Source organism: Pelmatolapia mariae, linkage group LG15 (assembly GCF_036321145.2).
Source record: "Pelmatolapia mariae isolate MD_Pm_ZW linkage group LG15, Pm_UMD_F_2, whole genome shotgun sequence".
NCBI lineage: Eukaryota > Metazoa > Chordata > Actinopteri > Cichliformes > Cichlidae > Pelmatolapia > Pelmatolapia mariae.
The window spans coordinates 30,815,837-31,092,656 of record NC_086240.1 but is presented as its reverse complement, the minus strand read 5'-3'; the positions used below and the strand labels follow the sequence as shown (position 1 = coordinate 31,092,656).

Genomic DNA, 276,820 nt, shown 5'->3' with positions numbered 1-276,820 from the left:
CGGTGAGCTGTCAGACTTCTGCACTGTGGAGCAGTAAAGGCTTTAACTAGCTGTGGAGTCGAACATTTTTCATACAGTGTCTTACAGTGTACAGTGACATTCTGGCTGATTCCTGTGAGTTCAAGACTGCGGAAATAAATGTTGGTGTGTTTGTTTTCAACTACAAGTGTGGATTACTTTAACTGCACAAGGACACATGTACGGCCTGACTACATGCTAGTTTTTTCTGTCACATGCTAAGCCTTCTTTTCCCACATCAGAAGATTGCCCAATAATTGCCCAAAAGGCACAGTGATGAAAATGCTGTGTCCAGATGAACATAATTAACTTTCTGGAACACTAAAAGATGGAATCAAAAGATGCTCCATATTGCTTTTTAAAAAAAGGGGGAAAAAAGAAAAGATGGGTTATTTCCTCCTGCCAAGGTCACATCCCTCTGCTTCAAGCTTATAAAGAACAAACACTGGCATTTTAGCTATTTATCATGACAGGTTCCGTTTTAAGGTTAAGTGTTGGATTCTAGCTGATGTAAAAGAAAAGTATGTTTGCATCAGCTTTTCAAATGGCCTTCATCGCTTTCTTTTCACAATGACTGAAAGCAAAACCTACACAGTATGAAATGATATACAGGCACAGTATCAGTTATGAAAATAAAAGTGTTGTTCAATGACAACTCTTATTAGAGTACATGTGGTCTTTGGTGTAAGCATGGGAGTTTTCAGTTTTCACTTTATTTTGTCTGGTTGTACTGGCTATAAAAATGTGACTGTCTTTATGCTTTGCCGGCACTGAACGGCTGGTAAGGGTCAGCTGCTTGTTGTGTAATTGTAGACTGTGTAGTCATATTATATTATAGTACAACATTCACATACAAATAGAGTGAATATATTTGTAACTGCTGAGTCATTATTATAAATACTATATTATGAAAAGCATTCTCTCATCTGCCTTCACATGCATGTGAACTTAAGTGACATCCCAGTCTTAATGCATTAGGGTTAATAGGACGTTGGCCCACCTTTGCAGCTACAACATCTTTAACTCTTCTGGGAAGGCTTTCGACAAAGTTTAGGAGTGTATTTATGGGATTTTTTTTTTAACCATTCTTCTAGATGTACAATTCTGAGGCCAGAGCTAGATGAGAAGTCTCTGCTCTAATTCATCCTAAAGATGTTATGTCGGATTGAGGTCAGGACTCTGTGCAGGTAGGTCAAGTTCTTCAGCACTAACTTGTTAATGTCCACGTCTTCATGGACCTTGCTTTATGCACTGGTGCACAGTCATGTTGGAACAGGAAGCGGCCATCCCCAAACGGTTCCCAAGATTTTTACAAGATTTGTGTTCTTTTACAATAACATTTTCTCTTTATGTTTCCATAATGACCATTTCTTAATGGTCTGTGGAAGAAGGATACACCACATCCACCATTAGCTTTAAATTTAATTGTGGTGTAAACAACCCTAAATACTTTTATTTATTTGCTTGCATTTTATTTTGGCACTTACCATGGAGGGCCCTATGAAATTAGCAGCTTTGCACATCTGGAAAGACCCTGTCAAGGCTGGAAGGTATATGCAAGGTTTAGAGCAACATATGCTCCCATCCAAACAATGCCCTTTTAAGGAAAGGCCTTGCATATTTTAGCAAGAAAAACTAATATTACACTAATACTTACACTATGGGGATATTTTTCAGGAGTTGGACTGTGCCTTTTAGTTCCAGTGAAAGGAGCTCTTTATGGTTCTGCATTACAATTCAGAGGAAAAACTGTTGATTTACCCAGTTGATGATATAGTCTGATATGGATGAGAACTTATCTATACTATAAGATTTTAAGAGACATCCCAATGAACACAGTGGCTTCCATCATACATAAATGGTAGGGTAACAAGAGTACCTGGAAGTCCTGGTACCAATGGTGGTGGTAGACAAGCAGAAGAAGATGGCTGTAGTGATAGATGTAGATACTGAATGACAGCAACATCAGGAAAAAGGAACACGAGACACTGGAGAAGTACCAAGGGCTCAGAGAAGAACTCGAGAAGATGTGGAGGGTGAAGGTAACAGTGCTCCCAGGTGTAATTGGAGCACTAGGTGAGCGGCTCCAGCAGATCCCAAGAACAACATCGGAGATCTCTGTCCAGAAGAGTGCAGATTTAATTTTTGCAGATTCATCAAAGTTAATTGCCGTATTATCGCCAATAGATGGCATGCAATTGCAAGCTTGAGCCCATTCAATCGCAGACTGATAGCAGACTCACTCCATGGGTTTGTGTGACAATGTTGGTATGCTTGACAATCTCATTTTGCAGCAAAAATGTAAAAAATAACTGAAGTGAGGTATCTTTATCTTATTGGATAAAAAAAAAGACACTGATAAACACCTCTCAGGACATAATTTTCAGATGAATAAAGGTGATTAATAGACAATATATTCATCATATTGCAATATGTTAAAAATCACTATAATATATTGCGAGTGAAGATTTGTGCTCACACCGTGGGGTATCTGGTGATTCCCGCCCATCCTGCGTATCCTACTCCTCTAGGGGCATTAAAGACTGCTTTTTATTGTCTGTGCTCAGGGGCCAGTTTTCTCATAATGTGTCAGTTTAAAAAGTCATGTTTCCCAACCTATGAAAAGTGAGAAACTCAGAGAACACAGAAACATATTACTACATGGTCTGTTGAATTGTCTCTTCCTGGCGTTTTTGACAAATTAAAAACTGAAGTCGCAGAAAGAAACCTCCATGTAAAACTCATCAGAGTGACTATGGCCCTAGCCAAGAGCAATACTTTATTCTCATATTATCTGACAACAGACAGACAACAGATGCAGCATCGAGCTAACTTTAGAACAAAAAAACCAAAAGAAACACCCATTAATTTTAGATGCCTCGATCAGCAGTTCTCTTGTGATCTTTCTGAGTGTTACACAAGCGAGCCAAGTCACTTGTCTTGCTTTTATCTTGATTTTGAGCTTTCTTTTAATATCAACGTTGTGCAAAGATGTATTTCTGGGACACATACTCTCATAGTGTTTTATCTGTGTGCATGATTAATTTCAGAGTGCTTGAATTTTCTAAGGTGCTGCTGACAGTGTTTTTTGTGCTTCCACGAGCTGTGTTGAGAAGTATACACAAGCATACACTGTCATTACTGTAGTCTTCTCCCATCTTGTGAGGAGTCAACCTAAACAGAGCGCAGATGTCTGATTACACATATGGAATATCTACTATAGTTCAAGGAGGTAGCATACATAATGCTTTACCACTCTGACCTAAATTAAAAGTATATAGTCTGAATCATTTACTGCTGCAGCTAATTACTGATCCTCTTGCACTTGAGCAATTGGAGTTGGTGCTGTTTAGAACAAAGAAAATGCTCTTCAGACTACATTGTCTGACCTGTAAAGGTTTGGAAAGCAGAGGCTGCTGAATCTTATTGCTGTGCTCCTGATGAAATGGCCATGCATGACTTGCTGGGTGGTGAGGAGGAGGTCTGTGGTTCACTTATCACTACATTTAGACGCGCTGAGCACTGCAAATATTTGAAATGTCAATCCATTTCATAATGTCAGTAGGCCCCAAAAAGCAGACTCTGCACTACAAGTAACTCATACCACTGAATGTTAGCATTCCTCCTCCCCTTTACCCCCCCAACTTCTTTCTGTAGCGGCTTCAGTCCATATTACCAGAAGAAATTATCGAGGCCAGGCAAACCACAGAAGGCTGCTCAGCCGTCTGTAGCCCCAGTAAAGTAGATATGAGTGGTTTTAATAAGTCAAGACAGGACATTTGCCTCTGAATACCAGAGTTAGTTATAGTATTTGAGTATAAGCACACACCACCATAAACCATATTATGTTGTAAAGATGGCAAATTAAACCATGCAATTTCATGCACTCAAGTAGCTTCAAAGTTCGTACACTGTTACACTGTATGTCATCTGTAGGCCCTTCACCTGCTAGTGAACTGACATCTACCTCTTCCTATTCCCACAGCAAAATCCATCCATGCAAAATTTCACTTATTTGGTCCTTGTATAAAAAAATAACATTTCTTCTCCCACAGAACCCATAGATTATCTCCATTTTGTACATGTGATTGAAAAATTCTCAGTGTTGCTGGCAGGGCATTAGTGTCAGTCATAAGTCTGATCTGGTGACCAGATCAATCTGGCTGATAAGCTATTTATTTTTTATGTATTTATTTGCTTGTTTGGTTGCTTGGAACAAAGAATTTGTCAGATTCTTCAATTTCCTCTGGATGTTTGACTCACCTCAGGTTGTTTACTTGCACAAGTCTAAAGGTTTATCTGCTGCTAAAGATGAGGGTGCTAAGCTGCAGGCAGAGGGAAGTGCATTGGATAGGAAATTTTGGAAGATAATGTGCCTGTAGCACTCATTAGGCACAGTATATATATATTTTTTTATTTCTGGTAAGACTGGATTCAGTCCAATCTAGAGAAACACTCAGTATGGTACCCATTTTTGCACCTTTGCCCATATTTGGATGACTGTATACTTCTTCCACGTGATCATTAGCTTTTTAGGCTAAAGCTAGCACTAATTTGTTATTGTCCTCTTTTCCTTTGACCTGACAAAGATTGTCATGACAAAGTAATTTTATTGTGAAAAACTCACAGGAAGCCACCATAAGTCCAATACTACTTAATTTCAACATGAGACAGGATTATTCTATTGAAGGAGTGGATGTATACACATATCAGTAGCGTAGTTCCAGCTTTTGATCAGTGCCATGGACCACCCCAGTCAGGGGTTATGGGAATAGAAATATTTGTTCATTTGTTTAAGCTCATGCTACAAACTCACACCATCTTCTTCAGTTAAACTACCACACTACCATTAATGTATAAGAGGGCTCCTACAACACAATATCAACACAAAACTATACTGTTTAATCCATTGTGGCACCCACTATGTTTCTAAATTTAAAAAAAAAAAACCCCACACATAAACAAATAAACAAATAAACAAAACAAGCATCAAACATCACAGACTCAACAAGAAAAGCAGCAAAATGTGGAAGATTGGCAGACAAGCCCACTATAGCAGCCTGGACAGTGAGCCAGCCTCTGCATTTATAGAAACATTGAATTTATGGAAAATAATGCTGCACATTTTTAGAAATCGTACAAATATTAATGTGTGACAGTTTGCATTCAGAAAGTAGAGCAATCCATCAGTTATCTGCCTGATCGAACACAACTGAATTCAGAAATATGATTTCCTAATTCTATATGTGCAAGCAAGAAGTGAAGCTCTGCATTAGTCACTGTCAGGCACCGTAGTGCACAAAAGCAGAGTGCTATATGGTGATGAGGTTTCTTCATATTCATAGCATAAAATAAATCTTTATGATGGATCTGGGTAGAAAAACATGCAAAGTATTTGTGATCTAGGACAAAATGCACGTGTGTGTGTGTGTGTGTGTGTGTGTGTGTGTGTGTGTGTGTCTGTGGTAGTTGAACTTAATTTTTTACCTGTAGCAGACAAAAAGTTTTCTCATACTTGCAAATTTGCTCACGTGCTCCATTTGTTTTATCATCAGTTTAAAAAGAAAAAAACATAATGTGCTGCTAAAGACAAGACCATTCCACAGCCAGCCGTCTCATTCCTTGTAACACAGTTTATGTTAATGCTGATAGACATATTAATCTCTGAACTGTGGGGTGCGACTGTACCTGAGGACTTCACAGATCAAAGACAAATATTGGGCTTGCGTTTCATTTGGTGCATCTCATCTGCCCTTTCACAGAGCTATGAACAACTGGGGCCCAATAAGTTTCCCTCAGGCCCATTTCCCTTTTTTCATTCATCTTCTTAATAGAGATAATAACAGCATATTCAGAATGACAATACATTATAGAGTGAGATTGAAAAAGGGCTGCTGTCTGTAATGCACAAACATTTAATGCCAAGCATACAATATTGTGACTAGAAATGCCTTCAATATTTAAAATCTGATGAGGAATTCAGCAGTGCACAAGCTAAGGACAGTGTTAATTTTCATCATACATTAGTCTAATACAAATTAGACTAATCTAATGAACAATTCTTAGATCAATCAAGACTTCCTCAATTTTAGATATAGATAGATAGATCGATCGATCCCAATCCAACGCAATCCCAATTGTGTTCATCCTCATGAAATAACTTAAGAATCATGGGTTTTAAAGTATTATTCAGCCGCTCCACCAACCTGTCAGTCTGAGGGTGAACTAATACAAAGCAAAATCCATGTGCAATTATAATGAGCTACCTAGCAAATCATTTTACGATGACTCACTCATACTCCCGGCAGAGGTGCCCCAGTCACCAGACTGACAACACTCCTGCCCTGACATCTGTGTGACCCCATGTGGGTCGGGTGCAGCGCCCATGGCCACTGGTACATGGGAAGAAACAGCAGAGAGGAAGTGGTCAGTGATCCATTCCACTGTCGCCCCCGGGAGCCCATATATAAACAGTTTCAGAAGGACAAAGTCAAGCAGTCGTGCTTCTACCAGTAAAGGTCCAATCTGCAGCCACCTCTCCGCCGCGTTCCACAGCCGTCTTGAGAAAGCAAATGGTCAATCCCCCAGATCCATGTGGCCACTCGGAACCTGCACAGATGGTCCACTCAGCCCTAGGCCACTGGCATGCCTAAACTGTGGCCTCAAAAATATCCAGAAAGGACTGCGTGTCATCCTATGCAGGACCACTGCAGGTTGAGCGGCGAGGCCAGCGAGGAGGCACCAGATTGAGCGACCATGTTCTCCAACACTCGCGTCTGCAGCTGCAGTGCCTCCAGCTGCTCTGCCATCTGGGCTAGGCCCAGAGTTGTTGCACAGGCAGTGGATCCCACCTCCCGCGGTCCTGTGTTTCAGTACCACTGTGGCGAGTAAAGACCCAGGACGTGCACAGCGACTGTGAAAAGTCTTAATTGTCAGTTCAGAGGAGTCAGCTTTTTAGTCATCATCACCTGCACTTCTCTCGTCTCCAGTTCTGGTGTCACTGAAATAGGGTGAGTGCAATTACCCAAGTGTTTCCAGGTGCCCTCCCAGTGTCCCTGACACCAAACTTTGAGCAAACTGCACCACCCCTTCTCTGCAGCAGAGCCACAGACCACACCTCTGCCACAGTGATGTGGTCTGTACACACAGTACAGTGTTTAATGCTTTCATGTCAGCTAATGCTAGCAAGCTTGGCTAGTAAGCAGCATTCATAAACTGTACAAGTATAACACCAAGATACACTTGGTGCTGTCATGGTACTGGGTCTATGACCCAGTGTTTTTTAGGTTTCTTATGTTCTCGTTTTAGTATTGTTTAGTTTCCTTCTTCTTCCTGGTTTAATCATTTGTATTTCTGGCTGTGAGCTTTTGTTCATTTAATCTGTTTTCATTTGTGCCTCCCTGCGTAGTCCATCATATATGTTCAGTTCTGTCTCTGTGGTCATTCCCCTGTGTTCCATCTTTTTTAGTTAGTTACTCTTGTCTCACCTTGCCTGTCAGTTGTGTTTCCTTGTTTCTGTGCCAAGTGCGTGTCTCTGTGCATGTCTTATGTTTCCTGTTTTACTTTGACAGTCTCGCGTCCTGTGTTCAGTGATCCAGTCTTCCTCCCTGTCTTGTAGCTCCTGTGTCGTTATCCCTCTCTGTATTTTAGCCCTTTCTCTTCCTCTGTTCGTTGCCGGATCGTCTGCTGTCCTCCCCTGTATCTCCATGATTCATGTTCCAGGCATTTTCAGGTTTTCATGCTTTAGGGTTCTCCCAGTTTAGGTTTTTGTTAATTCCAGCCCTGGTTGTATTATCGTTTATTTTTTGCTTCCTTTTAGCCGCAAATAAAGGCTCACTTTCAGTTCAAGTTCTGTTCCATCTCCAGGGCTTGCGTTTGGTTCCTCTCACTCTACTTCACAACGCCCTCCACCTTCACCCCCTAACTGCGTCTGGCTGGCTACCCGGCCGCTGGATCCGCCTTCCAGAGGGAAGCGGCATCCATGCCGCTGTTGCTCCTCACCAAGTTCAGAATTAAAGACTTTCCAGAAGAAACCAGCTGTGGTGAGTGAGAAAGATGTTTTTCATACTCCTTCCATGGCTGGATGTAAAGGAACTATTTATTCTGAGGCAGTTTATTCCAGCTCTATGCACTTAAAAGTTTCATTTCATCCTGCTCCTTCAGAGCCTGGAATGATAATGCCAGAGAAAGTAAATTCCTGCTTAGCCTGTGCAGGCTGACACAGTCTGTAAATATACTGTCTCAGCTATGAGATCAGGACATCTCAGCCTTCTGTCTCCGCTGGGAGCTTGAGTGAGCCGACCCAGCCTCCTGCGTCAGCAGAGAGCTCTGGCATGCTCTTTCAGTCCACTATTGAAGTCATGTTGCTGTCTCTGGCTGATAAGTGCCCTGGGTTGGCTGTGTGCCCTGGGCAGCTCCAGCCAACTCTGTCTCAGTCAGAGGTCTCCTTACCTGCTGGCCCTGCTTCACTTTAGCCAGAGGTTTCCACACTGTCTGGTTCATAACATCCACATCCATTCACCAACCCAAACCAACACCGGCAACCTGCCAGGCCACCTGAAGCTTTCTGCTCCCGTTTTCTCCCTCGTCGGGGTCCTGGAGGGTACGTTTTGCACCACTGCTGCTGCCCACGTGGCTCAGCCTCCGGACCTGCTTGACCTATGCGCCGCTTCCCACGTGATCACCTTCTGGACCTGCTTTGCCTGTGCCACCGCCGCTTCCTACGCAGTTGGCCTCTGGACCTGATTTGTCGCCATTTAGCCCTTTGTCTTCCTCTGTTTATTGCTGGATCGTCTGCCAACCTCCCTTGTGTCTCCATGATTCATGTTCCGTTTTTTTTTTTTTTTTTCAGGTTTTCATGTTTCAGGTTCTCCCATTTTAGTTTTTTTTTAGAAATTGAAATATTTAGTAATGACTACTAAGCCCTAACAATGCTTGGACACTGCTAGCACGGGGCGCCTCCACAAACGCAAATCAGGAGATGAAGCATTGCTGAATATGTTTCCAAACCAACTTCATTCTAAGCCAAAGACTAGAAAATATGGTGAAGCATATCTTCCCTTTGGTTTCACCTGCACAAGTGCCAAGGTAGGTCTCCCCTGCAGAATTGGTTTTCCCTTCGTCGGGAGCATGCGCTGGGTTCTTCAAATCACGGACAAACAGTATCCCATATTCTTGATTTTTACTTTACAAACACTTGTTGTAATGACTAACTACTCCTGACATTTTGGAGATGTTAGCTCTTTATACAGTAAAGTTACAGCGGGATACAAATAATATCAGGCTGATCCTGCCACGATTTGTTCCCCCTGTCTAAATCACGGACAAACAGTATCCCACAGCTGGTTATGTTTTTGAACCCATTTTGCAGAGGGATTGAAAAATGTATTGATATTATTACACAGGAAAAAAAAAACTACATGTAAAATAATTACACCGTGACTCTGCATTTCTAAATAGAGGGACAGTAGCTGCGTGTGTATATGTAAGCCTGAAAATACTGTTAATCTGACTGTCTGCAGGTTTTAGTCTCTATCTGCCATTCTGCAATTCATCTCATGTAAACAATAACGTGGCGCACAGCGTGACGTGAAAAAAGGCACATACCTTTGACGTTGCATGACGAACTCTATATTCCTCGTCCACACATAAACGCAAAAAAGGAGTTTTAAAAAATCTCCCTTTTCGGTGATTCGAAACGCCGTTTATGTGTGGACGAAACAGCTGCGTTTTCAAAAATACCGTGTAGGTGTGGATGTAGCGTAAAAGAGTTAGTAGTTTATTTTCTTACTACCTGTAATTTATTGCAGATTACTTGTATTTGCTTAATTGTTTACTAAATGTTTGAGGTGTGAAAAAAACCGCAATGGAGCAAAATATGGGTGTGTGTGGTTGGAGGATGTGTTCATGCGTGCGTGTGCGCATGCGCGCGCGAGGGGGGGGCGCGAACATTTTTCTTGTAAAACAAAGGGGGCCCCAGCAAAAAAAGTTTGGGAACCACTGTCCTAGTCAAAGCTGAAATGATTAACTGATTGACTAATTAGTCAGCAAATGTCATGTTCCGTCATATAAACACAGAATATTTGCTTTTAAAGGAATCTATTTAGCACATGCTCCATATTATTTCTTTAGAATTCTTGAATTTTACTTAGTGTTGCGTGTTTCACAATTCTACAGTTAATAATCATTATTTATCCTATACTAAGCCTCGGTGGGCCCTCACACATTAGCCTCTGGCTGAAACAAGCCAATTTAGCTTATTTCCCATCCCATAGACCTGATGGTTTAGGCAGCTGTAGCTCAGGAGTTAGAGCATGTCATCTGCTAATCGGAAGGTTGCTGGTTCAATCTCTGGCTCCTCCAGTCTGCATACCTAAATATCCTTCGACCAGAACCCCAAGTTGCTCAAATTGTGTGAAAATTAGAAAGCACTTTGGTGTCGAAAAAATGCTCGTAAATAACGACCAGTCCATCATTGGCTACCCTAGTAGACAATTATATTTGGAATATTCTTTCTCAGAGACATGATTTAACCCAAATCAAAGGTGATATCACCTTTTGCAGGTGAGGGCAGTCCACCTCCAAAGGGACCACGCCTTTTGGATGAGAGGTGAAATGTCTTCACAAACTTAAAGTCCAGTTGCATTCTTTTTCAGCGTCTTTAGACTTCTCTGTCACTATTGATTTCCTCATGCACTGCTACAGTTCCTGTCTTGACACCTGATCAGATGCTTTATCTTGATCCATAAAGACATGGTGAGCTTCATGGTATGGCTCATCAACTTTATCCTACAAGCCAGTGTACTCCTAGATATAGATCCCAGTCCTTAATAAAAAGGATAGGCTTGTTTCAGGAATGGCATCACATCTAAAATTTTGTCCAAATAGAACATGAGGACTATCAAGAATTGGATTTTCATATCAGATTGGTCAAGGTCTGCGTTAACAAAATCCACCTCCCGTGCTGTGTCCTGAACTGCAGACAGGCTGCAGATGTAGCCACGCAACTCCAGGGCTGGTTTTTAGCATGGGGGGGTCTAGCCAGAACCCTTATTGGGAATTGAACTTGCAACCCCCGCTCCAGAGGTGTGTAGTCTTACCACTATCCAAACATGAAACTTCTCTGAATTGTTTTGGTTCCTCTCAGTAATGTCTTTTTACACTTGATTTTCTGTACCAACTAGGTTGCTTCCATTATCAGATTGGATCTGTGTGACTTGATCTCTCCTACTCAAAAACTCAGACAGTGTCCAGAGTGAGACATTTCACTGAATGAATCCACATGACATGAATGAAAAAATAACTCCATATGTTTCATGTGACTTCCTTTTATTACCTAAAAAGGCCTAGTCTAGTCTACTCCAACACCGCTGTATTACCACAATCTGAGGGGATGTGTTTTCTGCTGTAATGCCATAACCTTTCACGCATTTTGCAACACAGGAGAACAGTTGCAGTCTTAGAAGCAAAATATTCCCAGAACCCAGAATGCGTTACAACCACTGAAAAACATAACTGCCAAAGCATGGAAAAGGATCATAAATCTAGAAAAATAATATGTAAAAAAAAAATAGAAAAAAGAAACACACCTAAATACCTTGGTTTTAATGCAGAGCCCAATTATGATAAAATAGGACTGTTATAAGACACACTGAGAAGAAATTTATATTCAGTGTTAGCACAGATATTCATATGTAGCCAAGGATCAAAGCATGGGATGAATCTATCCATTGCCTATCCATTTTCTGTCACAACCTGTACAAACATTTTCGCAATTTTACACTTGGATGAATTGTTGAAATTGAGAAAAAATGCATATTTACTTTTTTCAATAAGACTATTTTTAAACAACAGATTTTAAAAACTAACAATATGCTTATTAAACACATAGCGATCCTCATTCTCAAAAAAGTCCACTGTAACATGCAACAGTACAGTGTTTTCAAGCTCACCAGCATCAGCTGCGTCAGAATGGCTGAAAAGAATCAAGATGCTGCAAAAACCAAAAGTCCAGACTGAAGTACTGTGGGAGGACCTTGAGGGAGCTGTGTGTAAACTAATGTCCACAGTCCTCAATGATGTGAAGCAGCGTTTGTAAAGAAGAATGTTAAAGGTGGTTCTACAAACTGTTCAGTCATGGGATGTACTTATTTTTTTCACACACTACTTCTGCATTTTAGCTCAGTTTGTGTTAAGTAAAGGTTGAGGTTGGGTTTAAATTTAGAACATAGGGAGGATAATATGATTTTTTACTGACCTGATATATAATTTCTTAAAGTTTAAATAGAATGTTCTTCCAATCTGTGGAAAAGTAGTCAGTCTGATTTAATATTATTCTCAGACTATCATAACTGCAGAGTTTGCATGATATAGTTTTTAAAACCTTTGAAACCCATTAGATGTTAAAAGCTTAAATGTAGCTTCAGCATGGAAAAAAAAGAATTAAAAGGTTATTTTGTGACTAATGTATTTTTTTTATTTCTGTAATCACCAAAACCTTTAGAAATTCTAGCTTTTGGGGCATAAAACAGAACAGTCAACATGTTCTAAATATTTGTGTAAAAATCCAGTTTGCCAGTGGCACGAGTCTAGCAGCAGAAGATTGATTCACATTAGATTCATGTAGACAGAGGCCAGCAGTAGACGGTCTCCTGGGTGACTGCTGTTCACAGAAAGCATATACAGACGGCTGCCATGATTGGATTCAGATCAGGTTTCTCTGGGAGGTTGAGCTACATGGCAATGAGGGCTTCCTCAGAGACCGTGGCCGTGCAGATCCATCTCTTCCTGCCACCACCACAGTTTACATAGGAGCAGGACAGACAGAGAGACTGTCTCCGTGGTGATCCGCTGACCCCTGAGGTTTATTTCCTGCCATCACTGCTGCCACTTTGCTTAACAGTGACATTTTGAGGAGCTGCAAAATATTTTCTCTCTAACTCAGACTTCAGTAACAGTAATAACACACTGACTGCATCTGATTGAAAAAAGGTGCAGGCTTTGGAATCTTGTTCTGAAGGTTAGTGGTGTAACTTCTCCTCTCCATACTGTAGCATGTTTTCCCTGCATTTTCTGATGATTGAGTGAGTGTAAGTGGTGCTTTGTCTAGCCAAAGTGACTGCTTCTAACCAGGCTTCATTTTATTCTGTTGTTGCCGAAACCATAAAATATGTTTCTTTGGTAGTGATAAAAGAACCCTGCGACCATTCAGGGTTGTAGGGTTGCAGATTTGCAGCTATTAATAGTAAAATTACAAGCTGTGATACATTAGATGATGGAAAACATAAAAAGAAAATTACATCAAATTTCACTGATGAGCAATACTAATAGTAGCTTGGTGTCCCTGTGACACAATTGTAGGATTTCATAAATTACACCAATAGGTAGTCAGGTCAGGTAGCTTGATTTGCAGAGGATAGCTTTTACATTTTGAAAGCAATTCTTACCATGGTGTTGGTATTTTTTACTTAAAATAATAAGTCACAGTCACCTTTCTAAAGAGGCTTAAACGTTATATGACAAACTAACTAATTTTATATATAACAATATCTTTTAATATTCGGGTGATTTCTGAAGTATAGAACTGAGATGCTTGAGATCCCTTGAGATGCTCTATGAGGCCTTTACAGCATTCACCTTAAATTCCTGCTTGTTTTTAGGTCTCTCTGCCTTTAGTTTTGTCTTCAGTAACTGAAAAGCATGCTCTGTTGAGTTGGGATCAGGTGACTGATTTGGACACTGAAGAATATCTCAGTTCTCTGCCTTGTAAAACTCTTAGTGTCATGGTCAGGGTGAGTCCTGAGGTGTTCTGTGTTGTTGGCGTCTCCACCCCTGGGCGGAGTTCCCTTGTTTTCTCTGACTGGCAACACCTGTGAGTAATTAGGCTGCAGTGATTAAAGACCAGCGTTTACAACCATTCTTTGCTAGATCGTCTGCTAACTCTCTGAACCTTTGGATGTCATTGCTCTTTACTGCCATAGCCTGCTTTCGCTCAGTTGCTGATCATCCTGTAGCCTCTCTGTTTATGCCCACCTGCCTGCCTCCCTGCCAGCACATGGACGTTCTCAGATTTTGCCCATGGAACATCTTCACGCCTCACCTGGATCACCTACCCCTCTATGCTTCACCTCTGCCTGGAACAATGACTCTGAGAATACCACCACGTAATTTCCCTCTGCCTCTCACTTCCCGGTTCCTGCACTGAATGTTATCCAGTATCGAGTTCCCCCCTTTGTCCACGACAGCCCCAAGGCTCCCTCATGGACCCCTCTCAGTTCATACAGTTCATGTTCTGTGTCTCTCATAGTGTTGTTCTGGTGTATCATAGTTCATAGTGTTTCATAGAAGTGTTTAGCTTGTGCTTTTGGTACTATACTAGGAACTAGTACTTCATAGTATATTTTCGTATTTTTTGCCAATTAATCCTTTGCATCTCTGTGTACATGGTGCTACAACTCGCGTTCTGCAATAAAAGTGTATTTTACACACAGTCTTTGTGCCTGCGAGTACTGTCTGCATTTGAGTCCTGTCTCTCATATCCGCCCCCTGGTCGTGACACTTAGGTTACTTTAGCAGTACTTTAAAATTCCTCCTGCTATTTATTTTTGGACTTTTTCAATAGGGTACAGTTAAGAGTGACAGGAAAGCAGAGGTTGGAGATGAATCCAGGCCGGCTGCTCTCAGCCAGTACAGCATATGGTCACTTGTTCATCCCAGCGAGCTAAACCGGTGCGCCCTTCATATGTCATCACTTAAAGACCAGATTGTCAGCTTTTGGGAAAATGCTAGATAGGTTAACACAATGTCATTCATAAACATTTCTACCCTACAACCTGTGCAACCTGAGCATAGGAAAAATGTGTCTACTGCACTTGTATGGAAGGTTTATAAGTGTTTGCAGTTCTAGACTCTACACAATATTACATGTGAAAAAAATTTGAAAAATGTGTCCAGTTGCTAGTGCAACCAAACAACTTTCTTGTTTTTTCAACATTCTGAGTATAATAATAACTTGCAGGAAGAAAAAAAAAGCTTGCTTTGCATCCATGCACAGGTTTCTATAAAAATGTGACATCACCTTGTGAACACACAGGGTCGTTTCACCAAAGCTCATCTTCCAGTCTGGCACTGGGTAAAAGAAACCTAGCTGGTATAAGTGAAACTGTCTGAAGTGACTGTATAAGACAGACCTGTCTATGTTTGTGAATTCTGCATAAATCTGAAAAGAAACATAAAAAGAAAAGAGAAATCCAAGAAGAAAGGAATTAAATCAACGTTAAACATATTGGATTATTATACTTGGATGCATGTTAGTAGTTATTTTACTGGATAATCTTGCAGTGACTATGAAATTACATGTATTCATAAATTACCTGCAGTTGGTGATTATTTGAGATGGACTTAATGAACTGTCAAGTAAACTGGGGACTGAAAAAGACTTTTTTTAATGAGTAATTCTGTCAGGCTGCTAATGCTGAGATCATCAGTGCTGCACAATGTGGTTTTTTTCTGCTGTCAAAGCAGCAGAGAGTTATAAAAACTGTCATCATCGGGCTTATTGGATTGTTGAATCCTTATTAAATTCTTTATTAAATGCCCACCATGAAAATAAGGACTGAAAATTCATTAGAGCTGCATTTTTACAAAATGTTGGTTCATTTCCTGGAGCACAGCACTGACTCTTGAATCACCTCTAACTGCTCTCAGACTCAGGAAGTTCTCAAAAGCTGTGTCCAAATTCAGAGGCTGCATCCTCCTGAGACCGCATTTGTAGGCCAATTACGTCGCAGCGACGCAATGAAGCTTTTCCAAATATGTAGACTCCTCCAAATGCGGCCGACAAAAGCGTCTTCCTTTTCCCCAGATTTAAAGGATGGGTCAGGTGTATCCTGACCTCTGACCTATCCTGTTTGGCCCAACCTATCCCAGAATTAATAGCGCGGCCCAGCCAATTCCAGTTTTCAACAATGGCTACTTAGTTTTAATATTACTCTTATTACTCTTTCTGGTACTCAAAATAAACTTTGAAGATATTTTCAGGCGAGAATGTAGCTGTATAAACTTCAAATATCTGCTCTGTTTATCAAGACATCACATATTTCCAAAAGTGCTCTGACGTTTTTGGAGACATCTGTTACCCAGATGTCCAGCAGAATCCTGTTAGCTCGATAGCTAGCCGGGGCGAGAACAGCAAACTCCCGGCACATCATTTTCAAATTCCCTCGCGGTCTTTCGCTACTCAGGTTAAACATGATATATAAGTCACTTAGATAAGTTAAAAATGTTATTGTTTGGCTTTTTTCAGTGTTTTCTTTTGTTCCTGAGTAAATCAGTTTGGAGGGAGATTAGCCGAATAAGCGTCAAACGGAAAACTAATTAAACAGAAGTGTGAGATGGTCGAAAATTTACGCCAGTGTCCTGTTATGTTTTAGATAGCAAGGAGCAGACAGCTGAGTTTATTAAACTCCACTGAGACAGCGGTGACACAAATCTGAAGGCTAGACTGTCCAATTTCACACTTCCGGCCAACCCAGCCTTCGGAGGCCTTCGCGGTCTACGTTGGCCGGGTCCTCAGGAGGATGCAGCCTCTGAATTTGGACACCGTTAAAGAGTTTAAGTGTTTTATGAATTACTCTTCAATCAGTCTTGAAGCTGAGTTCAGATCATGGTGTTGTTTTGACATGGATGCCACTTGGGCCGCTCCCTGTGAAACGTATTCTGAGTGGATTGATTATTATTAGTTTGTTGGTTTTGATTTGTGAAAATCTTGAAATAATCTTTAAGGAAGATGGAAGACAAATAGAGTAAAAGTCCATCCCTGTTACTACAGACATCAAAGAATTTAGCTGTGATGTCATATGAGGGAGTATGGCCAAGCTAGATCTCTGCTGGATGTAAGAAATGCAGATGTTAACAGTTTTAACTCAAGGTTAAAAATATTAATCAGTATAAATATGACAGGCAAAAGACTTAAAACTACATTATATGGATGAAAGCACTGGGCTACAATCAATCTATTGCACAATTAACTGGAAGTATTTAGGAACCACAGCAACTTGTACATGAAGTGCTGTAAAGTTACACAGCAGGTTCACCATGTGCCCTGCTGACTCACTAAGTGTTAAATGCAAAGCTCCTCTGGTACGTCTGTATGTGGACCATTATGGTAGTCTTCAGTCAGAAAAAGTGAGCTATTTATTTATCCTGGGAAAAAAAACAAACAAGAATATAAAACATAAGGCCAAAGAGGACTCAGACTTTAGTGACTAAAATGGGGAAAACTAAACACTAAGAACATGGACCTGGAGCATGGAGGAACGTAAAGTTATGTTCCAACTAGGATCAAAGGGGAACTGACACAATATATGTACATGAGGGTGTTTAGGGAAAGTAGAGACAAATGGGAACACAGGAGGGACAAATCAGGCACAATGAGACAGCGGAAGCGAGACAGTGGACTGTCAAAATAAAACAGGAAACAGATGGACCAGACAAAGGAAGAGAGGCAATACAAACACTGAGACGAGACTAACAAAATACAGGGAGTGAGAGCGAGGGAGACAGGGAGACTTGACATTTGTAACTGGACAGGACCTAACTACACACAGGGGATGCTGGGGAGGTCACACCGAGGTGAGACTAAGAGAATTAGAACACAAATGGGAACAAAACACAAAGAACTAAGAATCAGCACTAGTGCTTTGAAACTGAACTGAACTCAATAATTCCCTACAGACCAAAACACATAATTCAAAATGCATCATGAACCCAAACAAACTCAAAACACTGGGTCAAAACCCAGGACCATGACAGCTGCATGAATAACTTGCCTTTCTGGTTCTTAGTGTCAGCAGTATGGTACAGCAGCAACCTGATAATATTCTTCATCATAAAGAAGGAGATTGTGAGCCCTCATGGCAGGTTATCTCTTCATGTTTTTACCCTGACCATAACATCTCTGATGCGGTTTTGTTCCATCCCTACCAGAGCTTCAAATCAACCATTTCAAAAACAGAGCATTTAGTCTTCTGTTGTGAAACAGACAAGATTCATTGTGTCTGACTTCCCAACATCCTCATCTGTAGGCTGGCTCTACTTTTAGTGATGGTGCTTCCAGGATGTCTCTGAAATGCACTGTGTTAAATCTGGTGGAACCACAACCACACAATGTCTTAAGTGAGTTTCATCACCTCAGGTGCTTGTGTTAAAGTCAGAGTATGACTTAGCAATGCCTGTGTCTTCTGTCTTAATTTTTTCTTTATTTTGTTCTAACTGATAAAATGAATGAATCATTAAACAAATCTTGAAGGATGTCAAGTAACATCTTAGATGTCAGCACAACCTTTATTTTTCATATGTGTGTTTCAAAAACAGCAGAAATAAACACCATGGATGTTTTGTGTGCTTTTATGTGTAACCATGGAAGCACATGTGTCTGGATGAGTTTACTGGTCTCACTTTCTCTCTGCACCAGCTGTTTACCAGCACACCCACAATCCCCAGTTCACACTCAGTCATGATTCATTGGCTCTCGCTGTTTGTCCTTCAAACATACAGCTGAAGGCTGTTGAAGTACGCCTTTTTAAATCGCATACAAATGCAGATACATGTAACTGTTAATTAAGCAGAGGATGTGATATTACCAGCTGATAATACATTGGAATTTATTTTCAGAAAACTGAATAAAAAATCTCTTGTAAGCTACAAAAGCAGTAAGTTACTTGGTTTCTCCTTCATATGATCCAACTACAGCAGCTATAAACTGGTTTGTAGCTTTTTCTAGGGATTCAGACTGTTAGTCTGATTTCAACTGTCAGACTGTATGGAAATGTCAGCTTCATAACAATTTTATTTATTCATCATTTCCACCAAAGTCAGAGCTCTCCAAAAATAATGAAAAGTTGACACAACTGTCCATGCATTGTTCAAGCCGGTTACACTGGAATAACTGGCAGCAACACATAACTTTAATTATTACCAATCTTGTTGTCCAGTTAAAATTCTTTAGGAGCTAAGTCTTCTCCCCTGCCACTTAATTAATCCAACTTGCTATAGGTTAGACTCAGAATAACAGTAGCTGCCTCTTGTTATCATTGATTGTAATCTAGCACAACCACTCTTTCCTTCCCTCATTCTCCGATAACTGCCTAAAATATGGATAGAAGAATTCCAACCATGTGTTGTTCCACATTATATTATTCTCTCGGTCTGTCTTATTCTCTCTGGGAATAAGATAGACCATTTCTCTGTTTTTCTCCTCCTGCCTTACAAAGTGAAGTCAGCTAATGGTACAGCAAATGTTAAACTTCTTTCAGTTGCTCACTTTAGGAGTCACCACAGTGGCTCATCTTCCTCTATCCCACCCTGTCCCTAGCATCTTTGTCCCTAGCACCAACCCTCTGCATGTCCTCCTTCACTACATCCAGAAGTCTTCTCTGTGGCCTTTCTCATTTCCTCTTCCCTGGTAGCTCCATCACCTTCATCTTCTAATCCTGCCCTGCCTGGTCACTGAAAGTTAAAGACCTAGCGTTGTCCACTTCTTCTTTTTGTCAGTGCCATCATCTCCAAACCATACATCAGGTATCGCTACCATCTTGTAAACCTCCACTTTCATTCTTGCAGCAACACCAACCTGACAAAGTGACACACTGGTCCACCATGTCAATTTCATGCTTTGCCTGTTCAAAACGTGAAAAGTACACACATGCTGTAATCTGCAGTAACAGCAGAGGGAGACATTTTATTTCAAGCCAACATGAAAACAATCGCAGGAAAGCATTTAAACAGACATTTTTAAGTTTAAAGTTTCATCTAATCTAATCTAATCTAATTAACCACCTAGCATCATCGATTCTGACAATTAAAGACCCTAGCATGTACCTAATATGTTTTTGCCTGCTAACGACTTTGTGGCTTTAAGTATATTATCTCCCGGTGCTGGTAATGCAATTTCTGCATGCGTGTCCATTTCATGTTTTGCCATGATACTGGGTTGGCTACACTATGTGACACACATTAACACTAACACACCACTCCACCCTCTGTTGGGTTGTATGGTTGACAAAAGGTATTTAAAAGCTTGCTCCAGGCTTGAACGCAAAACCTGAGCATTGCTCTACAACGTACTGTCATATAAGTACCGCGTGCTAACCGATTGTGCCACTGGAGCTGTGTTTATACAAGTGCACACAGCTCTCTACCTGTCAAAATAACTGCAGCACTTGTGTAATTCAAGTAACATCTTAATTTTGTAACTGAAATGTGATTACTGAATTTAATTACAGAAAATTGTAATGCGATTAGTTGGGAACTTGTTACATTCCATACCGCCAACCTTTCAGAAGAAGAATGTTACATTTTAAAGAAACTGAGGCATGACGCATTTAATGGAATATGAAGTAACACTGAAGTACCAACTGAATTACAAAGATGGAAAAAAAATACAGTTTTTAGTTGGCTCTGGTTTTGAAATATACAGTGGTTCATGTCTAGGTTGGAATTGCTTCAGATCCAAATTCTTTTGGTATCTTTGACCCTTCTATAATTGATTGAATTTCTAATTCAAACGGTTTCTGTTGGGGAGCTTGGAGACCAAAGTGCTATATCAAGAGGTTTGCTCAATCTGGCCAGTTTGGCTTGTAAAGAGCAAAACCATGCCCAGTTCAGGATTCTGCTGGACAAAGCCCAAGCCCCCGGAGGACTTCTGGTACCAGCTCACCCAGAGAGACAAAGATTTGCAAACAGAGGTATAGAATTACAACTTTCTGATGAGTCTTTACACAGTGTTGTGTTTGTTAAAATTTTCCCTCAAGGTCTTTTTTTTCTTTTATAGGTTGATCAGATTGTAAAACAAGGCTGTAGGGCTCTGAAGTTGGTGCTTGAGGAGTGGGTAAACCAAGCCGCAGAGCTCCCATTCTTGATGAACCTTTCTACTCAGATTTTTATTTTTTTTTGGTTAAGCTGATGTTATTATAAATTTCTGTTGTGTTTTCTTAGGTTCTTGGTTTTAAGAGAAAATAAACACTCATGTTCAATAAATATTTTAGAGAACAAAATTAATATTATACATGTAATATGTATTAAAATATCTATCTATCTTATGCATCTTTCGATAGTAAAACGTGCTTTGAATGGACCAGAATTTCACAATGTGCCTTCACTACAGACTTAAACTTTAAGAAATCAAATCTGCTTTGCATGGTGGCAACTATTCTAGTTGCTTTGCATGATGTGCATCCATTGCAATTCATTTAACACCTGTAACATATTATCTCATAAATGTTAAAATAAACTGACAAGACTTATTAGGTAGCAATGTCTACACCCAGATTTTATATGTTCTTTATGTAACTCAGTGTGATGTATTGTGTTTCAGAGAAGCGCTGGAATTTACACTACCAGTCAAAAGTTTGAACACACCTTCTAATTTCATATTTTTTCAATATTTGATCTGCTTTCTACATTGTAGATGCATACTGAAGACATCAAATATGTGAAGCAAGATATATGAAATTATGTAGCAAAGAAAGCAGAAGTCAGGTTGGTACACAGCAGACAGTCCTATTTAAATGTTAGAATTCTTTTTTTCCAACTTTAATTTTTATTAGTTTTAGTTAATTAAATGTTAGAATTCATATTATGGCAAGAACCAATCAGCTAAGTAAAGAGAAATGGCAGTCGATCATTACTTATTTAAGAACTGAAGGTCAGTCAGTCTGGAAAACTGCTAAAACTTTGGATGCATCCCCAAGTGAAGTTGCTAAAACCATCAAGCACTAAAAGGAAACTGCTCACATGAGGACTGTGCCAGGAAAGGAAGACCAAGATTCACCTCTGCCGCTGAGAATAAATTAATCTGAGTCACCAGCCTCCGAAATTGCAAGTTAACAGCACCTCAGATTAGAGCCCAGATAAATGCCACACAGAGTTCCAGTAGCAGACATATCTCTACATCAACTGTTCAGAGGAGACTGCACGAATCAGGACTGAACAAATAGCTGCTAAGAAACCACTACTAAGGAAAAGCAACATGCAGAAGAGATTTGTTTGGGCCAAGAAACACAAGGAATGGACATTAGACCAGTGGAAATCTGTGCTTTGGTCTGATGAGTCCAAATTTGAGATCTTTGGTTCCACCTACCGTGTCTTTGTGCAACACAAAAAAGATGAACAGATGGTCTTTTTTTTTGCCTCTCCTGTCTGGCACTGTAGCAATCAGAATTATTGTCTGAAGGCCAGGAAAAAGGATCATTAGATTTAGTTTCCCAAGTGGACCATTAAGGCTTTTGCTTGTTCACTTGACTGTCATAGTTTATTCAATCTTTATTATTACTATTTTTTTCACTTTTAAGTTATTACAATCAGAATGGACAGGACCAGGGGACAGGTAAGAGAAAGAAGAAGAAAAGAGAAGTTGTGTGAGAGTTAACAGAAGGAGAGGGAAAGAAAAATAGAGCTAAACATGAGGAAAGACACTGACACTAAAAATCTGTTTGATCCCCTGCTAATAAAACTAGCAAAAAGACAATAAAGAACTAGCAAAAAGACAATACAGCAGCAACCAACATAAGCATAGTAACAGTAAATAATAAACACTGAATGTTGCTGGACTGATAATGCATGATTTGTTTGGAGGCAGCAGCCAACCAGTATAGCGTGTGTCTGTGAGTACCTGTTTGTACACCTGTGTGAACACTAGTGTGAACACCTGTGTCCACACCTGTGTGTGTAAGCGCGCTTGTAATCATAAGGTTTCTCCATGTAACTGTCTAATAGGAGGGTGTGGGGAGCCATAGCACTGCCCCCCAGGACATGAAGCAAGCATGGAGGAGATCCAGGCCCCCATACATCTAGAGGCCCAAGGAGGATCACTGCAGGGAAGTCGCGCCACCCACCTAGAAAGGAGCTAAGGAGTGCACCAGATTTGGGACACCTAGCAGCCACTGTGCAGAAGCCACAGGGGGGTTATTTCACACCTTTTTGTTTATTACATCATTCCAAATGTGTTCATTCATAGTTTGATGCCTTCAGTGAGAATCTACAATGTAAATAGTCATGAAAATAAAGAACACTGTTGGGAAGGTTACTTTTAAAATGTATTCCACTACAGATTACAAAATGCATGCCCCAAAATGTATTTTGTAATGTATTCCGTTATGTTACACAATGACAGTAACGTATTCGGAATACTTTGGATTACTTAATATATTGTCGTGCTGTGTGATTTATTACTATTACTGAAGGTTACTCGCTATTTTAATACCAACTAGATTTTTACATTTTAATATAAAATGAGTAACAGTAGGGTGGACATTAGGTAAGGCTGCACTTTTTGCAGCGATCTCGTATAGAAAACTATTCCACGCGTATATAAAACAGGTCTGTGGCTCCGAACCGTAGTAAAGGGACATCTGGCTAATACGTCGGGTTCCGTGTTGGGCTCGTATCCGAAAATTAGCTTTACTTTGTTGTCTGGGTCAACTTTGCTAGCGAGAGACAGAGAGAGGCGTTGAAAGGCTGCTCCAGCTTATTGTTTCGGAGGAAAACACAAACACAGTGTACAGTTGAGTCTTAATAGCTTACTTACAACCTGGGCTCGTCAGGCACTCTTCTTGGCTGCAGTGGTTATTATTATATTTACATGCTTCCAGCTCCCGTTTCTCGTCGGTCATTTTTTGGATAATAATTTTTAAAAATATTTCTTCACGTCATTATGCGGCCGCAAGTAGAGGTGACCAAAAGCTTGGAGTGACCAAAAATAGAGAGGGGACAGCCTAACATATGGAACAGGAAAAGACCGCTGTGTAATCCATGTATTTCAACAAAGTAACTGTATTCTAAATACCACCTTTTTAAACGGTAACTGTAACGGAATACAGTTACTCATATTTTAGTATTTTAAATACGTAACGCCGGTACGTATATTCCGTTACTCCCCAACACTGATAAAGAAAAACCATTATATGAGAATGTGTGTTCACACTTTCGACTGGTAGTGAGTATGTGCCATTGGTAGTGGGGAACCTTTGGAGACACTCCACACTTAGGCTTTCCAGAGGCTAATGACTGCCTGTGATACACTCAGAGAGAGTGCCAGTAGCTTTACTAAACTTGGCTACAGACAACAAGCAGCAGAGGCACATGGAGAGTGTGCGCATGGTTTGAGGTTATTCAGCCAACAGTTACACCAGGCCTAAATTGAAAAGTATCTGAAACTGGAACAGTTTTGAAACCATGCTATGTGCAATACGGAAGTGTAGTTTTTACTAAAGCAAATACAATTTTGGGCAGCATGGTGGCACGGTGGTTAGCACTGTTGCATCACAGTACGAAGGTCCTATGAGGCACTACACTTAAATGGAATAGCGTGAGGTCCATTTATTTTGGACAGTTTTCTGTAGGTTTGCCTCTGTATACCACTGCAGTATATTTTAAATCAAACTACAAAAATATGATTGAAATGCTTTAATTCAAGGTGAGGTTTGTGGGTTCTAAACTTCAGGTCACTGACTGCATCCAAATATTTTCATCCAACTATTAAATACAATCCTTCCAGGACTACAGCAAGAACAGTGACTAGAACCCGGAGAAGTGGCAGAAAAAAGATGGAAACAAATACACATGGATTATTTTAATTCAGTTTGCTTAATTGGGTTCCCTTTTTCTTCTTTCAGAATTTGTGTACAAATTGGATGGTGTTTTATGCAATATTACAGTAATCTAAAAAATACTTCTCACATGGTTTCCTTGCAACGATATAGAGGAATAAGCAAAATAAGTATTTTGCCCTGTGAGGTAGAAACTGTTGCATACAACTTTGTGCATGCAAGTCCATCCACATGTTGCTGTAATATACTACGCTAATGTATTAAGATTACATTAAGCTGATAAACATGTTTTTGTACAACTTTGTTGTATGTTTATCTATCAACAGGCTCTTTTTATAAAGCTTTATTCAACTGCAAGATCTTTTTCTCTTGTGTCTTTTCTGGCAGTTAAACTCAAAATACGTCCTCCTGGAGTACCCTTCTGTACGTCAGTTTAATGATATCGAGCCACAACATAACATTATTTGGGTTGTCTTTGTTTGTTTTGCTTTTTTTTGATAATTGAAAAATTTGTTGGCACCATTGCACGCGCACACGCTCACGTACATCCTTACTGAGTCATAATATTTAGACCTAAGTTGGAAAACTCATCAGCATGTTTCCAAAGAGAAAGGTGCTTGTTGTGATTTATGGCCTACTTCATGCTCCCATTTCCTTTAGTAGGTAATATGTGTCACTTTTATGACACTGCTGAAGTTGAAGTGTTGAGGTGAAATGTTAAGTGATGTTTCAGCGATATGCAAAAGGAAGAGATTGGCTTAGCCTTAAGTGGATATTCCAGCACTCATCCAGCCACCAGAGATCACAGCCATTTTCTAACTCTAACATAACAAGGGCGAATGGATCGTCTGTGTCCTTGATGAGCCCTCACAAGGCTTTAGAGCCAGTGGGAGGAAAAACATACCACTGTACTGTCATGTCCGCTAACACTACAGCACCATGGGGCTAACGATATGTGTACTGAAATCTAGCATGTATATTCCACTTTATGTGTTTGTACTCAGTTCTGTGTGTACATGTTCAGAGATGTGTGTGTAATCATATGTACAAATAAATCCTTAAACAAGTTTGTGAATGTAATTAAGTAAATTTTTATTTATAGAGCACCATTGAAGATAAACATCACAAAGATAACGAAAAGCAATGCTTAAAAGAGACCACTTAGTCCACAGATCTCAAGATCACAGGGAGAGGATTACTGAGTCAGGGGAGCACTGCAAAATCTCTGTCTCCATAAGTTTTCAATCTGGTATGCACAGCCAGCAGGCCCTGAACCAGAGGTAGGCATGTCCAGGCCTCAAGGGCAGGTGTCCTGCAGGTTTTAGATATCACCCTCGGTCAGCACACCTGAATCAAATGATTAGTTCATTACCAGGCATCTGGAGAACTTTAAGACATGTTGAGGAAGTAATTTAGAAATTTAAATCAGATGTGCTGGATCAAGGACACATCTAAAATCTGCAGGAGACCGGCCCTTGAGGCCAGGAGTTTCGCCACCCATGTCCTAAAAACATGGCCCTGGGACTAAGTGCAGATGTATGGATGTAAGACTTCACTGATGTATCCTGGTGCTCCTCTGTCAGGGGCACAATGACTTTTGTTTTTTCTTCATTAAGTTGGAGAAGGTTGTTAGCCATCCAACTTTTAATACATTCTAAGCAGCTATTCACGAACTGTAGCTTAGAAACTTCTTGGAACTTAAAATATAATTAAATGTTATCTGCGTAACAAATAGTTTAATAAAGGGGAAATAAATGTACAATAAGGGCTCTAAAACAGAACCTTGTTGAACACTGTAGGGAAGGGAAGTGGAAGAGGACCTTTACTTGGATGCAGCACAGAAAAGGATGGTTATGATATCAACTATTGCAGAGAAGACCTTGATACACCCCAGTATCTCAGGATACTGAGCATGATGTGATGGCCAACAGTATCAAAAAAGAGGTCAGATCCAACATCACCAAATCATAAAATCACTGATGCATCAGGAAAATGCCTTCATTGAATCACATCTTTTAAACAGCTGAAATTAAAACAGAGAACAAAGGTAAAAATAAATAAATAACATGGTGAGTTTGAGTCCATGTCTTTTGTTCTGTCTTCCTCCCCTCACCCCAGTGGTTTCTTGTGGGTGAATCTTACGATTGGTGAGTTATTCTCTGATGAAAATGTGGATGATGAAGATGAAGGAGAAATAGTGTTATTCTTCTTTTTCTTCCTTGTTGGGCATACTTATCAGGGCCTCATGACAGTTTCAGAAGGGTTACGTTGTTAAGACTGAAGTTGCTGAAAGTGTTGCTTATTTTTGAAATCTTTAATGGCGCATATAGTCATTGTTTTCTTTCTTTATTTTTAACTGGTTAGCTATAAATCGAACTGATTTGTTACCATGTTCAAAATTTTGCAAGTGGAATCTTTGTACTAAGAATTGAGGGTTTTTTTTATTATTATTATTAATAATAATTTCATTTAATTCTACTTTTGTTTTACATACTTTGTTCAGTATTTGCTGTTACTGGGAGGACACATAGGCTTCTTCTAAGGATTTGATCATTTCCCATAATTCCTAAATATGTTTGTTTACTCTTTTCTTTTTATGTGATGAGAATGAAACTACTTTACACCTCAACACAGCTTTCCCTGCTTCCCAGAAAACAGATGCTGATGTTCCAGCCAGTCATTATAGCCTAAATATAAAGCCCACTCTTTTTTCACATATTTAATGAAATCTTCATCTTTAAGCAATGATGTACTGAATCTCCAGTTTTCACTTGGTGGAGTGACCTTCTTATTTATTAGAATTAAAGCTACAGGAGCATGATCACTAACAACTATAGGGTGTATTCTCAGAATCTGAAATGCCACTCAACAGTGAGCTGCTGACTAAGAAATAATGGTTGGCATGTAGGAAGAAAGTATATTCCCTATGGTTGGGGTGAAGGGAGTGCAATGCGTTGCAAAATTCTGAAATCGCTCATGTACTGTTTAACTATATTTGTGGACTGCCAGTTGCGCTGAATTCCTGCTTTATTTAGCCTGTCCATTTCTTCATTTAGTCCAAAAGTTGAGATCGTCAAGAAATCGCTCAAGAACAAGTGAGCAAAGTGCAGAAAAAAAAAACGTGGAAGAATGAGGGGCCATCAACATTTGGGCCATATATAATAGATAGCTTTTTGTTAAGTATAGATAATTTAATGATTAGAAATCTACCCTCTGGATCTATAACTGTGTTGAGTACTGTGAAATTAAAATTTTTATGTATTAAAATTGCTACTCCCCTTTGCCTAGAGTTATAGCAGGCAGAGAACACATTAGGAAACTCAGGTGTTTTAAGTTTATCTGTGACTTTGAGTCTCTTGTAATAAAAAAAAAGTCTGCCTGTAGTTTTTTTTAAGGTGGTTAAATATCTTTAAGCTTTATCTATTATGACATTAATGTTGAATTACGAGATGTGATAGGTGACCTTCTTAATTACAGACTTGACTGAGTCCCACAGTGTGTTTTCAGCAGCGAGTGTTTTCACCTGCTGCTGGCTAGTTTTCAGAGGTTCCCCTCAGGGATTTAAATTCCAGGTGTAAAATCTCTACCAGGAACAACCTCCTGTCGAAGGTGGACAATCTGGGATGTCAGCAAAGTCTTTGCTGGTCAGCGATGTTGTACCGGGGGAGTCTCCCAGGGGACTTCTTTTGGAGGACGGCGTCTCATTTTTGGCCGGGGAAGATGTGCTCTGGGCCTTCTTCATGACAATCACGTCGATCTGTCCTCCAGGGTGTTGTTCAATTGTTTGGTATACAATTGTATAAAGTAAAGTATACAACAATTGTTATTTTGTTATATACTTTGTGATTCTTTGAAGATTCAAAAAAAATTCTTCACCAAGTCTCCAGCATCTGACTTCACCTACCTACAGCATTTCCGTTCTGTCACTTACATTTCCATCACTTGTGTTACTCACCTCTCTCCTTACATCCTATTGCTCTCTCAAATATCGTTCAGTATGAGAGACCAGATCATTTGTCATCATCTGTCAAAAATGGTGGGTTCATGCCTTAAAGAGTTGTTTTTTTAAAGACAAAAATAAAGGTCAGATTTACCTGTAACTTTAAGCTTTGCTCCAAACATCATCCATTTTAAATCAGTTCATCTTTCATCTCTTGTGCTTAGAATTAAAATGTAAATATCAGGCAGTGTTCAGTGACAAGGGAATGGAGAAATGGACCACACAAGGCTCATGTTGTTATTTTTCATGAGGTCAAAGCTGGGCTTGCCTGGTGGTGGTGTGGCTACTTGGTATACAGGGCCACAGTAAAGATAAATGGATCTTGATTGTTATGCTCTGTTGCTCTACTGCCAACTTCCCTGAGTCGTATTTCTCTCTAACATTGTTGGACACCAGTAACTCTCAAGAGTCAAGTGACAGGGCCTGCTGGTGTGGAACATGATATATCAAAAAGTATACCAGAGAATTATTGAAATCACTCATGCTTGTAATTAATGTCTATCCTTAATTCACCTGTAGACAATTATCAGATGAACTGCATTTTTATTATTATAGTGAATGCTGTCCAACAAACTGAGACACTGTAATACACCTGAGATTCAATGATATATGACGTGTTTTGAAAACCTGATGGGTTCAGCCAAGCATGTAAATAACATGATCTTTAGCAGGTAAATACAACCTCAACCAAACTACAAAGCATGACATATTGCACTTTTTATGATTTATTTGACAAAAATTAAGCCAAACTACAGAAGCACTGTGTGAAAAGCTAAGTACATAATTTCCTTGTCCATGGAAATTAAGATATGTAAGTAGCAGCCAGCTGCTGCTGACTAAATGCACTGGGTTAACTAATAATCAGCGTAGTGTAAGCTTGCATTTTGACAGTGTGACAGTGAGCCAAAGGAAGCTGTCGCCGCATCAGACGTGAAAGCCTTTTGTGAGACTTCAGACCATATTAGCGGTGCAGTACTCTCCCAAATGACCTGCAGCACACGTTGAGGCAATTTAGGCCATAATGAGCCATTGAAAAAACAATGACTAAATACGTTTTTGAATGGAATTCAATTTGAGAGCCATGAAGGGAAATTAGTATCCAGCAGACACTGGTAGCACTAGCTTCATTTTGAGCAATTATAGCTGCTTGCTTGACTTTAATATATATATACCATAGACATTATGAAGGGGAGACATTATGCACATGAAAAGATGAAGTTAGTCCCACCCCTGTCCCAGAGAGCAAATCACCATGTGAAAGCAGTGACATTTCAGCCAATCATGATCTGTTCAGTTTCATCAATGTATGTACTCTGTTTAAGCTAGTTTTGAAGCTTTCATGTCATTGAGTAGGATTTTCACTCTAGTGAGAAAAACTTTTTGAAGTTCATTATTGGGCAAAGTCAAAACTTTTTAAATCACATTTGAATAGTCATTCTCTATATTTATATTATCCTATCAACAATTGGGGCTTCAAAATAACCAAAACACCCCGTGGGCTTCTAGAAGGATACTTAATCTACATAATTTTGCTATTGCATTAAATCTGGAGAAAATTAAATGGGACATGCAGTGAAAGTGGATACAATTTTTCACTCAGAATGTTTTCTTTTTTTTATACAGCGCCGAATTACAGCAACAGTTGCCTCAAGACGCTTTATATTGTAAGGTAGACCCTACAATAATGAAGTCATTACTTGTTAATGTTAAAGGAATAGTTGGTTCAACAGTGCTCTGACTTTTTGTCAGCTTGGCTACAGTGCGGAAGAGAAACCTAGGGTTGTTTTTATTTTGTTCAATCAATGATGAAGAGTAAGACGTTCTAACTTTACGGAGGGCTTTCTTACAAAGCAGGAAACTATTTCTCAAGGCAAAATGATGATCTTCTAAATTTATGATACGCCATTTCACAAATTTAGAAGATCATCATGCGTAACAAGCAGAGACATGTTTTGTCCTTCATTTGTTATCCGAAGCTAAATTGTGTTCCGTTATATCCCAGAATTGACTTTATAATATAGCTCCTCTATAGTGTTTTTGGCATTTAGTCTAAAAATATCATTCAAGTTGCTGTGGCACAAGAAAAAAATCATATTTTTAAAGAATACTGTTTGTCTTCTCGGGACATGTAAAGCAGCAAAGTGAAAACGAAAGTTAAAACTTGCATGCTCTAATGTTTTTAACACACTTTAGCTTCATGTTGCATTCCATCAGAAAAATCTTCCATTACTTATTTTCCCTCTTTTATACCTTACAAGAACAAAATACAGCTCTAGCTGTCATTAAGTCAGCCTACTTGAAAAATGACTAAAAGCACATAATCTCACTCACTGGCACTTCCATATCATTTGGCTGTTTGAACACTGAACCATAGTAATGAAATCAAATGGAACCCCATCAATCCACCTGAATGTGTTTCAGCTCTATCAATCTTTGTTATGCCACCCACGCCGAACACTAGCAGTGTCCAATATGCTATTAAATTAACATGACAGATATGTTTCTTTTAATCAAATTGATTTATTAAAGCCGTTCATAACATTCCACTAAAAATGATGCAAGTCAGCAAGTTTAAATGGCTCACTGGTCCTCGGTGCCTTGCTGTTTCCGCCCTGTCTGTGTCAGGGTTCAAGTGAGCTCTGCCAGGTTAGCAGCTCACTATTGAGCAGTGAAGAAGCAGTTAGTGAGCAGACTCTGTCTGGCTAATACCATGACCAAGAGAATACAGTGTATCTCTTGCTATTGGTGGAGTTATTGTATGATTGCAGTCATATTCAGTTAATTTTAAGTTCATGGCGCAATATTAGAGAATAGTGTTTAATTACAACTGGCACGCAAAAGAAAGTAAACTTAGCAATAGATACTTACAGAATGCAATAGTGTGCTATAAATATCTGTCATTTTTATAGAATTATCTAGATGATTTTAGACAGAAATTGTATTTTCAGCAGACCTTTTTACAAAAACTTGATAGTGTAAAGTACAAAATGTAAGTATTTTTTTCTTACATGCAGAATATTCAATAGAAAGGAATTGAGTACTTATAAGTAAAACTTTGACTATGAAACTTTCTTTCCTCCTCAGATTCGGTAGGAGCAATGTGGTTTCCATCCCAGTCATGGAACACCTTGTGTGGAACAACTTGGGTGGACCCCGGTAGCAGACCACACAGACATGTTTAGCTACAGTGTAGATGATTTATTTACAGTGACAGAGTAACAACAACACAGTTCTGCTATCATGGGGATAACTGGTGTCTACAGGGAAGGAAAGAGAGCAGAGATTAGTGAATGCACACTCTGAGAGGAAGACGAGGATTACGTGTGGTGAGAGAGTTGGAAACCTTAGTTGTCACAAGTTTGGTTATAGGCTTGGGCAGGGGGTGTGAGGAGATGGTGGCTGAGGCGAGTAGAGTGTGGGCTGGTGACAGCGCAGGCAGATGATGGTGACCAACATCCAGAAAGAAACAAACTAAGAGGAACTACCTGGTGGTAGAGGAAATGAGGCAGGCTGGAGTAAGGGAGACAGGCGAGAAAAACACAGAGGCTTGAGTTGGGAGGCATGAAATGTCCATCATTTGACCTTAGAACTGAAGAAGCTTCTTGGATGAGAGGTGAAATGTCTTCAAGCAAATTAAAGAAGTTCAGATGCTTTCCTTTCCAAGCTCCTTGGACTATATTGTTAGTCCAGCAACAGCAGGGTCAGCTCAGCATTTGTCTCTTTCCTTTATTCCACAAAGCTTTTGCCAACAACTAAAAGCTAATCTGACATTTACATGTGTCTCTTTGCTTTACTTTTGAATGCCAAACTACATTCTTCTTATACCTAGATCTATAGTTAGTAGTAGTTTTAATTTAAAATAGTTGTATAATGTTGTATTGAAGGGCAGCGCGGTGGCATGGTGGCTAGCACTGTTGCCTCACAGCAAGAAGGTCCTGAGTTAAATTCCACCAATTCTCTGTGTAGTCTGTCTGTCTGTATGGTTGTCTTTGTCTATGTGTTAGCCGTGTGGCAGACTGATGACCTGTCCAGTGTGTACCCTACCTCTTGCCCTAAGACAGTTGGGACAGGCTCTAGCACCCCCTGTGACCCTGAAAAGCGGAAGCAGTGGTAAGGCCTTTCACTGCTCTCTTTACTACTTCAGGTTACACCCCTGTTTTTAATGTCTCTGAGGTTACAAAACATAATCAAAACTGAAAACTCAAAGAAAAGAAGAACAGACTAAATGAGCTGACAGCCAGCAAGGGCAACTTCAGAAGTATTTTCATATACTTGCAGAAAGTAGCTCAGCCCACTGAGGAGTGATGATTTTCTGTGGTTGCTGTGTAGTGTTCCGCATATAATCACAGTCTCAGTCACTCACTGGTGTCTGAGGGTTTGGAAGAAAGACCTGCCATCATTTTCAGTCCAAAGCAGCTTCATGAGATCTCTCCCTTCCCTCTCACACTATTGATCCACCAGACTGAGAGCTAGAGGCAAACTACCATCATATATCAATGCTCTGCCTCAGACCAGCTGATGAAAAACATTGGCAGCCCATCTCACCTTTACCCCTCTAATCATTCAGAGGTTCTTTCCCAGTGCTACCTCAGAATTTGAGTCATCCCAGCAGTCAAGGACATCAACTTATCCATCCTGTCGCTCCAGCCAGAGGAATGGCACAGAGTGCCCACAAAATCAACCCACATTAGTGCCCATCTGTCTTCATTGGGCTCCCAGCAGAGATCCTCAGCATGCAGAGATAAGACGAAGATTTTAGCAATCCATCTTGATCTGTTGAGTGTGATGACTTTCAGCATCCAGATGGTACCAAGGACAGAGCCTCCTCTCTGGCCTTCACGCCTCTTAGCGGCAGTGTGACGGATGACAATTGTTTCATTCTGATCAACCTTGATGTCCAGTCTCTGGACTCCAACTTGGCCTTGAGGATTTACAGCCCTTCATTTTGTCTCAGTGATTTGTGACAAGCTTGCTTTAGCATGGTTTAAATGTTTTTGTAATCATTGCCCTTAAATATTAGTTGCATTATCATTAAATTTCAGCTGAATGGAGAACAACAGAACAAAAAATTACACCCTTGTGGCTCCATTTAAGACGAAACTCTGCTTTTACATTCTTCCTTGTACGAATGAGAGAAACGCTAATGCTTCCAAATTTTAGTTAAACATGAACAAAGCATGAAAACTCAGCAAACAATGAGGCACAGGCTAGTATTCGAAAGGGGAAAAAGTACTAAAAGGCTAAAGGAGCATATGTCAATGTCAAAGTCAGTGACTAATGGGAGACCATCAGGGGTAAGAGGCCTCCAGCATCTCTCCCTTATCACTCTGCCAGGCGTGTTACACATTCAGCAGGCCAAATAATTCACATGCCTCACACTCTGTCTTCAGCTAACTTTGCTAGTCCCTAGCATTCCTAGGCTAGACATTCATTCTTAGGATAGTCGCGTATCAACAAATTAGTTACATGTAGTCACCTTCAAATAAAAGATCTGATAGATCTGAGTTTGTGGTTTGATATACTTTTTTTTATCATGGTCTCATATACCTGTAAATATAAAACAACTCAGAAGTAAAGGTTTTCAGTTTCCCATTGGAGAGACAAGACAAACAAATAAATAAACAAGCATTTATTAATATAAGTTTAACATCTGTTAAACCTCAGAGAAGAGACAAAATAATAGCAGAGGTCATTTAATGCAAAGATACAGAATTTCACTCAGTGGGTACCTACTATTAAAGAAATCATATTTTAATAAAAAATAATACAATGTTTAAATATGACTGGATAACTTGGGAGCTAGAAGTTTCATTATTACTGTGCATAGTCTGGTTAGAAATAATTCCTTAGCCAAGGAGGCTACAGTTTTTACCATTTGTGTGCGTGTGTGCGTGCGTGTCATTCTTTCTGTCTATAAACACAACAATGTGATTTCTTTTTCTTTTTTTCAACTTTATTTATGATCAAAACAGGATAGCAACTTAAAAAGAGACATATTCAGGACAAGGGCATGACTTATAAACACAGACAGGAAAGCAGTAATTTAAACATATAGGAGTGAGTGTAGTGTGTATAAGGAGGCCTTACAACAAACTATGATTCTTACAGTTGTGGTGTGTATTGTTAACATATTAAAAGTACCGCAGAAAGTTTTAAAATATAATGTCACATTTGACCTCTGACCTCAAGGTGTCCATCAAAGTTGCTCTTGTAGCTGTGGCTTGGTTGGTAGAGAGAGCCATCTATTAATCAGAAGGTCGGTGATTTGCTTACCGGGTGTTCAGGTCTGCACGTGTCCTTGAGTAAGATACCAAACCCTGGGTTTCTCCCAGTGCATCAGTCGGCAAATGTGTGGATAAATTTGAGGCAATATACTTAGGTAAAAACATTTGTGACCTACTCAGAATGCAGTGGAATAGATCAACCTGTAGCTTTTGGGACCTTCTGGCTCTGAATCCTCTGTGGACTTTTAACGGCTGGATTTGACAAATCCAGCCTTTACAGCAAAAATTGAATTTGTCAAAAGTCACTACCAATTGAAGGTATGCTTTTTCTGTTACTAACTCAAGAGCCAAACTTTCTACATAGACTGGTTGGAACCAGCTACATCTCTGATTGGCATCTCCAAACTTTCTTTCTTCAACCAGTAGAGATAGATTGCACCAACATCAGCTCTATTTGACAAAAGATTGCTAAAAGCAATCAATCAATCAATCAATCAATCAATCAATCAATCAAAGCTTTATTCGTCACATGCAGGTTGCCCTGCAGTGAAATGGGACCCACCCCGACCTTACATACACAACACAGACATTACATGGGGATACAAGTCGGAGATTGGTAGCGTTGGAGAAAAAAACATTGAAATGTACATTACAATGGGAAAGTACAAGAGGAAAAAAAGAGACCCCTTCTCATGCTGTGCTTCCATGGTAGGACAGCACGAGAACAGGAAACAAAAAAACTCCTCTGCACAAAAAAGCACATAAATGTCTACAGCACAACATTGTGAAGACATAACAAGCCACAGGGTTGGGTGTTGGGTGAGGAGTAATCTGAAGCGAACCCAGCAGCCACCTCGCACAGCGCTATCTTTCCAGCGCGGCACGTAGACCCGCCGTGTTCCCCCACAGGAAACAAGCGTCGAAGGCGTTTGGAAAGGGAGGGGGATGAGTGTGTGCTTATCAGTGTAAGTGTATGTGTGTGCGTGTCCATAGTTCAGCGGAGACAGTGTCCTTCGCCCTGCCAGGCTAAGTAAACAGTCTACCAGCCAACCCAGGTGGCCTTGCATGGAATGGGAAGGAACAGTCTCAACATAGTCGTTATCAGGGAGTGTTTTGATCGGCTGCCCACAGCTGGCGCCGGAGGGGTACCGCATTATGATGGTGATTTTCTTTCCAACAACTCATGAGAATTTTGAGCTGTTTTTTAGCATTCCGACACTGGTCTCTCCATCTCCAGTTGGATAGCTGCGAGTGTTTCCATGATGTTATTTACCCTCAATTCCGTGGTCTTATCACTCTTTTGCTCACAGAGCAGATTCTGAGACCTCACGACCGCAGCCAACTGATCCGTGATGTATTCCAGCTTCCGCCCATAGGTGTTGATTTGAGCGGATTCTTCCCTGATGTGTCCCAATATCCGCTCAGAGATGTTATTCTGAGTATTCACTGCAGCCGCAATAGCCTCCAAGCTCTTGACCATGTCCCCGTCTGTGAGCCCTTTCTGAGAAACCGCACCTCGTCCCGTCAATTCAATCTCAGCGGGCAGCTTTGTGGGGGTTTGAACAGCCAGTTCCGCTTTCTTAATTCTCCGATAAGCCAGGGCCAAGCCAGCTCCGATCAGCAAGAACCCTGTTATCATGGTTCCGCATAGGTAGATATCTTCAGCGTCCTCGATCGACAGTCCCGCCAGGCACACGATCCTCCATTTCTGCCACCCGTCCATCGTGTATCCGGCAGGGAAAGTCCCTCCAGGGCACTCGGGCTCTCCCGAGCCCAGACTTCTCGTTGAGAAAAGGGTGTCAATAGCATTCAGAGACCAGTTGATCAAATCCATAGTTCTCTTTAGGTTTTAGACACAGACTGTGAGAGAGTGTTCCAGGGAGGTGAGAAAGAAAAAAACACGAGACAAGACAAGGACATAAGCAGCTAAGCAGGGAAGATAGGGGAAAGGAGGAGAGGAGAAAAGTGCGACCGCCTTCGCTGAGAGCCAAACGAGAAGCATAGTTTTGCACGGTTTTGGTCTGGGGCTGGTCTTCCTGGTTTGCCTTGGCCATTTGTACTAATGTGCAAAGCCCTGTAAAGAAACTGTTTTCTGATAACCCTGGTCATCCATCCTTTGGTAAAGGACTGAAAGGTCCAAATCAGTTTTGGACCTCCCTTATTCTTCTGTTGTGCTGAAGAGTTGTATATTAATGGTTTCCTCACATAGTTGTGATGTCGTGGTATCGTTTGGCCATTACTAAAATCAGGTGGTTGTGATTCAGAAAATGAAGATTCTCTGTTTGCAGTGAATGCACAGACTCAGTGGTGCAAAATAAAAGATGCAATACTGAATTAAATGGTTTGCTCTTATCTTTACTTTTAAATTGATTTTTCTACTTGCTAACTGCACAAGTGATGTGTGCAATATTGAAATAATGGCTGATAGATAGAGAGGATTTCATTTTCAAGTTCTTTTCATCCCACAGAGAGGGTCACATTTCTGGCACAAAGGGGCTGTGCCAAATGATACTCTATTCCTATTAGAGGAAAAGACAGAGAGGTAATTTCATACTTGTTTGTACCCCACATTTCCCAGCTCTTCTCACATCACAGCAAATTGATTTCACTTCTCATATTGCAGCAATCCTCCAGTTTCCTCCACTTCATGCTGAAATTAATCATGTTAATGTCCACTCTAAATGAAAAGAAAATTAATTTTCACTGCTGTACTGCTCAAACTAATAACGAGGTACAAGTAAGGAGAAAATGTGAAATCATTACTCAGGGAACATTATCTTTATTATTTGTGCCCACTTATGAGCAGAAATGAAGGGGCAGTAGTGGAAGAAGTTGAGGCGGATACCTTGAAGTGTGTCTAACTTTCAACAAGATCCTGAAGAAGGCATTAAAAAGGCAATTGAACATTGATTGCTTGCTAATAGCAGAAAGAGGAGGGGAAGGAAGAAATCACTGCAACGAATTTCTTTCTAAAAAAAAAAAAAAAAAAAGCCTAACCACCCATTCATGCATGTTATTAATATCAATGAGCTAAAATCTCTATTCAAAGATACGGCACATGGAAAATGAGATCGTGACAACCTAAATTCACCAAAGCCATATGTTACTAATGTGCATTTGACATCCATAAATCATAATGACACTTTCATGAGATCCTTATATGTGATCTCAAGCAAATATCCCTTCACATGCTGAGCTTCTTCCTTTCACTGTGAATTCATAATGGGCCCAAAGTCCGTTTTTTCCCCTGTAGGTGATTGCCTCATTATCATTTCTGTCATTTAAGTGCTACAGAGTTTCTCTTGCTTCCATTTAGTCCACATCTGGCAGCACAAATGAACCAACTGCTAGTTGACAAGAGACACCCGGAATGGCTAACCAAAGGCCGGATGGATCCCAGAGGACCCCAGAAGGGACTGGTCTCATCCAACTACCGCACAATAACTTGCCTCAGTACTACATTCCTGTCAGGCATCATAGCGGCTAAGATGAACAGGCATATGGCTTAATACATGAGTGGGGCACAGAAAGGAATTTGCAAGAATACCAGAGGCGCTAAACACCAGCTACTGGTAGACCGAGCAATTAGCCGAGACTGCAAGACTAGGCTGATCAGCTTGTCCACTGCCTGGACTACAAGAAGGCGTATGACTCAGTGCCCGACACCTGGATCCTGCAATGCCTAGAACTATACAAGATCAACAGGAGACTAAGAGCCTTCATCAGGAACTCAATGGGGATGTGGCCGACAACACTAGAGGCCAAATTCAAGCCATTAACCCAAGTCACCATAGAGAGATGATCTACCAAGGAGATGTTCTGTCCCCACTGTTCTGCATAGGCCTGAACACCCTCAGTGAGATCATTAACAAGACTGGATACCGACTACAAAATGGAGCAGCTGTCAGCCACCTCTTGTACATGGACGACATCAAGCTGTATGCCAAGAGTGAATGAGACATTGATTCAGCAGATCCCAGGAAGAACATCGGAGATCTCTGTCCATAGGAGTGCAGTCCTGGGAACGCAGAACCCTCAAGGTCCAAGGCCTCTGGTAGAGGACCCGAGCTTGAAACACACTTAGAAGAATTTGTAGGTCTAATTACTCTGTATATTATATAGACTAAGCTTTGACTCAGCCATTATATAACCCCAAACATAAACTTCAGTCAGTTTCCTTGAATTCCATATTTGAAAAGTTCAATTTCATTGATAAAATATGATCTCAGTAGTTAAATTCTCCCTTTAATAGCTTAGTGCTGTGGATCATAGTTCTGATATGTCCCACCTCCCAATTCCATTTACTAAAATAAGCTGCTCTGGATGGAATTATCTGTGTGTGGTATGTAACATACAAGAAATCTGTGCCTCAGTTTTGCTGAGTGAAATTCTCAACTAATTTTAGGCTGTAACTTAGCACTGATATGCGATGAACATCAAAGTTTGGGGTTCTTTTTGCAGAATACTATTTGCATGGGTGTGCAATACTAAATAAAATGTAGTTTAGATAGTTTAGTGTAGATATCATAGGTCGTAAAAAAGGCAGCTGTTGTATTCTGGTGTATGTATTACACAATTGTAATTTTTATGCAATTTATCTGAGTATATCACTATAAGAGGCACTAGTTTAAAGAGAATCAAATGTTTGCTTTTCTAAATATTTCAAAATGATAATACTTTCCATGAGGCGTCTTCATTTGTAGTGGTTATGATCATTATTATCTAAACACAACGTAAAAAACAATGCACGGCTACTGAAGAATGAAGGTATTAAATGGATTTTTACTTATATAGTTTTTTTCTACTCTTACAGTCAAACAACTTTTACACAATATACTAGATTCAGCCATTCACACATATATTAATTCAGCACCTTTGAATGTGTTTTACCTATCAAGCACACACTCACATGCCATCGTGCCCACACATGAGGATTCATCAGGGGTAATTTGGGGTTCAGTATCCTGCCCAACAGAACTTGCAGATGCAGAATGGAAGAGTGTGGATCAAAGAAATTTTGATCTAACAGAGATAAAGGAAAAAGAGTCAGGCAGAGATCAAAAGCCCACCACAGTCTGTTCAGACGTACACTTAGCTGCTTATTTTATGTTCATGGTATAGCAAGTACAGTAGAACCTACTAATTATTCAGTCACAGTCAGAAATGCAATAATGGACAGTGCATTGTATTTTTCAAAGTTCCGATACGTTTTAAGACTATAACCACATTAAATTACCGAATACATAAAGGTTATGTGAAGGAAATTCCTCATCAAAGATGCAGATATGTATTTCTTCCAGCGCAGATCCTCTGTGGACTTGGGCAATGTGTTTAGATTTTCAAACACGTTCTCATGCCACGGTATCAAGTAGCCAGCTGTCATTTTGTCACAACGGCCATAAGGAGGGAGTCCCACAAGGTGTCCTTTGCCACTGTTGCACTGGTCATGGTAAATTCTGAAATCTGTGCTCTTTTAGGTTAAGTTTGTATTCAAAGGTTTTTTTTTCTTAAGTAAGAAAAAAAGCCACACACAAACATACACAGACACACACTCACATACATACATAAGCCAACCCTACATGTTTGTGTTTTGTTTCGTTTGTTCTTATCATTTCTTCTGATTTTCTTCCTGCTATCTTAGCTTTTAGGCTGAATCCATCAAAAGGCAATCAAAGTGACTAAACAATTTTACAACAATTATTTTTTTTTTCATATTTTACCCATAAACTCTAACATCAACCACTAGGTCATTGGCAAGACACTTAACAGTAGGGGTAGAATTAAGTTAGATTAAAGCCACATGTTTAACAAGCATAGTTTCAGAAAGATGTTTCCTTCCAAATCATGTCTCTCACAGCAGTTTGACCATAGAATTCTTCTATTATAAGATTTTGATTTGAGCATGCCAGAGATTCTATTCTATTCTATGTAGGTGAGATGTTAAACTAGCACTTACCCTACCCCTTAACTGGTTACAAGTGACTTAGTGGATTTTAGGAGGTTAAAGGCATCATGTATAGTAATTAGATAGTAACAATCAAATTCAGTTTTCCTCCAGTTCAATATAAAGCTTTGAACCCACAGACTAAAAGTTCCCTGCAGCTATGCAAGATTTTTCCTCACCACACTTTCCTTCTTCATCCTGTGACCTGGTTTGATTCAGAAACTGTGCTCTTGGATTTCCTTACTGTTTTCTCCTGATGCTGATGGATTTGCTGCACAGCCTATGGGCAGAAATCTGTGCCATCAGAAACTGAATTTGAATAAGTTAAATTTGAATTTGAATTGCTCAGATTGAATCTGAATTGTAACTTGAATAAATGCTTTTGAAAACTGAATTTGAATTAGTCTAATTTGAAATTGAATTTATGGTTTGAAAATGATCATCACTAAATTGAAATTGAATTTTATATTTTGAAAATGAATTGATTTGCTTTGAAACTGCATTTTATCCTTTAAAAATTCAACTCTCGAATAATTTCAGTTTCACTCTCACCATTCAGTTTCAGTTCTACAATTCAATTTCAGTTCCAAAATTCAGTTTTTTGGAACTTACATCCGTTTCCGGTTCAAGCGCAGATTAATAGAACTACGTTTTACTAGCGGACCGAAAGTGTTACTGACGGGATTCTACAGCATCTTGAGCTGAATTAAGACTTCAGAAGTCATTCGTCATGTCGAATGACCAGCGGATAAACTCTCAGGTTGGTAATAAATGTATTACATGTATAAGAACAAGCGTCATGTTAACAAATGATAGCCGTAAGGTAACTTTTATGCTTATTGTAGCTGTTAGCTAAAAACGCTAATTTAGCCTAGTTTGCCCTGAATTCAGCTTTGACAAACAAATATGATCGACTGTTTCTAGTAGAAATCCAAAGTTGTCATCTTGTACCCTCTCAGAGCCCTGTATGCTTGCAGAGACCCCTACAGTAGGGAAACAGGCAAAACGGTGTCCAAACCTTTGTATTTGAGCTTTATTTATGTCTTACACAGCATCCCAACTCTTTAGCTAACTTAATAACTTTAGCTAAAGTGAATAGTTAGTCTAATTTATTAGTGCAGCAATACTGGATCACCTCCGTTTGAAGTGATATGATATGTGACTATCACTGTGTTTAACTACCATAATAATTCTTAGGGTACTGAGTGCATGCTTAATTAGATTTTTTTTTTTAAAACATACTGCTCCATTGCCATGTTTGACAGGCTGAAGTTGTCGGGTCACCTCCTAAATCAACTTTTTTTACAGGTGTTTTTGTGCCAGAAATGGAGTGTCCACTGAAGACTGAAGATACTGAATCTCTACGCCTTGCCATTGATCCCTCTTGTGCCTTCATCTAGACAAGAGACATTAACTTAACCACTCTCACATGCTCTGTACCTACATCACCTTCCCTGACAGTCGTAGCTTGGCTCATCTGAGGGTGAAATTATAAGAATGTGTTATTTTGCAAAGTGCTCTCTAGGGTTCCTAAATAAAATATGGCATTGAGGTCATTTCTTTTGAATTAATCCCTTCTTCTGAAATATAAGAACCTCTCCTGGTTTTAATGGCACTTTGGATTTCCTTACTTTCTGTTCCACTTCCAAACCCAAACAGATGCTGACACAGTAACATGGAAGAGGGAAAGAAGTTGGAAAGGACTACTACAAATAAACCTAATGCCTAACAATGAAAAATGTAAAATAAGAACAATAATAATAATAAAGATAAAAGATGAAGTAACAAGTTTTTAGTTTTTTGTTTATTCCAAATGATCATCCAGATGTCTGTGACGTGATGACAAACACCATAATGGAAGGCCTTAGTCATCACATGCTTAAACTCATCATATATTTTTGCATATGCTGAACAGGCAGTCAGACATGCTGTAACTGTGGGGTAGAAAACTGCATGAACACCATACGGCAGGGGTCTCAAACTCCAGTCCTCGAGGGCATGGAAAAGTTGCATGACACCGGCCCTTGAGGACTGGAGTTTGAGACCCCTGTCATATGTAAATATGACAGGTGAGGTTGAACTGCATGAAGACTCTGAAGTTTCTCTTCTCTTCTGGCAGGACAGGAATGTGGCCTTGTCCTGTGAGCCACCGTAAGGATGTACTTAGAGTAGAACTGGACTGTCACCGGCCTCAGGCTCTTCACCTTTTCAAAGACAAAGCAGTCATTTAGATAAAATATTAGATATTGTTTACCTGTAAATGCACAAAGAGAATTTGGAAATGTAATTATTGTCAAGGTGAACAAGCACTGATAGTGTAATCTACAGCTGTGGCCAAACGTTTAGAGAATGAGAAGTGTTGTTTGTTTATTTACAAAGTTTGCTGTTTCAGTGATAGTTGTATATCATATTATATCACTTCAAACAGAGGTGATCCAGTATTGCTGCACTAATAAATTAGACTAACTATTCACTTTAGCTAAAGTTATTAAGTTAGCTAAAGAGTTGGGATGCTGTGTAAGACATAAATAAAGCTCAAATACAAAGGTTTGGACACCGTTTTGCCTGTTTCCCTACTGTAGGGGTCTCTGCAAGCATACAGGGCTCTGACAGGGTCCAAGATGACAACTTTGGAATTCTACTAGAAACAGTCGATCATATTTGTTTGTCAAAGCTGAATTCAGGGCAAACTAGGCTAAATTAGCGTTTTTAGCTAACAGCTACAATAAGCATAAAAGTTACCTTACGGCTATCATTTGTTAACATGACGCTTGTTCTTATACATGTAATACATTTATTACCAACCTGAGAGTTTATCCGCTGGTCATTCGACATGACGAATGACTTCTGAAGTCTTAATTCAGCTCAAGATGCTGTAGATTCCCTTCAGTAACACTTTCGGTCCGCTAGTAAAATGTAGTTCCATTAATCTGCGCTTGAACCGGAACCGGATGTAAGTTCCAAAAAACTGAATTTTGGAACTGAAATTGAATTGTAGAACTGAAACTGAATGGTGAGAGTGAAACTGAAATTATTCGAGAGTTGAATTTTTAAAGGATAAAATGCAGTTTCAAAGCAAATCAATTCATTTTCAAAATATAAAATTCAATTTCAATTTAGTGATGATCATTTTCAAACCATAAATTCAATTTCAAATTAGACTAATTCAAATTCAGTTTTCAAAAGCATTTATTCAAGTTACAATTCAGATTCAATCTGAGCAATTCAAATTCAAATTTAACTTATTCAAATTCAGTTTCTGATGGCACAGATTTCTCCCTCCTTGATAGAGCTGCTCGACTCCATTAAGTTTCTTTCTGCTCATCTCAGAGCTCTGCTGGTTTTGTTGCACTCGCAATAAAATTCATTTTTCGTGTAGTAATTCAGACTACTAACTAGCTTCATTTTAAAAAGACACAAAGTATTTTGCTCCTTCCTGATTTCTTGGCTTTTTACATATTTATCACACTTAAATGTTTCAGATCATCAAACTAATTTTAATGCAATAACCCAAGTAAAATAGTTTTTAAATTATGGTGTTATTTATAAAGGGAAAAGTAGATTGTTGAGCCCCACTTGGCAGCAAGAACTGCAATCAAGCGTTTGCAATAACTGGCAGTGAATCTTGGTGGAGGAATTTTGGACAACTCTGGTTTTTCAGAACTGTTTTAATCAACACAGTGGAGCATTTTTGGGCATGAATGGTCTCTTTAAGGTCATTTCAAACTAGCTAAATCTCAATCTGGAATTTCACAAGGCTAGGCTAAAACCTTCATTTTGTTTTCTGAGCCATTCAGAGGTGACCTGCTGGTGTGTCTTGGATCATTGTCCTGCTGCTTTGGGATTTTCTGATGGAGAGCATTGCCAGATGTAATGAAATGCAGTCCTTCCACTTTTGTCAGAGAATATTTTCCAAAAGTCTGGGGCATTGACAAGATGTTTTTGGGTAAACATAAGACTTAATTTTCTTTTTGATTAGCATTAGTGTTTTTTTAAGTGAATTCTTGATTCAACAAGTCTGGCACTAACGAGGCCTGGGTGAGGCAAGTGAAATTGATCTGAGCTTTCAAAAAAAAAAAGAGAGAGAGAGGAGTTTTTAAAAAATCCCATAAGTGGTTAATCACAGTTCATTCACAATCTTCTGGATGCTATGTCAAATATGCAAGCTTAGATCCATCACCATGTAAATTCCACTCACTGAGGCGATGTAAGGTCAAAAAACTGCAGCACCTGGCAGAATATGCAACCTGGGTTCCAGAGGAGTGTCTGCTAAAGAAGATCTTTAAAATTACAAGGATTGCATGGAGTAATCAACAAAATGTTCATACATATTTGAACATATTAGACTGGGAAAAGGCTACTTCACAGCATCTTAATAAAGAAGTCAAGAGCCAAGCCAGGAAATTTAGACTAGGAATCTCATAGGAATCCCTATGAGATGCTCAGGAAGTCATTTGTGACAGTTAAAGAGGAAGTTCTGAACCCCCGCTGGATTGATAGGCCTTTCAAAATCATCAGTATCTGATGGATGCAACAAATAAATACCTTCTCATATGCATTATAATCATTTATTTATTGTATTTATGTATTTCAAAGTGTCCAAGAACACCTTAAAATATTTTAAACCACATAACTGATAATTAAACAGCCAAATTTAAACTTACAATGGATATGGCATGAGCTAATTACAGCTGAGTTATCATAGCTAAAGCCAAAGCTTTACTTAGAACAAAGACCCAGTACCAAAGTAACTGCCAGCTATAAAAATTAAGAGATATACAAATTCACTTGAGAACCGTTGACAAAGTTTAGCCTTAAGTCGAGCACGTGGTTACTGACTGATTTTTTACCACAAGTACTTCCACTTCTGTTTAGAACTAACTACCCTGATCAGCTGGATATGCTGGATCCTGGTCCTCGCCTTTGTACACAAAACATTCCTGTCTCCCACCTATGTTATTCAGTTTTTTCCATTCAGCAGCAAACGTGTAATTTGCTGGCGGCTCAGCACATCGTTACTGAATGACTCAGTAATTCATTTTATCATTCATTTATATCATTTAGGTCACTATTGTGTAGCCTACCAAGCAGGCCTGATGCCTGGTGCCCTTATACACCATCAATTCAAAATGGTGAATAAGACCACTGGATTAAAAGAAATGGTTAGTTACCTGCGTAGATTGTACTGGTTACACACTGTAAATCTAGGTGACATGGTAATACTGGCACAACCACTTGCAAGATACAATTACAAAACTAATGCCAGAAGATTTGGAGTGTAAATGCCATAAAAAGTGGGGCCCAAACAATTTAAGCTCAAGTCCCTCATTTTTTCTTTGTAAACATATAAGATTCCCCAGCTGTAACAACTTAACTATTTGTGTGTTGTTATGGAAAGTCGTTGTTCTGTTAAGTATTTTTAGAACAACTAAAGAAAATCTAACTATTCTTTACAAATCCAATAAAAAATAATTGTAAAGACAGTGAAAAACAACATTTCTGCATTTGCCCATTGTGGCTAAGAGAGAGCTGAGCATGATTTACCGGTCCATCTATGTTCCTACCCTCACCTATAGTCATAGGCTCTGAGTAGTGTCCATAAGAATGAGATTGCGGATATAAGCAGCAGAAATGAGCTTTCCCCGAAAAGGTGGCTGACCGCTCCCCTAGATTGAGGAATTCAGTCATCTGAGAGGGGCTAAGAGTAGAGCTGTTAGTCCTCCACACCGAAAGAAGCCAGTTGAGGTAGTTCAGACACCGAACAACGATGCCTCCTGGGTAAGGTGTTTTTGGCATGTCCCACCAGGGGGAGACCCAGGACATGCTGGAGAGATTGCATCTCGCAGCTGGCCCGGGAATGTTCCCCTGGATAAGCTTGAAGAGGTGACTGTGGAGAGGAAGGTTTAGGTGTCCTTGTGTAGGCTGCTGCTCCCACAACCCAGCCCAATGAGCAAAAGTTGATTTAGATGTCTTTTAGACAGTAAATCAACAGAAAATTACTTGGTGGATAGTTCACCTTAAAGAGCATAAAAAAGATAGAACTAGAAACCAACTTTCATCTTCTGGCTATATAAGTCTGTTCAATATGAAATATTTTTAACAACCAGTGAAGCCTATTTTAAACCCAAGACTCCAGTTGCAAAGTGTATGGATAATGGAATTTTTTGCACAGATAGGTTACTAGCTTTCCTAATACCAAAACACCTAGTGGTAAATCACACCTAAAAATTAGTTTCATAAAGAAAAGAAGATCCTCTTTGAAAACAGATTGATTCACAGTCCCTGTCACTGGTATTTCCTCTCAGCATCTCTGTTTGGACAAATTCTTGGGGCAATTAACAGCCAGGTCCTGGGTAGCGTGAGAGGAATGACTAGCAGAGGATAATGATGGATTTCTTCACCCTATCAGCAAACAGGCCATGGCCCATGTCTGCTCAGCCCTCCCCACCACTCCACCATCTCTGACATCCACCTGTACATCAGCCAGGGTTCATGAAGCATGACCAGAACAGGAGCCAGAGGGGATAGAGGAGGAACATCAGGATGAACAAACTGTTTCAGACTCTACTTCTGCATGCTGAATGCAAACAAAGTCCAGCTCTGTGAGCAAGTTTCTTTAAAATCTTTGCCAATAAGCAGTAAGCACAGTTTCTTCTCTATCAATGTATTGATTGTAAGTGTGAAGGCAAATTGAAAGAGACTGCATAAACGTCTTATGAAAGCAATTATGTGGGCCTGGTACCTTCCAGTATGGATGGTGGATTATTGCCTGAAAAGCAGCATGGTGCACTAGAAATCAATGTCAATAAGATCCTAAGCTAACTGAAATGTAGTTGCATACTGTATAGATAATGTAATCTAAGTCTTATTAAAGTATAAATCAGCAAGAACTCTAAGAAAGCATGACCATCTCCTCTACTGTAGCTACAGAGTGGACATTTTGAAAAGTACCTCAAGGGCATATACAACACTGACATATTGATATGTCAGAATATGATTAACTATATCTTAATCATATTCTGGTTCTCTATTTCCACTTTTTATACTTTTGTGACTAGGCTTAAAAGATTTTATTTTACGTTAGTTCATTTTATTTTTTCCTATAAAGGTTAGTTAGAGCTGGATCAGATGCGCCTGAACCAGCCCTTAGTTAGTATGCTGTAGTAGGCTTAGGCTGCTGGGGGACTTCCCATGATGCACTGAGTGTTTCTTCTTCATAGATATTTCTTCAGATTCTGTGGGTTTATACACCACTAGCACTATTTAATCATTACCAATGATAAAGCTCTGTCTCTCTCTCCTATACTTTGTCTGTTGTCCTATCTCTCTCTGCTGTCTTCTCTGTTTCTTCATCCCCAACCAGGTGGAGCAAATAGGTGGTTGCCCCACCCTGAGCCTGGTTTTACCAGAGGTTTCTTCCTACTGTCACCATTTTACTTTACAATATAAGGCACCTTGGTGTGGCTGTTGTTGTGAACTGGTGCTATATAAATCAAATGGAACGGATGTTTTTGTCTTTTTTTAGTACAAGATTGAGCTGATAGCTATACTGAGGGTGAAAAATTGAAATTCCACATCACTGAAAGTGATTTTGTTGTTGTTGGTCCAAGAGTAAGACAGAAAACACCAAAACTATGAAACACACACTGAATTATCTAATATGAAAAAGCATTACACGAATCCCAAAGCATTTTCTTTTTATATTCTTGACTAGTAGCTGCTGTTTCTCATAATGGCATCCTAGAGAGCTAGATCTAATCCTATCCCTGTTAAACCTGACAGAGTTTACAGGTGAACCTTTTTAAAGATTTAACTGTTGGATTTTCCATCTTCCTAATTCTGTGAAGAGCATCAGTTGCGTTGTGCTGAAGTAGTGTCAAGCTTGATTTATACTTCTATGAATCTATGTAGTGCCTACAGTACAGGATATTTAAGTGGCCAACGCCGTTGCTAGCATTTATATTTGCATGTGGCACGTGTGTGTTGTTCTGCTTGGTTTGCTACCAAATCGTGAGATGGGGTGGGCGCTCTGTCTTTGAGTTGGTCAGTTCTCTTGCAGTCAGTTTGAAACAATGGGCACTGAAGAAGTAGTCAGAAATGCATAGTTTGCATCTGATAGGTTTTTTTTTTTTCAACTTTGTGACATTGACAAATGGAAGTGAAGAGAATTGTTGAGTGGCAAACAATTATGTTCATCTTTGGTCACACACACACATTTTTTTCAGTTCAGTTCATTTTTTTCATGTAATATTTTTGCTGCCAATAAAGAAATAAATGAATTGCATGAAACAATGCTTTTACCTCAGAGAAGACTGTCAATGATGTAGGAATTGTGACTCTCATTCTGTCCTGTTCAGGGTTTATATTTTGCTCCTACTGGTTATAGTTAGGATCATAACCCTTGAGTAAATCACACAATTGTTGTATTTTTGCCTTTGTAAACCACCAAAGTGGATTTTAAACCAAACAATTAAAGTTAATCAAACAACCCAACAAGAAGTTCAGTCTTCAGTTTAACTCAATAATTGCATTAACATTTTAGAAAATACAGCAATTTTTATGAATAGTCCCTATTTTTCAGAAAAGGATTTTAAATGTGATTTTTTTTCTGACCACAGAAAAGTTTCCTTCTTTGCCTAAGTCCATTTTAAAAGAGCTTTGAGAAGACGGCAGCTTTCTGGACTGTATTCATATATGGCGTCTTGTTTCCGTGATATAGCTTTTAACAGCTTCAGGTCTTTGGTACTCACAGGGGCTGCAGATGACCCGGATCTCCTGGATCTACCTTTGTCTGCCTCTGGCTCCTGGGGGAGTTCTGCATCACACTTTTCCATTTGTGCTCTATCCTTTTATTAGATTTTCTTAGATTTTCTCTCCTCTTCCCTTTTGTTCCCTCCTGCCTGTCAGCTCAAACATCGTCACACTACATATATGATGTAATAACTGAAATAAAACTAATAGAAATTAATAAAGAAAAACAGGTAGAAGAAAAAATTTAATAAGAGGAGCCTATAGAGAATGTATAGAGCTCATCTTGGAAAACCAAAAACGTGTTTGGCACATCAGTGCATTTACATCATTTCTGATTGCAAAAGCTGCCAGACAGGACAGAAATTAAATTAATTTAATTTAATTTATTAGATAAATTGGGTAATTTATTAAATTAAATTGGGGGAAATAAATGAGACTAATGGGTTGTGTGAGTAGATTGTATTCATTTGGCTTAAATGTGCAACATTACTGATGTGGTCTTCTTAAGGAAACTTAAACAGAAAAGAATACATATATGTTAAGCCGATGATATATGACATTACAGAGATATAGCTTCCAACATGTATACAGTAATGACAAAAGAGACGTGAGAGTCTGAAATGTATGGGTGATCAGCATGCTCCTGCCTCCTAGAGGAGCTGACATCAAACAGGTGGAAGAAAGGGCACTTCTTCCCACATGATTGAGGTGAGGTGGGGCAGTCATTGGACATGAATGTCATGTATGAGAGATCAATGGAGTGGCAGAAGCCAGCAGAGAGGCATGGAGGGCTGACAGCTCTGCCATGGAAATTTACAGCCTGTGTCTGTGGGAGCACAGTTCACCCTCCCCTCTTTGAGTTTGACAGATGCAGCATGTTATGTATGCAAATGTCAATATATGTGTTCTAATGAGGTGCATATTGTTTATAATTCATGAAGTAACAAAAGATTTTTGGTGTATTTAAAGTGTAAACCTTTTTTTTTTTTTTTTTACTTTGTTGGTTTAACAGTTGCTGTTTCCTTTTTTGAAATGTGTCTAGCGTCCTCTAAACTGTGTTGCTTACGGGATGCAGTGCAATTTGTGGACTTTTAGTGTTGATGTGATTTAACCAGATGAGGTGGTCTATTCATGCAACAATTGAATGTTACAAGCAGGAGAAGGGACAAGTGATATCAGTCAGTCAGTAGTACTATTGCTAATATTAGCTGTTCAATATATTCAATTCAGTTTTATTTTTATAGAGGCCAATTCAAACAAACAGTTGCCTCAAGACACTTTATGATATATGAGAAACCACAAAGAATCATGACTTCACCTCACAACAGCCTTTGGAGGAGAGACAGAGATTAATAATAACTAAGGAATAAACGCAAAGTGGCACAGAGACTGAAAGGTGCGTAAAGAAGAAACATAGGAATCCCCCAACAGCCAATGAATTACAAAGCATAACTAAGGGAGGATCCAGGGTCACCTAATCCAGCCCTAACTATATTCTTTATCAAAAAGGAAACTTTTAAGCCTAACCTTAAAAAGTAGAGAGGGTCTCTGTCTCCTGAATCCAAACTGGAAGCTAGTTCTACAGAAGCAGAAGAAAGCTCTGCCTCCTATTTTACTTTTAGATAACCTAGGAGCCACAAGTAAGCAAGCATCCTGAGAGCAAAGTGCTCTGTTGGCTAATACGGTACTGTGAGGTCATTAAAAACTTAATATCCTTATAGTATTGTTTTTAGCATAATTACTACATATATCTTCAGAAGTTCCATCCATCCATTGTCTTTGACTTATCTTCATCAGGGTCACACGGAGGCTGGAGCCTATCCAGTATGTTACAGGGCTCTGCAGACATTGCTACTGACAATTTTACAGAAATGTTTAATAACAGCTTTTCAGATTTGTTAACTGCACATTAATTCATTATAAAAGACAGGCTTGAAATCTAATACTATAGAAGGCTCTGTGCACATGCAGGCATAACCAAATATCATGCAGGCATTCTAAATTTTTCTGTTTTGTCTTGTTTTGTTTTTTTGGCGTGTGTGTTTTTTCATTTGTTTCATTTTTTACTCACCTTTTATTATCACTTTAACTTTTTAGTAAATGTAGGCACTTAAAAATTACTTGGACAGAGTTAGGAAAAAGATCACGGCTCCCTGTGATTAAAGCTTCCCCTTTCAAAACAGGAATTGTGCTTGATGACAGATGACAAGTTGGAGGTGACATATCATTTTCAATAATGCCATAACCCAGTGCATCACTGTGCAGATACAATAACACACCTAAAAAGCAAAAATGCAATCAGTTAACTGCATTTTCATTTTTGTGGTATTTTTTGATTCATTTATTAAAATCAAAATAAAATTGCAAAGTGATGATAGAGACCATAAATGGATAAAAACATATAAAAAGTATGTTTGTGCTTTTAAAGTCACCTTGATCATAAATTTACAGTTACTGTGGTTTTCTTTGCACTGCTGTCCTTAGCTGTTGCGAGAGCAGATCCTCTGCCTCCTTTTGGAGGCCTTTAAAATTCTTAGTGTTTTTAGTTATTTTACCATGTAATATTCAGTTGATAGTCATTGTCACACACCTAACTGAAGCTAATTAAAAAAGTTCACAGTTACACATGGCTTAATTGGAAATGCAGAGCAGAAACACAGTTTCCATTCCATTCATCACTTTGGTCAAATTCCTTTTGGAGGTATTTTAAACTGCCTGTAGTATTGATGAATATAGTTAAATAGCAAAGGATTATAATTACAGAAACAGGCAGCAGTTTTTCTGGATTGTGTTTGGTGTCTTATGTTTTGTTTTCTTATTATTTTAACTTGCATTTGTGCATGCTGTGATGACGTGTTCTCCTGAGCACACATATTATTTTCCTTTGTAAAATTATTTGTAGAATTTTCTATTTTTAGTGGAATGCCTCTGAATTTGGTACTGTAGATGATGACATTTCCCTAGGATGTTCTTCTTATGCCAGGTCATGATGTCAGTTATCGTAAGAGTAAAAGATGTCTTTTAAGCATTACAAACTCCCTTTAGCCCTCTCCCTAATTTTTTGAAACATTTTGCTGGCATAAAATTCAAAGCCAGTTTTAATTTTTCACATATTTCTCAATGTCATAATTTAATATGTTGTCTTTTTTTACTCTCTGCTCTACTAAAGTAGTGTTGCAGGATTCAGTTCAAAATAATTCTTAATTATGTTATAATTACAACCCTGCAATTTACTGATTGTGTGAAACCAGGTGCTTTAGACTTTTTTTTTCTTTCTGATTGTAATTACAGCTGTCAATAGCAGATGCAGTGGCTTGTGTTCTCACAGCCAGGGCTGTGTTGCTGTGATGACCAGGTTAAGGATATGTATTTACAAGGACATTACACAAATATTAAAAAAACAGAAGAACAAGAAGAAGTCAAAGCTCACGGCAAAGCTCACATGGATAATTGTATACGCTGACAATGCCAGTCAAGTCCAAGTTAAGTCTGGACAGAACTGACGCCCTAACATTAATTCAGTTTAATTTTATTTCTATAGCACCAAATGGCAACAGCAGTTCCTTCAAGGGGCTTTATGTTGGTAAGGTAAAGACCCAACCATTATACAAAGAAAACATAGAAAACCCGAAAAATCATGAGTAAGCACTTTAGTGACAGTGGGAAGGAAAAACTCCCTTTTGACAGGAAGAAACATCGAGCAGAACCAGGTTCAGGGAGGGGTGGTCGCGACCGGTTGGGGTAAGGGGGGAAGAAAGGACAAAAGACATGCTGTGAAAGAAACCAATAATTAAATACAGAGAGGTGTACATTAACCAAATATGAGTTGTGATTATGAACTCATTCAATATTGTCTTATTTTAGAATTTGTAGTACTCATTTACCGCTGTGTTTTTGATACTTCTTTGTTTTAGTTTCTCATTTTTACTTACTGTTACACAACATTCGTTGTATAAATCTACATAACTGATAAGGCATACAAAATGCAGCACCTACATGTGCTGGCTAGTAGGAATGAAAACAGCAAGGACAAACACATTACAATTATTTGCAAACCATTGCATTCTGTTTTTATTTACATATTTCACAGCATCCCATGTTTTGGGGACAGTTGTGGTGTATCCATACATATATTAGTCAGAAGCAATTAGCAGACACTTCCTATGAGACCTTATGGCGAGCAATCAGAAGATAAGGATCTCAGATGGCTTAGATTTTTTCACCCAGGTTGTTCTGTAGAGTACATAACTACCCTATTTCCCTCTTGTGGAGAGCCCTTCATCTGAAATGGGAACACTTACCCAAAATGAGCCCCACATCTAAGTACTGTGCGCGGGTGGGACAGGCCTCTTGACTGAAGAAGTGCTATTAACCAATTTCACATACTAAGAAGTCTCCTTTCTAATTTTGAGTAATTCTTAGTGGAGGAGGTGAGGTTGAGAGCTTCGCTGTAGAGCTACTCAGCCAGAGATCAAAGTGCCAACCCCCAAGTGGATTAACGGCTGCTCCCGGGGTGATCACACCTCACACACTCAGGTATACGCACAGCGACCCTCGATGTGAAGTGGATTTCTTGTTCTTTTTTAAAAAGGATTACCCCAACACACACATGCACGCGCCCTCACACACTGAAGGCAAATAAAAATAGGGATGAGACCACCTCCGCGGTTCAGATTTTCTCAACCTTGACAAAGTGAGGCTGGTTTTAGTTAGAAGCAAAGGAGGGAGGTGTGAGGAGGAAATAAAATGTGAGGCATATATCATCCCTAATGTGGTGATATGTTATACAGCAGTATTTTGTAATGGCATGTATTCATAGTGTCAATGGCTCTGTTAAAGTGACAGGAGTTATCCTGTTAAATTATAGCTCTAATCCCTGCCATCAGTAAAGCTTCACTCTAATATCACTAATGGCCAATATGGTAATTGTACCACATTAAAGGACCCACATGATGTCTTTGGGAAAATTTATGACAATGTTTTGGTTTATGAGTTCTTACACATTCTTGTCCAACTTTAGTAATTTCCATAATTGTGTTTGACACACTTTGGCTTAATGTGATGCATTAAAGAGTGGCACAAACAGATTCTGTGTATCTATTAAAACACTTAACTGCTTGTTTCTAGATATGCTACTGCCACTGTAAGCTCAGCATTCACACATAAAAGCTGGATCAGGTGAATAATTTATGATTCTCGTTCCTCTCTGTGAGAGCATTACACAGTCTGAGTCTGATATAAAAAAAGAAAGAAAAAATATGTTCTATTGCTGCAGTAAACTACAAGGCAGGCCTTAATTGTGCACTGCTGAAATTTGAATGTGGAGCTGCATAAGCTGGTGGTGCCTCTGCAGTAGTTCTACGCACTGATCCACCAGTGTTTCCCCCAGCACAGGCAGAAGCCAGCCAAGTTATCTTACACATGACAGCTTCAGTCTGCTGTGGGATGGCTGAATAATTCAAAGTTCTTACACAGGACCATCTGGCAGGCCAAAGACACCAGCCTTCCTCAAATAGCTTTTGTAAAGCTCGTGTTGGGTGAACCAGCAGGACCGCTGCACAAGCAGACTGAGCTGCTTACCAGCAAAATGAAATATGCTGCGTCAGACTGATGGCTAATTTGTGAGCATATAGGCAATCAAAGCAATTAAGCTCAAATATTGTTGATAGGACATAAAGCCCATTTTCACTTTGCCCTCAGGCTGTACATCAGCTGAGATGTCAAATATATCTCAGTTTCTCACACCCTGCAGAGTTTGCAGAATATCGGGAATAAAGATATCATTTTGAACAACAGACACATTTGCACTAGCCCACAGTGTGGGCTACACTGCTGCATAAAAATCTACGCAACAGATGTGTGCATACAAAATGCAGCACCTGCATGTGCTGGGTAGTAGGAATGAGCACCTTCCAACAAAAAAGGTACCCAAAATTTTGTCCTATAAGCTGCTTGAAGAAGCCTATTATGAAGTAAGGTAGGAATATATATACTTCAGTCAATTGCAAGCCAATACCATGCATAGCTAATATAGTTTTAAGATTTTAGAAATAGCAACTTAGAAGTGGCTGTGGCTCAGATGGGATAGGGAGTGGTCCACTAATCGGAAGGTTAGATCTTGATCCCTGGCCCCTTCAGTCCTTATGTGTAAGTATCCTTGTGTAAGATGCTGAACTTCAATTTTCACCCAGTACACTAACTGGTAGTGTGTGTGAATGTGCATGAATGGTAGATAAAGTGTTTATGCATAATGTAAAAGCACTGCATGAATGAGTTTATGAATGGTTGAATGAGGCCTCTAGGCTTTGAATTCTCAGTTAGAATAGAAAATCATCATATAATACCGTTTACCAACCTAAACGTAACACCAGCTTAAAGGTTATACAGTAAAAATGAGTTTTCAAGCAGGACCTTTTTGTCTGCATTCACTATCTATTCATGTTGTAAGATCACAGCCAGTTATTTAAGTTACAATTCTCTTACCGGTTTATCAACATTTAAGGTAGTATTACATTTAGCAACAGTTCACAAGTAATTTAGGGTCACATAAAACAAGCCTATGTGAGTCACAAAAATTTATAAAAGAAAAAGGTTTTTAAAAAAAGTAAAATAATGATTAAAAGCAACAACAAAACTGATATGTGTAATAGACAGTCTCTTCCTTTATGCCCTTTAGTTAAATGTCTTGTCAGCATGAGATAGACAGACAGCCTATCGTGTTATCTAACACGTATTTGCTCTTGCTTGTGTGATTAGATTGGCAGGAAAAAGTTATTTACCCCTAACGTGTAACGCCATGCTCTTTAAATTTGCTTCAAGTTGCTCCAAATTTGGTTTTACCCTAAGATTTTTTTCTCCCCATTATCATTATTTTTAAAACAACACATAAAATAAATAGAATATAATTAGAATATGTAATCTTTCTATCTAACAGATGGACGCAGGAAAAATAATTCCTTCGTGCTCTCAGAATCACTTCTGCGCTTTTAGAAACTTTTGTGACGTCCTTGCATCCGGCATCGTTGCGCATCCGCCCTCCCTCACCCTCCTCCTTCTTCAGAAATACGCCCCGGCTCCGTCCGTGCCGCCTTCACCAGTCAGCAGCGGTACGGGGTGAGCTCCACGCGTCTCCGCGGCGGAATTGCTAGTGAAGGGCACCGCGATGAACGTGGACTTCAGAAAAGGCTTCAACTAACAGGGATCCGCGTAAAACGAGAGGAGAGCTGACGCTGTGCTCACCGGCGGGCGCAGGCTGAGAGTTCCGTTCTGCGTGTTTTTATGATTATTATTTTTAATCTCGCACCTGCTCACGCGCGCTGAGCGGAACATCCCGAGTCGGAGCCAACTTGCACTACCGCACTTGCCGGTAGTTGTCCCATAAGGAGCCGAACCTGCGAGCTTACGGGGGATGCTGAGAGGGTTTCTGATCTCCGTTACTGCTCCTGCTGAGCGCCGGGCTGGAAGGGTAGCTGGCGTGTCCTGGGGAGGATGCTGAACAGGTAAACACAAGCTAAGAGAAAAAAAAACGTTCTTATATTAACACTTTGCCCGTTATTTATCCTCAGCCTTGCTGGAGCTGTAGGAGGTGGAGAGGGTTAGTCCAGATTAGCTCTTCTTCTGCCTCTCGACCTTCCTGAACTTGTTTGCTTGTATCTGTGCACAGTCACTCTCATCGCAGGTGATTTATTATTGTCTCAGGCGACAGGTGCTATTTTCATTGCTGCTGCTTGTCATCATTACTCTACATTTACCATCTAATAGGGCTTTTGTTAGTAGCTAAGTGCTTAAAGCTCTGTGGCAGTCTGTGAGAATGAAGATGAAAGGTAGAGTGTGGAGCAGCCAGTGACATTAGGTTAAGGGCTTAGGTTTAATGTCAACAGGAAAATACTGCTGCCTGTGGAAGCTCTTCAGTGTCCTTGCTTGTCTTGGCTCAGCCAACTGTATTTCAGGCTTGAACATCCATTGCTTGCAGTGTTGGACTTCACACCATTCAACAGCTCTGAGACTGGAAATGGAAAAAGTCATTTACATAGCACTTCACTAAAATTACGCTACAAGCCCAATTCTCCTATATAAAGCAATTAATTCTATGCATTTTAAGCATGTCATCTCACACTGACAGTTTACCTAACATGCATGTCTTTTATTCATAATGCTCTGAATTAAAAAAAAGAAATTAGGAAGTACCAGCAATATCTGTTGTTGCTGTGGTTTTTCTCACAAATTAAGTTGTTTTGTAACTTGTACCGATACAAGTCGATATGTTAGCTTTGCAGATCTGAGTGCCGTGGTTAAATGAATCAGCTTGATTCCTCCAGCAGAGGAAGACAAATCATTTTTCTAGCCTATGCTTTAATATTACTGTCATAACTTTGTGTTTGTTTGTTCCATTTTGTTTAACAAACAAGATTATAAATTTACTGAATTGGTATTTATTAGTAGGGCTGGGCAATATGACCTCAGATCAAATCACCATTAATACATATACATACAGAGTTCTTGCGCTCATAGTTCATTAGGTTTTTACTGAAGCTGAGATATTTTTTCCTGTAATATGATTGAGCTCCAAATTTAACATATTGGTGATAATCACAAAACAATTTTTTTTTTACAGTTGTTGGTTGTCTTTGTTTGATGTTGTCTTTACTAAAGTCAAACAATGGACATTGCTTTTTTATTTGGTACAAAGTACGCAAGTTGGGCAATCGGCTTGGTGTTTGACTTTTCCTCCTTGGTGTTTCCACTAGATAAGGCAGTCCTGTTACAACACACACAGTAGTATGTATAATAATGGGGGAAGTATTCATTTAATTGAAAAGGTTCTGAATGTCAGTTTTTATTAAGTTTTGGTTAATTGTCTGTCCCATTCTTCAAACTAGCATCAGTTGCTAAAGTTAACAAAAGACAAGGTAACAAGTGAAGGGAAACATTCACAGGGATATGATTCTAACCCTTTAAATGGAATATTTTTTATGACATTGTGAATACTATTATGTGCTTGCTGACTGGTACACAGGAAGTCTTTAAGCAATAACACTATTAGTTAAGCAAAATTGATCCAATCACACTATCAGAGTATGTACAAAGCGAAATGTAGAGAAATTCTTGTCATGTGTTCCACTCAGTTTCAAAGAATTTTGGTCTGTTTCAGTTCAGGATGAACAACTGAATCGACACTGTCTGTTGTGATACATGGCTACCATTTATGCAGTCCTGATGTTGGTCAACTGTTCAGACAGCGATCTTATAATCAGTGTGTATTAGTAATGTTTATAGAAATCATTGGTAATGTTTTCACGGTACTGTAGCATGTGGGTGCAGGAATAATTTGTCTGATCCGTCAAACTGTCGAAATACATAAAAAATGCTCTGTTGTGTTTGTTTCCTCTGAGGACTTTTTCTTCATTATGCCCATTAAGAAGAGAGAGCAAATTATGCAGTCACAGTGCAAAAATATTGTTTGCACTCCCCAATTTTAATCTGCCGATTATAAGTGAAAATATTCTGGTTATGCAGGATCCCACCCAAAAAAACAAAACAAAAAACCCCCAAAAAACAAAACAGGCCAATAAATAAGTTATCTGTCATTCTCTATGACTTAAAAACTGGGTTTGCTTGTAAATTGCAGTAGTACCACTAATAACAAGACCATATATTTCTAGTTTTAACTCAGTAAAGGCTAACGAAATGCATTACTTAACTGTGGTAGCTTTTGTCTAAATTCTAAAAAAAATGTCAGTGCCAATGAGCTGTATGAAGCAAATGCTGTTATGACTGCACAAAGATTACTTTTTTCTTGAATGTTATTCTTTTCTTCCATCATTATACAGTATAACATATCAATAGATTCACACCTCAATGTACACTCATATGCAGCTGAAATAGAAAGTACATTTTAAATGATAAGTTAGTAATATTTCCACCTTTATATAAGACTTGGATGTAGGCAGCATGATGTCATCCACTGGACATATAAGTAGTTTTGTGAAGCCTCAAGCTGAGTGTTTTCGTCCTAGCCATCTTGGCTTTTTTCATACCAGGTGTTATGAGCGCAGTGCGAAGCTGGCTGAGACATCCAACAATGTTGCATGCTCATTGGATAACAAGTATAGTATAGTATTGTTTTTTCTTGTTTTCAGATTCAGTAAATTAATCTTTTTTCTTAACTGGTTATCTACTTCAGGTTCATGAAGGGGCGTATTATATCCCAGCTTTCATAGGGTAAAAGGTAGAGTACACTCTGGACAGGTTACCAGTCCATTATAACTCTAACACAGTGAGAGACATGGCCAATTTAGAACCATCAATTAGCCTAACAAGCAAAGGAAATCAAACAAAGTAAAATATTGTCAAATAGAAATAGAGAATTGAAAAAGGTTTTCTAAATGTATTTCAAGAATTTTAACAAGGTCTTAGAGCAAGAAAACTGAGGGGTTATTTTCTTAGACATCTATATAAACAGGAGTAACCACAGGAGGTACCCCTGCTGGCCATGAAAGAAGCACAGGTGTAAGGCTCTACTGCATAGAGTTGATTAAACAATTTCTGATTTAATTACTTAAAATGATTGCCATTAAAATCCCTCACACATGTTGTCAGTTACATTGAATGGCATTGAACAACTGGTTCTCATACTGTAACTGGTTCTTTTAACTTGATTTTAAATTGTAAAGTAAAAAGTCTGTGAAATACTAAATGCTAAACTTCCTCCTGGATTTGATCTCAGTGTCCACACTGGGTAATGTCAAACACTGTATTGGTTTAATGACTTGCATAGTCTGTATTTACTGCAACCTACAATTTCTGTTTCACCTTAAAATGACACCCATACATCATATTCTTGAGCATGGATCTCATCAGTGGGTAACTGTAGATGTGTTCCCGAAGGTCTGATTTGAGTTATCAGAGGTCATGATGGCACAAAGCTAGCAGCAGCCAGGACAGCATATTGCTCTATTCATCTTAATAACTCCTGTGGGCAGGGTGGCCGCGAAAGTTGAGGAAGGGCCTGAAAACTCTCTCCTGTGACCTTCTGAGAGAAACAAATGGAGCAGCACATGGCTGGCAGACGATCCAGTTAAGCTGCCAACTGCAGTAAAACTGTGAAAAGAAAAGCGAACAAGAGAGAATTAGTCTATCGGTCTGATTTTACAGAACCTTCTACACTACATTGGTTTGACCTCTTACTCAACCACACATTATATTTCGCTCACGTTTGTCTTTGTAGAAGCACTAATTGAATTCATCCAATATTAAGGAAAGGACCCACATACTATACCAACTTGACCTTGGCTAAGAGTTGCTAACAACTTGCGTCGAAGTGAGGCCTGCTGTGTCATCACTCCACATTCATGATGGTCAATCTACTATTTCTTTTTTAGAAAACATGTTAGGGTTACTGCAACATGGATTAATTTCTTGCTTACTAAGCAATTATGGTGGCAGACACAAAGAGAGAAGAGGAGGGTAACTATAGGATTGAAACCTGAGGATGGTGCAGAAATTTGTCAGCCCTCTGCACTGACACCATTATCCAAGACAACTTCTCACGGATGGTGATATATGACTAAGGTGACCATAATCATTATTCACAAAACAGTCTTCTTCTTCTTTTCCCTGGCATCCCTTCATCCTGGGTCTGATCAACTGTGTTCCATTATGCTGCTGTAATGATTTGTGGAGGTCTGTGTTGCTGTAGCATTTGAAGGACGGTGTGTTGCAGAGCTTTCCAAAACAATATCATAACCCATATCCATTAGCCATATGGGTTCCATTCCCCAGATTTGCTTGATGCAATTTAGGTGTCCTCGCACAGTAGACCCATGTGACACGCCTAGGATTCAATTAATTAGACGGTATTGTTTTCTTTTTCTAGCTTTTATACCCTACTTTAAATGGTGGTTTCCACTTTGTATGTCCATTGGAAAAAGCTGATGGTTTTCTTTGAGATTACTTTATTCATTAAACATTTAATCAGTGAATTTAGCAAAAACAAGGCTACCACAGTTTATTAAATTACTATTTCTTTTTCTGTATTGATTGTAATGGTCAAAAACTCCATCGATATGGCGTATGGGATATGCTGCATCATATCTTGACAAATACATGACAAATTGAAATAAGAAAAGTGGACATTGTTTTAAAGTTCTCTATTAGATATTACAAACTAATCCCAATGTAGATTTTCTTTTAGATCCAGAGACTCATTTTATGAATGCTGTTTAAAGCACTGATGGAGGTTTTCAGTATTGGACCATTCTTGTACTTGGACATGAACCTCAACCACGTAATTACAACATCAGCTAAGGTCCTGCAGTAATTGCTTTTTTTCTTGCTCTCTTTCAGGGGAGTGATTTGCTGATACGTCATATACTGCAGAATGAAATGGCATTTTATCAAATTACCACAACAGGTAAATTTTTGCCAGGGACACACAGACACATTATTCTTCCTCTTTCTGCAGTGTATAAAGAGAAAACACAAATACTGAATAAATAACAATATTAAATTGTAGTTTACCTTAGAAACCTACTGCTTTCTGATTATACACCACTAATAAAGGCTGCATTTCATGGATGGACTTTAGCATGCGTAGTTTTAAGCTTGAACAGTTCTAAATTTTCAAAGAAATTTTGAAACACAAGCTCTGTGTTCTGTTTTCCATTAGAATAGTAGAATGGTCCTATAAATTTTGTATCATTAGCAAACAACAGTGTGGGAAAAAAACAATCTTTGTCTTCATAAAATGTTATAAAAATATTTCGTCTCTATGGTTTACGTTGCAATGAGTCTTGGTAGTTACATCAAATGATTGAAATGGACTTAATAGGTATCTCTCTACACTACAGGAAGAAAAAAAATGTTTTCTGTTCATCCTTTTTAATTTGAGCGTAATGTAACTGATGAGGAAAACATGCTGGACATTGTGCCTTCCTTCTCTCACCACAACCGGCCGTGGCAGATGGCCGCCAACCCTGAGCCTGGTTCTGTCAGAGCTTTCTTCCTGTTAAAAGGGAGTTTTTCCTTTTCTCTGTCACCAAAGTACTTGCTCATGGGGGGGGGGGGGGTCATATGATTTTTGCGTTTTTCTCTGTATGTATTTTTGTAGGGTCTACCTTACAATATAAAGCGCCTCGAAGCGACTGTTGATGTGTTTTGGTGCTGTATAAATACAATTTATTCAGAATTTCCATGAAAATGGAACACGATCACAGGTGGTGAACATGGGACAGAATTATTGCTGACTTTGCCACAACTTGTCCTTTAGGACAAATGAAAGTAAGGAGATTTGTTATGAAGAGCTCCCATTTCTGTTATCAACTGTTTGAACTAAGCTTGTGATTCAAACCCATTGGTATTACATGAGAACAAGCAAGCCAAACGGTGCTTGCCATGGTCTTAGCCAGGCAGTGCTTGCCTCATCAAATTTAAAAAGATACATAAATTAAAATATACAAACAACCATAAATTCAAAAACAGTGCTGTCATAAAGCTCCTCACCTATTTGCATTCATCCCATGCATTACTTCTATCTTGTGTCTTTGGCTGCAGTTGACTATTATACTGAAAGCCCTGCTTGTTTTGTACTCTTGAAAATTGCAGAAAGCAGGTGTGTCTGTCTCCTGAGCTGAGTTGAGAGCGCAGCAGCTTTTTTTTTTTGGTTTGCTCATGCACATTTTGGATAAACCTCTGGTCTTTCACAGGAAACTGATGACCGGCGTGTGTGGCAAACTGCTGCAGGCCCTACTTTCATTGCTCTGAGATCAGATCTGCGCTTTGTGTGAAAACACAGCTAGCATAAGCAAGTAAATGAGTATCAGTGATTTATCATTGTAACAGATGAGTTTCCTCTTACTACCTAACAACTTAACTACCTTGGCCAATGTGTGATGGAGTGTGAAAAAGTTGTTAAAAAGGTCTAATGATGATGGAGAAGGACAGCACCTCTGACCATCTCCAGTGTAATAAAACAAAAGCAAACTGACCATGTGCAGGCTCAGCAGCACTTTCAGATTAGCGTCTATGAGAAAGGACTTGGTTGACTGAATGTAACAAATTTAACCAGCTGTCTGTGAACACTGCACCTTAATTTTTCATTAATATTTTTTCGATATTTTGGATATTGATAGTTAATGATGTGACACACTACTCAAGCCTTTTAATTCAAATTATTTTTAATTATTATATTTTAATACACTTAAAAAAAAAATCAAGATGTAGACCTGCAACTGTTTTTACTTTTGATACCTTATGTCTCGAAAGCCAGGGGTTGAACTCAGAATCAGAATCAGAATACTTTATTGATCCCCAGGGGAAATTATGTTGGTTACAGTGCTACAGTATAAACAATAACAAAAACAGACAATACAAGAAGTAAGAAATAACACAATATATAGAATATATACATATATATAAGTCAGATCTGGATAAGAAAGAAGAGCATGTGCAAAAATTGTGTAGCTATAGCAGTATACAGTGTGTTAGGTGGATGAGTTGTACAGGGAGATGGCCACAGGCAAGGATGGTTTCCTGTGTCGTTCAGGTGCGTTTTGGTAATCTCAGTCTCTCACTGGACGTGCTCCTGTGGGTAGCCAGCACGTTATGGAGTGGGTGGGAGGAATTATCCAACATTGCTGCCAGAGTTTGTGCCCTTGACCATCATCTGACACACATTGTACATGACCCCTAGAGTTCCCTAATGCCCTGAATGTTGTAGGGCTGTCTCGGCTGACATGCCTCTGCAATGTCACTTGGAGATCTGCAGTAGTGCCACCGGATTGGCTGACTAGGGTGGTGGTTCTCATCTTTAAGAAGAGGAACTGGAGAGCGTGTGCTCCAGCACCAGGGGTCACGCTACTTAGGCTTCCTGAGAAGGTCTATGGCTGTATCCCAATTCAGGGTCTGCAGCCTTAAAGGCTGCATTTTAAGGCCGATTACGTCACAGCGGCGCGCCGAAGGCTGTCCCAATTCAAAGGCTGCTCGAAATGCGGCCCTGAAATGCGGCCTTCATTTCCCTGAATTTTAAGGCTGTGGCGATGTAGAATTCGTGGCCCAACATATCCCACAATTCATAGCGCGGCAGTCACTGTGGATAATTTTGCTGCAGACGGCAGAAGCGTAGCGGCCGAAGAGTAAACTGTTAAACGTAAGTACTGAATATTATGTCACTTATTTATGTGAAAATGTTTAATAATGAGGAACATTAAAACATTACTGTTGGCCACATGTCGGCAAAGTTATTTGCCACTAGCGATGTTTGTACTTTCAGCGTTTACTTGGTTTTAAAGCCTTTAAAATATAATAATACAATAGTCGACCTTAATCCTACAGAGAATGTGATGATTCTATGGATAATTAAAGTCAGTCATATATCCACAAACACAACAAGCTGAAAGTCAGTGAATGCTGCTCGGTTTGCAGTCCTGAATATCACGGCACAAGCAGGATTCACTGCACTGTTAATGTTAGCTATGTTATATTGCTGCCTCTGTTCGGTGGTGTCGAGCCAAACGGACTTTAACGTGTGTTTGAACGAGCTGACGGTTCACTCGTTAAGCTGAAAGAAAGATGCTTTAATCACAGGAGTCACACATGTGTCCACTGTACCATCTGGGAACTCTTCTTGTTTAGCACTCGTAATAACACAAACACTAAATCCTCCTTCTCTTGTGCTGTTTTGTAGCAGTGTATACACCTGAGACTGTCACCTGTCTGTCTGTCCTGCACTCTCTCTCTGTTTCTTTCTCTCTGATTGTGTAATAAAAGTATGAACATGTATTTATAAGTTACACTTGTGTTTGAATCCTGCAGCTCATCACACATTTGATTTCCATGTGTGACAACTGCAAGTGTCCAGAGTGAGGACAGACTGAGGGACCCACTGCTGCACATCATCTGTGAGGCTTTGCACCCCTGATGATCCACCAGGACAAACTCAGCAGTGTGTGAGGAAGAGGAGGAGAAAGAGCCAGCAGCAGCTGACAGATGGAGAGAATAGACAGACTGTTCCCTGTTTGTGAAGGACTGCTAGGAAAGTTTAACATAACTAATTGTCTGTCCTGAATCAGTCTTATTAGGTAATGTTCAAATAATTTTATCATTCCAGTGTTTTCAGTGTGGGAGAAAGTACTCAGGGCCTTCAAGTTACACATTATGAAAGGCAGAAACAAGTTTAATATTCAGAAACCTAAAGTATGTATCAGCAGCAGAATGGAGCTAAAAATAAATGTTTGTTTCAGTTCTATGAAGCTTTGAGTATTTTGGATTAGTAGTACTGCTGTGTTTGTTGCATCATATTGCTGTAATTGTTTATATGCTTTATATATTCTGAGGTAAGTTGATCTATAGTGTTACATCATATTCTATAAGGATGTTATGTGTTTGTATACTTTCTGCCCAGTTTGACCCATTTAGCAGAAGTCAGCCTGTTTAAGGCTCTGATATCTATTCTGTATGACTTAAAGCAGTTATGACATGGTCTGATTTTCTCACCCAATAAAGGGATATTTAATATATCAGTCTACTCTTCATTCTATCAGAAACAGTTATCACAGCTTGTACATTTTCTTTTTACACATATATGTAAGCATTGAGCCAAATTTAGTAATGCCAACATATTAAACGGACAATATTTGTCTCTTATATATAATACATCTATATAGAGATTGACAGACCACGTGACTTTCGCGCATTGCATGCCGGGAACCCGTGGCAAAACAATCAAAGTACCGCATCAAATGCAAGCATTTGCAGCACCGCAAAACGTTCATTCGCCGGTTTCAATACCTTCTTGCTTTTTCTTTGCCCCCCAAAAGAGGAATGTACAAAACGAAGGAGAACAATGCCGGTCCGTACAAAGACAGACTCGACGAAAAGGCAAAGAAAAGATACGAGGAAAAAATCAAAGGAGTGAAAGGGTTAGACCCTTAGGAGCACACAGAGTGGACAAAAGACGTCAACGTGCTGCCCAACTTTCACCACGCTCAGATTTATAATTATACGGTTCTTGGAGTGAGTGCATACACTCATGAAGTTTTTAGTAACTTCAGGTCACTGCAACAAGCCCAGGTACAGTTTACCGACGGATAGGTACAGGACCTTGAAATGCACCGTGTAGAACAAAAGACCATCGTACGAACAAAGGTAAGTTTACCAGTCTCACAAATCGTCTTCATAAATACACATTCGTTAACCGTTTATTAATAGGAACTTTGAGCTCAACGGTAATTAATTAGTAGTGGAAATAATTTCTGGTACGCATTACAGAAATGTAGCAGTGACAATAATATTGTATGTTGTAATCGTACTGGGCAATTAGTGATACAAAAAACTGTTTTATCCTGTGAATAAAAGTATATGATTTTGTCAATGTACCATGGTAATAACAGAAGCGAAACGCAATATTCTGTCAGGACAATTCACCATTTATTCAAAGCTGAATATTTACTGTCCAGGCCATCCGTCGCCTCTTCGTGACTTCGGAGACATGGCTTGGACAATTTCTCTTCCACGCCGGAATCTGATAAAAACCATTCGCTTTATCCGTCGGCTTCACGCGGCTGTCGTTTGCCCGGCTTGTGCAGTTAATAATACAACAGCTTCTTGGCATTTTTTGTTTCTTTTTATCGCTGTGTAACTGATTTCAATTGAAAGCCTGCTTGCGCTAGTACCTCTTGCCACGGATACCCACAATCCTTTGCGGTTTTACCCCAATGACGTCACATTTTACACTGTCAAAGATACTTGTCTTTGAGTGAAGATTTAAGGTGATAGGAAATATAAATAACTGCAACTTGAATCTGTACTGAAGCTCAGTATTAGACACAGAGTTCACTCACATGAATTTCACTCACATGTGCTGTACAAGTGTACCTGCACATGTGATGTGACAATAGAATTGATTTGAGAGTTCAAACTCACTGCTGTAATAACTTATAATGATTAATATGATAACTATAATATTGGCCATATCATATTTACACTGGCTTTAGTCTCATGAACAACATTAGCTAATTGTTATTTACTAGCTAATCTTAAATGACTGTTCAGTACAGAAATGAAGGCCAACAATCATGTTTTACAGTCCTGTGGTCTCAGCCTCAGATACTTATTAAATCACACAAAGCTCGTGTAGAAACAAACACACGAACAAAATATGTTCTCCTTCATTTCTGTCAAACAAAGCTGTATGAAACGTTTCCAGCGGTTGGTGTTATGGTTGCTAGGCAACCTGGGCAGCGCGACGGAGGCTAGACCGTCCCATTTCACAAGCCTCGCACTTCCGGCCTTAGCGGTCTTTGAGTACGCAGCCCTTGAGGATCGTTGGGGCTGCGTACTTTAAGGCTGCAGACCCTGAATTGGGATACAGCCTATGTCAGGGTATTGGAAAGTACAGTTCATCCATTAGTCCAGACCTTCCCAAAGTGTGGGGCCCGCCCCCTGGGGGGGGGGGGGGGGGCGCAGAGCCATTGCAGGGGGGGCGCGGCATGAAAGAGGGGGGGGGGGGGAGACAAAACGCTTGGACGCTGCTAGCACGGGGCGGCCACAGAAACGCAAAGCAGGAGATGAAGCATCGCTGAATATGTTTCCAAACCAACTTCATTCTAAGCCAAAGACTAGAAGATATGGTGAAGCATATCTTTCCTTTGGCTTTACCTGCACAAGTGCCGAGGTAGGTCTCCCCTGCAGAATTGGTTTTCCCTGTGTCGGGAGCAGCGCTGGGCTCTTCAAATCACGGACAAACAGTATCCCACAGCTGTTTATGTTTTTGAACCCATTTTGCACAGAGAGACATTTTTTGAAAAATGTATTGATAGCAATGTTGAATATTATTGCACATGAAAAAAACAACTACACATAAAATAATTACGCTGTGACGAGTCTGCCTTTCTAAATGGAGAGACAATAACTGCGTGTGTATATGTAAGCCTGTAAAACCTGCAGACAGTCAGATTAACAGTATTGTGTCTCTATCTGCCATTCTGCAATTCATCTCATGTAAACAATAACGTGGCGCACAGCGTGACGTGAAAAAAGGCACATACCTTTGACCTTGCGTGATGAACTCTGTATTCCTCGTCCACACGTAAACGCAAAAAAGGAGTTTTAAAAAATCTCCGTTTTCGGTGATTCGAAACGCCGTTTACGTGTGGACGAAACAGCTGCGTTTCCAAAAATCCCCTTGTAGGTGTGGATGTAGCGTGAAAGAGTTAGTAGTTTATTTTATTACTACCTTTATTTTATTGCAGATTACTTGTATTTGCTTAATTTTTTACTAAATGTTTGAGGTGTGAAATAAACCGCAATGGAGCAAAATATGGGTGTGTGTGGTTGGAGGATGTGTTTGTGCGTGTGCGTGCGCGCGTGCGGGCTGGGGGGGCGCGAACATTTTTCTTGTAAACAAAGGGGGGCCCAGCAAAAAAAAGTTTGGGAACCACTGCATTAGTCTAACCTTGGTTTCAAGAGGAACAACTTTTCATAGTTTTTGATTGCATTTCTTCCTAAATTAATAGTTTGAAAAACTCTTCCATCACTTGTCATTGTCAGTGCACAGTAAAAAATGTTTGGTTATATATTTTATAATTATTTTATTCTAGAATTCTTCAGCCAGGAAAAAGTGCCTAAAAGTGAAGACATCCATCTGAAGTGCAGATAGTCAGCGAAAAGGTATTCTTTAATGTGATCCAAGATGTTTTTGTTTCTGTGTTTGTGGTGGTGGGTGGGCAATCATCTCTGTTTGCATTTCACTGCATGCCACTGTTCAAACTGATGTTTTAAGTTCAAACATATTCAGTGACATCAGAAACTACCACTGACTGCTATAAGATAGTCATCCCTTATTTTTTTTAATCGCTTTTCTGTTCATATGCAAAGACATGGCTGTATCTGTAAACAGAGTTACAGAATATTTGCTGGTTACTGTACAGCTGCATCTGACATGTCTGTTTTCATCCAAGTAGCTGCACCTGTCTTAGCTAGAGAACACTGAGCACAAACTGTTGAGCTGACATACCAGATTGTCTAGTTCCTCCATTGTTGTCCATTGTCCATTATCTAGAGCCATGTAGTGCTATTCTCAGAGACAGCAGATAGTTTACTACCTAACTACTTAGCAGTGGACCATCTAATATGTCCCTTCTTTATTGTTTCTCAACAAGAACTCCAACCGTAGTTGAATCCTAGCCCTATGTTTTAGAGACAAGCTGAAGATGATGCATTTTGTTTAGAAATATTGTTTTCTTGATTGCCAAGACTTTGAAAAGTGACTGAAAAAAATATAGGGATAGTGTTAGGAATAGGGTTATCCCCAGTAATTACTTAGAAAGTAAATTAAATTTATTTTAAGCCTCTGAAGCCTAAGAGCATTTAGTCTCCTTATGAAAATTCTAGGCATAGCTTTTGATTTTAGTCATCACTTGCTGAGAACACAGTTTCAGGTCTTTTCTCTTAGTTCTTACCAGAAGTATTATTTCACTTCAATGTCTTCCTATTAACAGCAAAAGTGTAACGCTTTTCAGAGTTTGTATGCCTTGGGCTGTTAAAAATAGCAACATGGGAAACTTGCAAGGTGAAATAGCCAGGGTTAATTTTAAGAATAAGTTAAGAAAAATTGAAGAAATGATTATATAAAGCTAATTTTTAAGAATGCCGGAACAATAGGAAATGATAGTATCAGAAGGCTTGTAATGTGTATGATTTATTTATTTTTCATTTTATCTGAGTCACTAGATTCAATTACTGCTGTGCTTGCATTTTAAAACTGTTAATTTGAAGTTGCGCTGGTGTTTTGCATGGATAGTTATTTATTACCACTGCTGTGTTTGCAGTCTAATTGGCTTCTGAACACATAAATAATGACAGCAGTGAGAACTTCCATCCAACTTGTTCTTGCTCCATTTCAGTCTCTTTCTCTTGGACTGACCTCTCCAGCATAGCAGCTATAGCCCAACAAAGCACATTAAGTTTGACACATAGAACAAACAAAGCTGTAGTCAATGTGGACCACAGATGTTATTTCCAGGTATCTGAAAATAACACGTTATATCCCATCTAGCAGTGAAGATTGTGTAAAGGCCTGTGTTACTCACTGGAATGAGGGTGAGCGGTTAAATTCCCTTAAGGGGTCACTTGTGCGTAAAATGTAAGCATGTTCAACTGGTTCTTTTCACTTAGCACTCTTGTGCTCATGTTAGCTATAGACCATATGATTGAAAGTGCCAGTCATATGGTCTAAGTTGTTCTTGTAAAAGTGGCACATCAGCACCCATCCCAAGACAGTTTCAGTAAAAAAATAAAATAAAATAAAATAAAATAAAATGCAGAGCTTTTACATCAGATTGCTTAAAAATGATTTTGACTGATAAAGACTGGTCAAGCACATATTTCAATGTGGATTAAACACAAAAGTTTGCTTATTTTATAACTGCTATGTAAATTACAGAACTGCACATCATTCACCTATAAGCATCTGTAGAAATTAAATGAGTATGAATACAAATAAGAATTTTGATAACATAACTAAAAGAAACAATAAATATTAAGCTATTGTCTTGGTCAAAATCCTGTAAGTGAACCCTCTGTTTAATTTTCTTTTCTTATCTATGGTAAAATTGGGTTAAAAAACACTCATTCACATTAACCCCACAGGTTGAAACACTATGCTGAATGGTACAGAGTGTATTCAAAGGGCTAGATAGCTGATACATCAGCGCCTAATTGAAGCTACTTTTGACACGTATAGTTCTGTTATGTCACTGAGAATTATAAGAGCCATATATTATAGCTTTCCACGGGTTGCAGCACATTAACAGGGTTGGTGGGTCTGATGTTGACACATCTTATACATGGCCTATGTAAGGTGGTCATGTGGCTCAGGGCAAATATGGCTCAAAACTGTGGATAAGGAACACATTTGGGCTGAACATTGCTATGTACAGTATACAGTCTCTTCAGTTCACATGGATACATTTAGTTCAGTTCAATTCAATATCAGTTCAGATTTATCTATTTAACAGTGAGTGGTGTGTAAACACATAGTAAGTGAAAAAAGCTGTTCAAGGGAAACCCACAGCAGTGTACGCCTATTGCAGTGTAACTAAGGCAGCATTCAAGGTCACATGATCAAGCCCCAATGATATGGTTATCAAAAAGGAATGTTTCATGCAAATGGAGTCCAAATGGACCATGTTTCCCACCTCTGTTGGTGAGGGGGCTGTACAGAGCTAAAGCCACAAGGCAGGAGGCTGACACTCAAAGTGAAGGGAGCCAACTGATGCAAGAATGAGTCCTATTGGGCTAAGTAAGCTTGTGGGACTCTGGAGGCAGCTGTCAGGTACAGAGGAAGCAGAGTACAACTTTGTCAGTAGCTGAAATAAAATCTTTATTAACCCCAGATTGCCAGAAGGTAAAAAAATAATTTCCAAAAGCCAAAAATGACATAGTTAGGCCACCCATCATCACTGATGATGACTGGTTGTTTTAAGGCTTTTCTTTTGCATTCATTGATAGCGATTAAAGGCTACGATTAGATTCATATTTGACTTACACTCCCTGTGCAGACAGCTGAATTAATTAAAAGAGAAACATGTCTTTAATTGGACACTCATGAAAAAGATGACACTGTTAGCACTGTCAGACACCTTGTGGCATTTTGGTGCTGAATAATGTGAATATAGTGACAGATTTCACTAAAATTGTCTGTTGACTCTGCGCGTCAGGGTTGCATCAAGTCCAGTGGATTTGAGTTAACATGCCTGAAATTCATTGTACTTGGAAATATTTCATCACTATTATAGTCTGAGTCAGATTTCATAGGTTGCATTTCTGCTGGTCCATCTGTCGTGTCTGCGCTAAGCCTTATATAAATGTCTAAAAAGAAACTATAGACAAAAAACCTGCCATCCTCTGTCTGTGTGAGCTTTTTCATGCAGCCCACTGTGTTGACAAAAAAGCTGATGTCTATCTGCTCCAGCTGTCTGCAAACAGGCAGACTGAAAGGAGGAGACACCATCTTTTTTCCCTCTAAACTTTGGCTTCTATTGCATCATGGCTCAATACTTTCTCACTCAGCTTTAGTCCTGCTGCTGCTGCTGAAAAGCAGCCATAAAAAAGACTTAAGCTTAAGCTTTATTGACACGCAAGGATAACCCTGTCACACTAAATGCAAAAATCATTCATAATCATATTTCCTGTGGCAAGATGAGTTACAATGAGTTAAGTCATTTTAACAAAGGGATGGCTTATCTAAACAAAATGAGAGGCAAGTTCATCAAATTTTGTGGCAAGTGCTTTTTTCCTTGGTGCAGGAAGCAGAAGACAGAACAGGTGTTAATTTAGAGAATGCGTTCAGATGCAGTTTTCGCTGTACACATGGAAATGAATTAGTTTCTTGTAGGCCTTCTTAAAGAAAGAACGAGGATTCACACGTTGGTTATATATAGCTTCCCGATCACTTTCTTGAGGCCATGCATGTGTCTGCAGACAGGTTTTGTCTGACCATCAGCACCTTTGTCTGTACATATAGCCAGCGATCGGGACATGATGCTTAATTCTCTCTAGCTATCTGCTGCTATCAATTAGAGTGTTTATGGGAAGGTGCTGTCAGAGTTACCATGGCAACTAATGTCATTGGCAGTGCATTGCATCCCCTGCAGGCCCATGGATGGAGCACTTGCAAGTATCACTGCACAGTGCATTTTAAAGATTCAAAATCTTTACCACTTGGGGATAGAGACAAGAAGCATGAAATACTTAGTCGTGTTGGCAGACTTGTGCTATATGTAGACCCATTTTCCTCAATTTCTGATCTTTAAAAGTTGTGAAGGCAATTATAAATGTTGATATTGAGCTCTGACAAGTTATAAGATATTCCAAAAGTGTCTAGGAGGCAGAAGCGCTAGTTTACTGGGAGCAAGCCTGGAATTATATGGCATATACTTATGAATTACCTGCTCCCACACTTTTACAAGCTGCTTTAGGATTGTGTCCAATGAAACTGTCTGACTTTACAACAGGCTATTCTTCTGTAACACACTTTATGACAAGAAATGCTAAGAGAATTTTGAGTCTCCAGAATCAGAACCAGAGCTACCTTTCAGAATGCAGAGATCACATTTCCACTACGTAGTCGCACAATTTGGCATTTTAGGGACTTGGAGCGAGTTTACATTTAACAAGAAGAGTTCTGTAACTTTGGTCTGTGTTTAGGACATTTCTAATTGGCTTTGAAAAAGTATTCAGTCTATGGTTGTGTGTGTCTCCCTATTAGACTGTTTAAATGCCAGAAGCTTGTTTGATCTTATTAGAGTATATTTCATCTTAAGTTCAATAGAACTTTCCACTAACAAACTTGAGGTGTGAGCATGTACATGCATCCATGTACGCACACGAAGTGTCATGATATTAAAAGTGGATAACAATACATTGAAAAATACTCCATACCATTTTTGATATCACAAGTACGGAAAAGGATTAGGGACAGTGAAAAAAAAAAAAAAAGCCCCCCACCCCACCCCAGTGGCCCTTATCCTCTTCCGTACACAAGGGTAAAAAAGTCACAAAAAAAACCCCTGGTAAAATAAAGGATTAGAATAACACAAACAGTAATATCAGTGACAAAAAGACAACAATATTTTTAGGTTGTCTATGATCTGGTGACATGGAACAATATTTTTATGATGATCAAATAGTGTTTGTACTGTAGGCTGCTACTGTTTATGTGTAGTTGCTGGTAGACTTTCTTCAGCTTTGATCTGGGATTTTAAGAGAAATATATCATATTTAGACCAAAATAACTATGTTACTGTTAGAGATGGGCTGGATGTTTGCTGCGTTCCTTAATGACAACTGCTTTTGGGTCATTTCTAATAGCTAACATTAATGTGAGGGTTGGCCAGGTAAACATTTATAGTAACTGCTTGATACTTCCATGTTTTTGAAAGGGAAGCTGTACTCACTCCTCAGAATTCCCCATGAAGTGTCGTTCAGTGTGGTGAATATCACCTGTTGTTCATAGGATGGCCTTCCTATGAGCAGTGCAACTGTGTGAAGCTGTATCAGCCAGAGAAGGTGAAGACGACACTGCTAGCATCAATACACTAGTCTGATCTGATATCTGATAATATTGTTTTTTAAGCCTTTAAAGGAGCATGTTGTGGCTACAATGAAGAAAAGTGAGCATGTTAACAGTCTCAGAACTACGGTTTGCCCTGTGCTGCGATGCAATGTTTTCAAATATTATGATGGTGAGGTGTTAATTACTAATGTTAATAATATTTCAGTGTCCAATCCATTATTACCATGTTACCCCCTATTGATCCTCTACTTAATCTTACAAGCCAAGGTGTGAAAACGGGTGTGGGTCACAATCAGCCAAGTTTTCGGGTGAATCCACTGTGAAACTTAGCCCCACCCTATCATGTGATTTACTGAGGTCAAATGGCCCAGGATGTGAGTGGGCGTTAAGGCATCTGGGAAGGGATCCCAAAACTGGATTATAGATGGCAGACAGTTGGTGTCGTAAACCACCGCCTCTGTTCAAAGATGGTCGTTCACAGTGGACATAGATGACTTCTTTCAGTCCTCTTTCAAACCATCTGTCATCTCTGTCCAAAATGTGAACATTGGCATCCTATAAAGAGTGACCTTTGTCCTTTAGATGCAGATGTACAGCTGAGTCTTGTCCTGTCCTGGTGGCTCTTCTATGTTGTGCCATGCATTTATGAACTGGCTATTTGGTCTCTCCAATGTAGAGGTTAAGCATTGCACAGCATACACTACGTTGTTAAGTTTGTGTTTGGGATGAACCAGTTTATGTCTGAGTGTGTGGCTGGGTCTGAAGTACATTGGGATGTCGTGCTTGGAGAAGACTCTACTGAGTTTCTGACAAACCTGCTACTTAAGGGATGATGATGTTGTTCTGTTTGTCCCTAGTTGGTGTCTGACCTTCTTTTCTGTGCCTCTTTGCTGATTTAATGAAGGCCCAATTAGAATAAACACATGTTTTTAGAACTTTCTTTACATGTGTGCGGTCCCTCTTTTTCCCTTCTGGCTTAGAGGAAATGTTTTCTACCCGGTGTTGCAGGGTCCTGATTTCTCCAAGTTTGTGTTCCAGAGGGTGGTGGGAGTCAAAGAGAATGTATTGGTCTGTGTGTGTGGGCTTCTGGTAAACTTCAGTGTTGAGGTTTCCATTCGGTGCTTTGCAAATTTCTATCCGGCTCCTATATTGAATCATTTTGTATATGGTTGTGGCCAACAGGGCAGAATGTTCAAAAATGACCCAAAATTCATATATATGCTACAACTAGGCTTAAAAACTTGTATTACGTGTATGCAATTACAGTAAAATGTGAAGAGTAGTATCGGTATCGTGTTATATATCATAATGATAAATATAATAATATATTTTAATGCTTGTGTAAATAACTCAACATAAAACATTTGACATTTCAAAAAGATTTTAGTGTTAATAAAATGGCTGAATGAAGGGAGGTTTGTAACTTTTGATGGTGCAGGCATGTATTTCTGGAAGAGCAGACAAGATCATCATCTTGGCCTGTTTTGTTTGCCTGGAATGCAGGAAGGACCCCGGCTGTAGTGTTTTGCTTTCTTTTTTCTTTTATTTCCTGGCAGACCAGGCCACATACTTGTTTTTCATTTAAAATGTTTGCAAACGATCAAATTGTTGGTTTCAGTATTGAAAATCTGGCTATAATAGTTTTGGCTATAAACGTTTTTAAACCTTATTCTGACATTTAACAGTTCTGAAAAACTATCAGGTCCCTGGTGACCTGTTTAGAGTTAGACGTATGGTTACGGTCATGTTCATATCAACCCCTTTATATCTTTTTTTTTTTCCAAATGGAAATTATAAAACAGAAGAATTCTAAGGAAGAAAGACTTGACCTAAAAACTAACATCTTCTGTTAATCAAACTATGGTTGTTCAGAATGTGGTAAAATATAAGGACACTGTAACCCAGACCCTAAGTGTTTCATTGGTTAATGTAAACGTCGTATTGTTTTCAAGGTAAAAAGCTCTCACAGTCTTTAAAAAGAATTACTGCCTGGGAGTGGGTCCAAGTTGTTTCAGTGTTTAGAAGAAAAAAACATGTTGTGAAAGGTAATTGAGATATAAAATGAAATGTTCTGACTATGACTTTATAAGGTGTCAAGCAATAATGAGTGGTCAGCCTTCCTGTTAGAATAAGGAAGCATTAAAATGTGTGGCTACCTGTCTGTGGAAGGTGACACGGATGAGATGTAATCTGAACTGTCTCTGGAGTAAGAAAAAACCCACTAGCCTCCATTTATCTCCACTGTGAGTTATGGCTCCTCTTTATCTGATGGAGCACTTAAGTTGCTAGCCCTGCCTTGTTTTCAAGTATTCTTTTCACTTACACCTGATCGATCACTGTTGCCAAGTGTTAATGATGAGTCATACTATTAAATGTGATGACCTGCGGCCATTCTCTGTTACCTTGCTTTCTTTCACAGACAGACTCCTGTAATTAAGGCTCAAGTAGATGCAGTTTGAGAAGTGGGTTGAAGCCAAAACTCAATTATAAATAGCCTTTGCATGCATGCTGCCGAAGAAGAAATGTTAAGCACGGTTTAAAAGTATTAATGCTGCACTGGTTTCTGTCGCCTGGGGTGATTAATGTTTTCTTTAAACTGATGGCGAGATAAAATACTGCTGTACAAGTGGCAGCATAATCATTTACTGAAATTAATGGCCAACACCAGACTTCTTAATTCATACTGTTTTCATTTTTCCATGAAGTCTGTTGGGAATATATGATGAAAGGCCTAATGCAGAGGTCTCTGGTTGGACTGAAGGGGTTTTCACACTCATTAATAAAGTAATTTGACAAAACAGGATGTGACATTATTGCATAATGAAAAGACTCCCTGTGCTCTTAGCGGTCTGTTCTTAAACTGTCAAATGTGTGTGGAGGGGGGGAAAAGCAGCGTAGATAAGTGATCTTTTCGACTTTTATCAAGTTAATGTCAAAGGTCAGTGAATCCCTTTAGATTGGCTGTCACATGGGATAATAAAACCATGGGAAAGAGCCATTTGTGCTGCTCGTATGTGGGCTATTTCAGATAGTGGCTGAGCTACTTTCATTTAATGCCATGCTGAATTATTCATACGATAAGAGTGAATCAAACACTTACTTTAGAATTAGTGATGTCTGGCTGTTATCAGCGTGGGTTTTCTTTTGATAAAAACAGTCAGTAGCCCTCCTGAAAACCTACACATGTTTTAAGGCTGGCTTAATTATGGCTTTATTTTATTTTGTTTTACTGAAGACAGAAAAATTAGAACGAGAGATGAAACACGAGTCAAACTCTAGAAGTCAGACGACAGAGACTCAAATCCCTCAAACCTGTCTTTGACAACCATCATTTGAAATGTACGTGTGTCCCTTCTGTTTTTTTAATACTTGTTATGAAGTGTTATTGTTCATTAGAAACCAACAGTGGATTGATGCAAAGAAATAAGAAAATTCTTTGAAACGCTTGAATTTGAAAGTTTTAAAATTGTCTTATTAAATTGTAAACCGGCACAGCAGTGATATTGACGTTGTGTACAAACCCAAAGCTTAAGATGGAGTAATAAATCAATCTGTCAGTAAAATGACTGAACCTCACTTCTATGGCGTTATTTCTGTGCCTCTATTCTGAGCGCACGCAAATAATTTTTGCAAGTACAAATGTTGCATTTCTAGGATAAAATTATTTTGAGCGAAGAAAAGCTTAATTTGAGCGAACAAAATTCATTGCTGCGTGCAAGAAATGTATTTCAGCGTTTGCTATTATCCATATACACCCACAATAACAGCCCTCTTGCTCAGTTGTTGGCATTTGCTATTGCTCAGATCTCTGCTCTGTGTGCTGACAGACATTGCAGACCTGCTCTCAGTGTGTTGCTCCCGCTCTCAACATCTCTGCTCCCTGCACGCTCAACTCTTTCTGTACACGGTTATAAATGTGCCACAAAACAAACCAATCACAGACTTAGAAGCAAAAATTCTGATTGGCTGTTTTGGTCTCCAATCAGCTCGCTAGCTACTGCATTCCGGAAAAATGGTCCAAAGTGTAGCTAAATCCATTTTTGGTTAGTATGTTTAATTAGTTTATTTTAAAATGTAGACCATTGTTGACCATTGTTGGTTTTAATCTAGTTTAAACCAAACCACTCCACTAGATTTAGCTACATTCTGGACCGTGTTTCCTAAGTCTAATTAAGGACTGATTAGCTTGGAAATCACACAGTAGTAACCTATCTCAGGTCCTTTATGTTTATTAGTCCAGTCTACTGCAGATTACCTCTCACTGTCAGTTTGAAACTATTTGATCCCATACAGATTTCTGACTCCCACAGACTGATTGTGTGCCCATATGCCACACACACTACAATCAATCAAATAATCAATTAATCAATTAAAGATCTAACTTTGATGTAGGCATTGAATTTTCAAGTTACAACTCACCTTTCCTTCTTTTCCTGGTTCTCAAACAAGTCAACAACACTAAATCAATTTTTTAAAAACACATCCAACTCCAGATGGAATTCACATTTTTAAAATATGGAAAAGCCACAGCCCAAAAGGTGCAACAGCTGTCAGCATTTACTATAACAAGTTGTCACCTTCTGTCACAACTCCACAAAACCTTCAGTAGTAAGAAAAGACAACATTATGCAACCTGTTAGAATTCAGAATCGAGAAACAGGTGGGAAGTGTTTCTGTGTCCCCTCAGGACAAAGCTTTCTCCTACAATACATCAAGAGTTTTTGTCACAGGATAGAATGAGGCGGAAATTTGTTTCAAGTCAGGGTACAGAACATCCACTGGGATGTAACCTAGATGTTTTTATCTGCTCAGATCTGCTGCCATACCTGCTGTGTCTCTGACTCAATACTGTTGCTCTGTTGACCTTGGGGGAGACGGGAGGCTGGCAGAGAAAATAGGATCTACAGTTTATTACCCTGCAAAAAGAAATCTGCTAACCTCTGAGCCAGTTTGTTTCAGATTGTATTTGCTCACACATGGGAAGAACATTTACACAAGCAACTGCAGACAGAGTGTCTGGATGGTGCTCCTGTTGAGGAAGTAGATAGATTGTGTGAAATCTCTGAGGCTGCAATTAGAAGTGCTGAAAGAAACACATCCCAGGCCAGAGGTCCCATTCTTCAGCCCTGTTCTGCTGAGTCTTCCCTTTCACTTTCCTCTCACCTGCACATAGTACAGCGATGAATGAGCATTTCCTTCACTTTTGCTCCTTCAGCACAAACATTGCACATTATCACCTTCTCTCTCTCTCTCTCGCTCTCTGTGTGTGTGTGTGTGTGTGTGTGTGTGGTGTGTGTGTGTGTGTGTGTGTGTGTGTGTGTGTGCAGAAGTCTTGAACCACCAGTCACTGGGAAATAAGGGCAGCAATTTATTGAACATGCAAACGTACATGGAGATACAGAATACAAGGCAAAAACAGAGTTTGTACAAATGTAATGAGGTGGTCATGACCACCTTGATTCTTCAACACAGTCAAGTTTTCTTGTAATTTCTTTAAATAGTCTTCAGGAATACATCTCCAGGATTCTTAAAGGACATTCCAAAGCTCTTCTTTAGATGTTGGCTGTCCTTTCTTCTGTTCTCTGTCAAGATGATCTAACACTGCTTTCTAACACTGTCGTTAAGTGATGATGTATGAACCCTGCTCCCAGGCCCAAACGCTTTATTAAGTCTGTTGTGTTTTTAACATGTTTTAATACTTTGTATCTTGTTCTATTTATTCTGAACAAGCCCCTAAAAACAGTCAGTGACCACTGTCAGCCTGTCTCTGTTTTTATTACCACTATTGATTTTAAAGCTCAGTTTTTAAAACCTTATGATGTAGATACAGCCCAGCCCATGCAGCAGTATATTAATGACTAACCTCGTATTGTGGATGGATTATCTCAGTTGTTCTTTTGACTGAAGTTTGGTGCGTTCACAGCATCCTCCCATGCGATTGCATTTGTCCCTAACCCTTGCGTTAACTTTTATTGAGTGGAAAAAAGTTATCAGTCATCCTCCAGCTTCACTGTGCTAATGTGTTTATATTATGCTAACCATAGCTGTGTCGCTAGCCACCACATAGAACATCATTGTATATCAGCTAGCCCAATTTCAGTAACCCTACGAACGTCACTGCTGTTTAGTTTTCTGTCTTCATTTATGTCAGAAGTGATAGCAGAGCTGTAGGTTTTCATTTTTCAGAAATCCCTCAGTCAGAACATGGTATATTATGTTTAGGTAGAAACTAGCGAGCTAACTCCCTGCTAACTTCAAACTCAGTTAAATTTCATAAATCCTGTTTTCATGGATGCCTGCATGTTAAACTTAAATGTTACACCTGGTACAGAAGCCACACTGATCATTTTATTAAAGATGAAACAATTTTGACAGTTAGAGGCCATTCCATGACTGAGTTTATTCTTTCCAGGTATGTTTTTATTACTTGGCTATTGTGCTTGGGATCGTTTTCATGCTGAAAATTTGGCATACTTCAGCATTTTCTAAGACTAGGTTAAGGAGGTTTCGGTCAACAGGAAAGATTTTGAATGGACACACTACAAGTATTTCACCTTGTTGCTACATTTCACCAGGTTACTACCTGATACCTTAAAATTGTGTTATCTTTGGCATTTCTTGAATCATCTTAGGAAACTGCAACAAATGATGTGCTTTGTTGAGGGAGTGGTAACAATAAAGTGTCTAATGATTGGTTCTTTAATAAGTTTGCACCTTTTTAGTTTTGCTTTGAAAATGCTTTGAAACTGACCCATGGCCTTTAGTTGTCTAAATCAAAACCTCACATTAATAATTAAAAGAGAGTTTTTCCTTTCTACTGTCACCAAGTACTGCTAATACACACCATTCCTTTAAAGCTTGTGTATTTTTTTGAATAGCTGTGAAGTCTGAGTCTCTTCAGGCTATACTGGGTAACCGTCAGTTATGATTGTGACTGACTGCAAGTAGGAACAAGGACAGTGCTATTTGTGCTTAATCAGCCTACCCTGGGTAAATTGTTAAACCAAAAGGAATGAAGGAAATGGGCTAAAAAATGGAACTGACTTAACCAGTGAAGCTGAGGGTGTGCCTGTATTATTTCATGATTGGGTGAGGCATCTACTACACAAGCACTCTGAAATGGGGGAAACGCTGGTGGAATAAAACACCTAAAACTAGGACAAGAGTCACATACAGTAGGGCCATCCATTCTGAACTGGCAGCTACATCTAAAATGTGGATGAATGCCTAGACTTTTAGTGGTTATCTTGAGAAGAGATCACTGACCTAGCACATTGCTCCCTTCTTTGACAAGCGGCAGCCATTTGATCATTTTTCACCATTGAAGGTTGAGAAGATTATTATTGAGCAGCTTATAATATTAACTTAATAAACAAATTAAATGGAAATGATTTGCACATCAGTAATTGTAATTGGCGCTGTACCTGCGTATGTATGCAAAGCACGATGCATAAAAGCTGCGGTCAAAACGAATGACAACAGGCAAGACTTTAATTTATTCAGTCAGAGGTTGTTGTAATGTGCTTTTGTTTATCACCAGTATTAGTGTCAACATATTCATGCAGATCTTGATTCTCTCTAAAGCTGACTTGCATCTCTTTTCTTGCCACCGTGATAAATATGTTGCCCAGTGAACACTTAGAGTCCCAGAGGTATGATCATTTTCCAGTCCACTGATCTGACTTTGGTTTAATGAGGCTGACACCTTCACGCTCCACATAATGAACCCACCTGTGACTTTGCTAACTTATGCGACCTCATTCTTTAGATGTGAGTGGGAAGTATGTGTTTCGTTGCATCATTTACACTAATTACACCATGCTAACTTTGCATTTAGTGGTGTGACTGCTACTTTGTTACGTTACAGGAGAGGTATCACAGATGTTACCTTCAGAGCAAGGTTGATTCTCTCTTTATCTGCCTTTGCACTTTTCCCTCTATAAAAAATGTATGTGTATATAAACAAACCTTCTCTGTGGTGACCGAGGTGTGTGCCTTTAGCCTATAGTCATTTACTGCATACCAAGGTTTATAAGCAGGCAGCTCAATCTCTCTTTTTTGGATAATATATATAGTTCAGCCAAACAGTGTACCTTTAGAGACATAATCCACAACATTTTAGTTCTTCATGTCTGCTTGCCATTTCTTATTGCTTGTAAAGCATAGTAGTGTCAGTAGAGTTGTTAGCACTCAAGACATTTAAAAGGTAGTTCTACAGGGTGGGCCATTTATATGGATACACCGTAATAAAATGGGAATGGTTGGTGATATTAAAGTCCTGTTTGTGGCACATTAGTATATGTGAGGGGGCAAACTCCTCAAGATGGGTGGTGACCATGGTGGCCATTTAGAAGTCGGCCATCTTGGATACAACTTTTGTTTTTTCAATAGGAAGAGGGCCATGTGACACATCAAACTTATTGGTAATGTCACAAGAAAAACGATGGTGTGCTTGGTTTCAACGTAACTTTATTCTTTCATGAGTTATTTACAAGTTTCTGACCACTTATAAAATGTGTTCAATGTGCTGCCCATTGTGTTGGATTGTCAATGCAACCCTCTTCTCCCACTCTTCACACACTGATAGCAACACTGCAGGAGAAATGCCTGCACAGGCATCCAGTATCTGTAGTTTCAGGTGCTGCACATCTCGTATCTTCACACCATAGACAATTGCCTTCAGATGACCCCATAGATAAAAGTCTAAGGGGGTCGGATCGGGAGACCTTGGGGGCCATTCAACTGGCCCACGACGACCAATCCACTTTCCAGGAAACTGTTCATCTAGGAATGCTCGGACCTGGCACCCATAATGTGGTGGTGCACCATCTTGCTGGAAAAACTCAGGGAACGTGCCAGCTTCAGTTCATAAAGAGGGAAACACATCATCATGTAGCAATTTCAAATATCCAGTGGCCTTGAGGTTTCCATTGATGAAGAATGGACCCACTATCGTTGTACCCCACATACCACACCAAACCATCACTTTTGTTGTTCCAACAGTCTTGGAGGGATCCATCCAATGTGGGTTAGTGTCAGACCAATAGCGGTGGTTTTGTTTGTTAACTTCACCATTCACATAAAAGTTTGCCTCATCACTGAACAAAATCTTCTGCGTGAACTGAGGGTCCTGTTCCAATTTTTGTTTTGCCCATTCTGCAAATTCTGTGCGCCGATCTGGGTCATCCTCGTTGAGATGCTGCAGTAGCTGGAGTTTGTAAGGGTGCCATTTGTGAGTAGCCAATATCCGCCGAAGGGATGTTTGACTAATGCCACTCTCCAGTGACATGCGGCGAGTGCTACGCTGTGGGCTCTTGCTGAATGAAGCTAGGACAGCCACTGATGTTTCTTCATCAGTGACAGTTTTCTTGCGTCCACATTTTGGCAAATCCAACACTTAACCAGTTTCACGAAACTTAGCAAGCAGTTTGCTAACTGTAGCATGGGAGATGGGTGGTCTCGTAGGGTGTCTTGCATTGAAATCTGCCGCAATGACCTGGTTACTGCGTTCACCAGATATCAACACAATTTCGATCCGCTCCTCACGTGTTAACCTCTTCGACATGTCAATGGCTGTGAACAAAGAGAAACTTGTAAATAACTCATGAAAGAATAAAGTTACGTTGAAACCAAGTACACCATTGTTTTTCTTGTGACATTACCAACAATGTTGGGTGTAACGCGTTACTGTATTTAAAATACTTTTCCACTGAAAAAGTAGAGTAACTAATTACTGTTCATTTTTAGGTATTTTAAATACAGTTACTTACAATGTACTTGCGTTACATTGTAAGTAACTAAACTCGCTGAATATCATTATTTAATTTCATTAATTTATCTTCTAAACGTAGAAGTAAACTCCGCCGCTTTAACATCGCTGTAGTGCAGCTGCACGTCATTTCGCGCCAGTTTGCTGCATAGTCGTATTCTACAGCGGAAGACGTCGGACTCGGCTGAAGCCTGTGGCTGTTTTACGAAATGGACATATTCCCGTTTCTGAAACAAGCAGACATGAATATTACAGCAACATGTAAGCTATGTGCTGGGGAGAAAAAACTATCGGCTGCTGTTAATAGCGCGAGTAATCTACTGAAGCGCCTGACACAAAGCATAGACGAACACTTCTGAGTGATCCTTGTTCATCATCCATGGATAACACCGCGGAAACTCCTGCTAAGCAGCAAAACGTGATTTTACTTCAGCAGCACAGAAAGCGTCTGAAGGTGAGCTTAAAATATGACTGCAGGCTACATAGCTGGACTGGCCATCGGGCATACCGGGCATTTGCCCGGTGGGCCGATGGTGATCTCCCTCTGTTTCTACTTCAATCATGAAACTGATCAGTGATCAGCTGATCGGCTTTTCTCTCTTGTTTGTTTATCGCTCTGAATCTTACAACAAACGTTTTCATCTGATGTAAAATGTATAGAAATCCATTATTGTACATAGTATTTTTTTAGGGTCCCATCATAATTTCTTCAGAAGTAGCTAAGTACTGTTTATGATGCCAGCATTTTCCCACATTTTCTAGATACTGTACCGGTACTGTGTGTGAAATGCCATCAAAAAGTCAGTTAAGTTTTTCTTTCTCACCTGTCTCTCTGTCTCCTTTCACTTTTTAAAGGTTGCCATGTTAGAAAAAATATTTTGCCCTGCCATGCTGTTTATTGATGTGGCAAATGAATGGTTTATGAAAATATATCTAAATCTGTCATCAGTAATCAGTAATGATCATGTCTCACCTCTAGTCTTCTCTGTCTTACTTTCAGGTTTTCACTATGTGTTGTAGATAGTTCAGGAGGTTAACTCGACCAATACCAGAATAGGGAGGATGGTGTAGGTTTAAGTTTATTAGACTGATACATATATACCAACAAGACAGTGTACATCACTGTGACAACAGCGTTTGTTTTCATTCAAAGGCTTTATGGTTTTTCCTATAATACCTGGCGGGCCGGTCTCTAGTCAAAATGCCCGGGCCGATTTTTTTTGTCCCAGTCCAGCCCTGCCAGGCTACACTGTGGAACAGATGCTACCGCTGCGTACTGTAGCGTGTCCGTCTTTAAAAAAATTTATTTATTATTTAAAGAGTTTAATTTCTATTGTTTGTCCACTCAAGGTTTATATGGATTTTAAGAAGTATTTAGTTAAATACTTATGTAGTACTTAAGTTACTTTTCTGACACAGTAATTAGATAAGTATTTTAAATACAATATTGACTAAGTAATTAGTAATAGTAATTAATTACTTTTTTAAAGTAACTTACCCAACACTGATTACCAATAAGTTTGATGTGTCACATGGCCCTCTTCCTATTGAAAAAACAAAAGTTGTATCCAAGATGGCCGACTTCTAAATGGCCACCATGGTCACCACCCATCTTGAGGAGTTTGCCCCCTCACATATACTAATGTGCCACAAACAGGACTTTAATATCACCAACCATTCCCATTTTATTACGGTGTATCCATATAAATGGCCCACCCTGTAGTTTAATACAAGCTGTGTTGTAGTTTTTTCTATTATTTGTCATTGTCAACCTGCCTTTTTGCAATACTTTTTATTTTCTTTTTACAGAAATGTCCTTTTAAAGTCCTTAGTCATTATAATCTTAATCTAATATTTACTGTTTCTGCAACTCTTTGCCTCTCAGGCTACACACCGTGCACTCTGTTGGTATAGTTAGTGGTATAGTTTTATGGTGGAGACTAGAGGTGGGAATCACCATACACCCCACGATACGATATTATCACAATACTTAACTCACAATACGATATTATTGCAATTTTCTTTATATTTTGCCATATTCTGAGGATTGCAATATGATCTTTTGCAATTTATCACATTTTTTTCTACTGCTGATTCTGTCCATAAAGGTAAACTTTATCAATATTCATTTTATCTAATAACAAAGTCTCACACTCAGTCTTTCTCTCTTTTCAGTCAGTTTTATTGCTGACAAACTGAATTACTGAATTACTGTATTACAGTCTAGTCCAACTTAACTGAATGCAACCATCTGGTACAATTATAGCTATTCTGAACTATGCAATTTGTAAAAACTATGCAGCCCCTTCAGCAACTGAAGAATTTGAAAGTAAATTAAAACAAAATATAATTTTACATTAAATAAAAAAGTTTTAAATTTAAATAAAAGAAAGCATGTCTTAAATTAAAATAAGTAAACTGTCATGTTTGTTGCTGCCCTAAAAAAAGTTAAGCACATTTGGACAATGAAGGAATGTCAGCATTCTTGCTCAGAAAAAGGAGCTGATCAACATGCTCTGAAGTCAGAGTGCTCCGTTTTGCTGTGACGATGTCTCCAGCGATCGAGAAGACTCTTTCAGCGTAGACACTAGTACCTGGGATACAAAGGTATCTTTTTGCCAGCATGGCCAGGAAAGGATAGACTTGCTCATGGGATTTCCACCAGCTTAGTGGGTCTTCTGTGAGTGCCAGTGGCGTGACCTCCTGGTATCTTTTCACCTCCTCCTCAGCTGTGGCAGACAATGATTTTGCTGGGGCTCCAACATCACCATAAGTCTGACCAAGCAAGTCTGTTAACCCACAAGACTTCCTCATCTTGGCTGATATGGGAGGGGGTCTAGGATTTTGTTCAGTCTCGTCAGGTTCCTCATGATGTTCATGGGCTTCTGGCTCAGAGATGGGCTGCTGCCTCTTTTCTTCCTGTAGAAAACCCACACACATACAGAGAGAGGGAGAAAATAAATATTTTATATCTTTTAGTATGCAGTAATATGTTGTTTTTCCTTTAGCAAATTATAATTAATGTATTTAATTGTTAAATAGAACCTTACCAATATGACAAAAATATTACTGATCTACTAATATTGTAAGTTATTTAAATTATAACACCAGAATGTTTGCTTACCTGAAGGGTTATAGCCTCAGCAACCACTCTGGCATAGGTTTCCTGTCTTTCCTCTGGTGACAGGAACGGCAGGGTTTTAAAGCGTGGGCCGAGAGCTGATGCTGTGTAGAGGGAGTTCCTCTCAACAGTGCTGGAATATCTCTTCTTAAGATCTTGACTGATATTTTGCTTGATGGTTCTGACCAGTGCTGTGTCACCAATGTTGTCTTGGGTGTCATGCAACAGCTGTGCTAGCAGTGGTGCTATGAGAGACAGAGTAGGATTGTTTTCCTCAGACATCACAGTAGTCGCAACTTGCATTGACTTCAAGGCCCGGACAATCTCTTCAGTGTTCCCAATATCTGTCTCATTTAGAGTAAAGATATCTGTGCTACTCTTTCTGACTTCGGGAGACAGCAGCGCCGCACAAATCGCAGGTTGTTGTTCAAGGAAATGCTGGAGTCTGTCATAAGCACTGTTCCATCTCGTGCAGACGTCAGTCTTAAGCTTGTGAGTCGGGAGCTGTAACATTTTCTGTTTTTGCTCCAGAGCGTGGTTTGCCACTGTGCTTCTATTGAAAAACCCAGTTATGCGCCGCACTCTCCCGAAGACTCTGGCTACTGCAGGCAGGTTTAAGGCTCGTTGTGATGCCAGATTGAGCGTATGGGCAAAACACTTCACATGCAGGTATCCCGCTAGCTGAGTGGCAATTGTCATATTAGAAGCATTGTCGGTGACAGCCACCAGATTTATGTCGGCAATCCCCCATTCCTGTGCTGCATTTTGCAGGAGATCGGCAATGTTCGCTCCGGTGTGACTTTCATGTAATGTTCGAGTTTGGAGAACGTAAGACAGCAGTCACCAGTCCGCTGTGAGATAATGAGCTGTTATAGTCACATATGAATCCACAGCCCGTGAGGTCCGTGCTTCGCAAGTTAATGCAACCCTTTCTGCTGTGCTCAAACTTTCCACAACTTTACGCTTCACATCTATGTAGAGATTGGGTACGGCTGTGTCCACGAAAAAACGTTGTGATGGTATCACATACCTGGGTTCCAGCGTCTTGAGCATGTAAGAAAAGCCCTCGTTTTCCACAATGTTGTAAGGACGCAGGTCTTTGCAGATGAAGTACGTGATAGATTGTGTTACTTTCTTAGCTCGCTCTGAATTGGGAGATAGCTTTGTTAAGCTGAGAGTGTCCAGCGTTGGTTGATTTTTCAGTTGAGCTGATTTAGAGCTAGCTTTGCCGTCCTCGGTTAATGCTATTTTTGGATGGTGCCGTGTAAGATGGGCCCTCATGTTCATAGTATACCCAGAGTACTTTATTTTCATACGACACACCTTGCAAATCCCGTGTGTCATATCCATCTCATTTGTTCCATCCTTGTTAAAAAATCCAAAATACGTCCAGACGTTTGATTTAAACGCAGATGGTGCTTTCCTGAGTTCTTTCTCTTCCTCCATCTTTGTTTGATCAACTTTCCCATGTGCTGACCTAACCTCTGCTGACCTCACTAGAGATAAAGCTCAACCGCACCATCTGGTGGGCTGGAAGTTTTTGTAACAAAATATCAATGTCTGCTGTCCCTGTATCGATACATTATTAGCAAACAAAATATCGCGATACTACGCAGTATCGATTTTTTCCCCCACCCCTAGTGGAGACTCTCTTCGGGGCTAGGAAAAATAGTTGCAATGTGCTCCTAATCAGACAAAAAACCTAACAAAACAGAACAGAATACAGTTTTGACTGGCTAAACGGAGGATTGGTGGACTCAAAAGCAAAACCCAAGCAAGAATAGGGAACATATGAACATACTAAACAGCTAATTGTGACGAAGGGGAGATTTCTTGCTAGGGGATAGTGAACAACAGGGGTTGGGCGTGGTCAAAGGGAGAAGAGACGGGAATTAGTCCAGGCAGAGTTTATATTCTCAAGGAGATTTTCACGAGTCAAAAAGGAACTAGTCAGAATGGTTACTGGGGATCCACGTTTATCCAGGCAAAGAACCAGACTCCCACTGGTCATGAATATGGGGAAGCAAGAGCTATCAGACGGTTGGCAGGTGAAAAATGATGGCGGTTTGTAGAATGTTGCTGAGGAAGCCGACAGATGAGTATCTGATCTAGGTAAGGTGAGTGACAACCAGTGTCCTATGGAGATGGGTGAGTATGTGGTCTGGAACTGCACACAAGACCGGCAAGGCATATGTTAGAGATGAGGACTATGTTGTTAGTATACAGAGCAGACTTTAATGCTGGCCTGTTTACCACACTGAGTAAGATGATGATCTGGCAAGGTCTGGATGGCAGCGCTGGTCTCTTTGTACTGCGGCTGATTAGGCTGATGAATCCCAGGTGGTTTAGCCAGGGAGTGGAAAGACTCCAACACTCAAAGGAATCAAAACATTCACCGACCAGTGGCAGACTATAACAAATAGAACATTACATCAAGCCAAACAGTGTCACATAAACACAATTTCACATGAGGTCAGGTTTAAAATACTCATATATGTTGGTCAAAATCAATATATACTTTATATATACTGAGCTTCTGAGGATGATGATGATGCTGAGAAGAAACATGTTAACCTCTAACTGCTGTAGAGAGTGCAGAATCCAACTATGAAGGACTAACACTGAAACCAGAAACCAGCGTTTTATCCAGCCTGGTGGGAATGTGCAGACTTGTATCTATGTAGAGCCTTCTTTATGATGTTGGCTATCATCATAAAAATGATAGACAATTCTCTAGGCAAATAAAAGGGTGTGCAGTTAACTGTGAGAGAATCCAGGTTTATTGAGCAGCTGTGTGACAGGGTTTTGATTTCATACACCAGTTTTGGCTGATGTAGAAACCATCATCGCATCCCACTGCTAGAGAGCGCCACTGGTAGAGCAGTAAAAAGTCTTGTTCACATGCAGCCTGCTTTCTGTTAGTCAAATGGATTTGAGAGAGGAGAGGATGGAAAATGGTAAATGGACTCATTCTTATATAGCGGTTTTCTGCTCTATCTGTGCTTTACACAACTTACCTTACTCACCCATTCACACGAGCACTTTTTTATGCTGTTTCTAAGTGCAGAGAGCAGTAGGCTCATCCTGTCTGCCAGAGAGTGAATGTTGGAGAGGATCAGGCTATACGGTTTCCCTAACGTCTTAACCGAACTAATGCTCCCCCTCTCTTGCCCCTCTTCTGTGGCCTTTGTTTTGATCATGGGAAGATCAGTGATAAATTAGGCAGAAGTGCCCAGAAAAAACTGTCCCGTTAATGGACACATTCAGAATTGGTTCATTCCAGGGACCCAGAAACACACAACAAACAGGGAAAGCAACACCACCATAGGACTGCACCATCTTGGTCATAGTGCTCTGTAGAAACTGAATCAATTTTGGAGCCAGCCTGGAGTTAGAGGAATTCCATTTTTTTTTTTTTTTTAGTTTTTTTAAATTTTTTAACCACTAAGATCGCCACTTTTTTTCTGATGTGAGCAGAAATTGTAACAGAAGATGAATTTCATGTATGGACATGTCTTTATATTTTCTTAAAATCTGGAACTATTCTTTTAATATTACTGTAAATGACATTTCAGCATTATATTTACATATTGATAGATGTCACAGCAGGAAATAGGGCCATCTTCACTCCAGGCCTCAAGAGAATTATATGCATTTTCCTCGTCTAGCGATGCATCTCTGTAGATCGCTCACAGGCTGAGCTCCCTTCACTGGAATAACTCCTGATTTGGCTTTGGTGACTTTCACTGCCTCTGTTGATGTGATTTACTCCAGGCCTCCAGCTGATGATCTCTGCATTATTTGTCAACACAGCCAAGCATTACTTATTAATGAGTTCTTCATACTTTATTAAACTTACTGTCATAACACCTCATCAGGGACCAGGCAGGGAGTCCGCTCATCCTCCTCCCGCTGGTGAAAAATAACTCTGTCAAGCTGAAACCTGAAGTTGTTTATTTCTCATATTTACTGCATTTTGTTCCCGGGATGTGACATGCCACTGATCACAGAGCCCAGAGGAAGTTAGATCAAACTTTAAAGGATGGAGCTGCTTGCCAAAAGCAAAACTTGATGATGTGTGCTGGCCATCTTAGAGGAGACTGTGTAACTTAAGAGGTGTGCTTTCATCAGTCATTTGGGCAGGCAGGACATCAGCTTTGGCTCGCTCATTCATCACCACATATCTTCGGTGTTGGCGTCCATATACAGAGCTTCACAGCTGATGATTTTAGCAATCTAAAGTTATCACCTGCTCAACAGCAAGTGTCATTATGCCAAACTGGCCTAGTGCCAACCAACAGGACCACATTCACCATTGTCATCTACCCTGAACAGCTTGCTTTATTTTAGGATAGACCTCTGCTTCGACATCCCATGAAGGCCTGCTGTCATCTTTATGGATGCCACTCGTTCACAAACACAGCATCCATGTTTGCCATGGCGTTTGTTAAGAAGTTCTCTAGAGGAGGCTTAGTGCCAGGGTCAAATTACGTGAATCCCTCCCTTAAAGATCCAAAAATGGCTGAATGCCAGCTCAGTAGTGTCAGTCTGTGTTTCTGTAACACACTTACTCCTCTGTTTAATCCACTTCAAAACACCACGGGTTATGCTCAGAAGTCTATGTCTGCCATTTCTTGAATCGTGTTTATCTGCAGTGTTGTAATACAAACACCTGGACAGAGCAGATGTGATCCAGTTTCCCTGAATACTTTTACAAAGACAAAAAGGAGATAATCTCATCTTTACCTGAATCTGGCACAATGTTGCACCATCTCAGGCTGAATGATCAAAGACAAGAAAAACAAGTTAATTGGCACTCCCCTGAGACTCTGAGCTGGAGGATAGAAGCAGCCTGTCTGTAAACAGTAAAAATATTCTCTTTGAAATTATGCAGCAAAAAAGTTTGTACAGTATGTCATTCAGACAGGCTCTTTAAAGTTGAAACCAGACAGGACTCTAAAATATTTTGTTGTTGTCCAAAGTTTTTACTGAACTGGCACATTACAGAGCTAAAAGTTTCACTCATCAAACGTTAGCTCTGTCTTGTTAGCCTAAAACGAATCTGCAGTAAAGAAATCTTCCATAGAGTCCATTCAGAAAGTATTCAAAATCCTTTATTTTTTAGTGTTTTTCAAAATGTTCTAATCATGTGGTGCCATTTTGTTATAGCCCAGGTGCATATCTCCATTATGCTCAGAATTTCAGTGTTTGTATAAAGTCTGTGGTAGGACAGCAGAGTGGCAGTTGTCATAAAGTTGGTGGAAACTGTGTCTTTGTGTTCCATTTTATGTTTACTTAGTTTCACCTCACCCTGTGGTCGGGAATAGTCTTTGCAAAGGATTTGAAAGTATTTTGAAAGGTACTAGAGTTAGAAACTACATCAATTTGGCTACTAAAAAAAGGACCTAGAAATAACCATTTGGTTAAATTTTGGAAAACAACATAATTCACATTGAAATCTGTCCCTGTACAAGGCTACTCTGCATGTTTAAAATGAACGTAGTTTCAGCTTTGCTTCACTTTGACACCAAAGGACAGCTTGTGTCCAGCTGAGACATGGATTTGACAATACTCTTTTTATTTGAATAACATTTTTTTTTCTCCTTATCTTTCCTCATGTGGTGCATTTTCCATTGTTATATCTCTCTGACCTGTCTTCCCCATGTGATGTTTTTGTGTAATGTATGTATGGTCAGAGGGTAAGATGGCGCCACCATTGCGTGCAATAGGTCGGCAGCCTTAACATGAAATTTCCCACTCGTGGGACTAATAAAGGTATCTTATCTTATCTTATCTTATCTTATCTTATCTTATCTTATCTTATCTTATCTTATCTTAATAACGTGAAAGCAGTTTTTACAAATTAAAAATCAGAAGCTCAAAATTAATTTATTTGTAAGTTTCAGTCCTTAAATCAATCATTTATAGAATCCACTCTGGCAGCAGCCAGAGGTTCTCTTAAACCTGGATCATGCCTGATATGTTCAAGCCAACTGAGCCCATAAGCTGAGCCAGACTGTTTGGGGGGGTGGGGCATGGCAATCACAAACTAAAGTTTGGCCACCCCACACTAGGGGTGGTTGGATTGATCCAAATATCTATATAATTGACTTAAAAATGTCAATGTAATATTATAAACTATTTGGCCTATAGCCACTAGATAGATACACAAACAGACATCAGTTTTCCTCCATTGCAATTAAATGGTAATGGTTTCAGCCATGCCACCCTTTCTGAAGATTTCATCTGACTCTGCCATTGCACAAGGTCCAAGGCACTCCCAGGTTCGTTGTACATAATAGTAGGTGCCACATTATCCTGTGACAAAAGCACAAATCTGACAAAGCTCAGTAAAGACAGCTAAATGTCTTTAGTATGTAGTTCAATTGTAATCTAAGTATAGTATGTGTCTTTTGTGGCCAAAACATGCACAGATATATTCTATTAAGAGCCTAAAATACACTAATTCCTCATTGGCAACTCACTAGAAAAAGGACTGATAACTTCAGGTCCTGCGCCTCATTGTGTCTCTTCCAAAAAACATGATTATTGAATCATTGACCTGTGACTATCTATTTTCACAGAGGTGAGCTATTCTAATATAGCTTGTGATGGTGTGATGTTGGATCACATGATGACAGCTCCTAGGTGAAATAAAAGTTTAATGTTAGTAGCACCTTGGCAGTCCATGGGCAGCTACAGAGTGCCTGTCTACCTGTAGCGAGCATCTGGTGTTAGATGGGGGTTAGTGTTAAAGAAATGTACTACAACCTGTCTATACACTGCAGGGCTTGCAAAATCGCTAGCCCGACGTCCCGGGACTAGCGATTTTTCCAGTCGGGCTACCAAAATCCATCTCAGCCCTGCCCGTCGGGCTATCATGGGAAGGAAAGATATGTCAATGCTTTTGCATTCTTTCGCAAATGTAGCTGAGTAATTATGTCATCGGCATCGATGAGCCACTGTCAATATGTGACACATTGAAATCGCCTTTGACTTTGCGCTTGTTTTTTGCTTTCACTTTCACTTTGCGATCGCGCGACCTGTGTATAGAGAGCGGCAGCACTGATTGGTAAGTCACAGATTAATTGCGCACCAATTCCCCTGGCATCGTCTTATCAATCGTTAGCTTACTATCAAACATGACAAGTGAAATCTCCTGCAGCAAGCTTAAACATGTGATAGAGGTTGATTGCTTAGAGAATTGCTGATCGTTATGTAAGTATGTGTGTAAGAGCAGATGGATTTACGCAGGTATTTTAGTTCTGCAGAGCCAAACAAGACAGGTCAGGGTGAAGAAGGGGCAGCCAAAGAAAAGCCGACCACAAAACGGAAAAGTTATGACAAATCAGACTATGAGGCAAAAGGAAAGTGCAGCTTTTTTGGTTTCATGGACAAAAGAATTTATGTGGCTGGAATATGACGAGCTAAATAACATCATGTTCTGCCGGGTGTGTTGTGATTTTCCCTCGATTTCTGAGTCGACAAGCGCCTTTGTTACTGGGACCAGTCATTTTAAGAAAGACCCCATCAGAACCCATGAGAAATGCAAGAAATGCATTATTGCTCAGTCTGCATTATCTTTCCCAGAACAAACACCAATTGTAAATAACATACTAAAAATAAACAAAGCATAACAAGAAGTCCTGAAAAAGCTGTTTAGAACAGCGTACTATGTTCCACAGAGTGAACTACCATTGGCAAAATTTAGCAGTCTTTGAAAACTTCAAAAAGCAAATGTCCTAGATCTTGGTTCCACTTGCCTCTTACCTGTGATTTCAGTGGAAATTTCAAATTCAGGATCTGACACAGACTGATTCATGTTGTACACAGTTCTTGCAAGTTCATAGAAATTTCTGTTCAATTAGAACCAAATATTTGAGTTGATGATTGTAATTTGTTGTTGTGATTTGTGTTTGAAATATTTTTAGATTGTTTTGTTTCCTTTACAATATTATACATTAAAGTATAATATTGTAAAGGAAACAAAACATCAATCAAAAAATTGTCCTCTGTTTTTTATTCGGGCTACTTAAATTTATTTTGGGCTACCAAAAACTGAAGAGTGCCTGCCCGAAGGGCTACCAAGGATTTTGAAATTTTGTGAGCCCCGCACTGCTTACAAGGAGCTGTTACAAACAATCCAAAGTATTCACTGCACTCAATGTCTATATTATATTTATGTATTTTATTTATTACTGTATTTTTGATCTTAATGGAGTTTTTTGTTCTTTTGTTTTGCACTTCTTCTGTTCCTGATGAACTCCACTGTTGCTCCTTTTTCTTTTTTGCTCCACTTGTCAACCAGTCTACATTCAACCAAGACACACTCATCCATGTCAAGCAATGTGCAGTTGGGTGTTTGGAGGACTCCAAGAAGCATGTTTGCATTAACTGACAACTCCTCTCTATAGGCTTTTCATAGGCACAAATGGACATTTATTTTATTTAACCTTTATTTAACCAGGAATGTCCCATTGAGATTAAAAACCTCTTTTTCAAGGGAGTCCTGGCCAAGAGGCAGCACATTTCCAAACAAATACATACAAACAAACAAGATTAAAAATTACACAAAACAATTACACATTATTGAGGCAGTCTGTAGGCCTTTGAGTTTAGTTTTAAAAACATTTAAAGACAACAATTCAGTCAGTTTCCAGTCTTTCTGTAACAGGTTCCATGAAAAAGGCGCAGAGTGGACAAAGGCTTTCTTACCCAACTCTGTGCGGACAAGGGGAACAGACAGCAGCAGCTGATCATTTGAACGCAAGGAGTAAGAACCACTATTTGTCCTTGTGACCAAAGTACAAATATAAGGAGGCAACAATCCATGAATAGCTTTGTAAATAAAAGTGTACCAATGCCCCTGTCTTCTAATGGCCAAAGAAGGCCAATTTACTCTTAAGTACAAGTCACAATGATGGGTCAAATATCTACAATTGGTGATAAACCTCAAGGAAGCATGATACATCGTATCCAACATTAGAAGGCATGAAGAAGAAGCGTTCATATACAGAATGTCACCATAATCTAACACAGATAAAAAGGTTGCAGTGACAAGACGTTTTTTTACTGCAAAGAAAAACACTGTTTATTACGGAAAAAAAAACGAAGTTTCAGCCTCAGTTTCTTTACAAGTCTCTCTATATGTGGTTTAAAGGTAAAGGAGTCATCTATCCAGACACCAAGGTATTTATATTCATGAACTATCTCTATGACATTTCCTTCAAGGGTGGACACCACTGGAATAGGCTCTGGGACCTTCTTTGACTTAGAAAACAACATTAGCTTAGTCTTGTCAGCATTGAGAACTAATTTTAGCTGGATAAGTGAATGCTGGAAAGCAACAAAGGCTTTCTGTAAGGTTTCAATGGCCTGAGTAAGAGATGATCCATAGCAGTAAATAACTGTATCGTCAGCATAAAAATGCAAATTTGTGTCTGAGACATTTTGACCCAAGTCATTGATATATAAAAGAAACAGAAGGGGACCCAAAACTGAGCCCTGTGGCACCCCCTTGTGGACAGCAACAAATTTAGAACAAAGACCTTCAAGTTTAATGCACTGGGTTCTATTATTCAGATAATTTGAGAACCACGCTATTGCATGTTCTGACAATCCAAGGCTGAGCAGTCTGTTTTTTAGGACAGCATGATCAACAGTGTCAAAAGCTTTTGAGAGGTCAATAAAGAGTGACGCACAGTACAATTTCTTATCAAGTGCCATAATAATATCATTTATCACTTTCATAGTGGCAGTGTTAGTACTGTGTTTTTTCCTGAAGCCTGACTGAAATTTAGAGACAATATCATTAGAGTACAAAAACTCCTTCAACTGGTCACAAACTAGCGATTCCATGATTTTGGATAAAACACACAAATTTGATATTGGCCTATAATTAGTCAACACCGATGGATCACCTCCTTTCAACAAAGGCAAGACAAAAGCTGATTTCCAAACCGATGGAATTTCTTTGGTTTTAATTGAAAAATTAAATAGAATTGAAAGTGGTTCTGCAATATAATCTGCTGCCAGCTTCAAAAAATAAGGTTCCATCAAGTCTGGACCAGGAGGTTTTCTGTGATCCAAAGCCTTTAAAGCTTTATGCACTTCATAAACACTAAAAGGTACAAAGTTAAAACGGTCTCCAGAAAACATAGAGAATTCTGGGCAAGAATTTGTTAAAAAAGTTTCTGCAGAATCAAACAAGGAACCCACTGATAAAAAGTGTTCATTAAAGCAATTCAAAATTTCAGTTTTATCATTAATTGAGACTGAATCTTTTACAACAAATTTAGGAAAGGTTTGAGTCATTTTATTGGCAGAAAAGGACTTGATTACTTTCCAAAATTTCTGTGGATCGTTGAGATTCTCAGTGGTGACAGACAAAAAGTATTCGGATTTGGCCTTTTTAATAAGAGAAGTGCATTTATTTCTAAGCTGTTTGAAAGCAGACCAATCAGTGGTAGTATCTGTTTGCCTCGCCTTGTCCCATGCTCTATTACGCTTGTGTATGTTATCTGCGAGTGTCTGCGAAAACCAGGGATTTTCTCGGCCTTTAATTCTAACTTTCCGTAAGGGGGCATGTTTATTAACAATTTCCATAAAGCTTTCCTTAAAATATGTCCAGGCTAACTCTACATCTGGTAATAATCCGATTTTTTCCCAATTAACTACTGACAAATCATGATGAAAAGCCTGTTCATTGAATTGTTTAAGATTCCTTTTACACACTATGCGCGGCTTACATTTTGGAATTTTAGCATTTCTACAAACAGCAACAACACAGTGATCACTTAGGTCATTACAGAAGACACCAAGCGAAGAGAATTTATGAGGTACGTTTGATAAAACCAAATCAATTAATGTGGACTTTTCAGGGCATTTAAGATTTGGCCTGGTAGGAAGATAGACTAGCTGGGTAAGATTAATTGAATCGCAAAATTCTTTAAATTCACCAGAAGTTGCATTTAGCCAGTCCCAATTCAAATCTCCAGCCATTAGTAGTTCAGTGTAATTTAATTTAGCCAAAAGGTGCTTTAGTGAAGATAATGCCTCTTTTGAAGCAGATGGGGGCCTGTAACACCCAACAATGGTTATCGAAAGAGTATTAGCAATATCTACATTCAAAGCCAAAAACTCCATTTGTTTACATATCGATTGGGACAGAACAATCGAGGCATTAAATCTTGATTTGACATAAATAGCTACACCGCCTCCTTTTTTTGGCCTATCAGTACGATATATATTGTACCCATATATATTAATGTCTTCATTAGTAATAGATTTAGTTAACCAAGTTTCAGAGATTATAACAACATCTGCATCTGTAGATTTAACCCAAATTTTGACCATGTCCATCTTCGGTAGTAGGCTGCGCACATTAAGATGAATATATTTAACACCAGACATTATTTTAAAATCAGAAGGAGTCTGGGAATATTGCAGTTCAGGGCCAGGATTTGGTTGCACATTTCCTGACAAAAATAAAAGCAAGACAATCAACAACCTCTGTTTCACCTTTGATTTGGGTTCAGAACTTTGATATGTTGAACCCGAGCTGAAGCCTCCATTAAATGGGCAAATGAAATAAGTATGCAAGACCAGAGTAGACTGAAGTTTAAGGAAGTCTCTGGGCAAAACAGGCATGAAACTAATGTCATGATCCAACTGAGCTGGTAACTGCTCTATTTTTTGCAACATTATAGAGCATGTGCCTTTTTCAAAATTCTCTTGCAGATAAAGATCATTTTCAGAGATTCCCCTGCTATGTGTCCATATGCAATTGCTTAACCGAGGGTCCAATTGCATTATCAAACATAAGGTGCTTCATGTCCCTACTAGACCCCAAAAAAGTCAATAGCACAATTCTTAGTCAGCCACATTTACCTAATTTTACTAAATATTTCCAGATGTCAGGTCATTACTAAGAAAAGTTGTTTTAGATCTTGATTTAATTTCTGATTCTGTAAAGATATTTATGTTTTTCTAGTTTTAATACTTTAAAGATGTTTAGGCTTAGCAGTTTAGCAATTAAGTGAATTCTACACTACAGTGACATTACTCTTTATGGAGCATTATCTTAGCAGGCTATAGAATCAAATTCAGCAGCAATCCCAACAGATCAGCTAAAGTCAATGACAGTCGTCAGCTGATGTGGACTATCTTTCTGCTGGGAGGTCCATGAGCAGAGACATGCTGCCAAATATAACCAACTGCAAATGGAATAACAATCCTATTTTAACAAAAGTGCACCTAAAAGAAGTGACACGCATTCTGATAAATGTGTCAAACCTTATTGTTATCAAGGTATGCATTTTAGAAACGTGATTGTCTACTTGTTTAAAATCAACCAATTACAGCACACTGCATTTAGTCATCAGTCCTGGTCAGACTGTGTGCCTCTAACAAAATAGTGGTGTGTGCAGAGTCTTTATCATTTATCATTTTATTTCTTTATCTCAACTTACCAACGTCTTAGTTTCACATAGACATGGGTAGAAACGCACGTATTCACATTTTCTTTAGCTGAGTTTTCAGGAGTTCATGCCAGTTTGATAGAAACCTGCCTTCCTTGTAGACATCCATTGATCTCACCATCCATAACAAGGTGCAATTCACTGATTTCAACTGCCTGCCTTTCAAGTTTTAAGAAGGATAGTTAATAACAAGAGCTGTCTTGTGGGATCAGCTGTACTGACAGTTAAAATTACAATTAAAATTATAAATGACAATTGGACAACAAACAACTAATATGTACTAAACATTAATGAGAAGTAAAATACAATGATATTCTGATGTATAAGCGCCTTATTGAACCACAGGGCAGGAAAAGTGAAGAAAATACTTGAAGCTGCCACTCATTTATCCTCTGTGTGAGCAAAACAGGCAAACACAATCTGGCTTCTTAATTCTAATGAGCCTAAATGGGTCTAAATGTCATGGAACAAGAACAGCGGCGGGAGCCTGGCAGACCCCTGTCATAGTAGTAATAGTTGACTGGCACATACAGGCTGCCATGGGAGCTGGGCAATTATGTGTGCAGACAAACTCCCTTATCTCTAATGAACACTTGCAGTAGCCTTAAAAGCTTTCACATCTGTCCTAGCAAAGAGGGTGGTTGGGTGGAGAGGGTGGGGAGAGGATTTCTAGATGTCTTTTACCATCATGCAGTCTCCTCTGAACTGCTTCAGTAATCTGTCTTTTGAGAGAAAGTGGGGAGTTGATCGTTACTCTTGAGGGTTATTTAAAGGTTGAACAGAAAGTTTGGGCACCAAGCCCTAATCTTGGTGTCTGGTTTCTTAAGGTTCCCTTTTCATTCCTATTCATACATCAGCCTGCTGATCGAGCAGTGTCTCCTGTTTTATGTACCAAAAAAAATGTTTAAATTAACTTCAGCAAGCAATTAATTCTCATCCTTGTAGTGCTATATAGCCACAGGCCATGTGCAATAACTGCACATGGCTTAAAAGGAAACATGCATTCCTCTACCCAAGCACATGAATAGAGTCAGTAGAAGTCATCCCACCATTAATATATGTTTTAGTTTCAACATCTCGAATTTGTTAAGGAATTTTTGATATTAAGCTCAGTAATTCATCTGGTTATAGAAATTTTCCAGTATTAAGTATGCAGCATAATGTGGGCAAACACAGGGGAAAAAATAAATCACTCCATGTTGCAAGATCAAATATGGTGCCACATAAGTGTTGGACATGGACAGAGTTGACCAAGGAAGTGGTTGGCCAACTGGTGGACATCTGTGTGGATTTATATAATTGGTTGATTTAAATATTTTATACTCTTTGCCTATTCTATTTAAAATGTCTGTAATAGAACCTGACTAATTTATTGGTGGGATGATATTATCAGCTTAATCTGTTTAATCTGTTTTTTTATCAGCATTGATAACAACCAGTGAATAAAACTTAAAGTTTGTCACCTTGTGTAGGTCAGATTTTTAAATCACATATTGTAAAAGTCTGTAGGGCTCCAGTCTGTAGTATGTTTTTATCTGTGGTATTCTTTTAGGACAAGCAAGACACACAGTTTGCCTTACTTGCCATTAACAATGACTGAAGCTGGGCAAGCTGAGAGGCCAGCACCTTTTTTCTTTGTAGTTTGTGAATGCACATTGTGGATAAACCACAGGTCTTTGATGTTAAACTGATGGGAGAGCAAGGTGCAAGGCAAACGAGAAGTCCCTGACTGCAGTGTGCAATTGGGAGAGAGGCTCAATGTAGTTTGGCTCAAATGTTTGACTCCGCCCATCTGCCGCTACATTCAACTGGACGTGGAAGACTGCATGAGGGCAGTTGAACAGCTGCAAATGCCTGATGGCCTGAGGGACTTCGTAGAACTGAAGGAACAGTTTGTGTTCTGTTTTAGTTCCCAGCTGATTCCGGGCCATTTTGTGCTGAAGTTATTAAAGTGAGGCAATTGCGAGTTTTTCTGTATTTTAAAAAACATGAATAAAGTCATGTTCGAGTGCTCATTGTTTGGTGTTCATAAAATGGCACACGCATCACTTCAGTCTCTGATCTCCTTCCTTAACTGATATAATTTAATGTATAAAAGAAATTCAGCATGTGTACATATATACACATGTCATAGCCAAAAAGGATAACTTTATGTTATACTTAAAAAAAATATAGGCAGCATGGAAAAAAACTATGGATTGTAAAAACTTCAGCTAACTAATTAACTGCGTCCTTACTTTTAATATTTAATCAATAAATGGGTTTTTTGGCTGCTCTGTCAAAAGGTAATTTTGCAGTATTGACAATTATGAATGTACTGCAAGGCCTCCACCACCAGATGGCTCCCAAGAATGAATCATGTAAGGTGGAGTCTGCCCATGTTTAGCACCGCCTCGAACTGCATACTGCAGCTTTTACTGCTAGTATTAGCCAGAAAACGTACCAAAGTGACTTAGAATTGTAACAGAGATCCTTTTGCTAACTACCTTGGCTAACGTGCGAAAAAGTTGTGAATAAATGCTTTAGTAAATTAAGCAGGAAAACATTTACGATGGCGCAAAGGGGATGGCAACTCCATCTCCGGTCTAATAAAACAGACAAGTTGAGCAGGTTGCCTGTGAGTCAGTTGCTTGGTAGATTCGAGAATATTGATCCCAAACAATGCGTGTCTTAATCTTGTCATCCACCAGATCCTGACTTTGCTTGTGCTTACACACTTGTATGTACACACTCACTGACTGTCAAACGTCAGGCTCAATCGGCAAATAAGACACTTGAGCACTCAAGAATCCTCAAGAAAGAAAGAGAACACATTAACCTCGCTCCTAGTTGAATAGTTTTGTCTATGTGCTTTACAAATTATATCAGATAAGATAATGAGCATGGATTAGTATGAAAGCCTGACATAGCAAAATGAAAGGCTGAGACAGAGGGGATGAGTAGGTGATCATTACGGGAAATTCTCAGAGCAGACCTATCTCTGGCACACACACTGATGATTACTGCGCTATCATAAGACCAGCCAGCCAGCACAGGAGCCAGCAAGGAAAAAGAGAGCCAGTGGTATTAACTCTGTATAAAGGCAATGCAGAGGGCTACACACCCTGTGGAAATGATCACTGGAAGCTGAGGAATAAAGCAGAATAAGGCCAGCGCTATCACATGTCTCCATCCGCCACCGCCACCAGTCACGAGAGACCAACGGACCGTCTGAGGAAATGTTACTGTGGCGTCTGCGATAGCAAGCGCTTACATTTTTCATTGAAGCTACACAAGGCAGTCTGGAATGTTAGCAGCAACTCATCAGCAAGAGGTCACGTCATGTACTGTGATGTAAGTAAAATGCACTGAGAATGCTCGCGTTTACAAAGCAAGCTGCACAAAAAAATGTTCTAAAGGATAATAAAGGTCAAAGGTCAGAAGTTTGTCAGCTGTGCTTTTTCTACACTCAGTCAAAGCTGTTTCAAAGACCACAGCTTTTTCCTTAATGTAGCTGGAGAACCTTTATATAAGGAGTCAGAAATTTAAAAAAGCCATATCCACTGTGCTTATCTACTATGGTTTTATGCACTATTTTTCAGTGTTGCGCTGGCAAAGTATAACAGACAAAAGTCTTGTCAGCAGTTCAGATTTTTTTCTGAAAATCGAATTAAACCGGTCTACACAAACATAAAACATCGGCTTGTTGTATCTTCAATATTTCACAAAGTAGAAATCCTGGTACAGTGTGAGATCTCTGGTGTTAATACAAACACAGCTTTAATCTCAATTTCAGAATATAGAGATATCTTACAATAACTTATAACAATGAAAAACTACCAATTTCTTATAGAATCTCTGTAACTCTGTACTTTGGAACAATGATGCTACACATTTTATAAGAATTTAGCTTAGCGTATCTAAATTCTTAGCTTAGTTTAGCTTTTAGTTTAGCATATTAGCATGCTAACATTTACTAAGTGCTGCCAAACAGAAGGTACAGCTGAGGTTGACAGGAATGTCATTGCAGTTCCTGATTATTGGACAGAGCAAAATGGAAAATCAGAGGATGAACACAATTCATTCAGCTGTCCCTGAAACAGATGTGAAAATGATTAGCATTTGCCCTCTGGAATCCTGACAGCTTTCATTATTAGTATTTCAAGCCTTTAGTGTTTTCTGGTTTCAGACTGTTAAACCTAGCAGTAGTCAAGTCTTTTTAAAAAAAAAAAAGACAGAAAAAGGCCTGTAAGGTTACTTGTGCATCTTTCAAACAGAAGGGGTTTAATCTTGGATATGTTGCATTCCAAATGCGTCTAAATTTAAGCTTGATTAAAAAGAACACTTCTGATATTTTAACCATATGCTTGAGAAAAAGACATCAATATACAGTTGTGGTCAGACGTTTTACATTCACTCATCAGCTGCATAAATGTCATAGTGATTTTGGGCCTTAATGGTGTCTTTTAGCTGACCTTTTCCCAGGGTGGACTAATTGTACAGCATACCTGCACTCGTTTAAATTCATTTTGGATTTTCTTTAATCCACACAAATTATATATACAACAAAAGGAACACTTCTTTGACTGAATATTTTTAACTTTTTTGACAGCCGGCTTAGTCTTTAAAGTCTACTCAATAGATCTGTTTCATAAATTAAGTTGTACAGCCGAAGTTGGTTTATCCCTTTTAGGCCAGTCTCTGATCACTGGTGCCATGCAACTGATGGAAACAGCTTGTTAAAATCTAACAAACAATTCTCTTTAAGCAATGTAAGCAATGCTTTTTTAAAATGTGTCAATGAAGTAGCCTCTGATGGAACTAGTAATTCTACTGTTATCTGCAAATATTTGGAATTAATACAAAGCAACCTCTATATTACAAAAAATGTATATTGAGTTCTATATACTGCAGCTGTTGGACTGTGATCTCTTAAGGGATCAGTAAACTCGGGCATCTTTTTCATCAAGTGCCACGGAAGAGCAAATCAGTCCCAAACCTCATCCTTTTCAGTCTTAATGGAAGCTGCCAAGTAATTGGCTGTCTCCAGTTATGAGTTTTCTTGAAGGCTGACTATCTTTTACTAGAAGCACTTTAAAAGGCCTTCCCATAGAACTGGGTCATGCCCCCTGTTCAACTGGCCCTGGCAGTACAAGCAGCAGGACATGTGGCCCCTTGATGAAGCATCAAGTGATGATGGTGAGCTTGACTGGCCTTTGTTTGAAGCTTGTCATATTCACAGCTGACCTTGAGAAGAGATCCTCCCAGTAATTTATAGCAAATAACATTCTGAGTCCCATTTCAAAGGTTCACTGTCACTTTTTACACAACCGTCACCTTGTCTTAAAAGACAATCACCGCTCCTGACAACAAAGTCTTATAAAATATTATACTAGCCAGCTTGCAGTCCTTTCCAATTATATGAAGATAGAATGAATGCTTTTAAAAGCAGATAGTTTTTAGCAATACAAATGGTTGTCTGTCTTTCTGTGTTAGCCTTGCAATAGACCAGCAACCTGTCAAGGGTGTACCTCACCTCTCGTTCCATGACAGATGGGATAGTCTGAGCCTAAGTTAAAGTCCGTTGACTTTGGGGAGTCACAAACAGAAGTAGGCTCACTTTTAGTGCTGCACATATTGGCCATGTGACAGAAATGACGTATCACATACACATTAGCTCCTAAGATGAAAGAAGTCTCTATAATGACCAGTGATGGGAATAACGGCGTTACAAGTAACGGCGTTACTAACGGCGTTACTTTTTTCAGTAACGAGTAATCTAACTAATTACTATTCCTATCGTTACAACGCCGTTACAGTTACTAACAAGAAAATGCGATCCGTTACTATTTTTCAACAAACAGACGGTTGAAGCTGTGTTCAGCTTACCGCATCTTATATCAGTTGCACGGAAGTAGCTGACTACGTAAGTAATCTGGACGCTACAGCTTTAAACAGCTGCGCGCGCTCCCGCGGACGGTAATCACGATCACTGTCTAGCACAACACCTGGAGCTAAGGGGGCAAAACAATCGCATGAGTGCTGCTGTTTGACTGAGGAAGAATAAAGTAGTCGTGGTAAGCCAATCACATGACCACTTAAAGACAAAGCAACAAGGCGATATATACCAGTTTTAAATTGTGTTGATAGGCCACGTAAAACCAGAGTCATGATAAACAAGATATACGCGGCGTTTTTTCCTCAATAGTTTCGTCACGTTAGCGCTAGCAAGCACTCTCTGCTTATGAGCAAAAGAAAAAAAAACAGGAGAAGTTTTAGGAGTGACGGAGAGAGAGAGCGAGAGAGAGAGAGAAAGAGAGAGAGAAAGAGAGAGAGAGAGAAAGAGAGAGAGAGAGCAGAAAAAGAGAGAGTGCGAGTTTTGAGATGTGAGAGATTTGTGACGTTTAGCGTGTTTGGAGTGTGTAGTTCATGTGTTGTCTTGTGTAGTTAGTGTGTAGTGTTGTGGATAGTTTTGTGTTGTGTGTCAGAACAATGAGGCGACTGCTGTCTCCAGGTAGAAACAGGAGTGATACACCTGCTGCTGTCAGACCTGCCGGTATCAGGCTGTGATGTTCTCCTTTATAGTGGACAGAAATATTTGGAGTGGCACAAATAATTTGTGTGGCATCTTATTGAAGAACAGCTGATTGTTCTGTAAATAGTTTGAAATGGTTATTTTAAAAAAGGGTAAAAGGTAAATGGATGCAAATAACTTTGTTGTTTGCAAAACTTGTGCATAGGATTTTAAAATTGACAATTAATATTTGCATTTAAAGTTATGAAATATGATTCATTAAAGATGTTTGTGGTTGTTACAGTAAAAAATATAACTTTTTCTACTCTGATTTTATGGTTTTTGTCTGATTTTAGATCAATTGTGTTAATACAGTATGTCAAAATGAAAACATGACTGTAAATTCAGACACGTGAGGTTGTGCTGAAAAGGATGATACCAAACAAGGCAAAGTAAATCGTTTTTAAAGGTAAAATGTGGCGGGAAAATCAAAAGTAGTTAAAAATGGCCAATTATACCCTGGACCCCAGAGGGTTAAACGTTTTTTTTTAAAGTAACGCAATAGTTACTTTTCAAGTAATTAATTACTTTTAGAATATTGTAACTCAGTTACTAACTCAGTTACTTTTTTGAGGAAGTAACTAGTAACTATAATTGAATTACTTTTTCAAAGTAACTTGCCCAACACTGATAATGACCCCACATATTTGTTCAAAATCTGAACTGAGGTCATTGTATTTTGTCTGCTACCAATTAGGATTTCTTTTTTGACTGCTCCCCCTGTCACTCTTCTTATTTTCGCTTTCTCACTATTTGAACTCATGAGGACAACTGGCTAATTTATAATTAAGATTGTGACTAAAAAGACCCCAGACCCAGCAAACATGCCCATGCAGGTAGCTCTGGGTGACTTGTGAGGGTGTGTAGTCACATAAGGGGGTGTCAAAGGGCAAAACTGCCCTCTGTGGACACACCAATTTGGGTGGGCTAAGTGTGGGGTTGCCCTACCCACATAACTCTGCAGTTCAGCCATAGCTACATACTGTGGGCTCACATGGTTTGCTGGCACATTATTTATATTAAGGACTGATTCAAAACCTCAGTAAAATGGAAGTTAAACTGCCTGTTGTCATGCAAAAGACATAAGGTCATAATAATCCATAATAATTCAAGCATGCAGCCCCTGAATTCTTTCAGACAGACTTCTTTGACTTGTTTTGTTTACAGACAAAAGATCCTGGTTTGAGTACAGGAGGAGACAAATCTCCTGTGGGTCGTATCAAGACCCATGTGGTGACCCTTTGTGAATAAAGATTCTTTTTTCTTTTAGAGCAACATTCTGGTCGACATTCCTTACCAGTTGCTGGTGGTATTATACAGTGGGGCACATGTAGGCCTCGCTCTATGGTGCCTTGGTCAGCAGCCGAGGAAATGTTGTACACATCTGTGCTCGCACCATGGGGTGCAGTAGGGAAGCCCTCACCTAGAGAGTGGGCATGTTGTGCACACTGTGGGCCCCCTCTCTGTTTAGTATGGCCGGCCCATGGTGTGGCCTAACCACTGTGGGACTGATTGGTAAATGGACTGATTCTTATATAGCACTTTTCTACTCTCCCGGAGTACTCAAAGCACTCTATACAACATGCCGCATTCACCCAATCACACCCATTCTCACAAGCACTTTATCTATACTCAGTGCTTTCTAAGTACATTCACACACATTCATACTCCGATGGATGCATCGGAGAGCAAGTTGGGGTTAGTATCTTGCCCAAGGATACTTGACATGCAGACTGGAGGAGGGATCGAACCACCAACCTTCCAATCAGTAGGTGACATGCTCTACCTCCTGAGCTACAGCCATCCCAAATGCAGAGGGCTACAAATCAGAGGAAAATCACACACTGTGGGCATTGTGGATTTGCCCACAGTTCCCCTGAATGGGTTTCAAGTGGGCATGTTTCCTGGGAAAGTAATAATCAGCAATCAAGTTGATTATATTGATTAAGTAAGTGAGTCTATCCAAAATCTGTTATACATACCATGTAATATATGTGCGGTGAGCATTTTTACACTAATAGGTCATTATTGCATTTGCATACAAATGTAATGTGATTACAACAGTATGTTACTTTGGAAGGCCTTATACCCCCCAAAATGTAAAAATGTCTTTAATTAAGTGATACTGCTTTTCCCCGTTTCCATCCTGCTTTTCAGTCCACCTAAATTATTGGAAACAACACAAGCAATCCTACTGACAGTAAATAAAAGTGTAAGCCACTGCACAGCTCTGGCTTTGATGAAAACCAGCAAGTCTTGCACAATAATAATTGCAATCAGTCACACAAGGACATCTGTTTCCCAAGGCTGTATCAGCACATACAAAGTAACTTGATGCAAGAGGGCTAATAGTGGACTCACGTGGTTACACTGCAGTTTTTCACCCGATCAGCCTGCCTGTATTTCCCTTTCAGCAGCTGTCTTGCTGTCTTGCCAGCTTGTGTTATAAATTAATGCATTAGCAGTTTTGGTTTGGCTTCTCTAGCCTGATAAACACAAGCTACAGAAGAGCAAGATCTCCACAGCTGTGGAGGTGGGATAGGAGCAAGTGGACACGAAAGCTATTTGTCTTTGTTAATTATTTGACATCATTTGACATCCAAACTAATTAACAACCATAAGCAGGAGAGCAGCAGGAGAGTAGCAGGGGACATTGTGAACAGGTTAACAAAGGGGATTGTTTTAGGCAACTTTAATGAACTGACTTTATAATTCAAACTTTCAAGTACTCTGGGTACAGAATTTACTTACTTAAAATCATGTTTCTAATATTAAAAAGGCTAAATACTTTGCTAGAAATGAAAGAGATTGACTAATGAGGTTATTATTATTGTTTTATATTTTCAGATTGGCCTGCTGGCATTATCACTATGGATGTATACACCAATGAACCAAATCACTCTGACTCTGCTTGCACAATATACTTTCAGTCTGCTAAAACAGCTCCAACCATTGAAGTATAGACATGCACAATGCTTCTGAAGGTGTCTTTCTGACAATGGCACCAAGATGTTAGCTCCAGATCCCTGAAGTCTTTGAGTAGAGAATGTACTATGGGTCAGTCTAGTTACAGACATTCCCCAACACACTCTTACCAGTTAGGAGTGTGTCTTTGTAAATGCTTTAATTCAGTAGTCTGTCCATAATGATCTGGCTCTTGTCAACCTGGGTCAGATCTTCACATCTACCAAGTTCCTTTACATCCAAAGAATGACTACAACAACCAATACTACATTTTTTGTACACAGAGACACTGGTTTCTCTCACAACTTCCACATATGGACACCACATACAAATGCTTAGTCAGGACCAAAACCATGCTGTTTTCCAAAACCTCAGCACCCAGGTGTGGTGCCTAGAGTTCACCAAAATGATAGCCAAACAGAAGTGCACAAAAAAACCTCACACATGGGACACAGTTTTGTGACATACTCCAGAACTACCAATCACTGTGCAGAGTCATATTGTAGGTGTTTGAGATTTAACCTCTTAACTTCCACAAAGTTGCTAGTCGACCACTTAGGAGTAGGCTTAGAGTTAGTTTTGCCTGAGTATAATCCGCCAAGTATTAGATACATCAGTTGAATTCTTAAGGGTATTAAAAAATACTAGGGGGACCAGACATAACAAAGAAAACTCAGAGTATGTAGAAATGTTTTTGTGTTTCATTTTACCAGGTAACACTAATGTAGTGCACCAGCTCATGTCCATTTAGTGTGAAGTAAATTACACTTTTCTAACCCACGTTCTCAGGATAGTTTCTCTGATACTTGATGTAATTGCGTGCAATAAAGTTTTCAATTTCACCAGTGGGAGCCTTTTATTATTATTATGCAAGAGCCTCATCAGCCCTATAGGTTCCATTGAATGATACTTTATGCATTAAAATACTATTGTAAAGCTGGGAAATGTGTTTGTCAAATTAATCTTGCTAATGCTTCTTATCATAATAGCAGGGATGCATTTCTTATTATTATTTTATGCTTTAAAAGTAAGCAAGCATTGAGAGTGAGGAGTGGTGCTTGCAGATACTTTCCAATAGTGCAGTGACAAAACTATTCAATGTTCCCATTTTCTCACGATGTACAACTTTATATCTTTTAACCGCTGTGTCCTTCATGCATGGTGCTGTATAACCAGTGACAATGAAACTTTGTACTTTTATTCAGAGCATCAGAGCATTCAGATTTGAGTTCTTAGACTCTCTTCTATGGCAGAGGTTTGGGTCTGTCATAGTTCTGCATAGTATTTCTATCTGCTTTGATAATACTATCTTCTTAAATAATTAGGGATGCTCTGATCCAATTTTTTTCCAATCTGATATACCTAATGCTATTTGGCTTTGGACTGGTCCCTCTTCCCCTCTGTTTTTCTTTCTTTCTTTCTTTCTTTCTTTCTTTCTTTCTTTCTTTCTTTCTTTCTTTCCTATCCCTCAGTCATGTCTGTCACGTCTGTAACAACTGAAAATAAAGTAAAACAAATAAATAATAATAACAAAGGTCAATCAAATGGACCAATACGGCAAGGCCGTGATGATCCACTTGGTAAAGTAAATCCGTTGGGCATCTTTCTTGGCCTTCAGACAGTAATTCTGATGGCTAAAGAACCAAATGGATCAGGCAAAAGAAAAGAAAAAAAAGGACAGTTGGGATGCATAAAGATCCAAAATCTTCTAAAAGGCACCAACAGTACCAATGCTGTGAGTGGAATAAGCCATGATTATACCAAGCAGACAGCTTTAGGCTACAGTGGCTTATTTTATAAGATACAAGCCACTGTATCTTCTTAAGATACAAGATAGACGCTAACTAAAGCAGCCCTGCTTACTATGGATAGATGATGCCTATTTATAAGATACTGTAAATATTTTAATTTCTGTTGTAAAGCCTACTATTTTGGGACTCTATGCAGACTGACTCCATTTTAAAGCTAGCCTCAAGTGGCCATTAGAGGATCTGCAGTTTTTGGGATTGGCATGTTGTATTTATTTTTGCCAGCTCAACATAAGCACTCATTTGGAATGCAGATGAAATATTTTTGCCTTTCAGGTTTTTTTGAGTCTTCTAGCAATCAAATGCAAAGCTGTTAACTGTATTTGCTATTTGGTGTCTTTTTAATTATAGTTCTTTGCGAGAACAGCTGCATTTTGAAAATAAAGCTGATGAAAACTGAATTGAACATTACATTTGCTACCCATCAAACAACATACTTAAAGACTCTGTGCTGACAGGAACTGCAGAGAAAGATGATACTTTTTTGTCATACTGTCATTACGAGTGACCTTTTTTCATGCAGTTTCAAACAGCAATTGAAACCTGCTCTATGCACCATTTTTTTTGTCAAAGCAACCACATTCCCAGATCTCATCAGTGGGTGAAAGAAACGCTTATGCTATATTTTAATGAAGTAAAATTATCCAACAAGTTAATGTGCACCAGTTTTAATCAAAGTTCAGCTTGGGGAGTTTAAGATGGAGAGAGACAAAGAGAGTTGGGAAAGAGACAGATGGGCCAGAGAGAAAGCTAGATATCAACATAGCATCAGAGTGTGAAAAATACGTTATCTCCTTTTGACTCACATTGTGTTCCGGCCACAGGGAATCCTGCTCCCTCCCAGCTCTGTTCTGTTTCATCCATGTACAACACTGCTGTTAGTAATTAGAGAGTAGGTGTAAGATGCCGCAGATTCACCAGCAGAACAATCTGTTGCACACAGAGCTGTCTCATTTAAATAATTAAAATGAATCTACTCTTGTTCATATTTGCATAAATTAAATTAATATTTGTCCCACAAGGCTCAGCAAACACATTCTTTTCACCACAATGTGTAAGTATGGTCATGATTGTCAGAGTCTGAGTCAGGGTCTACAGCTTCTGCAATCTGCACACTGCGGCAGTGACGCAGAAGGGCTTCACTGCTATATGTGTGACATTGTAATGTGTGATTTACTGAACTTCCTCTCCATACAGTTATTCTTTTGCATGTTTCTTTTTCTTTTTTTTTGGAGCCCCCGACCTCCTGGGTTAGCCTTCAGCTTTATAATCGGAACAGATCCTGGCAACCGTGTCCTGCTCTGTCTCCTGGCCCCGTTTTAGGCAAGGAGAACCACTACACATCGTATGGTTGCTATGTCATATGTTACGCTATGTGCTAACAAATCAGTTTTGCTGTGCTAAGTAGCCCTGCATGGGATAACATATCTAATTTTAAGCAGAAAACAGAGAGAAGTTGACTGTGGATTATTTTTTGTGACAGAAATTTAATTTCTTTTCCTTAAAGGCAGACTTTTTGCCTCTTTCCTTTGTTTGTGGATCTTATAGTAATGTTGTTCTACACAGTGGCTGTTCTTGTGGCAGTAGGACTAGCACTGGATTATTGAAGCAGACCATGATATCAGTATTTAAGAATATAAATTGTCCACAATAATAATTTCCTTATTTATTATTTGTTATCATTCGCTGTTGATATGTTAAAAAAAATTGTTCCTTTAGAACCTTTTAATTGGATTCTCAGAAATACTGACATTTTCTTCACACCCCCATTCTCAGTACACCATCTGGGCAGGGGGCTGGGAGGAGTTGGCAGTGATACCTGGACCTGGGAGTATAGAGTATGTTTGGGGGAGTGTGAATGGGTATATAGTGTTCATTTCACGTCTGGGGCTCTCCTCAGCTCTTTCCAGGAAGGTGGCGCGGTTGCCTCTCTGGTGGTCCTCCTTGGGCTTTTGCACTCTGGGGGCCTGTGGATGTCCTGGCCTGGGTGTCCTCCATGTCTGCTTCATGCCATGGGGGGGCGGGGCTATGTCTCCCCACACCCTCTAGATCGTTACATGGATGAACCTTTTGAACTCAAGCATGCTCATGCACACAGGTGTACACATGGGTGCTTGAAAAACTTTATTTTTCCCTTTTATTTTTTCAATAACTTAAAATAAAGTAAAATAAATAAATAAACAATAATAATATAAAATATGAAAAAATAAATCAGTTGGTCATCTTTCCTGGCCTTCAGGCAAGAATTCTGATTGCTAAAGTAACGAATGGGACAAGGAAATAAATAAAATAAAATAAAATAAAATAAAATATTTACATTTAACTGATATATTACGTTGATATATTATAATAAGTATACCAACAAATATGAAATATATATTCCTACCTTTTGATCCAGATATTTGAAATTTTCTATATAATATTTCTTTTTCAGTCAGTAAATGTATCAATTAATTTCATGTAGCAACACTGAGATGTAGTGGGCCAAGCCAGTTTTATTTATATGGCACTTTACAAGCAGCAACCACTCACCAAAGTACCAACAGAAATTCCATACAATCTGACAGAAATTGCATAAATTTCCTAAATCTAGAGAAGAACATTATTAAACAAATACTACAAAAGCATAATACTACTGCATTAATTTACTGAGAAAAATGATTCAAAATTAAATATGGTTTTGATCTATTTAAAGAGCCCAAACATTGGTCTTCTGTCGCGTTCTACGTCTACAGAAGTGCACCATTCATTAATCAAAGTCACGACTTCCAAACTGGAAAAGGTTAGAAAACAATTTCCATGGAGTGTGTACTCCACCAATCTATGGTCATGAAGACCTTGTACAAATGGAGGAAATTCAGTTGACTTCCTGCTCTGACATGAGTGGTTGTCCAACAAAAAGGCCAAAGTGTTCATCAAGAGCATAAGGTCATGTCTGAGGTTCAACAGGCCTCTCTGATATTGGCTGATATCATTATTGAAGAGTGTACAATCAGAAAAAAAGCTACTGAGAGAATGTCGTATACATTTATACCAAAATGTTATATTTTTAAAACATTTTCTATTCTGGTTTTGCATAAGTGTCTTTTTTCTTGCGTAGTTGAGTTAGTCTTTAACATTTTAACATCCATTGTCTCCAGCAAACCATTGTCATATTAGGGGTATGGTTTGGATCTACACCCATCTCTTTCCCTTTTTAAATGATTTTTGCCTATTTGGATCAACACACTGGAAAACCACAGGAAATCTGCAAGGCCTAATTCAATGCATTAGAATTCATTTCAAAATTTTGATATTATTTTCAAAATCCAGCTCCAGTCCAAACCCTGGATGGGTTACCACTGACATGGTGGATGTGAAGAAATCAATCTCTTTGCAGTAAAAACCTCCATCACTGGATGGAACAGTTTACAAACCAACACATCGTTAATAAAATGAATAATTTGAGGTTGTTACCCATAAACTACCAGAATCTTGCACCAGGCCTGATGTTGAAACATGCAGCACGTTAGTCGGGATCTTTAATGTGTTGCAGCTTATCACAGAAGGCATTTGTTAACCTACATAAGTGGAGCATACACAATTTATTTAAATAGCATGACAATTTCATTAAAGTCATTCGTCTTGAGATTAACATTATCTTTAGGAGGATGTTTTGTATTCCTTTTAGAATGTCAGATTGAGCTGCCCAGGCTATATTTTGCCCGTGTGTGATGTCTCAGTGCCTCCTGTTCTAAAATTCTGGACTCTGATGCCGAAATCAGGGCTTTGTGGAACCTGTCACCAGTTCCTCTTGTAGCTGAAGAGAGTTCTTTAAGACCGGATTTTTCTGGGCATTCACTGCTGTGCACCAAACATTCGGCTAGGTTTTACACAGTAGTGGTCATGTTTACATCACCTGTTTTCTGCCTTTGAAATATTAAAATCCTTTGGGCTGCTTTTTTAATTAACTGAAGAGGGGAGCAATTTTACACCCATGAGTTGTGTTTTATTTCATTCTGTGAGTATATTTGAACTATGCACACGGTCTCCCAACTGCATGCCAAGCGTAGCTTCCCATTTGTCATGCAAACTAGAAAGTAGATGAACCTCTCCCTGGGCTCAGGAGCTGAGTTTGCTTACACATTTCCATGATGTGATGGTTTGTAATTCAAGACAGATGGCGGGAGGATATTTTTCATTTAACCCTCTGCTTGTGTGCTGGAATAGAAATTAGTGGTTGTCCATTTGGTGAAGAGTGAATTTCAGTTTCTCTATTTTAGATACTGCAGCAACGTGAGTACATAAAGAAGTATCCAGGTGCAATACACCCGCTCTGGCAGTTATGAGGAATAGAGGGTATGTATGAGCTCTCCTTCTCACATCACATCACTCCTCTCATCCATGCTGAGTGAACAGAGAAACTTTCTGGGTTTAAATGCAATGGAGATGTGTTACCTGCGTACCTGTGTTCCTCTTTTAAGAAGTATAACACATAAACACACTCAGTGATCTTATTTATGTACTGCACAGTCAGTATTCTGAAATGCATTTAATTCATATTTAGAAATAAATACATTTATAAACTCAGATTTATGACATGTGCTATAAGGGTAGCTTCACACCAGGTGAGGTACAACAAGAGAATGAGATAAATCATAGTTTAATATTTTCCAAAGGTGTCATTTGTCATAAACTAGCTGTGAGAAGCAGGCAGGGTTGTACCCGAACGCAGACTCGCAGACAGGATTTTAACTCAAAAGACACTGATTTATTGCTAGACAGGAAATAATACAAACTAAACCAGGAGAAACACAACCATGAGGGAGATCGCGAAAACGGACAGAGGGAAACAGAGGGCTTAAATACACAAGGAATCATGAGGGGATGAGAAACAGGAGGGAAACACAGCCGGGGCTAATCAGACACGATGAGACAGGGGAAGCAAAACTGAACATGACATGAGACGAGGTACCTTCAAAGTAAGACAGGAAGTTATATACACAGTGATAACCAGACAAAGACACGCGAGCTTGACAACAGAAACACGGTTACAGAAAAGGGAAACAAGACACAAGGACACAAACACAGAGGGGGTACAGAGGACAAAAACACAAGGGGAACCTAGCTCAGAGACACAGAATAAAAACTAATGAAATTAACCTTAAACCAGACATGATAATAAGACATAATAGTCACCAAAAACATAAACTCCAAATGCTGGGTCAAATGGCCCAGAACCATGACAATCAATAATCATCCAGCACACTACTAGAAATACACCTACCACATGCACCATTCTTTGGTTTATTATAAAAAATTATAGAAATTTACAAAACATTACTGGGCTACAGTTTTTGTGTGAAGATGGATTTGTGCTAACTACAAGTCCAGAAACAAACTGTCACCCCTTGCCATTAGAATGCAAACAGAAACTTGCTGAACGAGTTAGAATTCCACTGGCTCTGTGTTAAAGCATTTTATAATGAAAGGATTTGCTGCTAATGTGTTGTTGGCACTCTACATGTACATGTACTGTGGTATTGTCTGTGTGACTACTCTATGTTACCACAATTGTAGTTCGACATGTTTGCCTGGATGATGGCTCATCTCTAATTGATGTCAAATTATTGGCATTTATAACAGCTGATAAATCCAAATGAACAAAAGTAAAATAGAGATGGGCGAGACACCCTCCAACCATGATATGAGTGTTGGTGTCACATAGTTTATCCACCAGAGGGCACGTTGCACTTGTTGGCATTGCGTGTTTGGAATGTCACAAACTCAACAACCAGCTGATCCAAACAGAGTGGATTCGAATAATCCATGACTTACTTCTTTTTTAAACGGCATTGTCAGTTTTTCTTAGTAACTCCATATAACTCTAATAACTACATATAACAAATGCTAAGTTAGATTAGCTAATATATCAGATTTTTAAATCTCCAAATGCTGGTATCAGTATCAACATTAAAAATCACAGTATTGAACAAGTTCTGCAAAGGAAGATGAAATATAACATTTTTACTCTTAATAATAAACACCTTCATTTAGAAATGTAATTGTATTGTCTTTGTCTTACATTTAAATTTGTTTGATAATCTGAAATGTTTAAGTGTGACAAACATTCAAAAAATAGGAAATCAGGAAGAGGGCCAACGCTTTTTCACACCATTGTAGGTAATATGACTAACAGCATGGGCCAAGTTCAACATCATTGTGCTGTTTTAAAAAGCTTAAAATGTGAAAAATTTGTTTTCATGTCTTTTTGTCAGTGCCAAAGTCCAACCCACCATTCCGTGAACGCATCTGTACTGCTCCTTCTCAGCATGGAGTCATAATGCCGCTCATTGATTATCACCGCTCTGCTTATAGCTTCACTAACTCTTTCCAGTATGTTAATAGTACGGCTTAAATCATTTGTATCCCTCTGTAGTTACCAAAGCTCTGAATCTTGATTATTTGCATGTTTGATTTGGCAAAGATTTGCCAGATGTCCAGAGAGGCTGTAATAGCAGGAGAAGGACCAGTTACTTAGTTTTCCTATGTTTTAGCTCATATAATGTTTTAATAAACATTAAATCAATACAGAAATGCAATTTTTAGTGAGAAGAATGTGGTGTTTTAACACATAACACCAAAGGTAACACACTCCCATGGCTGTAGTCTCCCTGTATAGGAAAATGCACATTGTCATACTGCAAAAACTGCTCAAGGAACACAACCTGGTCTCCAGACTTCCCACTTCCAGTCTTACTGTGCACCTGCGGGATGTGCATGAAAAACTTGATCCATAGAGGTCCCAAGCTACAACATACAGGTCTCAAACGATCCACTACCATCATCCTAGCTTCTGATTACACATTATACACAATATTAGGTGGTATTAGGTGTTTTTATATACTGGCTGAACATTATATTAGTCTACTATCATCTCTGCTCTTATGAACACAGCCGCAAATAGTACTTCCCTGCCTGACCTTGGCTTTTGACTTTTTCCTGTCCACCTGTGTTGCTTAGATGGCTGATGGAACCTGCTGCTGCTTCTTATGGCACATGCTGTTACTTTAGACCAACCTCAGGTGGGTGGGGGTGGAGTTGAGTGTAGGTAGGCAGAGAACTAAATCCACACCACACTCATCCATCAGTGTGCCCCATCTTTCCTCCTTCTCCCTGCATCATATTTCCTGCAGCTTAGCTGAGGTACGTCCCTCCTTATACACATTCTGTGGCACATAATTAATCCCACCTCTCATATCTCTTTTCATGTGTCAGCACCTTCAGTGCTTTATAGGCTTATTCTGAGATGAAGTGACAGCTCTACTCTGAAATATCACCAAATTAAGACTGCTGGCATGTGTAAACAACGGAAATATACACCAAAACCCACAAATCAAATGGAGGGCAATGTCTAACTCTTCTATTAAAACTTTGTTGACCCTGTAATATTTAAAGGTTGTTTTGTGTGGTTCAGCTGTTCTAGGTTGGTTCAACATTAGTCATGTCTCAGCTGACTCTTTGTGATGCTGGGTGCATTCCTTCTTGAAAAATTGCATTCATAAGTCACAAGTAGATTTATAGGTCCCAAATAAACATGGGCATGTGGGAAATGTTAGGAGCCATTTGTGTTGCATGTGGCAGATAATAATATAAATCCCATCTAATTGACTACTTTATATAGAACATTTATCTAAATAACAAAAGAACAGATTTGAAAGGTAATATCCTCTAGTTTCTGAAACTATGCTTGCTAAGTGTTTTTTACTGACCTGGTGGATGTTGACAAGTGCAGGAAAACAGAAAGCAACTAAAGCTTTCAAGCAAGTACAATGTATGAAGTACAAAATTTGCATCCAAAACGCTGCTATATATTAGTAAAGTACATGAGTAAATGTACAATGTTGCATTTGACCAACCTATTCATGCTGTGCTATGTCCATTTTTGATATACAGTCTGTGGTCAGGCAGTGTAAAATAGATGAAGTGTTCAAAAGATTTCCTGGATTCTGGGAGATTACACACAAGCACTATAATTTACATATTTGTGATGGAACATTACGCAGCCATTTACATAAATGCATACATGAAGGAATAAAAGAGTAGAGCGCAATGGTTATCCATCTCAGTGACACACATAAATGTATATGTGTTATAAAGTTTATTGCATAGTCTGTGAAACTAAAGACTCATCAAGAAGATCCAGATACATTCAGTGAGAAATACTGTTGACATTTTTAGGGAAGAATGAGTGTGGTCCCACCAAAGTCACTGCAACTGAATTATATAAGAATGCAAGTCAACAGAAGCACCTTATAGACAGGATATGTTTATAAAAATGTCTTACAAGAGTGCTGAAATGAAACCCCTTGTTAGTCTGAAGTCACAGAAAGTTCTGCAGGTTTATATAAGAAGGGAGACATTTGATAAGGGAAAAAACAAAGGAAAATTATATCTCTAGAGCTGTGGATTGAGCAGGCAGTATTCTGTAAAAAAGACTTTCTTGGCTTCTGAGACCAACACACCTGCATATGCATGAAGTTAAATGTTGTGAACGAATGGAATTCACTCAAAGGAAATATGACAACCAATCTTCATACAAGCGTGCGTGGAGCCAGCTGAATGTAGCGCACATGCACACGCGCATACAGATGCCCTGTTACTGAGAACCAGCTGTTCTAGTGTGTTTAAATTATCACCTGTCAGCACAAATTTACCCTGATTCTGAAGGAGCTGGAATTCAAAATTTGCCATACTGTTGAAATCACCCACCACCCTCCTTCTGCTGTTATCCATCATAAAGTGCAGGCAGTGAAGGGCTAGCCAGTAATTTTCCTCGTTTCCTTTTAAGATCACAGGAATTTAGCTCAGTCTTTCTCTGGCAGCTCTGCATAGCGACCAAACAGGGAGTAGGGAAATGTAAAGACTTTTAGAGACTAAAATGTGCTGTAAGGCAGCCAAATTATTAGAAACATGGAAAATCAATAAAGGCATGCTTTTATCTTTATCTTCTAGATAAATAATACATTTATCATAAGACATTTTCTCCTTCATATTTGACTCTTTTGTAGGCCTTCTTCAGCTCACAAAAAAGCACTAACATTTGTCAGCTGTAGCTTCTTCCAACGAACATATGCAAACTGTGTAGATAAAAAAAGAAGAAAAAAGAAAGAGTGTTCTTTCCACTCGTGTACAGTTTTTTGGGGAGGAAATAAAAAAGAATAAAATTCACTTCCCTAAAGTGAGTTTTCCATTCAGATACGTACAGACTTCCAGCTTTTAGCCTCACTGTTTATGTAAATGCTGCCAGGTAGTTTACCCTGGACAGTCTCACCATACACCATACACTCACAGCTCAAGCAGATAGCATCATAACAATCTATGTTAAGATCTGGGGTATCTTAGACAGCATATAAACCCTTGGTGCTTTTATTAATTGTGTTGGAGCTGAATAACATTCACAGTGGCCAATGCAATGCACTGGAATAAGTCCAGGGTGAGGCCAGCTTGCAGCTTACATGAACTTACAAAGAGCTGTTGCTGGAGTAGTGCTAACTTGTGCAGAGTTTGCATATCAGTTTGAATGACAGTTCTGAATAAATGAAAGAAAAGTACTATATAATACTTTGTTGGTTAAAATGGTTCCATGTAAGTACTGATCCTGTATCACAAGACTCTGGCGTTTGACAGAGTAGACGTTCTTGTGTCACGCGAAGGGTCAGCAGACAATTTGTTTATTTGGGTCACCAGTGTTCACCAGCTTTGTTACTTTTATACACTATATTACCAAAAGTATTCACTCTCCCATTCAAATCATTGAGTTCAGGAGTTCCAATCAGTGCGGTGCAGTTAAACCAGCAGTGGAAACCATGCCACTGTTGGTCAAAGACAAAGGAGAAGAGAGGGAAGGCATGTTAGATGGCAGTGAGAGAGAAGGAAAGGCAATGTGGAGGTGAGAGTAGGGTCTTTAAATTTGGAACTATGACTGGTAAAGGGAGAGAGCTGGTTAAGATTATGGAGAGAAGGAAGTTACATACAGTGGCTTGCAAAAGTATTCGGCCCCCCTGAACTTTTTCACATTACAGCCACAAACATGAATCAATTTTATTGGAATTCCACGTGAAAGACCAATACAAAGTGGTGTACACATGAGAAGTGGAATGAAAATCATACATGATTCCAAACATTTTTTACAAATAAATAACTGAAACGTGGGGTGTGCGTAATTATTCAGCCCCCTGAGTCAATACTTTGTAGAACCACCTTTTGCTGCAATTACAGCTGCCAGTCTTTTAGGGTATGTCTCTACCAGCTTTGCACATCTACAGACTGAAATCCTTGCCCATTCTTCTTTGCAAAACAGCTCCAGCTCAGTCAGATTAGATGGACAGTGTTTGTGAACAGCAGTTTTCAGATCTTGCCACAGATTCTTGATTGGATTTAGATCTGGACTTTGACTGGGCCATTCTAACACATGGAGATGTTTTGTTTTAAACCATTCCATTGTTGCCCTGGCTTTATGTTTAGGGTCGTTGTCCTGCTGGAAGGTGAACCTCCGCCCCAGTCTCAAGTCTTTTGCAAACCCCAAGAGGTTTTCTTCCAAGATTGCCCTGTTTTTGTCTCCATCCATCTTCCCATCAACTCTGACCAGCTTCCCTGTCCCTGCTGAAGAGAAGCACCCCCAGAGCATGATGCCGCCACCACCATATTTACACAGTGGGGATGGTGTGTTCAGAGTGATGTGCAGTGTTAGTTTTCCGCCACACATTTTGGCCAAAAAGTTCAATTTTGTCCCATCTGACCAGAGCACCTTCTTCCACATGTTTGCTGTGTCCCCCACATGGCTTGTGGCAAACTGCAAACAGGACTTCTTATGGTTTTCTGTTAACAATGGCTTTCTTCTTGCCACTCTTCCATAAAGGCCAACTTTGTGCAGTGCACCACTAATAGTTGATTAGTCGTGCACAATAGATTCCCCCACCTGAGCTGTAGATCTCTGCAGCTCGTCCAGAGTCACCATGGGCCTCTTGGCTGCATTTCTGATCAGCGCTCTCCTTGTTCGGCCTGTGAGTTTAGGTGGACGGCCTTGTCTTGGTAGGTTTACAGTTGTGCCATACTCCTTCCATTTCTGAATGATCGCTTGAACAGTGCTCCGTGGGATGTTCAAGGCTTGGGAAATCTTTTTGTAGCCTAAGCCTGCTTTAAATTTCTCAATAACTTTATCCCTGACCTGTCTGGTGTGTTCTTTGGACTTCATGGTGTTGTTGCTCCCAATATTCTCTTAGACAACCTCACCGTCACAGAGCAGCTGTATTTGTACTGACGTTAGATTACACACAGGTGCACTCTATTTAGTCATTAGCACTCATCAGGCAATGTCTATGGGCAACTGACGGCACTCAGACCAAAGGGGGCTGAATAATTATGCACACCCCACTTTTCAGTTATTTATTTGTAAAAAATGTTTGGAATCATGTATGATTTTTGTTCCACTTCTCACGTGTACACCACTTTGTATTGGTCTTTCACGTGGAATTCCAATAAAATTGAGTCATGTTTGTGGCTGTAATGTGACAAAATGTGGGAAAGTTCAAGGGGGCCGAATACTTTTGCAAGCCACTGTGTATCAAATGAAAGAAATGACATTGGATGTCAGTTGGAAGAGAAATAAGATTTCTGGAGTAAGTTGGAGGAAGTGGTAGATAGCTTCTCCAACAGACAGAGGGTGATGATTGGAGCAGACTTTAATGGACATGTAGGTGAAGGGAACAGAGATGATGAGGTGTTGGGCGTTAAGGAGAGAAAGGATTAAATGGTGGAAGTTGAAGAAGGAAGAATGTGATGAGTTGAGGAAGGAGTTGACATAGGCTCTCGGTGGTAGGGGAGAGTTACCTGGTGACTGGGAAAGTACAGCTGAAGTGAAACTGTCAAGGTGTTTGAAGTATCAATGAAAGACAACGAAAAGTGCAGGAGACTATTCAAAGGAAGGAGTAGGAAATGAAAAAGTAAAGAAAGTGAAGAAGAAATTAAATACTGAGTACTGCGAGGCTAGGTGTATGGCAAAGGCAAAAGAAAAGGTTTATAGTTAGTTGTGTGTGAGGCTGGACACTAAAGAAGAAGTTCAGGACTTGTCTTGGATAGATGGAGAGATCAAGTTGGAAAGGATGTGCAGCTGTAGTGATGAAAGAGAGATAAAGTTGATGAGCTATACCACGTAGATATTGGAAAGAGTTGTAGAAATTAGCTTAGTGGCTTTAATGCCGTGATAACAGAACAATTGTGACAATTATTCCAACAATAACAAAAAAAAAAACCCTAACCCTCAAATGAAGATAGGAGATGGGACAGGACTGATGGATTATACCTGCTAATCAATGTAACCTTGCCAAGAGAAGTGAAAACTGTTAGAAGGGCTTGTTTGTCTGCTCCTCTGATCATTCAAAGAGTTTCCCATGAAATAGACATCATTTATTCTTTTACATTTCCTGCAGCTGTACTAGTGTTTTAATTAAGTGATCAAACACTCAGGAGCAACCAGTGTGACTGGTCTTTGGCTGTGTGGTGAGCAAGGTTTGCATCTTTCTCCCAGCATTTCTGGAGTTGAAAGCAGATCAATTGCAACACACTCTCAGAGGGATCATTTTGATCTTGTTTGTGGCTTTGACTCTGGTTTCTCCTTTCCCAAGCCTCTGCCTCATACATAGGCTACTGGCATAATGAAATGGTAATAGGTATAATGACTCAGTTAGGACTAATTCAGTGCAACTTGGAACCCCGACAAACCTCAAACCTTTGGTGCTTCATGCATTCTCAGGCCATCAAAGGTACCTGTCCTATTGTGGCTTTATTGTTTCACAGTAACCATAAAAGATGAACAATTTTACAAAAGAGCTTGTGTAGTCAGCTTATTTATGGATCCTCTTTTAGCTTGCAGGGCAGTGCTCTGCCATGGTCTAATGAGGCAGAAGACAACCTGAAATCAATAGCTGCTCACAGCACAATCGAGAGAACAGCCCCAAAAGAGGACTCCAGTCATTAAATGTATTTTACTGTGTATAACACACGACTGTTTAAAGGTTGGAGGGGAGTTGTTTTTTAGAGTTTGTCTGAATGTAGGTTAAATGTATTTCTTTTTCTTGGCCTTATCTCCTACTCTAGCCAGTAGCGAGGTACTTTTAGTCCACAGGGTAATGTGTCTCTTCTGGCCTTGTTAGTGTTAATGCATAGAGATTTAATGTCCTCTCTGCAGCCGATTGCCTTGGCCTCAGTGTAGTACTTGATGAGGTAAAAATGAGTGTGTCCGAGTATTTACCTTGACAAATCCACAGTGAGATTGAACTGGCCTTACCACACACCAATCTGTTTATTATGGTATTGCAAAGAGGAAGGGTTTAGAAGTATTTTCTACTGTCCAATTATTCTGTTTTAAAGCTAAGCTGGGAGCAGCACAGACTTTTAAAGTAATACTTTAGGTTATTATATCCACTTAGACTGAGAAATCAAATTTTTTCATCAATTTACTTAATAAAACTAAACAGCTCCATATATTGTAATACTCAAGTGCCTCATCGTACATTTTTATGGAAATTAGGTACCTGAGCAAATGTGGAAGTCTTTAATCTGCTGGAGCTCTAGCCTATTTTTGCTAGAGATTCTGTTTCAAGTCATGTCAGAAGAACTTCAACTCTTTGTTTCTTATTCAATCCCCTCACCCCACCCTGATCATGTCATGACAGCTGAATTATTCATAGAAAATGAATGCCTTCCTCTGTCAAATAATGCCGACTTCAGTGATTCCAACACAGGCTGTACTTGGGTGGGCTATAGAGAGTACATTAATGTTCACCAAATTATACTGAGCAACAAATGTTAGAATTTGAATTTATCTTTTAATCCGACTGATTGAATGACTACATCAGCAGATGATTTGCTAGATTTGCTAGCTGTTCAGCAGCTTAGTTGCTGCTGAACAGCATCTGCCCTTCTATTTCCCTACTGTCTGGCTTGCTGGCCACATTTCTCTTCCAGAGGCCTTTGACTTCACTCAGCTGCTTCTTCAATGAGACTCATGCCCTGCTGTCGGACTAACTCCACCTTCTTTACAATAAGTGGTCATTCATTTCGACATCTAAGCAATCTAAGCAGAACCTGAAACCAGTTAAGAACTAGTTCTTATGTGAGATAGATCAAATAAAATGATACATAAAATAAATACAGATAAAATGAGGAGGTAAGAAATAATAACCAGTCCAGTTCTGGGAGAAGACACAAATCTCAGATCGAAAATCAAACACGTTAGCTACCGGCTGTTTATGATCCCTGATTAAGGGAGCAGCGTAAAGTGACAAAAGAAGTTGTATCTAACGTAAACAGAAGGTTTATTGTTATGCTGGGTAGTTTCATACCTACAGAGCATTATCATTCCCAACGCGTAACATACTGGCAATTTGTCACGGCCCGAGGCGTGTCATAGTAATGCGAAAGGTACACCTCCGCGTCCTTATTAAATGCTCTGGATTCTTGATTGAAGCGGAATAGAAAGCTGCCCGCTTCCCTTTTTTTTCTCTTCACGGCTTTCTATTGCAGCACTAAACCTAACCTTAACCCTAACCTTACATTTATACATTCGCTCCAACCCGCTCTCATGCGTAACATACAGTTGGGTTGGGCGCCCAAAAGCATAACATAGCAACAATTTGTCACATAGCGTTGGTATGTTATGTTTTGGGATTAGAACGTGTTGCATACCTGTTATGTATTTTTTTCTTTTTATATCTTTTACTTTATTTACTTAGGTGTATTTGAAAATATTTACATTTATATCCAAAGCCTTACAGGGAAAAAAATGATTTACTTTCTGCAAATTTGTGTACTGACTGGCAGAAATGTAGTGATAAAAATGATGAGCAACATTCAGGGCTGTTGCCTCAGGCTTTGTGCCTTTTTATCGTTGCATATTGCTGCTGGCGACTCCAACAAGCTGCTGGTGATGAGCTGTAATTGAAGTGGATGTTAAGAGATAGAAGCAATTGCGGAGTCCTGTGAGGAAGGGACCGGGGTCATTGCTGCTCAATGACATGTCGGTGTAACTGCAGTCACCTTTCCAGTATACTTGATAAACTGCTGCCACCGGGCTACACAGGGAGCAAAACAGACACATAAACTACTGCCCTTCACACAAGCCCTTAACTTCATTGCGTTGGCATAGTGGCAGCGTCACCACTTAAGATGTAGTCACAGGACGGTAACATGAAGGAGAGAGTAAAATGCAAAATGACATCAACCTTAGCTCAAGCTGTTTGTATGCTCCATGAAGGGTAACTGCTGCATTACTGAAACACCTGCTGGGCATTATAGCCCACAGCCATCAATTTTCAGCAACATTAATTTTTGGCCATGCTCATTTCAGCCTAGATTGTGCTGACAACATAATTCTGATAGAAAGCATTAAACCGTTTGGTCAAGTAAAGACTAAACAACAGGTGTGCAGCAACAAGAATACTTCAGCATCTCTTTGACTTTATGATGTGTTGTTGCAATTCATAAAACTTTTCAGTGCCTGAAAATGTGCATAGAGATCCCCAAAAGTGGTTTTAGCCCTTATCAAAGCTTAATCCTGGGTGTCAAAATAAAAACATTTGAGAATTTAAACGAAGCATTCTGAAATTGCAGTATGGAGCTCTCATCTCATATGCAGCAGCTGTATTTTCACAGGTGCTGGATCAGCCAGCTAAGCTGCAGCATTCTGGTTTTGACAGGATCCAACTTTTATGCTGTCTGAACACTGTGCAGGAAATGCTCTCGGTTACAGCCCAGACTCACCTGGTAGTTTTATCAGTAGTATGTTAAAGGATTTGCCACACTCTCCCCAGTGTCACAGATGCCCATGTGTCATGGTTCAGCAGCATTGCAGGTCAATATCACATACTCCTGGTATCAGAGCAACTGAGGACCTATTGGATTTACTTAACTTTCCACAACTACACAGAAACCAGTATCAGTGATTCTTGAGATAAGGGACAAAACATGTCCGGCAGATAAAACCCAATTTTGTGGTTAAAAATATGCATACAAGTGTTAACCCAACTGCCTAAAAGACAAACCAAGGCAATTTTTATACAACAAAAGTATGATTTTGCATTTTTTATACATATATATTTATTTTAAATGGTACAATACATTACCAGTACCTTAAAGTGATTAAAATCGTGTCCAGAGTTTTTGTCAACACCATCAGATTTTTTTAAAAGTACAAAAAAATCAGGAATTATTGTGGGTAGCTTACACTCTGAGGACCCCTTTACCACTTGCTGTTTGATACACCTGCCATGAGGTCACTGCTGTGATAATTTTTTTTAATTTTAATTTCATTTATTGCATACCTTTCTGATAAAACTCTGTGTCACAGCCATAGTGCGTCAACACCAAAGTCGATGTAATCCAAGATTTAATTATTTTTTTTGTAAAAAGAGCTTAATTTAGGTAGATTGTAGAAGCCATAAGCAACTGATGAAAAACAAGATGGCTTCTGTCAGAAAAACGTGTTATGAGAGAAAGTAGGGTATTTTGTCAACACCATCAGATGTCAACACCATCAGGTTTTTTGTCTGACGGTGTTGACCCTTTTTCTAATGGTGTTGACAAATGCCACAAAAGTGTGCTATTCACCATTTATATTAATATTTCAGATATATTACTTCCTCTGTATTTTACTGATATTTCTGCTTCACAGATGTGTCAAATATTATCAAATTTGCCTTATCTTGAATTTCATTGTTTATGTATACTTTATTAATCCTGTAGGAAAATGCTTAGTCCTCTGCATTTAAGCCATTCACTCAGTGATGCAGTGGGCAGCTACAAATCCAGGATAGCCGCTGTTCGTTGGATTTGTACGCCCAACCTTCCGATCGTGTGGCATCTACTGAGCTAGCTGTGCCCCGAGAGTTGGTCTTTAAGTGATGATGTTTGAATCCTGCTTCCGGGCCTAAACTACTCTGTGTTTATTAAGCCTGTTGTACTGTTAAAATGTTTTAATGCTTTTTATCTTGTTCTATTACATCTGAACAAGCCCCTAAAAACAGTCAGTGATCACTGTCAGCCTAACCATCGGGAACCCTCACGTTAACTTTTATCAAGTGGAAAAAAGTTAGCATTCATCCTCCAGCTTCACTGCGTTTATATTATGCTAACATAGCTGTGTCGCTAGCGATCGTATAGCACATCACTATATACCAGCTAGCCCAACTTTAGTAACCCTACAGAAGTCACTGCTGTTTAGTTTTCTGTCTTCAGTTATGTTGGAAGTGGTAGCAGAGCTGGTATATCATGTTCAGGTGGAAACAAGCAATCTAACTTCTAACTCTGTTAAATTTCATATATTCTGTTTTCATGGATGCCTGGATGTTACACCTGGTAGAGCAGCTACACTGATCATTTTATTAAAGATGAAAGAATTTAGACAGTTTGTAACTCTCAGTGATGCCGCAGAGTTCCTTTGACTTTGGGATCTGCAGCAGAGTTTGGACCTGGAAACGGCTAATGACATCAGACTTAAAGACCGGATAGCATCTCTATTGCTTAATGCATAATTGTTTTGTGAATATTCATCCTTAATCTGTAAAAAAGCATAAGGTTCAGAAAAATTATAGTAATTACAAAATGGTACATTTCAGGCTAGAATAGCAAAGGGGAACCTGTCAGTAGAGGAACGAAAGAGAAGGAACAGGGAGTATCAAAAAAGAAGGAGAGGAAAAATTAACAGCCAGCCCGAGTTGAAGAAAGAGTTTCTCATAAAGGAAAGGGAAAGATGGAGAAATAGAGTGAAAGAGGGAAAAATAAAGAACATCAGTGATCTGAAAGAAAGAGAAAAAAGGCAGAAGAGAAGGTTTTGGAAGAAAGCACAGAGAGACAAAAGGAGAGAAAGTACAGCAGGGTCTAAACACACAACCACAGAGTACTTTAGGAATCAAGGAGTAGCAGGCAGCTACTTGCTGGTAAACTATTAAGATGTAGAACTTGACATGTGCAAAAACAGAATTGTTATGATGTGTCTTGTGATATTACAAAAGTTGCTAAGGTTTAATGGTCATTTTGAAAGAAATAATATCTTGTTTTCTACTAGTGTGTCACCACCGTCAGATTTGTGTCACCACCGTCAGCACCTTGTCAACTCCATAATATGGAGTTTTGGTTTATTTTTCTCTTTTGGAGAACCATATATTTTCCTCCCTCATGATCTTCCAATAAAAATACGTAATGTTCTCAATAAATGTGTAATTTGCATTCTGCTTAATATGATTGTTTCTTATAGAGATTAAATACAAGCTTCTGAAAATATGTATGACTGTAACTCTAATAATAAAAAGCCAAAACAATCTTACTTTTAAATGTGGTATAATTACTTTGAAAACATATGTGCATAAACAATAGAATAGAGAAGCTGCTAATAGTCAAAATAGCTGAAACAACTTAATTTAAAATATATATTTTTGCATTTCTTTGTGTCTGACGGTGTTGACAAAAACCTTGCACTTCTCCAGCAAAAACATAAATTATTAAAAAATGTTACACCTGGGAGATTGTACCAAAACATGGTGAGACAGCCAAAACTTTGTGTAACAATTATATATAAATGTGTTTTTGAAAAATCAAAAAATATATTTTAGAAAATTAAAACCTGTTTTGTCCCTAATCTCAGGAATCACTGGTATGCGTTTACTGTAACAGTTATCCACAGCTGATATTACATCTTTTTGCTTCTGTTTTACTTTTTGTACTCACGTTTCTGTACTTTCTTTTTCATGTCAGACGACTGTACGGGCATGAAATGCAACAAATTCTGACCAATTAAGACTAATGTGACCAGCCTTTAATTTCAACACATATTCCAGCGTACTTCTCTTCACTGCTGAAGCCCTTTCATCAGACGAAAGCTCTTTTCACAAATGTTAAAGACTTGAATGTTCCAGTGTTTCATCCATATTCATGTGTAAAATGGCCTTTCAGAAAGAAATTGGAAGTCATATGTGGCTAAAGCTTCGTGTTAGCAGATTTACTGATGCTTGTTCTTAGTTGTTCTTTAGAACAGTACACTGGTTACGCACCTAATTAAAGCTACCTCATTTTCAAGATGACTACTATCTGGAGAGAGGAAACAGGCATTTTTCAAATGTGAGTATGAAAACTAGTAATTTTTTTTTACACTAAAGCATGGAACCATACCCCCATCCACCATGATAAAATTCTAAGCCTATAAAAAGCCAGTTCATCAAACAGCAGATATTAAAAGCCCTCCTTGGTATCAAATTGGGAAGTGGGTGCTTGGTTTCTCTTTTCCTTTAAATTTCTTATTTTTTACTTGTTCTATTTTATCTACATTGTAAGTGTAATTAGGTACCTGTGGATATTTTTAGGTACTGGAATTTGTACCCTTAATTGCATCATAAATGTTGGGAAATTGTACCAAAAGTTGCAGACTGTGAAGTAAAGTTATGAAGTGCTACCTAATGTATTTTTGTAGGTGCTACAGAAGCCCTCTGACTCAGTCTATTTCTAGGATCGTAGGTGCAGCGAGGTCTTTGTAATCTGTCATACTGAGCTACTAATGTCACTGAGATCCCAAACTCCCAAAGCATGAGTGCTTGATTTAAAATATGCTCTATACAAATGCTTTCTGTAAATTAAATTATATCATGTAGGAACACTTAATGATTGTTTTTTTCCCTTAAAAATGCAACAGCTTGATTTGCTTAGGAATGCTAAAAGCAGTTTTTGGAAATCTGATTCAGTGCACATTTATTCCGTAGGTGGGTTTAAAATATGATTAAAGTGAAAATTTTGCCAGATTGCCTCAGACTGTCTGCTGTAATCAGATTTTCAGCTGTGCTTTATTCCACTTTGCAGCACTTTAAAGCACACAGTGTAGTCAGCTGGACTTGACATCATCTGCCTCACTGAAGTTGTGGGCACCTATTTGCCTTTCTATTATTCAAATACTTGGTTTTCTTTGTAGTTAAGCAAAGCAGAAAGCAAAGCAGATTTTTGAATCACTGGTGGTGGAAGGTCTCAATCTGTTTTAATAAAGCGTTTACATAATTCAGATGGGTCTTTGTTAATATAATAATTTCATATATGAGCCAAACTGTATCGTCTGAGAAGCTTCACAATATTCCACATGAACAACATGTTTTTCACAAGCAGAAGCCCAGAGCAGCCTCACCTGTACGTCTTTCTTTCATTCTAGACATTGCCGAACAGAAAACAGCCCATTGATTTCCATTTTTGTTTTGCAGTAGTTGGTCCCTCCACCCTAATTTCAGTTAAATTACACTGTCTGGCTGTAACAAACAGAAATACTATGAAGCCTGAACTGGTATTGTTTCACACTTGTCGACCAAGAGTTCTAGAGCTTACTTAAAATTAACTAGTACCACTGTTTAGTGTATTACATTATCCACCTCCTTTAGTTTTAGTACGCTGATTCTGATTCTGATTCATGTGTTCATCAATTATTTTAAGTAATTGTAGCTTATACTGCTGATGTTTATATGCTCACATATAAACCAATCAGATTGCGTTGCCTGTATGTCACTCAAAGGTCCCTCTTGTGCTATGGTTGTTCTTTGGTTTTCTAGATTGCATCTTTAATGTGCTCTGGAAGTATCCTCAACCCATTGTGTGCAGAACTTAGAAGAATGTCCAGGTGTCCTTTTTCTGCCAATTTAAAGCTACCTCATTTTCAAGATGACTACTATCTGCCAATTTGAAGAAACGCAACAGTCTCTTACCCATGTTTGGTGATCATTGTGTTCATCTAAAATCAAATCTATTATTCATGATCCGTGCTCTTGGTGCAGTCATTTTTGGCAGTAACAATCTCTTTGGTTTGGTCTGCCCCTGGTGGTATCCCTGCACGTACTTACCACACACTCTCTATTCCAGCTATGTAAGATGTAGGGTTTTGCCTAGTTAATGCCGTCAAATGAATTATTAATTGTAAAAAGTGGAGTTTCCAGGCTCTGAGTTTTATTGTGTCCTTATTCGCCACTCTGTGACATTACAGAAATGGCAAATGTGTCCAAGACAGACGGAGCCCATTAATAACAGAGCTTTGTTTCCTTTGTGACTCCAGGCCTCTCTTGACTTGAATGAGCCTTCCAGTGTCTGGCTGTGGGGGATCAAGAGACTTTTAATGGATTCTCCTCCAGCCCTTGCATTATAATCTTATGGCTTGTTTACTGAAGGACAATGAGGATGCTTTGCAGAGCGCAAAGGTTATTTGGACCAAATAAAGAGACAGTGTATAGAGCTTAAGCCAGTGGAAATTTGTCAAGGTCTGTGATACCATGTCACCTCCACCACAGCTTTTTAAATGGGTGCATTATCAGCTGTGGTATCATCCTTTGAAGATAAAGAAGGCAGCAGATTTTTAGATAGATTCTTCGCTTTATTGTCATCTTGATTAATCCTTTTTCATAAGGAATCATAATTAAGAGAGGTCCCTATGACTATGTGGGTACCTCGGTAGTCATCGGGGGCTCTCTCCTGTGTTATCTCTTGGCTCCAGGTGGGGCGGGAGTTGCACTAGATATGTAGGCTGATGGGACCGGGGTGAGGGGGGAATTGCTGGTTCTTTCTGACTTGGCTCTCTGGCTCCCTCCCCTTCCCTCCTTTTCCCTTTTCCTTGCTTTGCCTCCCATGCATTGTCCTGGCCCGTGTGATGCGTTTTTGGGGTCCTCCTTGCAGGCCCGCTGCTCTGTCCCTTCGCGCAGCTCTCTGGGTTGGGGTGGGTGTGTACAACCAGGCTATTAATAAGTAGATACAGCTGGTGATAAGCAACCCACATGTAAACAAATGACTTCACTGAGCATCGTTGGACCACTCACAAGCTGTACTTGCTACCTGCACTCCAGACAGAACAAATGGTGGATAAAAATGACTGATGCTGTTGCATTGTTGGAAGCAAGGGCTTTAACCAGATACAAGATCCCAGGTAGAAAATATTTACAGTTTCATTATGTGACAACATTGTGCAGGCTTCTGAAACGTCCCAAAGTTATGGTATTTTATTTGTGGTTAAGCTAAAATGCTAGGGAGTTATTTTATACCATTCATCAATCCATCTATTGAGTCATCCAATCATGGGGGCAGCAATCTCAGTAGAGAAGTCCAGACTTCCTTCGCCCTGGCCACATCTTCCAGCTCATCTGGGGGACACTGAAGCATTCTCAAGCCAGCCAAAAGAGATGTAATCTCTCCACTGAGTCCCAGGTCTGTTCAGGGCCTCCTCCTGGTCTGATATGCCTGGAACACATCGCGGAGGAGGCATCCACCAACTTCCCGAACCACGCCAACTAGTGTCTTTCGAGGTGGAGGAGCAGTGGCTCTACTTTAATTTGCTCTCAAATGGCCAAGCTTCTCACTATATCTCTAAGGGAGGACCCTTCAAACTTTCTATGAAAACTAATTGCCACCCCTTGTATTCATGGCCTTGTTCTTTTGGTCACTACCTGGAGCTCGTGACCATAGGTGAGGGTAGGAAAGTAGATCAACCAGCAAATCAACAGCTTCACTTTAATGCTTAGCTCTCTCCTCACTACAACAGATTGGTGCAGCACACACATCACTGCAGGCACTATACCAAGCTGTCTGTCAATCTCACACTCCACTCTCCCCTCACTCACTGTAGACACCTTGTTTCAGTAGATTCACACTTCGGATTAGGAAGTGTGTCATCAATGAAAATGGCTCATTGAAAAAGAAGGATGGTAAATGCCCTTCATTTATTTACACTTATAAATGAAATGCAGGAGATAAGCATCAAAGTCCACATAACCCAAAACAGTAAAATGGCCTTATCAAAAATAATTGGATAATCTTCATTGCCTGTCTTTTATTCCTGACTGGGATCTAGCAATAAATGAGCATTAAAATGAATGTAAAGTACCGACCATCTTCAAGCCAGTACATGAGGTGATTGCCACCCCCCATGATCTGATGGCTCAGCTGAGTGGACAATCTATTGGACACACTATTACATTTCTTTAGTCTGCCCTCAATTGTCACACAACCATACATTCATCTTTCTTTCTTTGACAGAGACTATGCATGTTAATGAACATCGAATGCTAAAAAATATATAAAGTAAACATGCCAGATTATAGCAAACTTATACTTTACATTTGTAGTCCAATGGCAAGTTACATAAAACTTTATAATATTGAAAGAAATACATCAATGACAATGGCTGATTGAAAAAAAAAACGATGGTAAATGCCCTTCGTGTATTTATACTTATAAATGTTGCTATCTGCAAGTGGCAAAAGTTAAATCATGATATAATTTTAGGCTATATCGCCCACCCAAGAACATTCTTCTAGAATTTGTAGTTCTTTAGCAAGTTTAAGCTGTGCTGCCATGTTTCTTGTAGTCAGAAGAGGGGGTTTTGGCAAATATTTCAAACAAGCCATATTTGTTCAGTCTTTTACTAAATATGCTGTCATGAACTTTAAATGAGGCTGTAGTCTGAGATGTAGGTCTTGAGTTTTTTACATGCTCTGAGCATTGAAGTGACTTTGCTGGGAAATCTTCTCCCAGGAAAATTGTGACTTTGTGTTAAAACACAACTAAATAGCCAAAACTTATGTTTTTATAGAGGTGAATCAATTAGTCAAGTGTGTTTGATTAGCAGCATCTGGCTGTTATTTATCTTCTTCAATCCTAATGAAGGGTGTACTTAGTTTTCCACAGAACTGCAAAGAGTCCTATGAAAACTTCCTTTTTTAAGCACATTAGTTGTCTGTTCTATCATCTCTTGGACTCCTCTCTAACAGTCCAGCTGTGGACATTGCTAAGTTGTAATTCTGATCATGAGTGGTCACTAGAGGCATTCCTACGTATTTTAGTGTAGGCAACACCAAACAAAAAGAACCTGACAGATATTAAGTTACTTTAACTTGTAGTTCCACAATTCCATGAAATCTGGCAAGAAACATCACAAAAATGAAATAAGGCAGGGGCAGTGCAAAATAAGTTAAGTGCTCCTTTTCAGCCTTGAAACACTCAAGAGTGCCTCCCCTAAGCCATCTTTGTAATGTGGTTTGCGCTGGAAACTCTGGCATTACTTCCCATCCTCAGTCAGATTTGATTGAAGGACTATGGGACTGGGATGATGGATAGTTAGTTTCAGAATCTGGCAAATATGACTCGTGAAAGTCACACTGTCTCACACTATCTCACCACCTTTTCTTCCGACCTCTTAACATTTAGCAAGCCATAGGCAGCCACTTAGGGGTAAGGTAGTGTTTTAAGGGTACATTGCATTTCAGCCATATGCTAAGCAATCATAGTTCCAGAAACTAGAGGTTGCTGACCCTCATATCAACAGTCGAAGATCCATTTTGGCTTTACAGTTCTCCTAAGATTTCTATTTGTGGATAACAATAAATAAATAATAAATGGAAATTCTGCATAAAGGTCTAAACCACTCAGAAGTGGATGTAGCTAATAAGCATAATTTCAAAAATTGGAAGTTTTTACCTTTCAAGTCAAATTTTGCATAAGTCCTTTGGACTCACAATTCTTTTGCTATACGATTCCATTTGGGTGTCCAGATATGTGAAACTCTCAAGTTACAGATGTCAGTCAGGTGGTTGCCAACCACTTGATAGATGTTAAGAGTTTAAAGCTTGTCATTTGTTTAAGATTGTTATGAAAGATATTAATTCCCACAATGTTTATAATGAATAAAGTGATGCCTAGAATGAAGAATATTGTGCTACAGTGGTTACTCTCCTTCTCAATGCTGTCTGCTGGGCCATGTCAGTTCACAGTTCACTGATGCTAGGATGAAACTTTGCAGGGAGACACAGTTAAATGGACATGTGAAGAGGAATCTGCCTAACCAAGCAGAGCTCCCTGCCCTGACTGGCAACAGCTGACTGGCTCCCTGAGCAGATGATGGGCAGCTCATTGCTGCTTTCTTTCACAGTGTGAAAACAGAATCCTGCAGTCTTTGAAAAAAAAAACTCTCTTTTTTGTGTACCGTTGCATTTCACCTCCTACTTAAACCATTTTAGACATCAAGTGCACTTCTAGCGTCACCTCATCTTTCAGGCAAATTTTCAAGAGCTTTATGGGCAGACGAACTGCCTCTTCTAGCCAACACAAAACTGTTTCTATCCCTTGGCAATTTGGACCTTATTTCCTCACACATTTGTGGTGAATTTATGACTAGTGATCCATTCAAGTACCAATTTTCTACTCACTGATGCAGAGTGCATACTGGCAGAGCAGCCACAAAAAGTACACACCCTATGTCTTTGCGCAAAGTTTGCCTTTAAACATCTGTATCCAAATGTGCTCCACCCCATATGGGAATCTAAGAGGCAGTTTGCCAACAGCAAAGAATATAAAGATCTTTCTGTGTGAAATTTAGCAAAGAGGATAGGACGAAATGCAGGAGATAAGCATCAAAGTCCACATAACCCAAAACATTAAAATGTCCTTTTATATAATGGGACCGCTCAAAACAAAATTCTTTTAAAAGTCTTTTATTCCTGACTGGGATCTAGCTATAAATGAGCATTAAAATGAATGTAAAGTACCGACCATCTTCAAGCCAGTACATCAGGTGATTACCACCCCCCATGATCTGATGGCTCAGCTGAGTGGACAATCTATTGGACACACTATTACATTTCTTTAGTCTGCCCTCAATTGTCACAGAACCATACATTCATCTTTCTTTCTTTGACAGAGACTATGCATGTTAATGAACATCGAATGCTAATAAATATATAAAGTAAATGCTAGATTATGGCAGAACTTCTAATTTACATTTTTAATCCAATGGCAAGTCACATAAGACTTTATAATATGCAAAGATATACAAAAATACGAAGAAAAAAACCCCCCCACAAAACAAATCAAACAATAATTAAAACTGATCTGATTCACTATTGTTAAAGTCTTGATTACCTCTGCTCTTGTGTTGTTTCACCAGTTATAGAAACATTTTAGCTTGAGTGACTATCAGGAATAGCTTAATCTATTTAAAATTCTGTGAGTGAAATTTTACAGCAACTTTTTATTGTGGCTTTTAAATGTAGAGTCAAAGTGAGCCCAAGATAACCAAGTTCATTTACAATTCCAAGCTCCTCCCCTTGTATCAGTTCTACTGTTTTTAACTAATGAATTTCATGTATGTAGATGAGAGTAGTTAGGTAGTGTACTCTCTCACAGAGAAGAGAGTCACCCTTCCATTATAAGTTACTGCAGTAACAAATAAATGTCTTTTTGTTCACTGTAGTTATCCTGACTGAACTATTGTTCAGCTACGGGGCTTCAAATGTAGCCCTCAGATCAAGAAGGGAACAGTAACTGTGGATAATTATGAATTAATGAAAATACAAAGGTATAGAAATGGTGAAACTGACTCCTTATTATGTGGCAAACCATTTTACACAGGTGGATTGACCCAGGAAAAATCCCAGCAACCAAACAATGCATGACTAATGTGAGACGATGATGATGCGACTTGACAGAGTGTGATAGGGACAGAGTCACTTCAACATGGAAACATGTTAATCTAAGTATTGACATGAACAACAGCGCAAATGTTTTTAAATATGAACATGACAGCTATCTATGAGTTGCACTGACGTAATCAGCATTTTTGTCTCATCTGTGTAAAAACAGGAAAAATCTGACAATCCACTTATAACTATGCATAGTTAGGTTTCCTTTTATTTTAGAGTAACAGACCAGCTCATCTTCACCCAATGTAATTAACTGTCAAAACGTTACTATTAACAAACAACTAACAATATCCTATTTATGTATTTTAATTACTCTATGTTAGCTGAACAAAATTATGCAAAACGTGTTTTTGTACATGTGGGCCTTTAAACTGTTATAGGTGTCCTCACTTTGGGAAATTTTCTAACTAATCATCATTTTCTCTTATAGATTATATAGGTTTTTCCTGGCCCAGAATGAACTGCATTGGGTTAACTATGTGTGTAAGGCAGTCAATTCTCATTCCTGGGGAAGGAGATACTGCAAAATATATTTCCATCCATCCATCTTCTTCCGCTTTATCCGGGGCCAGGTCGCGGGGGCAGCAGCCTAAGCAGAGAAGTCCAGACTTCCCTCTCCAGCCACCTCTTCTAGCTTATCCGGGGGAACACCAAGGCGTTTCCAGGCCAGCCGAGAGATATAATCTCACCAGCGTGTCCTGGGTCTGCCCCGGGACCTCCTCCCGGTGGGGCATGCCTGGAACACCTCACCCAGGGGGGCGCCCAGGAGGCATCCTTGTCAGATGCCCAATCTAAAATGTATTTAGAAAAATAAAATAAAAAATGCCAAAAAATCAATCAATCCATACATACAGACCACAATTTTAACCTACATCAAAACAAGTCGAGTAAAAGCAAAAGAAAAACATTAATGAAACAAGTGGACATAAAGAGGTGGCTGTAGTTCAGAAGGTAGAGCAGATCATCTACTATTTGGAAGGTTGGTGGTTCGATCCCTGTCTGCATACCAAGATATTAACACTAAGTTGCTCTGCGATGCATCTATTTGAGTGTGAATGTTAGCTGGTGAGCATGTTGTTGTATAAAGTGCTCTGGGAGAGTAGAAAAGTGCTATATACAATTTACCAAATAAAAGAAAATGTTCAGATTGGCTGTAAACCACAGTCTTGTTACCCAGCACTGACTTTGGAACTTTCTCCTGGCAGGTTGTATTGAGGCAGCAGACAGTGACAAGAGCCTGAAAGCGGTTTTTGACACAACAAACTGCAGGATGAAGCCCACTGCTTTAAAAACCTTTAGTCATGACAATGAGTCTTTGCTTGTTATTTCTTATAAAAAGTAATATCTGTACATGAGTACTTTTTTGGCTATGCTGGAAAAGGTTCTAAAATGTTCTAAAAAGCAAAAAATCCTGGATGTTTATTAAAACAGGCAAAATTCTTTCCTGTTCTGACCTTTCTTTAGCAGTGTTGCTAAATTAATAGCAATTAACTTAAGTATGGTGCTGTTAGTGATGAGATCTCTATAAAAGACCACCCGAAACTGAAGGATATTTTGTATTGGAGACATCCTGGCTTTAAGAGCCTGATATATATTACATCTCAAGTTCTCCTTTGTCAGATAATTTATTGATGCCCTGTGAACAGTGCACTGTGCCAAGTAATCAACTGGGGAGACAGGTGGGTGATGATGAGTTCACTGGGGACCAATGTACTCCTGATCAGCATATTTAGATTGTGCCAATGTTAAGATGATTCATAGCAGCTGCAAAAAATTTTGATTATGTTCTTGTGTAAAACAAAGAAATGTGATGGATGAACTGAGTGGATGAGCTGAAAGGGTTAATGTCCTGCTGAGCTGTGCTTCTTGCTGACAGCCTGATGGAGAAATAATCCTGGACAGTGATGATAGGCCTCTGCTGAGAGAGACAGATGAAATTTTAAACACCTACGTGTCTTTATGCAAAGTGGAGCAGAGGGTCTGTCAGAGTAAATCAGAGGGTGCTTGATGGCTGGAAACAGTTAAAAGGCTTTTGCATAAGTGCTGCATGGCCAATTAGCTCTGTGCACATGTCAGCTTCACTGCAGGGCTGCCCCTACACCTACAGCTACCTCTGCTTCCCCCACCTTCCCTCCCTCACCTCATCTTCAACAATCCCCAGGATGTTCACACAGGCTGTCAGACCCGGTTTGTCGAAGGGCATACACATAAAGCATTCACTGCTGATGCCTGACTGAAACTGCACGGTCAGGATGCCCCCAAGGTTGCTGCATTTCAACTCAAGATAAACCAATCAGAGACTGAGTTGATGGTCAAGAAGGTGAATGGCACAAGCTGTTCATTCAGCAGGGAGATATCTCAGCAGTCCCTGCAGTGTTATCATGACTCAGACTCTCATCACTTACACATTACTCAGCTTTAACCTCGTCCTCCCACCTTATTGTCACTACTCGATCCCCTGAGGCCTTTGCTAGTCCAGGTATGAATGTCATCACAAGGTTTTTTTAGTGCGGATGGTGCTGGGGTGTTTTTCAGTGGCTGTGGCTTAGGTTGTAGAATCTACCAACCAGATAATTAGTGGATCGATCCCTGGCTCCACTAGGCCATGTGTCAAAGTACCTAACTAACTAATCCTAACCCTCGGGCAAGATTCTGAACCCCAAGTTTCCTGCGATGCATACGATGTAGTGTGTGAGTGTTAGATAAAAATGCTCTGACTATGTGTGACTGGGTGATCTTGTATGGTGACAGTAACTTTAGTGATATTTAAATAACAGGAACCCCAAAAGGTTGATTCTGTTCATCTGGACATAGTGTTTTCAGTGGGAGAAACATTTCGTCACTCATCCAAGTGATTTCTTCAGTCTCAGCTGACTGCAGGTTTCCCCAATCTTATAAATAGTACATTTGCACAATGACTGAAACCAGCTCACTGAATGAACAATGGGCTGTGAGGTCAGTTCCTTGATCATTAATATGCAAACTGTCATGACCACTGATCAAATCCCATTGATCAAATACCACTTTCTATCAACAATGACAGATATCCAGGTTCTGCCACCCACACAGGTAGTTGAGAGAGGATCAAAGATAGTGGCTAAATATCGGTGGTGTATTGGCAGTATAAACTCACATGTGTCGCTGTCGCCATCACATTTTGATTACTAGCAAGCTAGCTAAGTGCAGGGCTGTCTAGTGATCGATGCCCTGAAAAAAGGTTGGGGTTTTTTTTATGAGATTGATTATCCTTGACTTAACTTTTAAAACGAAAAGATGTTAGGTTACCAACATAGATAATTTAGGATAAATTAAATAATTAAATTAAATAAATAGTTTAAACTGTGCTCCTTTTTCTTTTCTTTATTTGTTTTAACTTTTTTCATCAAATGCTGCATAGCAACACCTAATCTTATACTTTCTTTGTTCTACAGGGTGGGCCATTTATATGGATACACCGTAATAAAATGGGAATGGTTGGTGATATTAAAGTCCTGTTTGTGGCACATTAGTATATGTGAGGGGGCAAATTCCTCAAGATGGGTGGTGACCATGGTGGCCATTTAGAAGTCGGCCATCTTGGATACAACTTTTGTTTTTTCAATAGGAAGAGGGCCATGTGACACATCAAACTTATTGGTAATGTCACAAGAAAAACAATGGTGTGCTTGGTTTCAACGTAACTTTATTCTTTCATGAGTTATTTACAAGTTTCTCTTTGTGCACAGCCATTGACATGTCGAAGAGGTTAACACGTGAGGAGCGGATTGAAATTGTGTTGATTTCTGGTGAACGCAGTAACCGGGTCATTGCAGCAGATTTCAATGCAAGACACCCTACGAGACCACCCATCTCCCATGCTACAGTTAGCAAACTGCTTGCTAAGTTTCGTGAAACTGGTTCAGTGTTGGATTTGCCAAAATGTGGACACAAGAAAACTGTCACTGATGAAGAAACATCAGTGGCTGTCCTAGCTTCATTCAGCAAGAGCCCACAGCGTAGCAGTCGCCGCATGTCACTGGAGAGTGGCATTAGTCGAACATCCCTTCGGCGGATATTAGCTACTCACAAATGGCACCCTTACAAACTCCAGCTACTGCAGCATCTCAACGAGGATGACCCAGATCGGCGCACAGAATTTGCAGAATGGGCAAAACAAAAATTGGAACAGGACCTTCAGTTCACGCAGAAGATTTTGTTCAGTGATGAGGCAAACTTTTATGTGAATGGTGAAGTTAACAAACAAAACCACCGCTATTGGTCTGACACTAACCCACATTGGATGGATCCCTCCAAGACTGTTGGACCAACAAAAGTGATGGTTTGGTGTGGTATATGGGGTACAACGATAGTGGGTCCATTCTTCATCAATGGAAACCTCAAGGCCACTGGATATTTGAAATTGCTACATGATGATGTGTTTCCCTCTTTATGCACTGAAGCTGGCACGTTCCCTGAGTTTTTCCAGCAAGATGGTGCACCACCACATTATGGGTGCCAGGTCCGAGCATTCCTAGATGAACAGTTTCCTGGAAAGTGGATTGATCGTCGTGGGCCAGTTGAATGACCCCCAAGGTCTCCTGATCTGACCCCCTTAGACTTTTATCTTTGGGGTCATCTGAAGGCAATTGTCTATGGTGTGAAGATACGAGATGTGCAGCACCTGAAACTAACCTCTTGTTAGTTAGTGTTAACCTCTTCAACATGTCAATAGCTGTGAACAAAGAGAAACTTGTAAATAACTCATGAAAGAATAAAGTTACGTTGAAACCAAGCACACCATTGTTTTCTTGTGACATTACCAATAAGTTTGATGTGTCACATGGCCCTCTTCCTATTGAAAAAACAAAAGTTGTATCCAAGATGGCCGACTTCTAAATGGCCACCATGGTCACCACCCATCTTGAGGAGTTTGCCCCCTCACATATACTAATGTGCCACAAACAGGACTTTAATATCACCAACCATTCCCATGTTATTACGGTGTATCCATATAAATGGCCCACCCTGTAGATACAGTGATCTCTGAATATTTTGTCAAACAAAGCAAATTAAGACTCATTTCAAGTAATAACTTTAAAATATGATATCAGGCTTTTTAAATATAAATAAATATAGCTTTCTTCATCACAAGCTAGCTGGTGTTATCTGTTAAAAAGCCTTTACTGAGCAGGTAAAATTCTAGAATAACCCAATAAATTGAATTCCCTTTTTACTTACCATGTTTTATTTCATAGTAGAGGAGAGGTTCAGTGATATCTGATCAGCTCACAGTCTAATTGAAAATGGTCTTTTGTGAAGAATGATGTGGCTTCTTGTAAGCTTGTCTTCAACCCAACCATTTGGGTATAATTTTGACCCAATATTTGATCAAAGCTACCCAACCTATGAACCAACAAAATTATTCAAGCTGTGGAGTTAATAAAAGAACCCAGCAAATCACCAACCCAACTCCAGAGTCAAAACTTTTGGCCTAATATTTGGTCAAACTAACCCAACCTATGACCCTACAGCTTTTACCCAGAAGTCAAGTCATGAAAATAACCCAGCATTTTTTTGTGTGTACTTAAAATACATCAACACAGAATACAACATCTGGACCACTGTGTGGAAGAATGTGGGCCCTCCCTGAACTTCTCTTGCTAAATAAATATTGTGGTAGCTCAGGACAGAGCTACTTTCAGCTGTCAAATCAACAATTTGCAAAGATGTCTCTTCTTCTAGCTTGCTCTTCCTGTACATGTTGTGAACACACTGGGGAACTGAATGTCTGAGTACCTGAAGAAAATCAGATGATCTGAAGCTGCAGAGGCAGGCTGCTGTTGAGAGTTCTTGGAACAGAAAGCAAACACAACAGGTGGCATCAGGAGGCCTGCCATCACTATCTTTATGTCTGTCTGTGTGCCTGTAGGGCTGCAACCATCCACCAACAGCTCATTAGTCCTTTCGGAACCAGAAGGTGGACGGTTGTTAGGACACAGCCTCTCCTCTCAGGGGGTTGTTCAGCATCAGCAGGTACACAGATGCTGTTGAGACCTCTCAGCTAGCAGGTGTTTGTATCTTATGCGATGTAGGTTTCCCTAGAGACGGAGAGAATCCAGAGCCCTTTAGTAACACACACACACACACACACACACACACTTCTGGATATCCCTTTTTATATGCCCTCCACTCACAAATCACAGTGCACTTGGCTCAAAAGATAAAAACAGACTCACTTAATCATGTTACTTGTCAAGTACAGTGATATAGGCAAAGATGTGACGTGAAGCATGCTTGTATATCAGCCACAAGCCTGCTACTCAAGCTTAGTAAAGGATGAAATCTGGCACGTGCTAGTCAGCCTCAAGATTAATAGGTTCTAGAAACTAAAAACAGAAAAGCACCTTGATAAACTTAACAACCATGATTTAACCTTTCCTGTACAGTAAAGCTCCAATTCTTGAGACAGTTCTTTCATATGCTTGTTTCATTATAAATCCCACTAAAAAATACTGTAGGGTTCAGATCTCAGGTAGCATGATTAGAATAATTACAATACATGATTACATTATTACCAGGGGTGCACATAAGTGGTCCACAGGTGCGCATTCGCTGCCAAAATAAAAAGCGCGCACCAGATAAGTTGCAACGCGCGTTTGCGTACATAAGATTTTCTGGAGGAGGACAGACATTTGTTTAGAACTCTTAAAGATGTCGAAGAAGCAAGCTCCTTTAAGCAGTTACTTTGGTGTTCCTCTACCAACAAAGAAATGTCAGAAGGAGTCCAAACCGCTAAAGAAGCATGTATTCTCGGAAAAGTGGTTGCAGGAGGTGAGCTGGCTTCAAACAAATGATGAACGCACAGAGATGTGGTGTAGAATATGCAGTGAAAATCCCACTCTAGCCGACAAAATCAGGGCCTTTTATATGTACGCAAACGCACGTTGCAACTTCTTATCTGGTGCGCGTCTTTTATTTTGACAACGAATGTGCACCTGCGGACCACTTATGTGCAACCCATGATTATTACAATATGGTGATATTTACCTCAGTTTTAAATCAGTGGTATGATTAATATTCTTTATCAAAATTTAATCTCAGGATTAAATGGGACATTTAGGCAACCAACACGTGTGCAAGGTATTCCTGAGGATTGCCAGTAGGGGTGCAAATGAAAAGGAAGAAGGGGAGTATTTGGGAATAGAAAAGTAAGCACACTTCAATTTTGCCTTTTTTTTCTAATGGAGGGGAATTTTTCACTGTTGAGCAAACAGGTAAGCTTCTCATGCTACCTCAGTGTGGAGGCTGAACTAGACCCTTGTAGGTGTCAATTGACAGTGTGTACACATTATCAATTCTTGCACTTCCACCGTTTTTTTAAGTGAATGTCCATGTTTGTGGAGCAGCTTTGCTGATCTGTCATCATCATCTCTAAATCACAGAAAAGCAAGTTGAAAGTAAAGACATCAGATGATTGGTTGAATTCTTGTTTGGTTTTGCTGGACACAAAAGGAAAGGGTTTGGATTTTTGAAAAGAAAAGATTTCAGGTAGAAAGGCTTAAAAATGATCTTTCATCTACTCACCAGGTACAGTCCAAACACTATTTTTAAGACTGCCACACAATGAATGTTAAACATGCAGAATGATGCATTCTGTCCATCTCATCATGCTTCAAAATCTTCTCCTTCTGATGGGTTTGGACTTTCTCTTACTACCACTGGGTCCACATGTGTTATAGTGACATGAGGAACTTTGGCCCAGTCTTCTTTGCAGAATTCTTTCAATTGACCCATTGGAGGATTTTTTGGCTGAATGGCCTATTTAAGGTCATACCAAAGAAACTCTATCTGATTTGAAATTAGAATTTGAATAGGCCATTTCAGGACACAAACTGATGGCCAGACATGACTTTCTGGCAGAGAGTAAAATTCATGGTTCCATCAGATACCTGTTCAGGTCCTGAAGCAGCAAAGCAGGCCAAGAACATCACACTACCACCAGAGTGTTTGACTAATGGTATGATTTCTTATGAAATGCTATGTTACTTTTACACCTAATAACGGGACTGAAGCCTTCCAAAATGTTCAACTTTTTCCTTATCAGTCCACAAAATGCTTTCCCATAAGTCTTGGGGATCATCAAGGTGTTTTTTGGGCAAATGAACCTTTGTGTTCTTTTTGGAGAGCACTGCACTCTCCCATGGATGCCATGTTTGCCCAGTCTCTTTCTTATTGTTGAATCATGAATGCTGACCTGACAGTTTTTGAAACAAGTGAGGCCTGTGATTCTTCAGCTGTTCTGGGTTCTTTTGTGACCTCCAGGATGAGTACTTGCTGCACTCTTGGAGTAATTTTAGTAGGCTGACCACTCCTACCACTCCTGTGTTCACCACTCAATAAGACCAGGCATGAACCCAGGACCCACTGCACCAGCATAGGATCTGAGAGTGGGTCCAAGGATTTCATCCCAATAACCTGTAGAGATCTGTGCGTCGCTCCATTGATATGCATCTCCAGACCATCACTGGCCCACCATCAAACATGGTGAACAATGTTACAGGCAGCATTACATTCTCCACGACTTCTACAGATCTTTTCACATCTGTCATAGGTGCTCAGGGTGAACCTGCACTCATCTTTAAAAAGCGCGGGGCACCAGTGGCGGACCTACTATTCAAATTCCAATCGGGTTCCAGTGTGCCGGGCAGTGAACACACGTCCCACTAGAGGACGTTGGGCTCTCAGATGACCTTCAGGAAGTCTGCTTGAGTGTTTAGTCAGAGATGGTCACACCACTGGCATGCCAGAGATCATTTTGTAGCTTCTTCTCCTGTTTGTCTTGCAGCTCAATGCTTATGATTGCTGTCTTGTTTGAAGGTCACCAGCAGTCCAGCTATACTCCTCCGCTGCCACGTCAAACCTTGATCTGAAGTTTGATAATTAGCAGCTTATGTTCGAAGATTAATATGGCAAGCCATATGGGATGCATCATCTGGAATGCTTAGAGAAATTCCTGCATTCTGATAGCATAGCACTTCTCTGCACTCTGCAATATATTTGTTCCCAGATATCCTCAACTGTAACATAGTAACAGTTCACAGTAAAATGGTAGCAGTTGCCTCAAAGCACTTTATATTGTGAAGTGAAGACTCTACAATATTAGAAAGAAACCTCAACAGTCATTTGATCCCATATGAGCAAGAAGGTGAAAGGACAAAAGACAAACTTTTGAGATAGCCAGAGTTTAAGAATTGGTAAGGATTAACCACAGTACTGTTGTATTAAATAGTTGATTTGTATTATCTGGCTTTGTGGGAAATAAAAGAAAACAAAAAAAAACAAAAGCAAAAGCTGGATATTAAACCTGGGTATCATCTAAATTCTGCAAATGCTGCACTGACATCACTAGTTCTGTTTCTGTGCTAAGATGCACTCTAAATCCTGACTGAAACTCTTCGAATAAACCACTCCTTTGCAAATGATCAGTTACAGTTTTTGCCCGTTGCTTGAACACATTTTGCAAAACTTCGCTCATTGTGCCAAAACTCTAAACGCAAGTAAACATGACACAACACTGGGAAATATACCATTCACATCTGTGCCAAATTGAAACTCTACTCTCAAAACCTAAACTCTGCTATCAAAACCTAACATTCCTTTGTCAAAATGACACATACTTGCATCATATGCAAACACTTTCAGATCAGGGGGAACACACTAGTCTACTTTATATAAAACACTGCAGTCTTTGATTTTCATTGTTTATTCAGAAGGCATATTTTCAGGAGACACATTTTCAAACAACGCAAAAAGCAAATAGGCCTACTCAATATTGTACATTGCAGCACTGTACGTTGCAGTACCATGAATTCAGATAAAGCAAAAAAAAAAAAAACATAATACAGTAATAGAAAAAACACTATACTGTAAACACAAAAAATCATGACAATTGTGCATACGTGGGCTCATGGATCCCGCCGTCTGTTGGGGTCTGGCCACAGGACCTCATCGACATCGCAAGCAATGTCTTCTCCCGCTAGGCACCGGGGAAAATATCTCCTTGCATGTCGAAACCATCCATGGATTGCTGTCACCTGAATGTCGCCGCAGGCCTGTTCCATTGCCTGCAGAAGAGGCATGCGGGCATGTGGTTGGTGGTCATATACACGCCATCTCCAAGCCGAAAAAAATTCCTCTATAGGGTTTAAAAATGGTGAGTAAGGGGGCAAGTATACCACTTCAAGTTGATTGTGGTTGGAGAACCAGGCCTGGGCCAGAGCAGCCCGATGGAAACTGACATTATCCCATATCACCACAAACCTGGGCTGAGCTGGTCTGTTCTGTACAACTATATTATGGAGAGCATCTAGAAATGTGAGTATATGTTGGCTATTGTATGGACCTAGTTTTGCATGATGATGCAGAAGCCCTCAAAGGCTTATGGTGGCACACAATGTGATATTTCCCCCGCGCTGCCCTGGGACGTGCACAATTGCCCTTTGGCCAATTACATTACGACCCCGTCGTCTTGTTTTGCACAGGTCGAATCCAGCTTCATCAATGAAAATGAATTCATGAGGCTGTGCAGCTCCATCCATGGCCAAGATTCTCTGTAAAAAAAAAAAAAAGAGAACATATTACTGTACTACAGTGCTACACATACAGAACCCTCACCCCATCACACAGGTACCTGTGTAGCTCTCAGAATGGATCCATGTGGTACTGATATGGTACATATTCAGCTGCTACTGGATTTCACCAATACTGTATTGTAAATGTAAAGGACAGTTACACTTACCCGTACATATTCAGCTCGAAGTCCTTTGACCCTGTCACTGTTCCTCTCAAATGGGACTCTGTAGAGCTGCTTCATGGTGATGCTGTGTTTTCCCAAGATGCATCTGATGGTGGTGATGCTCACATGGTTTATGTTGTTGAACACTTGCCTGTCTGCAAGTATTTTCTTTCGTAGCTGGTGGAGACGGATGGCATTGTCTGCCCTCACTAGGTCCACAACGGCAAGTTCCTGCTGTTGTCTGAACAGGCATTGGCGTCCTCCCCCAGAAGGTCTTCAAGTCATTCTAGAGAAATACAACCACATATTGTCATCGGTTTGCTTATTTTTCTTACAGTACTTTACTGTATATACTGTATCATCCACTGTACAACACTGTACTTCAATATAAGTAATCATGGTATGTTTCACAAAAACTACCACTTTGGCTGCAAAAGGAGCATTAGCACCCTGCAATACCCTGTACACTTGATATGGTAATGTGATATACTGTAGAACAGTGCTATAAAAACCATCTGAGTAGAGTAGAAGGTAGAGAGGTGAAGACATACCTGTTTTCTAGTAGTCGGAATGTTCTTATTACAGATGCCACTGTGAAGCGGCTTAGATGTGGGTGGACTCTCTGCCCAGCTTCCCTCATAGTCAGGCCATGGTTGATGACATGGTCCACCAAAGTTGCTCTTATATCATCAGAAATATGGGTCCGTGCATGGCCTCTTCGACTTCGACGACGACGACGACGACGACGACGACGACGACGACGACGACCTCCTCCTCCTCCTCCTCCTCCTCCTCCTCCTCCTCCATCCATGCTTGCAGTTCTTGAAATGGCTAAACTGAGGGCTTTTTGTAGTTGGCTAATTGGTGTTCAGTTTTGCAAGTAAGTGCCTTCAGGTGTGTATTTGAGTGGTCGCAATTACCCGATGTGTTTTGTATTTTGGATACATGTGTTTTCCAAATGGCACCCTGAAATTTCATTTTTGAACGAAGTGTCTTATGTATGAAATAGAGTGTAGTATGCAGGACCATGTGTGTTGCATAAAGGAATAAGTGTGTTGCATAATTGCAACTAGAGTGCAAAGCAGCGCTTTTGTTTAAGGCATGGGTACATGTGTTTGAGGTATGGTAACAAAAGCTTCAAGTTGTGTTACTTTAGTCTAAGCATGGGTTTATAGTGTTCAAGCAACGGGCAAAAACTGTAAGCTGTTTGGAAACAACTCTTTCAAGTACTTTTGAAAGAATTTGAATATATATATGAAATTTGTTTGATGATCTGAAACATTGTGACATATGTGCAAATAATGAAAAAATCAGTTGTTATTTTACATTTCGCATATCCATAGTTACTTACCGATTTTGGTTTTAGTTAAAAGTAATAACCCTCTGAGCGGTGACGTTTTCAGTTATAAAATAATTACCCTTGAAGTTAATTTAAATGCTACTCTCCCTGCAGTAGAAACATACTTCCAACTAATGCCTTTGGCTAACTTGGGAAACGTTTTTTAAATGTATCAGATTATAAGAGTTCTGCGTTCTGTCCAGTGTACTGGTAGACTGGTGTGCTGGTGTGTACTGTACGGTGTGTGTGTGTTCGTGTGTGTGTGTGTGTGTTCGTGTGTGTGTTCTTAAAGATGAATACACTTTCCAAGTTATTCTGTTTCAGATATGGGAATTCAGAAATGGTGCAGGCCGATTATATTTTCCAGAGCATATTGGCACATATGCAAATGCATTCATGAGCCTGTGTGTATTTCCTTGCCTTGAAGCTTCTTATAAAATACACATATCACAATGAGGATAAGATGCTGGCAGCGTAGAGTTGGAGACAACGGCTTCTGCAGTGACGGGTGATAAATAATGTAAGTGTAATATCACAAAATGGGCGTCTGGTTTGGAAGAGTAGACTTGAGGTCGGAGGAGGGCGGAGCTCAAAGCTGAACAGCAGTATCATTCCCTTGTGCATAAGGCAAAGATCTATAACAATAATAAAGCACACAGTGGTGAATAATTCATCAATGCTCTGCCCTCTCTTTTCTTTCCTCACAATGTCCTCAGCTGACTGTACTACAGCAACACGCGGCTGCTGCTGCTGCTGCCTGTCTTCATTTAATTTTGGAGAAATTATTTTCACCACCAAAGAGCCAAATCCATCTCGTTAGCTTTGTTTGCATGTTTGAAGAAGCCCATCACAGGCATAACCCATGACTAACGATAGCCCATGGCCCTCAATACACTACGTTGGTAACTTCCATTGTTCTGTTACATCTAGCTGGCAAAAAATAGAGTTGTTGTTTTAGTTGGAAGTGTAAGGCCAGGGCTGCCATGATACATGATACATGATTTGTCCTAGCTAGGTTAAGTGAAATACATGTGAACTGCTCTGAAATTTACTTCTGGTAATTGTCTTAAGTATTAGCATTGTCACCATTTTCATACTCTAAAGTAACTACTCAGTGAGCCCACTCATTGAACATAATTTATTATTGTAAATTCATTTCAATTTTACCAAAGTATTTGAGAACTGGATGGCTGCTTAATGTTGCCACTCTTACAGATCCAGATTGTCAAACAAGAAATTAATTTTATAGTAGGGGGAATTGGCTAATGGAAAACCTGAGGGGAGTATGGATGTACAGCTACCTTTAAATAGTATTTTTTTTAGCATCACTGGTAAACTTTTGCATTTGTGGTTCTCAGAAATGATAAACGGAATTACGTCTTTACACTTTTGTGTAGAAATTTTAACTATGTGATTTAAGTAATAAAATGCTTAACAGGTTTTTTAAAAAATGCGGGAAAGTGAAAGTACTGGTTTGTTTTCCCAATAGAAATGGGCCTTTCCCAATAATACAATACCATTTAACAACACCACTCTGGTCTGTCCTGACATCTGTGGACACTGTAAATAAATAAATTATTAATTAATTAATGGCCACATAACACTTCCCAAATTAATTATTAGGGTTATGTGGCCATTTTCAAAAGTCCATCATTCTACAGTGAGAAAGATTATTCACAAGTGGAAAACATTCAAGACATTTGCCAATTTTTACAGGTATGGATATCCCAGCAAATTCCCCCCAAGGTCAGACGATGCAGTGCTCAGAGAAAATGCAAACAATCCAAGATCTACATTTCAGACTCTATAGAATTCAGTTTGCATGTTAAATGACAGGAGAATTAGAAAAATAAAAAAAAAAATATTTGAGATAATGATAAAGCTATAAAGGTTATTACTGAATGCTATTGCTGCTAAAGGTGGTTCTACAAGGTCCTAAGTTAGTTTTTCACACATTGCTTCTGTATTTTGGCTTAGTGTCTGTTAAATAAATAATAACGTGGTGTAATATGTCATGTTTGGTTGTCCGTCTGGTTGTGTTTAAATATTTTAAAATAGAAGAAGAACCAGACGACGTTTTAGTATTTCCTGATACAGAAAACTTTGGAAATGAGATGGAGTTTGCTGTCTTTTTACTATGACTGTAAGTGGGACTGATACCATACTTATTTATCACTATTGTTTTTAGCCTGATACTGAACTCAGCTACAACAAAAACAGAGGGTTTTTTATGTAGATGAGGATAGCAAAAGAAAAACTGTATTGGAAAAGGTTTTTATACCTTGGACATGAAAATAGTCCCACTGTTTGTCAAGTAACTAGTGTCCTCTCCATCTGTCTACACAGTCCTTTCCTCTGTTAAAACACCAAAATAAAAGGGTAGAGCCTCAGTGTATTATGTAAAGTGGAGAAAATGACATTGACTTGATAGATCTTAGCACGTCCCCATGAATACTCTTCCATCACACCATCCAGCTGGTATTGCTGCTGCCATCCTTTTGAGTCAGTCTCAGAGCCCCACAGTTTGTAGTTAATGTGTGAGACAGGTACACTAAAGGAGTGCTGTTCTTCACCTAACAGGAGTGTTTTCAGTAATACAAAGAATAAACAGAAAAGGAAGGATTCTAATAAGAGCTCAGCTGCTGTGGTCTATTTTTACGATTGCCTTTGTGTGCTCCTGCAAAAATGAGAACAGAGTGCAGAATATTAGCACAGCACAGCAAGGGCCTTTATAAGTAAACACGTTTTTTGTTTTTTCTGCAATGACATCCTAAATAGGCTTTTTTTTTTTAAATTCCACATTCTGGTATTCGGAAATTAATTATACTTGTTATCTGGGCTGTAAACAGCAATGCTCTTCAGTGTTTTAATTACACAAAAACAGGCCAGTCAGCATTCTTCTAATCGCTCAGTGTACGTGTGTGTTTTTTAAGGGTTTTCTATTAGAGTTTCTTCAGCCTTTTAGGGTCAGGGTTAGTGCAGTAATGCTGTGAGCTCATGCATGATGGATCACTAATGACACATGTCAGTCAAAACAGTGAAGAGCTGAAGAAAAGGCACAGTCCATGGAAGATTTAGCAGGAAAGCAGGGTGATCCGAGTAAAAGAAGCGATAGAGGATGGTGATCTGTTCAGACTAGATGTTTGCCATCTCCGTCCCCATGAATAACACACATCTTTCAGCTAGCAGTCTTTCTAATTGCCACAGGAATTATATTTATATGCTTCAACAGACAGTAAATATACAAGGGTTTGAACTGAGTTATTAAATTAGTGCCTTTTAGAAATAAAAAGATAATAGAAAGATAATAGAAAAATTAAAACTGATTTTGCTTTAATTTTTTTCCAGAATACTTTTGAAAGAAGTGTTGAGTTTAGATTCACATCTACATAAAAAAAAATGGGAATTTAATAACAGTAAATCTGCGAGTGTCAAGGTTCTGGGTCATTTTGACCCAGCATTTTCTGTTTGTTTTTTTATTTTGGTACTTTTCTGTTTTATGATTTAGGCTCTTATTCTTTAGTTGTGCTATTTTTGATTATTATTATTATTCCTTCAGTCTGTGTCTCAGTGTGAAGTCCGCGTCTTTGTAAATTGTTTCTTGTTTCCTATTTTAATTTGAAGGTCCATGTCTTTACGTCTGTGTATTCAGTTTTACTTCCCCTGTCTCGTTAGCCTAATGTCTCCCAGCTGCGTCTCCCTCCTGTTTCCCATTCCCTGATTACTCCCCTGTGTACATAAGCCTTGTGTTTTCCTTTGCTCTCTGTTGCATTGTACCCTCTACATGCTGTGTGTTTGTCGTGTTCTAGTGGCCCAGCGTTCCAGCTCCTCTGTTCAGAGTTTTTGTGCTGTTTCTTGTGAGTTTTATTTTGAGGGGGTTTTTCTAGCAATAAAGCTGCGCTTTGAGTTCAACCTCCCTGTTTGAGTCCTGCTCTTGGGTCCACTTTTCCTGCCTGCCTGCCACACAGCCTATCATGAAAGTGAGGCCAAAATGCTTACAACATTTAACACGTGATGAAAATAAATTCAAATTCTTAAGCAGATATTACACTCTGTTGTGCACACAAATAGTTATGTCTGTTATACTTCTTTGAAGATCACTTCACGATACAAGCACGGTTGGTGCACTGTAGCATTGTGTCTCCAAGGATGAGTTTGCTGGCATATATTAAAATATTAATAAATGCATTGCTCAATTCTTTAATGTGACAATCATCAGCTGGATCTCCATGTAATTCCTCGTTTTTATGGACAGACACTATTTCCACTTTCCTGTGGTGTGCTCAGTATGGCAGCACATCAGTTCTGGTTTTGGTTGGTGTGGACCTTAAGCTTGCAGTAATTTTTCTTACCACACCAACAAAATGTTGTTACAAGCTACAATCCAAGTCAGCAAAGTTGTCTGCAAGAATGAATATGTGTGAGGTTGCCACCTATATTTAAGGCTTCAGTGTTCCTGCCTCTAATTCAGTTTGAATGGGTCTCAATTGTGGAATCATTGCTTCATTTTGCCTGTCCTGCTTAAGGCCTCAGTAACACTAGAAGAAAAGTAGGAGAGAAACCTCTTTGCAACAAAGAAAAAAATTAATGATTGCATTGAATTTTTTAATGTCTGGGACCGATTGCAGGCAGTGACAGCGAACAGCTGGTCACACAGAGGTTGGGGGTCCCGTATGCACCTCCTCAGGTGGGAGATTACCTGTCTTGGTCCAACAAGGACTAGGGATGGGTATCGTTTAGGTTTTATCCGATACCAGTACCAAACCGGTACTTTTGAAACGGTGCCGGTGCTTAAACGGTGCTCGAACCGGTGCTTAAAGAATGGAGAACACAAAATTGGTCCAAAAACCTCTCATGTTGAGCTGTTTTTTTTGTAAAAAGATAACAATGTTAGCCTTTTCTGCAGCTATAGGGGATTTATGGCATCACTCTTGGCTGGAAGCAGTGCTTAAACAACGGAAAAAACAAACTTTGTCCAAAAACCTCTCATGTTTAACTGTTTTCCACTTTTTCTTTGGTCATTTTAGCCTTTTTGGCAAGGGTGAAGGGAGTATCTGCCATCAAACAAGAAGACAGCCGCATGTAACTACGACGGTGTTTGCTAGTTCACCTTACATGCATTAATTTAATAACGTGGTTAGCCTACTCAACGTAAATTACACACGAACAACATTAAGCTACTCACGCAGAGAAGAACGGCTGCTGCTGCCATCATCATCCGTCATCATTTCTGCTACACTGGCAGGGCTAGGGGCCAGGACTCTACTCTTCGGGGTTTTGGGGGATGTTGCTAACTCCGGGTCCGATAACAGGCAACCCACCCGCAGTAGATGTGCTCGGTGTGAGGTCTCGCAGCAAGCTATCAAATACGGCGCATTTCTTGGCTTTTAACAAAATGCTATACGTCGCCAGGTGTTTCATCACATTCGAGGAGTTACCTCCTTTGCACAGTATCACCTTAAAGCACTTGTTGCAGGCTGCTGAGTTTGCATCTTTTGCTGTGAAGTACAGCCAGACTTTGACCGCTTCGCCTTGGGCATTTTTAATCTGTAGCTCTGCTCTAAAAGAACGTACGTACCTGGGCCCGCCTACTACGCTCGCAAAGGTGAAATGATTGGCTGGAATCCAAAGTGTATGACATCTCAGGAAAAAAAAAGCACCGAAATGTGCACTGCTTTTCGGTCTGGTTACTACCGTTTATACCGGTACCCATCCCTAACAAGGACTGACTGCAACCACTCTCAAAGGGCCATCAAATTTACACAGACACGTGGCATGTTATAATCAGTCAGAGTCAATCTGCACTGATGAGTCCAATCAAATAATGAAACTCAAAAACTTTGTGGCAATCAGTTCATAGTAAACTGTGCTAAATTTAACAATGAAAAGCAGGGTTTTTTTTTTTTTTTACACCTAATAAATGAATGATAGTTGCCACTAGGAGAGTTTATTTGGAATGAGAGGTGGAGATGTTGTCAGAACAAGTGCATAACTGGCAGGGCTGGATGGATCAAATCAGCGAGTGTAGTGTTATCTCACAGTGTTTAGAGCTGAGCCCCACATATTCCTACTTTGCAAAAAACTGGGATTTTACTGAAATAGAAGAACACCAGGACAGAGCTGAACTTAACAGAGCACTAGAGGGAAGACGGTACACAAAATCTCTTCCTGACTTTTCCCAGCAGTGCACACACAGAACAACATTCATGCTTCTTTTTCCTTTTACTTCCCTTGATAGGCTCTATTACAAAACATATCTGTCAAAATAAAGCTATTAATGGGACTATGTTAGTACGTTAGACTAATGCTTGAATCCTATAATTTGTTAGAATTAGGATTAGTTAAATTAATAAGTGCAGTACTCTCAGTCTCTTTCCTTTCTCTTCAGATGCTGACAACAGACACAACAACACCAAAGGTTTAACCTGCCAGAGTTAAATCAACCATTTAACTGTATTTCCTATTTAATCATTCGTGCTGCTTAACTTTAGTGTTTAATACAAAATAAGGTCAAAATGCATCAGTACAACATGCTGTCAGTTTAAAGAAAGGATAAATATACACTGTAGTAAAAACCAGCCTACTTTTATGACAGATTTTTTTTCTGCTTCCCTCCAGCGTGCGCTCGTGGGGGGTTGCAGTTTGTTTGTCTTTTTAATTTTTTTACCCACATATGTAAAATACCATTACATATGTGAAAAGCTGCAAACTATAAAGAGCTAAAGTGAAAATGAATTAAAATTAAAAAAAATAATAATAATAATAATTAAACAATTTTAAAAAAATCAAATGTTTCCATTGCAGCCACCACCTCTACTTTTTATGCTGTATTTTTAATCATTGATGATTTTTTTTGATGAACTTTCACTGTCTTCCCATCTTTCCCCGTTCTACTTGTCAAGCAGTCAGCATTTGACCGACACATACAGTTAGGTCCATATATATTTGGACCCTGACACAAGGGGTGGGTGTGTAGCAGTTCATTATATGAACTGTTACACACTGTTTCAGAAAGAACCACTCATTTTTTAAAAATCAATTTGCTCTGCTTTTGGTAGAATGTTGGTCATGAATTAAACTAGCTGCAACTGTTTGTTGATAAATGTAAAAAATTATATATAATTTATTTATAAATTTGCCCCACCTGTGGCTGAGAGAGTCACATCTGATGTGGGGATTCTGCATGGTCTACTGCAGAATCTGCGTCTTGATGCACCAAGGTGGGTTTGACGACATCAACTGACTGTGAGTGTCTCAGGCCTGGTTTCTGGTCTTTGAAAGGAAACAAAATTGTAAGTTGATTGTAAGCTTTAATTTTGGTTGTGCCACTGTCTCCAACCTAATAAGACTATATCCTTAGGTGAAGAACTGAGAAAAGTTGAGCTTTGAAAGTGTCAGCCAGTTGCATTGCATTTATTCAGATACTACAGCTGGAATGCTAACCATTTAACACCCAGTTTGAAAAAACCCAAGATGGAGGTGATTGCTTATGTAGCCACTCATTCGACATCACAGTAAAGTAAGTGAATTTTACTTGTATATCATTTTAGTTTCATCAGTGTTTACTTACACATCATTTCAGGGCTTGATGATGGGCATGACTGACGTTTAGTGGTTGATGAGATTTGATTGGTAACAGCTATGTTGGAGCATTTGAAGAAATGTGATTTTATTGGCTGGAATTTGAAGAGTTAATCTTTGAAGCTACAGATTGGCAGTTTACTTCACCAATGCGAGTTCTCAGCTTGCTTGTAGACATGCAGGTGAAGGTTAGGACTGACTAAATCCTCAAAGTGTTTCTAGCATCAGTCTGAAATGCAGGGTTTTTATGGCTGGTGTAGCATTTCCTTTAGAATGTAGTTAGCACATTTTTTAAACAATGTCTTTTATTAAAAGGTTTTCCTTTTATACATATAAATATTATATATTATACATATAAACAGAAAGAAAAGAAAAGGGTTACAGATGATCTGTACATTCGGGTTAAGTAGTACATTTAGGCTGTGAAATAAAAGGGGGGGGGGGAAAGAAAAAAGGGAAAGAAAGAGAAGAAAGAAAGAAAGAAAGAAAGAAAGAAAAATATAAACATATGTATGATATATCCCAAAGTAACATAATCCCTGCAAAATTAATCCCATTCATTCCCACCCAGGTCACTGCCCTAGGCCTGCACACTGTATTTCCACACCTGACATAAGAGAGTTTGCTGAAAAATTCTTATAGATTTTGAAATGCATCAAGGAAGGGACCCCACATGCTTTGAAATTTCCCAGTGGAGTTCTGGAGTGAGTGTCTTATCTTTTCCAGTTTTAGACACGCCATGAGGTCATATAACCACTGTTTGTGAGTGGGAGGGGCAGCATCCCGCCACCTCAGTAGGATTGCCCTCCTGGCCAACAGGGAACAGAATGATAATGCCTGTTTTTTAGAGGCCAGTAGAAGCACCTCATTCCCACTGATGCCAAACAGAGCAAGAAGGGGGCCAGGGCCAGCGTCACACTGAGAATCCTGGACAGGGTATGAAAAATGTCTGTCCAGAACTGAACAAGATTGGGACAAGACCAGTACAGTGATTTCAGGATAGATACAGGATAGTCTGGATTTTGAGAAATGGGCTCTATGCACCACTTTGAACTGGATTAAACAGTGGCGGGCACATAATGATGTTGTGTTGACATGTTTGAGTATAGAGGCCCATGTTTCGTCAGAGATTGTCATGTTTAAGTCTTCTTCCCACAGTGTCTTGAGCTTGGATGAAGAGGTATGTGTCAAATTTAACAATTTATTGTAAAGCAAAGAAATCAGCCCTCTATTGGTTGGATTGAGTTGTAGGATAGTTTCTAATAGTGTAGGTTCTGGTGGAGGGCTTGAGTCTGAGGTCTGGGAACAAATAAAGTGCCTGACTTGTAACTATCTGAAAAAGTGTGATGGTGGAAGACTATATTTATTAGCAAGTTGTTCAAATGATACTAGTTTGTTGGCTATGAATAGGTCCTTAAAGCAAGTTATTACACTTCTGTGCCACTCCACAAACCCACCATCCTGGATAGAAGGTTTAAAGAGACGGTTAGATGCAATGGGGCTGAGAAGGGAGAAGTCACAGAGTTTAAAGTATTTCCTAAACTGACCCCATATTTTTAATGAGTCCACCACTACAGGGTTGGGGATGGAGTTGAATGAAGAGGATGAGAGTGGAGAACAACGTGCAGCTGGTAAGAATATACTGTTGTCACTATGCAATTCCATAGTCACCTAGTCAGGACTACCACTCCGATTGTGGTAAAAATACCAGAACACCAAACATCGTATGTTAGCAGCCCAATAATAAAAACGAAACTTGGGAAGTGCAAACCCACCCTCAATTTTTTTTAGATTTTTGAAGATGCATCTTAAGCCTTGGGCCATAAATAAGATGAGATGACAGAGTCCAGATCATTGAAAAAAGTGTTGGGAATGAAAATGGGTAAGGCCTGAAAAAGGTATAAAAATTTGGACAGAATTGTCATTTTAATTGAATTGATACGTCCTACCAGAGACATAGAGAGTGGTGTCCAGTGGGTGAGGGACTGCTTCACTTGATTCAGCAATGCACTCACATTTTCTTTGAAAAGGTTTTTATGTTTTTTTGTCACTGTGATTCCCAAATATGTAAATTTTTTCCTTTCAACTCTGAAGGGCAAGCTGGTGAAGTCTAACATACTTGCTTTGCTTAGCGGGAAGAGCTCACTTTTATTAAGGTTCAGTTTATACCCTGAAATCTGACCAAATTGACTAAGCAGATTCAATGCAGATGGTAGTGAGGCTAAGGGCTTAGAAATAAAAAGCAGGAGATCATCTGCATAGAGCCAGACCTTGTGTTCTGTATTGTTTCTCCAAATGCCGTGTACCTCTTTGCAACTGCGGAACGCAATGGCAAGGGGTTCTATGGCCAGATCAAAAAGCAGGGGGCTGAGAGGACATCCCTGGCAAGTGCCTCTTGCCTCTGTGAAGTTTGAAAGGTTTTGACAATTGGAGGTTAGTTTGTATTGTAGCGGATGGTTGAGAATAGAGTAATTTAATCCATGAAGTAAATTTTGCTCCAAAGCCAGATCTATCAAGGACTGCAAAGAGATAATCGAACTCAATTCGATCAAAGGCCTTTTCAGCGTCAAGAGAGACTACACATTCATCAGAGTCTGTAGAGCTGGAGTAAACTATGTTAAATAGCCTCATTATGTTAAAATGTGAATGACGACCTTTAATGAAGCCTGTCTGGTCTTTTGAAATAATTTTTGGAAGAACTATTTCTAGTCTACGGGCAAGTATCTTGGCTAATATTTTAGCGTCTGTGTTCAATAGAGAAATGGGTCTATAGGAGGCACATTCCAACAGATCTTTTCCTTTCTTTGTAATAAGTGTAGTAAAGGCTTCATAGAATGACTGAGGAAGAGATCCTTGTCTGATGCAGTCCGTGAGGGTTGCACTAAGCTGCGTGGACAGTAATGAAGAGAAGTGTTTGAAAAATTCTGACGGAAAGCCATCCGGACCTGGACATTTGCCAGATTGCATTGAAGCTATAGCCAAGGAAACTTCTAACTGAGAGATGGGCTCATCCAGCCTTGTTTTAAGTTCTGGTGGAATTTCAGGAATGTCAAGTAGCTAAGAACTCATTTATTGCATTGCAGTCAGTTTGGGAAAATCCTTTGCCTTGCCCTAGAACCTTTTAGAAGGCTCGCCAGTAATTTATCAGGTTTGTCACCATGCATATAAAATTTGGATTGGTCATGTAAGAGTAAACGTTCAGTCGAGTACGTTGTGAGTAGGTCAAGTCTTGTTTTAAGTTCTACACGCTTTTTAAATATTTCATGATAATTTGTTGCATTAACTTATTTCTTTCATGGGTGGACTGTTTTTTAATTCTTGCTGAATAAGCAATAATCTGGCCTCTGATATAAGCCTTAAAGACATCCCGTACGACAAGGCTGGAAGTCTCTGGGGAAGAGTTGGTGGCAAAGTAAAAGCGTATCTCATCCTGGATAAACTTTACAAAATTTTCATCTGACAGAAGGGTCGAATTGAAACGCCATTGTGCAACTTTAACAGGAGGATGTGGAAGAGACAGAGTAAGAGGGGCGTGATCTGAAATAACTATGCTATGGTAGGCACAGGAGTGGACCTGCTGCAGACAATTATTGTCAATGATAAAGTAATCAATTCTTGAATATGTATGGTGCACATGTGAAAAATAGGAGTAATCTCTTTTATGAGGATTTAGGGTACGCCAAACATCACACATTCCATATTCTGATAGAAAGGCATGAATGACAGATACAGATCTGCTGAGAACATTACTCTTAGTGGATGAGCGATCCAGGGCTGGGTCTAACCAGCAGTTAAAATTTTCCCCCAGAAAAAGAGAGTAGATATTTAAGTCAGGTAGAGAGGAAAATAGTTGTTTAAAGAAATTCTCGTCATCTGTATTAGGAGCATACACATTTACTAGGACAACAAGACTGTTATACAGTTTCCCACTGACTATGACATATCTGCCATATTTGTCTGCTACGACGTTGTGGGTCTCAAAGGGAATGTTCTGCCTGACCAATATAGAGACCCCACGTGCCCTAGCTTGGAAAAGTGAGTGAAAACACTGGCCCCTCCAACGTGAGAAGAGACGGACATTATCAGAGACCCTGACGTGGGTCTCCTGCAGGAAAGCCATGCCAGTGTTATGGTGTTTAACATGTGAGAAAACCTTCCTTCTCTTGACTGGATGATTTAGACCTTTAACATTCCAGCTTAGAAAGTTTAACTGCAGACTCATCTGATTTATAGAGCAAAGACAATATGCACACTGGCCTTAGATGATAAGAACAGAATAACTTTACAGTGGGTGGAAATTAGTTCAGAACAGGTTAAAAAAAAAGAACAGTGTATGAGGTTCATAGCAGTGACCCTTACCCTCCCCAAACCCTCACCACAACAGAAAATGGCTGCTAAGAAAAAGAACAACAATTAAAGCTGCAAGCAGCGTTATGAGGGCCCTCGCACCCCGGCGCGTCGAGCCATGCCCAACACCTAAAACCAGCACATCCGATCTGATGTCACATTGATGGAATTCATGCGTTTAACCACCAGCTAACATTTCATCTCATTCAATCATGATTATAGTCGTCCCACTAGGTGGCGCTCTAACCATTACTGACAAATGGCATAACAAACATTTCCGAGCTCGAGTCTTATCATGCCTGTGAAGTTTCGGAGAGATTGGCCATTGTGTTTTTGAGTGACAGCAGATTACTGCTTCTTGGCGAGTAATTGAAACTCCACGTGCCGCCATGACCACCCCGTTTCCTTAAACGTAAAAAGCTTCACAATTTAACATCACAAAGGTCTTTAGATTCCACACACTGGAGATTGGGTCAATATGATGAAATCCCTTGGAGGAGTTCGTCAAAGAACGGTCAATGAAAAGAAGGGAAATTGTCGCCAAAATTACACATTAATTTCAAAATGGCTGACTTCCTGTTGGATTTGGGATATTGCTCCAAGAGACTTTTTTGTACATCTTGATATCTTCCATAAGCTTACCAGGTTTCAGACTCATACATAAAACACAGAGCAGGGGCTGTTGTTTTGAAATTTTGTAGGGGGCGCAGTGGAGCCATTTTGCGCTATTCAATGAAAATGGTAAAATAACAAGAAAGCGCTCATCACATTGGAGGTGTGCGCCAAATTTGAAGACTTTTCAAACTTTCCAAGCCTCTCAAAAGCCACTTCAATGGTCATGGTGAACAGCGTTGCCACCAGGGTGCGCCGTTCAGTTTAAAGTCACAATTTTCTCACTGAAGCATCAAGAGGGGCTGATGGTGATATTCACCACTTTTCAGGTGGCCACGATGAACCTGTGAAAATCAGTACAACAAAATGAAAGACATGACATTTCCTGTTGCCACTAGGTGGCGCTCTACGTATTCCTGACAACGGGCACATCAATCTGTTCAGGGCGGGTCTGACATCATCCCTTTAAAGTCTGGTACTGATCAGATTGGATTTCATTGAGTTACACTAATTTGTTTCTTCATGGCGAGACATCAATGTTCGCCATGCTGCTGGGGTTACCCCCTTTCGCGAAAACTCACAGTTTTCACTATAACCCAAGACCAACTCCTTAAGGCTTTCCTGGAGAAATTTCAGGCTTCAGATGTCACCCATAACAATACTGTACACCAAAGTGTGAAACATGACATTTCCTGTTGCCACTAGGTGGCGCTGTCCCTGGTGTCAAATATGGCAGTTGAAATATGTTCAGGGGTGGAGCCTTATCATATATCTGCTCTTTGGTCCAGGTCGGACCATGTATGACAGTTTGAGAGGCAATAAGATTTTCATGGCGAGTCATCAAAATTCGCCATGGCGCCACGGCCTTACCGTATCACGAAAACTCAAAAGCTCCGCAATTTAACATCGCCCAGGTGTGTAGTTGACACTGACCAAATATGAAGCTTATACATCCAAATCCCAAGGAGGAGTTCGAAAAAGTTCGAGGCATGGAAATGGCAAAATTAGAGTCAAAATGTCACCTTCACCTCTAAATTGCGGACTTCCTGTTGGGTTTGCGTCAATGGGCCCACAGACTTTTTTGTTCGTCTTGGCATGATACACATGTGTGCCAAATTTCATACATGTAGCTCCAACGATGTGTTCGTAGGGCTGCATTTAACAACACATAGGTGGCGCTACAGAGCCATTTCCCAGTGCTCATGTGTAAAACCATTAAAATACAAAATTTTTCACCAGACCTGGCATGTGTGCAAAATTTCATGAGTTTTTGAGCATGTTTAGGCCCTCAAAAAGGCCCTTGTTTTGCCTGAATAATAATAATAATAATAATAATAATAATTAAAGCTGCAAGCAGCGATATGAGGGCCCTCGCACCCCAGCACGTCGAGCCAAGCCCAACACCTAAAACCAAGCACGTCCGATCTGATGTCACATTGATCGAATTCATGCATTTAACCACCAGCTAAAATTTCATCTCATTCAACCATTATTTTAGTCGTCCCACTAGGTGGCACTCTAACCATTACGGACAAATGGCATAACAAACATTTCCAAGCTCGAGTCTCATCACACTTGCGACCTTTGGGAGAGATTGGACATTGTGTTTTTGAGTGACAGCAGATTACTGCTTTTTGGCGAGTGATTGAAACTCCATGTACCGCCATGACCACCCCGTTTCCCTGAACGTAAAAAGCTTCGCAATTTAACATCACAAAGGTCTTTAGATTCCACAGACAGGAGATCGCGCCAATGTGATGAAATCCCTTAGAGGAGTTCGTCAAAGAACGGTGCCTGAAAAGAGGTGAAAATGTCCCCAAAATTACACATTCATTTAAAAATGGCTGACTTCCTGTTGGATTTGGGATATTGCTCCAAGAGACTTTTTTGTACATCTTGACATCTACCATAAGCTCACCAGGTTTCAGACTCATAGATAAAACACAGAGCAGGGGCTGTTGTTTTGAAATTTTGTAGGGGGCGCTCTGGAGCCATTTTGCACTATTCAAGGAAAGTGATCACAAAACAACAAAGCCCTCATCACATTGGAGGCGTGCGCCAAATTTTAAGACTTTTCACACTTTCCAAGCCCCTCAAAAGCCACTTCAATGGTCATGGTGAACTGGGTTACCACCAGGGTGCGCCGTTCAGTTTAAAGTCACAATTTTCTCACTGAAGCATCACGAGGGACTGATGGTGATATTCACCGCTTTTCAGGTGGCCACGATGAACCTGTGAAAATCAGTACAACAAAGATAAAGACATGACATTTTCTTTTGCCACTAGGTGGCGCTCCTCGTATTCCTGACAATGGGCACATCAATCTGTTCAGGGGGGGTCTGACATCATGCCTGTAAAGTCTGGTACGGATCAGATTGGTTTTCATTGAGTTATACTAATTTGTTTCTTTATGGCGAGGCATCAATGTTCGCCATGCTGCTGGGGTCACACCCTTTCGCGAAAACTCACAGTTATCACTGTAAGCCAAGACCAACTCCTTAAGGCTTTCCTGGAGAAATTTGAGGCTGCAAATGTCACTCATCACAATACTGTACACCAAAGTGTAAAACATGACATTTCCTGTTCCCACTAGGTGGCGCTCTCCCTGGTGTCAAATATGGCAGTTGAAATATGTTCAGGGGTGGAGCCTTATCATATGTGTGCTCTTTGGTCCACGTCGGACCATGTATGACAGAATGAGAGACAATAAGATTTTCATGGCGAGTCATCGAAATTCGCCGTGGCGCCACGGCCTCACAGTATCGCGAAAACTCAAAAGCTCCGCAATTTAACATGGCCCAGCTGTGTAGTTGACACTGACCAAATATGAAGCTTATACGACCAAATCCCAAGGAGGAGTTCGAAAAAGTTCGAGGCATGGAAATTGCAAAATTAGAGCCAAAATGTCACCTTCACTTGCAAATGGCGGACTTCCTGTTGGGTTTGCGTCAATGGTCCCACTGACTTTTTTGTTCGTCTTGGCATGATACACATGTGTGCCAAATTTCATACATGTAGCTCCTACGATGTGTTCGTAGGGCTGCATTTAACAAGGCATAGGTGGCGCTCTAGAGCCATTTCTCAGTGCTCATATGTAAAACCATTAAAATACAAAATTTTTCACCAGACCTGGCATGTGTGCAAAATTTCATGAGTTTTTGAGCATGTTTAGGCCCTCAAAAAGGACCTTGTTTTGCCTGAATAATAATAATAATAATAATAATAATAATAATAAGAAACAGAGCAGATACAATAGGGCCTTCGCACTCTCGGTGCTCGGGCCCTAATAATTAAAGCTGCAAGCAGCGATATGAGGGCCCTCACACCCCAGCACGTCGAGCCAAGCCCAACACCTAAAACCAGTGCGTCCGATCTGATGTCACATTGATGGAATTCATGCATTTAACCACCAGCTAACATTTCATCTAATTCAACCATTATTATAGTCATCCCACTAGGTGGCGCTCTAACCATTACTGACAAATGGCATAACAAACATTTCCGAGCTCGAGTCTCATCACGCCTGCGACCTTTGGGAGAGATTGGACATTGTGTTTTTGAGTGATAGCAGATTACTGCTTTTTGGCGAGTGATTGAAACTCCACGTGCCGCCATGACCACCCCGTTTCCCTGAACGTAAAAAGCTTCGCAATTTAACATCACAAAGGTCTTTAGATTCCACACACTGGAGATTGCGGCAATATGATGAAATCCCTTGGAGGAGTTCGTCAAAGAACGGTGCCTTAAAAGAGGTAAAAATGTCGCCAAAATTACACATTAATTTTAAAATGGCTGACTTCCTGTTGGATTTGGGATATTGCTCCAAGAGACTTTTTTGTACATCTTGATATCTTCCATAAGCTCACCAGGTTTCAGACTCATAGATGAAACACAGAGCGAGGGCTGATGTTTTGAAATATTGTAGGGGGCGCTGTGGAGCCATTTTGCGCTATTCAATGAACGTGATGAGAGAACCTGAAAGCCCTCATCACATTGGAGGTGTACGCCAAATTTCAGGACTTTTTAAACTTTCCAAGCCCCTCAAAAGCCACTTCATTGTTCATGGTGAACTGCGTTGCCACCAGGGTGCGCCGTTCAGTTTAAAGTCACAATTTTCTCACTGAAGCATCAAGAGGGGCTGCTGGTGATATTCACCGCTTTTGAGGTAGCCACGATGAACCTGTGAAAATCAGTACAACAAAATGTAAGACATGACATTTCCTGGTGCCACTAGGTGGCGCTCTACGTATTCCTGACAATGGGCACATCAATCTGTTCAGGGCGCCTCTGACATCATGCCTGTAAAGTCTGGTTCTGATCAGATTGGATTTCATTGAGTTACACTAATTTGTTTCTTCATGGCGAGACATCAATGTTCGCCATGCTGCTGGGGTTACCCCCTTTCGCGAAAACTCACAGTTTTCACTGTAACCCAAGACCATCTCCTTAAGGCTTTCCTGGAGAAATTTGAGGCTGCAGATGTCACCGATCACAATACTGTACCCCAAAGTGTAAAACATGACATTTCCTCTTCCCACTAGGTGGCGCTGTCCCTGAGGTCAAATGTGGCAGTTGAAATATGTTCAGGGGTGGAGCCTTATCATATGTGTGCTCTTTGGTCCACGTCGGACCATGTATGACAGAATGAGAAGCATTAAGATTTTCATGGCGAGTCATCGAAATTCGCCGTGGCGCCACGGCCTCACCGTATCGCGAAAACTCAAAAGCTCCGCAATTTAACATGGCCCAGGTGTGTAGTTGACACTGACCAAATATGAAGCTTATACGACCAAATCCCAAGGAGGAGTTCGAAAAAGTTCGAGGCATGGAAATGGCAAAATTAGAGCCAAAATGTCACCTTCAATCCAAAATGGCGGACTTCCTGTTGGGTTTGCATCAATGGGCCCACAGGCTTTTTTGTTCGTCTTGGCATGATACACATGTGTGCCAAATTTCATATATGTAGCTCCAACGATGTGTTCATAGGGCTGCATTTAACAACACATAGGTGGCGCTACAGAGCCATTTCCAAGTGCTCATGTGTAAAACCAATAAAATACAAAATTTTTCACCAGACCTGGCATGTGTGCAAAATTTCATGAGTTTTTGAGCATGTTCAGGCCCTCAAAAAGGCCCTTGTTTTGCCTGAATAATAATAATAATAATTAAAGCTGCAAGCAGCGTTATGAGGGCCCTCGCACCCCCGTCGGGTCGAGCGACGCCCAACACCTAAAACCAGCACGTCCGATCTGATGTCACATTGAAGGAATTCCTACAATTTAACCACCAGCTAACATTTCATCTTATTCAATCGTGATCATAGTCGTCCCACTAGGTGGCGCTCTAACCATTAATGACAAATGGCATATCAAACATTTCCGAGCTTGAGTCTCATCATGCCTGCAACGTTTGGGCGAGATTGGACATTGTGTTTTTGAGTGGCAGCAGATTACTGCTTTTTGGCGAGTGATTAAAACTCCACGTGCCGCCATGACCACCCCGTTTCCCTGAACGTAAAAAGCTTCGCAATTTAACATCACAAAGGTCTTTGGATTCCACACACTGGAGATTGGTTCAATATGATGAAATCCCTTGGAGGAGTTCGTCAAAGAACGGGGCCTGAAAAGAAGGGAAAATGTCGCCAAAATTACACATTCATTTTAAAATCGCTGACTTCCTGTTGGATTTGGGATATTGCTCCAAGAGACTTTTTTGTACATCTTGATATCTCCTATAAGCTTACCAGGTTTCAGACTCATACATAAACCACAGAGCAGGGGCTGTTGTTTTGAAATTTTGTAGGGGGCGCTGTGGAGCCATTTTGCGGTATTCAGTGAAAATGATCACATAACAAGATAGCCCTCATCACATTGGAGGTGTGCGCCAAATTTCAAGACTTTTTAAACTTTCCAAGCCCCTCAAAATCCACTTCAACTTTGATGGTGAACTGCGTTGCCACCAGGGTGCGCCGTTCAGTTTAAAGTCACAATTTTCACACAGAAGCATCACGAGGGACTGATGGTGATATTCACCGCTTTTGAGGTGGCCACGATGAACCTGTGACAATCAGTACAACAAAATGAAAGACATGACATTTCCTGTTCCCACTAGGTGGCGCTCTACGTATTCCTGACAATGCGCACATCAATCTGTTCAGGGCGGGTCTGACATCATGCCTGTAAAGTCTGGTACGGATCAGATTGGATTTCATTGAGTTACACTAATTTGTTTCTTCATGGCGAGACATCAATAATCGCCATGCTGCTGGGGTCATACCCTTTCGCGAAAACTCACAGTTTTCACTGTAACCCAAGACCAACTCCTTAAGGCTTTCCTGGAGAATTTTCAGGCTTCAGATGTCACCCATAACAATACTGTACACCAAAGTGTAAAACATGACATTTCCTGTTGCCACTAGGTGGCGCTGTCCCTGGTGTCAAATATGGCAGTTGAAATATGTTCAGGGGTGGAGCCTTATCATATATCTGCTCTTTGGTCCAGGTCGGACCATGTATGACAGTTTGAGAGGCAATAAGATTTTCATGGCAAGTCATCGAAATTCGCCATGGCGCCACGGGCTCACCGTATCACGAAAACTCAAAAGCTCCGCAATTTAACATGGCCCAGGTGTGTAGTTGACACTGACCAAATATGAAGCTTATACATCCAAATCCCAAGGAGGAGTTCGAAAAAGATCGAGGCATGGAAATGGCAAAATTAGAGTCAAAATGTCACCTTCACCTCTAAATTGCGGACTTCCTGTTGGGTTTGCGTCAATGGGCCCACTGACTTTTTTGCTCGTCTTGGCATGATACACATGTGTGCCAAATTTCATACATGTAGCTCAAACGATGTGTTCGTAGGGCTGCATTTAACAAGGCATAGGTGGCGCTACAGAGCCATTTCCCAGTGCTCATGTGTAAAACCATTAAAATATGAAATTTTGCACACATGCCAGGTCTGGTGAAAAATTTTGTGAGTTTTTGAGCATGTTTAGGCCCTCAAAAAGGCCCTTGTTTTGCCTGAATAATAATAATAATAATAATAATAATAATAATAATAATAATAATAATAATAATAATAATTAAAGCTGCAAGCAGCGATATGAGGGCCCTCGCACCCCAGCACGTCGAGCCAAGCCCAACACCTAAAACCAAGCACGTCCGATCTGATGTCACATTGATCGAATTCATGCATTTAACCACCAGCTAAAATTTCATCTCATTCAACCATTATTATAGTCGTCCCACTAGGTGGCACTCTAACCATTACGGACAAATGGCATAACAAACATTTCCGAGCTCGAGTCTCATCACACTTGCGACCTTTGGGAGAGATTGGACATTGTGTTTTTGAGTGATAGCAGATTACTGCTTTTTGGCGAGTGATTGAAACTCCATGTACCGCCATGACCACCCCGTTTCCCTGAACGTAAAAAGCTTCGCAATTTAACATCACAAAGGTCTTTAGATTCCACAGATAGGAGATCGCGCCAATGTGATGAAATCCCTTGGAGGAGTTCGTCAAAGAACGGTGCCTGAAAAGAGGTGAAAATGTCCCCAAAATTACACATTAATTTAAAAATGGCTGACTTCCTGTTGGATTTGGGATATTGCTCCAAGAGACTTTTTTGTACATCTTGACATCTACCATAAGCTCACCAGGTTTCAGACTCATAGATAAAACACAGAGCAGGGGCTGTTGTTTTGAAATTTTGTAGGGGGCGCTCTGGAGCCATTTTGCACTATTCAAGGAAAGTGATCACAAAACAACAAAGCCCTCATCACATTGGAGGCGTGCGCCAAATTTTAAGACTTTTCACACTTTCCAAGCCCCTCAAAAGCCACTTCAATGGTCATGGTGAACTGGGTTACCACCAGGGTGCGCCGTTCAGTTTAAAGTCACAATTTTCTCACTGAAGCATCACGAGGGACTGATGGTGATATTCACCGCTTTTCAGGTGGCCACGATGAACCTGTGAAAATCAGTGCAACAAAATGAAAGCCATGACATTTTCTTTTGCCACTAGGTGGCGCTCCTCGTATTCCTGACAATGGGCACATCAATCTGTTCAGGGGGGGTCTGACATCATGCCTGTAAAGTCTGGTACGGATCAGATTGGTTTTCATTGAGTTATACTAATTTGTTTCTTTATGGCGAGGCATCAATAATCGCCATGCTGCTGGGGTCACACCCTTTCGCGAAAACTCACAGTTTTCACTGTAAGCCAAGACCAACTCCTTAAGGCTTTCCTGGAGAAATTTGAGGCTGCAAATGTCACTCATCACAATACTGTACACCAAAGTGTAAAACATGACATTTCCTGTTCCCACTAGGTGGCGCTGTCCCTGGTGTCAAATATGGCAGTTGAAATATGTTCAGGGGTGGAGCCTTATCATATGTGTGCTCTTTGGTCCACGTCGGACCATGTATGACAGAATGAGAGACAATAAGATTTTCATGGCGAGTCATCGAAATTCGCCGTGGCGCCACGGCCTCACAGTATCGCGAAAACTCAAAAGCTCCGCAATTTAACATGGCCCAGGTGTGTAGTTGACACTGACCAAATATGAAGCTTATACGACCAAATCCCAAGGAGGAGTTCGAAAAAGTTCGAGGCATGGAAATTGCAAAATTAGAGCCAAAATGTCACCTTCACTTGCAAATGGCGGACTTCCTGTTGGGTTTGCGTCAATGGTCCCACTGACTTTTTTGTTCGTCTTGGCATGATACACATGTGTGCCAAATTTCATACATGTAGCTCCTACGATGTGTTCGTAGGGCTGCATTTAACAAGGCATAGGTGGCGCTCTAGAGCCATTTCTCAGTGCTCATATGTAAAACCATTAAAATACAAAATTTTTCACCAGACCTGGCATGTGTGCAAAATTTCATGAGTTTTTGAGCATGTTTAGGCCCTCAAAAAGGCCCTTGTTTTGCCTGAATAATAATAATAATAATAATAATAATAATAATAATAATAATAATAATAATAATAATAAGAAACAGAGCAGATACAATAGGGCCTTCGCACTCTCGGTGCTCGGGCCCTAATAATAAGAAACGGAGCAGATACAATAGGGCCTTCGCACTCTCGGTGCTCGGGCCCTAATAATAATAATAATAATAATAATAAGAAGAAGAAGAAGAAGAAACGGAGCAGATACAATAGGGCCTTCGCACTCTCGGTGCTCGGGCCCTAATAATAAGAAGAAGAAGAAGAAGAAGAAGAAGAAGAAGAAACAGAGCAGATACAATAGGGCCTTCGCACTCTCGGTGCTCGGGCCCTAATAATAAGAAGAAGAAGAAGAAGAAGAAGAAGAAACGGAGCAGAAACAATAGGGCCTTCGCACTCTCGGTGCTCGGGCCCTAATAATAATAATAATAATAATAATAATAAGAAGAAGAAACGGAGCAGATACAATAGGGCCTTCGCACTCTCGGTGCTCGGGCCCTAATAATAATAATAATAAGAAGAAGAAGAAACGGAGCAAATACAATAGGGCCTTCGCACTCTCGGTGCTCGGGCCCTAATAATAAACAGAGCAGATACAATAGGGCCTTCGCACTCTCAGTGCTCGGGCCCTAACAAGCAGCGAGCTCTTCAAACTTAACATATTTAAAGTGTTACTCCTCCTGTCTATGATAGCAACAACCTAGGTGTTGAAGCAATCTAACCACTGCTCCGGTGGCCATAGGATAGTAAGCCGAAACCCCTTATCTTACTGTTAAGTTTTGAAATTGTGTATCAGCCACCAAGTCCAAATGTAATTGCTGGAGTGTTTCAAAGCAGAGTCCAAGTATGTAAACAAACAAACAACCAAACACAAAAAGGCAGATGTAGTTCAATAAGTACTACTGGTATAACTGAATTATTGAATGAGAACAGACAGAAGGCTACGAATAGATAACAAAACTCCCCATCTCTGTGCAACAGGTATTACGTCATTAAGAAAGAAAAGAAAAATAATAAAATTCTGGAGTTACATGAAAGTAATAATTAGCATTTCAGTACTATAACATTCAGACTATATCGCTGCACTCGGAGGGGAAAAGCAAAGTCCTACGTAGATCCAGACTGCGCCTCTATACATGTATGGGATGTTTGGTACCTGCATTTGGTGTAGGGCTGCCACGATTAGTCGACTAGTCACGATTACGTCGACTATCAAAATCGTCGACGGCTAATTTAATAGTCGACACGTCGTTTGAAGCTTTGTAAGATCCTGAAAGACGTAGGCATAAGTAGGTTTTAAGAGTGTAATAACAGACTGAAACAGAAGATGGCAGCAATACATCTACGAGGATGCCAGCTGCAGAAGAAGCAACCTCCGGTATCGTAGCTATGTCCAAATTCAGGGGCCGCATCCTTCAGAGGCCGCATTTGTAGGCCGATTACTTTACAGCGACACGACGAAGGCTGTCCAAATTCAAAGAATACTCCAAATGCGTCCTCCTTGTCACTACCCGATCCGTACCGGAAACCCGATCGGTACCACACATGTGTTCCGGTCGAAGCATTTTACAATAGTTACGGGTCAGAGTATCTGTTAAGATGTTAAGAATAATAAGTATGTCTTAAAATTTTTGCAATAATGAAACATTTCAATATAATAAAAATAAAAAGATAGTTACGGATCAGGACTCCCCGATCCTTACTCCGCATGTGCAAAGTCAGACCGTACAAATCGGGTCTACCCAATCCGTACCGCGCATGTGCAGATGTTCTCTTCTTTTTCTGTTTCGTTTACTCCCCAGTGTACGAGGATACTGCCACCTGCTGGCCAAGCGAATGAACCTTATTGTAAACTGAACTAGCGTCATTACAAATGCATGTTAAATTTGATTTAGTGATAGTCGAGTGTGTTTTTGCTTGTCTGTGAGGAGAGGATTGTTGGAATAGTGATGATGATGTCCGCTATCACTGTCAGTTGTCAGTAAACACTTAATCTGGCTGATGAATCTTCACGTGACATATTACTAAGTCAGTATTATTAAGTCTGTAATTAGGAGCCATTCTTCTTATTCTATGGCGCTGTTGTTCAATCGGGGGACGCTCTCTGTTGAGGAGAAAAGCATGAATTTGTTTGTATACGGATTATCCATTGTTTAAATGTCCCGGGCAGTCGAAAAGGAGGCAGAGCTGTTAAGAAATGCTAGGAGCTAACTGGGCGCTAACCGTGTGATTCAAATACATAACTGTCGCAATGTTGGCAAAGAGAGGAAGTGACGTAAGGTTTGCGCATGCGTGGTACCAATCGGGTTTCCGGTACCAATCGGGTAGTGACACTCCTTTTCCCCCGATTTGAAGGATGGGTTTGGTGTAAAACCTTCGTGGCCCAACCTATCCCAGGATTCATAGCGCGGCCCAGCCAATTCCTGTTTCCAACAATGGCGGCAGCTACTTTTATTTTTTTTAATATTACACTTATTACTCTTTCTGGGTCACAAAATAAACTTTTAACATATTTTCAGGCGAGAATGTAGCTGTGTAAACTTCAAATATCTGCTTGGTTTATCAAGATATTACATATTTGCAAAAGTGCTCCGACGTTTTCGGAGACATCTGTTATCCACCAGCTCGATAGCTAGCCGGGAGCTCGAGGGTCACTAGAGCTGCTGAGAACGGCAAACTCCCGGCACATCATTTTCAGATCACCGCGGTCTTTCGCTACTCAGGTTAAACGTAATATATATAAGTCCCTTAGATAACCTAAAAATTTTATTGTTTGGCTTTTTTAGTGTTTTATTTGTTCATGAGTAAATCGGTTTGGCGACCAATGGCTGCGTTTATTAAACTCCACCGAGACAATCAGGAAATTTCATTAAAAGTTTAATAAACTATCATCTGCTCTTTATTTTTAGTTAGCACATACCTTAAACACTTCCAGCTGTAAGCTAATGATAGTTATATGAGAGCAGATGCATGCTGGTTGTAATAAGCTGTACGTTTTATATCTAATGGATGCATGATCTGATTAGTCAACTAATCGCAAAAATAATCTGTGACTAGTCGACTATCAAAATAATCGTTTGTGGCAGCCCTAATTTGGTGTCACTGTTTTATTAGTAATAATTCTTCATGGGGCTTCCGGAAACTTTGGGAGCCTCTTAACCTACTGTTGAGCCTCGTGCACGGAGCTGAAAAACTTTCTGGCGCCGCTGGCCTGCGTTATGCGAAGCTGTGCTGGGAAGAGGAGAGCCGGCCTCAGGCCTCACCCGTAGAGCTCCGACATAATGTCCTTGTACCGCGCCCGCTGATTGAAGACTTCGGGACTGTAGTCCTCCACAATTCGGAGGCACGCCTAGGTAGTCGAATTTCCCTCTCCTCCTAGCTTCTCGGATCGGCACACGTGCTTTCAAGGTCAGCGACTCGTTGGCTCAGGTCTTCAGTTGCAAGCTCCAAGGACGAAACTCTCTCGGCCTGTTCCTCTAGGGCTTGTCGTACTTGGTCCAGTTTTGAATCGAGGGCGTTAAATGAGGACGCTAACTCATCTCGGTGCTGCTGGAGCAGCGTGGTGATAGCCTCCAGTGTTAAGCTAGCGTCCTCCTTTTTGTTCACTTTTGCACTCTTAGAAGCCATTGGAAATCGTCAAAAGTGTTCAAAACACTAGAAAAGTAGTTACCAGTGTAAGGTGGCAATTCACCGGAGCAGTTCGTTCCTGCGTCTACTCGGGTCGCATGCTGACCGGAAGTCCAGTTAGCACATTTTTGATATAAAAGACAAATAATACAGAATTTTCTGACCAACAATATGTCAAGTTGCTAAAGTTGCTAAATCTTATTATAAAATGAAATTTAATTTTGTTTTCCAATTAGAGACCTTGTTTAAGATTCCTACAGAGAGAACCCCCATTCCTTTCTACTGTCAATGACAATGCAAATCAAATTATAATATCTATAGATAAGTTTTCATTTTCATTGTTGAACATTATATGATATAAAGTGGTCCCGCATTTATCGCGGGAGTTAATTCTAAAAATAACCTGCGATAGGTGAAATCCCCAAAGTAGCAAGCTTTATTTTTTACAATTACTATACATGTTTTAAGGCTGTAAAGCCCCTCACTACACACTTTATACACTTTTCTCAGACAGGCATGAACATTTTCACACTTTTCTCTCTTGTTTAAGCACTCTCAAAGTTCAAACCTTTGTAGGATAATAAGTCCAGTATTATAGAATGAAACCAAAAATCAAACCCTTTTTTCAGGTCCAGAACATGGGAATAAAGCAGCTGCGTGTCACGGCGAATGGAGTGAGCCGTGTGGGGAGACTTGCCCCACAACAATGACAAAAAAACAAAACAAAAACAAAACAGAAATCAGGATCTCCAGACAGGAGCACAAAAGTCCAAAAACACAACTCTGGAGACCAAAGGTACAAAGTCCATTAAACAGAAGTCCAGGAGGCCAACCCAGGGGCAGAAAACACAAGTCCACAATTTAGCAGTTCAGGGGGTCAACAACACAAAAATCCAAAACAGTTCAGGAGGCTGGCCGTGCAGACAGCAGCGGCGGCAGCGACGCAGGCGAAGCAAATCAGGAGGCCGGCCATGCGGAAGGCAGTGGCGGCAACAGAGCAGGTCCGGTTACCGACCGCGAAGCCAGCGGTGGCGACAGAACAGATCCGGAGGCCGGCCACGTGGAAGGCAGTGGCGGCGACAGAACAGGTCCGGAGGCCGGCCACGTGGAAGGCAGTGGCAGCAACAGAGCAGGTCAGGAGGCCGGCCGCGAAGCCAGCGGTGGCGACAGAACAGATCCGGAGGCCGGCCACGTGGAAGGCAGTGGCGGCGACAGAACAGGTCCGGAGGCCGGCCACGTGGAAGGCAGTGGCAGCAACAGAGCAGGTCCGGAGGCCGGCCGCGTGGAAGGCAGTGGCAGCAACAGAGCAGGTCCGGAGGCCGGCCGCGAAGCCAGCGGCGGCGACGAACTCGTTCAGTAGGCCGCCCTCGACGGCAATGACGTCCAACTAGAGGCCTGGAAAGCGGCCGCTTTCCTGCCTCCAGACGAGGCAGGACCAGACGGCAGCGTGGCAGCTGCAGAACCAGACGCTGCAGGCGACGGTGTGGAGGTTGCAGGTGGTGATGCAGCAGGCGACAGTGTGGAAGTTGCAGGTGGTGATGCTGCAGGCAACGGTGTGGAAGTTGTAGGTGGTGATGCTGCAGGCAACGGTGTGGAAGTTGTAGGTGGTGGAGCAGGTGGTGGCTGAACAAACTCCCCGGAGCCGTCAGTGGACACGAGGATGTGCTGGCTGGGTCCTCCAGGACCCCCAGCTGACGAGGTGTGATGCTGGACGGGCTCCTTGGACCCACCAGCTGACGAAGCTTGATGCTGGCCAGGCTCTCCAGAACCCCCAGCTGACATAGCTTGATGCTGACCGGGCTCTCCAGAACCCCCAGCTAACGTAGTTTGATGCTGGCCGTGCTCTCCTGAACCCCCAGCTGACGAGACTTGATGCTGGCTGGGTTCTCCTGAACCCCCAGCTGAAGACTGAGCTACAGGTAGCGGAGACAATTGTGGTGGAGGTGTAACAGGTCGTGGGGTGGCTGACTGAACTGAGGGGAGCTGGGCAGCTGACTGAACTTCGCCGTAATGGCGAAGCTACAGGCTGAGGAGTGATGGACACAAAATCACCAGGCTCACGGTAGACAGATTTACTAAGAATTAATTTGGCCTTAGAAGGAGTAAAACAAGTGAAGTCCTTAATTAGGTTTGCGTTAGAATGCAAAACGGTCCAGGATGAAACAGTCTTAACAACTCCTGACACCAAAGGAACATGAGATGCACAGTTCTTTGACCTCAGAGGGAAGCAATGATTCTCAAAACAAGCACTCCTAGTATTCTCACGAACAGGAGCTCTGGGGTTCATAATGCCTTGGTGACAACAGTCTGTGTAATCCCTGACATTAAAGGCGGAGGAAGAGTCTTTCTCACTCACCCCAGCTGGGCGTCCACGAGGGAAGTTGGACTCCTGTTGGAGCCGGCAGGTGCTTGACGGTGACGGGGAAAAACTCTGGCGCGGCTGCTCCGGCTGTGGTGTGGAAACACTGGGAGAACCGGGTGGCACAATAATAATCCCCAACATCCTGTACAACGCCTGTGCAGGCGTGAGCTGGCTGCCCGTGAGCTCATAGTAATCCTCCCGGAGCCGGCCGACTGCAGTCTCGGGAAAGCCAGTCTCATTTACAGCAGTCATCGGGGAGCCAGGAAACACACCATTTCCCTCACTTGCTGCACAGAAGACTGAACCAGAAAAAATTGCCCTTGTGCCAGAGTCAGACTTCTTCTCACTCACCACAGCCAGCTGTTTACATGTCCCGACATCCGGCTGTGGGGTGACGCGCTGACGGCGCGAACATCGCCTTCTTCTCGGAGACGGCTCCAACGGGCCGGGTAATTCCACGTCCGGCGGTTCAGACAGCATGTCCTCCGTTGAGGCGAGCGGTAGCGGCGGGGGGGGGGGGCTGAAGGTGAAGTTCATGGAGAATGAAATCCTGTAAAAGCGGGTGCAGTGAGTCCAATAGCCAGGGGTGACCGGAAATAAGCTGCTGTAGCCTGGCTTCCACAGCGTAGAGAAATGCTTCTCCCTCATGCTCAAGCCACAGGTTAATCAATCTCGAAGCAGAGTCGATAATGACCTCCTGAAGCTCCTTGGGTGGGACGAATGCCGCTGGATCCATAATCTGGCTGGTCTGTACTGTCACGGCGAATGGAGTGAGCCATGTGGGGAAATAAATGAGGATCCACGCGCAGGCATTCGCAGACCTTCACAATAAAACAGGAAACAAGAAACAACTACACAAAAAACGTAGACCAGACACAGAACAAAATCTACACTAAACATGAGACAGAAAACCTAAGAACTAATCCCATAACACAAATAAACAAAAACATAGAATTCTAATAACACTCAACAAAGCACAAGAGTCAGAATAATAATACAAAAATACAAAATCAAACCAAAACATGAGAACTCAAAAAACTCGGTCAAACTGACTCAGAATCTGCGAGAGAATTCAACATTAATGAATCAATGGTATGGAAGTAGAGGAAGCAAGAAGAATGAGTAAAGTTTGCCTTATCTGACTGTTTTGTTTCGCATAATGCGCCTTATGATCTACCTTCCTTTAGCATGTCCAGAAGTCCAACATTTTGATGGTTAGCATCTTCCTCTGCCTTTTGGGTGCTACAGCAGGTCCCTTTGACGGTGCAAAACATTTCGTCGACATTGTTGTGTATGTTGGGGAGAAAACTTACAGACATACAATACAGCACTTCAGAGTCACACTGCTAGCGATCGAAGATTTATGTAAATTTGACAAGCTGAACGCATTCTGTACTGTACAGGAGACATGGCACGGAGGAGATTGATTGACAATGGTCTACAGCTGATCAGGACGTAGAACACAATGCGCTGTATCAAAAAAATATATATATTTTTAAAAATTCTCTCTGTAGCTGTAAGGTTAGGTCCAGATACCTAGAGCCACCAGTGTTCAGGATGTAACTCAGTGACAGAAAGCTGTGTATGCTTATCAATAAATCATAATTAACTTGGAGTAACTGATGTTCTCTATTTATTAGTACGATGTAGTATCAGCTAAGAGCTGCTAAATGTCTTTGCAAGTCAAAAGACCTACACTCCAAAAGTTTGGACCTTAATATTTAATGGGTTTGATTTTTTTAGCGTTTAGAACGAGCTCATTTGACCTTTGCTAACTATTCTAGCTTTCAGACATGTGCTTATCAGACAAGTGTAGCTTTTGAGCAGGGTGACCATTTTCATTAGCTTTTGGATTATTGGACAAAATATTCTCTGTGGGAAGTAAATATTTTTGATACATGTATGTTTTATCAGTGAGATAATATCGACACACTTTCATCCTTTTTATGATTTTTAAAGTGCAGTTGCAAACATTAAAACACTAAAACACTTCCTCAATTTCATAGTCTCGTTTCACTCTGTGTTACCAATGTGTAAATTATTTTAGTATTTGAAACTGTATTTAATCTGTTTTTGGCAAATTAATTCAACTCAAAATGCAAGTGTATGGACGAGACAATAAAGTCTGTAACCATAACTCTACAACCATGCAAAAAGAAAAATTACACAGTGTGGCGGTCCTGGGTCGGTGACCCAATGTTTTGTATTTTGAAATTATTGTATAGTCTTCGTCTTACACTCTTCTTTGACAGGATGAAACCACCAAACTATTCTCAGAGAGAAAGTATCTGACTTAAAAGTAGAAGAAACAAAAGACAAGCAAAAAAGGAGGGTGGGGAAACAGAAACCTCTGAGTGTACTGAATGCAGATGGGCTGAAATGTTGTTATTATACACAAATAATAGATAAGAGGCTCATTTTAAATCAGTTTATAGTAAAAGGGAAAAAAATCACTTGATAATATAATCTCAGTTCTTGTTTTTTTTTTGTTTTTTTGTTTTTTTTTACAAATTACACAATCTGAAGGTGGATTGCTTGGCACTTGGAATGGTCTGTCTCTGCACAAAAAAGTATTAAACTGATTTTTTTCCCACTTCATTGGGATTGACTGACGTCCCACTTGTTTTAGTGATACAGGCTGTAATGAAAAACATTTCTTTTCTAAATGGGACTCCACAGCCACAGGGCTGGCCCCTGGCTAAGTGGCTTTATTCTCCTGCTTTGTCAGACTGATGAAATTGCAGTTGCTTTGCAGGTCTCCATTCAGAAGTCACTACGAGGCATTATGAGCAAAATGTTTTCCAGTCATAGAGGGGTCAAAAGCCATCCGTATTTATTTATGAGGCACTGGAGGAGCGCTCTGTCGCGAATGCTGGCCTGTTTTAAGGGCTGGATTAGACTGCACTTTCAGAGGCCCTTTTTTAACAATGCCTCTGCCTTCTGTATTGAACTGCTATTTCATAATGTAATTTACCTGCTCATGCTGTGCAAAGATTGCAGATGCACAAAAGGTTCAGACACTGAAAGCGAAACAGAAATGGCAGCGAGACCAGTGCTTCTGCACTCCACTGAAAGGATGGAGTGCCCTCTCTTGGCTCAATATGAGATTTTTTTCCAATTTTGAAGGTAAACAGTACAATATACATCACCATAATGTGACTAAGCTTTTTGGGGGATTTTTTTCTCAACTTTCTTTGAATGTTTTTACAAATACAGATATGACGTTTAGTTTTAAAGTGAGGACAGACATTAAGGACACTAAGAAGCTAAGAAACATCATTTATTTATTGAGACAGTTGAAATAAAACAGTCACAGTTTCTTAATATGTAACAGTCGGGATGCAGTAATTAAACACCGTTAATTAACAATGGATCAATTGACGACATGATCGAAAAGCTGAGTTCAGTCATGTGAATTTGTCATTGTAACACATTGAAGACTCTCCAAGGCTGCTTTTTGGCTTCTCATCAAGCAAGAGAAAAACCTTAACAGCAGTGCAGTGTTGCTGAAAAGCTGGTTGTTCAACAGAAGGACCTCTTTCAGAATATTCACCGTCATGTGGTCGTTCTCAAGAAGTATCGATTAATGAACTGCAACTTGTGCATACAGAATTGTTCATTTGGAATGCTGAAGCCAATTTTTTTAAACCGTAGCAGTAACTGATCTTTCTCAGCATGCCAGTGTATTCCATTAAATCAGATTCTCAGCTTGTCTGAAATAAATAAATAAATGTAACAAAGTGGTGGTTGGGCAAGCGTTTCCTTTAATGGCAATGCAGCACTTTTCAGCCTTATGTGAGCGCGGCTTAATCACTTGTAAGACTTGAGTGAGTGTGTGTTAATAAACATTAGGCTGTCTCTCTTCCCTCGGTGATTAGTGGTTTATGTGCTTGGCTCTCTGCAGGCTGAAGTCACAGTCCTGAAGATTGATGGAGGGCCATGCTATTCAAACAGCAGGCATTGCTGAGACAGAAGCTCTTCGTTTTGGGCAGCCTTGCTATTGGAAGTGTCCTCTATCTCGTGGCCAGGGTTGGGACTTTGGATAGGTAAGTCATGGCGGGTATATTTTAAAACATACATTGCCTTAATAGCAACTTGCATTACAGACTTTAGTGTCCTATACTTTTTAAACCAATCACAGTGTATTCCAGAAACATTTCTCTACTTTGTAAAATCTTGAAATATTTATGCATTCATAGACATGCAACTTGGCAATGTGTAGCTTTGACAGGTACACATTTAAATCATGTTTTACCCTAAAATGGGGGTTGTGAAGTTCTCCTGACTGAGGCAGATTTTCTGCTTTACATTAAGTGAGAGAAATTCTTTCTGAAAGACTAAACTTTGGGCATCATTTCCTCAGAGAAGGAGGCGCAACTGCTATTTACTTTGAAAAACAGAAAAAAGAAAACCTTTCAACAATTTCAGATGGTCTTCAAAGAAAATACAATTCTTTTCCCCATCAATATTAAAAACAATGACCTGGAGCCAATTGACTTCTCTGATATGCTCAGTCTAATCTGTGCAACCTTGTGATGCTTTTGCATAAGTCCTGGGCATTTACCATCGTCAGCGTTTTTCATTTATTGAGGTGAAATTTTTACACTACTTCGTGCCATCAGTTATTCTAAAAACAAACAAGTCATATATCTGGTATATGCACTGCTGTAGTCATCTTCATTGACAAAAATGTGGTGCTCGCAATTTTGCATGTTGGAAAGGTGGTGTGGTGTGAGGACTTGGGTATGCATAAGAGAAATGGCATTCCAAAGAAATGAATACCATAGTTGATGAGGAACTAACCATGAACCAGTTGAGGGATCTGTTAGACACAGACTGTATGTAAAATATGAATGCAGCGTTCAAGTCTAAAAAGTGGAGACAGTTCCTTAAACCTGCATTCTTATAATGGCCAGCAGGGGGCAGCAGCTTTGGCAGTTTATGGCTGTTTGTGGTTACTACTCAGTGACTGATAAATCACTATACTTCCTTGTTTTAAAAAAGCCTTTTGGTGACAGTGAGAATATTCAGTTCAGTACCCCAGAAACAGGACAAACCAGTGGGTGACTTTATGCTTGGTGTGTCCTTGGTGCTAGGACGAGTCTGCTGTGGTGGCTCTAACTTGCAACTCACAGTACTTTAAACATCTGCTGCAAAAGCCTTAGTCTTAACATACCACAGGCTTTTCAGAGGTCTCAGAATGTCATAGATGTTTCAGGATGTTTCTTTGCATTAGCTTCAGAGAATCGTTCCATTAATAATAAGTTTTACATTCAAGTAGCTTATTTAGTCAAGATTGAAGTGATAAATGTATTCTGTGAGCGATAAAATTGCTTATAGAATGAAATACAAAATAAGATACATGCGTTCTTTTCCTGTCTTTCAGGCTACAGCCCATTTGCCCAGTTGACAGCAGACTGCCCGCCCCTGAACCAGAGCAAATTCCTCTCCGCACTCTGCAGTTTAAGCGTGGCCTCCTACATGAAATCCGTAAGGGCAATGCCACCAAAGAGCAAATTCGCCTGCACAACCTGGTCCAGCAACTGCCTCAGGCCATTATCATCGGGGTGCGAAAAGGTGGCACCCGTGCCCTGCTGGAAATGCTCAACCTGCATCCAGCAGTTGTCAAGGCTTCACAAGAGATCCACTTCTTTGACAATGACCAAAATTACGCTCGTGGCATCGACTGGTACAGGGGGAAAATGCCCTTCTCCTTCCCTCATCAGATCACCATTGAAAAGAGCCCCGCTTACTTCATCACAGAGGAAGTCCCTGAACGGATATTCAAGATGAACTCTTCCATCAAGCTGCTGATCATCGTGCGCGAGCCTACCACCAGAGCTGTGTCGGACTATACCCAAGTGCTGGAGGGCAAGGAGCGCAAAAACAAGACCTACCACAAGTTTGAGAAGCTGGTCATTGACACCAACACCTGCGAGGTGAACACGAAATACAAAGCAGTCCGGACCAGCATCTACACCAAACATTTGGAGCGTTGGTTGAAGTACTTTCCCGTGGAACAGTTTCACATTGTGGATGGGGATCGCCTTATTACAGACCCGCTGCCAGAGCTGCAGCTTGTTGAGCGCTTCCTTAACCTCCCCTCCAGGATCAGCCAGTATAACCTGTACTTCAACGCCACCAGGGGATTTTACTGTCTGCGATTTAACATTGTCTTTAACAAGTGCCTGGCAGGCAGCAAGGGCCGCACCCATCCGGAGGTGGACCCATCAGTAGTGACTAAACTGCAAAAATTCTTTCATCCCTTCAATCAGAAGTTTTACCAGATCACCGGTAGGACATTCAACTGGCCATGATGAGCTCAAACTCCTCTGATGAGATTCTTTGAATTGGTGTTTATTTAAAAATACCAAATTCTGAGACCTCAAAAGACATTAATAGCACTTTGATGGCATTTAATACCAGGATGACAGTGTGACCAAATATAAAAGGAACTTGATGTAAATTTGTTTTCAAACATGTGAAAGAAAAAAAGAACAAAATAGTTTCATGGTTTGACTAAAAGCTGCAGTTCAAAGCACTTGATCTTGCAAATGAACTCACCTGTCTGTCAGTGTTTTCCCCATGTAGAGAAAAAAAAACAGTGCTGAGCTGTGTGATTAACTAAAGAGATTATTTTTAAGAGACTATCAAACACTGACATTCATGCTGTTAAGATAAGCTATAAGTGTGATGCTTTTTTTCATGAAAAAACACCTTCAAAACCGAACAGAAAAAGTTCATCATTCCTTATCGTGGTGTTTACCTGGCCAAAACTGCATGTAAAATCCAGTTACCGGTATAACACAGTAGACTTTTGTGTTTGCTCATTGTGTTTTATTTAACGCCTGCTGTGATCAGTCCTTTAGAAGGTGTCCTCCTTTAGTTTTTAACATAGTACCTAGTCTGTAGAACAGACTGGCTTATCAGAATAGGTATAAGTGTTGCAAGCTTGGCTGTCGCCATGTCAAAAACCTTTAAAGCATTTAAGACTTGAGCTTGTGTTTTTAAATGTAAGTATACTGTTCTTTTCCCCTACAGCTTTCTCATTGGGTTACCAACACTTAGTGGAGAAAAGAAGGTGTCCTCTGATGATTCATGTCAAACCAGCTGTTTGTTCTATGCTGATTTTTTTTTTTTAAAGAAATGTGTTCTGTGCAAATATTCATTCTGTATCATAAGTGTGTTGTTAAATTAATAGAATGTGTAAACATTTGTGAGAGGATTTCATGTGTATTGGTGTATTTTAATATTCTTTTTGAGGGTAGTAGATCAGAAATAACTGACCTGCAGACTTACGCCGTGGTTGTGATTCTGAGTGGTGGAAAGAAAGAAACTTAGTGGGGTACAAACCACCATCTGTGTCTCCCTAAAGAAATGTTCTATTGATTCATGTTTCTGGACACAAACGTCCCTACATTATTGTCATATCCCTGAATGTTATGTTTAATCTTGCTTTGTACACAATATCAATATTTTTTAAAGCAAAAAAGTCTGCATTTGGAAAAAGGAAGGGCAGTGGAGCAAAAAATTTACACACTACACACCCAAGTTTGAGTCATATATATCAGAGATTTCTACATGGGCATCGATTCTTCAGAAATTCATTAGGTTACGTTAAGGCACTAAAAACGACAAAGACTAGGTCTAGACACTACAGTTACTACAGTACAGACTTCGAGTTTCATTAACGTCTGATTTGGTTCCAAAACAAAATAACCCTGTCTTTAGAATAACTTAGCATGAAAACAGGATTCAGAAACAGCTAACCCAGTTCTGTCCAAAGTTCACAATATAGCTATTAATACATTAAGGGGCATGAACACAATAAGAGACTACCAAAATAGTTTCTGGTAAAAATGTTTCATCATCATTTACAGTTTGCCTTGTACCTGAACAATACTGTACAGGATTACCGGTGCACAAAAATCTGGAACCACCCTCAAGCTATGAGAGGATTCTGTCTGCCATGATTTTCTTAAAGTGGACATTTCCCCAACTTTCACTATATAGATATATAATGTTCAGATATCAGATGTGTTAAAATCTGGTCTGGTTCTCAAAAGTCTTCCACTCAGATATAGCTCCATAACAACACTATAACTGTGGAAAAACCGAAGAACTGATTAGTACTCTTGTACAACCTGATAAGTTAACAGCCCCAGCTCTGGCCATGTGCAAATCTGTACTGGCTTTTTCAGTATTACCCTCTTAAAATTCCTTTAAAGCTCAGAATAAAATCAGGGCATTGCCCAAAAATGACTGTCAGAGATAAATATAAATATAAATACCAAACCAGGTGAAAACTGATGAAAAACAAAAACAACAACCCCCCCAAACAACAACAACAACAACAAAAAACCCCTGGGTAACATATAGGTTTGTTGGACAATATTTCAGGTAATGGAGTTAACAAATCCATATTTGTTACAGCCATAAATATATCTAATTCTATTGCATGGTAGTAAGAAATGAAAGAATTTAACGGATAAAGCAGTGGAACTGAATTTTATGAAGCGCGTTTTTACCATGTTTCACACATCCTTACAAGTCCACTTTTCCCATCCTCTGGGTTGAGTGGCCTACCGAAGTTGTCTGACCCGCCCCTCCCCGCCGAAGTTGCGCCTCCCATTCAGCGACTTTCCGCCGTGTGTAGTTATGTGTTGATGCCGTCCATCCCATCTTCTGTCTGCTGAAGCAAATTCAAACCAACTTTTTATTTCTACAGGTACTTTTAAAATGGCTTACACGACTGCAGGCGGGACCAAGAAGAAGGTCTGCTACTACTACGACGGTATGGGACATCCTGAGCGTGTGAATGGGGAGCCCAAACGGAGCCATCTGGCAGGCTAACGCTAGCCAGCTAGTCAGTGTAGCTGCTGGTGAATGTATAGTGTTTAACACTAGCAAGCTAACGAGTAGGCGCTAATGACCATCGTTTGAAAGGTCTCCGCGGTGCAAAGAGAGTATGTGTTAACTGTTAAAATGAGTAAAAGTTTTTAAAAAAATCACCTTACTTAAACCGAGCCAGAGAAAAGAGGAGGGCTTCGGTTAAATTAATGTTGAGAATTAGCGACACAAGCACTCATTGTCACGATTGTTTAACTTATAGTTGCAAACATAGATCGGGCTTTGTGCACCGCGTTACCTCTGTTAAATCAAAATGATTAGGAACTGATGAGTCGTCGTCAGAGTTACATTAGTAAAAATAATAAAGCAAAATGTGCCACTGTTACACACAATTAAGTGCTCAGGCCTTATTGGAACGTATCACTGTGTTGTCTAACATCACACTCTCTCATAAGAGAAACCACTTATTTGTATTCCTCGTGTACAAGGAACATAGTTACAGTATCTTGTCAGAGGTTTGCAGAGACTTGCAGTAAAAACTAACATAGCCCTGCATTCAGTTTACATGTACTAGAACTAGAACCGTGCATTCAGTTTTCCTCTGAATATTTAACAGTCAAATGCTGTGTTATTGTTGTTTTTACGTTGCTTTTTATGTCTCACTAAACACAACAACCCAGTTGTTTTTTCTCTTTTCTACTGTCCGTGCTATTCCTCTGTTCAACCTGAAGTTGCATTTGCTCTTGCACCCATGTCCTGGGAATCAGAATCAGAAAGGGTTTTATTGCCAAATGTTGAGCAGGTTTACAACATTAGGAAATTGCTGCGGTACTTAGTGCAAAACATACTGTTATACAACTCTTAAATAGACATAAAAATAAGAATTAAAAGTGCTAAGAGGATAGATATGTACATGAGTGCAGGTGGTGATCAGTGCCGAACATGGAATGATGCAGTGAACACAGTGAACACAGTGTAGGGTCATGTGTTAGTGGTGGGAACAGTCATATGGTTATTGTTCATGAGTCCAACAGCAGAGGGGAAGAAACTGTTCTTGTGGCGAGAGGTTCTGGTGCGAATGGACCGGAGCCTCCTGCCTGGGGGGAGCAGGTCAAACAGACTGTGTCCAGGGTGAGAAGGGTCAGCTGTGATCCAAGCTGCACGCCCCAGTGTCCTGGAGGTGTACAGGTCCTGCAGAGATGGGAGTTTGCAGCCAATCACCTTCTCAGCAGAGCGCACAACACGCTGCAGTCTCTGTTTGTCCCTGATAGTGGCTCCAGCGTACCACACGGTGATGGAGGAGGTGAGGATGGACTCGATGATTGCGGTGTAGAATTGCATCATCGTCCGTGTTGGCAGGTTGAATTTCTTCAGCTGCCTCAGGAAGTACATCCTCTGCTGGGCTTTCTTTATGACGGAGGTGATGGTGGGCTCCCACTTCAGGTCCTGGGTGATGGTGGTACCCAGGAAGCGGAATGAGTCCACAGAGGTGATGAGGGTGTCAGTCAGGATGATGGGGGGGAGTGGGGCTGTGTGCTTCCTGAAGTCCACAATAATCTCCACTGTCTTCTGGGCATTCAGCACCAGGTTGTTGTGGCTGCACCAGGGAAGGTGGCTACAGCCCCATGAACTTTATACTTTTTAATAATATTGGCAACTGAGATCAGCAGTACATTCACAGTCTGAAGGTGTAGTGAGCTATTGTAGGATAACTGCACGTGCAGGTAAAATTGAAGTAAACATCACTATTTGACCTGCACAATCTTGTGATCTACTTCTTGGTGGTAAGCATCCATAGTTTTTCAGTTACATTAAAAATGCTTGAATTATACTTATGGTATTACACTGTGAATGATGTTGCTGTTGTTCCCCGCTGTTGTTGTTTTGAGAAAAACTCGGTTTTCCCTTTGCTTTTCTGTTATTTGCTGTTCTAGCATTATGTTTGTGTCATGCTAGTTGCTAAGTTAGCAGCCACAGAATACCTCAAAGATGTAAAACAGTTAATACCTTAACATATGGGGGTTTCATTTGGTCTTTTTGTTTGTGGTCAGGATTAGAGCAGGAACAGCCAAGAATTAAGAAGGGGGAAAAAGAAACACAGTACACAATTGGCAGGTTGTCAATTTTGATGAAAAGTACAAAATGTGCTGTTTTTATAGAATGTGTAAATAAGTGTAAAATCTCTTTTGTTGCTCAGACAAAAGCATCCATTTTTATTTTCATTCGCAGCTTAAATTAATAATTATTATCGAATGGAAATGTGTTTCTTATCTTGTTCCTTTTGTCTTTGCAGGTGACATAGGAAATTATTACTATGGACAGGGGCACCCCATGAAACCCCATCGTATCCGGATGACCCACAACTTACTTCTGAACTATGGACTGTACAGGAAGATGGAGGTCTATGTATGTTTTCCAAGCATGTGACACTAAGCATGCCATATGTTCTGGCCTTCCTTGTTGTAGTTTCCACCCAGCTTGTATGTCTTGTGTTTCAGAGGCCACACAAAGCGACTGCAGACGAGATGACAAAATATCACAGTGATGACTACATCAAGTTCCTCCGATCCATACGACCAGACAACATGTCAGAGTTCAGCAAACAGATGCAGAGGTGTAAGTCATCGTGTCCTCTTTGGGACATTACAGAATTTTGTGTACTATTCCAAGTACGGAATACAAGGAGCTCCTCTGCCCTTCTGTTTCCATTCATAGTGCTCAAACAAAATTTTGAACACCTTCCTGTTTTTTGGTTTCCTATTTATTTATGTATTTATTTACTCTGCAGTCAATGTTGGGGAGGACTGTCCAGTATTCGATGGCTTGTTTGAGTTCTGCCAACTGTCTGCTGGTGGTTCAGCTGGTAAGTCGTGCTAATGATGAATCAGATGTTGCTAAGCGGTCATATAAAAGGTCTTGATAAGTCAGTTGAGTCAAGCAATCTGAATATTTATGTTAAAGATATACTGTGACACAGTTTTATTCATTCTGTTGCAACTGCAAAGGTGTTAAATAGTCTGTAGTAGGGTTGTCAAAAAATAGATACTCAGATCCTAACTGACACTAAAACTGACGATTGGATTAGTTACTTATTTATAGCAGTATCAGTACCCACAGTGCTGTCTTTGCCTCTGCTAGTTGACACACTACTTCCCACAGAACCACAGCAGACAAGCAGGAACATGCACCACGTGATGACATTCACAACACTCACAATATTTTGTGTGGAACATCAGGAAGTCATTGAGCTCCTGTTTCAGCAACATTAGACCTATCTGTAACAACAGTCCTGCCTATCTAACATTAATAGACACTGCCAATTTAACAGAGTAACAAAATTATTTGTATCTAAAAAGTCTTGTGGTTCTCAGTCATTTCTACATTGTCTTTGGAAGGATAATATTCCTAAAGACATGACTGTCTTTGGAATAAGAGGTCAGGATTGAATCCCCTACAAAAATGAATCCTACTCTTGTCTTGTGTACCTTTGTGAACCACCTTTGTAATCCTGAGGATTTGGTGGGACTCCTGAAGTTCCCTCACTAAACCCCAAATCCTGCTTTGTGGTACAAGTTACAAGCACTGTGTTTGTTGACAAGTCATCAACCAGAGTAGAATGAAACATGATCTGTATAGTTAGCACCAACCATTTTTATAAATAGTCCTCTATAAAAGGACAGACAGAAAGCTGTAATTGCTCATGTCGGACCTTGTTACTGTCAGTCAAATCCTTGAGAAACAAAGTCAGTGCAGTGGTCATTAGACTGAGGCAGCAAATTCTTTTTATTGTCACCTGTTCCCGGAGAGCACAGTTACAGGAACAAGTTCTTGGCTTTCAGTTGTCCAGCTGTTTCAGTGCCAGCCTTGACTAAAAATGTTTCCAGTAATGATAACAAAGTTAGACTAAGTGACTTATTAATTAACTCATCAGATATATATCAGTTTCTTTACAAACCGCATAATCAAACATGTTTCCTGTTGTGTACAGCTGGCTCAGTGAAGCTGAACCGACAGCAGACAGACATTGCAGTGAATTGGGCAGGAGGACTCCACCATGCAAAGAAATCGGAGGCCTCAGGGTTCTGTTACGTCAATGACATTGTGCTGGCCATCCTGGAGCTGCTCAAGTGAGAATATTTCCCATCTACATATAAAAATTCATTAAATGAAAGCAGGTGGAAGACCCATTTCTCACAGCATTGTTTCTATGCAGTGTTTGTACTCATCTGAGCTCTGTCTGTGGCCCTCTTTACCAGATACCACCAGAGGGTGCTGTACATCGACATAGACATCCACCATGGAGATGGAGTGGAGGAGGCCTTCTACACAACAGACAGAGTTATGACTGTGTCCTTCCATAAATATGGGGAGTACTTCCCTGGAACTGGTGACCTTCGGGTGAGCCTTACACTTTTCCTTCAGCTGGTTACTAAGAAGTCATAATTTCTTAATTGAAAACAGCAAAACTCTGTATGATGCTATCATAGGATAGTTTTGCATGTGTGTGAGTATTTATTTTTTGTTTTTGTTCATGGAAAGATATAAGGGCTTTGTTAATTTGGTGCAGCTAACACATGCATTTGTACACTGCTGAGGAGTCTATACTTCAGTTTGCAGATTATTCAGTATGCACTTTTTTGTCTTTTTTACCTTTAGGATATTGGAGCTGGAAAAGGCAAATATTACGCTGTCAACTTCCCACTGCGGGATGGCATAGATGACAAGTCATATGAGCAAATCTTCAAGCCTGTGAGTTCCACAAACGCTTGTGTTCCACTGCAAATATAACTGACCCTTTAAAAGTCACAGCACTTCATTTGTTCGCTCCTCCCAAATGGTCTAAAAGTCTGAACTGATCCAGAAGGAAATGATTAAATAGTAATATATATATATATAATTTAGGGATGTCCGCAACTAGTTGCCCAGCTGACTACCGTCGCTGTCGTCACTAGTCAGTACCAGACTTGCTAGTCTAATTGTTATACTTGTTAAAATTTTAATTGATGCCCAATGCTGCCATCTGCCACCAGGTGGCAGATTTTTGTTGGGAAACGCCATGAATCTGTCAATCTAGGCCAGTGTTAGGCAACTCCAGGCCTCAAGTGCCAGTGTCCTACAGGTTTTAGATATCACCCTGGATCACACCTGAATCACACTACCAGGCCTCTAGAGAACTTCAAGACATTTTGAGGAGGTATTTTAGCCATTTAAATCAGCTGTGTTGGATCAAGGACACATCCAAAACCTGCAGTACACTGGCCTTTGAGGCGTGGAGTTGCCTACCCCTGATCTAGGCTAACATTATTAGAATGAGATCGCGGATACAGTTGGAGGAAATTAGCTTTCTCTGACAGGATGCGATAGGGTGATGAGTTAGATCATTTGGGACGACTTCAGAGTAGAGTCAACGCTTCTCCATATTGAAAGGAGATGGCTAAGGCTGTCGCCTCCAGTGTAAGGTGTTCCAACCGGGCGTTTATCTGGGACATGCTTGGGAGATTACGTCTGGGAATGGCTAAACGTTTTCTGGATAAGCTGGTGGAGGTGGCGAGAGGGAGGTCTGGGCTTCCCTGCTGCTTCCCCCACGACCCAACTTTAGATTGTCTTAGTTTTGTTTCTTAGTTTTAGACTAGTTGGGCAGTCTAATTTTTTTTCCCATGACTAGTCGACTAGGAAATTGATCACCAGGAACATCTCTAATATAATTAATAATTAAATATATTGCTGGGGAAAAAAACAACAGATAAAATAATTGTATTTTCAAAGGCAAACCAATAGAGAATTATCATGTTGTCTTTTAGGTCACTGTTCTGATTTTAATTCTAGCTACAGCAGGCAATTCAAATCTAAAGTACTGTAGTCACATAGGAGACAGATAGCTACTCTTGGTTTTTTTTTATTGATGCTTGCAGCTGGCACTCAGTAACATTTATAGGTGTAAGTATTTTCTATTCTTCTTTTCAGATGCACAATTTGTGTATCTAGTGTGAATCTATTGAAACAGCGTGCCAGCAGAAGCATTACAGTGCAATAGTAGTGACATGTTTTTATCCTGTGACACAGCGTAAGTCAAATATTAGCACAAAATTAGCTTAGGCAGTGTTTTCACAAGCATATTGTTGCAAAATTCTGTGCTTTATTGGAAGATGTTGAAGCAGCTCCCTTCTTAGATACAAAATTTGTGTTGCATGGCTCTTGCTCTTAGACGCAAACAGGCTTGTGTCGTCATTATGTTTAAAAGAAATTATGGTGCTTCCTTAAGTCTAAACAATTAGAGATAAATATAAAGGTGTTGACAAGGAGTCACAGATTTTTCTACTTTGATTGCGTAGGTGATGGCTAAGGTGATGGAGATGTACCAGCCCAGTGCTGTGGTTCTTCAGTGTGGTGCAGACTCTCTCTCAGGAGACCGCCTCGGCTGCTTTAACCTCACCATCCGAGGTAAACATACACAGTACAGTAATGCTGAATGATGTAATGAAGTGATGTCACAAACCATACTGAATGTCTTGCATTTTGTGTGTTTTTCCTGGGTTTTTTAATCCTAAAAGGGCATGCCAAATGTGTGGAATACATCAAGTCCTTCAACCTGCCACTGCTCATGCTGGGTGGAGGAGGATACACCATTCGAAATGTGGCCCGATGCTGGACCTATGAGACAGCTGTGGCTCTGGACACTGACATCCCTGACGGTTAGTCACTTTTTCCATGTCAGTGAATGACAGTAGTTAAAATTGTCTTGGATTTCTTTGCTTTCTTTGTCATACAAGAAAGAAGAAAAAAGCTAAGTGGCAATCTGGTTGACCGAACCGACACTTAATAGGTGTCCTACATTAATAAAAAGAGCGATTAGTTTAACTCGCCACATCATTGAGGTGACCAGGGCTGTTCTTTGTCACTGACTCTTTTCATAGCTTCAATGAACAGAATTTCTAGGTGCAGCCCGGAGTTAGAGGGTCTCAAGTTCGGTGGTCTCAGAATAACCTCTCTGCTTTTTGCAGACGATGTGGTTTTGTTCACTTCATCAAGCTATGACCTCCAGCTTGCACTTGGGTGGTTTGCAACTGAGTTTGAAGTTAGTTGAGATGAGAACGAGCAACTCGAAGTCTGAGGCCATGCTTCTCAGGTGGAATTGAATTGAAAATTGAACTGATGGTTGAACAGATCCAAGATGGTTAACACACACATACAGTCCATATGGTTAACTTAAATTTGGGTGCTATCTATTTAGGGCAGCAGTGCTTTATAGCCTTGTTGAGTAGTTGTGCACACCACTTAACTGATATATTATCTAATTATTACTTAAAGTAGAGCCTGCTGAGGCTGAAATAATCTGGGTGTATAAAGACCTCTATAGCCACTCTTGATCTCTGTGTGAAGTTAGAGACTGCGGGCTACATTAGCAGTTACTAGCTTCTTAAGAATTGGTGCCAGAGGAGTGTACTATGCTTGCCATAGACAAGCCTGACTCAACGAAGCCTAAAAAACAAAATAAATATGACTGCAGGACCATATGTATATTGTTTTTAAATTTTGCAGGTAAAGATCAAATAAGTGGAGCATGTCAAACAGTGATGCTGGTCATTTAAAGTTTAATGTGTGTGTCTGTAGCCTGCAGTGTGGGGCTTGTTGGAGGTGATGGAATTTTTAGTTAACTTCACCTCAGGGAAGGGCCAGCCTGCTTCCTGCCTTTGCTCACAAGGAGCTGAGTCAGCAGACTGTCAGATTTCCACATAAAGAGGGGGGATGTAATCAGAGCGTGGAATGGGACAGCAGTTCTCTTAACGGGATTTCAACACATTAACTAACCTCCCTACACTTCTCTTCATCTTGCCCTCACTCATGATCAGTGTAGGTTATAAAGCTTTCTTTTAATGTGATTCCTCATTTGACAGATTTTCTCCAGCAGGTTTTTTTTCTCATCTCAACGATGTTTCTGTTGTAGAACTGCCATACAATGACTACTTTGAGTACTTCGGGCCTGACTTCAAGCTCCACATCAGCCCCTCCAACATGTCCAACCAGAACTCACAGGAATATATGGACAAAATCAAGTATGTCAAATGTGAAACTATTTGTTTTCTTTCTAGAACTGCCAGAATTCCAAGCCTAGAACTGCTGGAGATTTGGAATAATTGTGGAAAAAGAATGTTATTGACAAGTTCAAAATACATTTTGGACAGTGTGGTATTAGTTGAATTAAAATAAAGAAGGAATGAAAACAGATTGAACTTAGAAAGCTGACCTCACAGTTGGCTAACTAATAAATGAATTGTTGTAAAAGTTAGATAGTCACCGTCCAGAACTGGACCTGCAGCTTCTCCACTGTCCACGCTGCCCCACCTCAGTCCGTAGCCCTTCACCTCCTCTGCGCTGCTTCTCAGGCCTGAAACCCACCCTGAGAGCCATCCAGTTCGGTGGCTGTGCTCCAGATTTGACTCTTTATTTGCTCAGATTAGTTCTCCACCCTCTGGATTCTCTGCTCATTTCATTTCCCCTGCTCCTCCATACAGCCAACAATCTGCCCAGTACTCCACACATTCAGACACACTCTCAACACTCTGACGCCTCTGCCTGGCAAAACATCTATCACCGACCCATTCAGTTCTACAGTCATTATTCCCCTTATATATTAATCTGTCAGTCAACTGGTTAACTGTACTTATATCAGCCTTCATATCAATTCAGCTTTTTCAGTTCTATTCTATTCTGTTCTATTTATCACTGAAACACAACAACATCGATTTGAAGTTCTTTAAGACCCACAATAACAGGCAGAAAACGTTGACTTGCTATGAGCAAGCAGCAGTGGAAAGGAAACAACCACCTTCACATTATAATGTCAAAATGTTGCTAGGCTAGAAAAGTGATGTACAACAACAATTGATTAATAAAGAAATTGAAATGCAAATGATCAGTATGTGACTTTTCAGGCAGCGGCTGTTTGAGAACCTGCGGATGCTGCCTCATGCTCCAGGGGTTCAGATGCAAGCCATCCCGGAGGATGCTGTCCCAGACGACACAGTGGATGAGGACACAGAGGATCCTGACAAACGCTTGTCCAGTAAGACCATCATTCGTTTTCACAAAGCATCGGCTTCTATGGCGTACGTTGCATTTTTGGTTATAGCTTCTTTGGCAAGCCTCTTTCTGCTGTCGTCTACAATTATTTTCTGAGACAAGATGGGGGAACAGGCACAAAACAGAGAAATAAGAAAAGCCTTCTGAGACACTAAGTGGCAAACAAGGTGGAAAATAAGACAGAGGGGGATGTTATCAGTGTAGTTCTGCAGTATCTTCATTTCTGCAATGCAGCCTGTACCACATTAGCCTTACGGTCCCATTACTCTGGCTCTCAACTTATGAAATGATCAAAAATGTTTTGAATCAAAGGGTGAAGAACAGTATTGAGTGGGAACACTAAAATTGGAAAATGCCTGCAGTGTTTACCCAGACATGTTTGTAATTTAGACCAGGGGTCGGCAACCCTGGGCACTTGTGAAGGGTTAACTGATGGCACGACACGCAGTGAATTAATCTGAGAAGGTGTATTAAAAATAAATGGCCGGGCCACCGGTGCACATCGCAAATTAGCTCGCATAGACACATTAGTTGTGCTGCTTCTTAATGACGGTATCTTAGCTAACAACCCCCAACTACCAGATTCAACTTTTAATTGCCTAAAAATCACGTAGCCTACCGGTGAGAGGGACGTTGCTAGCTGGCAGTTTTTTCAAGCGATGTTGAAATTTCCACATTCCGACACTTCAAATGCTTCAGGAGCTTTCCGCTCAGCGCAGCATCAGCACCACGGACATGCACACAAATATAATACTGCACTATGCCAACATCTGCAAACAAAAATAGTTCCATAAAGTTGTTCTATATAGTGTGCAACGGTTGATATAGAGCGTTATTAAATTTATTGCTAATGCAATGCTTGATATGGCACATTGACTTCTGGGGAAATTTTAGATGTCACTCATCATCAGAAAGGTTGCCGACCCCTGCTTTAGACCCATAGAAGAAAGGACCCCAGGTTTGGAAAAAAGGAGCAGCAGTACTGCATATGCATTATTATGCTGTGTTACAACTCACTCACTCAAACTCACCAGAGTTTGGTGTTTGATTGCAGTTCGTGCTACAGATAAGAGAATAGCCTGTGACGAAGAGTTCTCCGACTCTGAGGATGAAGGGGAAGGAGGCAGGAGGAACACAGCCAATCACAAGAAAGGAGCCAAAAGGCCCAGAGTGGACGAGGACAAACAGGAAGGAGAGGAGAAGAAAGCTGGTTGGTTACTTTGATGCTTACTCGATTGTTGTTATTAACAGTGTAACAATGTGTAACGCTGGGTGTGATTAAAAGGTTTCTTTCTTCCCCATTTTCCCCACCTTAGATATAAAAGAAGAAGAGAAGACAAAAGACAGCAGTGCTGAGAAGACTGACTCAAAGAGGTGAATGTTTGAATTCATTCACACACTGAGTGTTCTCGCTCCTTTTTAAATGCAGTTACTGCATGCTTTTTCAAACTGAGTATGAGGTTGTGTTGTGCATGACAAGCAGAGCTTTTATATGCACAAATCTGATTAGGGCACAATACTTCAAAGATGTGGAGAGACTGTGGGATTGTTTTCATTTTTCATGAAGTTATTTTTACTGTGACATCAAAACAAAAGATGCTTCAGAAACTCAAGTGAAAGTCATATTGGGCAAACCAAAGCGCCAGTGCAGTCAGCTGTTGCTCTGATCCTGAGCTGTACCTTGCTCAACCACTGGGCTTCCACAGTATGTGCACACATTAGTAGCCTGTTGTTCTAATGTTATATGTAGCCAGTACTTAACTCATCACTATAGCAACATTTCTGTTGTTTAAACTAATTGATTTTTCTTCCTCTGCAGTGTGAAAACCGAGCAGACCAGCAGTATCTAAAGTGTTCTTATCCAAAGATCTTAACTGGTGTTGTCCAGCCTCGAGGATCCTGCACTTCCCTGAAACAGCATTAAGAAGCATTATATTTATTATGACTCTTCGTTTTCTACTTGTAAATTGTCTCTTTGTGTTGTGTGTCAGTGGTTATCCTGAATTCAGCCCTTGAATTTGCCAGATTTGATGCTCTTTAAACCATGTGAATCCAATGTGCTTAATCTTCTGAATCAGCTCTTTTGTCGTTAAACAAGGGTTTAAACCCTTACATGAACCTGTAATGATTTTACAGCTGAATTTTGATATTTTGTTTTTGTCAATAAAATTTTTTTATACTGTTGTCTTTGAGATTGTTCTTGCAGCTCATCACAGATTCATGTTCTGAACATGTTCAGCCACAAGGGGGCTTTCTAACCCGGGAAAAGGCATCACAGTACATGCAGTTTATTTCCCAGACACAGGTGGAATGAAGGATTATTACTGGCATGCATATGTAATGCATAGCTTTCATACAGTGTTGCTGTGATGGAAGCCCACCTCAGGCAGTAACTAGGAGTAACTAGTGACCCAAACTAGTGAACTTGGTCATTTTCATTCAGCTTCTTCATTCATATAACAAGCTGAATGAGAAGGAAGTATTGACCACTTATCAGTTTCCGGTCTATTATAAATATTTTGCTCATAGTTCTGAGAAGTGGTTTTCCAGAATAGTGAATTGCGTATCCTTTTTGCTGGACAACAGCCTGCAGTTGTTTGTTGTAGTTTTCAACGAGTCATGCGCATATCTCCTGAGCAATCCCAGGCCCATTCTTTGACAAATCTCTCAGGCTCCTCCATATTTGATGGTCTTCTGGCATGTACCTTGCTCTTTAGTTCAAAACTCCCTGAAAAGCCTTTAGTTAATCCAAAATGCTGAATTAAGAGTGCTGACAGGGACTAGAAAGAGAGAGCATATTTCTCCTATACTGGCTTCACTTCATTAGCTCCCACTTAAAATTCTTCTCCTTACATGCAAGCAATGTTCCCTCTAATTTTTCATGTGTCTGAGCGATCGCACAAACTCCCTGAGCGATCCCTTGGACCACTGTGAGCGACATCAGACGTGTGCACTTTGGTCACGCCAGCATCGAATCCATCCAAGTTACATGGTTTATTAAAAAAATCAAATTACAGCATTTACATTTTTGTTAGACTACTTTAAATTAACTACTTTAGCCCACTTACAATGAAAATGTAAAAAAATCTTGTTCATGACCTGTGTAGTATGTTAACACTATTGGAAGTAAAAAAAACTTGAACTCCATATAAACAACACTCCAATAAACATTTCAAACTATTTACAGAACAATCAGGTGTTCTGCATCAAATTTGATGCCACACAAATTATTTGTGCCACTCCAAAAAATAATTTCTGTCCACTATGAGATAAAGGAGAACAACAAAAGCCTGATACCTGCAGGCCTGACAACAGCAGATGTATCACTCCTGCAACACGTGTAACATTCAGCAGTCGCCTCATTGTTCTGACACACACAACAAAACTATTGACTACACCACACACTAACTACACAAGATTTGCGCTAAACGTCGCAAATCTATCACATCTCAAAACACCGCCGTCACTCCTAAAACTTCCCCCTTCCTAAACAACTAAATACCATGTTGCCATAATTTTTTGATTGGTCGACATGGTATATTTTTCAACCAATAGGAAAGGGTGGGGTTTTTTTGGTTTTGTTTTTGCTCTCAAGTGGAGATGCTTTCAAGCGTTTTCCTTATAAAACGCCGTTTTTACCGTTTCTTCCCGCAGTAAATATAAACAACGATAGGATTCAGGAGGAAAACCAAACATTGCATAACTCTGGTTTGTTAAGATTCATAAATTGAGGGGGATTCCAAAATAACGACCACTGATCCGGCCGGGTGCAATTAGACGACATTTTAATGAATACACGCAGCGTGGAGCCAACACTGTACAGATTCAGTGTTGAACTCTCTTACAATAGTCAGAACACAGTATTTATAGGGGTGAAACAGTACAGCCCCTCTCCTGTTGTCAGGCAGATTCAGTAAAACATACGTCAGTCCAAAACCACAATGACTTTTAACATAGTTTAAAAAGAACATCGTCTTGTCTCCATCCAGGTGCTTCCCCTCAGCTCGCCTTCGCTGTCGCTTGTCTCTGGAACATCCTGCACCTGCTTCTTCATCAAACAGTCACATATGCACGCACAATTTTGCAGTTGCAAGCAAAAAATAATTAACTTTTACCTATATAACTGAGTCTTTCTCTGATGTGTGTATGTGTGTGTATGTGTCAGCCTCTGCTTGCACTTTGTTTCACCTCTCAGCTCCCCAGCTAGACCTTGTAACCTTTCCACCAGACAGAAGGCCAGCACGTACACAACTGAAACTCTGTGTAATTTCTAGACTAAATGTCACACTCAAATGATGTTACTCAAAATATAAACGAGACTGCTTAACTCTTAAAACTTTAAACTTTAAAACTTAATCAAAGCTTAATCAAAGATATAAATGCATAATAAAATAACCTGCTCAAAATACTTGCACTCAGACTCTGCTTTCGGTTTCACTTTTGCAAAGCATACTCTGCACAAGCCTGTGTCTCCTGTCAAGACCTTGTAGGCCTAAAGTTAGACCTTCTCTTCTATAAAATAATGTGGCCAGGAAGTACGTATTCAGATTATAAATTTAAATCTCAATAGGTTTTATGTGGCCTATCAACACAATTTAAAAACTGGTACAAAGTCCACACTTTTTCCGTTCCGTCTGTCCTGCTCACATCTCCACTTTGTAGTGATGTGTCGTTCGCGAACGAAATGGCTCTTAGAGCCGGATCTTTGACGTGAACGACGCGAGCCAGCTCCTTGTCGCGAGCCGTGGGTTTTTTTTTCTTTCTCACACCCTCTCTCTCGCACTTTTTTTCCGCTTCACTCCGCATGCGAGCCTTGTGCTTTGCGCTGGGATGAGGGGGGAGGGGCGGTAGTTACACTCAGTAGCACAGGAACAGAGCGGGAGAGAGAGAGAGAGAAAGAGCCAGGGACAACAACATCACATTAGAAAGGTATAGTAATCATCCACAACATTTTATGTGGAGTGAATAAATAAAAGTATATTTACGGTGGCCCCTAGAGACAAAGCACATGCAAACGTCAAAACACGTGCGAACTCTGAAGCACGTACAAACCCTGAAGCACGTACAAACTCCAAAACACGTAAAAACTCCAAAACACGTAAAAACTCCAAAACACGTAAAAGCTCAGAAGCGCGTAAAAACTCCAAAACACGTACAAAACACAACAGAAGTGCTCCAGGATGCTAGGCGCAGTGTTGAGCTTTTGATACCTAGTGGCTACACAAGCCAGCAAGTACCAACGACTGGATTTGGTGTGTGGTACTAACAGGTAAATGAACTTTTTTTTTTTTTGATTATTTGAATATATATGAGTGCTTGTGTATAAATACACAAACAATACACATATGCTTTCAATTGTGTAATTTAAGTGATCTAGGTAGCTCTGTTTTGGAAGTTCAGTTCATGCTAGAAATGTGTTTTGGGGTTTGTACGTGCTTTTTGGAGTTTGTACGTGTTTTGTCTCTAGGGGCCACCGCATATATTTATATATACAAATATATAAATAAAACCACTTTTTTTACATTAGTAATTCCTTTTGTGCATAATTTTATATTATTGTTAATAATAAATTAATTAAAGCAACAAAAAAACCCGAGGAGCCGGTTTGGAGCCGAAAGAGTCGGTTCTTTTCAGTGAGGCGAACCGAAAGAGCCGGTTCTCTAAAAAGAGCCGGAAATCCCATCACTACCACTTTGTCATTAACGTGGCTTCACTCCACATCAGCCACGCCGCTTTGCTAGCTAAAACATCGGTGTCGGCACATAAGGACGCTGTCATAGCCTGTCAACGACGTTGATTAGCTGCGCATATACGAATGTGAATCGCGTGATTGGCTGGACTATGGGATAAGGTGGCATCGTTCTAATCCCAGTCAGGAGCCAGTCGCTTACTGACTAACACTGCAAAACAGAATTTTTAAAGTATTAATTTTAATTTCAATTCAGGTTAGATTTCTTTTTGTGTGCGCAACGCAGATTTTCTGTGCGCAGAGACCGTGCCAGCAGTGCGCAATTGCGCACGCGCGCAGCTTAGACGGAACATTGCATGCAAGGTCTTAAATAATCAGGCCCCATCTTATCTTAATGATCTTATAGTACCATATCACCCCATTAGAGCACTTCGCTCTCAGACTGGGCTCCCTTGTAGTTCCTAATATTTGAAAGTAGAATGGGAGGCAGAGCCTTCTTATCAGGCCCCTCTTCTGTGGAACCAGCTTCCATTGTGGATTCAGGAGGCAGACACCATCTGTACTTTTTAGATTAGGGCTTTCTTCCTGTTAAAAGGGAGTTTTTCCTTCCCGCTGTCACCAAAGCACTTGGTCATAGTTGGTCATCTAATTTTGGGGGTTTTCTCTGTTTTCTTTGTATTATTATAACGTCTTTACCTTCCAGTATAAAGTCTCTTGAGCCAACTGTTGTTGTGTTTTGGCGCTACATAAATAAAACTCAATTGAGATCACCTCAAAGATTTTCAAAGGGGTTTAAGTCAGGGGTTGGTGCAGGCTGGTCAGTAATGTGTGACTTTAACCTTGACCCAATTTTCATCCAAATTAAATCAGTTCAAGCTGGTTTTTGATATCAACCATCACATAACATTTGAAGTGAAATATTAAAAACTGTGGACGCTAGCCTGCTAACAAACAGACAAATGGAACCGAGTTGATAACCCCTCCCTTTGGAGGGAGGAAAATTGGTTTGCTACTACATATTTGACACATTCCTCAATTAATCTGAAATCTTGAATCAAGTGTGATGGCCTAGAGAGTTATTTATTCCATTGGATAACCAATGGCACTAACAGATTTTTCCCCAAATTCAAAGAGTCAAAGAGATAAATTTTTCAATATGAACTTTGCTTTGTGAAAATCTTAAAATAGAAATACACTCTTTCTTGAATTATTTTACTATAATAAAGACGCTCCAATACCAGCCTTATATCATTGTTATTATTATTCCTTTTACAAATCCTGACTATGAAATCCTCATGCCTTTCTTCAGCGTCACAAATATAGCCCCTAACAGAATCTTATAATCAGTGTTTAGCAGAGCGATTGGTATTAAATTGTCTAAAACTCTTTTATCTTTGGCAGATTTAGTAACTGTTTCAAGCCTAGCATCCATTCCTTTCTTCTCTGCATATTCTTATAAAATGCCAGATAAGAGGGATCTTAGTTCCTTCCCAAAGATAAGGCCATAATCCCGTCTGTCCCTCGAGAACTGTTTAAAGCCATTTTCATGTCTGCTGAGCTCAGTTCCTCAATTTCAAGCTCTGACTCACTCAGATGTTTAAAGGAATCCTCAATACACAGGATGATGTTCTGAATCTTATCAAACACAAACTGTTAATAAGAGAATCAGTAGTGTAATCACCTGCACTCTGCTATATTACAAGTGGTGTGAATGTTCAGGATATTGCCAATGCATTGGTATTTAAGAGAATATTGAGTGAATGGATGTTTTATGGGCACACATTATGAAGTAATGAGAGGTTATGATGTGCTGTTTAGTGCAGCCATGTTGAACTAATTGTAGCCTAGAAAAAATGAATAGAAAAAGCACTCTTGCTTGATTTAAAGTGACTCATCAAGACTTTTTCTGCCTGTACTTTTGAGACAATATGCTAACTTGCAGGAATATCGGCAGGTGTTACATCATATTCCTTGTTAAAGTCATTGTTGTTGTTTGTCATTACATGTTTCCAGTAGTCTGGTGCCTCAAGGTTCACACTCTAGATTCTTTGGTCCGCGTTTCATGGTTTAATTCTGTGCTCTCTGTCATTCTCCCTTTCAGACTTTCTTTCATGCCACCTACCTCATCCCCATCTACATCTCAGACAGCCCAGCCAGAGTGCTATTCAATACTGGAATAGTATTGAAAAGCCTTCAGTTAATCCAAAATGCTGCAGCAAGAGTGCTGACGGGGACTAGAAAGAGAGAGCATATTTCTCCTGTATCGGCTTCCTTTCATTGGCTTCCTGTTAAATCCAGAATTGAATTCAAAATCCTGCTCCTCACATACAAGGTCTTAAATAATCAGGCCCCATCTTATCTTAATGACCTTGTAGTACCATATCACCCCATTAGAGCACTTTGCTCTCACACTGCAGGCCTACTTGTTGTTCCTGGAGTATTTAAAAGTAGAATGGGAGGCAGAGCCTTCACTTTTCAGGCCCCTCCTCTGTGGAACCAGCTTCCAGTTTGGATTCGGGAGACAGATACTATCTCTACTTTTAAGATTAGGCTTAAAACATTCCTTTTTACTAAAGCATATAGTTAGGGTTGGACCAGGTGACCCTGAATCCTCCCTTAGTTATGCTGCAATACGTGTAGGGGGACTCCCATGATGCATTGAGTTTTTCCTTTTCAGTCACCTTTTTCACTCACTATGTGTTAATAGACCTCTTTGCGCTGAATCATACTTGTTATTCATCTCTGTCTCTCTTCCACAGCATGTCTTCTACCCTGTCTTCCTTCTCTCACCCCAACTGGTCGCTGCAGATGGCCGCACCTTCCTGAATCTGGTTCTGCCGGAGGTTTCTTCCTGTTAAAAGGGAGTTTTTCCTTCTCACTGTCGCCAAAGTGCTTGCTCATAGGGGGTCATTTGATTGTTGGGTTTTTCTCTGCATGTATTATTGTAAACAATATAAAGCGCCTTGAGGCGACTGTTGTTGTGATTTGGCGCTATATAAATAAAATTGAATTGACTTACTAGCGGAGTATCCTTGTCTTTACAGGACCCATACCCTGACATAATCTTTAACAACAAAAAAACAAGGGAAAGTTTCATGATGATGTCATATATCTGTAGAGATGTTCTGTTTCAGAGAAATTTTAAACTCGATGTGTGTCTATATATGTTGACTGTTTTTAGTTAACAAGTTTAGTTTAGGGTTAACTCCACATCTTATTAAATTTCTTTCCTCTGGACTTTTTCTTTCAGCATTCATCAGTCATTACACAAACTGCCTTTTCAATCTCTTTTCTATTACTGTCCGATTTCTGCTGCTGCTATGAGCTGATCAAAAACGGACCTGTCCATTTCACATCAAAGGCACCATCTGAGAATTCTTCTTTGTATCTCTGAGTAGGTTCTCAGTTATCCAGTTCATGGTAGCCTAAGGAGATTGGAAAGAAAGCCACTGGACTTCTTTTAAGTTTCCGGATAGGAGGTGAAACATCGTCAAGAAACTCAAAGAAGTACAGTCACTTTTTTCCCAAGCTCCTTAGTCCTCTTTGTGTCGTTCAAATAGATAGATATGACTGGTTGTTAGAAGTTTCAACTTTTGAGGAAGATTCATCGCCTACATGAACAGAACTATATTATATTGTGTACTATATACAAAAAATATATGTGTATTGAAATGCATGTGTGCATATTCAGGTGTGCGACCATGGCTGTAGCTCAGGTGGTAGAGCAGGTCAGTTACTAACCGGAAGGTTTGTGGTTCGATTCAAGGCTCCTCCAGTCTGCATGCCAAATATCCTTGGGCAAGATACTAACCCCATGTTGCTCTCTGATGCATCCATCGGAGTATGAATGTTAGATAGTAAGCACTTAACAGCTTAGAAAAAGTGATTGGGTGAGTGAATTAGTTGCTTTGAGTGCTCAGATAGAGTAGAAAAGCGCTATATAAGAACCAGTCCATTTGTGTGTGCATTTTGATCTAAATGTGTGTACTGAGATCTGTGTGCGTATTCAGATTAGGGAGTGTGTAAATAAATCTGTAGGCATGCACAGATATCAGTCACAGTTCTCCCAGCCTTAAGATTGGTGATTGTTTTTACACCTGACCTTTGTTATACAGCTGCTGTGGCAGATCCACAAATACATGTAGTGATCTACAAATGCAGACAGTTATCTGTCAGTTAGGGTTTCATTATCCCTGAGCTCAGGCTCACAACACTCAGGTTTCCAGCAATGCTTAGAACGTACATACATTTGTGGCGTATTAACAGCTATATGATTAGGCTCCATCCTTGTTGTGGTTTAGAGAGTTGTTATTACGTCCAATGATGATAAGGCTAACCACGGTAGCATTCCCATTAAAAGAAAACTGGATTATTGAAAATTACATTTTGTGGATGTGGCCTGTGTCCTCAGTTCAAAGTACATAAGGTATAATAAATGTACTAATATCCATGAATTATATAACACTGCTGTAAAAATGTAATTTGACATTGAAGAATGTGGTTTATTCAAGATTTGTATTCTAATTAAATCCACAGATGAAGGATAAGTTCAGTCAATAAAGCAAATACCAATCTGCTAGGGTTTTTTTTATTGTTGTATTTTATCAGTAAGTTTTGCATAAATATGTAAATAAAAGTTAAGTTAAGGAGACCTTTCCTTTCACTTCATTCATGATCTAGTGATGTGTGATTAAGTAAAGGTTTAAATCTCATAATAATATTCATTTAGTCCATCATTTGTAAATGATGATCACTGTTCTACTCTACTTGAGCACTGTGTTTCATACAACATGCCTATTTCACACCTGTTCACATAGCCACTGTTTGAGTGCCTAAGTGCTTTCTAACATTCACGCTCCGATGGGCACACTGGGGAGCAACTCAGAGTTCAGCATCTTGCTCAAGGATGTCAGACTGGAGCAGGCAGTGATCAAACCACCAACCTTCCAATTAGTAGATAGGTCAATCCACATATGATTCCCTGTGTATGGAAGTTCAGAAGTCTTGTCGATTCTCTGTGGCTCTTCGTGGTGTTACAGCGGGGTGGCCAGGCCGAGTGAATGGACCCAAATGCAGATACAGACACAGGCCCAGATTTGAAAGTGATTACCAAGCTTCATTTACAGAACATGTTTCAGTGCTTAGAATACCACACATAAACTGTGACCTATGATGAACACAGGCTTCAGGGAATGGTGGACATAAAGTGAGAGATAAAGGGGGATTTGGTGATTCAAATGGTGGTGCTCTGAGTCACTGTAACAGAGGGATACAGCCAGTGTCTTGTCAGAATAGAGAACTTCGTTAATTTTAGCGTCTTACTGGTTAGCAGGTGGAGCACAGCATGGGAGAGGCGGTCAGAGAGGCCCAGGTGAGTATCCTGTTGGTGGTGAGTCCTGACAGAATGATCCAGAGAATCCCGGAGCACGAGCATGAATCATGGCTGTGAAGTACCGAGAAGATCTGCATGTCTTCTATCCTGTCTTTCTTCTCTCACCCCAACCGGTTGCAGCAGATGACCGCATCTTCCTGAACCTGGTTCTGTCGGAGGTTTCTTCCTGTTAAAAGGGAGTTTTTCCTTCCCACTGTTGCCAAAGTGCTTGCTCATAAGGGGTTATATGATTGTTGGGTTTTTCTCTGTATGTATTATTGTAGGGTCTACCTTACAATATAAAATGCCTTGAGGCGACTGCTGTTGTGATTTGGCGCTGTATAAATAAAATTGAATTGAACTGAAGATCAGCGTCCAGGTGAGCGTGAGTATTGTCGTGGAGAAACTAGGATCCGAGGGATCACTAAAACACAGAGACAGAAACGAGGTAAGCGTGATACGATCACTATGAACACACAAGATTACTTGCCGGGCCTTCACTAACGAAGGTTAGCAGAAGATCTGGAGAAGACTTAAATACCGGTAACCAAATCACCACCACGTGCGGACAGCAGCCGGTCTGAAGAGACTCCGCCTGTTACCGCTCCCTTTGTTATGTGGTGTCTATGTTGTCTCTGCTTCTGTTCATTATTGTGTTGTCCCTCACAACTGCCTGTATCCCACTTTTGTATATCTGTGCTCTGAGACTGTTTCTCCTAGTGTTTTATTTCTGTTTGTACCTGTACTTTAGATTCATTGACATTAAATGCTTGTTTTCAGTTACTCCTACCCTTTGTGTCTCTCAAACTGGGTCCACAAATACAGAGGCCACACAGCCAACACTCATTTGTTAGTCTATGTAATGTTGATGGAAATTTCCCCCCTTACATCATGCAGAAAAAAGTTCCTGCTTTGAAAAATGTAATATTGGAGCAAAAACTTCTGGCACTATGATATATTGTACAAGGCCTCCACCAAGTGGTTTGAGATCTTAAAGGCCAAAAGCAGCTCAGATGAAACAGAAACATGTCACATGTACAATATGACACTGGAATGATGGTAATCTTCACTTGTTCTGGGACATAGTTAGGCAGATATCATAGGAAGAACGATGAATATAGTATTTATATGCACCTAAACACACCAAGTTTCAGCTTTTATCTACAGAAATGTTTTTGCTGCTAGTGACCTAAAGGAAGCAACAGTAGCAAGATGACTTAAATTAATTGTGTTAATTCTTAATATTAAGTTCTAATCATTAAGCATGCTTTTGTGTTGTGTACTCCAAATACAGATAATATCATCTGAATGTCCCAAGAAAAACTGACACTGATTAGACCAGGCAACATTTTTACAATCTTCTGGTGTCTAACTTTGATGAGCCCACACAAACCATCAGTTTCACATTCTGATACCTCGAATATCGAAGGAGATGCTCCCCTGCATACTTTGGTTGTAACAAGTTGATATTTAAGTTTCTGCTAGCTTTCTACCAGCTCAAAGCACTCTGACCATTCCTCTGACCGCTGGCATCAAGGCATTTTAACCCAGAGTAACACAAGTGTTGCTATTTATGTAGTGCTAGTCCACAACACACATGCCATTTTGTATGTAAGGTAAAGACTCTATAATTAAGACATTCAATAAGCTTTAAAAAAAATCTAGATACTACTGCTGCTGCTATCACAATTGCACATTGTCTATCTAGTAGGATGCAAGGCTGCATGGGTTAGAGGTCAGATGAAAAACCTGGGACCTGCAGATGGGGATTTGGGTATGATGAAAATGTCACTCTTCCAAGTATAGCACGGTACTGCAGCTGATAAAGAGCTCTAACTCATCCCCCTTTACTGCCTTTTGAATATGGACACCAGCTGATTGGGTTTTCTTTACAGAAAGAATATTTTGTACAAAATGAATCTATAATACTGACACCGTTTCCTCATTTGTACAAAGTGACAGGAGTGCTCTTATAGTTAGTATATGTGGCACCTACACATGTATGATAACAACAACTCTCATTTCCTTTAAGAATTTCTTGGTGGGCAAATTCACCACAGTACTGCAGCCGCTTTTAGTTGGGTTCCTGGAAATGTAATTGTGTGTTTTTGCCACAAGAGGGAAGTGTGGACAAGTTGAAAAGAAAGTTGCTCTTCCTCAAACATGCAATGTAACAAGATGGCAGGCCTTACTGCATATATTTTATATTGTCTCAGATGTAGCTCTTTGACACATCGCTTCTGGTGCGACTGAAGGATATATTATTACTGCTGGGAAGCAGCAAGTTGCAGTTTATATATAATAAACTGTGAATCTAGCACTTATTTTGTATTTTTATACAGAGGAAACAAGGAAACCAAGTGAGTTTAAATTATGAACCTGATTTAATACTGTGGTTTTCTTACAAGATAAATGTGGAGAAACGAGGTGTAAGAATGTGTGACTGAACAGAAAAGAAAAATGGGAAATTATATTTATTAATAAAGTGAATCCTGCAGACTGAGCATGACTCAAGTCTCCATGCTCAAATGTCTGCATAACCAATGGTTTGTAATGTTTAGAAAGACACAGTCGGCCTTTTTAGTGCCATTGTGTAATATGCAAACGCCTGCACAGCGAACTTGTACCACAGAAAATCTCTTCATCAAGAATGTTTGTAAATATGATGGTAATCTCAGAGAACTGCATATTGCTGAATACTGAGAACCTTTCTTGTCCGGGCCATCCCAGACAAGCTGCATGTGGCAACAAGCTTAAAATTTTAAAAACCTGTTTCAATTGGTTAGTAAGATAACATATATATATTTATTGTTTTTTTCATTTGGCGTGACTTTCATCTGAGCAACTACATACCATAGGGCTGATGTTTTAGATGGTAACATGAGAAATGTTAACCTTGACAACAATAACATCTAGTTTAAGATGTGACAAAGAACATCATAGAAGCTAAAAAGGTTGTGCTTCTCATTCAGTTAGTTTAAATAAGTTGCATCTGCTTTGTGCAAAACTTTAAGCTAAAGCAAGACTTGAGCAAAACCTCAAACATTAAAGCTTCCAGCTTTCTGTTGCTGCTGTATTTTTTTATTAGTGAGCTGCTGTGAATGATGTATAAAAAAGTGTACTTGAAAATTTTGCATCATAATAATCTTTTTTTCCCCAAAGACTTCTCAGCTACCTGCACTCATCAGTGACTGTAGAAAGACCAGCTTTTTACTAACAGAGAAGAAGGTACACATTATATTTTTGCAGAATTTACAAGTTTTTACTCCATAAAAAGCCATTCGAGTCAACACGTACACACCTTTACTTTTCTGATAATGCTCCACAGCGTAGTGCTTTTGACCTCAGTCACAGTGTCTCGCAGTTATCTAAGGCTCGTCTTTGATGCCAACCACTTCCTGTAATTGAAAGGCATATGCCTCTGCTGCTCCCCTAAGGTGTGCTGGGTCAGGCGTAACTCCCTCCAAATGCAGAACCTTCTGTAGTGGAGTTTAAAAAAATTCCCCTTCGGCGGATTTTTGCCAGTTCATCAAAATAGCTCAGAAAGTGATATTTTGAAGAGAAAAAATGCATGAATATGGTAGCCAGGAGCGACCAGCGCTGGCCCCTGCTGACTGACGAAGCTGGGAAAGCAGTCTGTCAGTGTAAGGCTGGCGTGGACGTGAGTGTTTCTGTAGTCTGCTGCCTTACATGTAGACCTTGAAGGACTGTCATACTTTTTCTAGTGATTTAAAAACTCCGCCCTACTCACATACTGCACAGCATTACCATCCACCTGCTTTATCCCTCTGGTTGAGGCTAGATCAGGTCTTTTATTACTGTTGCAATGAATAGTCAAAAAAAAATCCCAGTTAAAGATTTATTATGGTGAACATATTTAATAGATTAAAAATATTCAATGTAATTAGATTTGAGTTTCATAAAAATAATTCCCCAAAACTATGTAGATGGTGATAATCCTGGTACCAGAGGCAGTTTGACTGATCGACATGTCTAGGAGGAAACAGACATGCATACACTATGATCATTATATTAAGATTAGTAATAGTAGCAGTAGCATTATTATTATCATATTACAATGTAATTCAAATTCTGAATTGTTAGAACTTTATGGCATGCCATAAATGTGATTCTATTACCCTGTGATAAATCAGCAAGTATGAAAACCCCACTCTCTGACCAATCAATTCTCTACAAATAGCAAGTAGGAGGGTCTAAAGTTTTTCAGTTGCATCTGAACTCTCAGTGCATCATAGGAAGTCCCCCAGCACCCTAAGGCTATTGCAGGCATGGTTCAGGGTCACTTGATGCAGCCCTAGCTATATGTTTTATCAAAGACTATTGTTTTAAGTGCTAAACATACAAGTAGAAAGGGTCTCCCAGTCCAAACCTGGCAGCTGCCTCCATAGCAGACGGACCTGATAGCTGAAAGTTCTTCCTCTCATTCTTCTTTTAGGAACCAAGTGCTCTGCTAGGATAATAAGGTACTATGAGATCAAATGAAGAATTAAAGGATAGGTATACATTTCCCCCATGAGACGTAGAAAGCCATTGTTGCTAGTATCCCTGGGTGCCTCTTTCTTTGCTGTCTCAGCCTTAGCGCGGCAGCTTTTCCTCCCACCTATACTTAAACCTTGTCTGTGTTGACTATTAGTGTTTCTGATAATCTCACGAAATGCACAGCTTACATGCTTTGCGGTTCCATGGACATGTTCAGGTGAATAAGACGCCTCTTTGTCAAAACATCCTTGAGTAGGCCCCTCCCTCAAGCTAAAGAAGCAGAAACCATTGTAGTGAATGCAATAGTTTCAGAATGTTATCAGTTATGCTTCATCCTCACAGCCACACATATGAGGTGCACAGCTTCTTGATGACCTCAAATCACCCAAAAGCACATGGACCAATTCACAGACCCCTATTGAAAAGTCACCCTATTGAAGATAATATACTTAATAAAACAACTGTATTGTTAAGCACTGATTATTGTCGTTATTTGGTGAGACCAGCTTTATTCGTCAACACGGTCTGAAGTCTGTTCCTTTAAGTAATACCAGCAGATGTATTTATTTGGTATATGACATCAAATGATGAAGAGCTAAGTGATTTCAAGACAATTTATTATTATTTTTTTAAGTATTGGAATCAGCTGTCAAAATAAGATTTGGCTTACCTTGAGGTAGAGAACAAAATCTTTCTTTCAAAGAACAACAAATGATGACAGATGCGGCTGAAATTTTATTCACATTTATTGTTGCTTTTAGTGTGCTCACAGAAAATTAGAACACCTTAAGCAGAGGAGTTTAATAGCAATTGGTTTGTAAGCAAAGTTACATTCCATCTCTAAGTCAAATTGGTCAAAGCTTCTCCAGTATTTACAAAAGGAAAAAGAGAGAGAAACAAGATGCTACACAAACATTTGCATCTGATAGATTCCTTAACTCGAGTCAAAGACCACTGGAAAAGAACTGCCGGCTGGAATTGAATTGAAAACAAACAAACAAAAAAACCCCCATACAGTATATAAACAGTTTACCATTCCACTTATCACAGCTTGGTTTTTTAGTTCAAAATTCCTTAAGGACCTTTTGTGTGTTTGCATGTCTGTATGTGTGTGTTTGTGTTGGTATCATACAAAAACGAGCGGGTGGAAAAAAGAGCAAACATTATGTGCTTCTTGAGATCAAAATTTCATTTTGTACAATAATCACAGTTAAAAAGACCCCCGCCTATACATACTTACATTTTTATTAAGGTCATAAAACCAGCAATAAACAATAAAGCCTATACAACTTGTATTTCTACGGAATCACTGACAGCTAATGAGAAGTGAAACGCTCCTATGGTTTTATATGACTTCCTAAAAACCTAACTCTGGGACTCGTTGTCTTGTAAAAACGATTTTAGTGTTGTAAACCGTATGGTGGATATGGATCTCGGTCTTGACTGCTCTTGATTATTGCCTGTAGCACATTTCCCAGGACAGCCCCACCCACCCAGATGTCCTTCCTGAACCCTCCCCCACCTCTTCATTTACAACTGTACCCTGGTCCCCTTCATACCATGGGCATGTCCATACTTTTTTGTTTATATTTTGTATAAAAAACGTAATACTGATGTAAAAATATATGGCAGAGTGTGGATGTATTTAATCAGTTGTACATATTGAGGCCAACCCATCTCCACAGCCTGCTGGAATGCTAGTAACAAAGGGCCGAGATGGGTTTTGCGTAAGGGGAGAATGGAAACTAAAAATAAAGAAAAAGCTTTAAAATATCCCTGGTTAAAGAAAAGTTCTTCAAAGCCATGATGTGGCATCTCTCCAAGCAGGGAAATGTTCTTTGATTATCTTTTTTTTCCTCCTTAAAAAAAAGAAAAAGAAAAGAAAAGAAACTTTCTTCCACTTTCAGCTTTTATTCAGCAGCCTCAGTGGGAGCAGCTGGAGCTTCTGCTGATTCTGCTTCTTGTGAAGCTGAGGGAGCCTCCTCTGTTTTGGGCGCCTCCTCGGCCACAGGTTCAGCCGACTTCTCCTCTGCCTTTGGCTCCTCTGCGGCTGGGGCCTCCTTGGCCTCCTCTGCAGGCTTTTCTGCTGCTGGTGGAGCCACCGCCGCTGCCTCCTCCTCCGGCTTGGCCACTACTTCCTCCTTGGGCTGCTCAGCGGCAGGTGCAGCCTCACCTTCAGCAGGCTTGGTCTCCTCGTCAGCAGCGGCCGCTGTTGCCTCTGCGGCCTCGGCTTTGGGCTCCTCTGCAGGTGCCGCCGCTGCAGCTCCCTCCTCGTTCTCGGCCCCATCGCCCGTCTCCTTTTTGGACTTCTTGAAGGAAAAGCCGCTGAGCTTGAAGGATTTTTTGAAGGAGAATTTCTTCTTCTTCTTCTTCGGGGTCTCGGTGCTGGTAGAAGCTGCGGCACCATCCTCAGCCTTGGCAGCTGCCTCTCCTTCAGCAGGAGATGCTGCCTCTACCTTCTCTGCATCTGCAGCCTCCTTCTCAGTGGGGGCGGCCTCAGCTTTCTCTGCCTCCTCCTTGGGGGTGTCCTCGGCTGTTGCGCTACCATTGGCTTGCACCTCCTCTTTGCCGTTTTCGGCTGCGGCAGGAGAGGCATCTCCATTAGCTTTAACATGTCCGTTTTCCTAAAAGGAGAGACAGAAGCTGTTACTGCCATGCACAGAGCTGGTCCGCTGTAAGTACAGTGCCACTGGTGAGCAGCAGGGGCAGCAGACACCATCAAACTTCAGCCCAGGCTCGGTTTCTCATTTTCACAGCAAAAACAGTGGAACACGTCTAATAACCGCCATCGAGCTATGTGGATACACCACACACATAAATATGTTATGAGGTAGCAGCTTCCTGTATTTTTTCACCCAGAATTTCATTCACATCCTGAACACGAGAGAGCAAGGACCGCAAGGGGTCGCTACGTGGCCGTTCCACAGCAAGCCAGCTGCTCATTAAAACAGCAGCTGCTCTTAGTCTCCCACATGACCGCGAGCAGAGTTCAGACGCAATTTCTTTTTATATTTAGCAAATCTAAACGAACTTCTGAATTACGGTCTCACCTAACCTGTGAAATCCATCTAAAAAGAAAAAAAAGAAAACGTAGGCTGCTTTCTCTCCGGGGCGCACCGCTGGCCCCCTCCCCAAGCCTCTGCCCCCCTCCTGCGTGATAGCAGGCTGCCATCTCCACTTTCCAGCCGAGCATCTGTAACAAAAGGCGTGGTGCTCCGAGCGCACGGAGCCTTTGTTGGCCGTCGTGCATCTCGCCTTATTCAGCAACTTCCCAAAAGACCTCATCCAAAGCTACAGCACCTCGTCATCGTCTTAAAATGAAGAATTAAAGTCAAACTCGGCGAGAAGAAATTGAACACGACTCCATTCTCGTCTTTTGATTGGCTTTGTCACAAAAACCAAATAATCTCTGTCTATGAAACTGCTTTGTTTTGATAGATGACCTTAAAAAAAGAAATCCGCGCGCATTTCCCCAGATAAACTGCAGGAATCAAATCATCCGTTAAATTTGTTGAATCTTTTCTTTCTACATTTAATACCCGTTCAATTCATCCACAATTACGCACGGATGGCGCCCCCAGTGCTCAGCTTCCCCCCTCCCTCCCTTTCCACAACAACCAAATTGTCCCCTGACGGATGTTAAAATATCATTTACCTGTCCGTTGGTCTTGGTGGGTGAAGCTGCCGCCTCTCCTGGCTTTTCAGCCGCGGTTTCAGCATTTCCAGCTGTCTTGGACAATTGCGCTCCCATGCTTTTCGCTCCAACAAAGAAACTCGACCGATCCAAAAAAGCGAACAAAGACCCACAAGCCTCTTTGTTGAAACGCAAAGCTCTTCACTGGTAGCCCCCTCTCGCTCTCCCACTGTGTGTGTATGTGTGTGTGCGCGCGCGCACAAAGAAAAAGTTCACAGGGAAAATGTAAAGCAAACTCCAGTCAGAGTGTGGAGGATTCTTCAGCAGAGCAGGAGAAAGCTGGCAGGTGAGATGAAGTAATAAAATCCCAGGCTGGTGGCCGTGTCGCTGTAGACAGGCTGCAAAATGGAGAAATTTCCCTTGTTGCTAATAAGACGTGGGGTCCAACGCCCAAGTGCAGGGATGAATGGGCGCTCCGAGCGATGACGGCACCGCTCTTCGGTTCGGCCAATTACAGCTTCCACTCAGGGCTTGGGCGGGGTTTAGGGAGGGAACAATAGACGGCAGCGCTGCACTCAAGGTACAGAGGAGTAACTGAAGTTAGCTACATTTATGTGATGTCTCACTTAACCAAGACATCACTTGTTTGCATTTAAATGGAAAATGTCTTAAAAATAAATATATAAAGTCTGCGTTTGGCAACTAAGATATGAATATTGTGCAATGAAGGTTAATCAGTTCAGGAGCGCCAAAATTTAGTTTAGCTCAAACAGGTGAGGCAAGTGTTGCTGTTTTACATTTGAGACACAAAAAATCAGATCACCTAACCAAAGCTTTTACTTGGATTGACCATCCAGGCATATTAGCAGCCACCCAAGGATGTATTTTTTTTTCTTGTTCTTTGTTTTTGTCTGTTGATAGGACAACAGTATCCATCATTGATTTATTAATATGACTAGGTTTTGACCAAACAGAAGTTTTGGATGGATTTAAATCACATCTTGACATTATATATGGATGTAAACACCTACTATCTACAATCTGCTAGTGGTAGTTGAACTGCACAGAGCAGAGACCATTTCTGTCTGATAGAAAGTCAGAGGTGGAATATTACCAAAACAACACCATGAGACAAAGATGACAATCAGGTTTGGGTGGACTCAGGAACTTTCCCAACAAACAACAAACACCTACTGTATGTGTGTGTGTGGGAGGGTGGTAACATGTGCATGTATATAGAAAGTTGGGGGCTGGGAGAGTACCAGCTGCAGTCTTGTTGACGACCGTGCGATGTGCCCCATGGGGGAGGTTGAGAGTGTTCAAACAGGTCCCTCAGCACACATTTGCAATGCAAATCCATTACAGAGGCAAAGGCAACTGTCCTCAGCTCACGGAGACAGAAGCAGAGCTGGCAAAGCTAGTTCTGCACAGTAACAGGTGGACTTCCTGGAGCAGTTTCAGTTTCCCGGTTTTTAAAATGCTATCAAGTGCAATGCAAAGCAGTACTTTTCCCCCCCTTTGGCCAGAGATGCAAACCATAGAGTTAACTCAGGTTTTCAGAAGATCCATGATCACAGTGTTGAGCAGATACCTAATATTATTCATAACAATATCAGTAATATATCATCATTTACATGTACTTTCAGTACTATTCATACTGATTTAGAAGTGCTCTTTCTGAGTTAACTCCAGTAATCACTTGCCCCAGTCTTCCTGCAAGACTGCTAAAAGATGTCCTACCATTAATTATAGTTATAATTTAATTATAACTTTCATCTTAAATATAATCACCCTATCTCTGTCAATGGGTTACACACCACAGGCTTCTAAGGCAACAGCAGTTAAGTAATTACTTTAAAAAACATCACCTGTCTTAGCTAATCATAGGCCAATCTCCAAACTTGCTTTTATTTCAAAAATTCTTAACAGGGCAGATGTATAAGAGCTAACAAATCATCTGCAGATGAATGGTATATTTAAAGAGATTTGGTCAGGTTTCAGAATTGACCATGATACAGATGAAGCACTAGTGAAGATTATGAATGATCTTCTTATCACCTTGGACAGTGGGCTCAACTCTATGCTTGTCCTCCTGGACTTAGTGCGGTATTTGGGGTCTTCTTCACACACCAAGGTTAATTACGGACTTCCAAAGGGTTCTTTACTGGGACAAATTCTATTTAGATTATACATGGTTCCCTTGGGCAGTATTATTAAAAGGCCTAGCATACATTTTTTATGTATGATACTCATCTTTATCTATTGTAGGTGACACACACCAATTGTAAAACTCCAGGAATCTCCTAATGACATAAAAAACATCTGGATGACTTCTAATTTCCTTTTTCTATATTCAGATATAACTGACGTTATTGTACTCTGCTCTAAAAATATTACAAACATGGTGTCTAACCAGATACTTGCTCTGGATGAAATAACCTTGGCCTCAAGTAACACTGTGAGGACTCTTGGAGTCAATTTTTGACCTGGAGTTGAAATTAAAATAATTCTTCTCACATGTTGAATAATCAAGTCCAGTGTTATCTTAAAGACCTCATAGTAACATATCACTCCAATAGAGCACTTCACTCTCAGACAACAGGCTTAGTTGTGGTTACTAGGCTATTTAAAAGTAGACTTGAGAGCTTTTAGCTTTCATGCCCTTCTTCTGTAGAACCAGCTCCAAGTTTCCCATCAAAATACCTTTTAATTAAAAAAACAAACAAACCCAAACCACTAAATAGGTAGTTGGCTGAAATTCCCAGGTTTCGTTGCTTCAGATAAGAATAGTTCTGTGTCTCATTCTCAGACATCTGGCAAAGCATGTGATTAGAAAAAAATCCCCTTGGAATATTCTAAATTTTTGTAGAGATTACATATATGATGAATCAGAAACTCTTCATTTACAATTCAATTTGTTGTGGGGAAATCTTTAAAAACCACACAAGGTCTAGTGGCTAAAACACTATCAAATCTTTCTTATGTGGGAACACTAACATTTGTATTTAACAGGGGAAACCCACAAACATTCGCAGGCTTCCTTATAATTCCTCATTTCTCATTGAACATAAAAAAAGATTTACAGAAAGAAGAACTAATACTTGTGCAGTCTCAGAGCTGTTGCATTGTTTTTTATAATCCACATTTTAAATTCCCCTTTTGTCCATATAAACTTTTTCATTGCCATAACCGAGCAGCTAGACATGCCCAGTGGCACCAACTGGTGCAAGCTTTTCCATTTCAAAGCCTCAGCTTTAGTCAGTGGTTGCTACCAAGTTGTTGTTCCAGAGCCACAACCTACCCAATGTGGATAAGAGTATTAAGTGTTAAGTTACCACTAGCAGTCTTGGTTAGCAGGTACGTCTATCCACTAAGGAAACAAACTGGTGAGGGTAGCGTATGATGATATTAGACTAGTTGCCCTGAAGCACTTACAGGGGCTTAGTTGAAAAATTAGCGATAAGTGGCTATCTTACCTATCATGGTCTGCAAAAATAGGTCAGATAATGCTATTTGTGCTAAAGTGACGTCAGCACAGAGAAAGGAATGGAGAGGGCCACGCTGGTGCTTAGTTTTGAAGTATTTGACTATAGGCCATAGGATGCCATGTTTCCATAACACTAGATCTATTAATCACATAAAGCTTAGTATCGCCGTCATTTTCAGTGTAACAAATGCAGTTCCAACAAAAATAGCTGAACTATATAAGAAGGTTGTTAATATGGTCAAAATCCATTAACCATTTAGTACAACGTTTTAATTGCACTTTTATGTTACGGTTGTTTACCAAGTTAAACTACTGAGAAAGCAGATCCTTACATTATCAGAGTAAAACAAAGATCCTACAAAAAACAAGGAAACCCCCCCAAAAAATCTACCAAAAAACTTGGAGGGATTGGACTTGGACTTGGTTGGATGCCGGGCAGACCAGGCTCATCTTATAACCTTGCTAGCTACCTGAGCACTTTATGCACTCACTCTAGCTCCAAATGTGGTGATTCAAACGTGAAAATAGTAAAAAGTTTATCAACTGCCAACTTTTTATATATATTTTTTGGCCTTTTTACAGCGAGGAATGACAGGAAAGCAGAGGGAGAGAGAGAGAGGGGAAGACATGGGCCAAAGGGCCACTGGTCAGATTTGAATCAGTCGACCGCTTTCAGCCATGGCTGAGCCATGGCACCTGGTCGCCTGCTCAACCGAGTGCGCTAAAGCGGCGCAGAGACATGATGTTATTGTGTATCCTTATGGCACTTTAATTACAAACGTTTCATGCAGAATGTCTGTGTGGACCTTAACTTCAGACTGAGCACAATAGCACCATTAGCCTGTCCCAGTACACACAGTCTACAGCAGTGGTTCGGCTGATTTTTCCACTTACTATTACCTAATGGTGGAAGTATGTGTACGGTTGATGGCTTTCTTCAGAGTAATTCCACTCTCATTCTTCTCCATGTAACACAACTGTTGTGATTCAGAGTTTCAGAGCAAGTCCAGCTTTTTTTTAAGCTGGATTTGCAGGTGTTGTGGTTTTCAAAAGAGGAGGATAGACAATTATTTATTGTTCTGCTAATTAGAGGATATAGAATTTCAGATAGAAAGGAGCTATGCTGCTGTTGAGCTGCTCCACAAGCTCAGTGATCTGAGACACCTAGATGTCCCTATACAGTGATTTTACTAGAATGGTTGGCACTGATCACTGATGCTCTCCAAAATGTACATTATGTGCATTCAAGAGCTACACAGCAAAGAAATCCTGAAAGTTACTGAAGCAAAACCTTGGTATATGTGAAAAACTAATGTATATAAAAGCATATTTTGACAGAAACTTTCTTAGCTAACATAAGTCAGTAGAAAGAAAGCTTCAGATAAGATTATTTATCCTGGAAAAATGGTGAAATAAGAAAAAAGAAAAATAAGAAATGTTGATATTAGCCAAACTGTTAATTTAATATTTATATAATATTTGATATTAGTATCAGCTGAGAAAATTCACAATGTTCTATATGTTCTATAAATAACACAATTATATTTATGTAATGATTTTTTACTGTCTGCCATTTTCACAGGAGTTGTATGATAGAAAATGGATGGGATTCCATTTCACTGTCAGTTTTGAGATCCTAGTGTGGGTAAATTTACACCTGTTTTCTTTTTCCATAAAGGTCTTTTTTGGTGTTAGTGCCTTTTACTTGCACTGGACGTCTGATAACCAACAGACAGTCTGTTATGCAGTTGCATTCATGAGTCAAACAGCGTGTAACGAATTGTGAAGAAAGGTCCAGATGTTTCTCAGAGAAGCTCCATTGATGCAACAAAATCCCAGGCTTAAATAAGCAGCCCTGCTGCAATCCCAGAACAGGAACTGCCAAAGTTAGCTCTGCTTACTGGGCATTTAGGTTTTATGGCCATTGTTAACCCAAAATGATTAGCTGAACATTCTTGCTACTGACTACATTTAAAGTCCCTCCAAGGACTTTTAGTGATCACAGAGAAGGAATATAAAACTTATTTGGCCTAGTTCTCTGACAGTAAACATTACTGTTGTCACCATGCAAATTATATACTGAACAAACAAACCTTCATAACCCATACCCTTCATCCACAGGTGTCAAACACTACACTGATGTTGAGTTTGGATTGTGTTTAACAATGCGGTTTCATCACCACCAAAAAAACCCAGCATGTTTGTAGTACAAACTAAAAACATTTAGGCTTTAGATTTTGTTCCCTGAGCCAAATCACCCTGCTGTTGTCTGCATTAACTGCTTTATACCTCTAATATTACACCTGCCATTTCAGTTGTAATTGTACACAAACAGCCTTAGGTTATATTTAAAGACTGCTTAAATTTTGTCTGGCATCTAAACTTTTCAGTATGTAAAGAGGAGTAACATTGTTTAACACATAATAAAGATGACCATATTACCCAAATTCCTATAGATTTTTCAATCAATTCCACTTGCCCTGCCTTCTTCTTTTTCCCAAAGACCAGAAAGCTTCTCTCTAATTTCTTCTGGAACAATAGGAAGCCAAGACTCAGACTTTCTCTCCTGTATTTGCCCTATGATAGGGGAGGACTACAGGTGCCACAATGCTTTGGTTTTCTAAGGAGGTTCTCTTGCCCTGCCCGCCAAAGCTTTGGCACTGAATAGTTATTTATATTCAGCATCACATAAGAATTTAAGGAAAAAATACTACTAATCCCTTCGTAAAAACAACTCTATTGTAGTTTGACACATAGTTAAAAAAAAATGCTGGACGACCCCATTGGGTTGTCCCGTTTCTGCCCGATCTGGGGTAATGAGCTTTTTACCTTGGCACACGGGTTTTAAAATAAGGTTGAATAAGGCCATAGTAAAAATACAAGATGTATATGAGGATCATAATCTAATGTCATTCAGTGAGTTTATGGCAAAGTTTGATTTACCACAGAAACACTTCTTCAGATATCTACAACTTAGAAGTTTTATCCTGGCTCAATCAAATAATTCAGTGCAACAGCCTTCATTTTCCATCCTAGAAACACATTACAAAAAATTGCTTCGGTAGAAGACTGGCCTGTCAGTTTTATAACATGTTGGTTGAGAAGCATAGAGTCACCTCAGACAATAAGCGACAGGAGTGGATATAAGGCAAAAAGCAATTTGACCCATTGAGTGGAGTAAAATATGTTTAAAGACACACATCTTACTGAGAATGATTCAATTTAACTGGATAATGCAAACATATGTCTTACTTGTAAAACTAAATTTGATCCTAATATACTGGACATATAAGTGTACCAATCACCAAGGTTCATTGTACCCCTGTTTGTGGAAGTGTGAAGAGATTCAAAAGTTTTGGTGCTCAGTGTTAAAATATATTTCTCAGATCACATCTTCCCCTGTACCACGAAGTCCTAAGGTCTGTATTTTAGGCATTTATTCAGATGACTGTAATTTATCTCATACTGAGAGAAAAATGGTTGACCTTTGCTTGCTCCAGGCCAAACGTTGCTGGAAGAATGTTGGTGGCCCCTCTTTTGACCAATGTTTAAACAATGTAACATCAAGTTAAGTTCTTGAGAAACTGACCTATGTGGTTAGAAAAAGATCTTCGGAATTTTTTGACATTTGGAAGATGTTTCTGGAACTATTAAAAAATGGGGAAGTTGAGAGTGAGATAATGAAAAATGTGTAACTAAATTTGGGAATGTACGTAGTAACCTGTGCAAAAGTTGTGTTTTTATGATGCATTATGTCTCCCACAATGCATTGTTTCTGATACTAATTAGTTTTGCAAGAATGTAATTTTTAGAACAAAGGTTGGTAAAGTTTTGTGGCATGCTTTAAACACTGTTGACATTTGAGTTTGGGTTTTTCTTTTGTTTGTGTGATTTGCTAAGCGTCTGGTACAGCCCAGAAGCTATGCTTGCAAACACCACTTAGGAATGCCAGAGGGCATCTGGACAGCAATGAAAACGGAGGAAAGTTTGAGGTAATGAGTGATGGAGCCCTGTGAATGACATTGCACAAAACACCAGGGAGGAGCCCACTGACCTGTCTGAATGGGACAAGGGCACAGTGAGAAAGAGGCTCTTAATCGGACCAAGTAAAAACTGCTTTTCTCATGCTATTACAAAAATGCTATTATCTATTGTACCTGACTCAACTTGGCTGCTAAGACTGGAGATTTGTCTATGTGCTTCCTATACAAAAGATATAGGAACCGTACACTCGGGCCCACACAAAAGATGCGGATATGTGATCTTTTCATATGGCTGAGTTTTGTGTGAGAGGGGAGAGGTAGCTGTTTCCGTTGGCTTGTATAATTGCAGGTCTCCCCCCCCACTGTGGATCTGGCCCTGGTTCCTGATCCTGTCGTTTTGTTTCTTCCTCTGTGCAGGTCCCCCGCCCTGGCTGGGAGAGTTCAGGGAATATCTCCTTCTGTTTTGGGTGTGCCTCTGTACCCTCACAGATGGCAATTCAGGCACCCTGCATGTAAAACACCAAGCTGATCTTATCACTAGAGGTGACTTCACTGGCAGTGACTGCTTGTTCCCTGTGGCAGGTTTTTTTATTTGCATATATTATGTGTTTGAACAGGGCAGGGGCTGTTTGGTAGGTGGGGGAGATCAGATAATAAACACAAGTGTTCGTCTTTTGACACGATCTTGCTTCTGTGGCTGTTTACTCAGGATTAACCGGTTAACAAGCAGCTTCTGAATACTCACACATAGGCATGTTGAAAGACCAAGGCTGCTCTAACCACTTCTATCAGTGTACACTGTAAAAACTCATGGACAGTTTAATTAAATTACCTCATTCTTTATATTTAACTAATAACAGTGATGTCAGAGTGACTATATTTTTTGTAAGGGTTTTTTATGCATTTAATCAGGGGTGTCAAAGTAATTTTACATTGTGGGTGGGGGTATTGATAAGAATTTAGCAATTATTATCACTTATTGATTCTCACTGACTCCACTTTCAGTGTCACCACCATTTCTAAGCAGCATATCAAAGACATTACATTTATGCAAATTAATTACACTCTGCGTGGTTGAATGCTTGTGCATGTTGGAGATATTTCCCCTCTTTGTTATGAACAGTGTTGGGATCACTTTTCAAAAACCAGCAACTACTGCACAGATTATTACACAGAACACTTTTCTTAAAAGTAATGCAGTACTTTACACTGGTTTAGTGTAATAAACAATAAGCATGGCTAAATGTATGCAGCTTAGCTCAGCTGCAGCTAGCTGGCTATCAGTAACTTACTTGCTTGCCAACATTACTGGTAGCAAAACAGGTGGAAATGCTTGTTGGTTAGCTTGCCAAATTACTTAATTGGTTAACATAATTTATGACATCATGTATAAAGCCAGAGAGCTCTTATTTTAATTAAAAAAATGTAACCAGCCCTCCAATTACACTGAGAAGGATAAGCGGGAGAGGATGGATGGATGGCATTCTAATACATGAGGGTGGTTAGCCAGTTTTACTATAGTAAAGTCATTTGGATTTTCTAAATTCAATCAGTGTTGTTGACATTTTACTGAAAAATCAGGACCAGCTCGTCATAGCTTGATTTTTTTTCATGCAGTCTTTTTTGAATTTTTCACAAAAATGCAGTGCGTTACACAACAAGTGCATTTTATGTCACTTTTTCATAACGTCTCAGTGTTTAATGGCCTTAACACTTTATACGGTGAACTAATAGTTTATACACTAAATGTATTGAGTAAAGCACTGTATGTTTGGTTAAATCTGGCTAATAATCTAAAGTGCTTTGAATGGTCAGGAAAACTGCAAAATAAAGGGTGTAATAGAGTTTAATAAAGGACAAGCAACTTCTGAACCTCAAAGAAAACACACTTTTCACTCAAATCTGGATGAGATGCTACAACAATCTCTTCCAGATATACATTGTAAATCTGTGAAAGTGTCCATGTGCTTGAGTATCAGCTGGAAGCAATACTAGCCCACCACATTCCAGTACTGCTGTTGGTGTTTCTCATTAGTGAGAGGAAAAGGCCCTTTCATGTAAAGAGTGGGTATGGCTGCATTCTTGCAGCCTATCCTCAGGCAAAACACCTACAACATCCTTTATTTTTCATTTACATACTTTCCTCTTACATTGTGATCACCCAAACAGCAGGTCACAGAGCGTGATTTCAATGTTTTCATTTAGTGATTTGAGGGCTTTGAAGCATTGGCAACATCTTTTTCGGGGGGTGCTCAAGCAACCCTAAATTAGGGATTAAGTGTCAGAAGTAATAGTAGTCATAATAAAATATTGTAATATGTTACGTTCCCCTGGGGGGTCTAGGCGGTGAGGGGGAAGTAACAAAAAGTGTCCGGGTCAGAAAAAGGAGTCAAGGAGGAAAAAGAGTTAAATTAAAGAGTTTTATTAAAGTAGCTCAACTAAAAGAGACGGACAAGCCGCTATCACCATTTAAGGAAACAAACAAAACTCAAGCATTGGTCAATAAAGTAAAAACGTAAGTCAAAAAGAGAGAGCAGCTCACTAGCTGCAAACACAGACACGCAGCTCACTAGCTGCAAACCGCAAAAACACAGCTCACTAGCAGCAAAAACACAGCTCACTAGCAGCAAAAACACAGCTCACTAGCGGCAAACACCCAGCTCACTAGCTGTAACCATTCACATGGCGCTCTGGCCCAGAGTTCACCTGTCCCTGGGCTTAATCCCTTTAATTACTGATGTGAGTCAGCTGTGTAAAAGAGAAAAGGTGGCACCTCAGGCAGAAGAGATTGAAAGACACGCCCACACAGGCACCTTCAGGAGGAGGCCCTGCTAGGGCCGTAACAAATATCTGACATCATCTTATTATATTTAGTGAACTTGAGATGAATGAAAACAAGTTTAAATGTGTTCTTGTCATCATGATGATACAGTACACTCAGAGCAGAGTGGTTTGTCATTACAAAATGTTACAAAAGTGTAAATTATTCTGGTCTGCAGGGTCATTGCCCTGATGTATTGGATCAGTATGCTTGTGGCTCAGGGGGTAGAGCATGTTGTCTCCTAAATGGAATACCCTGGTGGTTCAACCCCTGGCTGCTGCAGTCTTCATGGTAAAGTATTTGGTAAGGTCCAGAACCCTGTGTTGCTCCTGATGCATTCATGTGTGAATAATTGATGGAAAGAAGTGCTTGTCTGAATGAGATAAATAAAGTGCTTTGAATGCTATATAAGAGCCAGGCCATTTGTATTTGTATTATTATTATTATTATTATTATTATTAATATTATCTAAATAGCAAAGGCCAGATTGAGTATTTGTTCATTTTAGCTTCTGCACTTTAACCCTGCTGCCAAATCACTAGTTGCCAGGCAAGGAAAAACATACTATATCACATTATTTTCTTAAAGTTTTTTTTATTTCTATTTCAGTCAAATTGGGCTTCATTGTTTTACAAGAGGAGAGGCAGAAAAAAGAAACAGGTGGTCCAAATTTATTGATGATAATTTCAACATTCTAAACAGAACACCTCCAACCATTCATGGCAGATCACTGGCTCTCCCTGAGCCTGGTTCTGCTGGAGGTTTCTTTCTGTTTAAAGGGAGTTTTTCCTTCCCACTGTCACCAAAGTGCTTGTTGTAAGGGGGTCCTCTGATTTTTTTTTTTTTTTTCTATTTTCTTGGTACTATTGTAGGGAATTTATCTTATAATATAAAGCACGTTGAGGCAATTGTTGTTGTGATTTGGCAGTATATAAATAAGATTTAATTTAATTTAAATGAACATATTGCTGAGCAATAGATATTAATGACAGCATTTAACAGGATTCATATTACTCAAAACACAGCTTAAACAGGATGGCTGCCACTAGAAGGGACAGACTCCAAATCTATTCTCCAGTCTTGCATTTGAACCTGACATCCTGTGCTGAATAAAGGCAGGCTTTGTATGAATTTGAAAACCCCTCCTTTACCAGTTTGCTTTTGGTCCAGGTGTATGGAGTAACAGCGTGATGTCTACACTGAGTAATGCACTTTAATTGCAAGTAAAGTGGACTGCCTTTGCGCGGTTAAGAGACTAAAAAAAGAGCGACTGAAACAACAGTGTGCATGTTTGTCTTTATCTGCTTTGCTACAAATTGTCTGGTCAACACAACTGAGCCTTTGCCTTAGATTTGAGAACTGAACTGTCCACCCTAAAACAAGTGTATTATATTGAAAACTGATTATTCATTATTCATCATTCTTAGACTCTATAGTAGGTCATCCCAGTTAATGAGATTGTTTTTCGAAGCTAACACTGTAATGGTTACCAAGTTGAATTGAAGTTTTCCAAAGGCCAAAAGGACTGAACATGTTTGCAAACAGTATCTTCCATTAACATCAGTTGTGAAGCACTGTATGCTTTACATTATGATTGGGGGCTGAGCCCCTCCTAAAGATTTGATCCCACAATCACTCCTTTGAAGAAGTTATTTGAAGTGGATAAAGGAAATCCATGCATGTTCTAAAAGATGCTGAAGTCATCACATGCTGTGTTAAGTTTGTATGTTGATTCATCGTTCCCCTTTCTCTGAATTTGATTGAACACAGGTCTGTAGGCAGAAAAAGACTGTGCGTGTCTGTTCTCTGCAGTTTTTAGGGCGATGGGGAGGTCAGACTGTTGTTTGTGGTTGTTGATAAGACTTTTGTTGGCTAGATTGCTGTCTCAGCAGAGGCCGGCTGGAGCCACGTGGATGCCGCTGGCTGACAGATTCAGCAGGAGCAGCATGTGTCTCGCAGAGTGGCTCTTTAGTCCCCCAGTGCACCGCATGCCGAGCTTGTGCACTGTAAAAATAAACCAGTCTGCATGCCCCATGTTTACATCATCTATTTGCATATTTATTTTAAGGCAATTAAAATTAGCCAGTTCTGCTTCTTTCAATTTGGCTTATTTTCCAAAAACAAAAAACAAAAAACAAAATCAATCAAAATTATTTTTAAAAAAACCCACCCATTTTAATCATTATCTAGACAAGTTAATTTTCAGGAATGGTACCAGAGTAATCAATCAGGTTGGCTAAATGACCGGATGTGTTCTAAAGTAGTGTTTTTTTTCATTGACCCATTACATGGGATTATTCAGTATTAACTTTCGTTTACCCAGGAAGTGAAACTCTTGAGATTAAGAAGGTCTTTTGCAAGAGTGTCCTGGGCCCAGATGGGCAGCATTAACTATGTTTTTGGATGGAAGAAGAATCTGGAACTTCCCTCTGACCTATCATGATCCCTAATGATTTTATTTGTCAGTTTTTTCAATGCTGACCAGTTTCTATGAGTTTCACAATTATAGTACAAGTATAAAAATACTCTGTGTTACCCAGCAGTGACTAATGAAACTGATTAAAATTCAAAGTTTTCTTGACTTCCGAGATTTGATATCTTGCTGCCAGCCAGCAAAAATAGAAGTCACATCAGTTTGCATTATTTCTTCTATTAGTTTACGTGGCATCTTTGTATCAAGTAGTCAAAGCCAGAGCTTATAAAGACGGACTAAAGTTGGGTATTTTATCTACTTTGACTCACGGTAACTATTCCTTAAAGGTAGTTAGTGTGCAGTAAGTAGTGGCATAACCAACTTAGATATCTCTATAAGTGTTTAATGGGGCTTCTGCCAGAAAAGTGTTAATACTTAGCAACTGGAAGAAGGAGGAGTGTTCAGTATTTTAGTACTGAATTTAGTTTTAATGATATAGTGCTAATACAGTGATCTTGAGTTGCTTTGGTTAGGTGGGTGGAGGTAAAATGATATTAAGACATAACAGCTGCATGTTTCTGCATGTTCTTCTTGAACTTCTTTTTACTTAGTTTAGTAGAGTGTCTTTGTTAATGGGTAAAACTGGTTAACGAGAACAGTAAGTCAATATTATGCATTAGTTGAATGAACTGTTTTACCAAAAGTCTTGAGGATCACAAGTGCAGGGTGCAAAGGACTGGAAACCCCATGTAGGTAAACCTTCAAAGTAAAAAACACATAGGGCACTTTCCAGAGCCTGTTTTTGATTTGTCACTTCTAGGCTAATATAAGCCCCAACAAAGAGAACCAGCTTAGTATAACTGATATATTTATGATTTTAAAGGACTAACTTTAAGCAATGAAAACACAATAATTCCCTGTTACAGGTAGTTATACACCCGAAAGAAATTTATTCTGTGTTCCATTTTTATTCAGAGGTCCCAAGTAAGTCTACACCATGATCTTTTTGTATCCCTGTTGGGTCTTTACCTTACAATATAAACCACCTTTTGGCAACTGTTGTTGTGATTTTGTGCTAAATAAAATTGAATTGATTCTTTTCAATCTTCAAAACCAAAAATCCCAAATTTGCTTTCATGTGAACTGCAATGAGATGGCACCTGACACGCTAAAAATCACATTTCTCAGTTTGAATTATCCATGGAGTATTATCACCTCAGTTTGAGCTTGTCTTCAACTATGATCTTGATATTAAGCCGTTGATTTGATATGAAGTCCTTGAGTATCCAGTGTGCTGTTCCAGGCTCATCATTTCTGTCTTTAAAGGCTTGGACAGTGTTTTAATATCTACAGGCATTTCTTTGATAAACCTTATGGCCACTTGCTACCAATTAATGACAAATTGCATCGTGGGAATCTCTGATCTCTGGCTTCAGTGAACAGGACTGCTGCTGGGTGTGTTGCATCAGACTAACCCCATTTAAAGCAAGTATTTAAGAGGCAATAGGATCTGGACCAACATCAAAACTCTGAAGCTCCCATCAGTTCATTTCAACTACAACGTATTCCTACAGTAAAAGCTTTTATGAGATGACTTTAGGGCCTGTTGCCATTTAATCATTTGTTTGATAACTAAATAGGCCTCAACCATTACTTATGTCCAGGACTTAATAGGAACCCCCTCCTGTGCTCACACACACACACACACACACACAGATTTTTTTAGCTGAATAACATTGCATTTATTTGTGAATCTTCGTTTATGTGTTTCATTAATTAAAATTGTGGTATTAGTTGGTATTGATATTAGTATTAACTGATATTAAAATAATGTGTTAAATGCTGTAAAATCTTGAACCTGATAATATGCCTTTCAGCTGTTGTGTTTCGGTTTCTGAAAACTTCTTCCTGTTTTTACTAGTGAGGTTTATTTACACAGGACACAAAGAATTCAGTGAATATCGAGCAGGTGAAGCTGCAATGACCTTATCAGTGCTTTAGAGGAACAAAAATAATATTTGTACTTGAATATTTTAGAAAGATCAAATATTTAGCTATTGGCAGAGGCTTTGTTATTACACAGCTTGCTGTGGTTGGATCAGTGATTTGTTTCTGTGAGATTGCATTATGTACTTCTCACAAAGGGCAGATCTGTGTTTGTCCATTTCCTATTAATGCCATTGTATAGAACATGACTCCAGTTCAGTTAGAGAAGACTATTGTGCTGCCAAGATAGCTTTCAATGAATGAGAAATAATAGACTAAATGGCTACAATAATTATTTATACCTTAAACCACACTGAAACTTTAGGTTTTCTCATGGGGATCAGGTACCCTGCTGGCCAAAGGAGGAGTTAGAAGCCACTGACATCAAGACCATGTATGGAGGGCTTCACCCCAAGTCCAGCACTGTGAGACTGTATGCTAAGCGGAAGAAAAGAGACTAGGGACTAGTGAGCGTCAGTACCACAGTCCAGGATGAGACAACGAACATCCACGAGTAGGAAATTGACTCCAACCGACTGCGTGCTCAGTGAATACCTCAGGCAGCAGAAACCCAAGAAAGATGAGCAAGAGGAGGAATCATCATGAAGGGACAGGCCCCTGCACGGTATGCACCACCTGCAGATAGAGGAGCTAGCTGACATCCAGAAGTCCTACCAGTGGCTGGATAAAGCTGGACTTGAAAGACAGCACAGCGGCACTAATCATGGCAGCACAGGAACAAGCTCTGAGCACAAGATCCATAGAGGCTGGGGTCTATCACACCAGGCAAGACCCCAGGTGCAGACTGTGTAAAGTTGCCCCTGAGACAATCCAGCACATAACAGTAGGGTGCAAGATGCTAGCAGGCAGGGCATACATGGAATGCCATTAAACCAAGTGGCCAGCGTAGTATACAGAAACATCTGTGCTTTGTATGGCCTGGAAGTCCTGAGGTCAAAATGGGAGATGCCCCCTATGGTGGTGGAGAATGACCGAGCTAAGATCTTCCAGATACCGTTTGACAAAATGTCGATGGCTGACCAACCGGACATAGTGGTGGTAGACAAAAAGAAGAAGACGGCTGCAGTGATCGATGTAACGGTTCTGAATGACAGCAACATCAGGAAGAAGGAACACGAGAAGCTTGAAAAGTACCAAGGGCTCAGAGAAGAACTCAAGAAGATGTGGAGGCTGAAGGTAACAGTGGTCCCAGTGGCAATCAGAGGACTCGGTGCAGTGACTCCCAAGCTAGGCAAGTGGCTCCAGGAGATCCCAGGAGTAACATCGGAGATGTCTGTCCAGAAGAGCGCAGTCCTAGGAACAGGACCCTCAAGCTCCCACCGCTCTGGTAGAGGACCCGAGCTCCAAGGATAAAAGACCGTCCAGACAGGGACACTTTCTTAAAAGCAACTACAAAGTTTCCAAAAATTGAGGGATGGACCTCGCTAACTTTCAAAAGAAAGGGTTCCTCGTCTATTGCCTAAAGAAATGTAATTCATTATACTGTGCCGCTTTTTGGGAGAGCTCTTTAGGAAGGAAGATGTTCTTGTGAGTTTTGGGGGATTCTTGAGCCAAAGTTTATCGATCATGAATTGTGTTCTTTAAATGAAGCTTCATGAATGAAACACTTTTTACATTTGGATTCTCTGTAACATTTTTGCTGTGACTGGACATTAAACATCAATAGAAATGATATATTAGCAGAACTCAACAATATGCTATGCATCCTAAACACCATCTAATTTTTCTTTAGCTTTGCACAGCACCTATGGCTTTTAGTGGACCACAGTGCAAAGTCCACAATTAACTGGTTCACTGTCATATGTTCACACTTTATTTACAGTCCTCTTTAAATTGTTGGCACAAACAAAACATTCACCTGTTTAGGTGTTAACGTCGGGTGCATGCTGTCATGGGTAATCACCCATTACCTATCGCTACAGCTGGAGCAAGCAGTGGATCACCTACAAGCTGCAAATACAGCTTTAATTATGTGCAGAAAGAGTCTATTTCTTGTTGAAATTTGAAGCAGTGGTGCTTGGTTATGTAATTGGAGCTGAAAAAACTGTTGTATTTTCATTCATAGCAGAAAACAGCTAATGATAGTGGTATCACATGGAAGTTGTGATTGTGATGATGGGAAAAATGTTTCTATCAACAACAGTTGTGTCAGTGTCATTTTGTCGACACAGCACTACCAAGAACAGAAAGCACATAAAAATTGGCCTCAGCTTTTCATTTCATCCAAAATGAAAATGTTCAATCATATTCATTTCATGTTCTCCAACGCCAACAAGTAAAAGAAAAAAAAATAGATCATCTGTTTGTTTGTTTTTTTCCATTATTAGCGCTGTATGGAGGTGGAAATAAGGAAGTCAGAAGTATATTTAAGTATCCTAAATATAATTAATACCTTACTTAATATGTTCAGTATCAGTTCAAGTTTCTCTGTCAAACAGTCTCAATGCTGTGTTATGGGGACTGCCATTTCCGGAAACACAGACAACAGGGAAACTTTGGCCTTTGAATTATCTGAGACTGAAGAAGTCACTTGGATGAGTGACGAAACGTTTCTCCCACTGAAAACGCTACGTCCAGATGAACAGAATCAACTTTTGGAGACATGGAGAACTGAATTATCAGTTCATTCTGATGATCACTTTCATTTCAGTGGCTATTCTGAAGAGTGACACAATGTCGGTTGCAGCTTTGATTGGCATACAAAACTTTTCATTGGCAATTCATTCAAGTTTTGTCTCATTACCTCTGCCAACACAGTTATATATATTTTTTTATCATTGTTTCAATTTCTGTCTGTCTGTTACAGGACTGCACAAGAAACTAGCTGGCTGAGCAAAGGAAACTAATTAATTTAGATTAGGAGCTAATGAACAAAATCACAGGGTTGATGTCTATTAGGCTGAACTTGGTTCTCTGGTGGCGGTGCGTTGGCGGACTGTAGTACAATGTACAAACAGCTACCGTCTACCTACGGCATCTGTTGCCTGATAAAAGCAATCTCCAATGTATGTGGTATAGCCAGTCTCTGGACAGCTCTTGCTTGTGTTGCTGTTGGTCTGTCACCCAGACACAGAGAAAAGAAAAATGTTAACATATAAAAAAAAATTAACTAAGCGTCTACTACAGTCACTGGGTATATTTCTGTTTAATTAGATGGACGCATCGGAGAGCAAGTAGGGGTTAGTATCTTGCCCAAGGATATTTAGCATGGAGACTGGGGGATCGAGGGATCGAACCACCAACCTTCCGATCAGCAGATAACCTGCTCGACCGCCTGTGCTACAGCCACCCCTGTCAGCCACTGATGGTTATATTGTCTAGCTCCTTTATATCTTTAATTTTTGTATTCAACGTGCTGGATAAAAGTACCAATAACATTTTAAAAAGTTTAGCACAACAAAAATGCTGACTGTGCTGCAAATGTTGGTTTATTATTAAAAGCAAAAGGAGCATATTTTTACCTTCATTGGTGTTTTCAGATTGCACCCTTGGGGTGCTCTAATGACCATCTACATTGTAGACTACAGTACTTTAAATTTAAGTCAGCTATGTTTGTTTTCTGGAACTTTGTAATCACAAATCATTTTTCCTCTGTAAAAAGCTCCAGGACCATGCTGTCCTGTTAGCTTCCACATCAAATTGATTTTTCTTTTCATTTTGTTTAATTAGTTACAAGCAAAGTATTTCGCTTTGCAAGTTTTTTTTTTATTTTTAAATAACTTTTTATTATTATTTATTAGTATTTTGCAGTAAGAACCAATTTTCAAGCCAACCAAAGGAATTATCATGTGCTTCCTCTGCCCCTGCCCTTCATTAGGCCAGCCTGTCTGTTAGAGTAGACAGCTGAGTGGGTTAATATGATCCAGGTGGGTCAGGGCAGTGGCTGTTAGAGCTCCCAAGCAGGTCCTTGAACTTTACGTTTTTTTTCACCAGTTGTTGATAATCATAGAGAGGCCAGCTTGGGGGATCTGAGAAGGCTGAAAGCCAGCTGGCAGTGTGCTAACCTTGGAAGGGTTGTTTTGGGTGTTGGAGGCACCAGTTCCTGCTGGGTATCTGCTCCAGGACACAGCAATGCCCTCTGCACCTGGTATTTTTACACCAACAGTGAATGTGGCAGTAATTTAGCTCATATAAAATAAAATAAAATAAAATAAAATAAAATAAAATAAAATAACCTCTTAAACTCCACCATTCCATTCATTTTGACAGCACATGTTTGTTTTTGTTTAAGCTCATCTGTTTTTTTGGTAAAAATGAAATGAACAAAAGGTAAAAAGGGGTGGTTGTTAACTTTACCCTAAACTACTACCCTTAACTCTAGATCTGTGTATATATATGAGAGAAAGAAATATATTTTTTGCGCTCATGGTCTGAGTTGTTACCTATAGACAGTGAAAGACCAGGGCAAATCAGGAAAACTACTCTTTTTGTGTCATTTCCATCTGCTGTAGTTCACACACGCCAGAACCAACAAGATAAGATAAGATAATCTTTATTAGAAATTTGTTAATGAAATTTGAAATGAACCAACAATCCATCTCACATGCCAGCCCATATTTTAAAGCAAATGTGTACATTACAAGAGAGATGGTGAAGTCAGGAAAAGTATTAAGAAAAAAAAGCCATTGAAACAATTAAAAGGTTTGGTGAGCCCAGGTGTATTTGTGTTCTAGCTTAGTCATATCCAGAAACAGAAGAACTGTGGCAAAAGGTTTGTTCCATGTGTTATTAATGCCTACAGCCATGGTTATCAAATCCATCAGATCAGATTATAGTTCATATTACCAGATATCTACAGGCCATGACATGTTGGGGGGGCGGGGGGGTGTTAGTAACGCAGTAGTTTCTGTCCTGGAAGAAGTTTGCCACCATGCTCTTGTTCTTTGATGTAATAAAACTATAAGTAATGTCCATAGTTGTAGTCTGCTGCAGTTTTTTCTCCTTTTAAGTTCTGAAATCAGATGATTCTACAACAAGTGCACACTGAAGTGAAGTGGCTAGCAGCAACATGATGACCAAAAAGTCATTGAATTTGGCTTGTTGACCAGACCTGTGGTCAACTAGTTAAACTTTTCTCAGTTTTAAGGCAAGTGATTAAAGAAAAATGAGCACAAAGGATACCACTGATTGACATAGGATAGGGTAGTAAATACATTACAGGGTTACCCAGGTAACCAGAGGCTGCGATGTTTGCTAGTGACCAACTATCAGCTACGAAGAGACAAAAACAAGCAAATCTCTTCTTAGTTACTAGCTTTTGAAACCACAAGATTTTTGGGGTATGTTGTGTTATTCCAAAAGAGCCTCTTTCTCAGCTCTAAAATGGCAGATCTTCTGCTTCATTAAGGAACACCAACCTCAGCTGAATGGTTCAGGTAAATGCTTTTTGCCAGGAGCACTTGGTTGGTGCAGCAGAGCCAACTTTTGTGTATTTAGACTGAAGGCATACACATTGTCACCGATTCTGTTCATAATTTGAAATGCAAAGAAATATAGTAATGTGATAAAAGCACCAACCTTCCAATTAGCATGACTCCTCTTCTTCCTCAGGTACAGCTAGCGATTATTAACACTGACTGCCAAGACTGTGGGCATCAATAAAAATTAATCACATTCTAATTCTAATCTTTTAGGGTTAAAGTAATTACAGATGGTGACTTAGACATCAAGAAGTTAATAGAGCATGCAAAATATTAACCTTTTCAGTGATTGCCTAAAGCATTTACGGAATACTTTGGTCATTCCCTATATGCTTTAGGGAACATATTTGTTTAAAATGCATCTGTGGATCACCTGCTACTGGTATCTTTGCCTCAATCAACTGTTACCATCAACCAGGCGTCACTCTCAACCTGCAAATAGCTGCACCTCACTAAGACCGGTTCTGTCAGGATTTTTCCTGTTAAAAGGAATTTTTCCCTCCCACTTTGATTGTTGGATTTTTCTCCCTATGATTGTCAGTTCTTGTACTTGCAATATAAAGTGCATTGAGGTAACTGTTGTTGTGATTTGCCACTATATAAATGAATTCAAATTGAAATTGAATGAACCCTGCATATAGTAGCAGCCTAAACACTTCTTTGACATTCTTCTTACCGAACATACAAAGTGGTGCTTTTGAGTACAATGAGCACATTATATCTCACTTGTAGTTCACTTTGACCAGTGGAGGGACATTCTTGGTTATGTGACATGCAGGCACTGGTGCTCATGCCTGGACTTAATCGCATCTGTGGCGCTTATGGGAAACAGGCTGAAAATGTGCCCTATGCACTGCACACCATTGCAACTCTTTCAGTTCAGCAGAATTTAACAGTTAATCTCATTTGAGCTATTTAGTCCTCAACAAGACCTCTTCGACCTTCTTGTTCTGCACTCCATCAGTGGCTAATTGTGGGCTCTGTATGCCCGAGAATGTGAGCTCTCCCACTTCTTGCTTTGGGGCATATGTACATATTCTCTGTGGAATGCCGGAAAAGCATTTGTGCCGTCTTTTCAAAGTTCTTCTGAGGTCTGTTAATGGTATGTTCCCAAGCCCTCTACATGCACTTCTACACTAACTGCTGTAATTGAAGTTTTCAAGAAAAGAATGGGGAGGATATGGTCATATTGCCTCATATCAGCCTTGCCATCGGGACACTGACAGATTAAATGCCTTTTACTGTGACCGGTGGCCTTTCTTTGTCAGGTGTGCTATAAATCTTCAAAGATATTTTTATGCTATATTATTTTAAACACTGGTATTGGTGTTCCATCCCTAATCAATATGGTTAAAATCTGGGAATATGGTTTAAATCAGTGTTCTTCCTACTTGCCAGCAGGGGATGTTTGCAAAGTCAGTATAGAAAACAAAGTCAGTACAGAAATCTATGTTCTCGGTTCTCGATGAGTGTACACTTGTTTCAACCATGACTCCATCAGAGTTAAAAGGATAAAAAAAAAAGAAGAAAAACTAGCTACCATATGAGTGTTTTTAGTATCCCTGTGTATCTCAGTCAGCGCTGCCCCTTGCTGACTCCAAAAGACTAAGATGCTCAGCTCTAGGCTTCAGGATAAGCCTTCACGACCTAATGGGTGACATCAGCTATAATGAAAGAGGATCATGGTGATCTGTGCTGGCAGTCTGCCAGTTTCAGCCTTATTGTTAGTTATTGTTTAAATCTTCTGTGGTTTTAACGAGCCTATTTCAAGTTCAGACATTTTGTACATTTTTCAATAACAGAGATGCAACAGCCAGATTCTTTTAACACTATGATACCATATTACGTATTTTCATGTATTCTGCAAGTCTTTATTATCCAAGCTCTAAGAGGCTTTCACTCTCAGAGTTTGGATGATACATTACAAAAACGAGTGGTAATCTAGAAAACAAGAAAAGGTCATTTTATTTCCAGGCTGTGAGGTAGTCATCCTTTGTAAAGGATGAATAAATGTTTTATCTGAGCTAATTTTGTTTTGATGCTCTTCTCTTGTTTGTAATAAAAAAAAATCCCTAGGTCTCCCAGTGATACAGCCTTCACTGGCTGCACAGTCATTTTCTGTAAATGGAGAACTCCGTCACAAGTGACAACATTGTTGGCTGAAAGTCCCTGGTTGTGAATCAGCACCATCTTTGAAAGAGACAAAGGAAAATAGCCTGTGGCTGTCACAAGCACTCATCTTTCCCCAGTGAAAAGGAGAACAGGTCCTACATCCTAATCTTGTATATAGCTCCTGACTAATTTATGGCATTCAAGGCTGTTACCAGATCATTTAATGACATTTGGTTTAGTAGTGTTTGTTGTAACCATGACGACAGCAGTCAGCCTTTCTAAATTTGCATAAGTCTGAAAAATTCAAATACTGAACCTCTTCACCTCTTGCTTCATACAACCGTATGCAAACCATTCTCCTGCACTGAGTGATGATATATCTGCGGATTTGCATGTTTAGTTTGTTTACTGCAAAATCACATTAGTAATGACCAGTGTTGCTAAGGGTTTGCTAGTTATTTTCACAATCGGCCTGACCATTTCAGCTTCCACAAACAGCCTTTCCTGTTTATATTTAGTGCAGTCAGCTCCATTTAATGCATGATAGTGCCAGTGCTTCTTAATTTAGAAGCTCCTCTGCGTCTCATGTTTGTTTCTGAGTATTTTCATTATTTGCACCACTATTACAGACCAGTTCCTTCTTTATACAGACATGCAGTGATTGAGACATCCCCTTAATCTGAAATCAGTAAACTCATTTGGCCATAAATGCAGAAAGACTGACGAAGTTCTTTTTTCATTGAAAACTGCTTTGATTCATTGACAAATATTTAAATAAGTTAAATATAATTTTAAATATTTAAATCCTTTTAAAAAAAAAATGTTTTACCCCCGCACCCAAGTAAAGGAATTAGTCAATAGGTTCTCCTGTCGAGGCTGTGAATCAATATGACAATAGCAAAACAATGCCAGTGCTACTAGTTCTTCATTTTCTTTCCAGTGGCTCATTAGCATTTTCTGTTAAAAGGGTGATACTCTAAAAGAAAGGATAGCAATCCATCTCTCTTTGGATACTTTTGTATTGTTTCTTTTAGTGTCAGAGATTTTCCATGGTTTTGAAGTACGCCTTCCCACTGCAGGTGAAGAAGTTCTGTGTTACATCCAAGTAGCTGGGAAGACTTCCCCATTGAAACAGAAACAGAATAATGACCACAGACCTCACTTTATATAAATATGGGGATTTTTTGGGGCTTTGGTTGAAGTGGGAAATTTCCCCTCGTAGTGGAGGACACATTTTATTACCTCTGGATGAACTCATGTACATGTAATACATAATGGTTAATAAATTCAGGTTTCTGAATTCAATATTTCTAACCGTGCATAAACATATCCACCTCAAATATCAAATAATACTGCAGACAAAAGAGCCATCTGAGTAAAAAAGAAAAAAAAATCACCACTCCAATAATAATCATCATCATCATCATAATAGGATTCTTGTCTTGTAGTAATGACAATAGTAGGTGAAACTGAAAACTAAAGTGATCTGCAAAAAGCTGTCAGTCATAGACTGTATATTAAAGATGCACATAGCCCCCCTAAAGTCACTCACTGGTTTGTGAAGTCCTGTTGTAATGTTTTAGTTGTGTGTGTAGGCTCTCGGCCATCCAGGTCATTGCAGAGAGTTTGAAAAAGAAGCAACTGGACTTCTTTGAGTTTGTGAAGACGTTTCATCTCAGTGAATCACATGATGGGTTAGGGCAAGGTCTCAGAGTGGTTTCACCTGACCAAAGTCCTTCCTCAAGCAAGTCTTGTCATGTCGCATAATCTAAATTACTTTTAATGTCAGCTGATGTAATGCTTTGCACTTTTTTAAAAAACTGGAAGTACTTCAACAACCATCTTTGATGCTGATTTCAGTTCATGTTTCTTTGTGTGAGAAGCCTCTATCTCAGATCTAAGATCTAACAGACATGCTGTGTGTTCATATGGAAGTAACTTAGGCCCTAAAGTATAGCTTGCTTTACCTTTTTCGCTCTTCATGGGAAATACCATTTGCAAAATGAGCATCTTGTTGTAATCATCATGTTAGCCATTGCCACATTTGGAGCTTGATTTTGGGGCCAGAAATGTTCATCATTTCACAAAAAAGCGGACAGCTATTCTATCAGCTTATTCTATTAAACTTTGCTAACGAGCTGAATACATACATGTGTACATTGTTAAATACGCAAACAAAAAATCTGCTAATTAATGCTAATAAATTAGTAGAATTTCACTGGCTAAAACTGAAGCACAAAGCTCTTGAATAACTGGATTCAGTGAGTACAGAGGCAGGAGTTCCTGGAGAGCTAAACAGTAACTAGTGTGGCACAAATAGACGGATGCATGCGTAGCTTTTGGCGGTTATGTCATATTCATGCAACATTAAACAAACCCCAAAGTAAAAAGCTAATCTGACCCTTTCCAAATCCTCACTTCTTTCAAGTAACTGCAGTGGACTGGCTTTTCATTTCTTGCAGCTCTCCATTTAACGTAAGAGCCGGTGTTCCCAGCCCCTCCCTCCCTCCCGTTGCATTTGCCTCAGCCTGCATCTGCTCTAGAGAATCCTACTGACCTACATTCAGCTGCAGTTTACTGCCGGCTCCAGCCTGGGCTGCATGCAGTCCTCTGCCAAAACCAAATCCACGCTGTTCTTGCACATCAGTGCTCTGACCCACATCTCCATGGCAACAGCTCCATAATGCCATGGCAGTGTAGTGGCGGCTGGTTAGGGCTAGTGAAATAGGGTTCCCTGACCTACGCAGTAGGGAATGTTGGGGTTGCAATCGCCCTCCAAAAAACCACCACCCTTTCGCTTTCACTTTGATGAGGGGATTAGCAAATACACGATAAAATACCTCCATGAATTTAGGGACTCCCCAACACTGAGCTGGCCTTTTTGTCATCTGTCATTGCCATTTAACAATGATAAAATTTTTCTTGTCTCCTTTAAGCCATCCTGATGATTCCCGTTGCTCCTCTCATCCTGTGCCATATGTTCCCACAATTCCCTGCCAGATTTTTCACCTCACGTGCTGCATCGCTCTGTCACTGTTCCTTCCTCTTTGTTTTCCCGCTGTTACTGCTACTAACATAAATGTGAAATTCCAAAACGGGGCAAAGTGTTTTTGTGTGAGGATTTCAGTGGAATACGCTCATATATTTCTCCACAGGTAGGGACTGAAAGGGACTGAGCAGTGACAGAAAAGGGCTGCTAGCTACAGCAGATTCTCACTGCTCACTCAAAGAGGAAGAGGCAGTTTGGGTTCAGCTCTCATTAGAAAGTTGGCCCCTATCACCGTATCCCTGTCTCTGGCCGGCTGAGCCCCCTGGATTAGGACTGGCCCCTGTTTGATTTTTATCACAATAATGCACTGTCACTTCATTTACACTGAGTGAAACTTACCCCACCAACTGCCACCACTCGGTTCAGATAACACCAGTGACAATTGGCGCTCTGTCTCTCTGTGTCTCTGGGTACCTGCTGCAGCAGTTTATAACGTGGCTGCCAGACGGCCCCCCAGGACACACAGATCCCACCCATAGATGTTCCATGTAAAAGTCTGCTGACAATACAAACTGTTAAGCTTACTGATAAAACAGTTTTCTCTGAAAACTACATCTACTTGCTACAAGAGAAACTCCAGCTATATACTTTAACTGGTCTCAGTAGTTGCATCTCTTGCAGAGTAAGCAAGCACTCTATAATCACAAATAATCAGATCCATAGCAGACCTGTACTAATGTTTGAAGTGGATTCAAATAATTATGTACCTATTTCACCAACAAAGGTGTGTTAGGTATTTAATTCAAGTGTATGCTTGAAATAATGCATGCTTCTTAATGAAAACAAAACAAAAAAACTAAATCATCTTCCAGCTTTTAAAATATTTTTTTTCTTTTCTTTTTTAAACTCTTGTTCTTGTTCATTTATACCCTGTGAAGAAAGTCTTGAAATTGTAATTTTCTACCTAGAATCACCTTCTGTGCTAATCTGAGTTTTATATTCAATATAATTTCAGCTTGTGTTGTCCGCTGGTATGAGCAGACTGAATGGTCTCTTCATTTCTTTGGAGGACACAAGTGCACTGCATGTGCAGCTGTTTGCTTTTGTCAGTGTGTGAAATTAGATTCTTCTCACTCTTGTAGTGCTTCGTTCCATCAGCCTTTTACCAGTTCAGACCTGTTTTCTTTTCTTTTTTTCCCATGTATATGCCAAAATGGGAAATCACAATGCGCTAATGTGAAGGTTTCCTTGGGGTTATTTGTCTGATATTCCATCTCTGCCATTTTTCTCTGGCCTAAACAAGCTTTTCCAGTCTGTCAGCTTTATTCTGTGGTAACCAGAGAAAACAAGGTCAGCTAAAGAAAGACACCAGACCACATCATGTGAGCTTGAGCTCAGTACAACTTCTGAAACTGATATTATAAATGGATTTCAGCCTAAAGTAGATTGTTTTCACACTTTTCACATTTTGGTTGTAGTTTCTCTCATAGATAGAGGCAACCACGGTAGGTTATTAGCTGTTATTCCAGTCACCTTGTTTCTTCTCACTCCAACTGGTTTTATGCAGTTTATATTTAAAAATGTATTTTTGAAAAACATATTTAAAGGGGTAATTATTTAGTTATTTTCTGTGCCATGTCCCTTAGAGGGGCAGTACAGTATTTTGGCTGCTGGTTTATCCACTGGAAATTAGTACAACCAAATTTATTCATTTAAATTATGTGTAAATTTAATGGAGGCCCTAAATTAACTCTTGAGGAAGCTGGAAAATGTCTAAAACTAAAACTTGTTTTGCAGTGGCGTGCTCTCTGGAACCTGCTAGAGTTTCATGGACTGGTCCTTACAGCACTCGAAGCGCACACAGCAATGGCACAGTGAAATAAAGAACATGTCGGATTGAGTTCATTCAATAGTGGACATTGGTTGCACAGAGATGTTTTGCTTTGGCAGCAACTTAAACAATTGAGTTAAACTCGCACAAGTTATTCGTATTCAATAAACCTGTGCATTTTGTGTTGACATTAAACTTGTATGTGGATATTTTTTTCTCCATTTGAATTGAATTAATAACAAAAATCACATAGTTGTCACTTGTCCTTTTCCGGGTTGCAACAGCTGGAACTTGGCAACAGTTGTTTGTTCACATTGTTGTATGAACACTACAGAATGGATCATTGGTTATAGTGGAGGAAAAGCTGTGAGAAGGATGTGACTGTGGAATGGCTATAATGCCAAGCATGGACAGTGTCAATGCATGCCTACCTCCCTCATGCAACACTTTGTACTTTGGGACAACTTGGTGCATTAGTTGATTTTTCAATGACCAGACAAGCACATAGTGACTTTCGTGCAGCCCCTGGTTCCCAGCACCTCTAAGCCTTATAATAAATCCAGCCTCAGCAGTTGTAGTCCAGCTGTTGCGTATGAGTTGGGCCATAATCACAGATTGATGTGAGCACAGGCTGGGGGCTTTACACAATGTACCACCCAGAATGTCTTGAATTGCCTAATCCTTTCCCACCATTGTGCACATATCTCTATGGCTACAAGTGACAGCTATCATTCTCATTTTTGTTACTTATGCCTTAGTTGAGAGTTTTGGTTTAGTTGCCCTGGTAATGCTGTTTGTGCCCTAGAAAATGCTGGACTTCTTCAAACACCGCTTGTTTTGTTTTTTTCTTCAAACGGTTAGAGTGTTGTCTTAATGTGACTTACAAAAGTGTCTTTGATAGCAGTCCTCTCCTGCCAGACTCTGTTCACTTTTTAATGGGGTTTTGACTAACCTTACTGCCAGTGCTGTAGCAGTAGCTACACATCCAAACAACCTAAAATGCAGCCTGTAGACTTATTAAACCTACTCAGTAACTCTGAGCTCCCTCTGCTAAATCCTGCACTTTTAAAGGAAATTTCATTTATTTGTTGACATGTCACAGCTGAAATTAACCAGTGGATGAGTGCATTTTATGGTTTGGTATTAGAGTCACTCATATCTTTTACCACATGGATGATGTCAACCAAACAGAAGCTTGTCATACTGGATGACTGATTACTCCGGTTTTCTTTCTAAAACTGCATCCAAACAGAAAGCAACTCATACTATACTCAAAAGGACCTGGATTGGTGTCGTCATGTAACCATAATAAAAGTCAGTGTTTACTTTTTGTCAAAGAGTATGTTTTTTATGTTTTCATACAATAAGCTTAGCTTATGTACAAGTAATCCTTCCATTCCACTAAAACAGGTTGTTTTATTGAAAGCGTCTTCCCTGTTAGATAATATTCATTTGGAGTGGCATCTCTGTGCTATGTGGCAGTGATCAAATAAACGTAGGTATTACATTAAATTGATGTATGTAGACTGAAAGTTGGTAATAACCACTGAATTGCAAAGTATGGCACAAAGCTGCTTTTCAAAGACATTTATTTCCTTGTTTACCTTCTTTGTGAAGTGGATGAATAGCAGCAAATGTTATTTGTGAATGCACAGTTTCTTTGTCATATCTGATGAATAGGTCACATTATATGACCCCCAAAAGTTGGGATACTTAAAATGTAATTAAAAAAACTGAAAGATGATTTAAAAGTTTCATAAACTCATATTTTATTAATAGTCAAATAAAAAAATATAGATCTTTAAACTGAGAACGAGTATAATTCATTTTGAATTCATGGCAGCAACATTTCTAAAATAAATGGGATGGGGCCATGTTTACCCCATGTAGCATCTATAAATGTCTGAAAACTCAAGCAAAAATTCTACTTAAGTACAATAACAAAGGATTTGTACTTGTTGCTTCCCACCTGTGCAGTGGACGTACTACCTTTCATTGCTCTCAGCTTCTTGACTGTTTGAGGCTGACTCATGTCTTGTAACTGCACTGTCTACTAATTAGGTCTAACAGAGAGCGATGGGAGCCATAATGTGAGAAAAAGAGCAAACAAGGCCATAGCAAACAGACTCACCTTGACCTACAACACAGCAGTTTGATTTTCCCACATACAGCATGGCTTTATCAGGATTTACATGGAGCACAGCATAACCTTTAAATCTTCTTCCTGACTTTGTAAATGCATGCAACTCGGGGAGATGACCATGCTAGCAAGGAGTTAATCATTATAAGAAATGTCTAAGAACGCGATGGTTCATTTGAGTCATTAAACACAGCCAGTCATGGTGGTGGTCTGCCAGTATCAGCCAGAGCCTTTGCACATTGTGTTATGGCAGATTGGCATCCAGGGAAAACACAGATTACTGTAACCTAGCCATTAGCGCCTCTCAGCTCATCTCACATATGCAATACACAACTGCTGTCCTGGTTAAGCAGCAGTAGTGTGAACTGGATGAAGTTTCAATGTTGAATACTTTTAACTTTTCAGACCTTGTTTCCACAATTCAGGGCTCTTTTTTTTCTCCTGTTTTTTGTCAGTTTCAAGAAGCTTTTAATCTGTTTAATCACCGATTGATAGTAAATTTTGTCCATCTGTACTTACATAAAGAGCTAATCTAATACCATGCCACATGGTATGTCATAGTATTAGTAGCGAAGTAATGAGACCAGGGGTTCATTATCCTTACCTGTATTTTTATTAATTGGAGTGACTGGTATTTCAAAAACTACATAACAAAAGAAATACACATTTCTTTTGGGGAGGGGGGGGGGTTAGAGCTGTTCACATTTCATCATTATCATGGATGTGGAGCAAAAGAGTAAAAACAGCTCAATCACCTGCTTGTGAGCTCCTGGAGCAAACCAATGTGCCAGGTTAGGGGAGTGTGGTTAAAGTGTTTCTAATTAAGTGGTTGAAGTGTATATGTTATCATGTGTTTGATGTTTTGCTTGTGTGGATGATTATTTTTTTCAATTGGTTTGCTAACCCCAGACTTGGGCTATTCCAGATGTTCACCTGAATCAGGTAGAGTATAAAAGTAAGCCAGCTGCTTTTAGTTGGGTTCTTTGGTGTGTGGAAAAAGTCTTCCAGTCTCATGCCCTTTGATTTGAATCGACACGTCTGCCGGTCAAACTAACACAAACTAATTGATCTCCTGTAAAATGTCTACATTTTTGAATTTGGACTTCAATCCATGAAGCAACAGATGTCCACACTGCTAGAAAGGCAGCAGTACATGTAGGAGGAGATGTAGCACAAGTCACACATCCACTTTTATTAGCGGCACTTTGAGTTTCTCTCATCACACAAGATGATCCTGCTCATCGTGTCACTCTTTGAGCTGGGTTACCAGAACAACCTGCCCCAGACTAATAGAGCCCTGAGAGTTGTCTTCATTAAGACAGCCGGCACTGGCTGGCACACACAGGAGGTCACAATGGTGACGAGTTTTGGGTGTGCTGGCGTGGGATCTAGAGGGAACCAGAGAGTTTTCCTCCAGGGATACACATGCACACATGAGCCAAGGGAAGAGGAGTAGGAAAAACAAGGCCAGCACAACACTACATACAAAACTATTGGTCTGTGTTCTAAGCAGTATACTCTTAATCAGACAAATACAAATATGACGTTTTCACACTGTTTTATCAGAAACCACTGCATCAGCGACAAATATCAGGCCTCTTTGAATAATTCATGTTCTGGCCAATAAAAGCGACACAAACTTAATAAATACAAAAAACTAAATAAATACTGTAATAAAGACGAAGATTAAAGAAGATAAACAAGGTAAACTTATGTATTAAGGGGTTAAAAACAGTCTGACATTAACAGAGCAGAAGTTGTGGGTGACTGAAACAGACGCCAGTTTCATGTAAACTGTGACGGTATCACTTTCACTTCTTCTTGGGTCCATTGTTGCTTCACTCAGCAAACCACGCTGTTATATTTCTCTTTTGCTTGGTGGTTTAAATTTTTTCCTTCCTCATCCATGACAGCGAAGATGAAAGTATTTACACCGTCAGTGATGCAGAACTTGCTACCAATGAGGGAAATTGTGTTTGTGCATAACAGCTCCCCGATGCCCCTGAAGCGCAGCAACGCAGCGATTTGAAGAAGAAGGAGGGATGTTGCAATCAGCTGACAAAACCATAACTCCTGGTGCTAAGTTGAGTTTATGCTGTGCGCCCACTGCATGAAACTCTATATAGCAGATGAACTAAGTGATGGCATCTTTGGCTGGAGTACCAGGTTCAGCAAACAGCGCATGTCAGCACTGAGTGCTCATGCTCTGCTGCAGTGTTTGAACACAAAAAGTGTAGGAAATGTGCGCTGACTCCGAGTACGAAGTGTATACTAACAACAAAATACATTGATTAAAATACCTTAAAGCTGTATGACATTTGAAGTTGTATCTAGTTGTACAATTTGGCAACAAGTAGTACTTGAAATGAATCATTGTGTTTCTAAGTGTATTCAAAATAGTTTCCAAAAAGGGAATTGCTTACTTTAAAGCACCTTTGAGCAGACTTTTCCTTTCTCAGAAAACCATAGAAAAGGAGAAGTGAGAAAAAGAAGTGAATTAAGGGATCCTGGAATTATATTAAGGGATGTGTGCATAGGTTAAAGATATATAATTAAGTCTTAGGGAGAATAAAGGTATAAATAAATATTAAGAAGAGATTTTAAAGCAGTTATGTGGGTCCTACTGGATGGGGCTGGAGCCACTACAGGTGGGAATGACACTAAGCTAATGTTACCGCCCATAATGTTACTCATAGACCAGTGGAGACCCATTCATGAATCCTCAAACTGATCATTTTTAAGTCTATAGATTTTGATTTTCATCCCCAAAAAACAAAAAAACCCCAAAACAAGACAGCAAGACCGATTCACCCAACCACTTGTGCACATTCATACAGTGTTTTTTCTATGCCTTAGCCCTTTTATCTAACACTCTGTAACACTAATCCAGGATGGAAAAATAGCATGTGCTTTTAAACATTAAAACTGTTCATATTTTAGCAGGAATTCTAAAACTGCATCAAATTAAACAGATGGTTGCCAAGGGGTATTAGGCAGGGTTTGTTCACTACGATAGAAAAGTATGGAATTTGCTAAATAACAATGAAACTCCAATCCAAGACTCCAACTCTGACAGAAGAGAAGTGACAAGGCACTTTATGTTAACTTGTCACACAGAGTAATTTCTGCTCATTACACTGCACACAGCTTCCCAGCAGTCTAATTGCTGTTCTTTATCCTACCAACCAGCTAAATGGGTTCGAATAGTCAGCTTGAGGGAACAGAGTTTGAGTTTACCTTTTCCTTAGTGATGTGCAGAAAGCAGAAATGAGTGCTTGTGTTTGTCTGTTTGTATGTGACTATATATAGCCAAAAAGGAAGGAGAGCTGAGAGCTGACTAGTTATGTTATTGAAAGTTGTCCTTAGGAGACTGGACTGCTGGTTCTCTTGTAGAAAAAAAGGAACTTAAATGCAGTGAAAGCGCTTCCTTCACCCAGCCCTACACTTACTTTCAGAACAGATTATAAATGAATGTTACATGGTCACAAATGTAGAGCTACATCTGAATTTGTATGTTTTATCTACATTCGACGTTTAAACCTCTTCTAAAATGCTTGTGACTGAAATGCAACCCATTCCTAATTCTACCCTTAAGTGATTTGCTGGTGACCTGAGTCCACTTGTCCACTTACAGTAAAGAGTCATTTAATTATCTAGAGGAATATAATAAGTAAGTATGAAAATCATCAGCTAGGATCCTTACCATTATCAGATCTTTCCACTTTCAGAGACTTGTAGTATGCATGAATGGTACAGTGGAACTGTGCTGGGAGCAATTCAATTCAATCCAATTTTATTTACATTTGCAGTAAGGAGCTTTATACTGTAAGTTAAAGACCCTACAGTAAACAGTAATGCTTATTCAACAACCAGCTGGAGAGTGGTTGCTGGCTATCGCTAGCAGTGTAATAGTCCAGAATATGCTATTGATTCAATGCCAAGTAAATACAGGGCCAGTAGCACTAATACCGCTATTTTATACTTTTAAAGGCAGCTTATGTAGGGGGAGCAGTGTGTCATGATTTATGATGCAGGTGCATCATCAGTATGCTTAATTTGAATACATTTTAATGAGCACTTCATGACTGTGACATTTTCTTTCCACTCTTCATTAGTTAACACAACAAACACACCTTTTGAAGGTGCTTTGAAAATGTTTTTTGTCCATCCATCCATCTTCTTCCGCTTACCCGAGCTGGGGTAGCAGTGTAAGCAGAGAAGCCCAGATCACCCACTCCCCAGCCACCTCCTCCAGCTTGTCCAGAGGAACACCAAGGAGTTCTTTTTTGTTTTGTTTTTTTAGGTTTTTTAAGGTTTTTCCCTTAAAAAGGATGCTTTTGTTGTTTTCAATAACCTTTAAATAAACTGACTTTACTTTTAAAACAAAAAGGTTATTATATTCAGACATTTTCATGCTTCATGTTTGAATTGTTTTTCCCCCAAATAATTTATTTAGCACATTTTGATGCCTGACTACATTTAAATGTCTGTATATAGGTAGCCAGTTTGCTAAAGTAACAACTGTGATGACCAATAAAACATTAGTTAATGTAAAAAAACAGCATTTTTATATTAACTAATGCTGAAGAGGCAACTTGAATAATGACTAAAAGGCAATTTTCACCATTATACCTGGATATTCTTTGCCTAAATGCATCACTATTTGCAATGGTTCCTCTTTGTCGCTCACTGTGTCGGCTCTGCACAGCTGAAGTGGAATTTATGGTCCCAGAAATGTGTCCGTCTGCATACGGAGAGAGGAATTTTCACCCACTGCAGACATGTATCCAAAATCCTGACTGCATTGAAGTGATGCGTCTGACAAGTGGTGATTGGTTGACAAGTGGGCGTTGTCTGTAACATCTTTTAAAATTATTTCAGAGAAAGCATACGGTTTGATATCTTCAAGATAAAAATACATAAGAAGTAAAAACATTTAAATGAAATCTCTTTTTTGCACGTTAATCAAGAAAATATTTTGGACCTAAGCTTTATTTTCAATGTGTCACATGTCTCCTTTTAAAAACAGATTATCTTTGGAAAATGTACCCTGCACATGATGTTTCCAATTTAAAAATCTTAATCTATATTTTAGATTGCCAAGTTTTCGATATTAGTTTAGTATTGGTTTGAGTGTGCTTTTGACAAATTGGCAGCCCTGGTCATGTTTTTCCCAGCATTTCTGTTAAAAGAGTAACAAGGGAGGGACTACGACATATCACACAATATTTATTTCTCCCTGTTTGAGAAAATATGGCCTTGCATATTTATTTGAATGTGTTCCAGATTACATTCACAGCCATATTGATTAATTGAGCTCTAAGTGATGGGTTTTGCTTAAGGCTTGCACTCTAGTTGGGAGATAAATTACAATCCCTTACATGATATAATGGTTGAGATTGCAGAAATGGGACTATCGCTATCCAAGCACACACCATTATTAACTATATGTGGATGTGCACCAGAGGAGGCTAAATTCTTTCATCGAACGGCCCCCCTTCACAAGAAGAGAGCCGTTTTCTGTGCTGTTTAAATTGTAATGCTTATTTTAAGGTGTCAGTTTGTGCACTTCTGCCTACTCCTCAGAATAAAATGCTTTGCTAATAGTTTTACTCTGTTTTATCTGCAAAAACCTAAATGCCTAATTCACATGCCTTGTGCCAAGTTTTTTCTTTCAGGCTGCCATATCAAGGTGCACTGAAACAAGTCTGCAAATGGGCCCAGTCAGCGAGCCAGCACGCAGCTGAGCTAACAGCTAACACATTTATCACTCTCGGGGCCTCGGCTTTCACAGGAGGTCACAGAGCAGCCAGGCGCCGATGTGCTCAGTGATGTGTCGGCTATAGACGCTCAGCCAGCCATTCTTAATGGCATCTCTCAGTGACAACGGCGCTGATTATGTGGTCCTTCTACCATCAGGCTGGGGAATGAGTGTTGACAGTCACATTGTGCCATGAATGCAGGTTGACCCTTGAGAGGTCATTGGGAAGAGTGGGACTATGATGTCACAGGTCAGCACGTGTTGCACTCCCAACTGTGAGAGAAGGCTGGTCCACTGGGCAGAAGAGCGAAAGAAAAGTTTGCTTTTGGACTGAATGGCAATTAACAGCTCAGACTTTTAATTGTGAAGCTGATTACATGTGTAAACACTGGCTGGGATAGCAACACAAGGGATTTAGTTGGGTTTCGTTCATTAAAGTGAATAATTTGTCTGTACAGATAAAACTGTTGGCAGTTTCTACTAGCCCTGTGATCAGAATAATGATTGTGTAATTTATTGCTTTGGGACTTTCTTCTTAATTTCGCTTCTCACTGGCCCACTAGGGCATTTAAGGTGTGAAAGGCCTACATTTGCATTTGCAATCCCCCCAACACACATACACACACAACTCCCATTGAGCTCCATTAATTACACAGTAGCCTTGCCAGATGGACAGATATCTGGCGGCTATGAGGTTTGGCTGGCACTGCTTGAACTTCATCATTATGTTCAACCTTCTTTTGCAGCGGTTTAATGGTGCTCAACTTGAGAATTAGCCTGACCAGTGGTTTATCATGACAAAATCAGCAGTTGGTGAATAATTAGCATTCAGTTTTACTTTGCATAAAGGCCACTAACAGTGTTTTTACTTCATTTGGATTTTTTATTGTTACTTTTCTTAAGCTCAGGTGAGAAAATTGGGTCACATTTAAAGACTAATTAGGTTTATACAGTCACCATGGCTAACTGCTTATGCTAGCTAAAACAGGAAAATGCTGTTGCATGAATTGTCTTAGATTAATCGAGGTGTTTTAGAACACATGGATTAAAATGTTATTTTGAAAAGACAGAAAAGTATTTATTTTCAGATTATGCAGTATCTGTTTGCCTATATATTTTTAGTTTGTTCTTACACTATTTATGTAAGAGCAAGGTAAAAGTACTTAGAAAAACACTATTCTAAATTGCAGTGCCGTGAGTTAAATACTATTTGTGTAGTATATTTAAAGATGCCAGTATAACAATAAAGGTAATAGTGTAATATATGTTTTCTGTAACATTTAGATTTAACATTTAGATTTAATATTTAACATTTAGATTTAACATTTAAAATTGTGTTTTAAATATAAAAAGTTGTAAATATTTTATATTTATGGTTTTGAGCTAAATGTGGAAAAGTGTTGCTGTTAATTTCAGCATGTTTCAGTTTACAAACGGTGTCCCATAGTAATAGTTACTGTTAGTTGCATTAGCATTAGCAAATCAGCGTAGCAAGTCAGAGAAGCCAGACCACAGAAAAACAAGAAAGTATTTTTGCCGTGGCAGTGCAAACAACATATTGTGTATTTGTAGTGTTATGTATTGACATAACACTATGATGGTGTGAAGTAACTTACTTACTTACAGAGTTGCAAAATATTAAGAATTACAGTCGAACTAAGACATGTTACTGATTTTACATTCATACAAATAAGTACATGCGGGTAGAAACTGAATTCAGTACTAATCTAACATGCTAATATGACTTAGATCATGTATAATTTATTCAGTCTTCCAAAAAAGAGCAGTTTCTGCAGATTAAAGTCAAACAATACTCTGGTAAATTCTATGGCTCTATGCCTCAAATGTCCCACAAGCATTTATTAGTTCCCTATTTCCCACAAAACATCATTACTGAAAGTTACAGGATGGAGTTCCTCGGGGCAAATGCAGTGAAACCCGTTTTAGTGGCAAGAACTGGCAACCAAGCATTTCCATGCTGACACAGAGGGGCAGTGGAAAAAACAAAGTGTTGTGCTCCTCTGCTGTTCCCCGTCCTTTACTCGGTAACCGTAATTACGTCCCCACATCCTGATGTGAAGCAGATATTCACCGGGAGCGTTTAATAAGCTGCATGTGCAAAGAGCAGGAGCAACAGCAATTCCTCCAACGTGCTGAGTGTGCAGGAAATGTCTACCGCAGCTTCTCGTACACTTCACACTGCTGAGATGCCTCTCCTATGGCACGCTTCCTCTGGTAACAGAACTCAATATCAACACTTGGCCTTTGTGTTTGCATGATATGTTTTTTTATAATAGTATTTCTGACCCACTTTCTTTGTGCCATATCTTTTCAGCCTAGGAATCCAAAGGAATTTTCAATCATAGTCTAATTGTTTGATGACTTGTAAACTGTACGCCAACTGTGTATGTGGCACCAACACTAGCCAAACACAGTGGTTGGAAAAGAGGATATCATCCTGTGATTAGACCTACTTTTTCTATTTGTAGAGGAAAACTTCCTTGGTAATTACAGAGGTAATACAAGTTTCCTCCCACATGTTAGCATATGATTTAAGGCAACATGTGACTGAAATTTCTTCTGTTGAACTATGAATAGAAATCAATTAGACAATTAGATGGGATTTTGGGGCTGTCAGTATGACGCGATTGGTAAAGCTCCATGTCACTGAACACAGCCCAGAGAGAAGAAGTCTGTTTGTCACTTTATCCATTAGGTTTTCTTGGTATTGACACAAAATGTTGAACACTGCTGGTGTTGAAACTTGAAGACTTCCAGGGTAGTATGTGGCATAGGCAGACTGGCACATGTGACTCCTTACAAAACCACAAACAGGCAGATGTGGTTTCATTTTCCCAGGCTACGCAGTGGCCGAGTATGCAGAACTTAGCAGCACTCTGACGCCAGTGTTTGACAGTGTTTCCTGTATTTTAACCTCCTGAGATTCAACAGGTTGTTGGCAAACCACTCAGGGATAGGGTCAGAGTTTAACCACATGTTAAATGAGTATAATTTAATTAAATGGAAGATGTTAAGTTTCAAATGAGGTCTGATACGCAATTTGACCTTAGAATTCTTCTCTTATGCAGGTTCCACCCAGGAATGCTCCATAAGTAAAGATAAGATAAAGGGGTAGATGGAAATGTAGCCTTGACCCCAACAGATGAAAGAGATGTGGTTTGAAACGCAGGTGTCTTTCACGCCTATTTAAAGGGTAAAAAGACTGAAGCTGCTTCAGTCGAAGCTCTTCCCTGTCCACCTACAAAATCTGAAAGATTGTGTCTTTTTCCCTAATTTCCATGCCAGGCATGTCCTCAATTCAGCTTGTGAAAAGGCACATTCCTTTCCAGTGAACAGAGGGTAGTGTTACCCCAAAGATTAGCTCTCTATTTGTCCACCTCCTAGAAAGTGCTTTTTGACTTTTGTGCTGATCTTCTGGCGTCCATGCATCCCCACAGGAAACTCTCTCTAACTGTTGCAGCAGATGGACAAGCAAGAAAAGCACAATAAAAACGCACACAAGTCTTAAAACAAACCTATAAACTTTTGATGAAAAAAAATAAAAAGCCTTAATTAAGCAGCTGGTAAAATGCACTTTACAGTTTGTTTGTTTTTCACACAGTTGCTTTTCTAATAAACATGTTTGGCCTTGGTCAAATTCTGGTATTCTGTTACTTGGCACTAATTATATTCCATGTTGCAGCCTTACACTTAACAGTTTGCTATTGTTAGCTTAACACTCTGTTCTCTTTTCCAAATATGTTTTTGGTTTAAAAGAAAAAAGAAAGAGTTATTGTTGAGGTTTCACAAGATGAAGTCTAAAAGGTGATGGGCAGCATTAATTTTAATAGTATAGCAATTGTCTTTGTGGGTCATCTTTTTCCTGAGCCTATCCCTAGCATTCTCTTCTGTCGCACCAACCGTCTGCCTGTCCCCCTTCACTCCATCCACAAACCTTCTCTGTGTTCTTCCTCTGTTCCTTCTACCTGGCAACTCTATATTCAACATCGTTTTCCCCGTATAATCACTCTCCCTCTTCTTCTTCCTCAGCCTTGCCTCTCAAACTGTTTAACCTGAGCTGTCCCACTGATGTGCTGATCTCTAATCCCGTCCATTCTGGTCACTCCCAATGAAAATCTTAACACCTCCAGTTCTCATCTTTTTGCATAAAATGCAGACGGTATGATCTGTGTGCACCTTTCTCCATTCCTGTACATCACCTTGTCCCTCCCTCTTCTTAAAGTATGTGTTTATCTAAGCCAGGGGTGTCCAAACTTTTTTCGCTGAGGGCCACATACATAAAAATATAGGACGGGCTGGGCCACTTACTAGAAATTAGGTATATAACCTTTACTGTTTTAAAAATCACTTAAAAATGGTCAAATGTGTTATATTGTTGAATATAATTAAAGACAAAACTGCCTTCATCACAGCTTTCCATAAATGGATCTTTATTGATTTATGCAGAAAAAGCTTTGGTAGCTCATTCTCAGAACAGCAGACTCAGATTTCTTCTTAGAGGGAATATTTACAGCACAGAGAAAAAACAATAAAGGGGAAAATGGGACGGGTAAATTTCAAGTTTGTTATTTAAGTTATTAGGCTTAGCAACACACCTATTAACGTTCGTTTGAAACCGTTATCAACATTAACAGACTGAACTGGACTTAATAACAGGAGTCCATATAATTTTAGTAAATTATTCTGGTGAGTATCAGCTGCGCTGGGTATGTAAATCGGGCCATCCAGCTGCGGTGCTGATCCGACGCCACTCGTGCCAAAAAATCCGGACAAATGTCACTTGATCAAGGAGGAAATCTGCATCAGATGAGATCAGCTGACTTTGCATGTGCGTGCGCTGTGCACAGCGGTGTGTACTCTGTGTGTTAACAAGAAAAACGCATATAAGAAAGTGGTGCGCAAAAGCAGGGTAGTGACAGAATCGATGCGCATTATTGATATTTGAAGCACGTGTACCTGCACGTTAACACACGGGTACTGTGGAATACATTTTTTACTCACCTAAAGCGCTCGTGCTCTCGTCCACTCCCCGCAAAAAATTAGCAGCTGTGTGGTGTCTGTGGCATCGGCGCTCTCATCGCATGCAATGGAGTAAAAATCAAGAGCACAGCTTTATCAAACAGCTGCAGTTTAATGTTGGCTGACGAGTCTTCAATGCGTCGCACAACTGGATTTCTGGACATGCTGACGTTGTTGAAGTCCTGCACTTTTTCCGGGCACATTATTTCGGTGACTTTAACGAGGCCGTGTTTTATGAGGTCTCCATCCCGACCTCATATTGGAGCCTTTTCCTGGACAATTTGAGCACGAAAAAAATACTGTTGCTCACCCTGCAGGAGAGCTACCATTTGCTTTAATTTCTGCTCTCGCTCAGCACCAGTGTAGGATGCATAGGCCTGATGTTTGGTTTGATAATGATGTCGTACATTATACTCTTTCATAACTGCCACAGTTTCAGTGCAGATTAAACAGATACACGTCCCCATGAATTCTTTGAAGAAATATTCACTCTCCCACCTTGTCTGAAATTTTCTGCACTCACTTTCTACCTTTCGCTTCTTCGGTTCTGCCATGTTTAGTAACTTGGGGGTACACTTCTTCTGTGATTGTACTTTTTGGTGGAGCAACTGCCTTGATCAACAGCAGCTCCCCCTGGTGTTAAAACTAAGAAGTGCAATACACTCAAGCAAAAGTTGAAGTGCGGGCCATATTCTATTCAATTTATAAAATTACTTGCGGGCCAATTAAAACTGGACCACGGGCCGCAATTGGCCCGCGGGCCGGACTTTGGACATGCCTGATCTAAGCCATAGGTGTCAAACTCTGGCCCAGCCTAATTACATTTGGCCCGCGAAGCCATACAAAATTACTATTAGAGCTGGCCTGCCAGTGCATGTACTGCTAATACTACAATTCCCAGAATGCTCTGTTGGTGTTTTGGCCCGTCAGTCACGACAGGACCCATTAGCACCCTGTCCTCTGTTGACCATAGTCATAGCAACCATGCAAAAACTGCCATGCTACCTATACCAAAATGGCAAAAAGAAAGGCAGAAAACAGGAGCTTTCTGGACAGGTGGGAGAATGTGATGAAAATTTAATAAATGATAAAATGATAAAATTAAATTCAGAAGGCTGCAAATACATTTTTTTATTTAAGAAATGAATTCCACTGATGTGTTATTTAATTGGAATTTTGATTTTGCGTGTGTGCAATATCAAGTTATATATACGTTTATATAAGTTATATATATAACTTTGCTTGTTCCATATTCAGTTTTTCAGCAAAACTTATTTGAGTCCATAAAAAAAGATTCCTTGTAATATTTGGAGGAAGATTTTTTTCAATGAATATTAATGTTAGCCCGCGACTTTGATCCAGTTTTGAATTTTGGCCCACTGTGTATTTGAGTTTGACACCCCTGATCTAAGCTATTTGCAACTTTTTAGCAGAATCCATTACTATCTTTCTGTGTGCATTTCTCTACTTATCACCATATCTACCCACCACGTCCTGAAAATTTCTGTAACCTTCACCTACAAGTCCATTGAAAATGCTTCAAACACTAATTTCTCCCCTCTGGAGGAGCTCTCTGGCACTTCATCTAACTTAAGCAGCTATCAGGGGAGAGTTTGCCTTGCATGGTAGCTCTGATGACCTCTGTATGTGAGCGAGGCTTCTTAAAGACTCAACACTTCTGTGCGATAACATGAAGACAACACATATGGAGACAATTCATGCTTCACAAACTTAAAGATTACCTTTAAATACTAGAAAGTGCCTGCAATGCAGTATGTATTTCATCTGAAATATTTACGGATAAACATCGACATGGTTTACTCACTTGACTGTCTCGCTGCTAGATATAGAAGCCATAGGACATTCTGCATGCAGAGGCATATCCTTTTTTTCTTTTCTGTCCAGCCTTACTTCAGCTGCTAATGGATTTAGCACTTGCAGTCTGTCTGGAGATTTAAAAGCACCTGGAAATGCCATAAAGCAGCTTTTCAATATGGTTGTTCTTTACAGTTCACCAAAGACGTGTCTAAGAGTTCTTAGACATCTAGTGTGTACTTTGACAGTTGTTATCCTGATGTGGGTATGTTATGAATAACCTGTTATTGGTTTCAAATATACACATAAAACATTTTTGACTTCATTTGAAAAACTTATGGACAAAATGCAAAATGTCATTTTATTTCTACAGCACATTCAAAAGCAACAAGGTTAACCAAAGTGCTTCATGAGTTAGTTTAAGACAAACAGGATAAAATCATAGATCAAGAAAATAAATGCAATTAAATTAAACATAAAAACAAATAAATACAATATATTTGAATAAAAACAACCTCAAACGAAGAGACCAGAAAAGGGAAAACACTGATGGGACTCACACTGTATAGATAAAAGACTATATAGACTCTGCAGTACAAATACAAAACAACCGGTTATTCCAATGTCTAGGCTACAAGTGTGAACATCTGATCCCCTCTATGCTTGAAACCAACACTAAGAGCATCTGGCCGGATAATCTAAGTGCTCTTTTGCACTTATAAAAGTCGTGCAGTTTGCTAAAATAGCCACTTTTAAGTAAATTTAAAAAAGACCTGCTAAAACCTGCTAAAACCAGAGTGATGTGGTCATGCCGGCTAAAAGGCATGCAGCGGCATTTTGGATTAACAAGTAATGAAGACATGAGTGTTCAAGACCCAAACACAGAGACCTGCAGTAGTATAATGAAGACATCAATGAAGTTTTGGAGAAAGACATGATTTTGCTTTTGCAGTTTGATGTAACTAATATAAACTGGTCAATTCAATTTTCCACGCAGTTCAATTTATTAGATTATGAAAATTCTGTTTTTATTTACATTATTTAGACAGTGTCTCAACTTCTATATATATTTGGGTGCTGACGGTGTAATTTTCTTCTTTTATTTAAATTTGACCGCGAATCACTCTGAATATAAATATAGCCCATTGATACTCTTATCTGAGTATCGACTGAAAGCCTGATGTGAAATGAAATTAATAGGGGCTCTATATTATTTCTGTATCTGCTTCCACTCATGAAGTGAAATATTAGGAAAGCTGTCAAGACTCGAGTCATTTTCACTGAAATCCTAATTACTGTGATGATAGAGTGGGCTCGTGGATGGCAGAGACACCCCTGTTTGATGGCATCTCTAACTCCTCGGAATGATTTCCCAGAGGAACACTCTGATTAAGTAAGATGTAGTAACAGCCCACCCGTTAAGCAGATGTCCATTTACATTAAGGTAATGATCTTGGTGGGCGAATGCTCGGGGTGTGCTCCCCGTTTGACATGCTGTCTCTGCTTCTACCTTTGAAAGTGATGCTTGCAATCTTATTGCCGTGAGATTGTTGTTGACCTCTGCTCGGTGACCTTTTGCCATAAAAGAATCAAAATAAAGTCTAGATTGCAGCTCTGATGCTGCAGGGCCTAATAGAGGCATTTAAAGGAGAGATTTTAGATGAGATGGTACTCCCTGTAGACAGCTTGTTGTTACTGTTTGCTGACACTTGTGCTGGAGTATTACTTTGGGAAATTATTCTCCATCTTTGTCATTTTTATGATAATTGAAGTGGTTTTCATTGCTAGCTGCCTCTACGTTCCAAGGACACAAAGACACCATTAAAAATGATTGAATGATAACGTTATTCTTAAATCAGACTTTGCTTTAGATTGTGTGAACCTGATACAAAAATATGATTTCAGAGATTGATTCTTCAATCAGTGGCTGCTTTGAAAGAGATTTTTAGTGGTGGTCTAGTGCCTGGGCTCCCAGAGTCTTTTAGGCCATAGATCAGAGTGAGGAGAAAGCTACCTTGCATTTCTCTCTTCAAGAACAAGCTTTCAACAGATTAACCACAAAGCTCCTATTTCAGCCACTTAACCTCTAAACTCAAATTATACTTGGCCTGTCCCGAGGTTAAGCCACTTATACCTCTGCTGGCAGGAGACTTTCTGTTTTAGTGTTACGTAAGAGCAGCCAGTATTAGTGAGCTTGCACACATCTGGAGGAAAATAACAGTATTTCCCTTTCTGGTACACTCGTATTAATTGGTATTAGCAAACCTCTCAGTTGTTCTTGTCTAACATGCTGTATTTTTAGTAATTGCCCAAGTGCTCATTAAGGCAGAGCATTAGTCACCTCGTTAGAGGTCACTAGGATTGGCTTGATTAATAAGGACATGAACATTAACAGAATATATTGTGTAGTCCAAATCAAAATAAATTGTGGAATGATTTGTTGGACTAAATATATAGCACATAGTTTTAGGATTAAAATCAAATTTCATTAAAAAGTGCAATTAATAAAGCAACAAGGTTATCTGTATAACCTTATTATATGTATAAAATGTGCATTCAACATATTTTTAGTGACTTCTACTTGACAAAAATCTTAAGAACACATTTAGCAGTGAAATGTTTATACCAACATCAATAATACAACTAAGAAGAACAGACGTGGAAGATCTGACAGATGTTTTTCTGTTAGAACAACTGTATTCATGATACACAAGTTATAAGCCTAAATATCTGTGAAACACATACTGCATTGTTGTGGGACCAACAATATGGAACCAAGTGTGACACTGAAGCTTAGCCATTGTTGGGGTAGACTGTATTTCAAGTAACATGAAACATACAATGCACCTTTAATCTGTGTGTTTTGAATACTGAGCTGAGAAGTTTTTAGCTTGACATTTCTTGCCTTCTTAAAGCTTTTAGGCTAACTTAGCACAAAGCAACCAGGAGGGACAGCTAGCTCAGCTCCATCTAACATAAAAAGAAAAAAAAATGCAATACCACCACATATGAGCATGTTGCTTTAGTTTAATCCTTTCTCAAACAAAACTTTTAAATCACAGTTAGTGGTTTTAGTAGGCGTTGCATGGTGAAATGTTTTAAACCTAGCTTAAATTTAGCATTAATGTTAATCTGCAAAGTCAAAATATAAAATATATAAGGAAACAAAAATATCTATATGATATGTTTAAAGTGGCATCATTCTCACTCCCAGTTTGTCACATAGGGATGCTTGTTCAGGATATGTGTCACATACACCATAATATATTGTAATTGTCGCATTCAGTGTAACCATAATTTTTAGTTATGTCTTCTTCTTTTTTGATGGAAAACTTTTTCCAGTTCCAAAATCATTAAAACACCTTGATGCATAATTGAAACAACATGAATTAAATAACAACATAAATTTTCCTCAGTCTTACATCCTACCTTTTGTGAACTTGAAGCTGGATAGAAATGAGAATGTGAGAATAAATTTCCACAGGCACAAAGTAGAATGTAAATCAAACACTGTAAATCATGACGGGAGCAAGGAGAACAGTGTATAAAAGTGAGAGGAATGCCAAGATTCCTTCTATCCCTTAGGTCACTTTGGGTTTTTAGATTAGAACTCCTAGCTGTCTTGTATTTCACTGGACTACTGGCAAAAAATTTCCCAATGCAAGCTCGAGCTACGAACAATATTCTAGTTTTAAAACCAGAAAGCATGTCACTCAGCACATAATAATTTACAGACAAATGAAGTAACGCATTCTCTTTAAGTAAACAGCTTGGATAACTTAAATATGGCTGAAGCAGTATAATATATTTTTGCATTTCCCACTGACTTTATAAAACATGGATGTAGCCACCATGACAACACCCACTGACTTTTGGCTATTAATGTGTTCGTTTTCTGGAGCCAGAAGTGACGAGAATCTGCACCACATAGCAGGCCATACTATTTGTCAGCTAATTCCAAAACAACACAAACACAGCTGAGAGGTCCAATTCAGTGTGTCCAGTTAATTTCAGTTATAATCAGCTACTTCTCTCACCTACCAAAAGGCCATACTTGATCATTGAGTTTTGTATCTAACGACAACACCACTCTTAGCCTAAACGGGTTTTTGGTAACCTCACGAATGTTGAGACTGTTTACAAAGCAGCCATTATTCCATGCCTCTTTAGCTTTTAATTTCTCTCTGCAGTGTTGTAGTTTAGGATTTAAGTCCTGCAATGAGAATTAATGGAGTCAGTTATGGGTGAAGCAGACCTGATGTTAATTTTCTATTTAAGAAACCTTAAAAACATTTAGGGTTTTTCTTCATTATTGTGTTCCTTTGTCATATTTTTATCCCCACTATTGCACATTCTGCAGACTTTCCTCTGTTACTGTGTTTTTATGCTTGCACATTATTTGCTGGTAGATGCAGAGCCAGTTCTAGACAGCACGAGGGAAACACACCAACACATTGTCTCATCTTATTTGTCCCTCAGCTGGGCTTTTGTTCCAAAATGGTTTTAGCTTTTCACTGTTTGTTACTGGAATCCCTCGTGAACAATTGCACACCTGCAGTCCAGATAAGCGAAGTAGCCATTAGTACAGGCTGTGCTGCCATCAGTGATAATGGTGACTATTTCCACAGACTCTCACAGTCGGAGTTGATGATGAACCAAGCCCATTATAGTGGTCATATGTGACTCTGATGACGCATTCATCCTTTTATTGATTCTGACATTTATTAATTAGACATTTCAGATAAGTGATTCCTGAAGATTAATGACTGCCTTTAACATCCCAGTGTGAAGCTGTAAGATGGAGCCCTTCAAATAAATCACAGGCATTTAATTCAGTGTCACATTAGATGGATAGTAGCTTTGTGAAGCATGGCAGCCTAAAGACAACAGCCTCCTTAGGCTCAGCAGTGTGCAGACAGCAGGGCACAGGGCTGCGCTCCAACTGATTACCTGAACCACAGGCAGACGACATGATCCCATGCTACTTCTCTTCTCATCTCTCACTTTGACCATGTTTTCCTTCACTCTCTCTCAGAGTATAGATCTGGCTGTACACCCTAGGAGAAGAAGCCAGTTAGTTGATAATGATTCTTTGCCTCACCAGCCTGTGAGATGAATAAGGCAAGTGGGCATGGAAAGTGAGTGTGCCCATCTGCCATGGCTTCATCATTCCTAATATGCTATGCGTATCCCTGGGAGACCGGCTAGTGGAAAGTGAGGCATTTACAACAGTAAACAGGCTGCTGGCTAACCTTCATCATATACCACTGCAGTGAAGCAATTAGATATAAACAAAAAGCACACTTTTACACCTGGCATTAAATACTTCCTAGCTTCTATACAGCAGAAACATACATTCTTGAGTCATTTTCTCCTGCAACAATGATCAGTTAAGATCACACCTGGTCTTTTGTTTCAAAGACGGTGTTTGCCTTTTTTTCAATATTGCAATTGTTTCCTGGATCCTAAGGGTGCATGGTGGTGCAGTGGAAAGCAATGTCACCTAAAAGCTAGACTATATGGACAGAAGTACGGTGCCACCCACATATTACATCTTCACAGGTACTGCTTCACCACAGAAACCCAAATCATGAAGCTCCCAGCACCCAATTTTTATACTGATGTTAATGCCAGGGGAGGTTTAGAGCTCAGTAACTGCAGTAACCGAGTCAGACATTTCACAAGCTGGCTTGTTGCAACACTGGCCTCCGATTGCTGTAGTTTTAGAATTCCATGAGTTTTTGAGAATAACATATTCTTTCACAAATGTTTGTAAAGGCATATTGCATGCATTTAAATATATCGGTTTTGTTGGTTTTTGTTTTTTGCCCTTTATCCCCATCCCTCTTCCCCGCTGTTTTTCTTTCCCTCTTTCCTTCTCCCCTTTCTTTTCCCCAGTCAAGTCTGTCCCGTATTTAGCAAGTGAAAATAAAATAAAATAAACAATAAAAGGTGAATCAAATAGACCATTACGGCAAGGCTGGGATGGTCCATTTGGTAAAGTAAATCCGTTGGGCATCTTTCTTCGCCTTTAGACAATAATTCTGATGGCAAAAGAGCCAAACAGGACAGGAAAAAAAAAAAAAAAAAGTTTGAATGCCTTGGCAATGCTGGGGTTTTGCTGGGAGCAAGGTTTAAAAAAAAAATCAGTGTTACTGTTAAAACTGTTTTTTCCAACTTCCAACATGTTAGCACACTTTTATTTACGGAAGACGATTAGGGCCACTGGAAAAAAACAAGTGGGCACATTTAAAAAAAAAAAAAAATAAAAAAATAAATAAAAATATAAATAAATAAATATATCGGTCAAGGTCTTAAAGAACAGTTGCCCGTTTTTGTCACTTTTACACTTAACTTTATAAAGTCTTATCTTTTTTGTCTTCTAGACCTGGCCACAAACTTACATGCTCTCAGCTTGATGCCTGTACAAATGGGATTTTACCAGTGCACAAGAGAGTTGTCTCCCTGTACCTTTGGTGACAGTTCAGAGTACCCAGCCTTCTCAGAGTCACTGGGTTTCACTAAAACCTGAAGGGACATCAATGGCAGGAACAGCCTGATCTTAACCCGACACTCTATGTTGCAGAGTGATAATTGATTTTGTGATTGTATCATCTGGGCACAGGTGAAGAGATGATTTGCGCAGTCAACTGATCATGTGAAAGCGAACAATGCTCGACAGGCCTGCTGCACCTAAAAGTATAGTGAAGGTGCACTGAGAGTGCCTGGCACAGGCCCCAATCTGCAAACTCTCTAACTCCCACCTCCAGCAGAACTTCAACAGCTTTCCCAGAGAGGCTGGAGACACTGAGTCTGAGTAAACCATTTTCCATTCTTCCATTGTATGGTGCTTTCCAAGGTGGTAACCTCCAAACCAGATGAATGGACCAATTGAAAGGAGCCAGTTGACGGGGTTTAGGCATCTGACAAGGACGCCTAAGGTATCCGGGTATGTCCTAGGGTAGACCCAGAACATGCTGGAGAGATATCTCTTGGCTGTCAGTGCTAATTTGAATACACTGGAGGTGGCTTGGGTTAGACTACTGTCTGGGCTTGGGCTTAGGCTACTCTGCAACAGACAAGTCAAAGTGGAGGTGGATGGGTGGATCTGGAAATAACCTTCATCTTCAGAGTGCCATGATATGCAGAAAGAAAGGAATCAAATGCAGGCACCAAAAATAGACTGACGAAAACATAAAGTGAACCTTTAGTTTTGGTTGAAGGCAAAATCCAGAACTCAAAAAGTCATATGTAAGAAACAGCAAACTAGAAGCTTTAATTAAAAGCAAATACAAGAATATGGCACAACAACGACAAAGGAAGAGTCTATAAAATCACAAGGGCTGATTAGAGGAATGGGAAGAAGTGAATAAATAATCAGGTTCAAACAATCAAGGGATGATGAGACAAAGGAAGTAAAACTTGGAAAAATAATGGGGGCAACTATACTAAGTAAACCGTGGCTAAATTCAAATGAAAATTAATTCAAACCAAGAGCTAAATTCTCAAAATTCACTGTGACAATAAATAACCTAAGACTACAAAGGGACATCAAAATCCAGTAAACTCAAAACTCTGGATTGAAGACCCAGGACCATTACACAGAGGCCTTATAGAGCTCCTGCTTTGGTTTATCACAGCCCTTCTGCCAAAATAATGATCAATAAATATTAAAGAGAAGAAATGATCAGATTCATTTTAGTGAACTTTCCTAGTCTGAAAAATACGAAAAGATTATTAAATGATGCTATCAAGATGCATTCATAAACCAACCACTACAAGCACTTTGAGCTGAAAGAAGATATAATGCTTGTGAAATTTTGGATACCTTTAGGACCTTTGTAATGTGCCTTTATCTAAAACTATTGAGATTTCCTGGAAACCACTGAAGGTGTGAAAAGGCTGAATGTAATATTATCTAACTGTAATGACCTCACTCCATCTCGCAGTCAGTTTTTCCTTCCACGCTGTCCCTTGGTCTCTAGTGTGGTTGGTGTGCAGTGTGCCCAGAGGGCCGGGCGGGAGTGATATCAAACCACTTTGGAAGTGTGAGTTTGCATGTGTGTGTGCACCTGGAGCTCCTCTCCCCACAGGGAGAGAGTTTGTTTCCACCAGATTAATCTGGGGCAGACTTGGGGAACTGTGTGCTTAAACAGACATCTGGCTACAGTGTCTGGAGTATTGTCCGATTTCAGATTACATTCAGTGCTATTCTTAAAGAGAGCTTATGGTAATTATAGTAGACATTGTTTTATTGTTGGCCAGCCCTGGGTTGTTGTACTGAGATGAAGAAGGGACAGACAAATTGAAGGTAAAGTAGAAGATATTGTGGGTGAATGGAGGTGGCCAAAAATTTTACAAAATCTCTGCTACCTTTAAGAAGAAGATGTGGAGAGAGATACTCTTACAATTGCTCCAGTTAAGCACCAATCAAAGTCACTCACATTCACACAAGTGATTAATGACCCTGAATTGGTTCATCCCTGTCTAAGCCTGGGACGGGCTGAGTCAGTGACGCGTAGTGAGTATTATTTTTCACCAGGATATATTAGCTGTGTTATTACAAGGGCATGCCTTTTTGACTTTCTCTGTTTGACCCACAGGGGAAATAAGTGAAAAACAACAAATGGGACAAAAGAAATCCGAACCACCGCCACCCTGTTTCCTCCAGCGGCATTGCTCCACCCTAAGCACATCCATGCATACTGATTTATCTCTTGTTAAAATGAAGAAGAATTACTTCACATACAGAATGCTGTCATGAGGAGTTAAACAAATCATAACTTTTTTTTGTTTTGTAACAGTAATCAGTAATAACGAGACAGGATCTTTGGCTTCCACCAGGCTGACAATACAATTTGTCAGCATGTTAATGAGGGTGCTGTCAGCGGAAGACAGAGCATGCAAGTCAAATGCAGTGGCAAATGGCATACAGAGGAACCCTTTGTCTGCTGCATGTACAGTGCATGATACTGTATCAGCCACTGTGTGTTGTTCATTTGACCTCCTGGAATGTCGAGGAAAATCTCCATCTCCTCCATAGCTGCTGTGTCTCTTTCTGATGCATGTACAATCCTGTGCATCTCATATATGCTGTAGGCATGCAGAAGTAGGGTTCAGTGCAGGTGACACAGAATTCTCCAATGATGAATTTTTACTCTGTAAGATTTGCAAATGTAAAAGAGGACTGAAGACATAGAAACAGACTTTCTATTAATTTGCCTTTTTCAGCATTGTTAATGTTTGTGACTCTTATTTGCATTTCACTTGGTACATGTAGTTTGTTAACCTCTTCACACTCACTGTATCCCTATAGTGAACTAATTAGGGGCAGGAAAGGGGTTAGATTGCATTCAGTCCACATGAAAAAGAATAAGTTTGTGAATCAAATCAAGCAATTTCTCTTACATCTATTTCAGCCAATAAGACAAATTGTTACAAATTTTGAAAAAAAAAAAAAATCAGTCTAATGGAGTATATCGGATTATTTTAGATGTATTTCTCTGTCTTAGGAAATCTAACATTGTTATTATGTTCACAATAAAGCAATGACTTGGACATTTTCTGACATGTCTTGGATTTATAAAATACCCCATGGTACTATGAAGCATTTTACCGTCCAGCGACCTTGACTTGCCATCAGGAGTAGGCCACTCTTTGCCTTACCTGCCTGCCCTCCACCCACTCAGGAATCCTCACAGCTTTAGGTTGGGCAAACTCTCTCCTCCACACACCGCTTGGCCAGCCTCTGCTTCTATCCATTGCAAGTAAGCTCCCACCAATTTTCTTTTCATCCCTGGTCCGTCTTCTTCTCCGTTAACCTCTTTTCTTCTGTGTTGCAGACGCATTGCCTCCGTGACGCTCAGCACCAAGCCCAGTGTAGCTCCTGGTTGTTTTCATCTACATCCAGTCACCAGTGTTTCTCCCGATTCCCCACGCAACTCCTATTATGCTCCTTGTGTTTGTCCAGGGTTTTCCAAAGGACATTTACTATAACCACACATATTCATTCATTCCACTAAGGTAGTCTTCTGTCTGTCTTGGAGTAAGACTTGAAAACACACCCTCTGAGGCATTAAAATGCCTTTCTTACAGATTGTGTAAATCAAGAGAAAAAGTTGTTTTCTGTTGCAACAGTAATTGAGTTAAAATGTTAAAATCATTTTTATGAGCACATTAAGATGTCAGAAAGCACACTTGATCCATTATTTAATGCCTAAATATTTATCTCAGCCCCAGTGTTTACATGTTTGAGTTCCCAGTAACATCACATAAAGTTTTAATCAATGAAATGTGCTTGAGGGAGTTGTCTTAATTGCATCCATAAGCAACAAAGGGTTTTGAAATTATTTTAAATGTGGTCACAACAAACATTTCTGGTTACACCCACGTGTAAAACCTTCACATCAGAGCATAAATCATCAATGGCCACACATTCCTACACAGTCTGAGATCTTCTTGTTGTCCTTTTTCACTTCTGCAGTACAGAGGTGACGGACAGCTTTGTTGCTGTCTGTGCCTTTACAGTAGGTGTTCAGGTGCTTCATATAAAAATGTAAATAATTTGAAGTCTGCTTGCAGTCTGAGTCCCATTGACCAATGATCTTTGAGCTTTGGGTAGGTGTAGATTATCCGTCCCTCTTATTTTATTTGCTCGCTTTAGGGATCACCTGCCCTCATCTCACCCTGTTGCTGTGCTGACACATCAACCCTCATCAACCCAGAGCAGAGACAGCACGTCGTTTTAAAATGTGTATTAGGTAAACTTAAAAGTGTCACAAGGACAAAAGGCAACAAAGCACAGAACTTGAAGTGGTGAGGCCTGGGTAACATTCCTAGGTGGACGTGGATCTAAAAGGGGGAATTGGGCCAAAGTTGCAGACTAGAACGGGCCAGTTAAGCAGTCACACTGAGGAGAGAGCACAACAGAGAGGAGCTCTGAAGTTGGCGAGTATATTATATAACAATTCTTACTTGCAGGAGGAGGAAGGGAGCGATGAGAGGGGAGTAACGCGAATCCAGAGTGAGCTGTGGAAAGGCTGGCCTGAGATCCAGAGGTTTATGATGGTGTTTGGCGACAGGAGGGTAGGCAGGTGATGCACTGAGTGATTTCCAAGCTGGAGGCTTGGTATCCTGAGTTCCAGAAAGAAGCTTAAGCTGGAGGTTTATGACAAGGTGAGTTCAGGAACTGTGGCATAAGAAAGCAATGTTAGCATGGCAGTGAATGAATGGCAGCGTGAGGCTTAAATCACTCTGGCTTGATTGCCTCCAATCAGCTCCAGGTGTGTGGAACTGGAGAAAGAGGTGGCCCTGACCAGGGGCGGATACCAGGTAGACTCAGGAGAACTGATGGAAAATTCCAGCCACACACCCCGGACCATGACAACTAGTGCAAGGCACACGAAGTTCTGGGCAAGAAAAAAGTTACCCAGATAGGTGAAGGTAATACTGAAAGCTACATCATTATAGAATAGCTTATGGATCTGTCATTTTCACTTGTGTACACTAGACATAGAAAGAAGGATGTAACCAGGGATTAAAGTGGGCCCAGCATCCTTTCAGCACCTTCAGTTAACGAGCAGTTAAATCAGAAAGTTAAATTAATGCATATTACTTTTGAATTGGCACATTTCTCATGTGCTGTCACTTTCAGTGATGGCGTGGAGATATTTGGTTTTTAATATGAAAATCATGATATCGCATAGTCTATTTATACTGTTATCACATCCTTTTTTTTAGGTTCTCCTAAAGAACTCCTGCTAGATTCCTTTTAAAATATAATTTTGAAAGCCCTGGTAGAACATCCTACATTCTGATATTCTGGGAACACTGTTTAGCTACCACGGATCCCTGGAAGAAAATAGCTTGATTTAGCTTCTAATAAGCTTTGATTCTCAATACTTGCAATGAATGAACAATCGCATGCTTATAAATGTTTAAATTCATGAAAGGAAATGGCTGTAGTGGTAATGCATGTCATATCATATGCAGCATGGGAATTCTAAGAAAATGCCTTTCATCAGTTCCTTCCTTATCAGTTATGAAGGGCTTTGTTTTTTGTGCATGTACTTTGCCTCTGGGTTGAACATGTCATTACAGAACTATTTGTATTTCTGAATGGAGGATGCAAAATTAATGTAATGCCTTTTTACCAACCAGTGCCTCTCTGTAGCCACAGCCAAAGAACAGTGACACTGTTATATCCTCTGGTTTTAAGATGGGAGACAGGGAGTGGTGTCTGTGAGAGTCAGAGGTTTTGCACTCAGTGAATGTACTTTTGTGACAGCTCTTCACAAAAGAGCCACACATCATGTCAAACAAGTCTGTGTACAATGAAAGAGCATTATGCTGTGATGTATAGAGTTGTACCATCTGGATTCCTGGCAAATGACAGAAAGACGCTTTGGAAGCAGAGACTTGGGGCTTTGTTTGGATTTTCTGTCACTTGCATTAAGAATGAGACCCGATTTATGTGGTCCGTACCCACTGGAGATAATGGCACATATGAAAATACAACAACTGCACACACAGTCACAGATATCTAGGCAGCGCCAGATACAGAGATGAATCATCTCCTTCAGTTTGCAGGTGTTGCATTGTGGAGCCAAAATAAAATCAGGTCAGCTTTGAACTTCCCCAACAAAGTAGGAGAGAAGTTTGAGGAAAGTGGCTCCATGGGAGGCAAAAAGTAAACAGCTGGAATGTTTGCAATGTACGACAGGCACGTGAAGAAATTAGCACAGTGCCTCCTAGCCTGATGATAGCTGGTATTTAAGAGCCATTCCACAGTAATGACATAACAGGAAGACGTGAGATCTTAATAGACTGAACTTTACAGTAGATCCAGGCCGAGTATTGTTGTGGTTCTCATCAGGCTCATGTGTGACGGCTGGCAGGTATTCAGAACATCTTTGGAGCAACGCCAGACAGGAAGTTGGAATAATAGCAATGCCGCAGCTATGTGCAACCACTCCAACCAGCAGTGGACAGTCCAAGACGCCCTAGGTCTGTGTGTGCGTCACGGTTGAGCTCTTGCCTGCCAAGTTGGCCAACAAAAGTACATCAATGGGAAGCTTCGTGTGTTAAATTGTTGCCAAGGGATAGAACATCAAACTGGGTGTGCTCCATTCACTTGATTTTATCACCCGTCATCCAAAAAATAAATCTTTCTAGAGCAGTTAAGTGTGTTGCTGTTGAAGAAAAATGTGCATCAAATCATGCAGAAGCTTAGCCAAATGCAATCTCTATCTTATATACCACATTAGAGTACAGAGTCCTGTCTCTGTTCTTTCTACAGTCTCAAAGTTGCTGCATATTAAAATATTCTCTTTCATTTTGACCATTGACCATTAAAAAAATAGAGGGATAATAGACTTAGACCAGTAAATCATTAGTATTGAGTTGAGATAAATTGCTGGTTTACAATTAGGAGAAAGCCAAAGCAAAGCCAAACTAAGTCTTGTGTTAAATTTAAAGAAAAAAATTCACAAAAATGAGTTCCAGGTCAAAACCACCAGGTAAAGCTAGCATGTCATAAGAGAAGAGTGCAGATAATCAGACAGTCATGAAAATCTACTACCGCAAGTGTTAGCAGCCTTTCATGCAAGAGTGGTTTGAAGTATAAGGTGATCTTCAAAGATTAGCCTAAACCTAACCAAATGAGAAAATCACATAGGCTTTGAGCTAGGGGTGGTCATTTTTTATTCAAATAGTTGATCAATTATTATTATTTTTTTATTAGTTTATTTTAAACACTGAGGCCAATTTCAACAGGTCATAAAAAGTTTGAAAATTTTACAGTACATGAGGTGAAGTCTACAACTACCACACAGTCAGCTTGAGCTGCACTCCCAAATTAATGCGACATGTGACAAGTTGGTCTCTGATGTGTTTATCAGAATATGAATATTAGATAAAAAGCAAATAGGTGAAAAAAGGTGCTTATGTAAACAGGTGAACAAGGCATGTTGTAGTGAGTGCTCTAGAAGAATAGAAAAATGCTATACAAAAGCCATGTTCTATTCTAATTACCTTGATCAGAGTTAACAGGGACTAGAGAGAGAGAGATCTCTTATATTAGCTCCTCCCCTGTTAAATCCAGTTTTAAACTTAAAGCCTTCTCCTCACATAGAAAGTTATGGATGATCAGGCCCTAACATATTTTAAAAACTGATCATATTATGACCATAAGCACTTGAATTTTAGACTGTGGGCTGACTTGTGGTTCCTACAGTTTCCGAAAGTAGAACTGTAGACAGACTTCAGGTATCAGGCTCCTCTTGTGTGGACCCCATCCTTTAAAAGTTAGACTTAAAACTTTATATTGAAAAAGCTTATATTATCCCTTTACCTTTCCCCCCTGAGAGCTCCTTTGAGCAAAATGCAAATGGGAGTGTCATTAACTTTTGTCTGCTTTTCTTCTATTTGTGTTTTTATGCTGATGTTCATTGTCTCGCTATGCTATCAAATTACACAATATAAATAACACAATATAAATAACATTATATGAACATGAACATCTCAAAACATAGATGACATGTATATATTTCAATTCTGTGGAAATAAAAATATAACCATAATAAAATGATCCGTTTGTAAAAATGGCAATAATTATCTTACAAGTGGTGTTAACAGGAATGAAACATACATGATGTAGCTCTCTGCCACAGCTGCTATGTACTACCTGCAGGTATTTCAGTTCTTCTGGCAGTGTAGAAAGAGACATGAGATCATGGGAGCCTCTAATTATGTAGCACCAGTCTATCAGGTTGTCATGACAATGATAATACCCACAAGTAATTTTCCCTCATGAGTTCAGCCCTTTTGGTGTTTGATGAGAATAGAGGCTACTTGAGAGAAAGAGAGAGTAAGTGGGTTTAAAAGGACACACATACATTTGTCAGTGTGTACACATAGTTACCCAGGAGGCACACTAACGCAAACACACACAGGGATAATGGAGTACAGGATCTATCTGCATTGCTGCAAAGCAACAAATGACCAAATATATGAAGCAAAGGAGTCATATTATAATGCGCTGTTTTCCCTTCTCCATCAAATTTCACCCTACAAGAAAAGCAGACTTGGGTGGAATTCAGTCTGGACCTAAAATGTGTAGTCAATATAACCACAGTCCAATGTGGTTGTGTCATGACCAGTAACGGACACACCACTGTAGTAATAATGAAAATAAAACAGAAGCTTCTAGTACATGAGAGTACTTTTCTTTCAAATAGGTTGTTAACAATGAGAATATTTTCAATCAAATGATAAAGATCACAATTGTTTGTCTCTCCTACCTCCCTAAAGGTGTCTCCTTGACTGGTCTCAACTGATGGCTTGGCTGGTGCACCTGCTCAGTCTGTCAGTTCTGGAGTTTAAAACTGCGGTGAGGACAGAGCTAATAAGTTGGGTGTGTTTTTCAACAGTTTCGACACTGCAGTGAATGCTCACCCCCCTACAGCCTTACCTGCAGTTAGCCTGCAACCCACAGCCACAGCGCTTTTGCACAACATCATACCGTTGCCTCCTGTAGAAGTCCTGACACCCCTCCCCCACCCATCGCTTTCACTCACGACCAGGTTCAGAGACAAATGAGGAGACTCCACTTAGGCAAGTCTGCTGGACCAGATGGGGTCAGTCCCCGCGTCCTCAAGGCCTGTGCCCCCCAGTTTTGTGGAGTCTTTCATAAACTGTTAATGATACGTCTGAGTCTGCAGAGGGTCCCAGTGCTGTGGAAGATGTCATGCCTTGTTCCTGCACCAAAGACCCTACGTCCCAGAGGCCCCCAGGATTACAGGCCTGTGGCACTGACATCCTATGTCATGAAGACCCTGGAAAGACTCCTGTGCCAGCTCCGACCTATAGTCAGGCCACATCAGGATCCCCTTCAGTTTGCTTACCAGTCCTGCCCCATCATCTACCTGCACAATCGTGTCCACGCCCATCTGGACCAGCCGGCAAGCACTGTGAGCACTGCATCATTAAGCCACGTTCAAATCCATATACGGAGCCATGTCTGACTCAACCCTCGAACACAGATGGCCATTTTCACACAGACTTCTACTGAGGTTTTTGATGTGACGTCACGTTTATATTGGACATGGATCACCACTGGTGGTCCATCATGTCCACTGGCTGGCTGTGGTTTCTTGAGGGTACTTATTCTAGCTGGATGTGATTGGCTGCAAAGAAGGTGCTGCACTAAAAGCCTAGTGATTGCTTTGGTTGTAGCAGATTGCCATGGTAGCTTTTAGTTTTAATGTTTGTCTGCAAATACTACTAACTACACCTCAACAGAAGTAAAACTAGAAATAAAAGGAGGGTTCACCTTCAAAGTAAATTTATGCCACTGCAAAAATGTTTCAAAGGGCACAACTTTTAGTTTGATGGCAGACCTTCTTTTCTGGTTTGCAATGCACTTTTCACAGTTGCACTACCTAGAGTAGCTGGACAGTGTTTATAGACAAATCCTTCATTTCCATTCAAATACCACTGCAGCAAAATCCTATCTAACTAGTGCGAAAATACACAATTTTCCCTTGTGACAGATCTTTGCCATTGGGTCATGGACCACTCTCTTGGCCTTTTGCAATCATTTTCTCAGTGATTCCCACCAACTTCTAAGAACCGCTCCCAGCTATTTTGAGAATACTCATTTTTCCATCACTAGCCACACAGGCCTAGAGACTGGTACATTAGACTATCAACGTACCAGTCTCTAGGCCTGTGTGACTAGTTCATTATTCACTGTGATTGTCACATATCCAAAATGAGATACAAGTCAAAATCACATGGTCACATGTTTGCAAAACCTCAATAGAAAAATAAGTCTTTTTTTTTACACATTTGATGCACCAAACAAGGCCCCTAAATAAAAAGGTTTTTTAGAAAAGTTTTAGAAAGTATTTTCAGACTGTCGAAGTTTCAAGAGAGAAAAAGATGACCTGATGCTGTCCACATTCTCTTGTTATGATATTTATGGAACTAACTCTTACTTTTTCTCAAAAACATGTGTGATGCATTTCTGGTCCAGGGTTAGAAATGACCTTCTTCCTGTTCCCAGATATGACCCTGGTCAGGAAGTTCTTTGCAGCAGTACCACCTTCCCAACTGTGACAGCAGCTCTGAATAGCAGGATGTGCTGTTTGAAGTACCCCTGACAGACTTTGTCATAGGTCAGGCACCCTGGCAAGGTTCACTGGCCATGAGAAGGATGCCCACTGCCACAAAACAAGGAGGCTACACATTCAGTGCAATGAAAAAGTTTTCACCTCTCCTTCACAATTCCTTAGTTTTTCACATATTTGTCACACACAGTTTTATTTATATAGCACCAAATCACAACCACAGTCACCTCAGGTACAGTTAAATGTTTCGGATCATCAAACAAATTCTAATATACCCTCCACCATTGGTTTGGTGGCCTGGGCAGCAATGTGCTGTTTTCATGTTTCATTGTACATAAATAAAAATTCAACTCAGTTTCAGTATGATTGAAAATGAAATGGTAAAGATTGTTTTAGCAATAGAATAATAGCATAAATAGCTGCAGAAACGTACCACTTAACCTCCCTTGTCCCTAACGGTGGACAAAAATTAATTATTGGGTCTTAGGAAGTTGAATCCAATTCTGATTTCCTGATTGTAAGCTAAAGTCACCAGCGGCCGTTAACTATCATTAGCAGTACAAGGACTGACTAGGGAAAGAAGTTGTGGAACAAGTCTGAATCAACTTCCATAACTTGCTGAGAACGTATTGGTACCAGATACCAAGGGATCTTTTTCATTTTTTCGCAGAGACCATGCTGGGTGATGCAAAGGACCAACATTAAAGAGGATGGTCATAATGTCTAGCTGATCAATATAATATCGATTCAAAAAAAAAGAGACAACTTGGAGATAGAAAAAATAATATATTTGGTGATGAGACCGATGACCCATCATGGCAGAACGGAATCCCAGCAGTGATAGGATTTAGGATGAGGATCCCTAGACTCTAGATGACAGCGGTGGTAAAGATGAAGACTGAGGCTTTGGTGGAGCTCTGACTGAGCTTAGGTGGAGATGGGGAAGAGGTGAGCTGGTCCGGGGCCACCCATTTGGCAGGTGGCGGCAGTGCAGCAGTCGCGGCCATAAGCCGAGACTCACACGTGGCTTGACAGGCGACCGGTGCGCAGGACCACACAGCGCGCCAGCCTCTGGTGGAGGTGAGGCCGGTGTTCTGAGAAACCGTTCTACAAATCGTCCTACCCGTATTATAATTTGATGGTGACTTCTGACTAAACCCTAACCATAACAAATATTCACAATGGGTTAAAAAAAATGAAGTAAATTTGGGTTTTGTATTGTGTGCATGTGCAGCGTATGTGCAGAAACAACAGGTAGGACGGTTTATGAGGATGGACTCCCAGAACAAGGGAACAAGAACAGTCTGGCTGGCACGCCGACCTCAGGCTTAGCAGGACTCTCGTATGCTTCGACCTCTGTCTCCGGCAGGTGAGATCCCTCACATATACATGGCCGCCATCTCAGCCACCATTTGGGCTAGCTCCTCCCCTGGCTTGCCCAGTACTGGGTCTGCCGTGCCCCATTCTGGGTTTCGGCACCACTGTAGAATACGCACGACAGACCCGACCACTTGGAAGGATGATAATGGTGTTGTCATTACTAAGTGATGTGAGTGCCTTCCTCTCTTCCATGCTGATGTTCGATGCTGGGGGCATTGTAATATATTACTTCTCTTTCTTTATAAACCTCTGATTTTTTGGTCACAGTTCTATTATTATTATTATTACAATGAGGCATTTCTGCTAAGTAGCTGACGAATTCCCAAATGTCTTTCACAGCCCTGCTCAGTCTTTGAGAAACACTTATGGGAGGCTTTGGAAAGTCTCACACTACAAATACACTCCATAACATGGTTTTATGGAGTGTGAGTTGAGGACTGTCACTGTGAAGGGCTCTGCCACCTTGTGTCTCGGGTTGCTACAGGAAGTGTGCAGAACTCATCGGCTGGATTTTCCTGTGCACAAATCATCATCCTGTCTCAGAGGAGTTCTTTCCACTATGCCTATCAGCTCTGGAATAAAACTAGGGTCTTTTTTCTCCCAGTTTCAGTCAGATTACATACTGATTAGTTTTGTACATGTAAGTTCACATACCATAGTTCTTTTTTTTCTTCTAACATTTATGCCATGTACGTTAAATGACACTACTCTTTAGGGCTGGGAAGTGTGAGACAGTGCCCAGGATGACACAATGACTGCATCCCATCAGAATGTAAATGCCCTGGCCCAGCTGAGTCCAGCTTACTTCCTGTGGATCAGAGCTTTCTCTCATGCACCTCTGAATGGGCCTGGTGTGACAGCACTGAATTGAGTTCCTGTTTTTGCTCTTCAATCGAAAGCGATCCTCCTGCCAAGGTTCTGCCCACTTTTCAACTTTCTATCTACCTAAAACAAACTCAGGACCTCTCAAGAAATGAGAAATGAAAGTGGGCTTCTGGTTTAGAAAAAACCCTGAGCTTAGGGATTTCCCTTACTGAACAGAGAAGGTCATTTTTTTTCTTAACTAAAGTCAAGTGTTCTTCTTTCAGTCTCACATTTGGTATTGGCAAAGACAGATCATAGTTAACATTCTCTTTGCTGATTTGTCAGATTGTACTGAGGGTAACCACCTCCATTCAGATTAACAATTTAACACTAACCACTTAGGCAAGTAATAAAAGGTGAAATAGGTTGACACCGAGATGTGGGATCTCAGAACCCCTACACTGGAGCAATTTATCATTGTATGTTTTTTTTACCTGGTTCATAACTTCCATGTAATCCAAATTACAGGAACACTGTCTGTTAAACATTTTGTGTTCTCAAAGCAATAGCAGATAAGAATTTTTCATTCCGTTACAGTTTGATGGATATTTACAACACAGTGTTCAGACAAGACCTGTATACTCAAAAGAAAATAGATATTTCCATCTGCTGTAATTCATATGTGGTAGTGTAACTCTGTTATGGGACTTTCCTGCCCCTCAATCTCCATACAATAAAAGCAGCAGAAGGGGAGAGCAGCAAAGTCCCTGCACCCATTAGAGCAGACATCAATAATTACACATACAATAATTTTGAAGTCTGAAATAGAAAGAAACAGGAGCTGAGGTGAAAGTTTGGTTAGAAAGCATCTTTTATGTGAAGCAATTATCAGTAGGCTAAAGAACTGTAAAAAGCATGCTCTATGTGAACCACTGACATCAACTGACTTACCAGTATTGGCGCCCTAACTTGACTTTACCTTTTCTGGAATGTGGCCTTTTATTTGAGGCTTCATCAGCTAATTTCATTAAAAAACAAACCTATTTTAGTGATTGTCAGAGAGAAAATGTGTTTCAATAAACTGTAGATTCCCTTTTAACTTTCAAGCTCCTTTCTTTTCCCCATATGTCTGCAAGCT

At 39.9% G+C, this 276,820-nt stretch overlaps 3 protein-coding genes across 6 annotated transcripts; 2 read left to right on the top strand and 1 right to left on the bottom strand.

The window, feature by feature from the left end:
- The first annotated feature begins 56,621 nt into the window (after positions 1-56,621).
- Positions 56,622-184,858, top strand: LOC134643105 (heparan sulfate glucosamine 3-O-sulfotransferase 5). 4 transcript variants are annotated; one of them, XM_063495331.1, is made up of 5 exons: positions 56,622-57,041; positions 61,888-61,954; positions 115,571-115,646; positions 181,330-181,471; positions 182,812-184,858. In XM_063495331.1, exons 4-5 carry the CDS (start codon positions 181,365-181,367, stop codon positions 183,740-183,742), a joined length of 1,038 nt encoding a protein of 345 aa, XP_063351401.1. In that variant the 5' UTR covers positions 56,622-57,041; positions 61,888-61,954; positions 115,571-115,646; positions 181,330-181,364; the 3' UTR covers positions 183,743-184,858. The 4 variants fall into 4 exon arrangements, with proteins under 4 accessions (XP_063351401.1, XP_063351400.1, XP_063351403.1 ...); XM_063495330.1 differs by lacking the exon at positions 61,888-61,954; XM_063495333.1 differs by lacking the exon at positions 115,571-115,646.
- Positions 184,859-186,026: 1,168 nt separating this feature from the next.
- LOC134643450 (histone deacetylase 2) lies at positions 186,027-197,532 on the top strand. Its single transcript, XM_063495815.1, has 14 exons — positions 186,027-186,219; positions 188,569-188,681; positions 188,774-188,891; positions 189,064-189,138; positions 190,264-190,402; positions 190,532-190,673; positions 190,932-191,024; positions 192,608-192,716; positions 192,827-192,967; positions 194,221-194,329; positions 195,209-195,339; positions 196,411-196,566; positions 196,673-196,730; positions 197,176-197,532. Exons 1-14 carry the CDS (start codon positions 186,165-186,167, stop codon positions 197,204-197,206), a joined length of 1,470 nt encoding a protein of 489 aa, XP_063351885.1. The 5' UTR covers positions 186,027-186,164; the 3' UTR covers positions 197,207-197,532.
- A 14,112-nt stretch (positions 197,533-211,644) lies between these two features.
- marcksa (myristoylated alanine-rich protein kinase C substrate a) lies at positions 211,645-215,023 on the bottom strand. The gene is made up of 2 exons (XM_063496154.1): positions 214,572-215,023; positions 211,645-213,540 (listed from the first exon to the last, which is right to left on the bottom strand). Exons 1-2 carry the CDS (start codon positions 214,665-214,667, stop codon positions 212,827-212,829), a joined length of 810 nt encoding a protein of 269 aa, XP_063352224.1. The 5' UTR covers positions 214,668-215,023; the 3' UTR covers positions 211,645-212,826.
- Between the last annotated feature and the right edge of the window lie 61,797 nt (positions 215,024-276,820).

What these genes read in the sequence shown, in the direction of transcription:
- LOC134643105 (XM_063495332.1), top strand. Translation starts at nt 181,365, where the DNA reads ATGCTATTCAAACAGCAGGCATTGCTGAGACAGAAGCTCTTCGTTTTG. An exon ending in AGGGTTGGGACTTTGGATAG is followed by an intron (nt 181,472 to 182,811) that starts GTAAGTCATGGC and finishes CCTGTCTTTCAG; the next exon opens with GCTACAGCCCATTTGCCCAG.
- LOC134643450 (XM_063495815.1), top strand. Translation starts at nt 186,165, where the DNA reads ATGGCTTACACGACTGCAGGCGGGACCAAGAAGAAGGTCTGCTACTAC. An exon ending in GGTCTGCTACTACTACGACG is followed by an intron (nt 186,220 to 188,568) that starts GTATGGGACATC and finishes TTGTCTTTGCAG; the next exon opens with GTGACATAGGAAATTATTAC. An exon ending in GAGAAGACTGACTCAAAGAG is followed by an intron (nt 196,731 to 197,175) that starts GTGAATGTTTGA and finishes CTTCCTCTGCAG; the next exon opens with TGTGAAAACCGAGCAGACCA.
- marcksa (XM_063496154.1), bottom strand. Translation starts at nt 214,667, where the DNA reads ATGGGAGCGCAATTGTCCAAGACAGCTGGAAATGCTGAAACCGCGGCT. An exon ending in CCACCAAGACCAACGGACAG is followed by an intron (nt 213,541 to 214,571) that starts GTAAATGATATT and finishes CTCTCCTTTTAG; the next exon opens with GAAAACGGACATGTTAAAGC.